At 43.4% G+C, this 225,764-nt stretch overlaps 3 protein-coding genes across 6 annotated transcripts; 1 reads left to right on the top strand and 2 right to left on the bottom strand.

The window, feature by feature from the left end:
• Window positions 1-269: 269 nt before the first annotated feature.
• Window positions 270-6,929, bottom strand: PPIL1 (peptidylprolyl isomerase like 1). Its single transcript, XM_060231585.1, has 4 exons — window positions 6,764-6,929; window positions 5,484-5,638; window positions 3,708-3,776; window positions 270-665 (listed from the first exon to the last, which is right to left on the bottom strand). Exons 1-4 carry the CDS (start codon window positions 6,817-6,819, stop codon window positions 445-447), a joined length of 501 nt encoding a protein of 166 aa, XP_060087568.1. The 5' UTR covers window positions 6,820-6,929; the 3' UTR covers window positions 270-444.
• Window positions 6,930-7,769: 840 nt separating this feature from the next.
• On the top strand, window positions 7,770-38,545 carry PSRC1 (proline and serine rich coiled-coil 1). The gene is made up of 8 exons (XM_060231584.1): window positions 7,770-7,835; window positions 9,054-9,111; window positions 9,711-10,284; window positions 17,042-17,215; window positions 17,580-17,730; window positions 19,312-19,584; window positions 36,821-36,908; window positions 37,500-38,545. The coding sequence occupies exons 1-8, from the start codon at window positions 7,817-7,819 to the stop codon at window positions 37,501-37,503; spliced, it is 1,341 nt and encodes a 446-aa protein (XP_060087567.1). The 5' UTR covers window positions 7,770-7,816; the 3' UTR covers window positions 37,504-38,545.
• Window positions 38,546-42,865: 4,320 nt separating this feature from the next.
• CELSR2 (cadherin EGF LAG seven-pass G-type receptor 2) lies at window positions 42,866-177,858 on the bottom strand. Of its 4 annotated transcripts, none has more exons than XM_060231581.1 (35): window positions 174,279-177,858; window positions 129,573-130,217; window positions 101,437-101,659; window positions 85,568-85,683; window positions 85,199-85,287; window positions 76,139-76,296; window positions 74,984-75,147; window positions 74,715-74,840; window positions 73,318-73,484; window positions 72,856-73,041; window positions 71,699-71,812; window positions 70,280-70,454; window positions 69,195-69,336; window positions 68,267-68,387; window positions 67,545-67,728; window positions 66,827-66,928; window positions 65,722-65,816; window positions 64,470-64,679; window positions 63,339-63,522; window positions 62,596-62,739; window positions 61,391-61,574; window positions 60,778-60,945; window positions 60,530-60,656; window positions 59,846-60,046; window positions 58,965-59,139; window positions 57,551-57,663; window positions 53,944-54,023; window positions 52,714-52,840; window positions 51,570-51,692; window positions 50,661-50,791; window positions 49,098-49,186; window positions 47,885-48,058; window positions 46,187-46,408; window positions 44,973-45,216; window positions 42,866-44,035 (listed from the first exon to the last, which is right to left on the bottom strand). In XM_060231581.1, the coding sequence occupies exons 1-35, from the start codon at window positions 177,754-177,756 to the stop codon at window positions 44,008-44,010; spliced, it is 9,009 nt and encodes a 3,002-aa protein (XP_060087564.1). In that variant the 5' UTR covers window positions 177,757-177,858; the 3' UTR covers window positions 42,866-44,007. The 4 variants fall into 4 exon arrangements, with proteins under 4 accessions (XP_060087564.1, XP_060087563.1, XP_060087565.1 ...); XM_060231580.1 differs by having other exon boundaries at window positions 46,187-46,411; window positions 174,279-177,857; XM_060231582.1 differs by having other exon boundaries at window positions 42,866-43,901; window positions 46,187-46,411; window positions 174,279-177,857.
• Window positions 177,859-225,764: the final 47,906 nt, after the last annotated feature.

The following is a 225,764-nucleotide window of genomic DNA, read 5'->3' as shown; positions in this document are numbered from 1 at the left end:
GTTCTCCTTTGGAACTGCAGGACAGCATTTTAGTCTTGAGATCCATGCTGGCACAATATTGAGTTAATGTACAGTTCTAATGACTAGTCTACTTTCTTCAGGTGCATTGAGGGCTCTTTATCTGTATTCAGTATAGACCTCATATTGTACTTCAATTAGAACAAAGGTGATAGATTTAATTAAGTTTACAAAAACAATCCAATCACTGTTTAGTGGTACTTCCCTCTTCAAGTAAAATTTGTAATTTTCCTAAGAAATTCAGCTGCAGATTTTTTAAAAAAAAAAACATTTAATGATAAATTTTGAACAAGCATTTTAAAGTAGGATTATTTTCCATTTGAGTGTCTCTTTTGCCCAATGTCTCCTGGAACAACATGACAATCTTCTAAGAAACCAAACACAATTGAATGCAATTAAATTCAATTAGATTATCTTAATACTGGTCTAACCTGATGGATACATCTTCAGGATCTTTATGTCATCTACTGGTCGATCTTGTGCATTGGTTTCTACCATGCCCATTCTGTTAACTACCCCAATTCCTTGGCTAACACGACCAAAGATAGTGTGTTTCCCATCAAGCCACTGAGTCGGTGCTAATGTGATAAAGAACTGGCTGCCATTTGTATCTGGGCCTGCATTAGCCATAGCAAGGATTCCTGCACCTAAAGAAGAAAAAAAGTGTGTTACCAACTTCAACTCCCAAATTAATTATGACTAGAATACAAACAAACCAAATGGTCAGATCTTTCTGAATTTTTTTAATGCTCTACCAGCCCTTAAAAATGATCAGGACTCTTAGTGAGATCAATGGAACCCCACATAAGGACTGATCATAAATCCTAGTTAGCTTTCAAATTTATTATTTCCCTTCTCATAAAGAATTCAGAGAAGCATAAATGGATCTTCCCTCTACCGTTTTATCCTCACAATCCTGTGAGGGAAGGAGGATCGTGCAAACTTCATACTGGGAATTATTAGGAAAGGGACTGAGAATAATGTGGACAATGCTGTAATGTCCTGTAGAGCTCTGAAATACCTTCTTTTAGAATTATTTATTTATTTATTTATTTTATTCGATTTATATCCCGCCCTACCCCACCGAGGTGGGCTCAGGGCGGCTTACAACAGTAAAAGCTAACAGAGATCGGTTTAAATATGATTAAAATTATACAATAAAATACATAAAAACCTAAAAGTACATAAAACTCACATCGGTATACACTATGCTACATTTTCCTTAAATCAGTCCTTCAATTTCCAATATTCAGTAATCTGATGTTTGAGATTTAATATTCGGCATTCTGATCACAATTAATTATATGCCAACCGGAAGAGGGTTGTTTTACAGGCCCTGCGGAACTGTTCCAGGTTCCGCAGGGCCCTCACCTCCTCCGGGAGCTGATTCCACCAACAGGGAGCTGCAATCGAGAAGGCCCTGTCCCTGGTTGCTTTCAGACGGGCCTCCTTTGGCCCAGGGATTACAAGGAGGTTCTGAGACCCCGACCTCAGCACTCTCTGGGGAACATGTGGGGAGAGACGGTCCCTAAGGTAGGCAGGTCCCAGACCATAAAGGGCTTTAAAGGTCATAACCAGCACCTTGTACCGAACTCGGTATGTTATCGGCAGCCAGTGCAGTTCCCGAAGCCCCGGCTGAATGTGCTCCCATCTAGGGAGCCCTAACAGCAGCCGGGCAGCGGCATTCTGCACTAGCTGCAACTTCCGGGTTCGGCACAGGGGCAGCCCCATGTAGAGGGCATTGCAGTAGTCCAGCCTCGAGGTGACCGTTGCATGGATCACTGTTGCCAGGTCGCCGTCCTCCAGGAAAGGGGCCAGCTGCCTTGCCCGCCTAAGATGAAAGAATGCGGACTTGGCAGTGGCTGCTATCTGGGCCTCCATAGTTAGGGTAGGCTCCAGTAGCACCCCCAGGCTCCTAACCCTGTGCGCCGCTGACAGAGGCACACCGTCGAGGGCCGGTAAGGGAATCTCCCTCCCCGGACCACGGCGACCCAGGCAAAGGACCTCTGTCTTCGTCGGATTTAGCTTCAGCCCACTCAGCCTGAGCCATCTAGACACGGCCTGCAATGCCAGGTCCAGGTTTTCTGGGACACAGGCAGGCCGGCCGTCCATAAGTAGATAGAGCTGGGTGTCATCAGCGTACTGGTGGCAGCCCAGCCCATATCTCCGGACAATCTGGGTAAGAGGGCGCATATAGATGTTAAACAACATCGGGGATAGAACTGCTCCCTGAGGAACACCGCAATCCAACGGGTACCTCTGGGACAATTCACCCCCAATCGCCACTCTTTGTCCCCGACCTTTGAGGAAAGAGGTAAGCCATTGTAAAGCCAACCCCTGAATCCCCACGTCGGCGAGACGGCAAGTCAGCAACCGATGGTCGACCGTATCAAACGCTGCCGACAGGTCTAACAACATCAGTACTGCGGAGCCGCCTCGATCCAGAATAATGTGTACAATTTTTCTTAAAAAGCTAATTGCAGAGCTGGAAAAAACACAGAAGAAGGTAACCAAAATTATTAAAGGATTGGAGCCCTTTCCTACCTTTCTTACGTGGAAAGGCAGAAGAGTATGGGACTTTTCAGTTTAGAAAAAAAGATGGCTTATGGGGAGTGGACTAGATAGAACATAACAAAGTTATACACAGGGTGGAAAAAGTGGATAGAGGAAGCTTTTTCTCCCTCTCCTTTAATACTAGAATGTAGGTGAACACAATGAAGTTGATGGGCAATGGGTTCAGAACAGGCAAAAGGAAATACTTCTTTACACAATGAGTAATTATATTGCAGAATTAAATTTTCAGTGAATGTAGAGATAGCTATGAGCATTGATAGCTTTAGGAGAGGGTTACACAGATTCATGGAGGATAGATCCATCAATCGTTACTAACCATGATGACTAAAGGGAAACAGCATATACAGAAGCAGCAGACCTCAATACCACTGCTAGAAGGCAGCATCAAGGATAGACCTTGGACTCTGTACCTGTTTGTTACTTATTCAGGGCAACTGGTTGGCTGCTATGGGAAACAGAATGGCAGACAAGATATGTCACTGGTCTGATTCAGCACAGCTCTTCTTATACTTGATTTGGTTAAGCTGAGAATGACTGACCAAAGGACATCCAGTGAGCTTCATGAAAGAATGGGTCTCTTTAGTCCAATAGTATTACCACTGTGCCACACTGTCACTCACGTTATTTGGATACAATCCTCAATACACACATTCTTGAATGCCTAACTATTTATGCTTCTTGGAAAACCCATTTGGACAAAATCATGAAGTCTTGATTTTGGAGCTGCTATGAACGGAGTATTGTACAGGGACTGGGTTTATAGGAATTGAGCATACAAATTCAATTCTTGCTGGAGTGTTATGGAAACAGAACACAGTGATAACAGCAACTTAACTCACTTTTGCCTTTATATGAAAAAAACAAGCAGTAACTATATAGAAAAAATGTAAGGACTGATTTGATGTATTCAAAAAGAAAATCCAATTATACATGACTGCTTTGTGACAAAGCATATGCAAAGCAGCAAATTTATAAGCCAGGTTTAATTGACTTTTAATGATTCAGGTTATTTTCATAGCTTTCACATTAAACCTATTTTGCATCTATAAATCTGGAAACTCCTATCTTCAGTCAGTGATGCACTGGGTTTGGGAATGTACTAAAATATTACCAACCTGTAAATTTCAGTTCAGGATGGAGTTCATCTTCGAACTGCTTGCCAAAGATTGATGCTCCTCCTCTTCCTGCCATATTACAAGACCAGGAAACTAATTAACAAAGCCATAGCCAAGAGGCATATTCACTGTTCCTTATGATAATGCATTCCTAAAGCATTTAGGTTTATCACTTCCTTTTATTCTCATAAGAGAGAAAATGCTGATCATAAATAAATGCTTGCAGGAAAAGCGGGGATAGCCAGCAATCACTAGTTTTTGTTATTTTGCAGCAGACAGTAATTGGCTTCAACAGGAGTAATAAATATGCTACTCCTGCAACAGTGAGCACAACAGTTTCTTTCTGGATCTAATCCAAGTGCTAACTTTGATCTTTAAAGCCACCAGGGTCTACTGTCGGTTCCCTCTAGGGTGAACTGAACACAGCCTAACCCCAGGCCAGAATGTTTTCTGTGGCAGCTCCATCATTTTGTAATGTGCTGCTAAATGATATGAAAGCTGTTCCTTCTTTTCAGTGATTCAGGAAAAAGTGACAGGTGAACTTTTTAAAGGGTATTTGATTGAGTGTTGGTTTTATATTTGGTCATATTAGTAACAGATGATGTTTAGAATTATTTATTTTTTATTTCACGTATACTTCAGCTTTCTGCCAACATCAACCCAAAGTAGCTTACTTCCTTCTCCTCTCCTTTATTTTATCCTCACAACAACCCTAGAGGGTAAGTTAGGCTTAGAAAATGTGACTGGCCCAGGGTCATTCAGCAAGCTTCCATGGCAGAGTAGGGATTTAAACAGGAGTCACCCAGATCCTGCTCCAACACTCTAAACCAGGGCTTGAATTCAGCAGGAGCTCATAGGAGCGCAGCTCCTGAACCTCCAGCCAGGGTCTGCATTCAATGGAGAGTTCTCTCCCTGCTGCACACAGATCCCGAGGCATATGCAAATGAGATATGCTACTGAGCTCCTGCACTTTTTTTCCTACAAAATGATCCCTGCTCTAAACATGACACCATGGCCCCTTTCATACAGTCTTTGTAATCTGTTTTGGTAGCCGGTTGCTAATAGATTTTTTGTGTGATTTCAGACAATCATTTTAGCAACTGGCTGCTAACTGATGTTATCTATTGTTTCATACAAAGCCACCTCCCTCCATCTGGTTAGCAAAGCATGGCTGAGCAGTTTTTGAGGTAAACTACTTTTTTCCATTTTCACCTCTTCTTTGTGTTTCCGAACTGCTGTAGCATGCTTTTTAAAATGTCTGCAGCACTTCCACTAGTGCTGTACCACACTTTTTTCTCCATCTCTTTTCTCACACAACCTTCCTCAGATTTTTTTTAAAAAGTTGAGTGCTATAGTGCTAGACTGGAGGTGTTAGTGGCAGAAAAGGGCAAGGAAAAAAGCATGCTGCTGTTTGAAATGGCCAGATTGCTTCAGAGATGGCTCATTAACTAAATAATAAGCGCTGTATGAAACCTCTGTCCCTGTATTACTTTTCTCAGAACTGGGCCAACAACAGATAACATCCAGTTTAGAATGGTAATATGAAAGGGGCCCACACTAATTGCCACTATATATGGAATTTTGTTATTGGAAATGGTTTCCAGTTTTTAAGGAAAATTATATAAAATATATTGAATAAATGCATAACTGAAAACTGTCATGCAGGATTTTTTTTGTGCATGACCTTTTTGCTTCTTTACAACACCTTTGCCATCCATGGTAGTTTTCATCAACACTCAACTCATCCCAAAGCACCTGTCTAAAATGCATTCTTACCAGTTCCTGTTGGATCACCACCTTGAATCATGAAGTCTTTGATTATTCTATGAAATTTTGTGCCATTATAATAACCACGTCGGGACAATTCTGCAAAATTCTTACAAGTCTTGGGTGCATGCTTCCAGTACAGCTCCATAACAATGATGCCCATACTGCAAAACACACAGAGAAGGAGTCCAAGAATATTTGTAGCATCACATTGATTCTACAAGTCATATTATGATGGCTTCTGCATCAATTATTTGTCCCAAGGTCAATGCTTTTCGGAATCAATCCCCCCTCCTCCTCACAACATTGTGGTGCATTCACTTACATCTGGAAGTTTCTGTACCTTCCCTTGCAGAGGTATATGGAAAACAGCATATCTTTGCAACTGAAGGAACTTGAGCTTTTTTCTTTTTTAATGAAAGCTGGGAATTTAGAGAACCTACAGTTATAATGGTATACTAGTATAATATAGCCTATTGCCATTTTAAAAAAATACAGCAAAAACCAAGGTGGCCCAGGGGAGAGTGACTGGGGCAAGGAAACTGCAAAGAAACCTGCAACCCCTGCATAATGGCTGCTTGTATTAGTGATAAACCTTTCCAGAAAAGAATTCAGAATTATTCCTTGACCACAAGTCTACTAGCTATGTGGTAGCCCAGATCACAGACCAAATAACATACTTCAGGGTTTTTTTGCAGAAAAAGCCCAGCATTAACTCATTTGCATATTAGGCCACACCCCCTGATGCCACCATTGCTTTTTTGGCAGAAAAAGCCCAGCAGGAACTCAATTGCATGTTAGGCCACACCCTCTGACACCAAGCCAGCCGGAACTGCGTTCCTGTTCAAAAATAGCCCTGACATACTTACATCCAGGCAATAATTTATATGTTAATGAGTAGAAACTAAGTTAATGGATGAGATTTCTTACTTAAAGCAACCAGCTTTAACACATATTATAAACAAGTCATAACACAAATTATTCATGGCAAAACAGGCTAGGCTTAGCCATTTTTTACCCAGTAGGACCCTTGCTTCTTTCTTAATGTAGTTTTATAATGGTAAGCCTACACCTGTTGAATACTTGCTGTATATCAAGTACAAGCAGATGACAATCCTAATCTCCGTAGTCTTTGCGACGAAGCCATAGCATCCGTGAATGGAGTGATCGGTCCCAGTCAGAAAGGGAAAACCAATGTTCACGAGAACCTCCTGGCGAGAAAGTTTAACCCAATCCAGGAAAAGAATGAGAACTTTCTGAGAAAAGTTAAAGTCACTTCCCCCACTTACGTGGTCTCCATAGAGACAGTGGGCGGCTGCCAAGTATCAGGAGGTACCGCAGCCATTCTTCACGCTACCGGAAATACCTTCCCGCAGGGGGACCCAATCACATGAAGCACATTTCCGGAACAACTGCCGATTACCGTTGCTGACTGAGAAAAACAGGGAAGGGGGCGTAGTCTAACGGCATTTCGGCGGGCTTCGGGCCAATCAAACATAACAATGCTGTAATAGTATTGTGACGTAGGCAGGGGGGAAATTCAAATGTACTCGGGTCTTTGCTTGGCTCTTGCAAAAACTTCGTGGTGAGAGCAAGTGGGAGAATGTATTCCGACGGGAAACGGTGGCATGTTGCATGTGGATTACATGAAAGCATGAACTGGGATGTGGTGCTGGGTTGGTGGGCTGGTAAGCGGAGCTGCCGCTTAAAGGATCTGTGGGGACTGAATCGTTTTTCACGCACGTACAGGATCTCGCATGTCTGGATTCCCATCCAGTTACCCCCTCAGCAGCTGGGTCTTTATAAGATCTAAGCAGTCACCTTTTTCTTTTTTGGTCATTTTCCATAAAATATGGATTGTATTTCTCACTCATGAACCTATTGCCAAATAATTTCATATGAATATATGAATCTTTCTTCAGCAGAATCATTAAAAAACATCTACTGAAATCTCAGACTGCTCAGACTGGCATTGGCTCTCCAATGGGTGATAGTTGTCCTCTCTTCCCCTTTCAGTGGATAGTATGTTGAGAAAATTCTCTCACAAGAAGTCATTTTATAATCCCTCTAATGTGCCACATCTAGTCATCTCTTTAAGATTAAGTGCAGCCTCCAGATGAGAAAAAATGCTCAGATCCATAGATTGTCTTACTTAAATGTTTTTCTGAATATTTTAGCTCTCTGATGTCTCCATTGCAATACAGTAACCTGATGCACACATTACTCTGAATGTTGGTGTGCTCTAAATTTTATACAGTGGTTTTATAGTGCCTCCTGTTTTAATTTACAGTCCCTTGTTTTCACATTCATTTACTGGTTTGCTTAGATAGTTCCTGGAAAACATGGAGTTGCTAACTGAAGGTGAGCTCTGATATTCCCATTTTGTTTTGTTTGTTTTTGTGTGTGTGTGTACATGTTGCTTTGGATAGAACAAATATGCTTGGTCTGGCAAAACTGTTAACACACTTTCATCTTGAAACCTCTGCCCTTCATAGCTGGGTTCATTGATTTTGTTTTCCAGGTCCAGAGTAAGAAATCTCTTTTATTCTGTGAACTTAGACAGATAATGAGAGGGAGGGTAGGAAAGGTTGCAGTCAGTGCTTAATTCTCATCATTATTTATTTGATTAGATTTATCCCGCATCCCGGCCAGGCTGGGCTCTGGGCAATGTACATCAGATAAAAATACATAAAATAAAACAATACATAGTTTAGTACAATAAAACAATAGCAATAAGAATTCTGACCTCTGATGGTGGTTGGCTAATTATACTCATACTTATCAGAATGTCAGTGTGTGTGTGGGGAGGGGCACTGGCGCTTTCTAACACACCCAGGGAAATGCTGGTCACCACTTTGCGGTCAGGAAGCAATTTTCTCCAGGCCAGTTTAGCCAGGGATCCTGGTGGGTATTAGTGTTTTTTTGTTTTATTGCTGTTTTGCCATCTTCTGGGCACGGAGTAGGAGTCGCTGGGTGTGCTAGGGGAGGTAGTTGTGAATTTCCTTCCTGTATTGTGGAGGGGTTGGACTAGATGACCCTGGTACCTTCTGACTCTGATTCTAAGAGGGTTTTTTTTTTAATGTATGGAGATGCTGGATGCAACTGTTAAGATTTTTCAAGACTCAGATACAATTTTGATGATACGCACTAACTATGCAGCCATTAGTTAGGCCTGACAGAGTACACAAATTTTACTAACCTTGCAGGCTCAGGCTTTTAATTATACAAAGGTGGATCCATTAGTGTCTATCAACTATTCACAAAATGCATTAACATTAATGGCAACTGAATCAGGGTGATACCTGACTTTAATACTTTGCTTCAGTGTGATTTTTGTGCATGTGAGCTGGTGTCTTTAACTTTCATGAATTTTAATAAGCGTTATGAGACCTAAGTTCTATTGCAAGCCAGGAACTGACTTTTACTGGTAGAATACCCACCAGTATGATGGGGACAGATGTTGTGCCCTTCCTTGTATGACCAATTAGTGTTTGTGACACTCATCATTGAACTGATGGAACAGTTATATAGCAATAGTCAATGAACTCTTGTAATGGTTATGCTTATTTATTCCTCCAGATATAAAATTTATTACTGACGAGACATTAGATTTTGGATTGTCTTCTCCTTCAGACGGGTAAGGATGATGGGTCTGTAGCACTGCAGCCAATGAATGTGTCAGCTCGCAATGATCACTTGATCTGTAAATAGCCAAAATGTAGATAGACAAGATTTTCCAAAACCACAGCTCCATAATGAAGTTTCTCAAATTGGAATTCAATATAAAATCTTTTAGAGTAGGGAGCTGATGCTTTAAGAAAGATCAATGGGTCCATCTGCCTCTTACAAAAGCAAAGACCTCTGTACCTTCAGAGCATTGAGCCAGCAACACTCCCCTTTGCAGAGTGCTACAGGAAAAATATTAAGTCATCATCACGGCACAAGTGCTTTGTGAATGGGGACTGGTTCTCAAATTCTCTGTCAGTTTTGTAAGTTGTGTTGTTGTATACAGTGTCCTTCATATATGTTTAAGAAAGTTTTAAAACCACAAACTATTAGTTTGAATTTCTAGCATTTGGAAAGTTAGAAACCTTATTCAATTTATATTTGAAAACATTGGTTCTATTGCATGACAGAAATCCTGATATCTTGCTTTACAGCCAGTGCACACTCCATTACATGATGTTGCTATACTTTGCTGAACCTATTTTTTATTTATTCTATATGCTGCTATAGACTAGAAGAGGGGGACTTTGTCATTTGCCCCAGTGAGCCCAGTGAAAGGAACTTGGCACAAACCATTGACATGGACGCCTTGTTGGGAGAGAGTGGAAGCAAGGCCAGAGAGTGGTGGAGCCCCCTGAGTCCTGAGAAGCTGGAGGAGGTCAGGAAGGAAGCCAATATGCTGGCTGCACAGATGGAGAAATGTAGACTTCTGCAGAAGAACACCAGCTCTGACATGAGGCCTGAGAAGGTTCCAGGATTTGAACCTTTTTCTCCAATCAGATTTTTATATGCAGAGAATGAGGGGAACAAGGACTCCAGACGGAAGACTTTCAATGTGAATAACAGTCCTCTGATGGCACTGCTGCCAACAGTGGGACCTGAAACTCACTTGACTCGAGATTCTCCCAGAGTTCGGTTTCCAAAGGGGCAAAGTCCTACATCTCTTATTGCAAACACCCCTGTTTCCAAGAAACTTCAAAATAAAACTAACATCTGTAGTGCTGACAGTCAGCTCTTTAAAAAATCCAGGCCCATCAAGTCTCCCAGTGTCTCATCAGCCATGATGCCTCACAGTGATAAGAAGGTATGGTGGCAGGACTGGTATCTGCATAGCTTGCAGTCTGAACACAAAGTCTGGGCTAAGGAAATCTTGGGCTTTGATCCTGGTTTCCTCCTGACCTTGCTTGTGTCAGTTACTTTAGCTGTAATTCTTTTTCTCTAACTGCATGTGCCTAGGGTGTTCATTTAGCTCATGATGCTGCCTTCTGAATCTGATGGTAATATAGGAAGCCATAGATTGTATCTTCAGCTGTTCTCCTGCTCTAACTTTTTGTATCTGAGGCCAAGTGAATCAAAATTCTTTCTTTAGAGGGGTCCCTGCTCTAGAAAGAGCTACCACCATCTTTGCTAAAGTTGTGGTTAAAACAATTTTATTGGTAACATATGGTAATAAATCTATTTCTTACATCTTTAAAAACTTCTTTTATCTACCCCGTATATTACTTTCTACCCACCCCTCCCCTCGTTACTTGACCCCCGCCGGTGTTATTTACTTAAAATGCAAATATTTAAAGGTACCCTTAACTATTAAAACAAAAAATTATATTTTTATTCTTTTTTTAAAAAAACTTAATCATTATCAAAAATTGTCCAATGTCCTTTTATTTTCCACTTTTTTTCTACATATCTTCTAAACTTTTTCCACTCCGTCTTAAAAACTTCTAAATTATAGTCTCTTAATATTCTTGTTAATTTGTCCATTTCACTCCATGTCATAACTTTTATAATCCAATCCCATTTCTCTGGTATTTTTTCTTGCTTCCACAACTGCGCATATAATGTCCTAGCAGCTGAAAGCAAGTACCAAATTACAGCTCTATCTTCTTTTGGAAATTTTTCCATTTGTAATCCCAACAGAAAAGTCTCTGCAACTTTCTTGAATTCATATCCCAAGATCTTAGAAATTTTTTGCTGAATCATCTGCCAATACTTTTTTGCTCTTTCACAAGCCCACCACATATGGTAGAAAGAACCTTCATGTTTTTTATATTTCCAACATCTGTCTGGCATCTTATTGTTCATCTTTGCCAATTTTTTAGGAGTCATATACCATCTATACATCATTTTAAAACAGTTCTCTTTAATACTATGACACGTCGAAAGCTTCATAGAATTCTTCCACAAGTATTCCCAAGTTTCCATCTGTATTTCTTTATTTACATTAATTGCCCATTTAATCATTTGAGATTTCACTACTTCATCCTCCGTAGACCATTTTAAAAGTAATTTATATATTTTTCAAATTAATTTTTCATTATCTCCAGGCAGAACTTTTTCCATTTCTGTTTTTTCTTTTCTTATTCCTTCAGTTTTGATATCATTATCCACCAAGCTCTTTATTTGTTGCATTTGGAACCAATCATATTTATTATTCAACTCTTCAGCAGTTTTCAATTCTATTTTGCCACTTTGTATTTTTAATAATTGATTATATGACAACCACTTTTCTTCACCTATCTCAGCCGTTATTTTTATTACTTCAGCTGGCACTATCCATAACGGTCTTCTCTCATCTCCATATTTCCTATATTTCATCCATGTATTTAGCAAATTATTTCTTATGTAATGGTGAGAGAAAAAATCGTCCATCTTCTTTTTCCATAATACAAATACGCGTTCCAACCAAATTTATTTCCGTGACCTTCCAGCACTAAGAGTTTTTTGTTTAACAGTGTTATCCATTCTGCTTCCTGATATAATTTCCTGATTCCTGATATAATTTTATAATGCTTCCTGATATAATTTTAAATTTTAAATTCGGTAGTTGAAATCCACCTCTCTCTTTTGCATCTGTCAAAATTTTCATTTTGATCCTTGGTTTCTTCCCAGCCCACACAAATACTGAAATTTTCCTTCGCCTTTTATCAAATTGTTTACTATCTTTCACAATGGGAATAGTTTGAAACAAATACATTATTCTTGGTAGAATATTCATTGTAATTGCAGCTATTCTGCCCAGCAGTGACAAATTAAGTTTATTCCATTTTAACATATTTTCATCCATTTTACGCCATAGCTTCTCATAATTATTTTTAAAAAGATCAATATTCTTTATTGTTATCTCCAAACCTAAATATTTTACCTTGGAGGTGACTTCACAGCCTGTTAGTCTCTGCAATTCTTGTTGCTTATTTATTTGCATATTTTTGCATAGAAGTTTTGATTTTTCTTTATTAATACAAAGTCCTGCCAACTCCCCATATTCTTGTATTTTGGCTAACAACAAAGGTGTGACTTGTATGGGGGTTTTCATTTATAAACATTATATCATCTGCAAATGCTCTATATTTGTAAGTAAATCCTTTTTATTTTTATTCTTTTTCTTCTTGGATCTGCATCAGTAATATTTCAAGAGTCATTATAAACAACAATGGGGAAAGCAGACAACCTTGTCTTGTAACTTTGCTGATTATCATATCTTCTGTAAGATATACATTTATACATAGCCTTGCACGTTGTTCGGTATATATTGCTTTTATCATTCTTATAAAGCTTTCTCCCAGCTCCATTTTCTCCATTACTGCAAACATAAAGTCCCAGTTTAAATTGTCAAATGCTTTCTCTGCATCCGCAAAGAATAATGCTACTTCCTTTTCTGGATGTCTTTCATAATATTCTACAATATTTACAACAGTTCTGATATTGTCTCTTATTTGCCTTTTGGGAAGAAACCCCGCTTGATCTTCCTTTATAAAATTTATCAAATGTTGTTTAAACCGTTCTGCCAAGATTCTTGTATATATTTTATAGTCATTATTTAATAGCAAAATTGGTCTGTAATTTTTTACATTTGTGACATCTCTATCTTCCTTAGGTATCAACAAAATAACAGCTTCCTTCCATGTGTTTGGTATTTTCCCTTTTGTTCTTATCATGTTCATCAACTTCTGTAATTTCGGTGTTAACTCATCTTTAAAGGTTTTAAAATATATAGCTGTATATCCATCTGGCCCAGGTTCTTTTCCATTTTTCATTGCATTAATTGCTGCTTCAACTTCTATTTTTTCAATTGGATCATTCAAAACTTTTTGCATATTTTCAGTTAAGGGTTCTATTTTCATCTTTTGTAAATACTCATCCATCTTTCTTTATTTTAACACCTTTAAGCAACTTGGCATAGTACTTAAAAATTTCTCTTTTTATTCCCTCTCGGGTAACCACCTCTCTTCCATCTACCACAATTTTATTAATAATTTTATTTTCTCTCTTTTTCTTCAGTTGCCAAGCCAAATACTTTCCAGGTTTATTTGCTCCCTCAAAAGATTTCTGCTGCAGTCTTCAAGTTCCATTCCAATTCTTTATTTAACAAATGTCTCATTTGCGTTTGTAATAATTTCCCTTATAAGTTTCTTTTCCCCTGGCCTTTTTCTCAACTCCCCTTCTTTTTTCTTTATTTCATTTTGAATGTCCAACAACTGTTTTTCTTTTGCTCTCTTATCTTTATTATTCAAAGTAATCAATATTTCTCTCATTACTGCTTTATAGGCATCCCAGACCGTCTGAAATTCTATATCCTCTTTGTCATTAATTTGAAAGAAAGCTTTAGTTTCATTTTCTAAATATGTCACTATTTCTTTATTCTGTAGCAAATCTTCATTCAATCTCCATCTTTTCAACTTCTTAGATAATTTTGTAATCCACATTATTGGGTTATGATCAGCCCCAATTTTGGGTAAAATCTCTATTTTCCTTGTTATAAGACTTAAACCTTTAGTGCCCCACAACATGTCAATTCTGCAAAAAAGTTTTGTGTCTTGCTGAAAAAAAAGTATAGTCCCGAACTTCAGGGTTAAATTTTCTCCATATATCTTCCAAATTTTCTTGTTTGACCAATTCAAAAGAAGACTTTGGCAATTTTCCTTTTTTGCTGTTATTTTTTTCCCTCCAGACCTGTCCAATGAGTTCTTAACTGTCCCATTAAAATCTCCCATTAACAAAACTCAATTGCACTGCTGTTAGCCGCCCTGAGCCTGCCTAGGCGGGGAGGGCGGGATATAAATAAAATTTATTATTATTATAAAACTTGGTCATAAGTCAGTTCATCAAGCTATTGTATAATGTCTTTAAAAAAGCATCCTTTGCGCCATTAGGTGCATACAATCCCAATAACAATGTTTTTTTTCCATTTAATATTGTCTCTACTGCTACAAATCTTCCATCTTTATCTTTAAACACTAATTTTGGCTCCAATTCTTGTTTAATATAAAAAAACCACTCCCCTTTTCTTCTGTTCAGCCAATGAAAAAAATTCCACTCCCAATTGTTTGTTCCATAAAAATTTATAATCCTTTTGTTTAATATGCACTTCTTGCAAACAAATTATATTACAATTTTGTTTCTTAATCAAATGAAATGTTGCCCTTTTTTGTGGTGAATTTAGTCCATTAACATTCCAAGACAGTAATTTGTAATCCATCATGGTACAAATTCTTTATTTTCTTGAAAAAATCTACACATATCCTGTGCATTTGTAATTGTGATTCTTTCCCCCTGGAGTTCAAAACTCAAATCTTCAGGTATTATCCATCTAAACCTCATTCCATTGTCTCTCAATTTTTCTGTCAACTTTTTATATGTTCTTCTATCATTTATCACTTGCTTTGGCAGCTCCTTCATGATTCTCACTCTACTGCCTCCCACTATCAATGTCTTTTCAAAATTTTTATTCATGATTCTTCCCACCATTTCCTTTGTCATAAATCTTATGACAACATCTCTTGGTAAGTTATTTTTCTTGGCATAAAGTGAGTTCACTCTGTACATATAATCATACATGTTTTTAGTCTCTTCAGGGTTTCCTCTAAAAATTCTGCAATTATTTTTATTATAGATTCTTTTAAATCACCATCCTCCTTTTCAGGTACTCCTCTCAGACATATCTGAGTCTCCATCAATTTACAGTCATGGATTGTCACTTTTTCTTGCGTTTTCAACAAGGTGGAATCATATACATTCATTCTGCCTTCTACCTCCTGCACTTTCTTAGATGTTTCCTTTCTGAGATCTTCCATGTCTTTTTTAATCTCTGCAATAATTTCTTTTTTTGATTCATTTATCATGTCTCTCACCCCTTTCATCATTCTGGCCTCCATTGCCTCCGGTTGGTCCTGCATTTTTTCTAATGAAGTAGCCCTTGTACGGGGCTGCTTGTGTTCAGACATTTAAAAAACAGTGAAAATTTGGACCTCTCCAATTTCCAATTCAACTATCAGGCTCAAAAGAGTAGGATTTGCCCCTCACAACAAGCCCAATTTCACCATCCTCGGAGCTCCCAAAGTCAAGCTATTTATTTTTAAAGTTTTTAAATCTTTCAAAATGGCAGCCGCAACTTTTTACTGCTCCCTACAATTTTTTTCCCCTTTTAAAAACGTCCAAGGCCCACACAAATAATATGACCAATAGTATTTATCTTCTTACCCTCTTCTCAGTTAACTCCAACAATTTTTAATGTCCTGAATTCTTTAAAAACATTGTTTTTATTTTGACCTCCCAGCAATGGCCGCCGATGTTTCTCAATGGTCATAAATTCCTAGAGTAGGTTTTCCTTCCACTACTTCCTGCTTTTGTTGCCGTGAAGTCTCATTCACACTGGTAAGGGGATCTCACGGTACTTCCTGTCTTGCTTGAATGTGCTGCAGATCTGTGACGATGTGATGATGGTGCTCTTTTTTCAAAACCACAAGTAGACTAAACAATAAATTCCTTTCCACTTTTTAGCTCTTTTTAACACTGTCCTTTATATTTATAAAGCTTTAGATGTTTAGCAAAGTCCAAGAAGGTTAGGATCCTGTCGAGCTTATGTCAAATAAATGACTCTGAAAGCTTCTGCAGATGATGAAAATGCAACTCTTTCCGGAGACCCCTCAAAGCCTCAAAGAAGCCCCCCCCCCCCGGGACTCCCTTTTAGCCAAGGTAAATCTCCTCAAAGTTTCCTGTGCATATCTTGGACTAATCTCTAACTGAGAAAAGTAAGCAGTAGGCATTAAATTGCCTTCCACTACCCCGAACAGAAGCTCCAGCCTGCTCCCGTTATGAGAAGCAGCTCAGTTCAACATTTTCCTCCCCCAGAAGTCCATCTTTGCTAAAGTTGTCCTTGAGGCGTGCCAGTACTGTGAACGCCCCCCCCCCCCCAAGTGTTTGTCATACTCCTGCCACTGAAATGTTTAGGAGAAGGGTGGCCAAACTGTGGCTCAGGAGCCACATGCAGCTCTTTCATACGTATTGTGTGTGGCTCTCAAAGCCCCCACCACCCCATTGGTTGGCTTGGAGAATGCATTTAAAGTTAAAATTGCTTTCTTTCCTCCCCTCTCCATCTGTTTGACTTCCTTCCTTCCATCCTTGTGGCTCAAACATCTGATGTTAAAGTCGTGCAACTCTCAAATATCTGATTTTTATTCTATGTGGCTCTTACGTTAAGGAAGTTTGGCCATCCTTGGTTTAGGCAATTGGCAAAATCTTTTGGCCTGTCAGACTTCGAGGGTTTTTTTCAATTGGATCAACCAACCTGCTATTGTTAATTTTCACTCTTGTATTGGTTTGGCTGAATAATATGGATGAATATGATGTGTTCGTGTAATCCTTTCTGAAGACCTTATAATGGGAAAAAATTCTGTAAATTGAGCAGGACTTTGTTTTCTCACTTCTAGGATGCTTCTGAGTATTATTTCTTCTCTTAAAATGTGCTGCTTTTAGATTTATATGACTTTCTCTGAACTTGAACTTTTCACTTACTTTCAAAATTCCAGCTCTGTTTTGATGTTTTCTTCTGTCTTTATTCTCAGGCATCTAATAGAAGCAGTAGGAAGGGTAGACCGTCTCCACTTGCCCTCCCTGGAACCACCAAAAAACAAAACCTACCATTGGATTTCAGGCCTGCCCTTCAAACTACAAAAAGAGGACTTTTGGGGAAGATGGAGGAAGTTTCTGGTCCAGCCAGTTCTTCTCAAAACCCAAAGGTATTTCCAGTCAAAATAGCAAGCAATGTATAATGAGTACATGAATCGTGCAGACAAGAGTTTTGACAAGAGTCCCTAGCCATCTTGACTTTTGTTCATATTAAAGTAACCTAAGTGTGTGAGCAATACACAGATCAATAAGTATTCAAAACTAAGAGTCATAATCAGGAATTACTCATGCAATTGCAAGTTTATGCCATTCACCTTCATTCATATACGTGCAATATATGAGTGATGCATGGGGCAGTATCTTCCCATGCAGCAGCTGTCTCTTTGCATGACTGGGGAAGGTTCTGAGGCAATATTTCTTTGCTTTGCAGCACACAGCTGTACAGTTTGCTTTACTTTTATCTTGTTGCATTAGTTGAAACTTCAGGATTCACCCTGTACAGATACAGTTCCAGCAGCGCATGGAAAAGGAAAGGTGAAACCCAGGGTGTATCCATCACAAACAAGCTCTGAAAAGAAGTCCTGTTCTGTTCAAGAAATGGTTCCTCTTCAGAAGACTCATGCAAGTAAGTTAATCTAGACAACTGGGGTCAGAATAAATTCTTCTCCACAGATGATCAGTATTTAGCAAAATGCTGTCATGGCACAAAACTGAAGAAAAGAGCTGCTGGGTCAGACTAAATGTACATCTCATCCATACATCCCCTCTTATTTATCACTATCAAGCATTTGGTAACTAGAGATCTGAACCCAGATGCTTCATTTCTTTCTTTCCTGGAGAATTACTATTAGGGGTGGTAAGCTACTAGCCATCAACATTTAAAAGAGCTACTTAAGCAAATGGCTGTTGCTACATCCCATACTAGTGAATTTCATAACCATGTTGCATGAAGAAATAAATATGCTAGTAATTTTAGTATTTTGATAGAGAATGATGTTGGCTTCCTCACACTGAGAATGCAGTCAGTTTTATAAAATTTATTATTTCTTCCCTATCCCACCACATCTCCTATGCAAATCCCAGCTGTTGTATGCCAGCATTTGTAGGGAATGTACTCCAGTGTCTTCATCTTTTTCCTTTCTGAACCTTCTCAATTGCTATATCCATTCAGTAATGGGTGACCAAAAATGCACACAATAAGAAAAAATGTGGCTACACCATCTATTATATAGCGTCATTACTATTGCCATTCTTTTATTTTCAATACTATACCTAATAAAATGTACTGCTAATTCTGATACTTTCACTGTTGCAGAAAACTCTGCTGGTATTTTCAGTGGGCTTTCTGTTCATACTCCAAAGGTCTCTTTCTTTGGTGGTTGTGGCTAATTTGGATCATATCCATTTATATTTGAAGTCAATAATGTTTTGGTGTAATATGCATCACTCTGCACTTTTTTGCTCTGCACATCATCAGCCATTCCATTGGCTAGCCCAGTCTGGTGATCCTTATAGTCAGATTGCCACTAGCCTGAATAAACTGGTGTCATCTATAAACTTGGCTACCTCACCATCCATTCAGATGCCTGTGTAAGTGAGTTAAATAGTTCCAGTCCCAATGCAGATTTCTTGAGCGTCTACTACTGCTTGCTTACACCACAAAACCTGTTGATTCTTGTCCACTTTTCTTGCTTTCTAAAATGGCTGCACCTAATCGGAATATTCAGCCTCCAGTCCAACAACTGCTGAGTTTTCTTAGGAGACTTTGGTGAGGGGCTTTATCAAAAATGTTCTTAAAATTCTTCTATATAACCATCGACTTAGCCCTCTCTATGTATTCTGTTTAGCCCTTCAAAGAAATCTCAAAGGCCAAAGAAGAACACAGAAAACTTCTCTCTTCAGGTTCTTCTGCTTGATGACTTTTTGTGTTTTGGGTATTTTTATGTGCATGTGTGTGTGCATGCACATGTGAGTGTGTATGTGAACCTGGAAGTCATGGAAACCTACTGGGAACATGGATATTCAGAGAGGTAGCTGAATAAAGCTTGCCCCTGATCTCCTGAGTGCTGATATTTCAAAGAGGTCTGCCAGAGATGACCCTGTTTAGCTTTCAGATGCTGATGAAATTGGGCTTGCCAGGTCAGGGCTTCTGCTTGATAACATTTTAATGATCTGCTATCAAGCTGCTTTTCCTCTTTCTCTGCAGGTCACACTAAAACTTTGAGGGGCAATGTCTCACAACTACGAGCCAACTCCAAGCCTCCCCACAATAGCTGTTCCCAGACTCGAACCATGAGTATTCCCACATCTGCACCTGCAACCAAACTCCCTGTGCTAAAATCCATTCCAAAAACAACCAGTCCTATCACTGTTTCAGGAAGGCATGCAGTCCCAGGGAAGCCAAGCCAGCTCAAGCCACTGAGTTCAGGGTTATCTGGTGGGAAGGGATCCACTGTGTTAATCCTGGCTGGGAAGAAAGGTAAGACATGAGAATTGCTATAGGAATTATTGTGATTGGTAGATGGATTGAACCCCAAGTATCACAGGGTGGGGGTGACAGAGTCCAATAGTGCCTATGAGACTGCATAGTTTACACAACACCAATTGTTTACACTAACTGTTAACTCTACCATGTATAAATTACAAACAGTGGCTGGGAACTTCTCTTGGGATTAGTAATGATTACAGCTAGCTCAGAGGAGAATGGGTTAGATTAGACTCTAAAGTAGCACAAGTGGAAAGCACTTCTGCTCGGCAAAGGACAGATCTTTTTCACTGCATTCCGATACCACTGACTGAATCTGCAGAGTTCCTTTCTGCACATCACTGAGATATTGGTGAAGACAGGAGTTTTAAAAATGTTCTCTAAATTGAACATATGAAGTTACGTTATACCATCAGACCATGACCTGTTAAGCCGAGGAAGATAGAGGTCTTTCCTAGTATCTGCTACCTAATATCTTCTTCGTGGTCTCTGTGCTTCACACTCATGGGGATAGTGCGCCTGCGCCGATCCCCGAATCGGTACCTGAAAAAGCCCGGGATTTTTTCGCGCTCGGCGCCAATGGGCATGCGCAGGCGTCCCAATGCGCATGCCCACCAGCGCCAGCGCGGGGATCCCGCCAGTTCCTTTCTGACCGCTGCGCTGAGAGGTTTTCCTTTCCGTTTCCCCGGTCGGTGAGAATCCTTGGCTTTGCCTTTTTTTCTCGTCTTAGCCTGTTTATCGTTGTTAGTTAGTTAGTTAAATTTATAGTTTAGTATAGTTAGTGTTAGTGTAAAAAAAAAAAAAGCGTTCTTTGTTTGTTTGGCGAACTACCCCTCGAGGTGCTTCGCTCCCGCTTTCCCCCGTTTTCTCTCAGATCATTCTGAGTAGTTTTTTCTGCGGCTTCTTTCTATGGAAAGTCGCTGGGGGTTTTTCAAGCGCTGCCGTGCTTGTGGAAAGAAGATCGCCCCTCCGGACGGCCATTCCCTGTGCCTGTTGTGCCTGGGAGAAGCGCACCGAGTTGAATCCTGTCCGCACTGTCTCCGCTTCTCGAAGCAGACCAGAAAAAATTGGGCGGCTCGTTTATCGGCGGCACTCATCGAATCGGCGCTTCGGCCTCATAGACCGATGGAGTCGTCGGTACCGAAATCGACCGACGCCCCGGCACAGGAGCTTGCATCGGCCGATGCTGCTCCAATACTGACTCCGACCGATCCGCCGGAAGAGCGTGGCTCCACAAAACGTTCCCGCGAGAGCTCGGTGGATACGCCCGCTAAGAAGCGCCGAGAGGACTCGGGGACCCGAGCTCCTAAGAAGGCAAAATCAAAGGAGAAGCGGAAGCAACCCCGCACTCCTTCCCCATCGGCCAGTACATCGGCGTCGGCGATCTCTAAGCCGCCGAAAAAGATCTTGGCCTCTCCACGCCGAAGCCCTGTGAGTCAGCAACGTCTGTCAGCATCGGAGCAGGAGCAGGAGATCGACCTGACCCAACGCTCGTCATCTTCTGGGTCCCGTCGGCGGTCGGCTAGCGAATCGGCCTCGGAGGTGGAACAGTCGGCACCGATAGTCCCATTGGTTCCGTTCAGACCTCGGGACAGACGTGCACCGGAGCCGTTTCATGCGCCTCAACGCTTCCCGATACCACCATGGGAGCAACGCAGGTGGCAACCACCCTACTCCCGGTACGACTCCTGTCATTGGTACCCGGAGGACTACCAGGACTGGGAGCGAGCGTCAGAATATTCTTCCGTGTCGAGGGTCTCACACCGATCCAGGAAGGCGTCGGCTTCGGTGTCGGTCCCCCCGGATCGACAGTTGGTTCCGGTTGAAACTCCGCGTAGACCACTGCCGGTCCAGCTGCCGCCGCGAGAGTCGACCCCGATCCTGTCAGAGCATTCCACCCATCAAGACTCTTCATCGGAGTCGGACGGTGAAGTCCAGGACTTAGACCCTTCACCGGTCTCCCAGACGGCTGAGGATCTTCCGATTTCGCCATTGGAGGATCTAAAGTCTTATGGGGACCTTGTGAAACGCATCGCTGCCACCCTTCGATTACCCGTGACCCAGCCAGAACCCGTAGTGGACGACAACGTGTTCGACATAATGCAGAAGAACACGTCCACTGCGGTCGCTCTACCGGTTACCAAGGTGATCCTTCAAGTGGTCAAGGAACCTTGGAACAAACCATCTTCGACGCCGGTGTCATCCAAACGGCTGGACCACATGTACAGGGTCCAGGAGACGGGGGCTGAATTCTTATTCACCCATCCACGCCCTAACTCGGTGGTAGTCTCCTCCTCCTCGAAGGCCAGGAAGGTTCACTCCGCTCCACCAGACAAAGAAGGGAGGAAGATCGACGGAATGGGCCGCAAGGTCTACTCAGCTGGGGCACTCGGCATAAAAATATCTAACTATGCAGCCTGCATGGCTAGGTATCAGTATGCCGTGCTAGAACAACTTGCCCCGTTCCTCTCTTCTCTAAGTGAGGACAAAAAGGCCGCTGCAACCAAGCTGCAGAAAGAAGGTCTCGCTGTGGCCAGACAACAACTGGCTGCAGCGAAACACATGGTGGAAGCCTCAGCCAAACAGATCACCTCTGCAGTCTGCATTAGGCGTCACTCCTGGCTTCGGTCTACGGCACTCCACCAAGATACAAAAACCTTTATCAAGGACCTGCCTTTTGAGGGTGACGGGCTCTTCAGCACCACAACTGACACGGCGCTGCAAGAGTTCGATAAGAGCGTCAAGACCTCCAAGAACTTGGGCGTCCAATCCACCCCCAAAACTTCTAAGTCCAAGCAGTGGCCTAAGCCCTGGACCAAGAAGCCCTATCAAAGGTTCTCCCCTGATCAATGGCGTCCCCGGCCTGCACAGCCTGAACGACGCTCCTTCTCTGGTAACGGCAGGAACCGTTACGGGGCCCAGCCCTCCAACAAGTCTAAGGGGGCTCGTCCTCAGAAGCAGGGGGTTTGACTTCCTGCAAGCACGCGTCATCGTTCCCACTGTTGGCTCTTCCATCCGCCTACGCCCTTTCCTGCCTGCCTGGGAGTTGATCTCCACAGACAGGTGGGCACTGTCCATCGTAAAAGAGGGCTACAAAATAGAGTTTGTTCAGACCCCAAACCAGTCCGTGGTAGTTACCACTCCCCCTTCCCCACCTCTGCTGGCGGAGGTGAACAACCTCCTACAGAAACAAGCCATAGAGGTGGTTCCGCCGGAGGCCAGGACAGGAGGCTTCTACTCCTGTTACTTCCTGGTCCCCAAACGGGACGGGGGTTTGAGGCCTATTATGGACCTTCGGAGTCTGAACAAATTCATTCTGTACCAGAAGTTCAGAATGGCTACCCTGCAAACTATCCTGCCCCTCATCAATCAGGGAGACTGGATGGCGACCCTGGACCTCAAGGATGCCTACTTTCATGTCAGCATCCACCCTGCGTTCAGGCGTTTCCTAAGGTTTGCAGTGGGTGCTCGGCACTTCCAGTTCAGGGCCCTGCCGTTTGGACTGTCTACCGCTCCTCGGGTGTTCACGAAGCTGATGAGTGTGGTGGCTGCCCGCCTTCGTCTTCAGGGAGTTGTTGTCTTCCCATACATCGACGACTGGCTTCTTGTGGCGAAGTCGAAGGAGAGTTTGACAACGCACATTGCCATCACTCTGCGTCTTCTCGGCACCCTGGGATTGCAGGTCAACCTGGAGAAGTCCCATCTGACTCCATCAAGGACAGTTCAATTCATAGGGGCTCTGCTGGACACAGATCAACACCGAACATTCCTTCCTTCGCAGAGAGCAAAGGACATCATCAATCTGGTACAGCTTCTCCAAAGGCGGCAGTGGGCCACGGCTCAGCAGCTCCAGCGGATGCTGGGGCTGATGGCTGCGACGACAAGCGTGCTACGTTTCGCAAGACTGCGAATGAGGGGACTGCAACTGTGGTTCTTACGCCATTTTCGTCCGCTCAGAGATTCGCCCCGAAAGAGGTTTTCCATCCACCCGGGACTATCCAATCTCTGCAATGGTGGGGATTGGAGAGCAACATCTGTCAAGGGGCTCCCTTTCATCTACCAACCCCCACTGTGACTATTGCCACCGACGCTTCCATGTGGGGGTGGGGAGCTCACCTGGAAGACCTATGTGTGGGGGGCCAGTGGCCCCCGAAACTGAGTCGGTGCCATATAAATTACTTGGAACTGCTGGCGGTTCACTTCGCCCTTCGCTCCTTTCGCCCTCTGTTAGCGGGGAAGACTGTGGCACTGCTTACGGACAACACCACTGCCCTGTGTTATATAAACAGACAGGGGGGGACAGTGTCCCGCAGACTGTGCTCGCTGGCGATGGACCTCTGGACGGAGTGCCTCCAGTGGGACATTTTTCTGAAGGCAACACACCTGCCGGGGGTCCTCAACATTCAGGCGGACTCTCTCAGCAGGGGTGGAGCTCTCCCACACGAATGGGAGCTGCAATGGCGGTTCCTGGAGCCGGTGTTCCAGCGTTGGGGGTACCCGCAGCTAGATGTCTTCGCCACAGCGGAGAACAAAAAGTGCCCCTTGTTCTGTGCCAGGGGAGGTGCGGATCCAGCCTCGCTGGGAGACGGACTTCTTCTTCAGTGGGGGGGCTGGTTCCTTTACATGTTCCCACCCTTGCCTCTACTGACAAGGGTAGTCCACAAGTTAGTTCAGGAGAAGCCACGTTGCATCCTGGTGACTCCTTGGTGGCCCCGTCAGAGTTGGTTCTCGATCCTGCTCCAGCAGTCGAGGGGGGTATTTTATCAGTTCCCGACAGATCCGGACCTGTTGTCGGCCCAGGGCGGGCACGTACTCCACCACAACGTGCCTCACCTGAAGCTGACGGCGTGGTTCATCGATCAGTAGGGTTTTCCACCAGGGTCCAGCAAGTCCTCCAAAGCAGCAGGAAGCCTTCCACTCATGCCTCTTACGAGAGGAAGTGGAAGAACTTCAGTAACTTTGTGGCTGACTCCCCTACGTCGCCTGACTCCGTTGGGCTTTTGGCAATTGTTGAGTTTCTTTTAGCCTTGGTGGATGAGGGGCTGGTATTCTCCTCCATCAAGGTTTATTTGGCGGCTATCTCTGCTTTCCATGTTTCAGTAGAGGGCTACTCTGTTTTCGCTCACCCTCAATCCAAGAGGTTCATGAAGGGACTGTTCCGCCTTCATCCCCCTTCTAGATCCCCTCCACAGTTGTGGGATTTGACTCTGGTTCTGGACAGGTTGACTCGTCGTCCTTTTGAGCCCATGGCAACATGTTCCTTACAACTTTTGTCCTGGAAGACTGCATTTTTGGTTGCCATCACCTCAGCACGTCGTGCGGGGGAGCTCACGGCGATGCGCTGTGATTACCCCTACCTTGCCTTCAGGGAAGCGGGGGTCTCCCTAGCTCCAGACATTACTTTTCTTCCCAAGGTGGTTTCCCAATTTCATCTTAACTTAGAAGTTTAGTTACCCACGTTTTACCCTAGCCCTTCCTCGGATGAGGAGCGCAGGCTGCATGCCTTAGACGTTAAACGTGCCCTCTTGTTTTATTTGAATCGTTCACGGGGCTTTCGTAAGGACAACCAACTTTTTGTCTCCTACTCTGCCCCCAAGTTAGGGTCCAAGATTTCGTCTCAAAGGCTTTCCAAGTGGCTCACTGAGACGATTAAACTTTGTTATTTGTTGGCGAAGAAGCCTTTACCTGGACCTGTTCGTGGACACTCCACAAGGGCGATGGCCACGTCGGTGGCATTCCTGAAAGGTGTGTCCCTTTCCGACGTCTGCAAGGCGGCTACCTGGTCTTCTCCGCATGCCTTCATGAAGCACTACGCGCTGGACGTGCATGCTCAGCAGAGGACTCGGTTGGGAGCTGCGGTGCTGCAAGCTGTTTCTTCGGGTTGACCGTCTTCCCACCTCCAGGTATGCTTTGCTTGCTAGTCTCCCATGAGTGTGAAGCACAGAGACCACGAAGAAGATAGACAGGTTGCTTACCTGTAACTGTAGATCTTCGAGTGGTCATCTGTGCATTCACACTACCCGCCCTCCTTCCCCACTGCTGACAGTCTCCCTCCAGTAAGAGGCTTTCAGCGGTCAGGAAGGAACTGGCGGGATCCCCGCGCTGGCGCTGGTGGGCATGCGCATTGGGACGCCTGCGCATGCCCATTGGCGCTGAGCGCGAAAAAATCCCGGGCTTTTTCAGGTACCGATTCGGGGATCGGCGCAGGCGCACTATCCCCATGAGTGTGAATGCACAGATGACCACTCGAAGATCTACAGTTACAGGTAAGCAACTTGTCTTTACGTTATACCATCAGACCATGACCTGTCAAGCCGAGGAAGATAGAGGTCTTTCCTAGTATCTGCTACCTAATATCCTTTAGCTGGCGGTGCTAGAGACAGCATGCTAGAGACACACACAGAATTAGGTTAATGGCTTGTCTTTGGATTAAAATTCCCACATTCATGGCTATTAATTTCTGCGAAACTGGACCTTGCATTATTAACTGGGGTTAGTCCAAGAGATACTGGATATGTTTGAGGTCATTGTGTTTTTAAATATGCTTTCAGAAGCTTTTACCAGGGAGAAATCCCACTGAATTCACAAGAACTTAGTACAATGCTAAATGTTTCCTTGAAATTTTAAGAGTATCCTGCCCCAAACAAACCCTCTCTACCAGTTTTAGAGGATTCCATATCAGTAATCTTGATGCCTATTCCATTTCTGGCATTCTTGATGATTTGAGAATGCTAGGAATTATGCTAAAATGTTATACAAGCCAAAAAAACCCCGACATGAGCACAGTATGACTCCAAATCCCAATGTACAAAGTAATAGTGTATTAATGAATAGGGATACAAAATATATTCTTAAAATGTCACAGATTTTCAACAAATAAATAATAGTTGCAACTAATCTCGGTAAGTTTTTCTTAGTCTATAATGATACAAAAAGTTCCATGTAGCACTTTTGTCTGATGGTGGGCTAGTTCTCCAAACTGTTTCCAAATGTCTTTTTCAAGAACTGTATGTTATTACTGTAGCACTATCTAAAATAGATTAAGGATTGCTAGGTCCTGTTTGTTAATTTAGTTTATCTGTGTGCCGATGCAGGGAGAGGTTCCAGAATTGCATTTAGCTACTGTAACTGATTATCCCATTGGTTGATATCAGCATTAATGCCAACTGTATTATGACAGAATATATCAATGGCCCCAGAGAAGATTAAAACAGAAGCAACATACAGTTCTTGAAAAAGACATTTAGAAACGGCTTGGAGAATTAGCCTGACATTGGGCCAAAGTGCAACACTGAACTTTTAGTATCATTATAGACTAACAGAAATTTACAGAGGGTTACAGATAGTTGTTGTAACTTATTTGTTGAAAATCTGACATTTTGGGAATACATGTTGTATCACCATTAATACACTCTTATTTTGTATATTTGAGAGTTATGTTGTTGTTGGGGGCTGTTTTGTAAGTTTAGCAAAGTATCCCTTTAATTGTATTCTCACAGTTCAAATGTTATACAGCATAGTGGTTAAGAAATAAAGCATCTAGATGACCTGCTATTTTCTGTTGAAGATTTCCAGGTTAACTGTTTTCAGAAACACTTTATGTAGGTCATGGACTGTAATAATTCAGGCCTGGGGAAAAAAGTATTTTGTAATTTTTAATGAAGTTTTCTAACACTGGGCTTTTTGTTCTACAGAAGTGTCTAACAAGGTCGAAATAATGCAGTAGAAAGCAAGATATAAGTCAGGGCGAGAGAACTGGGTAGGGGTGTACACAAAACCACAACCCTGTTTTTTTCAGGTTTGGGTATATTGAACCCCACCCCCCTCCCAAATTGGTATTTTCCAGTATTCCTGAATCCCAATACTGGTATGGTATTCAGATTTGGGAAATATTTGGGAAACCTGAATTTTTTTCAGCTCCATTAAACCCTAATAGCATGAAACCCATGCTTTGCTATGGTATTTAACTACCTTTAATCCAGTTACAATTTTTGTTGTTCAGTCGCACAGTCAAGTCCGACTCTTTGCGACCCCATGGACAAAGTCACGCCAGGCCCTCCTGTCTTCCACCATCCTCCGAAATCTGCTCAAATTCGTGTTTGTTACATCAGTAACGCTGTCCAGCCATCTCATCTTTTGCCATCCCCTTCTTCTTTTGCCTTCTGTCTTTCCCAGCATCAGGATCTTCTCCAGTGCATGCTCCCTTCTCATTTGGTGGCCAAAGTATTTGAGCTTCCGCATCTGACCTTCCAGGGAACAGTCTGGGTTGATTTCCCTTAGGACTGACTGATTGGATCTTCTTGCAGTCCAAGGGACTCTTAAGGTTCTTCTCCAGCACTACAGCTCAAAAGCATCTATTCTTCTGCGCTCGGCCTTCCTTATGGTCCAGCTCTCACAGCCATACATGACTACTGGGAATACCATCACTTTGACTATACTGACTTTTGTTGGCAGGGTGATGTCTCTGCTTTTTATTATACTGCCCAGGTTCGCCATACCTGTCCTCCTAAGGAGCAAACGTCTTTTAATTTTATGGCTACAGTCACCCTCTGCAGTGATCTTGGATCCCAGAAATGAGAAGTCTGTCACTACATCCATGTCTTCCCCTTCTATTTGATGGGGCCGGATGAGGCAGCAGTAAGCTGAACGTAGCTCTCCAGATATCGCAAGTTCTAATTGGTTTACATACTTTTTCCTTCTGATAACAGGCTCTTAGTTCTGGAGTTGGCTGTCCTTTATCTAGCCTTGGACTCAAAGTGATTAATTAAATGGTTTTTTTATGGCTCGGGAGTTTGAAGACTTAAATTTATGACTCCTCCAGAAGCAAAAGAGATAAGATTGTTTTACTGCTTTGCTGCTGATGTGGAGAATTGTTTTAAAACTCGTCTTGACTGCCGGATAAAGAATAGAAAAGGTGAAAGAATTACCTCATTTGGAGAAAGGAGTTGTGCTCCCAAGAAGAAAAGACAGATTAATAAAGAGCAAAAAGGGACTGTTAATTTTAACTCACCTTGGTTTCCTTTGGGTTTTTGCTGTCTGAACTTTGAAATCTGGAACAGGAATTGCCAGTGTGTCCAGCTATATATGACTATTTATAAGCTACATTTTACAATCTGCCACACCCATCTGATTTTCTTCCAGCCAAGGAGCTGTGGTAAAGAACACTGTGTTAACGGTGTCACAGGTGATTTTGCTGCCATCTGCTGGGTGAACTGTTATACTGCGCACCAGGGATGTATGGAAGAACATCTAAGAACACTGAAGATTATCAAGAACTCTAGCATAAAACATCGGAGGTCGCTCTCTATGAAGTACCATGGGTGCAAATAAACACCAGAGAGAACGGTCAGAGTCTGGGTACACCAGGAATTCCAAGCAGAGCAGAACTGATGACTTTTTAACAGTGCCTGATGTGTCTACATTTACCATCCCTACCACTAACAGGTTTTCAGTCCTTGATGAATCACCTGATTTGCAAACCCCTTATATTGATACCTCTCCTGACATACCTGTAAAGGAATCGTTAAGTAGCCCTGCTTCAACTGGTGTTTCTGTTGATCTACAGGGGAGGGTGTGTGGGGATGTTGAAATGGCTGATATGCTTACTGATCTTTCTTGCTTGACTGCAAGGACTGTGTCCACTATTTTTGGACACCTACAAACTATTCTCACCGAACTGGACCAACTCATTGATGAACATGAAATTGGTACAACGGGCCCTCTTCCTATTGGGCCTGTAGAATCCTCTAAATTAGTAATAGCCCACATGCATCAAAATGGATAAATCCAAATGAATTTTAATGATAAAATAGAGATGGTAAATTGACAACTAGAGGCCCAGAGCAAACATTATTTAAAGTGGATCTCATGGAATGTGTCAGGTTGGGCTAATAACATTCAAGATCCTTCCTTTCTCCAATTTATGAGAGGTTATGATATAATCTTTGTTCAAGAGTCCTGTTTAACATCGACTTCCGGAGTTGGAAGAGGGCGAATTGACCCGCTTCTTTTAGGAGGAGCGGACCGGAGCCTTTGTTTTGGGCATAAAAGGCGATCCTAATGCCTGCTGCCTACATTTTCCAGAAAGGGAACTGTCTAAGACGTGCTTGAAGAATTTTGAGGGGATATACTTTGGCTGGCGAGGAATCCCAGCGGGGTTCCTTTCCGGCTTTGAAGAGTCCCCAATGAAGAATTACATTCCATTGTCTACAAAGGGTCTCCATGGTCATTAAATTGGCTTAAATTCATCAAGACTCCAACTTTCTATGGATTACAATAACATCTGAATGTGAACGGAACGGTGTACAGAAGAATAGACTTTCGTTAAGGTAAAAGATCTTTATCTATCACTCCGGGACTAAAATAAGACTTTTAAAATAAAAAGATTAAGATCTGGAGCTAACTATAAGAGCATAAAGTTAAGAAGAAGAAGGAGGTAAATTTGGAATTTTTGAAAATTAAGCTAAGCAGGAAAGTGCAGAAAAATAACTGATGTTTGAAATACCTGTGTCTTTGAAACCCCTCCCCCCAACATAACAGAGTTGCTGATCTTCAAGACGACACAGGAAGTGACGCTTTACAACTATCGTGGGATTACCAACCATTGAGAACGAAACTTCACGGCCAGAAAGTCAGGAGGTGAATATTGAAAGAAGGGAAGTCTTTAAGCCTCCTGGCCATCTCTACAACCAAAACCATAGAGAAACAGCAGCGGCCATTAAAGAAGGGTCAAAGGTTTTTTAAACTTTTTAAAATAGTACGGGACTTAAAAAATTTATGAAACCGGCAGGAATCATCCCAAAAAGGTGAAATATTGTGGACTATATGTTTGAAATTAAAATTTAAGGGCTATGGGAAAAAGGAAAACTTTTTTTAAAAGAGGCTTGGAAAAGTCGCGGCTGCCATTTTGGAAATAATAAGAACTTTAAAAATTAATATCTCGAGCTAGGAAGCTCGGAGGATGGCGATTTTGGGCTTGTTGAAAAGGGCATGCTCTGATCTATAGAATTCTGTTATTGGTTTGCTGATTGGTGAAGTCAACCTCAGAGCCCATTTTGTGCAATGGGAGGACAGTGATGTTTGACCAAAAGTTGGGACCAAGGCTTACACGTTTGAGAGCAAGTTCTTTGGGAGAAGGAAAAATGGCCAAACAAGTTCAAGAACAACTGGATGCTATGGAGGCAAGATTGGTGAAGGTGATGAAAGAATTAATAACTGATACCCAGAAACAATTAACTAAGAAATAAATTCTAGTGCTGAAGAAGTCAAGAAAGAGATTAAAAAAGAGATTGAGGATCTCAGGAAAGAGTCACAAGCAACAGCACAGAAGACACAGGAGCTAGAAGTTAGAGTTAAAGATCAAGATGCCACTATAAAGAAGATGCAGGAGAAAGCAATATTACAAGATTGCAAATTAATGGAAAACATGATTTGTTTTAAGAGGTGTGCCTGAAAAAGAACAAGATGACTTAAAGAAGTACATTTCAACAATCATTGCTGAGTTTTTGGGAGATGACCCTGAGGAGATGAGACACTTGTATGACTATGTTTACGGGGTCAACTCAGAATTTGCTAGAAAGCGTAAGCTACCAAGGGATGTGGTAGTGGATGAAAGCAGAGTAAGAATAATGAAGGAGCTGCCAAGGAAGGTTATAAGTGACAGAAGGCAGTTCAAGAAATTGACTGACAAGCTAAGAGAGAAGGGAATAAGATATAGATGGATTTTACCTGAAGGTTTTTAAGAATTGAGAATTACTCAAGACTGAGAATTACAATAATAGATACTCAAGGCATGGAAAGGTTTTTTGCGGACAATGAAGAATTTGTAGACACAGAATAATTGAAGAATCACTATGGATTACAAATTAATTTCTTGGAATGTAAATGGACTAAATTCACCACAAAAAAGAAAACGTTTCATTGGATTAAAAAACAAAAATGTAATATAGTTTGTTTAGAAGAAGTACATAGCAAACAAATGGATTATAAATTTTTATGGAATAAATCTTTGGGTGAAGAATCTTTTTCTTTGGCTAAAGAAAAGAAAGGGAGTTATTTTTTTATATTAAAAAAGAATTGGAGCCAAAGTTGATTTTTAAAGATAGTGAAGGTAGATATGTTGCAGTGGAGGTGTTGATGAATGAGAAAAAAACATTGTTACTGGGACTCTATGACCCAAATGGGGCAAAGGATGCTTTTTAAAAAGATGTTAAGCAACAACTAGTAAGTAAGAATCTGTCATTGAGCAAGCAGAAAGAATTACAAAGCTTAACTGGATGTGAAGTTACCTCAAAAGTAAAATATTTAGGTGTAGAGGTTACAATGAGAAATATTGATTTGTATAAAAATAACTACGAAAAGCTTTGGCGTAAAATTGAAGAAGATATGTTAAAATGGAACAAACTGAATATGTCTATGCTGGGTAGGATCTTCTGCAATCAAAATGAATGTTCTACCAAGAATGATGTTTCTTTTCCAAACAATTCCAATAGTGAAAGACAATGAACAATTTAATTTTTGACAAAAAAAAGATCTCAGAATTTGTATGGGTGGGTAAAAAACCAAGAATCAAAACGAAAATTCTGACAGATGCGAAAGAAAGGGGTGGTTTCCAATTGCCTGACTTTAAGTTATATCATGATGAAGTTTGTTTGGTTTGGATTAAGGACTGGATAACTTTGCTTAATAGAAAATTACTGGCATTAGAGGGCCATGGAAATATTTTTGGTTGGCATGCCTATATATATTATGGAGAGGAGAAGATGGATGGATTTTTCTCACATCATTATATAAGAAGAAACTTGTTGAATACTTGGAAAAAATATAACAAATATGGTGACGAGAGAAAACCACTATGGATTGTGCCAACAGAAGTTATAAAGTTGTCTTCAGATCCACAGGAAGATAAATGGCTATCATATAAACAACTGCTAAAAATACAGGGAGGCAAGGTGGAACTAAAACCGGTAGAAGAATTGCAGGATAAATGTAATTGGTATCAATTGTGACAAATTAAAAGCTTGGTGGAGCATGATATTAGAAATACAGGGATAAGGCAAGATAAAACAGAACTGAAAAAAATGCTGTTGGGCGAGGATGAAAAATTGATTTTGAGGATGTATAAGTTACTATTGAAATGGTGTATAGAAGATGTACTGAAACCTCAAATGATAAAATGGGCAATAAATATGAATAAAGAAATACAAATGGAGACATGGGAACACCTATGGAAGAACTCTATGAAAATATTGACGTGTTACAATATAAAAGAGAATTGTTTGAAAATGCTGTATAGGTGGTACATGACACCTAAGAAATTAGCAAAAATGAATAACCAAGTATCAGACAGGCGTTGGAAGTGCAAAAAACATGAAAGTTCTTTCTACCATATGTGGTGAACTTGTGAAAAAGCGAAGCAATTTTGGCAAATGATTCAACAAGAAATTTCGAAAATCTTGAGTTATAACATCAAGAGATCTTTTTGGTGGGATTACAAATGGAAAGTTTTCCAAAGCGAGATAGAACATTGGTGTGGCAGTTGCTTTCAGCTGCGGGGACATTATATGCGCAAATGTGGAAGCAAAATAAAATACCAGAGAAATGGGACTGAATCTTAAAAGTACTACACTGGAGTGAAATGGATAAGCTTACTAGAATCTTGAAAGACTGTAATTCAGAAAAATTTAAAGATGACTGGGAGAAATTTCAAAAATATATTGAAAAACAGTGGAAAGTGAAGAGACACTTAGTGATTTTTGATAACATTGACTGAATTTTTTACTGAGAAGATAAAGCTGCAAATATAGACTTTTGTTTTAATATGTAATTTAACAGAAGGTTAGATTATGAGATAAATAGAGGGTTAATTATAATAATTATTATTACATAGTCTTGGTTCATCTTGTGTTAAGGTAATTGTAATTTTTAGTGAAGATTCTATAATTGTGAATTTTACCTTTATTTTCTTTTTTAATTGTTTTGAACACTGGCGGAGGTCATGAAAAAGAGGAGGTGGGGGGAGGAGGGAATTTTGTAGTGTATTGGTTAATGCCTTTAAGTATATGTTTGATGAATACTTTTCAATATATTGCAAAACAATAAAAATGGTTTTTACAAAAGTCCTGGTTAACATCAAAATTAATGTTAAATGGATTTCTTACCCACTCACTTAATGCCACTTCCTCTGTTGCTAAAGGACGTCCTAGTGGTGGGTTGGCATGTTTAATTTCTACCTCATTAAAGTGTGATGTTACACCTCTTCCTTCTCTAACATTTAGCAATGGCATATCTTTTGATATTTAAGGAGCAAGTTATTTTGATAGTGAATGTATACATTCCCCCTTACTCTTCATCTTTTGCCTATGAGAACTGTTGGTTAGATTTGGATGATTATATTTGTGAATTTGAAGATAAATATCCTAAGCCACAATTAATTCTACTAGGTCATTTTAATGCCAGTACTGGCAATAGTTCTGATGGTGGTTCTTTTAATGGTGAAAGGAATATGAAAGATCATATACTAAATAAACATGGAACAAATTTTAACCGATTGATAAGCTAGGCGTCATGATACTGAATGGGAACTTTGATGGTGATAAATATGATGAATTTAATTATTTTAGCTGTAAGGGCACTAGTGTAATTGATTACTTAATAATTTCTCCATCTTTCCGTAGTAAAATATTACATTTTGAAGTAGGGTCGCTCCCTGAGAGCAATGCCCTTTTAGGTTAGTTAGGCTGAAAGTCTGCGGATAGACTGAAATCACAGCGTAGACCAAAGCAGGAGGGAATAATGACAGTCCTCTCTGCAAAGCAGCCATTTTCTCTAGGGGAACTGATTTCTGCCATCTGGAGAGCAGTTGTAATTCTGAATGATCTCCAGCCTTCTCCTGGAGAGTGGCAACAATAGTTCCCCAGGAGGAAGTGGATGAACTGGAGGGTGGAGTCTATGGCATTGTACCTGTCTGAAGTCCCACCCCTCCTCTCCAGGCTCCACCCCTCAAATCTCCAGGAATCTCCCAACTTGGAGTTGGCAACCCTATCTCTTTCCCAGCCAACCATCAACTATGGAAGGAATGCACTCCCTGAATTTTGGGTTTCTAGATCCAGGGGTGTGGGCTGGGCATTGATGAGTCTGTCAAGACACATGTTCAACTGTCTGCAGTCTCTGTTAACTGATTTTCACCTCAGAACAGAGCTCCACGGAGGACCAATCAGAGAGTGCAGTGTGCAAGCAGGCAGCAGCCTGTCAGGCACATGGCAAAGCTTTTCTCTTTTGCAAAAACATATTTTACTCCTTTTTTACCCCCTTAGGGTAAATCCCTTAAGTGGGTGCTTATGTCATGGAAGGAATGCACTCCCTGAATTTTGGGTTTCTAGATCCAGGGATTTGGGCTGGGCATTGATGAATTCAATTCCAGCGGAAGCTGGGTTCAGGTAGCCGGCTCAAGGTTGACTCAGCCTTCCATCCTTCCAAGGTCGATAAAATGAGTACCCAGCTTGCTGGGGGAAAGCTTGCTGGGGGAAAGTACCCAGCTTGCTGGGGGAAGGCAATGGCAAACCACCCCGTAAAAAAGTCTGTTGTGAAAACGTCATGATGTGATGTCACTCTAGAGTCGGAAATGACTGGTGCTTGCACAGGAAACTACCTTTACATTTATACATACACACACACACGGACCATTATAGTTAATGGTCCCCATAGATATAATAATCAATTCAGGGGTATCTGGGGTTCTGGGGGAGTTGTTTTTTGAGGTAGAGGCACCAAATATGCAGCATAGCTGTTGGTGCCTCTCCTACCCACTCCCCTCCAAAATCTTTAAAAGTCTGGATCAGAGGGTCCAGTTCTATGGACCTTCAAAGAAGATGCCCCCATCCTCCATTGCTTTAAGTGGAGGGGAAAAAGCATTTAAAGGGATTACTGTACCTTTCAATGCCTTCTCCAAGCCATGTGACTCTGCAGTGACTGAACTCCGAAGATGCTTAAAGGACTCGCAATCCCTTTAAACACCAAGCAGTAAGTTCACCCAGAAGGTGTTTAAAGGCCCTTTGTTTTTGGGGTCCACTCACAGTGGAGTCGTATGACTTGGAGAAAGCATTTAAAGGGACCATGATCCTTTTAAATGCGCTTTAGGTTTGATTATCTGGCAGCCCTCAAAATCCCAAATATTTTGGGGACATGGTCCTTTTGGATAGCCTAACACCACCCCAAATCTGTATCCAGCTGAAACAGTATCCCAAAAATACTGAATATCCAAAAATTTCTCCCCTCAGCAGAATTAGTGTTTCTTGCAGATAAGGTATTTTCTGGAATTTTTTTCAGCTCAGATTTAGCCAAATGCATCCTCCTAGAGCTGGGACATATTCAATAAGTGCAAATAGACGAAGGAAGGAAATTATTTTTCCAAGCTCTGGTTTTCAAAGTTCTAGAAAGTTTGCTCAAAAGAACAATAAATATATTCTTTGAGGTCACTGAGGACAAGCCAACCAGGGAATGGATCTAAATTCTACAAGGAAGCATTTGTATTAAATATCTGCAGCACATTTCCCCTCACTTTTAACAAGGAATCAAACAAATGTAACCCAAATCATAGCAGAGTCTTGAATACTGATTTTTATGTAGTTTTGATGAAGATCTTCAGGAATGGTTTACTGTTAAATTTTGTTTGCTACTTTTTGACTGACAGGTGAACACTGAGTTTCTCTCAGCAACTGGGATGATCTTTGTTATGGTCCAAGAGGCAACAAGCATGATTGGCATGAGAACTCATTCTGCTCCAGGAATTCACATCATAATGCATGACCTTTCCCCCTAAATAACAGTGAACATTTTTTTAAAAGCTGATCTTCACAGAAGAGTCAAGCAGTGTGCTAGCTAGGCTGTATACACAATATAGAGTTAGCTTTTTAAAAAATGCGTAACTGTCTTGCAGATTTTTTGGAGACAAATTATATATCGCCTGAACTTGAATCCTGCCAGCAAACATACAAGAGGCTATCTTGAAAAGAAGCATGTTGATTTCTTCTAGGTGGTGCTATGGATCCTTGCTTTCATTTAGCAACATGCTGGTCTTTACTGGATTCATTTGCTAACTTCCCCTTGGTCCTAGAGCAGACATTACAGGCAGGTCACAGTGAAAGACACTGGAATGCTTCTTAGTGTCAGCTAAGTGAAATATATCATGATTTCAAGTTTTACTTTTCTCCCTTATCTTTCCTTTCTAAAGCTTCTACATGTCAGCAGACACTCCCTTCTGATACCTTTCAGAGCAGCAGGTCACAGCTGCCCAAGAAGGCAGTCTCCAGCTCTTCACGGTGAGGTTTTGTCTTTTCTTCTGCTTTCAAGCTGGGGGGTGGGGATAAGAGTCCCAACAGCACTGATTTTATGGATGCAGGTTCAGTGCTCATTTGGTATGCTGGAGGTGAAAACTGAAGCCAGTAGGAACACAGTAGGAAGCCAGTGTGCATCCTCTCCTGTTCAGCCAGCCTGGCAAAGATGCTGCCTCCAAAGACTGGCTGTAGGGATTACCTGGCTGTGAACTTCATATGTGCAATTCACTCAATTGAAAGGCAGTGCCATTTTACATATCTGCCATTCTTTTTATTTTTAAAAAATAAAACCTTGTTATCAGCCCTAGCGTGTCTAATGGGATTAGTGGGCTCACTTGGCATTAAAGGGGCTTGGAGTATAAATGTTACAGATTGCACAGTGCTTACATAATACGGAAGAAAGGAACAAGTCAAGGCGACAACGTAAACCAGTAGACTCCCTAAATAGCTTGGTACTATGAACTACATAGATGTCTAAAATTTATTTAAATTGGTTCCTGATATAAGTAAAATGCCGCAAATACATTGAATTAAGCATTTGTGAGGCTATCCTAAAGGTCCTCTCTTTCCTAGAAGGTAACTATGTTGGACATCACTAAAATCCTTGGAGACAGGAATGTCTGATGGTCCCAAACTTCTTCATGAAGATGGAATCAAGCCACATGTCTAGCCTCAGCTGGAGGCTTCATAAGAAGCTCTCATTACTACTTCAGCGAGGCCACTCATCTGTGGAGCTTCCACTGTGGCTCTCCTCTACCCTGATCACACCTGTTGCTGTTATGCAAAACCAAAAAGTTAGCCTTGTGACAAACAGATGTGGACCAGGAGGCATTAAGCAGTGCTGACTGTTGCTCTACCACAGCTTCCCTGAACTAATTATTCTTTTGTCTTTATATTTTATTATGTCTTTTCAAAGGATGTTCAGATTACAGTGCACATTATCTAAGATGTAGAGATTTCACTTGATTATTAATAAAACGTTGTGCTAGCTTGTGGGAAAGGGTTGTTGAATATAGGAGACTAAAGCCCTCCTATATCCCAGATCTGATCCTAAGTTGGGTGGCAGGAAATGACATAGGTACTAAAAGCTCACAGCTGAATATGTTCCTCTTCTTTAACTCATTCTTTTACAAAGGAACTGGGGCTAGATATAAAACTCTTTCGTAGAGGGCTCTGCAGTTCATTCATTTCTCAATGGACATGGTTGTTTCCCTTGGCAATGTTTATGTGACAATCATTTTCCGAATCAAGGACATTGCAGTTTGTTCTGCAGTCTGTAAACAGGAATAGACATTTGTTTTGAATGGTCTGTGATACTATCTGCCTTCCAAACGTAGAAATCAGCAGTATTTGATCCTCAGTGTCTCTACTGAAGCATTTAAGCTAGTGTTTGTAAAAGAATGTGCAAGTGGTTCTTGGAATGTATTAAAACTCAAAGGAATCCGAAGAAGCAAGCAGGAATAGAGATACTGGCTGAAGCTATATTCAGTGTCATTTGCCTTTCTGTATACCTTGCCTGAGTTGAAGGGAACGATCTTTATGCTACTGCTGATTCAATGTTGTGTGCTGTACCTTTTAAAAAATATGCCTTTTTTCTAATAAAACAAATATTGTTATAATAAGGCCTGTAATAATCTACTGAAAGTCTGTTTAGATAGTGGTGCAAGTTGAAAAGTTATCTCCTCTGTCAAACAGCACTTAGTGAGAGAACATATACCTTATTCCATCCTAAGCAGCAGCTGAACCTACTCCTGCCCATTAGCTTTACTGGTGGAAGAGGTTTCTGCAACATCAGAACACCAAAGAAAGGTGCCAACAGGGTGGACTTCTGGAACACAAACCCAAAATCTACAAGACTGTAAATCAGTGGAAGCCCTCAGCAGAATTAGTGTTTCTAGCAGATCTCCTATGGCATACTGAACTAATCCTATCTGCAGTGGACTCCTCCATTTCAGAGTGCTTAGGAATTTCTTGTAACTAAGCGCTGTTTGTGCTGGGCTATGGACTCTGTTAGTTAATCCCTCTTGCAGTAGTTTACACTTGCCACACTTTACTCTTGCAAGACATGTCCAGGGAATCAGCTTTCTTTTTAGCAACTCTCTCCTTCCCCATACCCAGCCATCTCTCAAAACTGCTACATGAATGTGGGGGTTTCAATTTTTTTGCTAGCTTTACTGTAATCTGGTTACTTAGTTCAGTATGCCTTCCCTCAGGCAATTGTGTTTAGCACAAGATATGGACACAGTACTGAAATGGAGCCACCTGAACAGAACTATGGTTTTTATTATTTAGTGTCGCCAGGAGGGGGGTGGGGTAAACCCTACAGTTATTTACGTTAATAATTCTATCTGTACACTTCAACTATTAGTACCAAGGAGAGAGCCAGCATTATATCAATATCTTCTATCAAAACATAAGCCTGTACAGGAATAGTTGCCAGCTCTCTTTCCTCATACTGTGCCCCTTCCCTCTCCTGGGTAGCTGATGTAGGACAGCTGGTATTCTCAGAAATGGTAAGAGTGCTCTCTTTTCTGGCAGGGCTCCTGTACTTCTCACAGCTGCTTGCCAGGTAGACATTAAACAGGTTTGGCTTTCCCTAGCCTGCTGAAATTCTTTGTCGTGTAGCAACTCCAGGCATTGGAGTGCTGTTGTGGAAAAGGAGGTCATTCCATGTGGCTGTGGCTTAGTTTCTACTGTAAATAACCTTGTTAGTTATTGCAGAAGATGTTGATGGAAGAACCACCGGCTTTGAAGCTGCAGTTAGCAGACTGTGGCCCTGGGACTACAATGAGAGAAGCACAGATTTAGACACTGACTCATCCTTCCATCCTTCCGAGGTTGGTAAAATAAGTACCCAGCTTGCTGGGGGAAAGTGTAGATGACTGGGGAAGGCAATGGCAAACCACCCTGTAAAAAGTCTGCCGTGAAAGCAACGTCACCGCAGAGTTGAAAACGACTGGTGCTTGCACAGGGGACTACCTTTATCTTTAGTTATTCATTACCTTTGCAGTAAGAGCATAAACAAAGTTTGCTGCTGCATTCCACAGCAGCTGCTAATGAACACACTCTAAACCCAATATACTGTTTTGTGCATCAGTTGTTGTCTCATCCTCTTCTAGATGTTGCATGGTATCTTCGCGTACCCCACACACTTGTCAGACAGTTGTCAGGTTTTGATGATAGACAAGGTGTAGGCATGCTTCAGGTGCTACTGAAGTGTGTATCTCCCCCCCCCCCCAAAAAAAACCCCTCTTCTTATATATTCCAGTCCCTCCTTTGGATGGCACAATTTTGGATAGACACTCTCCAGTTAATATATATATATATATATATTTAAAAAATTACAAATAAATTAAAACGCAGACATGCCTATCACATCTTCTCCAAGGTGAGATAGCCAGCAGGTGAATTGTGTCTTCTCTCCATGGTAGCACATGGGTTCAAAAAGGCTAAGTGATAACAGTGACACGATGAAGCAGAAGCGAAGTTATTTCATGAAGCCAGTCTCCTCCCAACCAGTGACATGTTTTTTAGGTTTAATACTATCCTGACAATTTATCCTTGGTCACTAATTGAGGGCAATTCCCACCCGCTCCAGTTCTGTCCTATTTTGGGCAAAGTCAAAGATCCCCCCCGCCGCCAAAGTCATGACAGAAGAGCTCAGTGACTCAGAATCCTTTGGGCTACTACTGCAGTCTCCCAATGAGAAAACATCTTGCATAGGACATTGGTATCACAGGCTAGTTTGTACACTTGGCTTAGGACCTATATGATAGAAAGTGGCAAGTCAGGTTTTGAGGTATTGTTAGGGATTGGAGATAGAGCAATTGGCCAAGGTCTTTTTCTGGCACAGCTCCTATACTTTTAACAGTTTTGTGACAGACAAGTACCACAAGTGAAACTTTTCTCAGCATGTACCTGAAATGATCAGAAAGGCTTCAGCTGCTGGCTGTTTGCCTATTGTGCTGCCCCAACAGGGGAAAACATTGGCAAATGCTGGCCAGAGAATGACAGCCTAGGGGAAGGGGTCCTTTATGGAAGACATTTGTACAGTAGCCATTAATTCTGTCTGCCATCTTTCAGAGCAGATTCTTGGGTTTCCACTGATAGCATATTTCACAACAGGGAGATTTGATATGTTACTTACTCCCACTCAGCGAGCTGGCAATGGGAAGTTTGAGGGAGGGAAGCTTCCCTGCCTGCTTTCATCCAAGACAATTTCTCTGCTGCATCTCTTTATATCATGTGAGTAGACCTAATCAAAATATGTAGTGTTTCTTTTCCCCTAGAAGTTTTGATGAACTCAATAGGGCCAATAGTCTCTACAGGCTGAGACATAAATATTTTCACACATGCCCTGACTGGGATAGCCCAGGCAAGCCAATCTCATCAGATCTCAGATGAATATATATATTCATTCTCACCTATGAGGCTTCTTAGGGAGGACATGGCTTACTTGTGTGAGGACCCAAAGCATGGGCTTGTCTTTTAATGCTGCAGTATTATGGTAAGCAGCCTGCCAGGAGAGCAGAGGAAGTGCAAATATAATTGCTTAGCAGGACTTTTGATTTCCGGATACTTCTCCATTCTCCTTGGGTTTACAGAACAACTTCCATGGAACATGGTCAAGGCAACAACCCCTAGCTAGAATTCAATTGCTGCTCCTGCTGCACTAGGAAAAACATCTCCTTCATTCTTTGATATAGGCTTGAGCTAAACTGCTCATTCAGTACAGTTTGATGGAAACAAAAATGCATCAGATCAATTAATCTACATAAGAAGCTGTGTTGGATCTGTCTGCTTAACCTTATGGTTCACACATACAGTGGCTGCTACAAAAGTGCCAGGCTGACATGACACATTTAAAAGCATCACATCCTATTACATTAAAAGACTCCAAGAAAGGACTAGGAATTGGCAAGGAGGCTCCAAAAGGCTGGACGGCAATGGCCAAGATTTCTGAAGGTGATGAGAGGAGATGCCTTGTTTTGAGACCCCCCCATCCTTGGCTAAGTCAGGCCATGAAGATAGTCAAAGTCCTGATTAGCCCCTCCTTGTGCAAACCCTGGCTAAGTCGGTAAAGCATGACAGAGTCTAGCAAGGCTTGATACAGCTACAAAGCTAAAAGTTATAACCTGGACGGCTTTTCATCCCTTTAAATTAGAATATCCTTCAGCAGTGGTCAAATAAAAAATTACATCAAAATAAACAGCACCTTTACCCCTCCCCAAGCTTCCCCCCTCTTTCCCCACGCCCTTATCAGAAAAATCTCTTTCCCAGGAACATTATAAAAAACTTTCCAAAAGGACCCAGCATGAAAATCCCCCTGATGAACAGGCATCTGGCTTGGCTGAGTGTAGAAAAAAATGAAGGCTTCTGAGGCAGAAAGGCAGCGCCCCACTGGCATGCGAGCCGGGCGCTATCAGGAGACATGAAGGCAGCATCTGTGCTCCAGCCCAGCAGCACAGGGAGCAGGTGCCAACTGGTCAAGAGGACTTTTTTTCTTTTTGTCATTTTCTATTAAAATAATTGCAGCATGGAGAGAGGACTCAACAGGCCACTCCCACAATGCTCAGAACACTGTGAGATGCCTCTCAAGAGCAGTCCCAATGGGCGGTGTCACTGAATTGGCAGGCTGAACTTGGAGAGGTGGATGCCACAACCACATGGTTAAAAAAAACTTAAGTTTTTGTGATGCAGGGAGCACTTCCACTGATGCCAGTATCCTATATCAGGCTCTAACCTTGCTCAAGAGTTGTCCCACAGAGTTTTGTGGCATCACTGTTCCATCTTGAGTACCAAGTCTGAGGTGAGCAACTTGCCAGAGAAGGGATGAGATTCTCAGCTAATGCAGACTGGTGGAGTTGATGGGTGCATGCAGCATTCTGGGGGACTGGCTCTGGTTTTTGTTATAAACCTCACCGCTTCTTTAAGCAACATAATAAAAAAACACTTTTATTTTCCTTGGGCCAGAACAAAACAGATGGCATTGAGTGCTGTCCTGTGGGGAGAACGCAAGTACTTACATGGAAAGTTATTTGGATGAGAAAGTTTCTTTCCCTGATAGTCAACCTTTCTCAGTTCTGCAGATCCTTGGCATAGCAAAGCCAGATTTCAGGGGGTACCCTTCTCTCCTATGTGCCAAGCAGATGGATACTGATTTGCCCACTGTGTTAACATCCATCAATCACTCCTAGAGGCATGTTAAACTCCCATGCAACAGGATGGTAGAAAACCACACATGATAGTCCAACACATACTGCAGAGAAAGCCAAGGGCTATCTTCTGGGATTGTGCAGGTGAGGCCTTCAGAGAGCTTGGCTTTAATGCAGAGTCTGCCTGTAGTGCCTACACAGTGCTGCTGTGTTCTCAGGCCTTAATCCAAAGTTCCCAAGTCCTTGGAGAAAGTCAGAGCTGTGTCCTGTCCCTCCAGAAATTGTGCCCCATTTTTTATTTGCCACATCAGGCTAAAAGCTACAATGTTCTATGCCCCCTCGTGGCATCTGTCTTCAAGCACCCTGACCCCTACTCAGCCCTATTGTCAGATATGCAAACATCTGCGCAGTAAAGCATTTCCAGGGGCCTGGGCATGTGGTTGCTGCTGAGGCTCCCCTGCCCAACTGGATAGATAAGAAAAATATTCCAGACTTGCAACAGTTTCAGACTGGGGAACAAAGCGTGAAAATCCCTGAAGACTTGGAGGTGGTCAAGTTTGTGTTTCGGTCCATTTTACAATGATTCAAAGTGCATCTGTTCAAGTAGGTCTGTCTCCTGGGACCTGCCATTGCCCTGGTGCCAGGGTGGCAAGTCAGTTTCATTTGGCACTACATACAGTGGGTCCGGCTGCCCAGACCATGCAGGGCTGGGCTGAAGGAGACAACATTCCTCGCTGCGGTTTGAGAGCAATCCTGGCTCTCGGACTGGCCAATGCACGAGAGAGTTTGGTGCTTGTGGCGTCAGATTGAGGTTTCATCACTCCTGCTCAGTGATCAAACATAAAGCGAGACGGGAAGGGGGGAAACACAAACACATGAGCATGTTCATGAGCAGGTTTGGGCAAAGCACCCCCCTTGGGGCTTGTGTGTTAATGGAGAAAATTAAAAAACAGAAATCTAGGTGAATGAAGAGAGAGGTGAGAGAACGAGAGACAGAGAAGGGAGGAGAGGAGAGGAGGAGGAGAGGGTGTGTTAGTGCCAGAAAGCTGAGGAAGAAGTTAGAATAGGACAGTGTTACCTCATTCCCACTCCATCCCAGATAGTACATGATACTAGTACATTATCCTACCCTATTCTATAAATGCTGTAGCATTTATCAGTAATTCATGAAAAGTCTTAGCCTCTGGGTAACAGAGAGCAATCCTAAGCAGGTCTACTCAGGATCTTATTCAGGTCTACTTAACAAGACTTATTCCCAGGAAAGGTTCTTAGGATGCTACTGACAGCCTCTGTCCAGATGAAATGAAATTTTAGATATTTAAAGAAATGCTGCTCTAGCATTTGAATGCAACCCTGAGACGCATTCTCACACTATCCCTCTAGCAGTAGAGGGAGAACTGGTAACCACCTACAGGCCTCACTCGGCCCCACAGAGACAAGAAAGGGGGAGCCAGGCACAGCCTGATTTTGATGGTGGCTATCAAGCTCTCCAAGTTCTACACCAAATCAGTCTGTGGGGATACTGAAATAGCCATTTATCTTCCTGGCCACAAGACTGTTAAGAGTCTAATCCAAATATGCAAGAACTGATGATGAAGAAGGCAGTCTAGCAAGCACTAGTGAAAATACCGCCCCTCCAGCCCATGATCAGAAGAAATGCAAGGATTTAGTACAACCTAGGTAGGCTCTAAGGACCTGTAAACAGTGAAAGAGAGAAAAAGAGAAGCATTTGTTTTCAAGAGGCAGAGCTGGGGGAGGGAAGTCAAGTTCTAGAACAGAAAGATTTGAGATCCTGGGCCTATTGTGTGAACAAGAGAACTCCCTTGAGGCAGGTGGCTCACACTTCTGGGCTGTTGAATACAGTCCATCAGACTGAAGACTCGATCATACTCACTCGGAGCCTGAGGAGTCCTCGTCCACTGTGCCAGTCTTTATGCTCATGGCAATGGGTGTAAGGCCATTGAGCTGCTCTTGGAGTGTCTGGCGAGGTCGTGGTGCCCCTCCCCCACGACTGCCATCACTGCCCGAAGAGCCATGTGAAGAAACCATCCCTGAGTGGCAGCTGGACAGCTTGTTGTGGATACGCTGAATGCTGTTCTTCTCACTGATGGGTGGCAGGCACTTCTTCTTCAAGATGCCTGAGGAAGAATAGTCAGAGTTAGGGAGAACATTTCCAGGAGGTACTAAAGCAAGCTTGCCTCTTCATCTCCCCAATGAACCACTACTTTCTCCTCAGAAGGTACACAGCCCATCGCTAATATCAATGGAATCACTGAGATGGGGGACTGATAATTTTGCTTGGTAACACTGAAAACGGAGGCCTTGTCCCTGCGTTTTTCTCAGACAGAATGTGTGTGAAACAAGGATTGTTTATCACAGTTTGAGGTATTTCAGTCAGTGGGTGAGTAACTCGCCATTCTTGCTGGGCCCAGTATGCTTTACATCAGAAGAAAATCAAGATTCTGACTCAAGAAAAGCTAAGAGGATATAAGTTAAGGAAACTTAGTAAGTATTATGCAAGCAGTAAGGAGCTATGTAGTGCACTGAAGCCCTACCTCATAATAACTCCTTAAGATTTTACTTTGCAGTAGTGACATGCTTTGGTCTTATGTTCATGGGAATAATAGCTAGAAACATGCTCAACTGACAGTATTATCCTTGGAGACCTTAAGTGGGATAGGAAGGCAGCACAGAAATGTTTAAAATAAAATACTAAATATGTAGAATTACTTCTATCTAAGCCTGCCGATTTTAACAGGCTTGGACTGGTAGCAGTTCATGGGATGAGACACAGAGAAGCTTCCACCACTGTGCATTGCTGAACAGAAGGGGAAAGTGATGCCTCCACCAGCAGGCAACAGGAGGCAGCAACAGAGCTGACAGTTTCTGAGAGCCTAGAAAAACCCAGGGCAGCAAGTGACACCATAGGGCTATTCCTGATCCCCACCCCCAGGCTGGCTTAGACTGGAGTAACTCTGCATAAGGTTGTAGTGAGAGTCAGGATGCTGAATTCTGCATCCATTACTAACCACTTGTGCAGGATACCAAATAGAATAGCTTCTTTTCCTTTCTAAGACTGCACAGTGTTCCACAGTCGAATCTCTTTACCTTTCTGGGGCTGAGCAGTAGAGTGAGGCAGTGAGCTCAAGATGCTCTCCCTGGTCTGTGTCTCCCCATTCTCTCTGGGTGCTTCCTCTGCCTGCCCCAGCCAGTTATTCTTGCCAATTGGCTCCACGCGCAGCTTCTCTGACCCAGCATGCCCATCACTCTCACTAGCAGTGGTCACAAAGTCTCCTGGCCAGTAAGGGTTGCCAGGACCAGAAAGGTTGTCTGCTGGGAAGAAAGGAGAGAAGAGCACAGGCATGAACCCTTGGCCAGGCTCCATTCTCCCTGCCATCTATGATATGTGAAGATTATGCTCAGTCATGCTCAGCCAAGTCGCACTAAAACAGGGAACCTAGTCAAGGGAAAGAAATGTATGCCAAAATGCATGAGATGCAGGCCCAGAGAAAGTTACACGACTGAGGAAAAGTTGGAAAGGGTCTTTTCTCAGCTCCCTGATTCTGAAATCCCTACAGGACACATGAGTAAGGTCAAATCCAGTATCTTGCTGAAATATTATGGCTGCTTTAGAATTGAACAAAATTCTTTTGTCAATCAGCTGTACAGTGGGCAGGGTTTTAATGGTTCAAGACATAGGACATTTAGGCAGTGGGGCCAGGGAGGATGCAGTAGTCCTGGCCCCCTGGTCCTGTCCCTGGCCACACACTGGGCAGCAGTTAGGTTCTGAAAGGGCCACATAGCCCCACCTGATCCCAGTCAGGGTTGTAAGGCTGACCCCATCCCAAATCAACTGCCAGTTGTGGGAGTTCTTGCTGGCACTCTGAAACTGTTCTCAGGGGTCGTTTTGTAGAAAAATAGGTGGTGGAGCTCATCCAGGGATTGTTATGCAGCTGTACATAGTATTCAATGGACAAGGAGGTGGAACTCTCAGAAGGAGGAGGTGGAATTCTCAGAAAGGTTCAGGAGAAGAAGAAGAATTGCAGATTTATATCCCGCCCTTCTCCCTGAATCAGAGACTCAGAGCGGCTTACAATCTCCTATATCTTCTCCCCTCACAACAAACACCCTGTGAGGTGGGTGGGGCTGAGAGGGCTCTCACAGCAGCTGCCCTTTCAAGGACAACCTCTGCCAGAGCTATGGCTGACCCAAGACCATTCCAGCAGGTGCAAGTGGAGGAGTGGGGAATCAAACCCGGCTCTCCCAGATAAGAGTCCGCACACTTAACCACTACACCAAACTGGCTCTCCTGTGAACTGTGCTCCTGTGAACTCCTACTGAATCTGAAGCCTGGTTGTTATTATGAATCACACCTTTACCTTTTGTACCCCCATCTCCCCACGAGTGGCACTTATTCAGGGTCCAAAGCCCAACTGTGGAGAAAGACTGATATCTAATGTCAGCACTGCAATAAAGGATAAACTAACAGACCAAACCAAGAATAATAACTTCAAAATCTGACTATTCTAAGAAGGAGCTCAGTAAGCTGAAGGTGGGAATTTGGAGCTAGCATGAGCCATCCCACCTTTCCACAATCAGAAGAACTCCATTTTTTTTAGAACTTCATAGAACCATAGAGTTGGAAGGGATCTCCAGGGTCATCTAGTCTAACCCCTGCACAATGCAGGAAATTTAGAAATACCTCCCCCCACACACACCCAGTGACACCTGACCCACACTCAGAAGATAGTTTAAAAACCCTTCCAGGATCCCTGGAAACTTTGCCAAGTCCATTCCAAGAAGTACCTTTTGGAGTGCTGTGTGTTGGCATTTTTTCATTGTTAGGGCATAGCAAGTTCTCCCAGCAGGGCTCTCTGGCAAATTCTTCATCCTCTTCACTGTCTGAGGAGTGAGTAGAAGCGTAGGAGCCACTCTGGTCATCCTCCAAGGAGAGGTCACTGTCTGAGTCCGTGTCATGCTCTGTGGCCAGAAGGAAGAGAAAGGGACTTACTGCTTGTTACAGCACCAGTGCTAATGGAACTGTCAGTGTAGGAACCGTCCTACACTCTTCCTATACACGCACTCATTTGCCAACCCCATCTAAGGGTTTATATCAGACCTCAGCAATTTAAGGTGGATGCCTTGATTCTGGAATATGCATATGGTACCACAGGCCTTTTTTGGTAGAAAAAGCCCAGCAGGAGCTCATTTGCATATTAGGCCACCCCCCTGACACCACCATTGTTATACATAGGGCTTTTGCAGAAAAAGCCCAGCAAGAACTCATTTGCATATTAAGGCACACTCCCTGACACCAATCCAGCTGGAACTGTGTTCCTATGTGTTCCTGCTCAAAAAAAGCCCTGCAGTACCAACCAATTCCTCTTGTTTTTCAAGCATCACAGATCAATGACTAGTTATAGGAAGGAAGGAATTATGTCCTTGCCCCCACTGCTCCCAAGCAAGAGGACTAGAGATATAAGTACAATGCCATCAATCTACTGATAATGCACAACTCTGATCTTTCCTTCCCAGGTGAACCTAGGGAGGCAATGGAGACCCTGAACCAGTTTCTGGGAGAAGGCCTGGGTCATGGGGATGATATCACCTCTCTTCACAGCTACCCTGGCTTTCATTTTGCTCCTTGTGCCAAATACAAAGTGCTGCTGTTGGCTTTTAAAGGCCTAAATGGGCTTGGACCTGTGTACCTGTAGAGCTGCCTCAATCCATACTTCTCTGCCTCTGCCTGGTCTTTGAGGATTAGTATGCCAACTTTGTATGAAGTGAGATTGGTGGGCACACAAGCAAGGGCCTCCTTTGTTGTAGCTCCCAGGCTTTGCACTTTCTTTCCTGGAGACCCAATTGGCTCACTCACTGAAGGTCTTCCAGACATCTATCAAAACTGCTTTTTTCTCAGACAGACTAGGGGGCAGGTCTAAATCTACCCTCCCCTAGTGTGAGTTATTTTATGCAGGGTCTTAATTTGTGGTTTATTTTTATTAGGCTGACTCTCCCTCACCATTGTTTTGATCCTTGGCTTCCAGGAAGAGAGAGTTGGGATCCACAGGCCCAATGTGTAACTGGCTGTTGTTCAAGCCAGACTCCTCTCTGTAAGGCAAAAGGAGAAGAGCTCAATGGAATCCACATCTCAGAACCACCAGGGCACACAGGGATAGGATAGGCCAGGCAGGAAAACTGATATAAATGCTCTGTTTTTCTCAGTAGTGTCCATGGTCAACTCAGAAGCAAGAAAATGTCTTTTCCTGTGTTACATTTGTCAGGATTTCTTTTAAAATTTAAAAAGCAGGCATTGCAGAAACAGAAATATAAGAACCAGAAAGACACACCCTTCTCCATGTTATTGACAAGATTTCTACCAGGCCTAAGTCCTAACCAAGGTTCTCAATGAGACCATCTCTCAGAATGCCTTCAGATGACGATGATTAACCATAGTTAAACTGCAATTTATTGAAGTAATAACAGTTAGTTCAGCAGACAACCAAAAACTAACCAGAGACTACTTCCAAATTTGCCAGGCTGCTGCCAGTGAGAGCCAACTGCAGCAGGAGCAACAACAGAGTAGTGACTCTGTGTCCAGGGTAGAAAGCAGAGCTACAGGGGAGGGACGGTGGCTCAGTGGTAGAGCATCTGCTTGGGAAGCAGAAGGTCCCAGGTTCAATCCCTGGCATCTCCAAAAAAGGGTCCAGGCAAATAGGTGTGAAAAACCTCAGCTTGAGACCCTGGAGAGCCGCTGCCAGTCTGAGAAGACAATACTGACTTTGATGGACCAAGGGTCTGATTCAGTATAAGGCAGCTTCATATGTTCATATGTACAGAATGAACCAGGATTCCTCCAACTGGAAGGGAATCCCAACCAGAGTTACTACAAACCAGAATTTGAAGGCTGGGATATACCTCTGATTAAGACACACAGTTTGTGCCTTTTCTACTAACCCGAGTTAATGGGGTGCCAGCATTCAAAAGTCATATTAAAATGGAGCATGGTGTGATGTCTGAATGCATCCTTATTCTGAATTCTTAATCCAGAATGACCATCATTTGTTCTGTTCTCATGAATGATCAACATTAAGACAATTCCTCAGAGTAACATATTTTGTACATCTGAAATGCTAGTGACTGTATCACCTACTAAAATGCAGCCCCTTTCTCGCATTGCCATTGTGCAATGGCGACAATGACACAGGAACAAGACAGTAGCCAAAAAGAGAGACAACGTAAGACTTCTGCCTATGAGAACACCTGTATCTATTTAATGAGAAGTAAACTCCCCCCCCCCCACACACACACACAAACAACTGAAGACTAAACACTATGTGAGAACAACAGATGACCTCTTCTTTCTGGGCCTTGTGCAGCTATCAGTCACTGATTACATGGAACTTACTTTAGAAGGACACAAACAAAACATCAGGCCCTAGCAGGAGAGGTAGAAGGAGCTGAGTCTTCTTTCTGAGACAGGCCGGCAGGTGGATGTGTCTTAAAGTATGTAGTTTATTGCTGGCTTATTTGATATGTAGAACAAGAGCCTGTACATGCATTGCTTTGCCCTGACTAGCCTTACCTGAGTACAAATGGAATGTAGCTATGCTGACTCTTGCCTGAGCGGACAGTGCTGTGCAAAGATCCTGTGGAGTCTCCAAAGGGTGTGTGGTACAACTGACCATCCACATACGTGTTGTTGCAGTTATAAGCCTGTTAAGGGAGAGCCAATGCACAAAGAGATGAGCACCATTTCCCCTGATACATCTCCTTTCTTCTTAGAAACTGAATTCCAGAATTGGGACATCTTTCTCCACATAATTTTGCAAGGGCCCCTTTCTAAGTCCTGTCAGATTCTCCGCTATTCATCTCGGCTTAACCAGTGTCAGTGGACCCTCTGAGCACTGTTATTTCAGCTCTTCATTATCAAGAGACCAATCCAATATCTGCCATCTTCTCTGGGCTGAAAAAATGCTCTATCCCATGATAGCTGGGAGGCAAAACACAGGTGTGGTACTTTGTACCATGAAAACTTTTGTTACCCCCAGTCCCTACAAAATATGTGAGTAATGCTTGAGCTCATGCCTGAATAGGATTTCCAACAATTTTGGAAGTAGGCTTCTTTGCTCCTTCCTAACAGAAGGAAAACAGATCACACAAAGCATACAAATGTTATAATTTATACAAGTTGCAACACTGTGCTTTTCTCCGCCAATAACTGGGTTGCATTTGTGGGGGTTGCATTTTTGTTGTTTGATTTTTTCAAGAAAAAAGTATGCAACACCTGCACCAACCCTGGCCAAATAAGACCAGGAGAAAAGCCCAAAGGTCCATTTAGACCAGTATTCTCCTTCAGTCGCCAGCCAGATGTCTGTGGGAAGCCTACGAACGGAGTATGGAGGAAACAAATTTCCCTTGCATTCCCCAACAAAAAAACCATTTGCTTCAATTGCCCCTTCCCATTAAGACTGCTGCTTCCTCAAGCACTCACCGCTGTCAAAGTAGATTTGGTGGTGAGTGTAGGGTCAGTGCTGTGCTTCTTGCCACAACTGGACTTGAGGGCTTTCCGCACTTCTTTGCATAAGATAACACAGAGGAGGAAGATTAAGGGTCCCTGTGGAAGAACCAAGGAGGTCATAAGCCTTGAGTTGTGACCTGTTACCAGATTGCATCCAGGAAGCCACAAGGATCTCTTTAAGAGTACCATAATCTCATCTGTACCCCTTGCTTTTTATCTCCCTGCCCGGCTCTGGGGTTGCTGTTTTTTTTCTTCTCACCTTCCTCCCACCCATGACCATATATAATAACACATTCCTTTAAAGACATCCAAAACATATTATCAAAGACTGATCCAGATTGTTTTATCAGGCAGCTGTATGCAAATTCAAACCAATGCAGTCAATTTCTACAGCAAGAGGTTTTGCTATTTTTTTAAAAAAGATGTAACAAACCTTTTTCTACTAGGCAGCATCTTATGGGGAAGGACTACAGAAGTAAAAAAGATGGAACTTGCCACATTGTCACTGGATTCATTAACTCACAGTACCATGAAAAAGAGCCATGTGACACTTAAAATAATAGATTCATTGTATCATAGAATGATAGAGATAGAACTCATTTTATCAGATGCATGAACTGAACCTCACACAGCAGGATATATTCAGAGGAGAAGACAAAAACAGCAACTGTGGGGTTAAAATGCAATCAAGTGGAAATGGTATAGTATATGGGATGTTTTATGACATGCAGCTGAAATTTCTAACTCAATGTGAAATCTAACAGCTTCAAAAATCTCTAAAATTAGTATTGTAGTATAGTATAGGCTAATGAATCCTATAATGGCAGAAGTTTCTCAGATTCACCATCTAGCTGCTGCATTGATCCAATGAGTTCAAACCTCATGATGCTGTTATGACAGCCACAATTTTGAATCAATTTATGCTGACTTCCAGCATGTTGATGTGCAGAACTCAGCCCTGATCAACAATGCTCAAAATCTTTCACATTTGACCTGAAATCTCAGTCTATGAGTCCAACTGAGATTGGGGTAAACTATAAAGAAGGGAAATAATAATCATCTAATGTTTACTAGAGTATTTAGCAATAGATTTTGATGATGGGAATGTCCACCTTACCTGGAGGCAGTTGAAGCCAGCAAAGAGGTAGTGGAAGAGGATGGCATCACTGTTGACGGACAGCAGGGCCAGAAACCAGGTGGCACTGATCAGCAGCAGAGAGATAAAGCCTGAGCGCAGACCAGAGCTACAAAGAAGAAGGAGCACAGTCAGCTAGACTTATAAACAGCACCCCAAATAGTCCATGATAAAAACAGCCATGGACATTGGAGAAAGTCCAGAAAAGGGCAACTAGAATGATTAAAAAGCTGGAGCACTTTCCCTATGAAGAAAGGTTGAAATGCTTGGGGCTCTTTAGCGTGGAGAAACGTCAACTGCGGGGTGACATGATAGAGGTTTACAAGATAATGCATGGGATGGAGAAGGTAGAGAAAGAAGTACTTTTCTCCCCTTCTCACAATACAAGAACTCGTGGGCATTCGATGAAATTGCTGAGCAGACAGGTTAAAACAGATAAAAGGAAGTACTTCTTCACCCAAAGGGTGATTAACATGTGGAATTCACTGCCACAGGAGGTGGTGGAGGCCACAAGCATAGCCACCTTCAAGAGGGGTTTAGATAAAAATATGGAGCACAGGTCCATCAGTGGCTATCAGCCACAGTGTGTGTGTATATATAAAATTTTTTGCCACTGTGTGACACAGAGTGTTGGACTGGATGGGCCGTTGGCCTGATCCAACATGGCTTCTCTTATGTTCTTATGACAAGACCAGGAGAGTAGCACTGCATCCTGAGCACTACAAAGCCTGATCCAATACTGTCAAATGATTTCTCACACTTGCCTATTACTTAACAGTTTTGACTAACTGGTCACTTGACCCTGGAAAAATGTATATTTCCATCCCTGTAGAAAATGCCCCTCCACTTTGATCCCAGGCTCCAAAGATCTGAGGGCAGTCATGGTATTGCCACATTATCTGACTTCTGTTATCTTGTTGGGGATCCTGCAGTGCCCAGGAAAATGCAGGAAGCATCAAGGGATGTAGCACTGGCAATAGAGGTACCAGTTAGGAGATAGCAATGGAAAAGTGGCCATGCAGGACACCAGTGATCAGGATGGAAAAGCCACAGAAAGTAGGAGCAGGAATAGTAGAAGTGGCCAGGTTGTGGAAACTAGTGGTAGAACAGCACAGGGGACACAGCTAAGTGTTACTAAGACATGCTTCAGTGCACTGAGGGCAACAGCTGCCCTGAGTCTGCTATGGGGAGGGCGGGATATAGAAGACTCACACTGTCCCCTTCTTCTCAAAACCCTGTTGCTGAGCAGCACAAGTAGCCTTCGTGGCCAGGACGTAGAGGAAGACACTCATCTGCGAGAAAAGAGAGAGGAAGGTTATCAAAATCCCCCCCACCTCTTCCAGCCAGTCCTTCCAAACCTGGAATACTTCCATACCACAACAGTAAGGGCAAGCTCTACTCTTTTGGGATGCTGTCTCCTTCCTGGCTTTGCGAAGATCAGCTCTAGCTAGGTACGCGTACTTGAAAAAAAAATCAATATTTTTTGTACTTGGATTTCAGGAAGGGCATATATACGATTATTGAGGTCCCCCAAGACTGTTTCAGGATTTGGTTTGGATTTTTAAAAAAGAATTTCCATTTTTTTCTCCATTATTCCCCATGGGTTACTCTTTCCAGCAGGGGCAGAATGGCTGTTCTTCAACCCAATGACACCAAAATTGCAGGCAACCTAGTCTTGCCTGTCTGCCTCCAAGTTTCAAGCAAATTTAATCAAGGGGTCCAATTCTATGGGGCCCTGAACAATGTGTCCCCAACCATCCTATTTGCCTTCATTGTTTCCTATGGGGGAAAACATTCCATGCTTTCTCTAGGGTAAAGAAGCCAAACACAGAAGGACAACTACTGGCCAAAAGCCTCCAAATCCAAACAGAACCAACAAGGCCAAAAGAACCAGGATCACGCCAAAGAATCCCAGCAGACCCATGGGACTACGGCAAGCCCAACAGAACCAGAACAGAACCAATGTCAAACCAAAGAATCCAAAGTTGAAAAACTTCCCCCTCTCCAGCACAAACCCTTTAAAACAGGGGTGTCAAACTCATTTGTTATGAGGGCCGGATTTAACATAAATGAGACCTTATTGGGCCGGGCCATGTGTGTCATAAAATATGCCAGATAGCAGACATATAAACTTCATAAAGGGCACAGACAAACAATTACAGATTTTTTTGTTTAAAATAAAACATGTTTCAAACATTGGCACGCTTACAATATTTTGTTTTACAGTCTCTGATAAATGTTACCTCTTCCTATGAATTATTGCATCAAAAATTGCAGACAATGTCTGTGCTGTACCAATCTTGAAAATACTGTTCAGGTATTGTTCAGGTGTGCACATCTGTAAATTGCAGACCTACTTTTGATTTATTGACATTCATTACAGAGATGTCATGGTCAATGCTTTGAGCCTAAGACTCGGAGGAAAACATGAAGCAGCTGGGCACTGAGCTTTTATACATAAGTTACTTCATGTGCTGGTCAAGAACATGTGAAGGCACCATGGCACAGACTGAGGGCTAAGTACTTGTCTACAAAACTATAATCTTCCCCAGAAAAATAACTACAACTCCTATGTGGCAATGCAAGAACAGAGAGGCAGCCATGTACAGTATCAGTATCAGCCTACTATCTGGGAAGTCTAAGTTCAAGATCACCAATCAAAGGAAAATGCAAAAGAAAACTCAAGGGAAATTTGTTAAGTAAACCTGGGCTGGACACTCAGCCATATGCTTGTTGTTATTGCTCTTTCCTAACATTTTCCTATTGAGAAAGACTGGAGGGCATGAATATAGGAAAAAGAGGAGGGGAAACCAGTTGCACTCATAACTAGCCCAACCAAACTCTCTCTCTCTCCCTGTAGCAAGGCAAAAAGCTCTTACCTTCAATTAAATGTCACTAGACTTAAAAGCTTTCTTTGTATTAGACTTGTATTCACTAGACTTTCTTTGTATTTCTCCCGATGGTGGGGACTGGGCAAAGGAAGCTCTGGCTCTTTCCTTCTTTCCCCAGGGGATGAAAAGAAGGAGGAGCCTCAGCAACTAAGGAAGAGAGGCTCGGCTCAGTAGCTCTGGAGTGTGATTGACTGAGCCTGGCATACTTAATCAAACTCAGCAGAGCTACAGAGCCAAGTTCCTGCATTGTCTGATGCTCCTCCTCCCTCCTCCTCCCTTTGGGAAAAGGGAGAGGAAAGAGAGGAGAGGCTGCTTTGCTGGCTGCTTAGTGCAGGGGAGAAATACAAAATGGTGACTGGGAAGCAAGTGAGGAAGAAGGAAGCAGACAAGGGCAGGTTGCTGGAGGGCCTGATTTTTGGGGTGGGGGGTGGGGATCCAGCCCATGGGCCATATGTTTGACACCCCTGCTTTAAAAATTAAAAAGCTTCTATAAACAGAGAAAATGTAAAGCAGTTAAAAATTCTTAAACAACCCAAGAAAAGAGAACCCAACAAAACAGCACAAGCCTTTTACACCACAAGCCTTTTTACATCCTTTAAAAAAAATCAGCACAAAACACCACCAAGAAAAACTTTTAGAATCAGAAAGAAAACAATAGCTTCCTCTCACCTCCAACTACCACCCCCCCCCAGACAAAAATAAATGAACACAGAAAAACTTGAAATGATATTTTAAAACAAAGTCCACTGAGGAGAAACCAGTCCTAAAGATGTCCAGGCACAGAACAAAAAAAAGGTCTTTCCAGGCAGGCAGCAAAAATCCAAAGCACAGACCAAATCAGAGCAGCAGAAGCAAGCACCACCAGAACTCCAAAACACCTAGCCCTGAAATGGAGTCAAACTGCTTTGCCCTGGAGGACTGTGAGATGTTTTCATGAATGATTGGGCAGACTCTTCTAGGGTTTACTGTAACATCTGATCCCATTGCCTGAGAGCTACCTCCCTCCCCTTTCCTTCCATTGCTGGAGAAACCTGTTAAATGAAAGAAAAACAGGTATCCGAGGATTAAAATGTCAGCTGCAGATATTCCTAGATATTTCAGGAAATATATGGGACCAATTACCAGTATTGCAAAAATCCCAAATATCACTCCAGATACTCAGATAGATCCAAAAAATACCAAGAAACATCTGAAGGCATATCCCTAGCCAATTCTCTCCCTGTGCGATGATGCTGGAAAAACTCTAGAGGGGGGGAGGATTTTCAGAAGGTGAATAAGTTCACATGAATCTTTTCTTCTCCAAGGGTTTCCAAGAGAAGTCTGATGGGGAGAATGAATAACAGAACTGGCCAGTCCTTGCATCCACAGGAAGTCATTGGTAAGAGAGAAAAGGAAGCATGAGATTAAAGAGATTAAGTTACCATGCCCACCTACTCTAGTGACTGTCAGGGAGTCTTCCTTTTCTATGCTTCATTTACAGATTTTACCAAATGAAAGCTAAAGAGTCAATGGAAGAAGAAGAAGAAGAAGAATATGATGATGATGATGATGATGATGATGATGATGATACTGGGTTTACGTCTTGCCCTCCACTCTGAATCTCAGAGTCTCAGAGCAGCTTACAATCTCCTTTACCTTCCCTCCTCCACAACAAACACCCTGTGAGGTAGGTGGGGCTAAGAGAGCTCTCCCAGAAGCTTCCCTTTCAAAGACAACTTGGTGAAAGCTATGGCTGACCCAAGGCCATTCCAGCAGCCACAAGTGAAGGAGTGGGGAATCAAACCCAATAAGAGCATGCACACTTAACCACTATACCAGACTGGCACCCATAACATCATGGCCCCCAAGGTCAGTCCTTTTGTTTCTTGGTGCTGTCATCTCTCCCTCCCACAGGTCAGCCCAGCTCTCCTGGCAATTTTTCTACCCACCGCAACAGCAAAAACGATGGGTCCAGCGAAGCTCCAGATCAGAGTATCATAGATGGAGAGCCAACAGAAGTCTGGGTTCCCATAACCTTCAGGGTCCAGGCCCACAGCAAGTCCTACAGAAAGTTCCATACAGAGGTGTCAGCAGAGAGAAGAGGAAGCATGGGTCCCTAGTCATTCAGAATCCCCAAGGCTACAGAATGCATGAGGAGCACAAACATACTGAGCATTTAGGGCCTGAATCATACCAGAACAATGTGTGAGGCATGGGGGGTTTTAAGTCTTCTCTTCACATCATTTGCACAATCAGAAATGATCCCAGAGGACTGCTATTTTCCCCTCTGTGGAAGTGCATTCACACCTAACACCAAAACACATGCAGTTTCAATGTGTGGCAAATAGCCCTCCCTGGCAGCTGTTCATAATTTCGAAAACAGATTAGAGGGAGGCTTAAAAGCCCCCTCTCCTTGCACCAGAGCCCCATTCTGAAAGGGGTCCTGGCATACTGTAGTGGGTTTATAAAATTCTGTGTGTTCCATACAAAAAACTCCCAGGCCATGTTCACACAGCGTGTTGAGTCTGTGTTAAACTGACCTGGTTCTGTTCCGAATATCTTTGTTCCAGATATTATCATTCAGACTGCCATACCACAATTCGAATCACTCAACAGTGAAACCGTTGTCTGCCGTCCACACGACGGTTCTTTTTTTGTTGTTTCCCACTATTATGCGCATAATGCACACAAACACATTATGTGCACATGCGCAAATGCGTATGCGCATAGGAAAACATTATGTGGTGATGCGGTTATGCGCATATCGCTAAGTAGTAAAAAAAATGGCGGCCATAAATCAGATGTCTGAGGCTCCTTTTGCTCTGGGACAGCCTTCAGGCATCCGGAAGTTGGTTAATCTCCCAGCAGAACTATTCAGATGGAGAAAACTATGAGGTGAAACTGGACAACTCAAAAAATACCACAAAGGAGCAGGTAACTAAATAAACCAGTTCCAAGGAGGGGGCGACAACGATTGGCTATCAGGAGGCAGATATTGCTGTTTCTGGTAGGAAACAGCAGCGAAAACTGATTAAACTGTGCATCTGAACAAGCCCCCAGTGTATCATGGTCTAACAGCCTCAGAAAACAGCTCACAGCTGGAACGACAGGAGCCAAGACTGACGGGCACAAATTTAATTGGTCTTGGAGTGGAAGCCCACTTCCCTCCCAGTTCTCTTTTCAGTCTAGGGTTGTCTAGTTATGCCTGCCTTGAGTTAACTTTCAGATGACAGCTATACAGCAGGTCAGGACAAAGTGTTCTCTTGCTGCCATCTTCTAGTTGCTAAACTAAAGCTTCACAAAGGAGAACCATGGCAGAGTTGTCCTTGTGGACCTGTGCCACACTATATAGCCAGGGCTTACCTGTTATGAATGCTGGAACGCCCCAACCAACCATGTAATAGAAGCGCATGGGACCATAGTTGATATCGCGCACCTCACTCAGCATACGGTAGATGTGCAGAGCTTCCAATAGTGCCCAGGCAAAGGTGCACATGTACAGAAAATGCAACAAGATAGCAATAACAGTGCAGGCAAACTGGCACAGATAGAAAGAGAAGAAGGGGATTAGGACCATGCTTCCAAAGGAAGCTCCTCTCCATGCACAAATACATTAGTGAAAAAGAGCAATCTTGCATTTGATCAGAGACCCACCCTTGTCCCCCATCTCTGACAGCAATGCTGATCCTGTGAACTTAGGCAGATGATGAGAGGGAGGGAGGCAAGGGCAGCATCGGTGCTTAATTTTCTTGGCCCTTTCTTCCACGCCCAGGGAAATGCTGATCTCCACTTTGGGGTCAGGAAGCAATTTTCTCCAGGCCAGTTTGGCCAGGGATCCTGGAGGGTTTGGGGTTTTTTGCCATCTTCTGGGCATGGAGCAGGGGTCACTAGTGGTGAGAGGGGAGGTAGTTGTGTGTTTCCTGCATTGTGCAGGGGGTTGGACTAGATGACCCTGAAGGTCCCCTTCCAACTCTATGATTCTATGATTTTTGTTCCACAGCTCCAGACTCTGTGAAGCTGGGTGCTCCATGTAGTTCAGCTGATCCATCTGGGCAGTCTTAGAGAGACTCAACCAGGGAGTGATAATACAGGCATGCCTAAAGTCATTCTTTTAGCTCTTGATCATCCCCAGCCATGGGCTCCAAACTCAGACCATGTTCAGTTATGTGGCCTGGTGCATTTAACTGAATAGCTTATCCCTCCCAGTTACCCCCATAGCACCCCTCCCCCTTCCAGCTGCTCACTGGTAGGTCAGCTTGGTTGATGCCCAGCAGGAAGATAAGCTCAGAGAGAAACAGCGCCACCACTAGATTCTTGCGAATGCTGTGCTGATTGGATCTTAAGGCCCGCAGGCCAGCCAGGAAGAAGAAAGTGAGTAAGAGACTGCCCAGTGTCACAGCAATAGAGGCATAGGTAATGGTCTTCAGGGGCAGGATCTCACCATTCTGGGAAGAAAAGAGTTATGGATACATTAGAAAAATGCAAGAAAGAAGAAGAAGAAGAAGAAGAAGAAGAAGAAGAAGAAGAAGAAGAAGAAGAAGAAGAAGAAGAAGAAGATGATATTGGATTTATATCCCGCCCTCCACTCCGAAGAGTCTCAGAGCGGCTCACAATCTCCTTTACCTTCCTCCCCCACAACAGACACCCTGTGAGGTGGGTGGGGCTGGAGAGGGCTCTCACAGCAGCTGCCCTTTCAAGGACAACCTCTGCCAGAGCTATGGCTGACCCAAGGCCATGCTAGCAGGTGCAAGTGGAGGAGTGGGGAATCAAACCCGGTTCTCCCAGATAAGAGTCCGCACACTTAACCACTACACCAAACTGGCTCTCCAAACACATGATCTTACTAGGCCCAGGGAGGAGTCTAATCCTTACCACAGATCACCACACTCTTAAGCACTTGCTCTGTGCCCTTGCCCTGATTTCCTCACCTCTCTACGAGAAATGTCCATCAGCACAGCAAAACTGGTCATGTGGTTACACTGGCAGCTGACGTGAGTCTCATTCCTGAAGACAACATCACACCCTTTGGCTGACCAGCCACCAACCCCACTGACCCTGGGGAAACAGCAAAGTGAGAATAAGGTTGGCACTGCATGCCTCTACATCACTCCCCACTTTCCCACCAAGAAAGAAATGTGTCTGCCCTTGACATTTTTGAGTGAGAAGTGGAACGTACAGGATGGAATGGTTCCAGAAGACACAGATGGGCTTGGTCCGCTCCTCAGTTTCTAGAAGACGGAACTGCACAGTGATAGGCTTCTCCAAAGCCCGCTGCATCAGTGCATCATTGTCATGGATGTTGATGCTCACCACTGGGGTGTTGATGATGGGACGCTTGGGGACCCTGTGGGGGACACACAGTGCAGATGGAAACATAGCCAGGGAGATGTTGGTGGTTTCCTACAACTGTAAATTCCAGACCTGATTAGTAGCGCACCCATTTGTTCTTGTGGAAATGCACACATCCACGAGCACAATGCACCAAAACAAATATTAAGACGTTAGATAAGTCCTGTCTTTGACAGTAGATATCATTTGCTTGGTTTCCAGGAAGCTACAAAGCAGCAGAAAAGTTGATAGGGCTTTGGTGAAAGGGAATAGGACTCAAGCCATTCAGGGAATAGAGGGAAGAATCTTACATGAATCCTTTTGCGGGGAGGGGGAATTTAATTTTTGAACTAGCCTTTTTTTGGAGACCAACAACGAGCATTCAGTATCTGTTCTTCAGGTATCTGTGGAGTCCCTACAACCTCTGCTGGTGTCTATATATTGAGGAAGAAGGGTGTTACCTCAAGCTCCTCTTGTCTGTGTCATACTGCTCTGGAAGCAACCCTGCAAGGGTGCGGTAGATGATTACACTGGCAATGGCCTGGCCCTCACTCAGATCTGGGTGCCTCTTCTGTCTTGTCATCAGTGTGGTTTCTTCTTCCTCATCACCACCAGGGAGATGCTTGGCATTGGACATAGTAGGTTCTGAAAATTGAGTATGAGACTATAGCTGGATTCCACCTTATCTTTAGAACAGTTTGTAACAAGAATGAGCACACATAGCTATATTGTAACTCTTGGGGTCAGCCTAGTGCACTCGCTTTCTCTCTGCTATCTGTGTACATTAAAGCAAGACTTTCTGGGCTCTGATGTTATCCAGCATAAAAGTGACAGATCTCTACTTTGATACTGCTCCCAGTGAAATTTCTCCTTTGGCCCTGACATGATCTGTTCACCTCCAAGCCCCTTGGCAGCCCTCCCTACCTCAGTTGACACTCAGTTGTGTGGCTGGGTGAATATGGATGTGCATACTCAACACTTTCTCTCAAAACCCAGGTCCGACTGCAAACATTTCTCCTCTGCTCTAATCAAACTGATTACAGTTGTGCATGGTACCTCTGCATCCGAGGTTCCTTCTTTGCAGCACCCCTCCCACTTTCTGACTGGAATAGAAGGACTCAGAGATTTTCATTCCAACTCATATCTGACAAAGGGAATTTTGACCCTCAAAATCTCATACCCTGAAAATCTTTATCTCAAAGGTGCTACTGGATTTGAATCTAGCTGTTCTCAAAATCCAGTTCTGCATTTGCTCCTGGGCTTTGACATCTGCTCCAACATCTCTGCCAACACCTCTCAAGTCCATCAGATAACCCACAACTCTGCACCCCCACAACAGCTTGGCTTCTTCCCCAGCACAGAAGGCGCTGAACACATAAAAAAGGGTGTGGGAGATCAAGATGCATGAAGGCATGGCAGCAAACAGCAAAGTTGTCAGAATAATTATCAAGACACCTGATTAGTTCCAGCACTTTGAGTTTTGAACAGCAGCCAGGGAATTATTTTAACTGTTTGGCAATAGCTACCTGAGGCCCATATTGGGGGTCAAAGAGCTGGGCCAGCTGAACAGAAATGGCCTTAGTGAAGGTCCGTACCAATGGTTCACTGTTTCCAATCATGGTCTCCTAGAATTCCACTAAATTTTCATTCAGAAATCCAAACTCACGCTTGTTTTCAGGAGCCTTGAATACACTCTCAGGGAGGATGACGGTTGTCTCCAGGTCTGCAGGTTTCTCACCACGGAGGGCCTCATAGTGAGGCAACTTTGCACCAGCAAAGTTCATCTTCTCCAGCCTCACTACAGAGATAACTGCCAGAGAAACATCACCCTCAGTAAGGGCATTTAATCAGCTGAATACTAGCTTGCAGCTGTGCAGTCTCACATTTTACCTTTGCAAGCAACATGGTTGTATGGGCATCCCATATTTCCCCATTTCAATTTTTTATTTATTAACTTCATGTGCACTTTCCCTTTTCCCCTGAGACTCCAGACAAATATATAACTAATCCATTTTCAGCCTATGAGAATTCCCACCCTATTAATTATACATTTCAGATCATACAGACAAAAGTCTAACTAAATTGTGTGAATAAAGGATGCATGCTGTATGCTTATTTTTCACAGAATTGGTATAGCACAGTGTTTAAGAACATAAGTTTAGAAATCCCAAATTCATAGCTCAGTCTCAGATAATCTGGTTTACCTCAGGAAAGCTTCTATTCCTCAGCTTCAGCAGCCCCCAAGCAATATGGTGATAAAAGTGGCCTAACCTAGAGTGTATGAAGGGCTGCTGAGACAATGCACATGAGGGCTTTGGATCACTTTGGAAAAGATGCCCTAAGTGAGTCCTATTATTAAGTGTTAAGCATTATTACTGCTAGTAGTATCAATCATTCTCATGCTCTCACCAATGTTGGGTGTGATTATGGTGAAGGGGTTCAAGTATGTCTTGCGCATGTTCTGGGCCAGAGTGCTGGCGTAATCCTCAAAGTGTCTGAGCAGCTGTGCTGTGCCCCCCTCGGTCTGCTGGATCAACTCCCAGTGCCGCTTGTTGCTGGTATCCAGTAGGGTGCTGCCCACTTTGAGCAGGTTCTGTAGAACAAGAAGGGGAAACAAGGAGAGGTAGCTGTGAGTGCCTCTGCTGGCAGGTCTGTCTCATGCTTCCTTCAGGGGGCAGGACTGGGGATTCTCTCATGGACTTATAACAAATCTAAGCAGCTCCAGCATTCCATGGAGATGACAATCAGCAGCACTGAAAGCTCCAAAAATCTAGCTCTCAAATGGAACCAAGTTGTAGGCAGGCCTGCTTTTCAGCCTCCTTTGCCCATGCTCAGAAACATGGAGAGATGTGAGAATCATCATGACTGGGCCATTCAAGTATGCCCTCTATTGTCTGATTCTATTGCCTGGGACAGTTGCCTCCCAGACCCCTCCCTCCTGTTGCCAGGGTACATTGAGTAACTGAAGAAAAACAAGCCTATGAGTCTTAAAATGGAGGCCCTGCATATCCCTGAATATTTTCAGGATTTTTTGGCAATTGACACTGATAAATTATTTTCAGGGATGATTATTATTTTTAGAAATAGAATTATTAGAAACAGCACATTCCTAAATGGAAAGCCCAATGGCACTTAGGCAGAACTCTTCACCTGGGATTCTCGCCCTGGATCTGTCAGGCAAGAGGGTCATGGCCAAAGTGGAGAAAACATGACTAAATCCAAATGATGCAGGAGTAACTTTCCTTCAGGAATGCTCCTACCCTTGCCCCAAACTGAGCTAACTGATGTCCTCCAGTGGCAGGACCAAACAAGCTGGTCCCCCCAGAGTCAACAGGCTGTTCACCCTTTCTCTCTTGCTGTGCCATCTGGTTTGGCTGCCTCATGATGCACAGGAGCAAACTACCCAGACATCCTTGAAATACTGCAACAAAAACATTCTCTGCCCCTCAAGCTGCCTGCCTGCCCCCTACAGTGACTTGTGCTCCTTTGCCATGACTTTCTTAGTAACTGCTTCATATAAACTTAAGCCCAGGGGTTTACCTCAGTGAAGTGCACATCCTGTGTAGCAGCCAAGCCAAAACCTTCTTGGATGCTTTCATGTTTCAGGAGCTGGGATGAGAGGTGATAAGCCACCTTGATGTCACTGCCAAAGAAGTTGACTGTGTGCTGCGTAGCATTGCGAAGTTGCAGGGCTATCTGCTGGGACTGCTCTGTGTCCAACAGTGACTCATTCTGCAACAGCCGTTCTGCCTACTCCACAAGGAAGACAAAGACTGTCATGCACCAGGCATTTCAAACAGAACAGATTTACTGAGCCAACATAGTTCTCAGAATTGTTCAGTCTCAATTCTGCTTTGTAAAACAGATCAAATGCATTATAGCTGTGTTCTCACCAGGACCACGCAGATCCCATTCTACATCATTATAATACACAAGTGCAGAATTGAGTGTTTGTCAGATAATTCTGCATCCTGCATGCTCAGGGGCAGAGAACTTCCCCACCCCTGACTGGCAGGGACTCTGGGAAGCAGAAGAGATCTCTGCCCTCTTGGATAGCCACCACAGCGGTATGGACTTTTAAAAAGACCCAGAAGTGAGTAACTTGCTAGCTGAGTTGCTGCTCAAGCCATCTCATGACAGCCCAAGATCTGAAAAAGAACATGAGAGATATTCTGCACTCTCTTTAAATGGCCAACCATTTTTGTTATGCAAACATATGCATATTAATTGTATTGCTTTGATAGTTTATTTGGATTACAGAATTGGATTACCCTGGTACATAATTTGGATCTTTCACCTCGTGCTGAGTATATACAGCCTTCCTTACTGTAAGAGACATTCCATGCTGTAAGAGCAAGGAACAGGCAGTCTGGACAGCAGTCCTATAAAATGGTAGTTAAGTTCATAACTCTTTGTTACTAACACAAGGGACAATTCCTGTCTCCAGCCAGAGAAATGGATGACACCAGTGTGAAAGCTGCTGGTCATCTTAGAAGTACAGAAACAGGATCAGAATTCAGATTCATTATAAGCAATCTCAAGGTTTTCAATGCCCTTCTGGCAGTCATGGGAACACAGCAAAGATCACCAACTGGGGTAGAAGGTTGTGTAAATGCATCTTCAGTTCTAAAGAGGATGAAACACTGTATTTTGGCTGCCGCTGTGTAGCTTCTGCAAGGTAAAAATGACAGATACCCTCTGTTCCTCCATCCCAAAGCACACAAAAAAGGAAGCAAGTCTATAGACTCTTTCCTTAATTCTGGGGATAGAAGAAAACTGGAATATCACTCACAAAACCCTTGAGAGCAGCAAAAGTCAATGAGGTGCAGTTGAAGAGGTTGGGAGCCAGCCAGCCCTTGTGTTCATCACAGTGCCGTACAGCAGTCCCTGTAAGAAAGGAGAAGAGAAGGGTCACTTGTGGGAAAGCATCTCCATCCAATGGAGCCTCCGGCTCATGAAAGCATATGTCACAACACATTTGTTGCTTAAAGACTGTTGTTTTTGCTGCTTAACACAGCTTTTCCTTTGGAAATTTCCAGAAACCTCCTCAGTGGCAAAACAAATCAAGAAGAGTGCTTGATTCATTAACAATCTGTATGACAATCCCTCCAGTTTCCCACCATCACAAATGTGAAGTACAGACTAGGTTCAGCCTCTCCCTAAGAGCAACCAACAAGAGCTGACAGAATGTTGAGAGCAGGAGACTTGAAAGAAGCAGCTGAAAAACAACCATTAGAAGGAGTTAGCAGCAGAGAGAGAAGATGACAGCTTAAGGGAAGACGTGAAAAGGGTTTTTCTGACTAAGGGGAACTGTATAGAAGAGCTGCTTGGAATAGGCTGAAAATAATATATTTGTAACTAAAGGATCTCAGTTGTAGGCCTAGGACCTCAGTTCAAAAGTTCAATGGAAGTGAAATGTTGTTTCTTAGACTTTACTTTCCTTAGTGTTTTGTTCTTATAAATAAAAGTTCCTTGTTTTGATTAACGCCATGGGCTACATGTCTAAGGGGAATGAACACACATGCAGACACACACACACACGTTAATATCTCAGTCTACATACATATACTCTAGGAGATGAATAAATGGTGGCAGTGAGTGATTGGAACAGTGTTTGAGCTTCAACCCAAATAGTTCTGTGTGAGTGAAGGCTGATTACAAAAGAGGCTGGGATACCCTGTCTGTGAATGTCTCTGGGAGTGGGAGAGGGAGAGGGGACCTGAGGTGTGAGATGGGCATGACTCTCTTTAGATTTTAAAAGAGACAGGTGTTGAGTATGCTGTCCTGACTTACATATAACGCATAACCCAAAGAAGAAAGGTTGTAGAGGGTGCTGTGTGAGTGGACAAGGGGTGTCACAACATGCATGCACAACAGACTGAAATGTGTTTCCTTACCAACAGATCCTTTGGGGCATGGCGCAGCTGCAGGCAGGCCAAAGCGGGTACGGGGCCACCAAATATTAGCTTCAATAGCACGGGGACAACTGTCATAATTCACTGCAAAGCAAAAGTGAGAATTGTGAATAGTTTGCTACGCAAACTCAGTGTGCCCCTTCAATAGTAGTAGTAGATAGGAAGGCCACCAGGACATCAAACTCCCACAAATGTGTGGACCTAGTCTAGCATATGTAGAAAAATATGGATAACAAGGAGCTCTGATTAAATAGCAGAATAATCTAGAAAAGAAATTCTCAGTGCTGCAATTGAAGACATCAGAACAGAGTATGTCCCAACAGATCTTTCCTTCCCTTTGTCCTGTGACAGCACTTGTTAAGCTAAAATACTAGCATGGAAATGAATGGCCTTCTAACAAAGCTGATGCTCTTGGCATCTAACTAGGTGCTGGCCAGATGAAAGGAGAAGAACTCTAGTTCCTCAAAGGAAAGGACATTCATGGAGGACAGCCTCATCATTAACATCATCTGTTCAGTCCCAAGACAACAGCCAATGATTTCACTCAACAAGTTCTTCCCTGCTATAACAAACCTTTTCTCTGCCATCTTCCCTGAGTTACTATAATTGCTTCCTATTGTGCCTAACCTCACTTCAGCCTGGTAATGAAATCTCAACTCTGCTCTGAGCCTGATGAGCCACAGCTAATAACAGCACTGACCTTCACAGCCATTGATGGTGACTTCTGCAAAAGGATTGTCACAGTGGTCACAGCGGCGCCCAATCACACCAGGTTTGCAGGAACACTGCCCAGTCTCAGAGTCACAAGTGCGAGACAGCGAGCCTGTGGGGTAGCAGTCACAAAGCAAACACATGGCACTGTCTGCCGGTCGGTAGTGGTTCTCCTGGAGAAGAGTAGGAGGCACATTAGTCAAATTCTTTCCAAGAAGAGTGACACCTAAAGCCAAATAGGCCTCACCAGTGTCCCATGTAATGTGCATTCATGCCCCTGAACATTCTCCAATAATCCTCTGCAAAGCACTGGGACTACTTCTTCAGGGTCACTGTGCATCACCCATGAAGGTAGCATCAAAGTAGATTAAAAAGAATTTAGAAACTTGCATCTACAGCTGAATCCATAGGCCTTACCACCAAAGGACATAGAGACAAAGGCCATGGTTTTGAGACAGGAAGTCATTGTCCTACCATACCTCTACAGAATGCTCATCTACATGCTGTTCTTCTCTCTCCTTGAGGGAACTGTAGAGGGATGCTCTAAGACATCTTTCACCTCTAAACATACTCTCATCATGGGGGAGAGACATACACCAGCTCCATTGGTGACTTATTCTGCCAACAGTTCTGTACCCTCTTTAGTGATCTTCAGATTCCAACCTCAAGCTCTATTCCCCACCCACCACTATCAAACAAATCACAGCCTACCTTGCAGCGACACTCTCCAGTGGTTTTGTTGCAGTCAGGGTCAAAGCCTTTGCCAACATCACAGTTGCAGGGTCCACATATAGGGTGCCCCCACCACCCCCGAGGGCAAGGTTGAGCAAGCCTGCCAGAAGGAGAGCACACAGACTGTAATGATCACACTGCAGATACACCAACAGGTCAAAAGAGTAGCACAGCAAATGTTCAGGGAGGGGGGGAGACTGCCAATAAGAAAGCAGCAGATCTAATATGACAGTATGCTTAAAATCTCTGTGGCCTGAGGCAGAGATATTAGTCACTGCTGATGTCAGGCATAGATAAAGTGTGATGTCACCTCTCTACTCATCATTCCACTCAGTCTTCCACTCCCACAACAGGAAAATGATGATTATGAGGACAGAAGATTTCAACATGCTAAACGTTGTTACAGGGCTGTTTTTCTACACTCATGGTATGCAAAGCAGCTTACCCTCCTAGCATGCACACATCAACTGTATTATGTCTGCTATGTGTACATCCTATACTCACAGCCTATGTATATACACAATGCAAAAATATACCACAAACCTATAACGAATTTACTGTTCCCTCTCATACTTGAGGGAACTGATATATTTCCTTGCACAAACATATACCTTTGCATTCCCCTGCCTTGATTTCTTGCTCTCACTTGCAAATGGACAAATATTTATTTTGAAACATGAGCCCTTTTCATCCCTGCCCCTGCCATGTCCCCTATAACCGCTAGCTACCAGGCCCTCAGGCACAGACAGACTTACCAATAATTCCTTCACTTTCTCCCTCTGCAATAAGCACACAACTCTCAAGAAGCCATTTTGACATACACTGACAGGCAGAAACGCCCCTATTGGCACAGTTGCACATATACACAGGCACCCTTTCTACAGAGCAGCTGTACTGGGCAACTCACTTGTTCTCGCAGTAGGGCCCAAAGTAGTTGTCAGGACACTCACAAGTGTAGCCATGGGATGAGCTGGGCTTGCGGGCACACATGGCTTGATTTTCACAAGGATTGAGAGAGCAGACATTGGCACAACTGTCTCCATAGTAACCTGAAGCAGCATAGGAAAAACCCCAAGAAGCATGTCATCCCCACTATGTAGTTCTGGTGGAAAACCTAAAGCCTAAAAATGAATGATGCCCCTGTAATCAAAATTCTCCAGATGGGCACAGAAGCTTGTGAGAGCCATCCTTCAAACTGCAGCAAAGAGCAACAACTGCAAATGGGAGGACTGGCTGCACACAGAGAAAGCAGAATGGAATTCCAGTCCTACATCTGGGTTGCACAGACCCATCAAAAGACCTGTTCACATGGTCAAGGATCAACTTCTAACTTTATTTTAATTCAAGGGCCAAATGAAAAGCTGAAATGAACTGAAAGAACTCCCAGCAAAATCAGGGGATTTCCCTTTCATCACATAAATGATAACTAATCGTAAATAATAGCAGGGTAGTTATCTCTGGTGAATTTGGACTTGTAAATGACCCAAGCTTACCACCAAGGGGGTAAGCCTGAAACACTCAACAATTGTTTTTAATTGTTCATTGTTGTTTCATGAGGACAATGCAGAGATAACAGCACCGGGGGTGTATTTGAATCCGGATTTCTTTTTCATTTAGATTTCTCATTATTTAGTCATTATTTAAGCCATACCAGCATTTTTCAGATCAGGTAACGTACAGAAGAAAAAACGCTAATGACAGAAATGGCTATAATAGAAATGCAGGGCAATAAAAGGAGTAAATCAACATGGTATCATTCTCATAACAGACCAGCCAAAACACTGCACCATCATATGAAACAAACAAACATCACAGTATCAGATCTGGAACCTCTGTCTTGATCATTTCAGCTACCCATGATTGCAGGTTATCACATCTGCACAGAGGAGTCCAAAGGTGGCACATCACTTAACCCCCAAAAACAATTCAGTTTGTACACCATAAAGCATGGCTAGGGAGGATATCATATGGAATTTGTCCAACCCCACTAACCTGGGTCACAGCTGCAGGAGTAACTGTCCCAGTCGTCATTGCAGTAGCTATTTACAGGGCATGGATTAGAGTCACAGGGGTCAGGGATGCTGCAGCCATGCTCCACATTCACCTTTTCTGCCTGGTTCACATTCAGGGACACAGCACTGGTTGATGTCTCGCCCATTCGTACACCCTAGGAATAAAGAAGACCAAGAGAAGTCAGGCTGTAGCTCTGACTTTTAGAAGAGCAGACACTTGTGAATTTCCTAGCTATGGTCCCTGCACCAAATTTGCCAACTGTTCAGGATCTAAAGTTACCCCCTGACTAAAGATAGTCCCTTTCCCGTTAGACAAAGCCACTTGAGAGCCGCATTCACTAGATGGGGCTATGTTGCCTACAATAAATAAATTTGACTGAGGAAGGTGAGACTTTGTACTTATATAGGGACATTACAAAACCAATTTGCTCCAATGTGTATTTGGTTCACCAAACCACACGCCCAAACCACATCCTTCTGCTGGAAAGGTGGAAACCAAAATGGTGTCAAGCAACTTGGAAGCATTCAAACATGGTGCTGTTGCGGGATCATGTAGCACCCCTGCTGCCCCAAATTAGACAGGAACCATCTATAACACATTCTTTCCTCCTGAATGGGACAGTGAAAAATGTCCAGTACAAACACAGTCAGATGATGGTTGGGTGGGCTGCCCAATTCACTGCCCAGAACTGTTCCATTGTGAGGGGCAAAGGATAGTCAGGTGGTGGGGGTAGGAGTCCAGCCCCCAGGTAGAAGAGATTGGAATGGGGGTCAATCTGCTGAAGTGTGTGTGTGTTGGGGTAAAGTAGTCGAGCCCCATCATCTCCTGGTGGAGTCCACAGTGATGGAGAGGGGAGGAGTATATAGCATCCTCCTCCTACCCCAGCCTTGCATAGCCTGTTCCTTGCACTAGGGAAAGAGTCTCCGCACTTCCTCCTCAGCCAGGCCTCCCCTAGCCCCTTATACAACCCACACAAGCCCTGTGATCGCCCTTCCTGTCTCACAAGGGCTGCCACCTCCACTGCCAGCAGACGTATAAAGCCAACAGCTCTCCTACTGGAGCCAGTCCCTGCCAAGACTTCCTGCCCTGTCAGATGCAGGCCATGCCACTAAGCCAAGAACAATTCTCACCCTGCCCCTTTCTTGCTGCACCAGCCAGAAGTGTTGCCACTGTGGCTCCCCTGCTGCACCCCATGATGCTGAGCTGCCAAGGGTCATATCTGGCACAAACTTCATGGCTGTTCTGACTGGGGGTGAATCACCACTCCCTGACAGTCACTACTAGATAGAAGGCTTTGAAGACAAACTCGATGATGGAAAAGGAGCATCTGCACCTCACCAATCATGATCTAGCACACCCTCAGCCCAGAAGGGGGTCTGCTCTTTGTCCACACTTTACCTGCATGCAACCACGGAAGCCTTGCTGCACCTTCTTCTCATCCCCCAGAATGCCGCCAATACTCAGGGTCCGCACTTTCAGTCCATGCAACTCACTGCTGATGTTGGTCACCACCTGGAGGGCAAGCAAAACACTTGGCAGCACCTTCCCTAACTCCCCTGATGAACCCACAACATTTCTGTTCTCCAGCCTTTTTTAAGCTTGGAGACATCTTTGGAATTCTGACACAGTGTGGGGAGTGCTGCCACAAAATGGCTGCTGCAGGAGGCAGAGCCAGCCACAATGGCTTCTGCAGTTTACCTTCAGCCATTTTGTGGCGGCACTCCCCACACTGTGTCAGAATTCCAAAGATGTCCCCAAGCTTAAAAAAGGCTTCAGTCACACAGTGAAGATCCTTGTGCTGTGCTGACAGCTGCTGCTGCAAAAGTAACATGTTAAAAAAACCTGCACAGCCAATCAGATCTCCAAAAGCCAGTCAGAAACCCTGATGGGCAAAAGCCCCATCTGGCCCTACCCACCTTCTAAAAACACTTGGTGGGCACCAGGAGAGGTGTCAATGGGCACCATGGCACTATGGGCATCATGCTGGGAACCCTTGTTTGTACAAGAACAGAGGTCAAGGCTGTGGGTCATCAGAAGAACTGTGGAGAAAGGGAAGGTGAGCGGAACTGGAACAAAGCAGCAGATGAGGGTTAACAGAGGGCAGCAGTGAAGACTGCAGGAAAGCGGCCCCTGTGTCAACCTCACCCAGAAAAGATATGACAAAGTAGACTAGAATGCAGCAGAGCTTGAATTCAGCAGGAGCTCACAAGAGTGCAGTTCCTGAACCTGCAGCCAAGGTCTGCATGCAGTGGGGAGTTCTCTTCCCATTGCACACAGATCCCGGGGCATATGCAAATTATATGCTCCTGCACCTTTTTTCCTACAAAACAACCCCTGGAATGTAGGGAAACATGTTAATGTTCTCATTATTTTAATTGGAATGATTTTTATATATATTTGTTAACAAATTAAATAAGCTTTAAATAACTTATATTTTAATCACATTTTTATTCCCCAGACTTTCCTCTCTTTCCTTCTGCATATAGGTACCAGAAGACTTCTAGGCTAAGAATCACAGAATGTTATTGTTGGCAGAGTCCTGGGGCCAGCCATACCTGATGCATGCCGTAGTCAAATGCCATGATGGCTACGCATTGTGCCTCTGGGCTGTCCCTGCTGTTGTGCAGCTCCAACTGCAGGTGGTGCCAGTCACCGTCATTCACTTTCACTTGGTGCAGCCGCAGTGCTGAGACCTGGCTGCTGGCACGGTACACAGTCATCAGCACATTCCCCTCACTTAACTGTGAAAGAGAGGCAGGCAAGAACAGCATAAGTCCAGCCCTGTGTGAAGTCTCTCCCTTTCCCCCAAAAGAACATGGGCTTGAGAATATAATGCCACCTGAATAGCCCCTAAGTCTGCCACAAGGTTTCTGATACCTGCTGGGATGAAGCAGAGCATCTGTGACCCAGATCCCCGCCCAACAACTGCACCTTTTTGCTTATAGCTCAACAATGTCTTCTCCAGTCCATTAATCTAAGGAGTGACAATGGAATTCTGTCCCAGCCTTGGCACTTACCAGCAGGGTGATGGTAGAATGCTGCCCAGCTGTAGCATGTAGGAGGACACCATTGCCCTGCCTTGTACGGAACATGAGTCCAATATGCCATGGGAGCGTAATGACTAATGCCAAGTTACTCCATATCACCATGCTGTTGCCGAAGAAGCGCTGGGGACTAGCCATTTCTTCACAGAAATGAAAAAAAAAAAACATGGATCAGCAGACACACTGCACAGAAATGCTGTCATATGTTCTATTGGAATATGGATCCTGCAAGAGTACAGCCCAGGAGTTCTCAGTCACACCCTAAGAATGAGTCACAGCACAATGATCACAGATTGCAGTGCTTCCCAAGGTATTTTTTTGTAGGGTACAATTCACAGAAAATGCATGTATGGTGAGGTCTAGGGCAAACTAAGCATCAGTATCTTATAGCAGCAGGCATTTTCTCATTTGCTTGCTATGCAAATGGGCCCAGGATTGGTATCCACATTGGTTAAGAGACATATTTGGATTGTATGGGCTGGAGATACCAAACAAGCACATCCAAACCAACACTGCGACAGAACTAATGGCTACAGCACAACAGCTTCAAAGGAATGCTTTTACTAGCAATCCTCTGTGAATAAAGAACTGGTGATCTGTTCAACCTTCATTTTAGGGCATGGCCAGCATCTAATGAGAAGGCTCTTAGGCTATCAGGATACACTTGCTAGCTACCTTTTGACCCTTCCAGCAGTGGGTGTTTAGAAAACCAGGAAACAAAATGGCTAGGAAGGGAAGGGGAAGTTCCAGGCTAAGAGAAGTTCTGAACCACCATCTCTTATGCTTCTTTAGACCCAGCCTGGAAGCCATTCCCCTAAAGAAGGACATAGCAGCTGGTTCTTTCAAAATTCTTTAGTCTTTGCCTGCTTGTACTGGGTGACTGAACACTACCTTACATGACATTACATAATGGCACTGGAGAGTACTGTACTCCTTGCAGCTGGGTAAACAGCTCCTGTTTACTTGCATTCCCATGCCTTCACAGGAGGATGTGAGCTACCTTGCATTCTCACACATTGTTTAAACTACAACCCTTTGCCCAGATTGTGTGGAGGCTTTGTCCTCCTTTCTATCTCACTCTATGTTTCTAGCAGTGGGGCTTCATTTTCTATTCTCAAAGCATGACAGAAATCCCTCCTACCTGACATACAGTATTGGGCACCTAACACTTCCCAAAGGCATGGGCACATTTCAGTTAGGGATTGGAACCAGACAGAGACTTTCTGTTGTCATTCTACACCTTGATCTACTTAGGAGAAAGAATCAGCAATAACTCTCCCCCATACCTTCTCCCAGGGTGATTACTGTTCAAACAGCCCAAATACCATGACCAACCACCACCCCTGTCTCTTACAGCCTCCATTTTTTACCCTGCTTGCAGTTCTTGCCTCCAAAACCCAGAGGGCACTCGCAACTGAAGGTGTTCCACTGGTTGACACATGTACCACCATTATGGCAGGTGTTGCTGTCACAAACATTCTTCTTTGCTGAACAGCCTAGAAGGAGAATGCAAGATGGTACATGAATGGATAACAGCAGAGGTGGCTTCCCACTGAAGAGTGTGTGTGTGTGCATTAATCTGGGCAGGATTCCAACTTCTGTGCCCAGCCTTCTTCCCTGAGTCTTAAAAATTCCATACCAGGCACAGTCCCATTGTTGGCAATGAAGTCAGCCATGTCCACCTCTCGATTATCAATCAGGAAGTTCCGCATACAGCCTACAAAGTGCTGGTTCCGTACAGGGAAACTCTCGGGCAGGTCAGGAACACCACCTAATAACAGTGGACCTGTCAGATCCAGGGACCTGGGAAGAAAAAATGGGAATTGCTCAGAAGACAATGAGCAGGGGAAGGTTAACCAAGGGCCACTGTTTGATGGGATTGAAACAGCAGATTATATAACAATGCTCTGATAGACATCAGCAGAGCTATGAACGCTAGCAGGTGTCTATCATTGGAAGTACATTCGAAACCATGCCCTTCTAAACCTACTGGCTTCAATGAACCCAAAGGTGTGTGGCTCTGCTTAGGATTGCATTATGAAAAGCCAAATGGGGAGTAGAGGACTGAGATTTATAGAGCCGAAACATGGAAGGGAGGAAGTAGAGACATTTTACTGTGGCTCAGGCTGCAAGCCTACTTCAATTACATAATCTATTAATATAATTTCTGAAATAAAATAACAATATCTCCTTCATGGATCATGATATTATACACACAGGATGGAATTATATGTGCAGTGGCCCATGTTACTAGTTTGTATTAGTCCCAATGAAATTATGCTTGGCCCTGAAGATTTAGCAGGCTATTTGTGTGAGTCTAAAACTGCTGTAGCAGAAGGTACAGGGTATTGAAGGGTAATTTTGGGGAAGATTGAAGGGTATAGTAGCTCAGCAGTAAAAATCTGTGATATGCAGAATGTGAACTGACCCAAAGATCAGAGTTCAAATGCCACCTCAGCCATGGACTTTTTGGGGCAATCTTGAGCAAGTAAGCAACTACCTTCACATCTGCATAAATGGGAACACACAGAGACCCACTCCCTGCCTCCCTGCCCACCTTGCAGGGTCTCTCACAAGTGTGATAGGGTAAAGGGATAACTACACTTCCAATTACTGGCCCCTGTAAGGTGAAGATGACCTGGAAAACCAACACAGACAGGCACTATTTCAGTCTGTCCTCCTGAAAGGCATTTTACAGACAAACAGTAATCACTGTGAAGACAGTCTGCCTTTAGCTAGGCCTATTAATTGCTCATTTTATAGCAGTATCTTATCATGTACATAAACTTCTTACTTCTTAGTGCCTGATTGGGTCCCTTGGGCTGAGCAGGAATAGTTTCCCAGAATGGACCCAAACTTCAAGGCCACTGAAGTGTCGCAGTCATCCACTGTCACCACAGCCACTTTCTGGTCAGAGGGCCCCTGAGGAACTCCAGATTTGCCCATGATAGGCTGTGGAGGAAAACAAACAGATTCCTTTTGCAGAAGGTCCAAGGCAGACAATTATATAGTCCTTTCTACGGTCTCACATTATTATACCCGCCTGAACAGAGAAGCTATTGAGATTTACAAACACCAGCACAATTTTAACAGAAAGGACGAAGGCATTTTCATCCACCAATCTTGGTACCCAGCTCTGTAGCCACTGAGGATGTTCTCCGCAGCTGAGAACGAAACGTCTGGTAGGAAAACTTTCTCCAGTAGAACACGGCACTTGATCCCGAAAGATTCTACAAACCCTAATGGTTAATTGTTTTGTTTTAAAAGATCGTATTTTATGAGGCTAACAAAAAAACAGGCATTAATATAACAAAGAGGACAGCCTCTTTGGCATCAGATAATAAGCCACTGCTGAGTAAACTGAGTCAATAAATCTTGCTCTTGAAGCCTTTCTCATCATCACACACAATTCAGAAAGGGAGGGAGGGGACTACACCCAATGTAGTCAGAGAAATAAGAGATTCTGAAGCCACTTTGGCAAGGGGAATCCCATTGAAAACTTGCACTGTGTCACCGTACCATGTCACTCTGGACTGTAAACGACACGACCTGAGCTTTTGTTCAGGGCTGTCTCTCTCTGTATTGTATTTGCCCACTGGGCTAGTGTTCAGCTTCAGGCCCCCACGCCTGGCAGGAGAAGAACACAGGTCATCGGTGACCGCTTTTGTGTGCAAGACTGGACTATAGAATTTGAAGAGAAATTCAAAGGCCATGGCTAGGAAACAGCGCAGTTCCAGACAAAAGGAGAGAAATGCAGCTGGGGGGAAAGAAGGGGAGGGCGTGGTCATGGCAACAGGTCACAGCACAGCACCCAGGAGGACTGGCAGGAAGCCCAAATCTTCCCTCAGCCTTTGAGCCACTCCTTCCCCCAGAATACTGAAAACAAAATGGGGGGGGGGGGCGCAAAGAGATACTGAGCACAATGCTCAGTACATAGCCCTCCCACACCCCTCTAGCACTGGGATCATCTCAGGAAACTCCCCAGAGCTGGAATGTTTTTCATGATATATTCTGTACTTGGAAACTTATTCCTGAGTACAAATATACAAAATTGTTTATGCATAGTGTAATGTATATATAAATTGCAGTTTTGCCTGAAAAATACTTTTTGCTGAGGAAAGGAATAGGGTTGCTAACTGCCATGAGAAAAAAAGTCCTGTCCCTATAGAGGGCTGCTATTTACTAAGTGATGTTATTATTGTTATTATTGTTAATTTGATGACAAGTTTCAGCTGCTCATTTCCACACATTGAGCTAATAGAGGTCTTTTAATAAAGGGACAGGACATTTTTCTACAGACCTGCTGGCAACTCTAGAAAGCACTGAAGCTCCACTTTTTAATAAAACCTGAAATTCATGCAGTTCCACATTAATAAAATAAAAAGCTGCTGACGAAAAATGTATAAAAGCACTTCTAAGGGTCAAGCAATGAGTGACTTTGGGGATTCCTGACAGTGTAATACAGCTGCAAAAAGCTGGCATATTGCGGCTCTCGGGACAGAGGGCTTTTAATTTTTCTCCCCCTTTCCATTCTGTTTCCCCAACCAAAGCAAGCTCCTGACTCCCCTTACTTATTGCTTTTAACCTAGGTATTTTGGGTGGGGGGAGAGACAGGCACAATACAGGCACCTGTCTTTTTCCATGAGAGTTGTTATAGCAATCAAAGTGGTTGGGGGAGGGTTGATCAGGGAACTGGTGAGCTGGAGAAAGGAAGAGCTTATAAAAACCCTTCCCCAGTGCTGCGACCCTGGGGGAGGCTGCACCCAATAAATTAAACATTAGGAGACCTGTTCATGGCTCCTCCAACATCATGCATAGTTTACCTCTCTGTATGTCTGGCTGATACCAGCCCTGACTTGGATGGCCCAGGGTAGTCCAATCTCATCAGATCTTGGATACAAAGCAGGATCAGCCCTTGTTAGAAATTGGATGGGGAGACTACCAGGGAAATCTAGGGTAGCTATGCAGAGGCAATCACCTCTGAATATCTCTTGGCTTGAATTCCTACAAGAAGAAGGGTGGCCATTATCATAAATTCACCCTGAGTCTATGGGTTCTTACCTGTGTATTGCATACTTGTGGGCATGTAAAGTGGTTCCTCTTTGTTGTGCCAGAACCCCAAGTTATAATCCAGCAGTGTCTTGGGGACCCCTGGCAAAGGCTGCCTCTGGGCAAGCAAAAAGGGAAGTTTCCCAACTACTCCAGCCCTTCTCCCATACATGTGTGTTTAACATGTCTAGGCATGAGCAAGTGATCTAAGGCATCCTGCTTTCCAAAACAGTCAAAGACCTTACTGTTATAGATTAGGCTAGAATGCAGACAAGAGAAAACAGCTATGAATGACTACTGGTTACAGATGTAATGACAATAATAAAGAAGATTAGTCCAAACTAATTTAGCAATGAAGAACAGTTACCTCTGACAACCCCGCCTGGCTGTCTGTGAAACAAATGCACCCCCTCCTGCCTCTTGCAAAGGAATCCAGCTCCCAGCATTTGGACAAAGCATTTGAACAAAGCCTAACAGATGTTAACAATCTTTTAAAATCCTTCCTGCCCTGTGCTGGCAGGAAGCCTTTCCCAATCCATATTTCACGCAACTCCATACCCGGATCACATTTTACAATGATCTATCCTGGTTATCAAATGGTTATCTCTCTGTAGGAACAAGTCTCCTGGTCTCTAAACCCCTTGTGCATTTTATGGCTCTCTTCCCTGGGAAAATAAACAGCTGTCAGAATCTCATGAACTCCCAGATGCACCTTACATCTCTGAATCACAAAAGGCAAAAGGCATAAGCTACAACTTTATGGTACTTTCTACTAGCACAGTGTCTGAGAAAGAAGGACAGAAACTTATAGAAACAAGTGGGCAACCTGCAAGGATCTGAGGGGGCATCTCATTTCATCCTCCCCATCATATCCTGTTCCTTTCCCTGAAAGCCCCCATAGCTTCTCCACTTTTCTTGCTTTCTATTTTTCCAGTGGCCATATGAGCATGTGAACCTGTCTTGTACCAAATCAGGCTAAGACCACTTGGACCATTATTGTCTTCTATGGCTGGGAGGGGAAATTCAGAGTTTCAGGTGAAGAAAATTCTTTATAGTCTATTTTTATCTAACCCTTTCCCTAAGAAGCTCAGGGCAGCATATCCGGTTCTCTTTGCCTTCATTTAATTCTCATAATAACCCTGTAAGATAAGTTAGGCAAGAGAGCTTGAATGGCCCAGACTGGATATTTGAAGTCAGGTCTCTTGGGTCATACTCCATCACTCTAACCACTGCACCACCCTGGGTTTTTTTTTCCAAACACCTCTACCAGAGATAAAGGCCACACCTTTATTGTGGAACATCATGCCCTGAGAAGCATGCTAAGACTCTTTCTTCTAATGGAAATTAGAAGACAATCTTATGTTTTTAATGGTTAATGATAATTTTACAATGTTATGAGTGTTCTGAGCTGTGCCTTTGTGGATTCTTGCTTTTGGAAAGCAGAATATCAATTAAATACAATAAACATTTATTTATTGAGCCTTGCTGCATGGGGAAAGGTGGTTTAGAAACTGAATGAATGAATAAATAAATGTCAACAAGCCCTAGATCTATGGTGTTCCTCCTCAAGGAAGAGTGTGATGGTGATCTGGCTTTATATAATTACATAACATGGATTCCTTAATTACACTCTTGCTTCTCCATGATAGGGCTAAGTGCCTATCATAATTAATGTACTGTACTCTTGCCAGTATTTATACAGCTGTTTTGTGGTCCTTGGGCACCTCCCAGGGATGGGGTGCTGAAAAAGGTTTCTATTCAGCATTAGTACAGCAGTACTAGTGGGACCACCTCTTACATCATGGGGTTCTGTGCTCAAAATGTGGTAACTGTGACAGCATTCTGCAGTCATACAAGCAGAGATGCTAAAGAAATGCCTGTTGACCAGAGATGATTGCAAAGTCTGATCAAATTTCACAGTCAAATCAGGATCCCTTACTGCCTTGGACTGCTTAATAAATTAAACCTTGATCCATGGTACTTCCAATGAGCTGCCCAACTAAGTTTGGTTGGGGAGGGCCTTGTTGTTTTTCTTCCAGTGCCTACAGAAACCATGGATGTTGAAGGACAATTTTTTTCCAGAGTGCCATGGTCACACACATCAATGATCTTGCAGTTTAGGAATTATAGCAAATACATGTCCATGGTTTCCCAAAATGTCCCTTATTTCTGGGAAGCTCAGGGAAATCATGAGAAAGCACTTGCCATAATGTCTAAGTTGCAAGGTCACATAAGGGTGCTCTTATGATAGAATTATCTTTTCCAGTATGTGCATTGTCTGAAGACACTTTGGGTTAAAAAAAAAAAGTGGAAGCACAGGAGGGAAGATGAGGATCATTCCCTTTCTACTCCTATCAATGCTCATGAATATCAGCAGAAGCTCTTCAGATCCAACCCCAGGAACAGAGAAGGACAAAATCTTAAATGAGATGAAGCTACATGAATCCATTCATCATATCGTTGTTAATAACCATCTCTTCATATTCATGCTACCTAGATTACATATATGTAGCAGTAAGACCAGCACCCAGACCAGCCACAACAGCCCTGGCAGGGGTGGGAACTTCCCTAGAGCTACAGGAGCCAGTGGGACACACCACCCACCACTCTCTTACTTCAATTGGTCCCTGTAGGCACAGCCAGAACCCCCATGAAGGGGACCTGGGTGGCAACAGCAGCAGCAAAGTATAGGCCTCACCCCAGAGTAGTTGGCACTAGCTGATGACATTATTGCCCAGTGTTGATGTCAAAATGAAAATGCCAGGGAAGGACAAGCTTCCAGGGAGGAAGCCAAACCAACCAGCAATTGTGGTCATGGCAAGGTCAGGGAGAGGCCAGGCTAGACAGGAGTATAGGCCATGGGGAGAGATGGGAGGTTTGCCAGACAATATCTATTGAAGAGCAAGGGGGAGGCAGACAGGGGTGGGACACAAGACTGGAGGAAATAATGCTCCCACTCATGTCATAGTGGCAGCCCTGGGAAGTGGGGCTGGGATTCAATGGCAGGGGCAGGGATGAGGGATAACTGGAGGCTGCACAACCAGGCCATGAAGGAGAGGAATGGAACATTGTTCTGAGCTCAGATGTGAACTGTGTTCTGGGAAAGAGTGGGAGGACTTGGGGTGATGCAGCTCCCTCCCTTTCCTGTTCTGAGGCTTGGGCAAACCCTTGGGTGACAGCAACATGTGACAGTGGAAGGCGAGGGGGTGCTGCTGACAACAGAGGAGCCTCATGCAGAGAGAAAAGTGGGTGCACAAAATTTCATGAAAAAATAAAGCTACTGAATAATACAGCACAAACATTATTAGCACAACACATTTTACCTCTGTTCATGCGAATCAGTTAAGTCATTTGTGGTACATAAACACCCAGAGGCACAAAACTGCTTGCCTTGAGGAAATTCTGTCTTAACATAAATGATTTTTTACATGTTTGGGACAATATTGTGTAAGAATTAACCTGAAATCTAAGGATTGAATGAGCCTTAGAGACTAACTACCTTCCCTTTTTGCTATATAGAGATGTGTCCTCAGATAACCCCCAGTCAAAGAAAGCAAAAGAGACACACCCTCTTTTCTTCTACACCAAAGCAACACTGAGAAATATATGATAGGGGAATCTTGCTTTTCCTTTCCATCAGTACTACCAACAGGAATTCAGGTGAGTTCGCAGAATAGTCAGCACCTGAAGGATTATAGCCAAGCCAAGGATTCTGAATTGTAATGCAAAGCCTACTGGTGTAAACCAGGGCTTCAGACAAATCTCTGTGGCATACAGCCAGCATTCTGGAAGAATCAGTATGGGGGGGGGGGGGGGGCGGAAACCCACATGAGAAAAAAACAGGGTTTAAATTTCATCATCCTTGATCTTGCAGGATAGCAAGGTGATCGTAACAGCAGTGGCTGTTCTGGAACAAAAGAAATTAGCTCCACTTTTAGGTCTGCCTGCCAGTCCCACTAATTACTGTAACTCCCTGCAATGCACACAGAGACCCCACAGTACACAGAAAGATGCACACAATGGCCAATTGCCTCCCACCAACATACTCTGCAGCATACTCTGGTGGCAGGCTTGGAAGAGAGTTGTGGAAGTCCCAAAGCACACATTCACTGAGAGCAAAGGACAGGTCTGGCTTGGGCAATAGTGCTTCCCCTCCCTTTTTCTTTTCGGTCACAGAAGCAACATACTTGTTGAGGAACAGCCCAGTGACAGGGGAGAACAGCCCACTTCATATGTAGCCGAGCTTCTACAGCAAGATAAGGACTACCTTGGTAGTCTTTTATATGCTCAGGCAGGGATTTATACTGGTTTTAAATCACTGTACCAATTTCCTTGAAACAAAGAGCAATACTGTTTTACTCTATTTGACAAATAGGGAACTGAGACCCAGAGTTTGTTTATCATAACTCAAATGTCATGCATGTGACACTGCCAACCCTCCTAGATACCTGAAAGATGCTTTGGCCAACTATTTTAACTCTGACATGAGTCAATCAATTTTTATGAAAGTCAACATTTATTGACTTTTAGTCAACAAGCCCCAGAGACCTTCTGGTTGCAGTGGAAGGTCAGGTATACACCCTACCTGTTTTCTCATATGAGAAGCTGGTCGTTAATTGACTCAGTACCCCCAATATTCCAGGTTTTAATAACCAGGGCAGTTCCTATTCTAAGCATGTTACACAGGGAAAAGAAAGAGCCATGCCCATTTTTTCCACAGTGAACCTGATTTATGGTTAATGTGGGTGTTGTGGAGCAACATCAGATTGCTATGGAACAACAATACCACACCCTTCCTCTACCCCCGTGTTTCAGCATGCTCCTGGCCTCCAGGTCATGAGGCAATAACACTCAACTCAGCTAACTTTCCTTTGACAAACTATCACTGATAAGCTAATACCACTGGTAAGCAATGTTGGTAGTCTGGATCCCCATTTCACCTCTTTGTTGAATGGCATGGGGTTGTGGAACACTTACCCCCTTAAAATAGGATAAGCGCTCTAGAGAAGAAACTGCTAGTATAGTATTGGCTGCTAGTGTTGTGAAGCTGGCACCCTCTCATGTGCTACTGCAGGAGGTAACTGTCTGCTGGCACAGAGGCTGTGTGCTTGGATGAAGCAGCCGCAGGCAATCCAGCTCACTGGTGCTGACGCCTGTGCTCAGAAACATTCCCAGGAGTGGGAAGGCCAACACCCTAACCCAGCCAAAGAGTCGCCAAGTGGGAACAGGCAACTGGACTTCAACTGTACTCCAGTAAGAGGCTTCAAGCTTGGAGGGAGGATACATCAAGGTCACTTCTGGTTCTATTCACCACAATCACATTGTTCTGTCTCACTACCACTCCTTAACCCAGTTACACTGACAGGAAAAAGAAAGGCACTGACAAAGGGAAATTTTTGAAAAACTCAAAAGAAATGGATGGTGAATTAGATAGTATAATACATTATCAACTAACACATTGTTGGAAGACATCAGATTGTCTTCGGTATACCCTGAGTTCCTGCCTAGCTTCAGGTGGTTATTAGTTCATTCTTCAAAGCAAGATACTGAAGTAATACACAGATTACTAAACATGTGACAAGAACCCCTGGTGTCCAGCTAGAGTTCTGATTGGCCCCTGTCATTCTCAGGGGTGTGATGAAAGGTTAGGAACTGCTTGAGCTCATCAGGAAGATATGTACAAAGTTACTAGTTACTTTGTCTGAGACGACCATTCATGAGTCTATATGGCTATGATATAATCTCTCTGGTGCACTTCCTTCTTACATGCATGGGACTCCCTATGCTCAACACTAATTATTCAGAGAACTGTTTCTGGATCTAGAGCATCACATTTAGGCAAGAGATCCCTGTGCAAAACCCCTTCTGCCTCGCTGTTGTTCTGATTCAGCATGATGCCTTTCTGAAAAACAGAATCAGAAACCTACTGAGCCTACAAAATAAACCACAGTTCCCCAGGAGAATGGGGGTTATGGAAGCACAAAAGGACAGAGCAAGCAAGGAATGCAAGGAAGGGATCCTCTGAGCTTCCTTGCTGTGGAGCCTTAGATCCTTGAAATCCAGGGCCGGATCTAGGGGTGGGTGCAGAGGGGGGTGGGTGCAGAGGGGGGTGGGTGCAGAGGGGGGTGCTTGCCCCGGGCACCACCAGAGGAGGGGCACTAAATTGGGTATGGAGTCCATTCTATTCTATGGGCCCATAAGGTAGAATGAGCCGATAAGGGGGTGCCATTTTTTAATTTTGCCCCCCCTCAAAAAACATGTAGATCCAGTCCTGTTGAAATCTGCCTTCCTAGTCTTTGGCCACTGCCTTCTTCCCAACCTCCGGCCACTGAAAGCCCTGCTCCCCCCACCCCCCTGCATCCACTCCCATCCTCCTGTGCCATTCCATTTCCCTAAACAGCCCCTTTCAGTCCCAAGCTTATTAACTGAAGCAGGCAGCTGCCTGTGACAATTGCACCAGCTGCTCACCCCCTGTCAGCAGCCTCCTCATTAGAGAATGACTTCTTGAGACTCCATCAAATGGGAACCACCATCCTTTGAATCTCTGTGTTTAGGGCACTATGACTGATAACAGCTGGGGCCTTTAGGAGTCTAGAGAAGCCAGATGATGAGACTGTGGTTAGTGACACTAGTCTCTGAATATCCCATACCCCAGCACAGTCAGCACTGCCAACTACACATATCCCATCATCACCCAGAGCACAGCAAAAGGGAAAAGCTGGCATAAAATTTGACATAGAGCCTATGCAGGCTGCTGTGGTTTGATGGGCTGTGCATTCCATCAGACCACAGGAGAGAGTCTTACCTTGTTGAAGTAATGCAGGTGGACGGTGTGCCACTGCCCATCACTCACACCCCCCGGAATGAACGGGGAAACTGTGCTTGTTGACTCCCCTGTGGAACAGATAAGACACAACTCAGAGAAAGGATCTGGGAGGGAGTGCGTCATCATCATCACTATCATTTCTCACTGCAGCCAAGGAGAGATGGCATCTAAGCTAAACATGGTGGTTCCAGGATAATGACAGCATAAGGCAATGGTGTAGAAGAATTAAGGTCGAGGAAATAAGAAGTAGGACTCCCAGGAAAGGGGAAAGAGGTTTGGCGAAAGTGAATAGGAGTGGGGGAAGCTAAGGCAATGCCTTGGGGCTCATGGGCTGGAGTTTAACCTTACCTGCTGAGAAGGTAAGCTGCACTTGTTCATGCACTATCTCCAGTGCAACAAAGTCATGGCGTTCATTGAAACGGCCATTGTACAGGAGTAGCCCATCTCGTTCCTTAGTGGCAAACCTGCCCAACAGAAAAGAGAGGTGAGTCAAACATTCACAGCAGACCTGGTAGATGGAACACAGCTAAGATGACTGAGGAAATCTCCTGCTCAGACAGAAATTCTGCAACTAACACCCCCATGAAAAGGTTCTAGAAAGACAAAACCATTTTTTCCCTTCAGATCTATACAATCCTATATGATTCGTAAATCCTCCGGGCTACAGTGCTCCACTGACAATGGTGGAATTGGTTTAGTGCACTTAGCCTCTGAGCACAGTGCTACATTATAGGACATGCTGGACTCATTCATTGTTTGTCCTCTAGAATCATGCACACACAGAGGCATGCCATTGGTAGGTATGGCCTCCTTTCATATGTTCAGGCATTGCAACAAATAGCCATATGTATTCAGAAGTTCTTAAGAGCCCCGTGGTGCACAGTGGTAACCTGCAGTACTGCAGTCCAAACTCTGCTCATGACCTGAATTCGATCCCAGTGGAAGCTGGGTTCAGGTAGCCGACTCAAGGTTGATTCAGCCTCCATCCTTCCAAGGTCGGTAAAATGAGTACCCAGCTTGCTGGGGGGAAGTGCAGATGACTGGGGAAGGCAATGGCAAACCACCCTGTAAAAAGCCTGCCATGAAAAAAGTTCGAAACGACTGGTGCTTGCACAGGGGGCTACTTTTACCTTTATTCAGAAGTTGTGGCATGTGGGATTCACACAATTTCCTGCATGGAATGTACATGTAGGAAACTCATGTGTGAAGTGGCTCTGGCTCTGAGCTGTTTGTTGCTAGGTTCCTCAGATTTTTCCAAACAAGTAAGCCTAGCCTAACAAAGGCATTCCTATGTGATTAGGTGTGCTGCTTCTTTAACACAAAGGAGCGCCTAAGTAGGCTGGCTCAGCTGTGACTCATCCTGGCACCCTTCCCCCACCTCAACACTCCATTCATTAATTTTGGCAGTGAATGGCTGTGTGTGTAAACACAGCTCAGGAATAAGAGCAAAGGGAAATACAGAGGCTGAGTGCACAAAACCAATTCCACCATTGTCAGCAGAGTACTGTAGCCAGCAGGCTTCACAAACTAATGAGCAAGATGCCTCTGCATGCTTTACAAATGGCTGGTGTGGTGGAAGTAGGATCCAACCACTTCCCCTCAAATATAAACCCCAAACTAGAGACTTGCATGTTGTCACTGAATTATACTCTGAAGTGCCAGGTCAAGGTCTCAAGCTGAAAAGCAAGTGTCTGAGCAGACCCAAGAAATATACAGAGGAAAGGCAGAATCAAATCAGGATCAAGAATTAGGAAGCCAAGAATAACATTTTTAATTCAGAGCAGATAAATACATGAAGATTCAGAAAAAGATCTAAGTAAGATGCAACCAGCGGATACTCTTTGTTATTAATTTGCCAGGCATGAAAAATGGAATTTGGGGCTAACAGAAGACCCTATCCAAGAACACTGTGGATGTGGCTTCTGTTTTATAATCTGCCACAGGACCAGGCCACTCATTCTCTCTCCCCATCTCACTAGGTGGATTGGGCAGGGAATATACTAGCAGGCTAAATATGAGTAAGACTAACAATCCACTCAGAGTGGGTGTGGACTTCCCGAACTGTTAATGCTGCTAGAATGATAGCTGACCATCAGTGCAATCCAAAGCAGAGTAAACTAATTTATGCAGTAGCTCACAACTTTAGTAACTGTGGTCCATTTGCAACACCAGGATTCCCTTCACAGATGGGAATCTCAGCTCAAGAAGTAGAATTTTTTCTCACAAGTCTCCACAGCTTAGAGAGAGTATTGCCTGTGATCCCATTCTTTCTCTACCGGCAAATTCCTCAGAGGGGCTACCCTTGCATCTTGGGAAAACAGCATCTTAACCCTGCAATAAACGAAAACTGAAGGAAATTAATAGAACTGACTGCCAGTTGTTGGGGGGAAATGGCAAGAGATAGCTAATTTGTAAACTATTTCCTGTCAAAGCAGGATGGGCCATTTTCATACACACGAGAGCCAGTTTTAACATCAGAAAGTATGTTTGATATAGTCCTTCCTAAAGTGTACCACTTCAGAATGCAAATGGGAAAATCCTATATTTGAAAGCAACCTACTCAAAATAAAACCTTCCTGTCTGATGGGATGCAGATGCATGCTAGGATGCATGAGATAATATGTTTCAGTCTAGTCTTCCATCTGAAACACAGGAAAATCTTTACACAGGGCACTAACCTGCCCTACAGGGTGAGAAAACAAAGGCTAGATCACAGATTTCACATACATAACACAATTTCATTATCCCAATTCAGTTCCACTGCCACAAGTCTACCACAGTAGCATTCATAATACACCCATCCACAGCCAAATATAGCCTTTTGAGCCAGCTCTAAAACTAGGGTTGCTTCTCTCCAGGAGGTAGCTGGAGATCTCCTGGGATTCAACAGATATACAGGCAACCGAGAAAATAGAGAAAATAGCCTAGAGAAAATAGCCACTTTGGAAGGTAGTCTCTATAGCATTACACCCAATTAAAGTCCCTCCCCTCTCCAAATCCCACCTTCTTCAGGCTCCACTCCCAAGATTTTCAGGTGTTTCCCAACCTGGAGCTGATGACCCTATCTAAAACAGCATTCATAGGAGAGGGTCAGTTCAGACACAATGTTAGAACCATAGTAACTGTGGTTCATTTGCAACACCAGGATTCCCTTCACAGATGATACGTAATTCAAATCCTAGGCTGCCTATATTAGTTTCCTTGCCTTTACTCTTGCTCTCACTCTCCTGCAAGGGCCTATATAGTATCTCAACTGCCACTGTGGTAAGGAAGGAACAAAATTGGGATTAAACCAGGATGTCTGTGTTTGTACATCATACCAAACCATGGTTAACATTAATTGTGGTTAATAAACAAGCTTCAAGATATGGTTCAGATTAAGTAAGTAGTGGAGTGCTGCATGGGGATATTCACAGTAACCACAGTTAGATTAATTCAACCATGGTTCCCCTTGATTCTGGAACCAAGCCTTAGACTGCTTTTTATGCTTCTGCCTGCATGATGTCACACAGTGTCATTATGTTTATTCAATAAATACACTTCCACACTCTCAAGGCCTAACTATCTGATACATTGTCCTGTGTGCCCCCCTCCAATGTCTGCCCCTGTCAACCAGACACGTATTGGAGTTGCATGCTTAAAACAACTCCCAGATACACAGAGGCCCAATTTGGATAGGTACTGCAGCATGTAAGAGGAGGAGCTTAAGCCTTCTCCCCTGCACTATTTTTCCAACATATAACTTTCCCCAGCAGGACTAATAATGACTCCCTCAGGTCATTTCAGGTTAGAAAAATAGTGCAGCAGGGAAGCCTCCCCCCTCTGCACTCTGGTACTAATCCAAATTCACTTCCCCACCCCAATCACAGTATAATGCTGGTAGACAGGAGCAGGGTAAACACAGGGTGGGGCAGGAGGAACAATGACAATGTAATGAACTAGGCCTTCATATATACTATTTTTAGTGCAAGGCATCCTGAATAGTATATTCACAGTCAGTGACCAAAGACATGCATTGTTAAGGGAAACATCACTTCACAGGAACCTGACAGTGTCAGATTATTCAAATTAAGTAGCCCTATTTCTAGGGTATTTAAATTAAATACGACTGTCCTTTACATTCCACATTCAATTTGCCATATTCACATGTTCAAAAAGCACTGTAATTGCAACTGGGTGTGTGCCATATCTCACTCACGTTTTCTTTTCTCATTCAGAATATTCCATCAACCATGCACAAATCAATTTTCTAATTCCCATCTATTCCTGAGCAGAAATGTCCCACCAGGAAAAAGTCAACTGTTCCTGCCTATCACTCAAAGAGCCAGCACAGTGTAATGGTTAAAGTGGCAGGTCTGGAAGACCCAGGTTTGAAGAATTCCCACTCTGTCATGGAAGTGTGGGTTAGGATTACTAGACTGTCCACCACAGAAGGCAACTTCCCACCCCCATGCTCTGGCACCTGCCCTCACTCAATGGAATGGCAGGAGCAAAAATGATGCTGTACAATTCTGTGAAGCTGCTTTCAGGTACTCACCTGCAAGTGACATCATGGCATTGTGTACTGTTGTTTTCCCCAGTCTCCACCCCCCACCCCCCATTTTCCCAGCTGGAAACCCTACCTTGGACCCGTCACATACTCTGAGCTAATTTACCTCTCAGGACTGTTGTGGGAATTAAAGGGGGGGGGACTTCTCAGAGCTGTTATGAGAATAAAAAGGAGCAGGAAATAATGTTAAAAGCCACTTTGGATCCCCACTGGGGATAAAAGTGGGGTTATAAAAGAAGTAAATAAATAAACTTAGTAAATAAATAAGAAGTAAATAAACTTAGGATATTTCCAATGCTTTAATTTTTGCAACTTTGTTCTAAACTAGTTATAAGCCACATGGAAAAACTTCAGAGCCAAACTGAACTTCCAAACTGTTGTTTTGCAGGATTATTGGAGCAGACAAATCTGCAGCTGGTGGAGAATGCTAGGCTTATCACCCACTGCTGCTTATCAGGGCTGCCAAACATGGTTCCCATCTGACCAACACAGGCATTACACTCCCTGGTGACCCTACTGTGTATTGCTCCCCTGAGCCAATTCATTACAGGCTGTCAGCACCTGCCATAATACACACACATACACACAGAGTAACAAATGTGACAAGTGCAGAGCAGATTGGGAGCTCCAATGACCCTTGGCTAGAGACAAAGAGGCCTTGGCTGGCTGAGTCCTTTGTATTGGGCTAACAATAAGAATGGAACTAGGGAGGAATAAAGTATAGGCAAGACCAGGAAAGGGGGGAGGGCTATGTGATATACAAGTAGCTCAAGTGACTTATATTGGGATGATGCTCTTTGCCAGCAAATATGCTTTCCATGGGAAAAGGGCAAATTTGAAACAAGGTACCCTAATTCCAAAAACTGTAAGGACTGCTTTCCCCTGGGGGAAGTTCCACGCTGTATGCTGATAACTTAATGCTGCTCCTATAACACAGGAGAGAGGAAAATTCTGGGAAAGGATGAAAGAGGCTAGACCCAAAAAAGTAAATGGCAATTATGGCCCATCCATATGGCAGCTTCCCATAGACAGTCTGGTGTTTTATTCCCAAAATGGAAGAAACATCCCTGGGAGAAAAAACACAGTGTGTGTATGGCAGGCACAATGGGAGACCTAGGAAAAACATGGAGGTTTCTCCCATATGTATGTTCCATTGATGCAAAGGCAGCTATATTTGCAGAATCAGTGAGTGCATCATTGAGAAACATCTCCATGTGAACAGCCACAAATATCTCTGCTGCTATCCATGCATGGATAGCATGCCAGAAGTCCACAGCACAGTTTGTAGCTCAGACAAATACTGTGCTGGTATGCTCCTTAAGCATGTGTAATTACAAAGGCAGCAGCCCAGTTAAAACAAGATGCTGCTAGGAACAAAGTCACACAAGTTGTTTTGCCTCATGTTTAATGGGCATATTTCTTTTACACACATTTTTTCCACTATCCATCATCAAGTTCATACAAGCACATCAGGAAATACTCCTCCCATACTATCCAGTTCACCTGTTAAGATCTGCATCTCAAAGCCCCTGCACCTCTGTGACCCTACCTTCAGAGGTGAGGCAGGTGGTGACTGGAGACAGGGCATTTTCTGTTGTGGCACCTTGCCTCTGGAATGCCCTCCTGCTTGGGGCTCACCTCATCGCTACTTTACTTTATTTTAAATACCAAGCAATTTTTTTTTTTACTCAGGATTATAACTAGGCATTTTATCTTACTAGCTTTTAATAGTCTGCGTCTCTTTTTTTGGATAGTTTTTTGTTGTTTATGTCCAATATCTACATACATACATAAATCATTTTATTTGTATCCCGCCCTCCCCGCCGAAGCAGGCTCAGGGCGGCTATCTTGGTTTTAATTGCATATTTCAATTTTAAATTACCTCAAGAAGGACTCTAAAGAGGTGGCATAGAAATAATCTAACTAAATAAACACCCAAATACAGTTCTACACTTCCCTTTCCTCTGACATATTAACTTCTTACAGAATGGGAGTTATTTTTTTACATAGTAGACACACTGCAATTTGCCTTTGAATGGTCTAGGAAGGATTCTACCATAAACATCTCTTAAAACTGTAGCTTGACTCTATATTCCAGAGTACCTGGAATGCTGATGGAATAAAATGCATATTAAGCAATACCATAGAAGAACTTGACTGTAAGAGCTCACTTTCCAACTTTATAATAACGCAAAAGTTCAATTTCTTTGTAAACTACGTCCATTTCCTTCATTTTAGGACCTTCTGTTGCCAATGTGTTATAATTTCAATTTGAAAAACAAAACAATTTTTTTAAAAAAATAGTTAAAGAATATTTGTTTTTGCCTCCAGATCCTGAGTCCGACTGATCTGAAGCTTCAGTGTTGTAAAATGACAGGTCATGTGCTGGTTATTAGGCTATATGACTGGTCAACTGTTTTAATTATAGTTTGTATTTGACAGACTAGGCATATTAGTTAGTTAATTAAAAATCCTGACTGAATAGTTCAGAAAAGATTTGTTCAGTATAAATGTATGATTGTTTTATAATTAATTGTTTGGATTATTTTGCTTTAGAGTGTTAATTAACAACACATTAGGATGGGAAACAAAAATTGTAAAATAATCTTATAGGATCTTGAATAATCTGGTTGCACAAAATATTTATACCGAAAGTGAGGAGGCAATTCCATCTTTGTTTCTTAAAAGATACTTTTCTTTCTGAAGTTAAATATCTGAAGCAGAGTAATGGAAAAGAATTTTCTGATAAAGAATGAGAAAGGGCAAACAAAATCAAACCTAAAATAGAGGCACTAAAGACAGGATCACCCAATACAGAAATAATAAGATGACAGAAAAGCCAGGATGTAAATAGTTTAATAAGCAAGGGAACAAATAAGAATGATTTAGTAGAAAACAGAGCATCTTCAGATCAAAAATCCTAAATCCAGCAGGGGGCTACTATTAAAATTTCTGAGCAAGTTAAATAGGCAGTAAATACTGACAAAAGAATCTTTATGCAACATATAAAGTAGCTGAATGAAACAACCACTAAATTATAGGGAGGGAGGCTAGTAAATAATAAACAAACCCTAGTCCAGGGGTGTCAAACATGTGGCCCAGGGGCCAAATCAGCTCCCTGGGGGGCTTCTATGTGGCCCCTGAGCAACTGGCTGTCATCTGCTTCCTTCTCCCTCTCTTTTGCTTCCTTCTGCATAACAGCTTGCTTTGCAAGGCTTGCTCAATTGCACAGGAACTACAGAGCAAAATCTATTTTATCCATTGGCTGAGGCTCCTCCCTTGGGGAGAAAGGAGAGGAGGGATAGCTTGCTTTGCCAGGCTCTCTCAATTGTGCAGCAGAGCTACTGAGCCAAGCCTCACCTCCTTCTATTGGCTGAGGCTCCTCCTCCTCCTTATCCCCTGGGGAAGAAAGGAAAGACCCAGAGCTTCCTTTGCCCAGTTCCCTGGATCCCATGGGAGAAATACAAAGAGAGCACCTTAATGACCAATGAGTGCAAATGTTTTAAGCATGTTCTAAGCTTTTTTTCTAAACAAAAAATATGCTTGTCTGTGCCCTTTATAAAGTTTATATCTCTGCTACCTAATCTTAAATAGGTACACACATGGCCCAGCCCAACATGGCCCGGCCCAACACAGCCTGGCCCAACAAGGTCTCATTTATGTCAGATTCGGCCCTCATAACCAATGGATTTGACACCCCTGCCCTAGTCCATCTAGTCCAGCATCCTGTTTCCAACTAGTTGTCCTGGAGAGTAAAGAAGCTAAGGTCTTTCTGCGGTGTTACATCCAAGCACTGGTATTCAGGGGTGTGCTGCCTCAGGGATGAGGTAGTTCCCTTTAGTCAGCAGGACTAGTAGCCACTGATGGCTATTCTCTATCAATCTATCTAATCCCCTTTTAAATCCCTCTGTGCTCGTGGCTATCTCAACATCCTCTGGCATACACTGACTTTCTGGGATTTGGAGAATGCTGAGCTGACCTGCCTCTCTAAGGGGGGCAGACTGCAGCTTCTGTTCAGGGTAGTAAAGGGCAAATTTTTGCCTTCTGCCTACTTTTCTCAATGAGAGATTAGTCCAAGATATGCACAGGAAACTTTGAGGTGATTTACCTTGGCTAAAAGGGGTCCCGGGGGGGGGGGGCTCCTTTGAGGGATCCCCGGAGAAGAGTTGCATATTCATCATCTGCAGAAGCTTACAGAGTCATTTATTTGACATAAGCTTGACAAGATCCTAAACTTTATTTATTTTATTTATTTATTTATTTGGTGACTTCTATCCCGCCCTTCCCACAAGTGGCTCAGGGCGGCTGAGACTGCTAAACATCTGATGCTGTACAAGACCAGTGTTGATCTGGTTAACCTTAGAAAAAGGTACTGATTGCTATCTACCATTCTGGGATTATTTTAAAGCAAATAAAATAATATTAGAAGGTGGGAAAGAGAAAGTTTGAAAGCTTGGAAGAAGAAGAGGAGAAGGGGTGAATTTTGGACTTTCTTAAATTAAGGACAATGTTAAAAATTGGAAAGACATTTATCGTTTTGTCTACCTGCGGTCGTGAAGTGAAAGCACCATCGTCAGAGATCTGCAGATTCTACAGTCGACACAGGAAATACGTCAAGTATCGTGAGACTTTGTTACCAGTGAGAACGTGACTTGGGGCAAGCAAAGCAGGAAGTAACTATTGAAGAAGTGGACCTACTCTAGGATTGTATTACCATAGAAAAACATTGGCGGCCATTACTGGGAGGCTAAATTTTTAAAAAATTAATATCTGAGCCGAGGACGGCGAAATTAGGCTCATTTGAAAGGGCAAGTTCTAATCTATCAAACCTGATAGTTGAAATTTAATTTGGTGATATCAAATTTTTCACTGTTTTTTTAATGTCAGAGTCAAAGGTAACCCATGCAAAGGCTGCCTCATTGGAGAAGATGCAAGATCAGTTGGAAGCAATGGAAGCTAGGATGATGAAAGGAGAGGAAAAGATGATAAATGCTTGCAAAAAAGAACTTTAAAAAGATATTGAGGACTTTAAAAAAGAAACGGAAGAGCTTAGAAATGAAACAGTGGTGGTGTCAAAAAAAAGTGCAGGAGGTAGAAAGGAAAGTTAAACACCACGATTCCACCTTATTAAAAATGCAAGAAAAAATAACAATCCATGACTGTAAATTGATGGAGACACAAATACGTCTGAGAAGAGTACCTGAAAAAGAAGGGACAGACTTAAAAAAAAGTAATAAAAATAATTGCTGATTTCTTGGAGGAAGATCCTGAAGGGACTAGAAATATGTATGATTATATGTATAGAGTGAATTCATCATATGCCAAGAAAAATAACTTACCAAGAGATATGGTTATAAGATATATGACAAAAGAAATGGTGGGGAAAATCTTGAATAAAATTTTTGAAAAGACATTGATAGTGGGAGGAAGCAGAGTAAGAATAATGAAAGAATTGCCAAGACAAGTGATAAATGACAGGAGAACATATAAGAAATTTACAGAAAAACTACGTGACAATGGAATGAGGTATAGATGGATAATACCTGAAGGTTTGAGCTTTGAGCTACAAGGAAGAAGGATTACAATTACAAATACACAGGAGCTGCGTAAATTTTATGAATTTGCACCATGATGGATTATAAATTATTATCTTGGAATGTAAATGGACTAAATTCACCACAAAAAAGAAAGGCAATATTTCATTGGATTAAAAACAAAATGGTAATATAATTTGCTTACAAAAAGTTCATATTAAACAAAAGGATTATAAATTTTTATGGAATAAACAATTGGAACTGGAATTTTTTTCATTGGCTGAACAGAAGAAAAGGGGTGTGATTTTTTATATTAAACAAGAATTGGACCCAAAAATAATATTTAAAGATGGAAGATTTGTGGCAGTAGAAGTAATAACAAATGCGAAAAAAACCTTATTATTGAGACTGTATGCGCCAAATGGTGCAAAAGATGTTTTTTTAAAAAAACATTATAAAACAAGTTGATGAAGTGACATATGTCCAGGTCATGATTATGTGAGACTTTAACGGAACAATTCAGAATACATTGGACAGATCGGGGGGGGGGGGGGAATAACAATAAAGAAGGAAAATTGCCAAAATCCTTCTTTTAACTAGTTAAACAAGAAAACCTGGAAGATATATGGAGAAAATTTAATCCTGAAGTACGAGGTTATACGTTTTTTTCAGCAAGGCATAATACTTTTTCCATAATTGACATGTTATGGGGTACAAAGGACTTAGGCCTTATAACTAAGAAAATAGAAATCTTACCAAAGATAGGTGCAGATCATAACCCAATATTATGGATTACAAAATTGTCTTAAAAAGTGAGAAAATGGAGATTAAATGAAGATTTACTACAAAATAAAGAATTAGTGACATCTCTAGAAAATGAAACTAAAGCTTTCTTCCAAATAAATGATAAAGATGATGTGGAGTTTCGGATGGTGTGGGATGCTTGTGGAGCCGTAGTGAGAGGAATATTGATTACATTAAACAATAAGGACAAAAGGGCAGGGGAGGAGCGGATGTTGGACATTCAAAATGAAATGGGGAAAGGAGGGGTGGGGCTGAGGAAAAGGCCAGGGAGGGGGAAGGTCATAAGGGAGATTACAGTACTACAGGCACAAATGAGACATTTGTTGAATGGGGAATTGGAATGGAATTTGAAAAAATTACAACAGAGGTCCTTTGGGGGAGCGAATAGACCAGGAGGGTATTTGGCCTGGCGGCTGAAGAAAAAGAGAGGAAGTTAAATTATTGATAGAGTTGTGGTTGGTGGGGGAGAGATGGTGGATCAGGGGAGAATAGAGAGAGAATTTTTCGGGTACTGTGCTAGGTTATTTGAAGGTGTTGAAGTAAATAAGGAGAGGATGGAGGTGTATTTGCAGAGGATTAGAATAGCACCCTTAACTGAATATATGAAAAAAAAATTGGGTGATCCGGTTGGAAGGATAGAAATTGAAGCGGCGATTAATACAATGAAGATTGGATGGGCGCCTGGGCCAGGTGGATATACGGCAAAAAAAAATAAAATTTTTAAAGAAGACTTAGTACTAGGACTTCAGAAGTTGATGAATATGATGGGAATAGGGGGGGAAATGCCGGATACATGGAAGGAAGCTGTAATTTCTTTGATTCCTAAGGAAAATAGAGATGTCACGAATGTAAAAAACTATAGACCAATTTCATTACTAAATAATGACTAAAAGATATATACAAGAATTTTGGCAGAATGACTTAAACAATATTTGATAAATTTCACAAAGGAAGACCAAGCGGGATTTCTCCCTAAGAGGCAAATAAGAGACAATATTAGAACTGTTGTAAATATTGTAGAATATTATGAAAGACATCCAGAGAAGGAAGTTGCATTATTCTTTGCGGATGCAGAGAAAGCGTTTGATAATTTGAACTGGGACTTTATGTTTGCAGTAATGTAGAAAACAGAGTTGGGGGAAAACTTTATAAGAATGATAAAGGCAATATATACTGAACAACATGCAAGGTTATGTATAAATGCAGATCTTACAGTTGAAATGATAATCAGCAAAGGTACAAGACAAGGTTGTCTGCTTTCACCTTTGTTGTTTATAATGACTCTTGAAATTTTATTGATGCAAATACAAGATTTTAAAGAAATAGAAGGGTTGAGAGTTAAAGGATTTATTTACAAATATAGAGCATTTGCAGATGATGTAATGTTTATAAAGGAAAATCCTACACAAGTCACACCTTTGTTGTTAGCTAAAATACAAGAATATGGAGAACTGGCGGGATTTTATGTTAATAAAGAAAAATCAAAAATTTTATGTAAAAACATGCAAATAAATAAACAAAAGGAGTTGCAGAGATTAACAGGATGTGAAATTACCTCTAAAGTAAAATATTTGGGTGTGGAAATAACAATGAAGAATATTGACCTGTTCAAAAATAACTATGAAAAGTTATGGCGTAAAATGGATGAAGATAGGATAAAATGGAATAAACTTAACTTGTCATTGCTTGGAAGAATAGCTGCAATTAAGATGAATATTTTGCCGAGAATAATCTATTTGTTTCAAACTATTTTGATTGTGAAAGACAGTAAACAATTTAACAAATGGCAAAGGAAGATTTCGGAATTTGTATGGGCTGGGAAGAAACCAAGGATTAAAATGAAAGTTTTAATAGATGCTAAAGAAAGAGAAGGATTCCAATTACCAGATTTAAGATTATATCATGAAGCAGTTTGTTTAGTATGGATAAAAGATTGGGTGACGCTGTTGAATAAAAAACTTTTAGCGTTGGAAGGTCATGGAAATAAATTTGGCTGGCACACTTATATGTATTATGGGAAGAAAAAGATGGATAGTTTTTTCTCTCACCGTTATATAAGAAATAATTTGTTGAATACATGGATGAAGTATAAGAAATATGGTGATGAAAGAAAACCATTATGGATAGTGCCAGCAGAAGTGATAAAAATAACAGCTGAGACAGGTGAGGAAAAATGGCTGTCAACTATTAAAACTACAAAGTGGCAAAATAGAATTGAAAACTGCTGTGGAGTTGAATAACAAATACAATTGGTTTCAAATGCAACAAATAAAGAGTTTGGTGGAAAACGATATTAAAACTGAAGGAATAAGAAGAGAGCAAACAGAAATGGAAAAAGTTCTGCTTGGAGATAATGAAAAATTAATTTCAAAAACTTACAAGTTACTTTTAAAATGGTCTACAGAAGATGAAGTAGTGAAATCTCAAATGATTAAATGGGCAATAAATGTAAATAAAGAAATACAGATGGATACATGGGAATATTTATGGAAGAACTCTATGAAACTTTCAACATGTCAGAATATTAAAGAGAACTGTTTTAAAATGATGTATAGATGGTATATGACTCCTAAAATTTGGCAAAGATGAATAACAAGATGCCAGACAGATGCTGGAAATGTAAAAAACATGAAGGTTCTTTCTACCGTATGTGGTGGACTTGTGAAAGAGCGAAAAAGTATTGGCAAATGATCCAACAAGAAATTTCTAGGATCTTGGGATATGAATTCAAGAAAGCTGCAGAGACTCTTCTGTTGGGATTACAAACGGAAAAATTTCCAAAAGAAGATAGAACTACTATTTGGTACTTGCTTTCAGCTGCTAGGATACTATATGCGCAGTTATGGAAGCAAGAAAAAATACCAGAAAAATGGGATTGGATTGTAAAAGTTATGACATGGAGTGAGATGGACAAATTAACAAGAACTTTAAGAGATTATGATTTAGAAGATTTTAAAAGGGAATGGGGAAAATTTAGAAGTTATGTAGAAGACAAGTGGAAAATAAAAGGACATTGGACAATGTTTGATAATGATTAAACTTTAAAAGAAAGAAGAATATTAATTTTAGTTCTTAGGAATTAAAGGTACCTTTTAATGTTAGTATTTTGAGTAAATAACACTGGAGGGGTCAAATAATGGGGGGAGGGGTGATTAGAAAGAAGCATATGGGATAGATGAAAAGAAGTTATTAATGGCAATTGTTACCATATGTTATCAATACAATTGTTTAAAACGAACATCTTCTGGCATACACTGGAAACTGAACTGTCCATCTCTCAATCCCGCACAGTGAAACAGAAGATACAGGAGAAGTTATATTTTTTAACATATCAATATTAGGGAGTTCCGCTGAGAGTTCTTGGGATATGTCAGTTAAACATTATGACCAAAGTCTGAGCAGATGAAGAACTGTTTGCCAGAAATGACAAATGGTTCTGCTAATCAGATTTTGTTGATGCTGGTACAAAAGCCAAGTCAGCACTGCCTTTGGTGATCCCACCTGCAGAGGAATATGCCCTCTATTTTAGCAGAAAATGGACATTGTCACAGCCATAGGCGGGACAGTGGACACTGTCACAGCCACAAGACAGAATATTTCTGCTTTAGAACATTCAGGGCAGGGCAGCTAGAGTTCTACTAGATGCTCTGAAGTGGAAACCTCGGGAAGGACTCTCACCAGCAGTCTACACCTCAGTGTATCTCAGGCTGTGTCTTGTCCATGGTAGGGTCACTAACCTCAAGGAGCCTGGTATTCTTCTGGAATTACAAATGCTTCCAGACTACAGAGATCACTTCCTCAAGAGGAAACATCAGCTTCAGAGGGCAGACTCCATGGTATCACAAACCCGGTTGAGAGCCCACCTCTCCCCAAACTCCACCTTTCTCAGGTACTGCCCCAAACCTCCAGGAGTTGGCTCTAGTCATTGGAAGCAATAAACAGAGACTCTTCAGATCTTTCACTGTTCAGCTGCATTAAATAAACACTTATTATAACTCTGGGTTCACTTTAAAATGGTTATTATTTACAAAGACAGAACTGGATTTATACAGACTCTAGAGGAAAGTTATTTATTTTGACAATGATTATAGCCTCCAAAGACACCAGGTAAGTCTTTTTAATCAGGATTTTCCTGGATCTTTCAATGTTATTGTGCGCTACTAGAATAGTTCAAATTCAAACAGAATTATATTGACTATTTAAATTGTTTTCTCGCAGTCTGGATTCTAATCTAGCAATCTTTTTGACCCACTGTTTGTTTTATTATGCCTTAGCTATGTGTCTGTATTTTTAAAATTACTTTAAAATAAATATAGATACTAGAAAAAGCAGCAATAGTGGTAGCAGAACTATCCTGAGTCTCTAGAGTCCAGAGTTCTGGGAAGATTTCTTAGAAATGACAACATAATATTTCTGGAGGGAAAAAAATCTAGAAAACCTAACCAAGTAATAGTTTGGTTTATATACCGACTCTTAGGATTGCCAGTCCCCAAGTCCCTGCAGGGGTTCCCCTGGTTTTGAGGCTTTGAAACCCCATGCCCAAACAGGGACATGGCAATGCTCTGGTTTTTAGGCAAACTCTATGGTTTTGAAGGCAAAAGAACCATAGAGTTTTGCCACAAAACCAGAGCATCACACATGTTGCTAATAATGTGATGGTGTCACTTTTGGGTGATCACTGTGTCCCAGAATGCCTCCCAAATCCCCCAAATGTGATGGCGAGGGGACCTGGCAACTCTATTGATGCATCAACAAAATGAATATTTGCTATTGCTACTATAAGGACTATTCCCTTTTTTCTTTTGCTCTCAGCCTTTTAACTGACGTGTACATTCTGTCTGGCATCAGGGAGATATTTGGTCAACTATTGGTTATTATATTTTAAACTGGAAGACTTTTTTAAATTCTTGTCTCCAGTATGCCAGTATGCCACCTGATACCAGCCCGTCATACGCAATGTTCCCTCTAAGCTGTGGAGTCTTGTGATCAAAAATTCTGCTTCGTGAGCTACTGGCATTAAAGGTGTGAGCTACTGCATAAATTGCTCACAATAACTCAGCTTACAGGGAACACTGGCAACACCCTGTGCCCAGTGAAGCCAACAAAGCATCCTGCTACTAACAAGGAGTTCTGAAAATCATCGCCTGAAAGGCTTTTCCCCCTCCTACCCCTTTGATTTATTTTGTTAACATCTAGCCTGCTGAAGAGTTTTGGAGAAATCAAAAGCTTGCACACTTATGTTGTGTTATTTTGGTTGCTCTTAATAAAAGATGGCTTTTGTTTTTGGCTCTTTGCCCAGAACTCCCTTGTTCCCCAAGCTAAGTACTTACGTAAGAGTAATGGTAAAATGAAAGCGCTGGCGTAGGCCCTTGAAGGTGATGAAGGAGTGGCCAGGGAAGCTGCGGGTGCTCATCTGGCAGTAGGGCTTTTCATAGTGTCCAGATAGGCAATCACACTTGAACCCACCCACCAGAAGATTGACACAGGTGCCACCATTCTTGCAGACTCCTGGGGTGCAGCGACCCAAGCGTGAGTTCACCTCACAATTCTGCCCTGCAGGGGAAGCAGAGAGGTACCATCAGTACTATCAGTACTAGTCAGGTGACAGATAAACAGCACAGAAATAATAGAATCATAGAGCAGGAAGGGACATCCAGGGTCATCCATGTACAAGGCTTCAGGACCACAATTCCCCAAATTATCACACTTTGTCCTATTGAACCTCCCTAGGTTTAAAAAAAAATCAGTTTTCTGCAAGCAAAATGAAACTGAGTCAATTCATGCAACCAGACTAGAAGGCTAAAAATGTGGGCTTAGTGGCACAATGCCTCCAGTATGAACCAAATCACCTTTATCATCATTGTGTCATCACTAGGAAGGCTGAGAAATATGGCGCTAAATAGAAAACTCAAACTTTGCACATACTCAGTCTTTTAAAATGGTAGCGTGAATTGATCCTAGGAGCTTAAAAAGTGACACAGGCAGCTGTGTTAGGTCATTCCAGACTAGATGGCATGTGAATTAAGAGGAAGAAGAGGAGGAGGAGGAGTTGGTTTTATACTCCACTCTTCACTACCCAAAGGCGTCTCAGAGTGGCTTACAAGCACCTTCCCTTCCTCTCCCCACAACAGACACCCTGAGAGGTAGGTGGGGCTGAAAGAGCTCTGAGAGACTTATGACTGACTCAAGGTCATCCAACTGGTTTTATGTGGGGGAGTGGGGAATCAAACCTGGTTCTCCCAGATTAGAATCCACTGCTCTTAACCATTACATCACATCTAGCTCTCAGCAGCAGTCCCATGAAATACAAGGTAAAGTAAAGCCTATTCAAAGTAAGGGTTATTCTTCTAGGGTTCAATGCCATATATCAATACAGTAAGAGACAGAGCATAAAAGTTCAGACTGCAAAGATTTTTTTGCAGAAAAAGCTCAGCAAAACTCATTTGCATGTTAGGCCACACCCTCTGACACCAAGCCAGCCAGAACGTCATTCCTGTGCGTTCCTGCTTTTTAAAAAGCCCTGTCGGACTGTATTCATCTGGGATGGAGTGAGAGGGCTATAAAACACTGTGCTTGCTAACACATTGACTTTTTCCAGATTACAGCCTATGGGACCAGACTTTGGCTTGAATCCACAAAGTCCCTTGTGTGGGCAGAAGTTACTTCTGGTCACACAAGGGGACGGGTCTCTGTATTTCTGCCAGTATTGCACCCCTAGCTCCACACTACCATGGTACATCACACACTGTCCCAAAGGGAGCCTTAAGAGTAGTTTCTTGGATGACAATGAAGGTAGGAAAGGCCTCTGTATTTAGGTCTTTGAATACAAACATCATTGATAAAGCAGGAAACTGTGCCACCACTGTCCCTCCTAGTGGTACTTTCACAGTCTTTCTGCCCACCCTTCTCCCCTTTGGTTTAAGAAGCATGACTTTAACACAGACCTTCAGAAAGCTAGAGAAGATTACAAAAGACACAAGACTGGGACCAGAAAAAGGAAGCAGGTGTCCACAAACTCTTGATGGAACACTAACGTTAAGTTCTTAATGCTATACATTCAGTGCTAAAAGAGAAAAGGGTTCCAATAAATTTGTATCTGTCAGTGTTTTCCAGTGTTCCATGATGTGAATGTCAGTACAAATGGAATATTGGAATAACTTTTGTTTGGGGAGGGGGGAGCTCTGTGTACAACAGAATTTTTAAAAAATGCTGTTACAAAAACCTTTGGTGTAGAGGTTAAGAGTGGCAGACTCTAATCTAAAGAACAGGGTTTGATTCCTCACTCCTCCATATGCAGCTGCTGAGTGACTTTGGGTCAGTAACAGTTCTCTCACAGTTGTTCTCTCAAGCACAAGTCCTTGAAAGAGCTCTCTCAGCCCCACCTACCTCACAGGGTGCCTGTTGTAGGGAGAGGAAGGGAAGGAGACTGTAAGCCACTCTGAGACTCTGAGTGAAGGGTGGAGTATAAATCCAATCTCTTCTCTTTTTCTTCATAGATAGTATTGATAATTACTGTGCTTCTGATAATTGACTAATATAGAGAAATTCATTCCTCTCCCAACAATTGCCAGTGCCTTCTTATGGAGAACTTTTGCAAATATGGAATCTCAGAGGAAATAGCCTCTATTTATATTTGAACAGGCCTACTTTCTCCCACTATTTTTTTTTTACTATTTTTGTATCTTTATGTGCATGTGTGGGTGTATGTGGTATGTGTGGGTGTGTGCATGTGTGCACCTGAAAGTCATGACAACATCTGGTGACTGACCCCTACTGGGGGCCTGGAGGACATTCAGAGAGGTGGCTAAATAAAGCCTGCTGCTGTCCTCCCAACTACTGGTATTTCAAGGAGGTATCCTATCCAAGTACTTGCCAGAGTTGACTCTGCTTAGCTTCCAAGATCTGACAAGACTGAGCTTGGGATATCCAGGTCAGGGCACCTCCCATCAATTCTGTATTTTAATCCTTTCCAATATCAACATATTGGGTCATCAGAAGGCTGAGCTATCAATGGAACCATCTCCATTTGTGGGGCTTCAAATCCACACTGCATTGGCAGTGAATGACAAAGATATAGTATGACGCATTAAAATCCCTGGTATATTGAAACCAACAGGGCCTTTTTTTCCTGGAAAAAGATGTGTTGGAACTCTCAAGAAGGAAATGAAGGAGAAACATCTGGGTGCCCCTCATTAGCTTTTAAACAATTTTTTGAGAATTTTGTTTCTATAGAGTTCTGGAACTCTGTTCCACCATGTTCCTGCAGGAAAAAAAGCCCTTGAAACCAAGGCCTCTTCTCTCAAGGAAGCCAGAAAACCCATGAAAGGCAGTGCTCAGCCTCACTGCACTAGCAGCCCTGCTTTTATGCCTTTTGATACTGAGTGATGCTCAGGTACTTGAGAGTGCTGAATTTTGCAAAACCAAGAAGGCTGTTACATCTGAAGCTGTTATGGTGAATAAATAATATTTGCATGTATAAAGGTCAAACAGTAGACTGTACTTACTTTATAAGTACTTTACTTTCTAAGTAGCAAATATCTGTCCAGGGCCAGCCCTAGACTGTCTAGCACCCTAGGCAAGGCTAACTTCTGCCCCCCCCCCCCCCACTGATAACATCACCGTCACATGGGGGGCGCCCAATTCAGCGCCCCCAGAAGGCCGGCGCCTTGGCAATCACCTTGTTTGCCTTGTGGCAGGGCCAGCCCTGTATCTGGTCTTTTCAGGTAAATTATTTAAGATTAGCCAATCCACGCCCACAAGTCAGCTTGTGGCATATTGTAGTAGATGGCTCGGGTGGGAGGGGGGCCAAGAGAAGAAGAGGCTTTGTTTCATGACAGACCACATGTATGGTATGCAGATGGCTCAGTCAGTGGCAATCGAGGGATCAGAGACTTTAGCAGAGTATTAGACTTTATTTATCAACCAATGGCTTGACATAGAATAAGATAATTTCATATATTCAGTTTTACATTCCAAAGTCTCCTAGACCAGCCAGATTCCCTGTGACATCATAACAGTTAACCTAACAGCAGATAAAAGAGCCATGTCTCTCATGCCAACACAGGCCTATTGTAACATTACAGCACTAAGAGCACTAAGAGCCAAAGTAATTGCAGCATACATGGGTCTGACCCATGGATGCCAACACCATTTTAGAGACCTTGCTGCAAGGTCCACAGAGGGTCAAGAGGAGGTGATCTTGTCTTCCTGTCCCCTGTGTGCTTTTTCAAGGGCCAAAACAGCTGTTTCAGAATTGAAAATGCATGTGTGCAGGGGAATTAGGGTGGCCAGACCGTCCCGGTCTCCCGGAACTTTCCCGGTTCTGGCCCCCAATTCCCGGCTCCCGGGCTGGCTATACCGGGACCATTAGAAAGTCCCGGTATAGCCAGCGGGGAGCCGGCGGGCCGCGCGCAGCGGGGAAGGCGGCGAGTGAGGGAGCCAGCGTCCCTGCGCGCACAACCGCCGTGCGCTACGCGCAGGGACGCTGGCTCCCTCACTCGCCGCCTTCCCCGCCCGTGCGCGGGGCCCGGCGGCGGTGGCGGAGGCCGGGAAGGCCGCGGAGAGGCCCCCGCGGGTCCCTGGAGGGCCTCCAGAGGCCCGCGGAGGCAGCGGAGAGGCCCCCACGGGTCCCTGGAAGCCCTCCAGAGGCCCGCGGAGGCAGCGGAGAGGCCCCCGCGGGTTCCTGGAGGGCCCCCAGAGGCCCGTGGAGGCAGCGGAGAGGCCCCCGCGGGTCCCTGGAGGCCCTCCAGCGGCCTGCGGAGGCAGCGGAGAGGCCGCCGCTGGTCCCTGGAGGCCCTCCAGAGGCCAGCGGAGGCCGCGGAGAGGCCGGCGCTGGTCCCTGGAGGCCCTCCAGAGACCAGCGCCGGCCTCTCCGCCGCCTCCCCGGCCTCCGCAGCCGCCGCCAGCCCCGCCAGCAGCACCAGCCGCCCGGAGGAGAGGCCGCCACCCGCCCTGGAACAAGGTAAGCGGGGGGGCCGAAAGCGGAGGGGCGGCTGGCGGGAGGGGGCGGCCGGTCTTCCTTCCTTCCCTCCCTCCCCTCCCTCCCCCCTCCTTCCCTCCTTCCTTCCTTCCCTCCCTCCCTCCCCTCCCTCCCCCCTCCTTCCTTCCTTCCTTCCCTCCCTCCCTTCCCTCCCTTCCCTCCCTCCCTCCTCCCTTCCTTCCTTGCCTCCTTCCTTCCCTCCCTCCCTCCTTCCTTCCTTCCTTCCCTCCCTCCTTCCTTCCCTCCCTCCCTCCTTCCTTCCCTCCCTCCTTCCTTTCTTCCTTCCTTCCCTCCTCCCTCCCTCCTTCCTTCCTTTCTTCCTTCCTTCCCTCCCTCCCTCCTCCCTTCCTTCCCTCCCTCCCTTCCTTTCTTCCTTCCCTCCCTCCTCCCTTCCTTCCTTTCTTCCTTGCCTCCTTCCCTCCCTCCCTTCCTCCTTTCCCTCCTTCCCTCTCTCCCTCCCTCCTCCCTTCCTTCCTTCCCTTCCTCCCTCCTCCCTTCCTTCCCTCCCTCCCTCCCTTCCTCCCTCCCTTCCTTCCTTCCCTCCCTCCCTTTCTTCCTTCCCTCCTTCCTTCCCTCCCTCCCTTCCTTCCTTCCCTCCCTCCCTCCTCCCTTCCTTCCTTCCCTCCCTCCTTCCTTCCTTCCTTCCTTCCTTCCTTCCTTCCTTCCTTCCTTCCTTTCCTTCCTTCCTTCCTTCCTTCCTTCCTTCCTTCCCTCCTTCCCTCCCTCCCTCCTCCCTTCCTTCCCTCCCTCCCTCCCTCCCTCCTCCCTCCCTCCTTCCTTCCTTCCTTCCCTCCCTCCCTCTGGCCACCCCTGGAGTAGACAATACTGACTTTGGTGGACCCAAGCACTGATTCAGTGTAAGGGAGCTTTGTGTTTATGACTGGAGTAGACAATACTGACTTTGGTGGACCCAAGCACTGATTCAGTGTAAGGGAGCTTTGTGTTTGTGACTGGACTAGACAATACTGACTTTGGTGGACCCAAGCACTGATTCAGTGTAAGGGAGCTTTGTGTTTGTGACTGGACTAGACAATGCTGACTTTGGTGGACCCAAGCACTGATTCAGTGTAAGGGAGCTTTGTGTTTGTGACTGGACTAGACAATACTGACTTTGGTGGACCCAAGCACTGATTCAGTGTAAGGGAGCTTTGTGTTTGTGTCTTCTGGTGCAATTTTGTTCTCAGATCCTGTATTTACTTCATCAGTATATGGGATAAGGCACTTTCTCAACTGTGCTGCATAATGCAGCCTATTTATTTTGTCCTGTTTGCTCTGTTGGCTCTATCTGCGCCACCTTCATCACTTTCGGGGTGTGGATCCCCCAGTGGAGTGGTCTCCCGACTCCCTCTGCCGGCTGTTTCTGATAGCCCTGCGCCCCCTCTTTCATTTGATATGTGTCCCGTGCGGGTGCCACCCTCCCGCCGGGAGATGCCGCAAAATGAGCCCCCTTGAGGCTTATGGCGGCAGGGCTTGGGGGAAGCGAGCTAGACTACTGTTCTTTTGAGGGGTTATAGAGTGTTTCGAGCCCGTCCCTGTGGCATCGGTCCCATCGTTGTGGGGCCCAGGGGGCCGGCGCAGCGGCACGCTGAAGCAGCCTGTCGGTCACTTCCTGGTTCCTGTCCTGCATCTCGACCTGTGTTATTAGTGACAGGCTGCTTCGGCATGCCGCTGCACCGGCCCCCTGGGTCCCACAACGATGGGACCGATGCCACAGGGACGGGCTCGAAACACTCTATAACCCCTCAAAAGAACAGCAGTCTAGCTCGCTTCCCCCGAGCCCTGTCACCATAAGCCTCAAGGGGGCTCATTTTGCGGCATCTCCCGGCGGGAGGGTGGCACCCGCACGGGACACATATCAAATGAAAGAGGGGGCGCAGGGCTATCAGAAACAGCCGGCGGAGGGAGTCGGGAGACCACCCCACTGGGGGATCCACACCCCGAAAGTGATGAAGGTGGCGCAGATAGAGCCAACAGAGCAAACAGGACAAAATAAATAGGCTGCATTATGCAGCACAGTTGAGAAAGTGCCTTATCCCATATACTGATGAAGTATATACAGGATTTGAGAACAAAATTGTTTCCAGCGGTGATATTTGGGGGATTTTTGGGGACGTCACAGGAAGTGCTGTGAAGTCACTTCCTGTTTCCGGCAGTGGCATTTGGGGGAAATGATGTCATTTGGGGGAAATGATGTCACAGGAAGTGATGCCACTTCCTGCTTCCGGCAGGTGGCGCGGGGGGGATGATGTCACAGGAAGTGATGTCACTTCCTGTTTCCGGCAGGTGGCACGGGGAAATGATGTCACGGGAAGTGATGTCACTTCCTGTTTCCGGCGGTCGCATGACATCACCGGAAGTGACGTCACTTCCTGCTTCCTGCTTCGCGCGCACACCCCTACCTTCCCCCCCCCCAAGGTGTCCCTGGCTGGCCTTCAGACATTATGGCCACCCTAAGGGGAATAAGGTTGCCTGGCCCTGCTATGCTGCAACCTTGTGACATTTTAAAATGGCCAAGTTCAGCTCTGATGTGTTTGGCCTTGAGAGAGGAAAGACAAATGAACAGAGGCAGAGAAGGAAAATGCAGAAGTGGGAGGGAAGTGCAGGAGGGAGGCTTGGTGACATTCATGACCTTCGGACTCTTCCCCACCCCATGTCAATTTCAATGCTGGAACCGGCTCTAGCGCTGCGTTCCAGCTATCTAAAGCACTCCCCCTCCCCGGCCGATCACTCAATCACAGGTAAAACTGTGCGGCAGTGCTGGGAGGTGCTTACAGTCTGTCAGGTTCAGCATCCTGAAAGGTCGATCCTGCTGCTGCTGACTCCTCCCCTCCCCTCTTCCTGGATGGGAGAGGAGTCAGCAGCAGCAGGGTTGGCCTTTCAGGATGCTGATCCTGACTGATTGTAAGCGCCTCCCGGCCCCGCCGTGCAGTTTTACCCGTGTTTGAGTGATCAGCCGGGGAGGGGGGGGCTTTAGATAGCTGGAACATGGCACTAGAGTTGGTTCCGGCATTGAAATTGACATGGGGTGAGGAAGGATCCGAAAGGAGGGAGGAGGGGGTGTGGCGGGGAGGAGGGGAGGCGCAGGGGGTGCGGGGGTGGCACAGGGGTGCTTGGGGGGGGTGCCAGGCAGTGAGTCTGCCTAGGGCGCCATGGGATGTCGGGCTGCCCCTGCATGGGATGCTCTCAAACAGCAACCCTTTTTCTGCTAACACAGTTTAAAGTGGGATGGGGAGTAGGGTTGCCAGCCTGCCCAGGCTCCCTTCCAATGTGGGAGTCTAACTAGAGACATTTCCATGGCTTTCCAACACCTAGAAGCAGGAGGGTGGGTTTTTTGTTGTTGTTGCTATATCAGAGCATTTATGATTCTGAAGCTTCCAGTATTAGTCACTTCTGCTAATATAAGTGACTGAGTGTTGAACTGTGCCTTCAGAGACTGAAAGGGAAAGAAGAAGGCAGGGTAAAATGTGCCAAGAAACAGATCAAACCTTTCAACTGCTGGCAATAATAATTAACTGCTTTGGTGTTGCAATAAAGATGTCTGTGGGATGAAAAGAGATGACAGGCAGGCTTCCCGACAGAGTGTTTTTCTTTTAAAAAATTATTTTGTCTGTCAAAGACTTTTACAAAGCAATTATAAAGGCTCGAAAAAACAATTACAATGGCTTGAAAAAGGCTCAGGGCCATGGTCCTGCCCTCAAACCTACACATGTGGTTCAGATCAACAAATGAAAAGGAGTTAAGCCCTTCTTGGAAAACTGGTGGGTATACAGTCTGCAGTATTTAACCAAAATACTTCAGGCATTGCTGTCTGTTCAAAGAAGCTTGGACCAGAGCATAAGATTGCCAACTGCAGGTTGGGAAATTGCTGGAGATTTGTGGGTAGAGCCTGGAGAGGGCAGGGATCTCATTGCCATATAATACCATAGAGTAGGGGTCCCAAATCCCCCGGTAGGCCTGGAGACTCCCGATTTGGAGCCTCCTCCCCCCGCTGGCCATAAAAGGGAAAGCGGGGGGGGAGGGGAGGAGGAGAACGGCAGCCCTTCGCACCCAGCCCCGATCGCAGCAGCCAGAGCTCTTCCGTTTTCTCAGGCTGCTTCCCGCCCCCAGTCAGCTGGCCGGTGAAGGGAGGGGAGCCCAGCCACGCCCCCAAAGGACCATGTGCCTTTGCACCTCTGGAGGTGAGTGAGTTCTGTCTCCTGCATCAGATTTCCCAGAAAGGGGGGGGCGGGGGGGAGGGGGGTGGAGAGGGAAACGTCTTCTCATAGGGTATAATGGGGAATTGATCTGGAGGTTTCGGGGGCTCTGGGGGAGCTGTTTTTTGAGGTAGAGGCACCAAATTTTCAATATAGTATCTAGTGCCTCTCCCCAAAGTATCCCCCAAATTTCAAAACGATTGGACCAGGGGGTCCAATTCTATGAGCCCCAAAAGAAGGTGCCCTTATCCTTCATTATTTCCTATGGAAGGAAGACATTTAAAAAGGTGTGCTGTCCCTTTAAATGTGATGGCCAGAACTCTCTTGGAGTTCAATTATGCTTGTCACACTCTTGTTCCTGGCTCCGCCCCAAAGTCTCCTGGCTCCACCCCCAAAGTCTCCTGGCTCCACCCCCAAAGTCCCCAGATATTTCTTGAATTGGACTTGGCAACCCTACCATAGAGTCCACCTACAAAGCAGTCATTTTCTCCAAGGCAAGTGATCTGTAGTCTGGAGATAAACTGTAACTGTGGGAAATGTTCAGGCTCCACCTGGAGGTTGACAACCCTATCTCAAGACACCTGTACTTATGCTACAAATATTTCAACTCCCATCAAATGATGTATTTGTGTTATCAAAAGCAAAGGAATAGCCCAATCATGGCTGCTGCCACACAGGGATTTTTACCATATGGAAAGCAGGAAATCTGCATGTTAAAGGGAAACATTTACATAACATTATACTTCATTCCAAGTGCAACTCATGGCACTCCCAGGGCTTTCACCTTTAAACTGGGTTAAAAGTAAAATCTCTTTTAATTTAACTCAAAAGTAAATCTGTGTAATGGCTAAGTAGGAAGTGTCCCTGCAGACACTCCCTCCACCTTCATTATGGGAAGATAGTATAGCTAGGTTCCCCTTTCAAATGCAGCAGATCAGTTTGCTGCTGCATGCCAGTTCACTCACCTTCCTTTTTCAGCCTTCTAAAGGGCTTTCCCTCTGCTTTCCTTCCAAATAGGGTTGCCAGGTCTGGGTTGGAAAATACCTGAAGACTTTGGGGGTAGATCCAGGAGACAGTGGGGCTTGGGCAGGGGAGGAGCTTCAGCATGGTACAATGCCATAAAGTCCACCCTTCAAAGCAGCCATTTTCTCCAAGGGAGCTGATTTCTGCAAGCTGGAGATCAGTTGTAAAAGTGGGAAATCTCCTACAAGTTCCAAAGGTGTATTGTAGTGCTACAGTGGGGCTTGGTAGGAAAAAGGAAACTGAGTGGAAGGGGAGTTCAAGGTAGGGTTGCCAAGTCCAATTCAAGAAATATCTGGGGACTTTGGGGGTGGAGCCAGGAGACTTTGGGGGTGGAGCCAGGAGACATTAGGGGTGGAGCCAAGATCAAGGCTGTGACAAGCATAATTGAACTCCAAAGGGAGTTCTGGCCATCCCATTTAAAGGGACGGCACACCTTTTCAATGTCTTCTTTCCATAGGAAATAATGAAGGATAGGGGCACCTTCTTTTGAGGTTCATAGAACTGGACCCCCTGGTCCAATCTTTATGAAACTTGGGGTGTATTTTGGGGAGAGGCACTAGATGCTATACTGAAAATTTGGTGCCTCTACCTCAAAAAACAGCCTCCCCCCCCCACATCTCCAGTCGGGCAAAGAGCGATTCAGTTACTGGCTGCACTTGGGAAATGGAGGAAAAGCTGGCCCGGGGCCCTTAAAGGCACAGAATCCCATAAACCGGTGCCTACTTGGCCTAATTGATAATCCAGCCCTGGTCTGGCCGGACTCACCTCGTCCATGGGCTCGGATGAACTCAACAGTGTCCTGGGGCGATCATGCACTCCTCCGCTGATGAAGAAGTTGGGGGCACCCAGCCACCGCCCTTGAATGCGCAACAGGGCGTGATAGCGGTGGAAATGCAGGGCCTCGCCGCTGGAGGCCAAGGTGGCGCAGGCAGCCCAGTTGAAGCGGCGGTGCAGGAGGGTCAGGAAGACGTTGAGCTCCCGCCCCGACGGCCCGGCGTACACAAGGGTCTTGAACCCAGGCTCCTGGTAGTAGTCGCCTGTGTTTAGAAGCGGCAGGCACCACTGCGAGGCCTTGTGCCCGGCGACGAAGGTGGGGGAGTTGCAGCCAAGGCCCAGCAGCGCGTCGGGATCGCGGGAGGCCCGCAGCTTCAGGGCCTTCTGCTCGGCTTCTTTGTAGGAGCAGTCCCCGTGGTGGTCGGCAGAGGCGAAGACAATGCGGAGGGCGAGGCCTTTGCGGAGCAGCTAGGGCTTCAGCGCCCCAGGGCCAAGCGCAGAAGCGCAGGGCAGGTTTTACACACGGCCAGGCCCACACGCAGCGCACGTTGCGCTCGGGCAGCACCGCAGCCAAGGTCACCACCACCGTCGGGGCGGAGCTGATGTTGGAGGCTGGGGGGCTGCTGGGCCCAGCGGTGGAAGGCAGCAGGCTCAAGGCCCCGAAAAGGAGCAGCGGGGAAGGGGAGCGCTCGGCTCTTCTTTGGCTGCAGCTGCCAGAGCTCTTCTGTGGGGCGTGCGCTCTGCGCGCTCTCGGAAAAAAGGCGCCCCTTCCGTGGCCTTTTCCGGGCCTCCCTCCAGAGGCCTGGCTAAGGGGGTGGTGTGAAGGTGGGGGGGGTGCGGCCCCCCCCTCAGCGGCTTCCTTCTCTGCTCTCCTGGGCACAGGAGCTGCCAAACCGATCAGGGACTAGGGAAGACGCTGATCGGCGCTCAGCTCCTTGAGGCCACCTTCTCCCCAGTGTAGATGTAGAACTGACCACCGCGCCTTCCCTCTGCGGCGCCATAAGAGCCTTCCGACCAGCCCAGCTGAGCGCCGCCTTCCCAGCTGGACTCTGCTCCACTCCCGGGGCCTTGGATCTCTCCGGTCCCTGCCCCCCGGCCTGCCTGAGCGGCGAAGGCTGCAGGGAGGCCGCCGCTTGGTCCCCGCGTGCCTTCCCCAACAGCACCTGCAACGCCTTCCCCCGCGCGCCTTCCCCAACAGCGCCTGCAACGCCTTCCCCCGCGCGCCTTCCCTTCCCCGACAGCGCCTGCAACGCCTCACAGATGCTCCTTCAGCCACCAAAGGCAAGGGCAAGGCAGGAGGCAGGGCCCCAGGGAAGTGCTGCAGCTCGCCTCTAACTCCGGCCACGCTTTTGGAAGCAGCTGCAGCGGGCAGCCAGCCAGAAGTGAGGCGTGCCCGGCGGCGCCACCACCTCTGGAGCTGCTGGCCGGGCTGCCCTCAAAGGTGGGGAGAAGCTGCTGGGATCGCGGCTGGGTGGGAAGGGCCGCCTTTCCTCCCGCTTTCTGGGTTTTTGGCGAGCGGGGGGAGAAGGCCCCAAATCGGGGGACCCCCGCCCAGGCGGGGGATTTGGGACCCCTAGTTCAAGGCCATGGGGGAAGGGGGTATCACAATGCAATGTAGGGAGGAGCAGGCGAGTAGCGGCAGTGAGTAACATGAGAATGTTGTTGTTGTTTTGGGGGGGGGAGGGGGGTGGATGCCCATGTTATAAGCAAACAAATTCCTGTTTGCTTACTAATCAGAGAGTGAGAGAGAGAGACTGATTTTAGGCAGACCTATCAGTTTATTTCTACATTTATACTTATTTTAATTTGGTTTACAATTTCATGTCTGTGTTCCCAGGTTATTAGGGTTGTTTGGAAGTATTACAAGACAGAACAAGATCTGGCAATAAAAAAAATGTTGAAAATGATAAAGCAAAACTTGATAGCTAAACAAGTTAAAAATTTCAACCAGCTATGGATTTGAAGTCCCCACCCCCATAGACTGTGAAGTTTTTGTGCTGAAAAACAGAAGAACAATTCTGAAACAAACAAAAATTAACACTTTCCAAAATTACACAAAATTAATACTCTGATCGTTGTCATAACCTTCAAAGCATAACAAGCACCCCAGTTCTGTGACATGAAAGGTCACTTTGCAGTCCATAGGAAGTCCTTTAAGTTTGTCCACTTCACAGACCTTTGTTTGATTTATTATGCTTCTGGCAGGCATGAGGTCTCTAAAACCTGAAATCCTGTAACAGAAAGCCCTACTCTGTTCCACTCCTAATTAGGGTTACCACTCCAGGAGTGGCACCTGGAGATCTCCCACTATTACAATTGATCTTTAGGCAATCAAGATCAGCTCCCCTGGGGAAAATGGCTGGTTTGAAGGGGTGACTCTATGGTATTATACCTTGCTGAGGTTCCTCCACTCCCCAAACTCCACCTTCCCTAGGCTCCACCTCCCAAAATCTCCAGGTATTTCCCAACCCAGAGCTGGCAACACTAGTCCTAAGCAGACCTACCTGCTCCACCATCCTAGGCCCCATTTGAAAGACCAACAGACTTTGCCTATACTTTTATTTTAAGTCAATTTGAACAGCTATAAGTATGAGAAATTTAAAAAAAAAGAACTAAGGCCAGTGTTCTCAGAATGCTGAATTGTACAGCTCTTATGTGGAATCACAGAATAGATTCAGACCTACTTTAAAAAAAACCCTCAAATCTTATTTCCCTCTAATTTCAACCCACAATTTCTTATCATATTCACAGCAAATTCACAGAACAATTGTTCTCCCTCTTCTTTCTTACAGTCTGATAAATATTTGAAAACACTTGACGTGTTTGTCTCCTCCATTAATCATTTTTCTTATATTTTTACACCCTTCCTTCAGCTTTTTTTAAAAAAACCAACTTATCTGTTAGACTTTCTATTTTTTAATTTTCTTTTAGACTTTCTATTATTTATTTGTTATTTTTTATTATTTACTTTCTATTATTTTTTTCTATTTTTTCTATTATTTTTACAGAGAGGAGGCTTTCCAATTTTTTTACAACTGTGATACTCAGAGCAGTAAGCAAAGGAGGGATGACGTGAGACTGGGTTGTTATAAACTGAGGAATCAACTGACTCCCAAACAAGAGTATGTTTGTACAAATTCTTGCAGATATATCCTTTAAAGCAGGGATGTCAAACTCATTTGTTATGAGGGCCGGATCTGACATAAATGAGACCACGTCAGGCCAAGTCATGTGTGTACTTATTTAAGATTAGGTAGCAGAGATATAAACTTTTTAAAGGACACAGACAAACACAACTAAAGGGTTTTTTTAACTTAAAAGAAAACATGCTTAAAACATTAGCACTTTTTGGTCTTAAAGGTGCTTTCTTTGTATTTCTTCCATGGGATCCAGGCGACTGGGCAAAGGAAGCTCTGGCTCTTTCCCTCCCTCCCCAGGAGACCAGGAGGGGGAAGAGCCGCAACCAATGGAGAAAATCAAGGTTTTGCTCTTTAGCTCCTGTGCAATTGAGCAAGCCTTGCAAAGCAAGCTGAGATGCAGAAGGAAGCAAGAGAGAGGGAGAAGGAAGTAGATAACAGCCAGTTGCTGGGGGGGGGGGGGGGGGGCTGATAGGAACCCTCTGATTCGGCCCCTGGGCCGCATGTTTGACACCCCTGCCAGATCCAAAATTTAGTGGAGGTCTCTAGACTAGAGCAGTCACTGCAATGCTTTGGAGAAGAATCCCCATGTTGACACTGCCCCTTTGGTCAATAGACCTGAAAAGATCGTATACATTGGTGGAGCGTATCCAACTGCCTTTCACCCCACCCCCCAAGCCTTAATCAGATATACCCTAGCAGAAACTGCAATGTACTTTGAAAAAAACCTTTTGTTTTTTTAAAGAGGGTAGCTGCACTACAAACAAACACATTAGAGATGAGGGAAGGCTTAGGAAGTGTCCAAGGAGCCTAGCTTCACATGATTTATAGCAGCATCTGAAAACCAGTTGTGCTGTATTGTTTACATATGCAGTATTCTGACTGATAAATGTTATTACTGAAATGGTTTAAATACACTGTCATGACTGATACCTTCTACTCTTTTGTTAAAAGATGTTTAAGCTGGAGTTTGAAGTGCCATTCAAAAGTATTTTCTATACCACCAATTGGCCCGCACAGCAAGTCAGGAGCCTGGTGCCGGGCTTCAGCATGTTCAGAGATATGAAAATTTGCATAACTTTAGCTGTGATCTTGAAGAGGCTAATAACTCTGTTAAAATTAGTACTGATAGGGTATACCTAGGTTTTCCCAGTGAGGCAAACAGCATATCCCTCGGGGCCATTTCACGTAGGATAAACAGCACTGAGGAATAGCATACACCCTCTCTCTGGTGAGCCACTTTCCCAATCCATACCAGGGTCACAAATGCATGGAATTTCCCAACACAAAATTCACAACACGTGTCTGGTTGTAAGATTTTGATTGGGAGGACATGAGATAAAGTATACCTGCAGGACCACCACTCCTGCTATTTTCAGAGGTCCATTCATCTGAGCAAAACCTTCTGAAAGTACAATCAGCAGCTACTTGTTCATGTGCATTCTCTGTGTGGTAGCTCCTACACTATGCAACATTCTGTTTGAAACTATTAGGAAGGCCCTCCATGCTTCTATCATTTCACAAAAAATAATTGTTCACGAGGGCTCCCAAAGAGTGCAGTAACTCCATACTACTTTTCTTCTCCCTAACATAAAACGCACAAATCTCACATCAATTAACACTGAACAAGTGTATATTTTATTTTTCATGTTTAGTATTTACAAACATATAGCCTTGCTGATTGTATTTCATGGCCATTCTAGTGGCACTTTAGTGTTGTTATACCCTCCCAAAGCTTCCACTCCCAGCTCATCCTGGTCTTCCTTCTGTTTCCTGACTTGCAAGAGAGACACTTTTCAGTCCCAAACTATAGTCTAAAAAACACTGGCTTCCACACAGCTGTGAAACAAAAACAATAGAGGGGAAACAATGACATAAGCTCCTGATCAGTAAAGACCTTCACTCTGTTTCATTGGATTTTTCTTTCCGTTATCTAATCATGACTGAAAACTGCATCCTATAAACTACCACATTCAAGGGAGTTCAAAGCTCTATTGATTATGGTAAATACTGGTCTTTTCCCATCCACTAATTTCTTAGTATGTGCGTTATTTGTTCACACATTTAATCATTTTAGGGATACTTAAAACTTTCTGGTAAGATGATATGCAAGCAAGTTATTTCATTGCTTGGGCCACTAGCCATAGCAAGATAGCAACATTTTGACAGTGGTATATTGTATTCCAGAAGCTCTCTGAACAATGTGGTGATGATTGCCATAGGTGACTGGACTCTCCAAAGTACAGTCGGCACAAAGCATTTTAATGTCATTATGTCCCCAAAACTAAAGGCCTCCTGGTTAAAGGCATGACTACACTTCCTTCCCTTTCCCTCAGTTCATTCTCTTGTTGCATCCCATTCTCTAATCAAAGCTTTCTCCTTCTCCATTCTGCCCCTCCCCCTCACTTCAGCCCCTTCCTCACACCCCTACACACATCCCCCTCCCCATCTTCAACCTTGTGAGGATTTTCTGAATAGAAGATTTATTCCCAGCCTTTTTCTGGTTCCCTCACCCTAGTGACCAGCTTCAGTTGCCAAGGAAACCAATGTTCTCTCACAGTGCCCCTCCCCAATCCTGAGCCAGACAAAGCCCCTATTCCCCCTCCCCCCCATGCTGTCTGCCTCCCCTTCCCCCTCCACCTGCACAGGGAGAGCCAGCATTACAACAGCAGAAATGAAGAGCTGCATAAAGGAATTGAGGGGGGCGGGTCAGGCCAGGCCATATGAGGATCATTCTCCCCCTACCCACCCACCAGAGCCTAACCAATATATCCAGAGTCTCTCTTTCTCATTGGACACACATCTTTTCTTCCAAGCATTCTCACAGACACAGAGATGTCCCTTTCCCACAGCCCATGCAATACCCAGGGTTTCTTTTCCCCAGGGAACCTGTCATTCTCTCCATGGAAACCCTATCATATCATCCTTGATGGAAGATCCCTGACTGACTAAAGCTACAGAGCCACACCTAGTGAATCGGGGAGGACTGAGACTGAGAATCCTCAGAGGCAGAGGGCATTTCACGGAACAGAGATGGACTGTAATAGGTTTTGCCCAGGAACATGCTTCAAATCCTATTGCTGATAATCACCCTTGATCATCATGAACAGTAATGCTGTATTCTATCAAATACTGCTGAACTCTATCTGCATTTATAAAAATAACTAATATTACAAATATTCTTGTTTTGTTGTTATTACAGGGTGCTACTGGGACACTTGGAGATTAACAGTAGTTCCAGCTACCATTAGGCATGGTGATATTTAGTTAACTGGAACTCACTATAAATTTCCAGTGTCCCAATAATGTCCAACTGCTATTATTTTAGTGCTAATAATAATTAAGCGTTATCAGCAGATCAGAGATTGAAGAAACTAAACATCACATGCTGTGTTTTTTTTAACCAAAAGTATCCTTAGGAGGCCTATTTTTAATTAGAAAAACTGATAAGGGAGGAGCTGCTTAACCCCTTCACTTCTGGTCATTTTCCCATTTAAAATTTCTCACATGACAGCATAAAATATTAAGTTTCTTTCAAAGCTGCTCTCTGGCTTTCAGAGTTGCTCTCAGACAGCAAGAGACAAAGAAGTGATCCAAAAGAAAAGCAAACAGTTGACCCGCACATGCATTTTTCACAAGGTTTAGTTGATCAGAGCAAAACCGTACAAAAAAGTCTGAACTGTGTACCGTGACTGGCAGCATGTAAACCAGGCTTTGAAACAAGAATTTAAGGTTCTCATTCTTATTCCTGCTGGAAAAACATGTGCACGTTAAATAAGTACTGGAGAAATAAAAATATACCATCTGTGCCTATTCTATTTCTGTATTGTTGCATATTTATGGAATATTATATTGTGTATCCATTCTATTAATGCATCTAAGGCTTGTTTTCATACAGATTATCTCAGGATTGCTATGCCAAATTAGGCCTGTTTATCCTCACAAACAAGGATTCCAGGATGTTTCCACCATTCATACCTTACTTAGTACCTAAAATAATTTACAGATCAGTGTGCTCCACTGCAGAGTCAGAAATGACATGCCCTAGAGCAGATTTCAAACTGTCCCCCCCCTCAAAAAAAATTTTCTTGAATGTATAACGTTCAAAAGGTGGTATGATGGAGATCAAAATCATACTGTTGTCAGGTGAGCTTGACCACACCTGGGATTCCCTTTCAATTTACTTTAGCTTTTAGATTAATGGTTTATCCATGGATCATTATCCCAGGATAACTGATTATGACCACAGCTCAAACCCAATGTTTGCTGCACATCAACTGGTCACTGAAGAGAAAGCTAAGCCTAATTATTATTTCTAATATCGTTCAGTTGGTAACTTTTGTGATTCTTTAATACACTGCTTGTTGCTGCAGGGCACTAAAAATAAGGAATGAACCAAGTGAGACAGGTGAGCTGCAGGGGCACTTCTTGCAAAAATAGCCATCTGTGAGAAGCTAAGAACCCTGTATTGCTCTTGCTGCAAACTGGCTTTGTTACATCATCAAATAGCCACATCTGATGGCCATGTGTGCTATGCGATCCATGAATGGCCATGTGTGTTATGTGATCCTTGAGTGGCTAACATCACATTCCCAGCAAGAAGGGGAAAATGACACTGAAACAACAGCCAGTGAGGACAACAAGCAGTATAATGTGGCAGCAAGTGTCAATTTTGCTGCCACATACACCCAGAGAACACAATCACTGGACCTAACAACATTAACTACACCATCTCAGGCTCATTCACTTGTTCATCTTCCAACATTATATATGCCATTAAATGCCAACAATTCCCTTCGGTTCTCTACATAGGGCAAACAGGACAAACCCAATGCCAAAGGATAAATGGACACAAATCTGACATCAGGAATTACAAAACTGAGAAAACTGTGGGGGAACACTTCAACCTTCCTGAGCATTCAATGGGTGACCTCAAAGTAGCTGTTTTACTGCAGAGGAACTTCAAGAACAGAATGGAGAAGGAAACTGCTGAAATACAAATTATTATGAAACTTGGAACAAACACCTCCCCAGGACTGAACAGGGATATTACATATGCTAAATCTATTCTCACCTAGTATAGCTGTATAACCACAATATTCCAATGTACTTCTCTTTTAGAATAGTATATCAGAATAATGTTTTTTGTATTGACATACTCAAATAAGTGATATTGGCTGTTTATCTCGTTACATATACTAAACCCATTTTCACTATATTTTAATGTATTCTTTTTTTTCTGATGATAAACTAGAATGATGTTTATAATGCATGTTACATTTTAAAAAATAAATTAGGTGGACAAGAACATCTTTAAGAAAAAATGTATCCTTCATTTAATCCTACTTGCTAGCAATAGGGCAATTAACAGACAGCTTTTATTACCTTTTATTGGTTTCCCAAACAAATGTTATCCAGACCAAATGTTCTTTCAGTTTGTTAATTTCACTATTCTAACTTTGCACCACTTTGCATTCATAACCACTGCCCACCAGCTATATGTAGCTTTGCTCACTGTACCTCATTCCTTGTCTGAAGAAGTGCGCATGCATATGAAAGCTTACATCCTGGATAAAACTTTGTTGGTCTTAAAGGTGCTACTGGACTTCTACTCTGTTCTGTGGCAGCAGATAGGCAGAGAACAAGATGATAGGGGGAATATTTCAGGATCCCACTAAAGCTTACCTTTCACTTCAGAAAGTGAAACAGGTGAGTATTCATTACAGTCCTAGTAAGAAAATTATTGTTCTCAAAGTATTCCCTGTCCCTGGGAAAGTGAAACTACTCTCATGCCAGTTCTGTCTTATCTTGTAAAGAGCAGTTACATTTCCTGAGTGCAAGCCCTGGTTTGACTGACCCTGTGATTGTCTCAGCCCCACTGGTGCTGAGGGCACCAAAGCAGATCCTTCAACTCAAATCCACTTCAGTTTTGCTGCAATTTCAGAATCTTATAAAAGTTTGAAAGCTGTGGTATTTAGGATCCGATAATCCCAGAGTAATAGTGGTAGGTCTAAAACAACTAGATGAAGAATCTCATGAGAACGTATACAGAGAAGGCCCAATGACTGGGAGAATGGGCCAGATGATGTGGGGGAGTGGGTGTGGGGGATGGCGATTTCAGTCAAAATGATTAAAGCTGAGAAGTAGGAGATGGTATTTCTAAACATACATGGAGGTGGAGATTATTGTCAGAGCTTGATTTACCACTTATGCTGGGGAAGGGACCTAATCTATAGACAAGCAGAAGTTCCATTCACCTTTCTGCAACATTTGTATATATGGAAAGGCCAAGGAAGTCCTTCACTCTAGATCTACAAAAGAAACAAGCATCCACTTGGACAGCACCTAACATTTATACTTTGGAATCTATCCATAAAATATATTTTAACCCAATAGCTTGCTTTGCTAGCAGGAGAGGGAAAAAGTCCCACACAAATCCTCTTCCTGGGTGGCTAGAGGGCTGCTTTGTTGTAGACCAATCCTTGCTCTAGATCTACAGTTGCCAATTGCAGGCCAAGAAATCCTTGAAGATCTGGGGGTGGAGCATGGGGGAAAAAATCTCAGTGAGGTATAATGCCATATAGTCTCAAAGCAGCCATTTTCTCTGGAGGAACTGGTCTTTGTTTCTAGAAATCAGTTGTAGTTCTGGCAGATCTCCAGGCCTCATCTGGAGTCTGGCAACTCTATCTAGATCAGAGTTTGGAAATTGGCCCTGCCCCAAATTCCACCTCAGGGTCCCCAACCCTCACTCTCTGCCTCCTGCCACTGTGTGAGAGGGAGAGGTGGCCCCCACCCTCTTTCACCCTCGTGACCCCTCAGGAGGTGGCAGTGGGCTGCTAAATGCCCCCCAACTAGTATTTATACCCCCTAACCTCTGACATCCTGGTTACGGTCCTCGTTTGGAGTGAGAGTCTCATGACACAGGAAGCCATAGAGAGAAATTACCAGGGCTTTTTTTGAGCAGGAACACACAGGAATGCAGTTCTGGCTGGCTTGGCATCAGAGAGTGTGGCCTAATATGCAAATGAGTTTCTGCTGGTTTTTTCCTTATAAGCCCTATGCTAAACAATGGTGATGTCAGGGGGTGTGGCCTAATATGAAAATGAGTTCTTGCTAGGCTTTTGCTACAAAAAAGGCCCTGGAGATCACCATTTACAGCTTTAGGGCATGGAAGTAGGGGAGATCACTTCCATTGCAGCACAGCTGAATGAAGGCAGGGTATTGGAAATGCAGCCACAGTAACTGCACACAGAAACCAAAGAATTAGAATCATAGAATCACAGAGTTGGAAGAGACATCTAGGGTCATCTAGTCCAGCCCCCTGCACAATGAAGGAAACTCACAAACACCTTCCTCTAAATTCACAGGATCTTCATTACTGTCAGATGGCCATCTAGCCTGTTTAAAAACCTCCAAGGAAAGAGAGCCCACCACCTCCCAAAGAAGCCTGTTCCACTGAGGAATCGCTTTAACGGTCAGGAAGTTCTTCCTAATGTTGAGCCAGAAACTCTTTTGATTTAATTTCAACCCATTGGTTCTGGTCCTACCTTCCTAGGTCACAGAAAACAATTCCACACCATTCTCTATATAACAGCCCTTCAAGTACTTGAAGATGGTGATCATATCACTTCTCAGCTGCCTCCTCCTCTCCAGGCTAAACATCCCCAGCTCCTTCAACCTTTCCTCATAGGACTTGGTCTCCAGACCCCTCACCATCTTCATCGCCCTCCTCTGGACCCATTCCAGCTAGTCTATATATCCTTCTTAAAATGTGGTGCCCAAAACTGAACACAATACTCCAGGTGAGGTCTTACCAGAGCAGAGTAAAGCGATACCATCACATCACGTGATCTGGACACTATACTTCTGTTGATACAGCCCAAAATTGCCTTTGCCTTTTTAGCCACCACATCACACTGTTGACTCATGTTCACCGTATGATCCACTAAAACCCCTAAATCCTTTTTGCATATACTACTACTAAGACAAGTCTCCCCCATCCTATAGCTATGCACTGGATTTTTCCTACCTAAATGCAGAACTTTACATTTATCCCTGTTAAAATTCATTTTATTGGTTTTAGCCCAGTTTTCCAGCCTGTCAAGGTCATCTGTATCTTGATTCTGTCTTCTTCTGCGTTTGCAACCCCTCCCAATTTAGTATCATCTGCAAATTTAATAAGCATTCCCTCTGTTCCTTCATCCAAATAACTTATCAGTTTGCTGAACAAAACAGGTCCCAGGACAGATCCTTGAGGCATTCCACTTGTCACTCCTCTCCAAGAGGATGAGGAACCATTTACAAGCACTCTTTGGGTGTGATCTGACAGCCAGTTACAGATCCACCTAATGGTAACAGGATCCAAACCACATTTTACCAACTTGTCAACAAGGATAGTATGTGGAACCTTATCAAAAGCCTTACTGAAATAAAGATTAACGACGTCTACAGCATTCCCCTGATCCAGCAAGGTAGTCACTTTCTCAAAAAAGGAGATCAGGTTTGTTAGTTATGATGTGGCACTAGATGTGCCACTGGTTTCTAAACATTACTCCTGTGGTCGCCATACATGTTATTTGCCTGCAACAGAAGACTGTTTGAGAACCACTAGTTGGAGGCCAAGTTCAGTGAATCTACCCAGTGGCACAGAATCCCTTCCAACATACTTTCTAGAATGTTGATGACACATCAGTAGGTGTGTGTCTTCAAATGTTTTAGTGCTGATACATAATATGGCAGAAGTTCCCCAGTTTTCTGGCATTTTTTTTTCTGACACTAATTCACCCCATTGAAAGTTATACTGATGCCTATCTACCACTAATAAAGTTAAGACACATGCCAGTAGAAGCCCTCAGACTCCATGCTGGCCAATACTATGTTTGAGTAGGACAGCAGGATCCAGTCAAGATACTCCCTTGGCTCTAAAACAAGCAGGCCCATTGTTAAATAGGCTGCTTAGCAGGAGATGCTGCTCTCCTGAACCGGGCATAATGTTCCTAGGGATGCCAAGCAGGCAGTCCTAATGAAAGAGAGGTACAGGCAGACGGGCAGATATACAAACTAGGCACACATACAAGACTAGCTTCCTATTGCCTTTTATCTCCTAGTAATATGTGAGAGTTCATGAGAGAACAACTCATTGTCCTGACTGGGAAAGCTACCAGTGAATCCGTAGCCAGCCTGCCATTGTCCAGCCCTGCATGGAAAAGAAATCTGGCTGAACTAGGACACAAACAAGGGGCCATTCATATCCTGGCCACTACATCTGTTATATCACAAATGAGACCAAGCCGCAGGAATGCAAATAGTGGTACCACTGCAGGTCTAAATTAGGCTTTACTCCATTACATATGCTGGCCACAAAGAGGGAAGAGCATTAGATCACTCAGGAAAGTCCAGAGCCATCCCAGGAAACTTGCTGAAAATGTCTCCCTATAAGCTAGCTCCATACAGCTCTGACTGGGACTCACTTTCCACATCCTTATGCAAAGCAGAGATTAACTACTCCCTAGAGAAGCACGTCAGCTCAGGAGTGAACCACAGCAGGATAAGTGACTCTAGCAGGATGATAGATATGGAAACAGAAGTCACACAGATAGAGAGACAAAGACAGAGCAGTGTGTATTATTCAATAATGCTACCTAAGTGCATTCGGCACTAAGTACAAAATCCTGCATACCAAGAAACTTATCTTTGGCATTGCAATTGCAAAGACAGGCTTCAAAGAGTATGGCTAATACCAAGTGAAATCTCAGAAGAAGGGGTGAGGCTACATAGTAATTCCAGGAATGAGGAAGGAAGATCTTGGTTTCCTGCATAACATTTTGCTCCTCCCCATAATTAGAAGAAGTAGAATTAATAAGTAAAGAGATTACTCTCTGCCTAATTCCCTCGATTTGATCGATTTGCAGAAATCAGTTTTTCCAGGAGCAAAATTTTATTTCCATTGGTGTAGTTTTTAAGTACATAATATAATCTGCTCCAGGCCAAGAGGATAAAGTATAAAATTACAGTGGTAGAGAATAGAAGAAAGGAAAAGTAGAAGTTATATGTACAGGTGGGGAATGGGAGTTGAGTACAGTGGTGCAGGGGATAAAGTGGTGGTACCACTTTTTGAGCAGGAACATACAGGAATGCAGTTCCTGCACGCTTGGTGGCAGGGGTGTGTGGCCTAATATGCAAATGAATTCCTGCTGGGCTTTTTCTACAAAAGAAGCCCTAGCATAAGAACATAAGAACATAAGAGAAGCCATGTTGGATCAGGCCAACGGCCCATCAAGTCCAACACTCTGTGTCACACAGTGGCAAAAAAATTTATATACACACATACACTGTGGCTAATAGCCACTGATGGACCTGTGCTCCATATTTTTATCTAAACCCCTCTTGAAGGTGGCTATACTTGTGGCCGCCACCACCTCCTGTGGCAGTTAATTCCACATGTTAATCACCCTTTGGGTGAAGAAGTACTTCCTTTTATCCGTTTTAACCTGTCTGCTCAGCAATTTCATCGAATGCCCACGAGTTCTTGTATTGTGAGAAAGGGAGAAAAGTACTTCTTTCTCTACTTTCTCCATCCCATGCATTATCTTGTAAACCTCTATCATGTCACCCCGCAGTCAACGTTTCTCCAAGCTAAAGAGTCCCAAGCGTTTCAACCTTTCTTCATAGGGAAAGTGCTCCAGCCCTTTAATCATTCTAGTTGCCCTTCTCTGGACTTTCTCCAATGCTATAATATCCTTTTTGAGGTGCGGCGACCAGAACTGCACACAGTACTCCAAATGAGACCGCACCATCGATTTATACAGGGGCATTATGATACTGGCTGATTTGTTTTCAATTCCCTTCCTAATAATTCCCAGCATGGCGTTGGCCTTTTTTATTGCAAACGCACACTATCTTGACATTTTCAGTGAGTTATCTACCACGACCCCAAGATCTCTCTCTTGGTCAGTCTCTGCCAGTTCACACCCCATCAACTTGTATTTGTAGCTGGGATTCTTGGCCCCAATGTGCATTACTTTGCACTTGGCCACATTGAACCGCATCTGCCACGTTGACGCCCACTCACCCAGCCTCAACAGATCCCTTTGGAGTTCCTCACAATCCTCTCTGGTTCTCACCACCCTGAACAATTTAGTGTCATCCGCAAACTTGGCCACTTCACTGCTCACTCCCAACTCTAAATCATTTATGAACAAATTAAAGAGCATGGGACCCAGTACCGAGCCCTGCGGCACTCCACTATTTACCGTCCTCCACTGCGAAGACTGCCCATTTATACTCACTCTCTGCTTCCTATTACTCAGCCAGTTTTTGATCCACAAGAGGACCTGTCCTTTTACTCCATGACTCTCAAGCTTTCTAAGGAGCCTTTGATGAGGAACTTTATCAAAAGCTTTCTGGAAGTCAAGGTAAACAATATCTATCGGGTCTCCTTTGTCCACATGTTTGTTTACCCCCTCAAAGAAATGTAACAGGTTAGTGAGGCAGGATCTTCCCTTGCAGAACCCATGCTGAGTCTTCCTCAATAACCCGTGTTCATCAATGTGCCTACTCATTCTGTCCTTGATAATGGTTTCTACCAACTTTCCCAGTATTGAAGTCAGACTGACTGGCCTGTAATTTCCCGGATCTCCTCTGGAACCTTTTTTAAAGATGGGGGTGACATTTGCTACCTTCCAGTCCTCAGGAACGGAGGCAGATTTCAATGAAAGATTACAGATTTTTGTTAGAAGATCCACAAGTTCAATTTTGAGTTCTTTCAGAACTCTCGGATGTATGCCATCCTGACCCGGTGACTTATTAGTTTTTAATTTGTCTATCAGTTGTAGGACCTCCTCTTTTGTCACCTCAATCTGACTCAGGTCTTTCAACACCCCTTCCAAAATTAGTGGTTCTGGGGCGGGCAAAAAGTTCTCGTCTTCCACAGTGAAGACGGAGGCAAAAAATTCATTTAGCTTCTCGGCCATTTCCCTATCCTCCTTCAGTAATCCTTTTACCCCATGGTCGTCCAAGGGCCCCACTGCCTCCCTGGCTGGTTTCCTACTTCTAATATATTTGAAGAAAGTTTTATTGTTGGTCTTTATGTTTTTTGCAATATGCTCCTCATAGTCCCTTTTTGCCTGCCTGATCACAGTCTTGCATTTGATTTGCCGCAGCCTGTGTTCCCTTTTACTAATCTCACTTGGACTGGTTTTCCACCGCTTGAAGGAGTCCTTCTTACCTTTTACAGCTTCCATTACTTTGTTTGTTAACCATGCAGGCCTTTTCTTATGCCTGTTTGTGCCTTTCCTAACTTGTGGTATGTATTTTATCTGAGCTTCTAGGATTATAGTTTTAAATAGCATCCAAGCTTCCCCAAGGGTTTTGACCTTATGTACCTTTCCTTTCAGTTTCCTCCTCACATGCCTCCTCATCTCAGTGTATTTACCCCTTTTAAAGTTAAACGTGGTTGTGGCGGTCTTTTTGGGCAACTCCCTATTTATACAAACGGTGAAATCAATAACATTATGGTCACTGCTCCCAAGTGGCGCAATCACTTTTACATCTCTCACCAAGTCTTGGGCATTACTTAGGACCAAATCCAGGATCGCCCCACCCCTGGTAGGTTCTGAGACCATCTGCTCCATAGCACAGTCATTGAGAGCATCAAGAAACTCAATCTCTTTCTCTCGACCAGAACACATATTGACCCAATCAATCTGCGGGTAGTTAAAATCACCTATTACGACACAGTTTTTATGTTTAGCCGTTATCTTTAAGCCTTCCATCATGTTATAATCGTCCTCTCTCTTTTGATTTGGTGGGCGATAACAAACTCCCATAGTTAAATTTCCTTTTGGGCCCTCTATTTCAACCCAAAGCATTTCTAAAAGTGAATCTAATTCTCTGACCTCAGTCTTACTGGACCGAATATCCTCTCTGACATACAGAGCCACCCTACCTCCAACCCTTCCCTCCCTATCCTTCCGATATAGCTTATATCCAGGAATCACCGTGTCCCACTGATTCTCCTCATTCCACCAAGTTTCTGAAATTCCCACAATGTCTATGTTTTCTCCCAACACTAAACATTCCAATTCACCAATTTTACTTCGAACACTTCTAGCATTTGCATACAAACATCTATAATTTCCCAGGCGAGCTAGGCCCGCCACCTTCTTCCTGCCACCTCGAGACTCTGGCAGACAGTCCATATTGTTTGTCACCTTCACAGTGGACAACTCTGGTCCGTTACCCGGAAGAAAAATAGCAGCTAACCCTTCATCTCTTTGAGACGAGTCCTCCCGAACCAGAGACATTTCATCTCCTGTCGGCTTTCCCCCAAGATTTAGTTTAAAAACTGCTCTGCCACCTTTTTGATTTTTAGCAGGTACCATATGTGGGAGATCTAGATTAAAATCCCCATTAACTGATGAAGCTCACTGGACAACTTCAGCGAATGCTGCATCCTTCAGCCTAATTAACATTACCAACTGATTTTGGCACAAATGAGATGAGCTGAGATTTGGAAAGCATCTTGGAGCCAAAATATAGCCTCGGGAAGGGAAGAGGTTGTGAGGGCAAGGACCCTTTCTCAGGGATATTCCAGGCCCTTTCTGTGAATTTCCAATTTCAATCTCTCACTTTTTTGAAGTAAGTTTCTAACCCTTTTATTTGTGAATATATAAGGACAAATGTGCAATCAGTAGCTTAAGGCAATAGCTCAGCAAATGTTTCAAATTGAGTAAAAGCTGTGGCATAACTGACAAACCTTTATTCAAAAATGTTCATAACATTCACTTTTTGTACTAATATTAACTAAATAAATTTAAACATATCAGGCAATAAGTCTTTTGTTCTGTAGTGAATCAAATGGTTCACATTCATGTCCCTCCAATGTACCCTAAAACACCACAAAACCTCTGGCTACAGGCCTGTCTGCACTAAACAATCACTATAGAAATGATAAATGATGACAATGGTTGGGATTCAACAGTATTCTTCACCAGCAGAAGGAGGAAATGAACAACTGAAGGGGGGAATAAACAAGAGGGAAACTGAAACACCTAAGAGCATTTCACACTGAGTGAAACACATTCACCCTTCATGCTGTTCCTGAAAGTGCCCTGTCTCCCAGGATCAACATTTTGGGGATCTCAGTGAACTGTATCAAAAGGAGGAAGACAAGAAAATTGGTGGAAGTGCCTTCTCTAAGCATAAAATTACAGATGGATCCAACCCTATAATGCCATGCAGAACATCCACAGTGGTGCAAACCAGACCAGAGAGCTAAATAAAGCACTAATGGATGAAGAAGTGGAGTCCACTTTATGGTTCCTTCCTCTGATGACCCCACTCCCCTGACCAACACTTACCAGTGTAGCCCTCTTGACACTCGCACGTATAACCTCCTTCACAGCTTTGGCAGCGTCCACTGTTTCCACAGGGATTAGAATAGCAGAGGTCAATCTCAGTCTCACAGTAGTCACCAGTAAAGCCAAGTGGGCAGCGGCAGCGTAGACCATTGACAGGGTGGATGGGTCGGAAAAGGATGGTATCAGAGGCAATGAAGGGTGCTGAGCTGTCAAACTTCAGCACTGAGACACAACGCATGTAATTCTCACAGGGCTCCCGCAGACAAATGTTATCATCAAAAGGCAAGACTCGCTGCTCTGAGATGGCTGCCAAGAGTGTGCGGTTCAGGTAAAGGCGTTCTTGCAGGTCCTCTGAAGGAATATAGCGCTCCCCATGAACTCCATCTGGCAATGACACGGAGAGACTGACATTAAGGATCTGTGTAGCTTGCACATCTGTGTCATTCTGGATGTTGAAAAGGACAACATGGTCCCGAGGGGCGGACAGCACAGTTGCCACCCCTTCAAGAAAAAGGGCCAAGAGAGGGGAAAGGAAACGTTCCTGTGACATGTTCTCTAGCCGCAAGGTAATACTGTTGGTTAGCATCTCATCTGTGATGATGGTCACCTGAAGTGTGCACTGGGCAGTAACACTGTGGATTCCATCTGTTGAAAAGCAGGAGAAAGAGAGTTAATGCAGTTTATACAACACAGAGTAGAAAGTACAGACCAACCTCCAGAGAGAAATTCAAGCACTGTTACTCCTTCTCTATGGATTATAGCAGTACCATTGACTCAACCTTACTAGTCTTGGTCTATGAACTTTTCACTCTGCCCTCAGAAACATGGAAGAGGAGGATATTAAAAACTGCTTCACCACTGGAAACACAATATGATGGTCACAATCCCAGAATACTTCTCTCCATCACAGATAGTGAACCCTAGTTATCACACCCCCAAATATACAGCTAGGACTATAATGCCTTCCTCACCCTAAGTACAGCCCCATTATTAGTGTTTATTTATCTAAAATATTTGAGTTCCACTTTTCACTTCATGGATCTACAAAGCAGTTTACTGCAAAACAAAAGTGTAAAAAAATGTCGAAACTACTACATAACACAATAGCTGCCACTAGGGCCATGAAAGAAGATGTTCACAGCATGCTATCAGATTTTCTGCCATACTCATTATTGAAGAGTTTAAAAAATTCTCTCCTGTGTGGATGAATGTTTTCTATCACACAGGAGTAGGAGATCATGCTTAGTTGTTTCCTTAAGCATCTTCTCAACCAAGGACACCACAACTCAACAGCTTCAAAAGAGCAAACCACTTGGGTGGATGTCTCCCCCAATCATGCTGACTACAAGGCTACCCAAGGATGTTTAGCAGTGTGTGTGAACAAGATTTTGGGGTAAGGATAGACCATAAATCAAATATAATCAGCCAGTGTGATGCAGCGACAAAAAAGCCTGACATGATCTTGGGGTGTATCCAGGGGTCGTTTTGTAGAAAAATAGGTGGTGGAGCTCATCCAGGAATCGTTATGCAGCTGCACCTAGTATTCAATGGACAAGGTGGGAAGGAAGAGGTGGAACTCTCAGCAAGATGTCATAGTCCTGCTGTACACTGCATTGGTCAAACTGTACCTGGAGTATTGTGCGCAGTTCTGGAGGCCTCACTTCAAAAAGGATGTGGACAGAATGGAGCGGGTACAGAGGAGAGCAATGAAGATGATCAGGGGCCTGGAGATCAAGCCGTTTGAAGAAAGGCTGAGGGACTTGGGAATATTCAGTCTGGAGAAGAGAAGGCTGAAGTGGGACATGATTGCTCTCTTTAAGTGTCTGAAGGGCTGTCACTTAGAGGAGGGCAGGGAACTGTTCCTGTTGGTAGCAGAGGAGAGGACTCACAATAATGGGTTTAAATCAAGGATGAGAAGGTACCAGCTGGATATTAGGAAAAACTTTTTTACAGTAAGAGTTGTTTAACAATGGAATCAGCTGCCAAGGGAGGTTGTGAGCTTCCCCCTCACTGGCAGTCTTTAAGCAGCAGCTGGATGAACACTTGTCAGGGATACTCTAGGCTGATCCTGCATTGAGCAGGGTGTTGGACTAGATGGCTTGTATGGCCCTTCCAACTCTATGATTCTATGAACATGTGCTCATGCAGTTCACATAATGGTGAGTTGCATTCATGGGAGCCGAATTTCAATGGGCTATTTGGTCTGCATATGAATAGCTCAACCATGCCTGATATCTAAAAAGTGCTGCTTCTGGGCATGCACAGAAAGGCATTGTGGAGTTTTGTGGTGTATGGGTGCTAGGGTTGCCAATCCCCAATTGGGGGCAGGGGATCCCTGGTTTGGAGGCCCTCCCCCAACTTCAGGGTAATCAGAAAGTGGGGGGGGGGGAATGTTTGCTGGGCACTCCATTATACTCTATGGAGACTGATTCCCATAGGATATAATGGAGAACTGATCTGTTGGTATCTGGGGCTCTGGGGGGGGCTGTTTTTTGAGGCAGATGCACCAAATTTTCAGCATAGCATCCAGTGCCTCTCCTCAAAACACTCCCCAAGTTTCAAAAAGATTGGACCGGAGGGGCAATTATATGAGCCCCAAAAGAAGGTGCCCCCATCCTCCATATTTTCTAATGTAGGGAAGGCATTTAAAAAGTGCACAGTTCCTTTAAATGTGATGGCCAGAACTCCCTTTGGAGGTCAATTGTGCTTATCACACCCTTGCTCCTGGCTCCACTCCCAAAGTCTCCTGACTCCACCCCCAAACTCCCCAGATATTTCTTGAGTCAGACCTGGCAACCCTAATGTGTGCACACAAGCACATCAGCCTAATAACCATGCCATTGAAAGAATCACAGTGTTTCTTTTTTAAAAATCACATTTCACACTTAGTTGTCTGGTGTGGCTATCTCTGTCCTCCTAAGTAATGACAGTTTGTACATCAATAGGTGACAAACAAGGATATATAAACTAAACTTTAAACTAAAAATAATAACCATGAGGTATTTCTCCTACTGTGCAGGTACAAAAGTGGCTGCAAGAGATAAAGAAACTACACTATCTACCAAGGTTACTGTGGAGATGCAATGCTTCCCAAAGGCTGGACTTATGTGTAGGACATAGCAGTCATATAAAGTATGTTCTCACCATGCCTCGTTTTATCAGCAGTAACATCAATGATCTTGGAACAATAAGTAAAATGGAGGGGAGAAGAGTATGTAAAATGCTTTGGATCTTCACTAGAGAGAAAGCAGGGTATAGATGAAGTAAATAATAAGTTCATCATGCAATTCTGCTATTACTGATTCACATAAACATGCTTGAAGCTGCCATATATTGAGTTGCTGAGTATTGTGATCTCTGGACAGCAATGGATTGCCAGTGCCTCAGGCAGAGAAAGGTCTTTTACCTAGAGATGCTAGAAATTGATGAAACTGTCTGAAGCCATGTAATAAGTATGTATCAGAAAGCCCCAGACAATCAAACACTTCAGGAACATGTTACCAGTACCACATTTTCTGACATGTGCATATCCTTCAGACATTGCAGAAATGATGTGTGTGGCCCATGGGCAGAAATTTGACAACCTATCTTGAGCTTTAATGTGTGATGCAGTTCTCAGAAAACTGCCATGCAAAAAAATAAATAAAATCAAAATTCAAATTCTACAATGAGTGTTTTCAGACTTAATGTTTAGTGTTATCATCCTTGACAGGCTAAATGTGGCCTAGACAGCTTTGCCACTGTTTAACTGCGAGTTTACTGTGGGGAATGGTTGCTTACATATAGCCATTGCCTCACTCTCCTCTACTTCTCCTTCTGTGTTCCATCCTTTTAAGGACTCTCCTTCCTGTGTAACTCCTACTATTGTAGTTACCCAACTGCCATTTCATTAATGAGGCTTCAGGAACTGCAAGAGGTCAGAATAATTAACAGCACTAGGGGGAGGGGGATGAATCTGTTTCCATGGACTGACTGAGCAAGAAACAGAATCCAGAGTGAGCACTTTCTTGGGGGGGGAGATGGGGGGGGGGAAGAGACTTGAATTCAGTCCTGTTTCAAATCTGCCTGTAGCACAAAAACTGCCCTTGCTGTACTGCTGCCTCAACTGAGTAGATGAACTTGATTCTGTTAGCTCTCCTGAACTTCTTGGTGGTATTTTACACCACTTAATCACAGTATCCTTTTGCACTACCCATTGACTAGATACCAACCAGTGGAGCTGCTCAGCTGTGGTTTAACCCTATGTTATAGGAAGGCATCAAAAGCTGATGATGGGAGCTCACTGCCCTACCCCATCATGGGAACTGGCCAATGGAGCACAACATGCTTCCATCCCATCCCTTATGTTTTTCAACATCAACATGAAAATGCTGGAAAAGTTCACTTGAAGGACTGGAAATCAGTAAAGTAAGTATGCCAATGACATCCAACTCTACCTCTCCTTCTTGGATCCCAGTGAGGTAGTGGGATCTTTGAACAGTTGTCTGTAGCAGTGATGTGGACTAATAAATAGAAATTCAATCCAGGTAAGGCAGATATGTTGACAGCGGGTCATCTGATAGACCTAGGAATAAGTGTTTTAGCTTTTTCTATGTAGTCACTCTCCCACCAGAAGGATCAGGTATGTAGGTCAGGGATATTCCTTGATCCACAGCTGCTGCCTGATTCTCAGGTTGCAGCAGTGGCCAGAGTGTTTTTTTCCTGACAGCTACAGTTGGTGTGCCAGTTGTGCCCCTCCTTGGAAAACAAAGAACTCACCACTCTTGATACATGCCACAGTAACCTCCTGTTTACTGTAATACACTCTGCACAGTGCTGCAACAGCCATATTTTCTTCGAGGGCTAGCCTGATGGATCATAGCAGTAGTCCTGAAGAAGCTGGAATGATTATCACTTTGGTTCCAGCCCCAGCTCAAAGTGCTGGCATTGGCCTCTAAAGAACTAAGCAATCTGCCAAATTCTACAATGTCTAAAAGAGCACCCACTCTCATATAGTCCTCTTGCGACATTCAGATCAGTTGGGGAAACCTGGTTTTGTGTTCCCTTGTCTTGTAATTTCTGGACAGTGGAGGCAGAGTGAGGCTTTCTTGGCTATGACAGTTAAGGTTGCCAAGTCCAATCCAAGAAATATCTGGGGACTTTGGGGGTAGAGCCAGGAGAAATGTTGTGACAAGCATAACTGAACTCCAAAGGGAGTTCTAGCCAGCACAATTGAAGGGACCACACACCTTTTAAATGCTTTCCCTCCATTGGAAATAATGAATGACAGGGGCACCTTCTTTGGGAGCTCATAGAATCGGACCTCTTGGTCCAATCTTTTTGAAATTTGGAGGGGTCTTTTGAGGAGAGGTATTGGATGCTATGCTGCAAATCTGGTGCCTCTACCTCAAAAAATAGGCCCCCCAGGGCCCCAGATACCTGCAGATTAATTCCTCATTATTCCCTATGGGAATCGGTTTCCATAGGGCAGGGGTGGCCAACGGTAGCTTTCCAGAAGTTTTTTGCCTACAACTCCCATCAGCCCCAGCCAACATAGCCAATGGCTGGGGTTGATGGGAGTTGTAGGCAAAAAAACATCTGGAGAGCTACCATTGGCCACCCCTGCTATAGGGAATAATGAGTGCCCAGCAGACATTTCCCTCTCCCCTTTCCCCACTTTCTGATGACCCTGAAGCGGGGGGTGGGCCTCCAAACTGGGGGATCCCCTGCCCCCACCTGGAGATTGGCAACCCTAATGACAGTCAACCTTTGCCTCTCCCTTTCTAGTAGAGTTCATCTGGCTGATTCTCTTCTGGTTTTCAGAAAAGTTGTATAAACTTTACTTCAGGAGAGCTTTTGGTGCACTATCATAACTAACAGAAGATTTCACAGCTTGTTCAGTTGCTATTAACTATTTTGCTGTATATACGTTTAAGGTTTTAATATGCTTATTATGGCTTGCTTGTATTTAATTGTTTGTTATATTCTGAAACTTACTTTGAAAGTCTAGTACTAGACTAATCAAATGGGATACATACACAAGACTTCATAAGAATCTAAAGAGAGATTAGTCCACCACAGCAAGTTCTGCCTACACCTGAATATAGTGGGGAAAATGTGACAACAAAATGCAGTAAACTCTTTCTTATCCTTCCCTATTATGGACATGATTTTATCATTTCCCAGTAATGTTTTCCCCCCCTCTGTTTCAGATACGTCTCTGTTGTGGATAAAATTCATATTTATCCAAAGTGTCTATACGGAGGGAAGTCTACCATACTACAATGAGAGGAAGGGATCCATCCAGAGACTCCCATTTCAGGGCTGAGGCTGATTTTCAAAAACTCTGAACAAATTCACCTATGAAGAAACAAGATGCAGGAAACAAGAGAGGAGGAACTGGAAGCCTGAAGCAGAGGAAAGCAGGAAGGATGACCTTTGTTTCTGCCTTGTGTCTTCTTGGCTAAACAAGGGAAGAGCAGGGAAGGAGATCAACAGAGCAGCCTGGTCAGGAAGCAGAAGAGGAAACTTGGGTCATCCTGTTATTAGCCATAGGGTTAAGGCCAGCTAGCAAATGCTGCCAGGAACTACAGGTGTTTTGTGACACGGTACTAAAAAGGCATGGTGTTAGACAACAACATTCCACATACATAAGAATAATACCATCATACTCATGCATCCTTCAATCAGACATGCAATATACTTTCCAGAGATGTTAGTGGGAGGGGGAGAGTTCAATATTTTGAATTATTTGGGGGGGGAAATAGGATTGAAGTTATTTTTATGATCTCACCCCACATAATGCAAACATATACCGGTATTATTTTAACATTAGCAATGGGAAATGCAGATAGCAGGATCACACTATGCTGCTTCCTGGAATACTTTATTGGTTAAAACAGTAATACAACTACTCGTTCCTTTTTTCAGCAGGTAAGTTCCTTGGTTTTGTTATTTTTTGATAATTCCGTAGAGCATTCCATTGATGACACTGTATAAAATAACAATCAAATCAGAAGTTGGAGAATGCAAAGCAAAGGTGAACTTCAGACATAATGCCTTGGGCTCATACTCTTCTCCTTCCCTTCTTGCGTTCTAATGCTTCAATTCCCTCACTCACTTTCTGGTTCAGGCAAACAAGCGTTTGCCATGATGTTCAACTGGATTTCCACAAAACACTTCCAAACCAGAACTGGAAACTACAATTTGGCTTGGAGTTAATTTATGATTTGCAGAAACTTTACTTTGCCAGATTGAGCTGTCATGATAAGCTATGATTTGCATGAAATACAGAAGGAATCCAAATGTGTGAGGGCTGGAGAGAGGGAATGTGTAAGCCTCAGGCACAGGCTTGACAGTCAAACCAGGCTAGGACACCCTCACTACTACACTGGTCTGTGAACTGGCTGGAGGGCTTCTTTCCCACCCACCCCGCCCCCACTTTTCTTTTTCAGAATAGCCTACAGTTTTGTCAAATGCTGTCAATAATTAACAGACTTAATCTAAGTAATGGCAGGAATTCAATGGTTGAGTGGCTGCTAGGGGCTATGATTGGTAAATATCTCCAGCATTCCCCAAAGTGGGGAATTTCCTTGGGAAAGTGGCTCAGCACTCATCTAGCTTTGAATAGGGTCACTTTAGTTGTATTTCAGAATCAAGCTGCACATGCTGAGAAAGCAAAATAGGAAAAGCTCTCTGAACTGCCCTGGTTAAGAATTGCTAACCTGCAAGAGATGCACCAACTTGGTTCCTATTAACTAGCAACCATATGGGCACAGTTGCATTCTTAGTTTGGGAGAAAGATTATGGCCTAAGTTTCTAACAGCAGAATCTGAACCACAGTGAAGATAAGACTATATAGGTTCTGAACTACAATAATTATTTGAAGCCAAAACGTCTAGAAAATAGGTAATACTTCAAACCAAAAAACTCTGACAAGGGAAGAAAGGAAGAAGAAAGAGTTTATCAGGTTCACAAACCTGTAGGCTGGCAGCTCCCATCTGGCACCTGCTTAATGTTACCCTTGAAATTAATTCTGAGGGTCCTAATCAAGGCTGTCAATGTACATTCTACTGTCACAGAAAAAGCCTCAAGGACTGGACATGGATAGAACTCTGTAACAATTCAGCTAAATGTAGCAAAAAGAAATGCCAAGGGGCAATGAGGCTGAGTGCCAGATGAGACAACAGTGGCAGATCTGTGGGTTTAAAGTTGGATCTGCCACAGACACATAGAAAAACAGAGCTAAGGGATCTGATTTTAACAGCAAAAAGTGCACATGAGTAAGAGCTACTCAATGGTCTCTTGGTCTGCAGCCTACATCCCCACAACCTCTCTCTCCAGTACTTTTATTTTAGCTGGGATCAGATATCAGAAGTAGGGATGCCAGTCTCCAAGTGTGACCTGGGAATCCCTGGGAATTACAACTCATCTCCAGACTACAGAGACAAGTTCACCTGAAGAAAATGGATGCTTTTTTTGTGGGGGGGAGGAATGTATGTCACTGTACCCTAATGAAGTCCAGGCTCTATCCTCAAATCTCCAGGGGTTTCCCAATCTGGATTTGGTAACCCTACCCCACATCCTCCACGGGTGCCCAAGGGAGACCTGACAACCCTAATCAGAAGTGCGCAACAAAAGCACTTGGGATGCCAAGCTCGGGGGGGGGGGGCATCTTTCCATTTACACACTCACATGCTATGAAAAGTTAAATAAAACTGTGCTGATTATGGCCAGATTGAAATTAGAACACACCAACCCCAACTCCATCATGATTAATTTGACCCTGGACCTGCAGAATTTGGAACTTTCCACTTACAGCAAGAAATAAACCCATTTTCCCTCAAGTAAAACACATAAGCTATGACAGGGGTGGCCAAACTTGTTTAATATAAGAACCATATAAGATAAACATTAGATATCTGAGAGCTGCAAGACATGAGTGTCAGATGTTTGAGAGCTGCAAGGCAGGCAGGTGGGGGGGTGGAAGGAGAGGTGAAAAGAAAGAAACTTTACCTTTAAATGCATTCTCCAAGTCTCTGGCTAGCTTGGCTTGGAGAAGTGATTTAAAGAGATAAATGGGGTAGGGGCTTCAAAAGCCACACAATATGTGTGAAAGAGCCACAGTTTGTCAACCCCTGAGCTGTGGTGATGTGCCTACTGAAATAGGCTATCCTCCTTCACAATTTAGTGCATGTTGAAAGTGGTATCACCCATTGTTTGCTTCAGTGTTCCCATCTGTTTCAAAATGTATTCAATTCCCTCTATGAAAATGGGTCTGCAGGTGGTTTCTACTTCTAATGTAATGGTGGAAGGGAGTGGGAAAAACTGCACTGGAAAAATTTCAGTATATAGAAGATAATGAGGAATATTACATGGGGCTTCTGAAATCATAAAAGGCATATTCTATAGCTTGAAGTTTATAGCATTGCCATGTGACACCACAAAGCCACTTACTACAGCTATAAGCTAGGAAGAAGCTCAACAGAAAGACCTGTAGACTGTCAGAGACTCAGAAATGATTCTGTTTTCTCTGCAACAGACATTGCTTCATTATACCTTCCTCAAAAAACCTCCAGCAAATTTAACAAAGTAGATTTGCTGAATGACTTAGTGCTTCTGCAGTTATATTTCTTTATTTCATTTATCCCCCACCTTTCTGCTCAATGGGGATCCAAAGTGGCTTATTTATTTATTCTTGTTAATTTGTATTCCACCCTTTCTCAAAAGCAGGCTCAGGGCAGATCAGAACAAGAGTTAAAATAATTAAAAACTACAAGCTAAAACCATAAAATACAATAAAACAAATAACACATATATCAAAGGTATATGTGGTTCCCATTGGGCACATTCTTTATATCAGTACAGCAGTAGGCCCCGAGACAAAATAATAAATTAAGTTAAATTTTATAGCATCATGGCAAGCAAGGGAGGCCAAGCAGATGGAAATAAGGATGTCCGCTGCCTCAACCAAAGGCCTGGTGGAAAAGCTCCGTCTTGCAGGCCCTATGACATTGCATCAAATCAGATAGGGCCCGGATCTCCACAGGGAGCTGATTCCACCAGGCTGGGGCCAAGGCTGAAAAGGCCCTGGCCCTGGTCGAGGCAAGCCGAACATCCTTTAGGCCAGGGACGGTCAAAAGATGCTGCAAAGCTTCTTACACTAGGCTTCCCAACCCTCCCGCTCTGCCGGGGGACCCCAGATTTTTCAGCCTCTTCCCCCGCTCCCCAAGAAAATGGAAGCGGGGGGGGGAGGGGGGAAGGGCGCCAAGGAGCGGGGCGAGCCGCCCCATCTCACCGTAGCTGCTCCTCCAGGCTGTTGGGCATGACGATATTTGGGGGGGGGAGGCTACGACCTCCTCTCCTCTAAAAAAAGAGGGCTTTGGGGGGGGGCGCAAGTTCCTCTGAAAAGCGGGGGGGAAGCTGGGTCCTGCCTCTTCCGTGAGTGGGTCCCAGGGCAAGACCACTGCAGCCTTCCTTGCCGGGGGTGGGCGGTTAGGAGCCACTGTCCTCCTCCGAAGAGAGGAGGGGAGGCGCGGCTGCCAGCTTAGCGCCCAGTCCCGCCCCGTCTAGGAAGGGAGGCCTTTCCCGAAACCTGTTCCCGCTTCTGACGGGTGCGGGAGGAGCAAGGAAGGAAGGGGCGGCTGCCCACCCACCCCCTCCCCCGGGCCGCCTCCCTGCTTGCCTCCTGGCCGGCCTGGGCCAGAGGAGAGCCAAGCCGACGGGACTTGCTGGCCTTTCTGTCGCCCGGGGAGAGCCCCCCGCCCAGCGCAGCGCAGATGGCTGGTGGCCTCGATCCCCTCGCCGGCCCTTGGGTGGGACTCGTCGGACCCCCTCCCCGCCGCCGGCTCTGCTCCCGGGTTCATTGGACGGCGCGGCTGCCATGCCCTTCCAGGCCACACAGGACAACGAGCTGCCGGCCCTGGGCCGCCCGCTGCACCTGGGGATGCTCTACGACTGACGCTGCAACACCTTTGTGCCAGGCAGGTACCTCGCCCTTCGGAAAGCGCCGCTGCACTTGCAGACCCCAGAGATTCGCCTCCTGCATTTAGGCGTCTTCAGCCCTAGTCATGTAAAGTGTCACAAACTTCCCTAGGTCTTAGTTACCCTTGGGATATCCAATCAATATATTATTTTAGGGGCACACACGTCAGACCACCTTAGAAATAATTTCCCTAAAACTAGACACACTCTGCCTCATACAGGTGTGTGTTCTCTCGGCATTAAACGCTGCACCCCCATGGTCTGTGGGCTTCCTTCGCTCTGGGAAATGCTGGCCATTTCTCTTGCTGCCTTCCGCAGACTTCACTTCTCCAAGACTTGGTAAATATTGCCTTCCTCAAATCAGTTTCCCTGCTGTGTCATTTTATTTTCCTCTTAGGTGTGTGTTCCCCATGTGCTCTGCATGTATGTTTTTTGCTGTTTTCTTTTTTGTAATAAAATACCTTTCCTGTTGTACTTCAGTCTGGTTCATTTTCAGAGTTACCCCTTCTTGTTTGCCTCCAATTATACTAATTCCCCCATTTAATTTGGAGATCTCTAATTTGGGTAACAATGTATGTAGGACTTTCTTGACCTTAGAGCTTGGGGATGGAAAAAAAACCCAGCAACACCATTTCCTGTGCCAGGTGAAACTTAGAGATCACCTTTGGAGGAAAGTCCAGGCTGGGATGAAGCAGAACATTCTCATTAAAGACACAGCTAACTCCTTATGTATCAGGGAGAGTAGGTACTCTAAGACCTGAACTAAAGGGCAGGTAAAAGGAGATAGCCATTTGCACGAGGCTGTGGACTTAAACTGGACTCTCTTCCTGGAATATGAGCACCTGGTAGAAAACTTTCTAGCTTGAACTAGGATATTGTGCATGTCAGAGGAGAAATGCAACCAAAGGGGCATATCCTCCACACTGTAAGGTGTAAGCGGGTCACATTGTGGTGCAGAACAGGCCCCTTCACAATTAAATCCACTTCAATTTGCATTTGATTATCCCAGATGGTGTGGCCTAAAATTAGGGTTGCCAATCCCCAGGTGGGGGCAGGGGATCCCCCAGTTTGGAGACCCTCCCCCTGCTTCAGGGTCGTCAGAAAGAGGGGGGGGGGATGGAAATGTCTGCTGAGAACTCTATTATTCCCTATGGTATTCCCATAGAAAATCATGGATAATTGATCCGTGGGTATCTGGGGAGGCTGTTTTTTGAGGTAGAGGCACCACATTTTCAGTATAGCATCTAGTGCCTCTCCCCAAAATACCTCCCAAGTTTCAAAAAGATTGGACCAGGGGATCCAATTCTATGAGCCCCAAAAGAAGGTGCCCCTATTCTTCATTATTTCCTATGGAAGGAAGGCATTGAAAAGGTGTGCCGTCCCTTTAAATGTGATTGCCAGAACTCCCTTGGAGTTCAATTATGCTTGTCACACCCTTGATCTTGGCTCCACCCCTAATGTCTCCTGGCTCCACCCCAAAGTCTCCTGGCTCCACCCCCAAAGTCCCCAGATATTTCTTGAATTGGACTTGGCAACCCTATCTTACACTGTTCTCCTCTTCAACATTTTATCCTCACAACAACTCTGTGAAGTAGGTAAGAGAGATTCTGGCCCAAGGTCACCCAACAAGATTTCACAGCAGAATGGGGATTTGAACCTGGATCTCCCAGATCCGAATCCAGTGCCCTAACCACAGCACCCCAACTGGCTGCATGGGATCTAGCTATACTGGAAGCTTTTATTTCACCAAATCAACACTTTTTATTAATGTCCTGTAGTTACTGAACTGTCTTGGTCCAGGACACACAGTGCCAGTGGTGGATTAGCCTTTTAATGTATAGGGAAAGTTCTCCAGTGAGCTACTGCCCTGGTAGTACACTGCAGGCCAACAAGCAGAGCTCTGGCAGAAGTGTAAGGACCACCTGGCTTAGACCGGGGCAGCAGTGGAGACATGAGTATAAGCAGAGCTTTTTGTCTGGAAAAAGAGGTGCTGGAACTCTCAAGAAGGAAATGAAAGAGAAATGCATGGGAGCCCCTCATTAATATTTAAACATTCGTTTGAGAATTTTGTTTCCTGTTCCCCAGGAAAAAAAGCCCTGAGAATAAGTATGCCAGGTGCCACTTTCCATGTTTCTGCTGGCAGGTCCAACACGGCTCGAATGCAGCTGCTAGCAATATGGCAAACATGGCTCTACTCATCACTTCTGGCAGGGGTCTGGCTAAGCCTTGATACTCCAGGGAACTTCCCATTTCCAGTTTGTTCCTGAAACAATGCACTCTCAGGTTGATGTAGGAAACAGAAATAATGATAGTGGAAGTCCAGGAGAACACCAGGTAAGCACAGATGTGGTTGGTTTGTAACATTTTAGGGCAGGGGTCCTCAACCCTCTGGCTGCGGACCAGTACTGGTCCGTGGCCTGTTTCCAAGTGGGCCATGCAGCCACCCAGCCCCCCCCCCCACAGCACAGCCTCGCTGTCCCCCATTTATTCCACTTTAAGGCCAGGGAAGGTGCCATGAAGCGCCTTCAGGCCGACCTCCCCCGACCCCTTCCAATCAGCTGATCCAATCAGCAGGGAAAACCATAGCAGCAGTGGCGTGCAATCACTGAAACAGCCGCACTGCCGTAGTTTTTCCGCCCGATTGGATCAGCTGATTGGCGAGGGGAGGAGGTCGGTCTGGAAGGCGCTTCACCTTCCCTGGCCTTAAAGTGGTAAAAACGGGGAGCAGTGAGGCTGCGCAGGGGTGGGTGGCAAGGCTGCAGGGGGGCAGGACAGAGGAGGGAGGAGAAATGGGGGGGAGGCGCCGTGGGGTGGGCCGACCAGCCCCGGGGCCAGTGCCTGGGACAAAATGATTGGGGGCCACTGTTTTAGGGAACCGAGAGGCTGCTACGGAACCTGGATGCTGAGGGCTATTTCCCATTCCCCCAAAATGTTGAATGATTTGTTTCCTCAATAAAAATTTTTGTTTTCCATCACTTAAATATATTTTAATTCAGGATTGCTATGAACTCAAAATCTCAGCAAATCCTTGGGAGATAAAGACCAAGAAGGTATATATGCTCTTTTTATACCAGTATTACTTTAAAATTACCTGCAGGATTCCAGCACTTTTCTGTCTTCTAAATAACTATTTTACCACTTGTTTCCACAAAACAAGCCTGACTTCAGTACTGGCATTTCTTACTGTTTGCCATAACCTGAAATCCTGAAATGTTGACTCCTGATCTTAGATTTGTGAAGCAGTGGATCTTAGGGGCTGGGCTTGGTTTAAAAGAATATTTCTAATCTACATGACAGCTGAGAGCACTTGAAAATGTCACTCCCAACAGGCCTCAATTCCAGAAGGCAAATCAACAGAAACTAACAGTGACAGGCTTTCAAGCGTGCATGACAACAAAGGAAAGTCTTTTGAGGATATGAGTTAAAATGTAGGAAAGGTGAGAGTTTGGATCACTGTAGGATTGTCAACAAGCCTGGAGAAAACATTCTGTGACTTTAATGGAGGCCTAACGTGTGCATTAATGGGCTTTTGGGAAATGTGTGGAAATGAAGCTGGCAAATAATATTCCATTTACCTTCTAGTTAATTGACTAGTATTTTTTTCTCCAAGCCTGTTGGCAGCCCTTAACCACTGTGACAAACTTTCCAAAGATGAGGTAGTCATGGGATGTATGAGTCCAGTACACACTCTAAATTCACTTAATCTAGGACAGGGGCGTCAAACATGTGGCCAGGGGCCGAATCAGGCCCCCGGAGGGCTCCTATCAGGCCCCCAAGCAACTGGCTGTCATTTGCTTCCTTCTCCCTCTCTCTTACTTCCTTCTGTATCACAGCTTGTTTTGCAAGGCTTTCTCTATCGCATAGGAGCTACAGAGCAAAATAGAGGCTCCATTGGCTGAGGCTCCTCCCTTGGGGAGGAAGAGTAGTAGGCAAAGCCTGCTTTGCCAGGGTCTCTCAATCGTACACAGAGCTACTGAGCCAAGCCTCTCTTCCTTCTATTGGCTGAGGCTCCTTTGCCCAGTTCCCTGGATCCCATGGAAGAAATACAAAGAAAGCACATTTAAGACCAACATGTGCTAATGTTTTAAGGGTGTTTTTTTTTTAAATCTTTAATTGTGTTTGTCTATGTCCTTTATAAAGTTTAAATCTCTGCTACCTAATCTTAAATAGGTACACACATGGCCCAGCCCAACAAGGTCTCATTTATGTCAGATCTGGCCCTCTTAACAAATGAGTTCAACACCCCTGATCTAGGAGTTCCAAGTTCTGGACAATCCATTGAGGTGTAGTAGTTAGGGTGTTGGACTAGGACCTGCCCTGACCTGGATAGCCCAAGTTAGTCTGATCTCATCATATCCTGAAAGCTAAGCAGGGTCAGCCCTGGATAGTACTTAGAAGGGTGACCAAGGAATACCGGGAGCGTGACCCAGAGGCAGGCAATGGCAAACCACCTCTGAAACATCTCTTGCCTTAAAAGCAAATCTAGCTCTCCACCTAGTAATGCATAGCACTAAAATAGCTAGAACTTCTGGCTGCCAGACAGTCTTAGGATCTCATGGCTATACTATACATAATGTCATGTGATAATTAATTACTAGGACCTGGGACACCTATATTCAAGTCCCTGTTCTGCCATGAAGCTTACTGGGTGATCTTAGCCCAGTCTCTCTTTCCAGCCTAAGGGAGTTCTTGTAACAAAAACCCAGAGAGTTTTTGTAAGAATAAAGTGGAGGAGAGGAGAACAAGGTAGACTGCTCTGAGCTCCTGGCCTGTCCCTTTAATTCAGGCTTAACGTGTACAAATGGGCAGCTGAATCTTCTCATGGTATGGCGGTAACACCAGCCAGTAAGTAACATCCCATTAAGCCTTTATTAAGCGGAAAGGGCTTCTTTTTTTCCTCTAAGCAGTTGGCAGTCCTAGAGGATGAGTGAGAACTGCCCAAAATGGTACTTTCACACAGTCTGGAGTTCACTGTAACTTTGAGTAGAGGAGGTACAGACTATCTTACAGAAAGGTATGAGCAGGCAGCTGATGAAATGATCAGTGAAGAAAGCCCAACTACAGCCCCAACATACAGCCATGCCAAGAGGCTACTATGTCAAGCAATCAGCAGGTCCTAGCACACTGGGGAAGGAGGGAATTAATACTTTCCTACAGCACCACATTGCCAAGACAAGTCTTGGTCTAGTCACAAAAGGGGACACACACCCAGGATAGGTACTGAAGTACACTTGCAAATATCTCTTTATCTAATTTCAGGAAGATGTCTTGGAACATATGAAGAAGCATCAAGTCTGCTTTAGGCAAATCTTCTGAACCAGTGCTTTTTTTATTCTTGTACAAATTATTGCAAGGCAGCCTCCCCCAATAACCAAGTTTCTCATTTCTCATTCTAGGGCATGGCTGCTTGATACCTTGGGTTCCATTTGCACTGTACATTCTGCCTCAGATCTTCCACTATGGAAGCAACCTTTTCAACAGGCAAAAATACTGAATCTCTCACTTTGCAATTGAACATACATAACCGACACCCTGATGATAAGTGAACGCTATTGGTGAGTTTTGGCTGGTGTGTAAACACTTTAATAATAAAAATAAGTTAATATTTTAATGTTTTATTGCTCTATATTGTAATTTTAAGGTTTTACTTGTTATTGTATGATTGTAGAATGTTGTTAGCCGCCCTGAGCCTGCCGTGGTGGGGGAGGGCGGGATATAAATGAAATAAATAATGCAATGATTATGCTGAGCCAGCAGGAGTTAATTATAACACAAATGGTAATTAAGTCCTGTTACAGGACAATCCTAATCACAGTTCCACCCTTTTAAACCCACTGATGCCAGTGGGTTTAGAAAGGCATAACTCTACTTTGGACTCCACTTAGCCGCTAAAACCTGCCTCTTGTTAGTGCTCATTCCTGAGATGTCCAGAATAGAACATATACCAGCTCAAGCAGGGAAATGCCAGTCTCTTTGAAAACTATCTACAGCACAATCTGCACTAAAAAGTTACAACACCAATATTTCTACTCAACAGGTAAATTTCTAGGCCTCCTAGAACTCCTAAGAGGGAGTACTCAATGGTAGCAAAACAAAGCAAGAATTTCCCTCCCCACACACACACCACAAATGCCGTTAGTAGCCTGGGAATGGGGCAAGCAGGCCCATAGCTACAGTGGGGCCTGAGAGGGGCCAGGCCTATACTTTCAACCCCCCTTCCAACTATATGGCCCCTCCATTGGAGGGCCCCCAATCTGTCCCCTTTGCTCACTGCCATTCTGAACAAGTAGTAGCTTGCTGCAGGTATTTTCACTCTTTTCTCTCCCCTTCCCTAACACACCTTGCAGAGCAAGGGGGGGTGGGGGGAAGAGTCAAGAGCTCTCTGCCTCTCTGAGAGATGGGCACATAAGAAAAGGGTGGGGAAACCAGAGCTACTGTGACTGCCCTGGTGAAGGGGGGTTAGCTTGTGGAACTCAAGGCAGCGTACAGTTCCGACAGCCCTGGGCTGCCAAACTGGGTGGCCCCTTAGCCCCCCAAACAACAAAACCTGCTGTAGGCCCCGCCAAACATGAAATCCTGGCTATTGCCCTGGGGGCAAGAGCCTTTTCCTATCCACTAGAAAGCCTAATAAACCAGCATTGATTAGCAGTAGTTGTTAGGCCAGTCCACAGTCTGTCATTTTTGCTTGATGGTTAAGAAATTCAACAGATGTTTTAGCTTAGAACAAGTATCACACTGCCTATGTTCTATTTCTTTAGTGGCAGGCAAGTCATCCAGAGAGATGAGTCCATTCTGAACTTTAAGAACTTCATCACAGGAAACACCCACTCTCACCATTAGGGTTGTCAACAATCTGGAGAACTGTTGTCCCCTTTAACAGAGGCTTCGTGGGATACAATTTACCCAGTGATAATGACCTACGCAATTTGAAAAGTTTCAACTGCCCATTTCCATACCACCTCTATTAAAGAAGGTATGTTTTTTTTCTCTATCTTGTTGGTAATCTTATCATGTGAACCTGAAAATATCAAGACTAGTTCTAACTGGAAGTCAAAAGGAGCTTTTCTCTTTAGCCACATTTGAGTTGGTCTGAAATCAATCATCCTAGGACAAAATTAAAAAACCCTCACTATGTGACACCTTTTATTAGGACCAACCAAAAGGACACAAAGCAGAAACTTTTGAGTTCTCCCAAACTCTCAATTGCGCTGGAATTTAAAAAAATAAAAACAAGGGAGGGGAGAAGTCTCATGCATGTTTGTGTTTTTAATTGGATGTTTCTGGTTTTTGCTTCTTCCCAAAAACCAATGATGCAACCTGATACAGCACCATTTTAAATCTGCCTTTCTGCTCAGTATTTTACACAGGATGCTGAGAAGACAAGGTCATGGATTGAGACATGTCCCTTCCACCTTTTCTCCTTTAAAAAATGGTAATTCACCACATTGAAGAGTTCTGTCATAGTAAAAGGTAATAAGGAACTTTCACACATGCAAAATAATGCAGTTTCAATCCACTTCAGTGATTTGCAAGTGGATTTTGCCATTTCACATGATATCCAGTTGCAAAGTGTATTGAAAGTGGACCGAAAGTGTGTTACTGTGTGTGTGTGAAAACTCCCATTAAGTGGCTTTTGATTCTGGATTCTGCTTTGGAAAAATGCAGCTACCCCTTTCCACCCTATGGCAAATTACACTGACCCACCACCCTGTCCTATCATCATTGTCTGTCCACTGGGCTACTGTTCCACTTACAGCTTGTAAGACTGACCTCTGCCAACCTGTTTTGTAAATAGAGATCCTAATAACAGAGTACAAAACTGAACTTGAATTCTCTTCTCCCTTCTTTCAGGAAAAGATGGCTGCTTCACCATAACCTCAGTATCACCATGGAAGCAGCTACTAAACAAAGCATCTAGCAGGACTGCACTTTTTCCTTGAGATGCAGAAGGCAAAAAGAAGTTCAGTAGTAATACTTCATTCCGTACATCTAATACCATTGACAAAGAGAAAAGTACCAAGCAAGGGCAGGTTAACTACAGTTTATCTATCTAAAAGGCTACATTTAGGCATTCCCATTTGCAAAGATCCCCACCTCCAATCCACTCTTGGCTGGAGTGTGGTTGCACTTTCCTTCAATGTAAACATGGAGAAACTGGGCAGGTCACAGCAACCCTGCCTTACTGAGTGAAGAAAGCTGCCTGTGGACCTGAAAGGCTCAAGGACTAGGGCACACCTGTATAATACTTCCTGAGGGAATGAGCTGGCTCAGGAAAAGGAGCACCTAGAAATTGGAAATAGCTCAAGTGACCACAGACTGCTCTTGGTAGGAATCACTGCAGAGCTGGCTCAGTTACCACAGACTGCCCCCTCCAAGGCTGTAGCAGTTTCTCTTCAGTCTCAAATGCCAGATCAGGCCTGTTTTGTAAACACAACCCAGCCTATGAACATGAGGAAAGAAGATGATGATACTTTTGGTGAGCTCCAATATTGACAATATGACCAAAAGGCAGAGCAAGGTCCTTACTACTCATTTTTATACACACACACATATCATGTGACAGACAGCAATGTCATTCTGAAGACAAATAAGGAACGTTTGAATTTCCATTTGTGGTGTGAAGGTCTGAATACCCATGGAAGCTTCCTGGGTTTCCTTGTGCCGGTCATGCTTAGCCTAGCCTACCCTCCTCCCTCAAGGATGGTGGTGGTTGTGAGGATAAAATGGAGAAGAGGATGATGTCATAAGCCAGGGGGAGAAAAGCAAGGGATAAATATCAAAATAAACAAACATAATCTTTAGAGCAAGTTGTTTTAGCCTGTCTGTGATTATGGAGGCAACTCTTGATAGTGAGGGCTCAAGCTTTCATTTATAAAATTTCTCTGTGTACAGAAGCACTTCAGTTTTTAAAACTCAAAGGCATTTGATTAAAACACTTCCAAGAGACATGTGGGAAACTGACCCAAGCAAAGAACTCAAAACAAAAGGTAACTTGCCCCTCCAAAGTTTGATGCACAAAACAGAGGGTGCTGATCTGCACAGACAGCATGGGACTGGGGTGCCTGAGAGCATCTGGGCCTATCAAGGGGCTCAGTTTACATGATTCAACATCAGTTTAATGTGTAAGATATTATCAAGCTATGTTATTTAGCTTCATGCCATGAAAAGCTTCACCTGCTCATTTCCACAAATAAAGGAATAGGATTTTTTCCCCCTTGTCCAGTTAGCAACCTTATCCCTGGACATGACAACAGTAGATACAACAACAATCCCAAAGATAAGAGCCTTTGGAATGAAAATTGGAGGCTGCAGTATCTTACATTAGGATGTATATCACTTCTTGGACTCTTTATATATAGGTGTAAAAACCAGTTACATTTTTTTTACATCATTTGAAACACAACAGACCCATAAGAGAACCTACTCAAAAATCAAAACACTTTAATCTAGTCATGACAGCTTGAAAAAACCCTCCACATCCAGAGGCAGTAGAACTCTGTATGTAGGGAGTAGGAGGCAACATTGGGGAAGGCCCTCTTGGGCTACTATGTGAAACATGATGCTGATCATAACTAGGCAGACCTTTGGTGTGACCAAGCAGGACCCTTCTGTTCTTATGCCCATGCTTATCCCCAGCATAATATAAGCAATATCAGACAGCAAAGGATCATTATTTTTCACTAATAGAGACGAAGGGGATCAAAAGGTCATATATTCTGAAGCGGAGAAATAACGAGGTCCGCACAGACTTACTGGTATGAAGCGAGGTTTACTTTTTGGTACCAAAAGGCAGATCCCAGTTCGGGCAGAACAGCCCCACAGAACTGAGATGCATTTCCCTAAGCGCATACAGTTTTTCTAGCAAGCAAGTAAGCGAGTAGGCTGGCGCAAGTTTTATCAGATTTCAAAAAGCCCACCTCACGGACCTCTCCTCAGTAAATTTCCATGACATAATTCCTCTACACTATCTATTTACAGCAAGTTTTCTGTAGAAGACTGCTCTCTTATCTAATCTTTCAGCTGCAGCTCCCAGCCGCTGGGCAGTAGTCAGTTTCTAAGGGCAGTATTGCAACAGACACTTTAGTTTGGGGCAAAGCATGCTCTTACTCAATATAGCAATTATTACTATTATTGGGGGTATTAATTAATTATTCAGGGGCTTTCCTTCAATTCCAGCAGGGCTAGTGCAAGCAAGTCAGCAGAGTACGCCAATGCCTAAAATGGCATCTGGCCACAGGGCTGCCCCGCAGGGTGGGAGAGCACTGGTCAGTTTCACGCCTGCTACCTCCACTGCACTGCAATGGGGCACACTGCTTCTGCTGGCTGCTGCCACACTCCTCTCTGCCACCTCCCCACCCACCTGTCTGCCTGGCTGCAGGAGCAGAGAAAGTGGCAGTGATGCCTGGCACAGGAGTTGGGACAGGAGCAGCAGCAATCAGGCACACAAAGAGAGTGAGGAGCTATATGGCTGCCAGGCTGGCTAGGCCCCCTCTAACTCTGGTTGCATGGAAAGGGTGAGATCATGGGGAGAGAGCACCCACCCAGAGGCCTGCAGCTGCCAATCCCTCCCTGGCTCCCAGCCGGTTGACCGGGGCTGCTTGGGAGCCAAGATGGGGGCAGCGGAGCCATGGTAAATCATTGGGCTCCCTCTTGCAGCCTGTGATCCCAAGTGCATGACAAAGAAATAAGCTGCGCTTTCTCCAGAGCCAGGCTAGAAATCCCTCGGGTTGCAGTGGGCTTTGGGGCTTGCTGGTCAGCAGTCAGTCAGCCAGGACTGAGGCAGGTAGGGGCAGGGGAGAAGGACTTAGAAAGCCCTTCCTCGCAGCTCACTGTTGGCCCCGGTGCTTCATCAGCTCCAGAAAGGAGAAGCAGAAGTGGCGGCAGCGGCAACAGCAGTGCCAGCACCCAGGTGGCTGTTATAAGGAGAGACCCCTGGCTTCATGCTGGTGAGCTGCACCTCCGAGCTGAAGGGAAGGGGGTCTGGCCTGCATGGAGGAGCTGACTTCTTCTGGCCCCCAGCTATCTGCACCAGCAAAGCTACTGGGCTGGGGGTGCTGCTGCCAGCCAGATCCAAAGACCTGGGGAGGGGGGGGGGGGTGGATGGTGCCACCGCCACCAACCATGCAATCAGGGTCCAGATGCCCCTCTACCCATTCTGTAGACCTCCTCAGACACTCCCTCCCCCTGGGGGGGCAACACAACAGAGGATGCACTTGTCTTGGCAGTGGGTGGGCTTGCCCATTGGCAAGGGGGCACCTTCAGAGGAGCCTCACCTAGGGCACAAAAAAGCCTGGCACCTGCCCTGTATTCCAGCATCATGCCTAAAAGATGAGGCCATTTACCCCCTTACCATACAATCCAGAATATAGTCCACCATAAGCAAAGGACAGGTGCAATGCAGAAAAGGTGCCCTCAGAGAAAACACCTCTTTTGTAAGATGCTGATTTGTAATTCATGACTTCACAGTGCCAAGAACCTGAGGACATTAGAGACAGCATGGAAGTTAAAGGGAGTTGTATATTATAAATTTAAATGCTGCCGATTAATTGCATATTAACAAATGAACGCATTATATGGATTCTTTAATTATTAACTGAGAATTATTCAAGTCACAAGAATTATTCACAGACAGGCTATTTATTCAAAAGAATTTTTTTAAAAAAATACTCTCACAGCTAAATATTTTCATTTTAAAAAAACTGGGGAAAGTCCTACTCTGCTTCAAACTCTTTTCCTGCCACAGTAGAATCTCAAAAAGTTACTGATGTTGCCACCAGAACCCATTACTTTTTATTTTTTTTTAAGAAGACAGAAGTAGGCTTACGACAGGGCTGGATCTGGGGGGGGGGGGCAGAGGGGGAGGTGCTTGCCCCAGGCGCCAACATGGGGGGGGGGGGTGCCAAATTGGGTATGGAGTCCATTCTATTTTATGGGCCCATAAGATAGAATGGGTCCATAAGGGGGTGTCACTTTTTAATTCCCCCCCCTCAAAAAACTTGTAGATTCGGTCCTGGCTTACGACGATGACTACAGATTTATACCCCGCCCTTCTCTCTGAATCAGAGATTCAGAGCAGCTTACAATCTCCTATATCTTCTCTCCCCACAACAGACACCCTGAGAGGGCTCTCACAGCAGCTGCCCTTTCAAGGACAACTCCTGCAATAGCTATGGCTAACCCAAGGCCATTCCAGTAGGTGCAAGTGGAGGAGTGGGGAATCAAACCCAGTTCTCCCAGATAAGAGTCAGCACACTTAACCACTACACCAAACTCGCTCTTACCCCAAAAGACACACCTATATCAACACTACCCCACATCTTTCTACTGTATATGATAGCATATAAATGGCATCAGTGTTGGACTGATCTGGGAAACACAAACACCTTCGTTTCCAACAGACAAGATAAGTGCAACCACAGCATGTGGAGGCAAAGCCCATGCTATCCTCCCCATCATGATATGTCTCTACAAGTAGTGCTACCCAACCTCAAGTCGGGACCTGGAGTTTTTCCAGAATCCTCACACTTCAGAGATCAATTCCCCTGAAGGAAATTACGGTGTCAATGGGCAACTCTATTGGTATCACATTCCCTTAGAGCTCCCTCCCTGCTCCAAAGTCTATCTTCCCCAGGTACTGCCCCCCAAATCTTCAGGAATTTCCCAAACTAGATTTATCAACCTTATTTCAAAGACCACTCTCTTCATTATGTATGGTGCCAATCAGTCCAAAAGTGGAATCCCTCTGACCATCAAATTTGGTTCTAAACTGGATACCATTGGAGGCTCCATCACCACTGGAGAATACAAGTCAGAAATTTTCTATATGCTCTTGAGATCATGCTATATAAATTCTCTCACTTAATATAGATCTGCTTCTGCCTCCTGAAAATCACTTGCACTGCCTTTTTTGCACAACTGCCACCTTTGATCACACGTGAGGAGGCTTCCTCCTTGATCCTGATACTCTTGATGCAACAACGGGCCATTACAACCAGCAAACATTAGGTCTGGAAGTGCCACTCTTGTCATACCTAAAGGGCCCTCAAGATGGAGAATGCATGCTTCACATACTCCAAGCAGGAGTGGTTGATAATCTCTGCTCTTTTGATGGGCACTTTCCTGCACCTTATACTCTGCAATATTTAACTTTCAAGTTGGTGGGATAGAGAACTGAAAAAAATTAGGCTTAGAGTAGCAGGAGATGTGATGGACAAGAATTCAGGAGTACTTGGAGTAGTGGAAACCAATGGGAAGCCTGAGGTAGAGGTAGTCCCCTGTGCAAGCACCAGTCGTTTCTGACTCTGGGGTGACGTTGCTTTCGCGTTTTCATGGCAGACCTTTTCTTATGGGGTGGTTTGCTTTCAAGTTGGTGGGATAAAGAACTGAAAAAAAATTAGGCTTAGAGTGGCAGGAGATGTGATGGACAAGACTTCAGGAGTACTTGGAGTAGTGGAAACCAGTGGGAAGCCTGAGGTAGAAGAGTCAAATGGCAGCAGTTTAGGTTTGGGCGGCATTAGCCCAGGCCAGAAATATAAAGGGGCACAGCCATCTGCCTGCCCAGAACTCTAACTGTAAATCTACATGTGGTTTTCCAACTGTTATTCATTGTTTGGTGAAGGGCAAAAGCTACCATGGCAACCGTCAGACCAGTTTGCCTGTCAGGCAGCAAAGAAAAGAACATGCTCTTTGGCAGAAGTCCAGACCAAAGCTTTCCCTTGGAAGTGTGTGTGTCCCACACACAAATACAACACTTGCAAAGTACTCCAAGTCACAAGAAGGGCTCTTCATTCCTCAGTGGTGTGCTTGGCTTCCAGTACCTGTTTTATCTTTCCAGTTCAATTCAATTTAATGTTTCTCATAACTGAGCAATGATCAGAGAAATCTTACGCGTAGACAGAAAGAATTAATACAAGTTATCAGGACAACGCAGAAGGATGATTCCAGAAAGCTGTCCTAAGTGTCCTGAGACTAGTGGTCCTCAATGAAGAAGAAGAAGAAGAAGACCGTAGATTTATACTCTGTAAGCCAAAATGCCCTCAAAACTGAGGTTGGGGAATTGTCAGGTGGGTACCTGGCTTAATCAGGATCTTTTTACCTATGTATACAGGATCCACATCCAGAAATTAATGCTTAAATTTATCAAGGACTCTAATTAAGTAAAAACAATTAAAATTTATTCCAGAAAAATATAGGCTATCATACAAGACAAGTAATTTACAAAACACACATACAGTCCTAAGAAAAATAGAGAGAGATATAGAGACAACACATGGGTAGACAAACAGGGTGATAATTACCGATCATAGTCTTCAAGGAAGGCTCCAATGGCAACGAAAGAGGACGGGGGAAATGGGACCCTCAACTGTGGCCAGAATCAGGGATGGATCTAGACGGCGGAACTGGGGTCCTGCTAGATGCACATACGAGTGGAGTTGGGTCAGAGGTTAAATAGACTACCTTGAACCCTTAGGGGATGGGAGGTACAGGGGTGGATGACAGGTGGTCAGCTGGTACATGACCTCAGAAAAGGGGAGGCTCTGCAGTGACCATAAGGGCTGGACTAGTGCAGTAGCCAATAGCCAGTTAGTTGGCAACCCCTGATTGGACGCTCATAACTAGCCAATGAGCGGACTTGGCCTTAGTTACCTGATTGGATGTCCAGGTAACCATGGGCCAAGGGGGAGGCTCCAGGATGACTGTTGGGGAAAAGAATGGGGGAAATTACTGGGTGGAGGTGTGCTTAAGACTAACTTATCTAAAAAGGTGACAATAGATGGCCAAATTGCTACCTAAGGTAACACCCAGTTTACACAAAGGAACTTGGCTCTGGCTGAAGATGATCTTCCTCTTCTTCAGTCTTCTTCTTGGGACCAGTCTTTGTCTTGAGTTCCGTTAGACAAAAGCTTAGGCGGTCCGGCAGGGTCCACGCCTAGATAAGCTTGATGGCCTCATGGATGGGTGACATCTGTTGGATACATGAGTCTCTTGCTTTGCTGTAATGGAGTCAGGAAAACAAGATGGATTCTGGTGGTGTTAGCCTTTGGATCATGGAAACAGGCTGGAAACTGTTTGCCTGTACAGCTCATGGTGGCGTAGCTTCTTCCACTGCAACGGCCAAGACTGGGCATGCAAGGAGCAGCTGGAAGCTCATCTGTAGTTCTGGCTAACACCCATCCAGAGATGTAGAGTGCTGCTGCAAAGCTGAGGCTTATAGTATCCACATAAGCCTTAGAAAATGTGGGCAAAGTCCGCTTCTTAGAGCAGATGTGTGCGAGTCAAAACTCCAGGCACCCTGGCAACCATACTGGTGAACACGATGTCCATGTGTATGAAAAGTAGGGGGCTTTTTTCACAACTCCGCCCTTCTTTCTGAATCAGAGTCTCAGAGCGGCTCACAATCTTTCCCTACAACATACACCCTGTGAGGTGGGTGGGGTTGAGACAGCTCTCACAGAAGCTACCCTTTCAAGGACAGCTCTGCGATAGCTATGGCTGACCCAAGGCTATTCCAGTAGCTGCAAGTGGAGGAGTGGGGAATCAAACCCGGTTCTCCCAGATAAGAGTCCATGCACTTAACCACTACACCAAATTGGCACCTCTGGGCACCATGATGGCCATCAATGTGTTTCCTATAGGGCTGCCAGCTTCATGTTGGGGTGAAGACTAAGGAGGCTAGAATGAGGGGAGGGATTTCAGGGGTGAATAATGTCATGGAGTCCACCTTCCAAAGTAGACATTTTCTCCTGGTGAACTGATCTCCGTTACCTGGAAGTCAGCTGCAATCCCAGGAGATCTCCAGCCACAACTTAGAGATACCCTTTTGAATATATTAATAAGAATATTTACAGATCTTTTACATTTATTTCGTAAACCATTTAATAATATATTACCTTAAACAATACAACGTACAAACACTGATACATATTGCTTCAAGTTCAAATGCTAAATCCATTACAAAATTATCTTCCACAGTACTATGATGGTTCTCCTTTTTAAGGCACTGATAGGTAGCATTAGAAATCAAATTCCTGAAATCCCTCTCAATTCTTAGTGAGATCATACAGCAGAAAATTTGAGGTATTTCATGTTTTACAAAAATGAGAGTGATATACTGAAAATAAAAATATACATGTGTTGTTGAAAGAAGAGATCTTTTGGATTTTTAGATTAAATACAGTCACACCTTTTGGTCTGAATCAAAGTACAGATTACACCAGTTATTTATAGGTTGTTTTTAGTTGGATTTGTTTGTTGATTTCATTGCACTGTGTTTGTTAATTTCACTTATATTGCTTTAAAAGAGCCCTTTCAGAAACTTGTCAGCTATTAGCAATTTATAATATTAATAAGGTGTTCATTTTAATGAGTTGGTAAAGTAATTTCAGCTTTGTTGGATGGTTCTTCCCTTTGAAGATTTGTGACGAGATATTTGTTTAAGAAGAAAGATGATTTTTGCTGTGATTAATTTTTATTAATGGGTTATTGTTTTATAGGGTGGTCCAACCATGAGGAAATATTGCAGTGAAACAGAATTTCCAGCTAGCGGTCTGCCAGACAGAACTACAAATTGGTGTCCTTGTTCTGACCAGGTTTACAAGAATTTCTATTTTCTGCAGATATTATGTGTAGTCATGTCTTAATTTAGTCTACCAGATTTTGTTTGAATGGAGATCTAATTTTGTCAACATAACTAGAACATCACTGGAATAATATACTAATCATCATCCAGGTTGCAACTTTTCATCAATTGGATTGCAAGAACTTTCCAAGTTGTAACTTTGAATCTATTCATTTCCAAAAAAGGAGAACTGTTGTGGTACTGTGAAAGAAAATTTTGTAATGGACTTACGCATTCGAACTTGAAGCAATATATATTAGGGTTTGTAGGCTGTATTGTTTAATGTAATAGATTATTAAATAAATTATGAGTTAGATTTTAAGTCTGTAAATATCCTTATTCAGATGATCATGGGGGTATCTCTGATATTTATTGGTCTCTCTCTTTTTCTGTGATTATCTCATTTTGTACCTGGAGGTATCACATTTATTCCTTTATGGAATAAGCAGCCATTGGAAAATAGCTATCTTCATCATAGGATGACACTTGGTTTAGAACCTCCTAATATTTTATCATTCACCCCAGTTTGCATGGCAGACATTTTGTACTTTGTTACATTCCCTCCCCCAGCAGCATTTTTGAAGTGGTTCTCACTAAATGTTCTCAACATTTCAAAAATGCTTGTGAGTTCAACAAGGTTGTGAATCCCTGCTTAGACATCTCCATCTTGCTTGTGGATCACATCTGCATAAAGAAGCTCAGAGGCCTAATCCTCACTTCACAGGTGGCCAAAAAAGAGTTGAATGCCATGACACTCATGGGCACCACATTGTTAGACTCCTCTGACATACTCAAACAAAAATTAATTACACTACAAACAACACATGAGCAAACTAGTTGTAAAGATGCCTCACTCCTTCCTAGTCAACCACTCCAGTGCCTCTGAAAACGTCACAATATTAACCTCAAGGGATCCCCAACAGCTTTACTTAATAATTGTGTTAGCTCCAATGCTGGATAAGCTCTACACCCCGTACAATAACTGCATTTTGGGGTGGGCTTGACAGCCTTCTGTATTCATGGTCAACTTCTTTGGTGTATAGGGCTTCATTAGTGTCATGATACTGAGAAAGCTGTATACAACTAATGTATTGCTGATAAGCCAGCTTCCCCAGATGCTGCCCTGTAATTGTCTGGAGAATCTGTGGGAAAATCAAGGGGATTTGCTAGGGGAAAATCTCATTAGAAAAGTAAAGCATGAAATCCAGAGAGAGAGGGGTTACAGAGCTTGAAAGATGTGTCCCTGCCCAGACATGGGCTAATTAGGAATCTAGGTTCAGGGGGAGCCAACAAACACAATTAAGGTTATTCTGTGAATCCTGGGTTTGAGTTCCACACAAGCAAGAATGGTAGCACCACATACACACATACACAAATCCATCTGACGAGTTCTTCAGGCAGCAAAAATATGTGATTCAGAGCAAGAATGACAATGTTCACTAGTCAGTAAGACCAGCAGACTCAGAACAGAGATTCTGTGCCTTTGATAGCCGCACAGAAAGCAGAACTTTGGCAGCTGCAGTTTTTCCTCAAAGTCCAGCATCATGGCAGGAGAAATGGCACCCTGCCAAAATTTTCCATTCTAAATAATTAATAATGTTGCTAAATAATTACTAATAGTGTTTGGGCAGCTGTCTGGTCACATCCTCTATTCAATCAGCACAGAAGGAAGGAGAAAGGAATATCTAAAATTGGTGTCAGTCTTTGGTGCTTTTCCAGTTATTGATCTCTTGGTAACACTGACTCCCAGTCTTTCAAGGTGTGGAAAGTTGATCTATTGGCATTTGCTTGGTACACACAGGAAGTCAGTAGCAGAAGTTCTAAGAATTCAGGAGTCCTGGCATCCAATGGCCTTATTCTCCTGTAGCCATTACCCTTGAACTGCTAGGATTCCTGGAAAGATGGGGAAATGAAGGCTCTTACTCCTGCAGCAAACATAGCACTGGAGAAGAAGAAAGTTGCTTCTGGGACCCATCTGTTTGCTCAAACCATTGGCCTATCAGAATCTTGCTACTGAGCAGCTCTCTAGACAGGTAGCACAATCCCTCCTCAAACAAACAAACAAATCAGAGGAATGTTCACTCTGAAACAAGCCATTTCCATGCAACAAAGCTGCCAAGCAGAGGGAGGATGCCTTGGAGATATATCCTAGGCTGCTAGCAGTGGGGCAGCCCCAATAGATTGTTACTGTCGGAGCAGCTTTGTTCCACTTTTTATGGATGAAGTGCTGAACCAGTCCCACAGCAATAAGTAGACATGACCATATGGCAGAAACAACATACGTGCAAATCTCACATCATTGAGTTGTCCTGCAGCAAAACAGACAAGAGATCAGACAGCTTTCAGCACTGGACTGAATTAGAATTGAAGGGGCGGGGGGGACAGAGAGCTCAGACTTAACCCTAGGTCAACTGTCACAGAAAAATTGCTAAGAGAAACAACTGCATGACAAGCTACTGTGAAGGCATGTCTACGCATATATCATGTCACAGATGGCTCCAACTCTTTCCAATCGTCTGACTTCATCTCAGATGTCAACATAAATGGCAGGGAATGGCGGAAGACAGAGGAAGAGGAGGGGTTCACCTCTTACCAGGGAAGTAGGTACCCTATGGATCTTTGGCATTAACATTGACTACTATTTGTGAACCATTCTCAAATCTAACAAGGGGTAGGAAATGTCTCATTCTCCTCTCAGGCCACTTAAGCTATTGCTCCTTTTTATTTATTTCAAACTTTAGCTCCAAAGTTTTACTCCCCCATCCAGTTGAATATTTTTTTAATTGCTTCCACATGGCAACAATCCCCTGTTGCGCAGACTGCCCACACGTGAGCATTCTCCATATTTTCTTCACCCTCATGTCTGCCACACACACACTTGCTGTCAATGGGCATTCTGCCAACTTAAAAAAAAGTTTTAAAAAGCTATAGCAATATAACATCATTTTATAACACTATAGCAATATAATATCATTAGGCAGGCTTAATGATATGCCAGTAGATCTTGACCTGGCACTGCAAGCAGTGGCTGAATGGATCAGACAGAGCTGGTTGAAATTGAATCCAATGAAGATGGAGGTCTTGTATCTGGCAAGCAGAGGTCCGAGAATGGAACTCCCTTTTCTGGCCTTTGACGGAGCTTTGGTCCCAGTTGGGAGGTTAGGAGTTTCTGAGTGCTTCTGGATCCTTCCTTATCTATGGAGATCCAGGTGGCAACCACTGCCAGATCAGCCTTTTATCATCTATCTTGACCGTAATGACCTGGCTACAGTAATCCATGCTTTGATCACTTCTAGGTTGGATTACTGTAATTCTCTCTACATGGGGCTACCCTTGATCCAAATCCAGAAGCTACAGCTAGTGCAAAATCCAGCTACAAGGATTCTCCTTGAGCTCCCTAGGAGAGAGCACATACGACCAGTGTTGCAACAACTGCACTGGCTCCCTATAGCATACCACAGGGGTGGCCAATGGTAGCTCTCCAGATTTTTTTTGCCTACAACTCCCATCAGCCCCAGCCAGCATGGCCAATGGCTGGGGCTGATGGGAGTTGTAGGCAAAAAACATCTGGAGAGCTACCATTGGCCACCCCTGGCATACCAGATTCACTTCAAGGTTCTCACTATTAAAGCCCTATATGACCAGGGGCCAGCATACCTGTGGGATTGCCTTTTCCCATATGTTCCCCAGAGAGCACTACGGTCAAGTTCACAACACCATCCCCAGCCTGCAAGATGTCAGGTTGGCATCGACTAGAGCCAGGGCTTTTTCAGCTCTGGCTCCTACACTGTGGAATGAACTGTTGGAAGAGAGTAGCGCCCTGCAGGACTTGCTCCAGTTCCACAGGGCCTGTAAAACTGAGCTCTTCTGGATGGCTTTTAGTTGACATCTCAAGGCCTCTGACAAGAATGATCAGGCTCCCTGTGGGTATTCTGTTAATAAGAACCTATTGATGCCGATATGCTACATGGCCACTATTATTAACTGTAATCTGTTGGATGCAATGCCTGTTTTATGGAATATCATTATTTTAATGATGTGTTTTACTGTATTTATTGTCTTTGATTTAATATTGTTGAAAACTATTCCGAACTGATTTCAGGAGGAGTGGGGTATAAATTAACAGAAATGAATGAATGAATGAATGAATGAATGAATGAATGAATGAATGAATGAATGAAAGAAATTACAACTTCTTTTTAAAAAAATATTAAAAGCTGGCAAACCTACCAAAGGGAGGTGAGTACAATGGTATACAGCTGCCCTAAGTCTGCCTTGGCAGGGAGGGCAGGATATAAATCTGATAAATATAAATAAATACAGAAGGAAAACCACTTTGAGTATGATCTTTCCAGAAAGATTGCAGCAAAGCAGGTTGGGGAAACACTGTAGCAGATGAGGGGAAAGGAGATAGAAGGAAAACATAGGATATAATTGCTTGGACATTCTGGAAAAACCTATGCTTGAGATCCAGAATACAGCAAAGCAACCATGTAGAAGCAGCCAGCAACAAGTAGAGTTTCATGTATTTTCCCTCTCAAGTTGCTCCAGTCCCAGAAACAGCATTAACCTCTCTCAATTACCTCCTCAATGAACCCAAGAGAAGTATGGTTGTCATTAGAGAGCACATATAAGCATATAACATAACATGGCAGGGATGTGCCCATTTCTCTGCATCCCTTCATTCTCCTCCAAAAACAAACTTCTGTCATAAATATGGCAGAAAGAAAACAAACACAGAGTCCTCCCATCTCATCTACATGTACATACTTAGATCTGTGTCCCACAACAGCACATAATTTTCATACAACAAGGAATGTGGTAATTAATTAATTATAATATGGCATTGTGTGTAGCATAGCCAGGAGATCTGAAGATTTTTCTTGCAACCACAAGTCTGAGCTAGGCTAAGAGAGCTCTGAGAGATCTAAGACTGGACCAAAGTCACCCAGTTAGCTTCACATGGAGGAGTGGGGAATTGAACCAGGTTTTCTAGATTAGAGTGTGCCTCTCTTAACCAGTACACCAAACTGGCTGTCTAAGGAATGTAGTATTATGAGCTAAAAGAGTTTTCACCTCTGCACTTTTAAGGTTTATAAATGTGGGCAAGTGACTATGGTTCTATTCCCCACCCAGAAGATTGACTACTTCTGATAAAAAAAAACAAAGTGCAGAATGGTAGCTTGCAGCATTGTTTGAGAAGAAGTGCAATCCTATACAGTCTTAGCACATTGATTCCATAGGACTGCACTGTGAGAAACCTGTTTGACAGACCCAAATGAATGTGACCATGGGCCACACCATCTTCGGAAGGCCTGGACCGGAGAAAGCTGGTGCAGTCAATCAGATGGCAAACAAGGTTGGATACTGCATACCACATCATCTCCTCTCTACATGATGAAGAGCACCACAGAAAAACACTTTTGAGAACATCCCAACAGGTACCATGAGCGAGAGAAGCTTTGCAAAGAAACACAGCAAGTTATTATGGATGGAAAAGGATTTTTAAAAAACAGATCTAACTGTTCAGCCCATTTGTCATGAGTTGCCAACACAGTTGTGCTATAGAGGAAAGCACCTACATGCACAAGCAGACAATCAACCTGCTTTGTTGAGTGTGACTACATTAGTCCATGCCAGACCCTGTGTATCCAGAATCCGGCATGGACTAATGTTGTCCCCACAGTGCATGGCTCACAACTGCCCTATGTGTGTCATGCCACATGCAGAGCTGGCAAAAGTGGGATGAGAATGGCAAAGGAAGCATGGATGAAACTACAGAGTAGAGTGCATTATGAAGCCAACACAGGATTCTCTCCCCAAACAAGGAACTCAGGATAGAGGCAACCAGGTCACGTTCAATGTGCCAATTTGCTCACATAAATTCACCAAAAGTAAAATATATAAATTCCTGGGATAAAAGGAACTGAACAGTGCTCTTTGGTAGGCTGCCCTTCCACAGGCAGAAATATAAATCCATACAAAACAATAATTCCTGAGCATTTATATAGCAGTTTCACTGTTTAAAGAATTTAATATGTATTATTTTGTTGAAATCCTTATTACAGTCCTCTGAGGCAGGCCAGAATCATTACCCCCATATTGTGGGTAGAGGAGGGGGGGCTGAGGAATGTAGCTTGCTTAAGGCTACCTTTTCTTGCAAAACACATGATTTGAATCAGAGACCGCTCGACTAGATCTCCTGATTTTAGGTACTATGGTAGAGCTGTAGAGGCTGGTAGACAATAGACAGCAGATTAAATGCTCTGTGCATGTGTCAGGCTTGGATCAGATAAAATAAAGCAGGCTATCTATAAGATATAGAATCATAGAGTTGGAAGGGACCTCCAGGGTCATCTAGTCCAACCCCCTGCACAATAGAAGACAGAAGACATTGGATTTATATTCCGCCCTCCACTCAAGAGTCTCAGAGCGGCTCACAATCTCCTTTACCTTCCTCCCCCACAACAGACACCCTGTGAGGTGGGTGGGGCTGAGAGGACTCTCACAGCAGCTGCCCTTTCAAGGACAACCTCTGCCAGAGCTATGGCTGACCCAAGGCCATTCCAGCAGGTGCAAGTGGAGGAGTGGGGAATCAAACCTGGTTCTTCCAGAGAAGAGTCCGCACGCTTAACCACTACACCAAACTAGCTCTCAATACAGGAAACTCACAAATACCTCCCCCTAAATGTTGGTAAGAACTGTACAAAATGCCATGATGCATGTCCCTCAACAAGATCTTACAGTACAGATGTGTGTGAAAAGATTCCAAGTAGTAGAGTGCGTCCAAGAGTGCATCTCCACAGGCACAAGGACTTTCCCTCAAGAAATGCAACTTTCTCTCTCCATGGAATAGAATTTCAGGAAGCATTTGGGACTTACCGTGGAAGAGAAGAACAATGAAAATCATGCTATGTGGGTGAAAGTCCCTGTACCAGCAAAAATGCACCACTGGATCCACCCCAGTGTGAGACAGTGGCCCTTCTCAGACATTATGATTGTTTGCATGTTGTATGTATGTGAGTATACCTTTCAGTGAGCCCTTCAGAGCTAGTTTTTCCCCTCAGGAATCTTAGGTCTTTTTGTTCTGTGTATGTTTTGCTTGCAGTCTTCTAGTAGATACTTTAGTATGCTCCTTCTCCATAAGTTGGAACGGAAGTTATAAAAAGAACTGTTACTGAAGCTATAAGAGTCTCCTGTGTGCTAGCTACTGAGCAGGACTGAAGGGCAATCTGATAGGTAAGTTTACTGTGATCAACCATGCCCAAAGCCAGCCCTAGACTGCCTGACACCCTAGGCAAGGCCAGGGCTTTTTTGTAGCAGGAACTCCTTTGCATATTAGGCCACACACCCCTGATGTAGCCAATCCTCCTGGAGCTTACAGGGCTCTCAGTACAGGGCCTACTGTAAGCTCCAGGAGGATTGCTACATCAGGGGTGTGTGGCCTAATATGCAAAGGAATTCCTGCTACAAAAAAAGCCCTGGGCAAGGCTAACTTCTGGTGCCCCTCTCCTGCATTGATAACATCACAGAGTCATATGGGGGTGTCCAATTTGGCGCACCCAGAAGGCTGGCACCCTAGGCAATCACCTAGTTTGCCTAATGGCAGGGCTGGCCCTGACCATGCCTCATAGGAAAGTGCAGTGTGCCTAGGGTTGCCAAGTCCCCAGTATCCCGCAGCAGAAGTGACGTCATTGCAATGGCAATGCGTGTGGGGCCGCTCTAGGCGTTTCCAGGAAAAAACTATGGTTTTCCCAGATGCTCTAGCCATTTCGGAGGTAACAGTTCTATGGTACCTGTTGTACCATAGAGTTTTCCCTCCCAAATGGGTAGAGTGTCTGAGAAAACCATAGAGTTTTCCCATAGAGCCACCACAAAATGTCGCCAGCGCAACGATGTCGCTTCCGGGTGACGTCATCACGTCAGCGACGTAGGGGGAGGTTCCTCCCGCTGGTCCAATGTGGGCCGGCAGGTTGGGAACCTCCCAGGCGGGGGAATCCCCACCTGGACCGGGGGCTTGGCAGCCCTAAGTATGTCCCAGGAGACTACCATCCATGTGCATAAAAAGCATGCACTACTAGCAATCCTCCCAATATGCACAATTCGCATGTTGTCTCAAACAGGCAGGACATGGATTTTGCACACTTGAACAGCCTTTGTACATGCTACATGAAACCCTGATACACCCTGAAATTTTAGGTCAAAGCTTTCTGACCCATGGTTCAGAGACTACTAAGGGTAATATCTTGCAATACTTTTAAGAAACAGGTACACATAAAAATACAGGCTTTTTGCAACAAAGTACATGGAAGTGGAAGTTAGTAAAGGCATCAGGACTTCACTTTTGGGCACGCTGACAAAGCTGATCCATTTTCAACAATATATATGGAAGCAACTGCAGAAACAAATTATTATGAGAGTGCTTCCACATACTCTAATTAAGATGGATCAAATATGCCAGTATTTTCCTAGAGAACCAGGCAAGTACCAGAGGACCTGCCAGCTTCTCATCTCCAGCCTTCGACCTAGTTAATGTCTCAGACTCCCCAAGAGCTTACTGCCAGCAATCTGCTCCTCATTTTCTGTCTCATCTGTCTCTCCCATCCCATTATGCTAACTCACTGATAAGAAAATCTCTCTGCTTCTAACTCTCCAGTATTTCATATCACTGCACCTTTTAGGCCGGCATTCTCCCTGATGCAAAAAACATCACAAGCATTGTCAAGAGAGCTGGCTGGACATCTCTCCCTCCATCACCCATCAATGGGAGTGCAATCCTCTAGGTCTAAATACAAAACAGATGGTTTATTATCTTCAGTCAGCCTCAGCCCCACCTCCACACTATCCCAGTTTGCCCTGGACAGGAGGTTTTAGCACCTGCCTGGCCTGCTCTGGGATTTTCATTCCTGCCAATACAGCATACTCCTGACACTGTTTAACCTCAGCAAATTCAGCTCTGTGGCTCAAAACAACACAGTCTACACAGCGTGAGCTAAGAAAGCAGAAGCTGTGGGGGCAGGATTGTGGGGGCAGCACAACAAGAAGAAATCCTCTGGGGACTGAGGAGGAAACTGAAAGGAAGAGATGAAAATGGGATGGCAGGGCAGAGAGAGAAAGCAGAAAACCAGGAGCTGGCACTGTGCCAGACTGGAAATATAATGGCTGGAAATGTCCACAGCTGATATTTCTGCATGTTAATTTGTAGAAGAAGCTGAACGTGCATACATGTATAGTTACCCCTCCCTCCACAAAGTTTTCAACCTGATGTTAAGGCTGGAAGTACCTCGAGCACCCTGGAAATTGAAATAGTTGCCTACCAATGCTCCTAACAACCAGGTCAATGAAATTACCTTGTCTAGGTACTCTTTGGGTTTGGTTAGGGACTGAACAGTAGAACATTAACATCTCTTGATGGTTGAAAATCTTTCTTCCTACCCCATCCGAGTTTTGGGGGTGGAAAACATAACACAGTTGCGTTTTAAACTGGAAACCGTCAGAGGCTGAAAACTGTGAATTATTTACTTAGATTTGGCTGAAAATGGACTCTTGATACAGAATCAGCTCCTAGCTTTATATGAATCTACTATGCTTTGTTTAAGCAAATTGGATATTACAAATATTGTACATCTCCAGATTTCTTTCATTCAAAGGAAACAAAGCCCTTTAGAACCTCCTCTAGTCTTCTCACCGCTCAGGAAAGGGGTGGTGGTGGTTCCATATCATTCCTTCTTCCCTTGTTCTTGCTCCCTTGTTATGACACAAAGAAGCTAGATCCTTTCAGGATTTATGCTTACGTCTTTTACATTCATGCAGGAATCAATTCCTATGGAAGCAGTTCCAGCTTAAATTTGACATTTCCTATAACATAGCCTTAAACTTTTCTAACACAAGTATGGTTTAATTAAGGATTAATGGATGTCAATATTTACAAAGCACCAGAAATCAGGGAGACCATTTGGTGACCACCAATGCAAAAGTGGGAGGTAGAATTCCGGGGTCTTCACAGCACATCCTGTACATCTGCACTATCCAATGGACACAGTTAAACTGGAGAAAAAGGAACTAACAAGGAGAAACCTCCCATATTCTAATTGTTCAGCTAGAATTCTTCAGCTCAGAAGAATGGCACTACTGGAATCAAGACAAAAATTATGCATAGTGGAAGATAAAGGAAGTTTTTCATCTTTACACAATGCAAGAGGTAGCATAACTCTGTCTCTGACAACCAAGTTCCAAAGGAACTATAACCACCTCATCAGACTCTGCACCCTTAGGGACATTTCACACATGCTTCAGTGGCAAAACTTATTTTGCAACTGATTGAAGGCTCCTTAAGCAATGCAACCCAGCTTTCTCAACAACTGCGCCTGTACGATACATCTATAGCTATGTAAACTATTGAGTGGGCACATATTAGGGTTCCCAACCCTTCGCCAAAATGGAGGGGGCATCAGCAGCATCTCAACATGATGACATCACTTCCAGTGCACACAGGATATGACATCAGTACACTGCTTGCAAGGACCTGCAACCATCTGGTAAATTTGCCCCAATCCCTGCCAACTGCCAGGTGGGACCTGGCAACTCTAGTACATCTTTAAAATTATGATATATGAAATGGCTAGTGGCATGGCTTCAAACATACTCCCAACATAATGGCCATTTTCATAGTTATCTCAGTTTAATGCTGTTGGGAAGCAGGGCTTTTTTTTCCCTGCTTCCAACAGTATTGTGGTACATTCATACATCTCCTCAGGTTTCCCTGGCTTTTCTCCATTTTCTCTCAAACCTGCTTTGCTTTGAAGTTTTGAGAAAGACTGTAGTAAAGCCTAGATTGGCTGCAGTGTGGTCAGGATTACCAATTTCCTGATAGGGCTAGGGATCCCTCAGCTCTTGTTTCCCACTCCTGTAGTCAGTTGGGGGGGGGGATAATGAGGGGAATCTGCATTTATTATAGTGTGCCATCGTTTATGAGAAAAACTGGGAAGTGAAACCAGTCCTCTCTAGGAATCACTGGAACCTATGGTTTACCATAGAAGTCTTAGTGATTCCTACAGAGCTGTGATGTCCCTTCCTGGTCTGCCCAAGAAGTTAGGTCATGCCATCGCTGATAGCTAGAGTTGCCAGGTCCTACCTTCTCATTGGTGGGGAGTGGGAGGGAGCTGTCCAGGAGGCGGGTGGGGCAATGTTGCCAAGCACGACATCCCCAGCATGATGACATCATGCAGAAATGACTCAATCTTGCCAGGGACATCGCACAGCAACACTCTGGTATTTTGGACAAATACTACGGTTATCATGAAGTTTTGTCCAAAATACCAGAGTGTTGCCATGTGATATCCCAGCATGATAACATCACTTTCATGTGATGACATTACACTGAGGATGTCACACTGGCTGCTGGCTGTTGGGGGTGGGACTTCCCCCCACCAGTCAGCTGGCTGGCGGTAGGTAGAAGTCAGTGAAATTGGGGGATCCCCCACTCCCATCTGGGAGCTGGCAACCCTGCAACAACATACCCCATTTCTGGACCCCTAATGTGTGGGTGGGAAATAGGGTTGTGGGTCCCCAGCTGAGGACAGGGGATCCCCTGGTTTGGAGACCCTCCCCCTCTTCAAGGTTATCAGAAAGTGGACGGGGGGCTGAATGTCTGATGGGCACTTCATTATACCCTATGGAGACCAGTTCCCATAGGATATCATGGAGACTCAATCCATGGGCATCTGCCCCCATCCTCCATTATTCCCAATGGAGGGAAGGCATTTAAAAGGAATGCATTCTCCTTAAATGTGATGGCCAGCTCACCTGGAATTGCACTTCTTTGCTCCCCTGTCCGAGAGCCTCCTGGTAAGTCCCCCACTAGCTTGTCGGCCTCACCCAGCAACTCTAGGGGAGGAAAGTTAGGATTTTCCTGCTCACTTGGCAGTCATTTTGGCTCACTTGACTGCCAAGTTCAGAAAGGCCAGAGGCAAGGCTTTTTTTATATAGCAGGAATGCACAGGAACACAATTCTGGCTGGCTTGGTGTCAGGAGGTGTGGCTTAATATGCAAATGAGTTCCTGCTGGGCTTTTTTGACAAAAACAGCCCTGGCCAGATGACAGAGGTAAGTCCAGTCTTTCAAGAAAAGGACTAATGCACTGGTAACCCTAGTGGGAAAGTTTGGATTTTCCTGCTTACTTGGCAGCCAAGTTCAGAAGGGCCAGATGACAGAGGTCAGTATTTCAGGGAAAGGACTAATTCAAACAGTCTTCATCCACTTTTGCATTACCATGTTCTTGGGAATTTACTGACCTGACAATTCCGGAAAAGAGCTGTGGAAGCCGTATCTGAGCAGTGAATGGTCACTGGCATTATCCCTTCTGATATTATGCTGCTCTTCATGAGAATGACTTGCACAAGCAAAGTGACTTATATGAAGTGTATTTTTAGCCAAATTATAAAATATATAGAAATGCATATAAGGGTACAAGAAAAGATGCTTCCAGTGGGGAAATCCAGGATCAGTGACGCTCTTTCCCTTTTCAGTTTCCCCAATTCCAACAAATGGCTTTGTTTCATATGCATGGAGAGAAAGCCATTCTATTTATTTCCAGAACAACCATGGGAGAGAAACTGGAGTGCAAGAAGTTTTGGAATACCTTCCCGTCCAGGAGAGACTGAAAAGTTTTGAGTCTTTTCCCCAGTTCAGAAAAAGACAATTAAGGGGGACATAATAGAGGCTTATAATATTAAGCATAGAGAAAGCTGACAGAGGGAACTTTTTCCTCCTATCCCATAATACTAGAAACTAAACTCCAAAGTATCCAACTGGAAATGGTTTTCCTTTTCAGAAATAACTGTTAGGCTACCGCTATGTGTATTTGAGCATAATGTGCCTCCTAATATGGCCTCTATCACACAGGCCACAGCAGATCATGCTACTTGTTACTTACTGCATAGTTTACTGGAGATTTACTCCAGAGGAACATTGTTGTTTCTCCCCCCTCCACACATACACACCCCATATATTTATACACAGTTTTTCTCCCTGATGGGGACCTAAATCAGCTGATGATATCATTCTTCCCTCCTCCATTTTATCCTCACAGCAAAAAACCTGTGCAGCAGATTAGACTGAGAGAGAGTGACAGACCCATGGTCACCCAGCAAGCTTCCCAAGCAGAGTGGAAATTCCAGCCCAGAATCAAGTGCCACATTCCAGCCCCTACACCACACTACCTAACATAAAACTTTCTTGAGCCAGGAATACGACTAGGTATTACTTTTCCTTGGTTTTACTGGCCACACTACAGAAGTGACACCAGGGACAAGGACAACCTGCCTTGCAGGTCTCAGCACCAGCTGCAGCAATTTCCAGTAACACCAGGGGCTTGGGTTCCCCAGGCATCAGAGCCAAGAATATCATTCAGTGCAGCTCTGATGACAGCCAGGGGCTGTGGATATTATCAACACTCCATCTATCTACCCAGCATGTAGTATTCCCCAGCCTCCCCCCACCTCCGGTATTCCTGTCCCCACAGAGCAGGTGCAATCTCCAGGCACCATGCTGAGAGTTTAATTGCCAGAGACGCATGGACAGCTGCTCTTAAGGATCTCCAAAATTGGTCTCCGACAGCCAGGCCATGCTATGGGAGGGCTGCATTAATAAGGGGCAATATGCAGTAGCGCTCCTGGGAGAAGGAGCTCCTCTCCCCTCTGCCCACATTCCCAATCTCTCCTTCCTTAGCTCCTCCGCAGAGTCTGTGATCATCTGGAATGCCTAATTGCTTCACTTGTGAGGAGGGGGGGGGGGGAGCCTGCCCAGTTGGGAAGGGAGAGACAGAAAACATTAACTGTGTTCTGCAACTACCAGCTCTGCAAGTTCCAACTTGATGTAAAAGCTCCCACAAGAGCCAGCACAGAAAGAACACATTTCACGAGGATTGCAGCCTCAACAATTTCACCATAATCACAGCTCTGTATGGGGAAGCACATGATGCACATTTGACAATGTTTGGGTTTTTTTTAATTCCACAGCCAGTTGAAACTGGCTTTAACAGAAAGTCTCCCACTCAATTCTGGACACCTCATACAAAGAAGGATACACATCAGTCAAATGATATCCAGAGAAGAAAAAGATGAGAAAAGAAATTGTAAGGATTAAAATGCAAAATTATGACATGGAGAAAGACTGACAGTGTTGGGATTATTCAACCTACAAAAAAGATGCTAAATAACCATATATCTGACAGATTACCATGAACTCAGGGGAAAGGATCACTTTTTGCTGCCAAGAGCAAAACAAGACTCAGAAGACTGAGACTGTAGGAAAACAGATTCACTCTGTATAACAGGAAGAATTCCTCTGCCATGAGAAACTGTACAGCCTAATTATTGGATCGTCTTCCCTTGAAGTTAAAATCAACAACAGATGAATTAACATAGAATGGCCAGGAAAAGCAACTACTATCCATGGCAGGGATTTGGGACAGTCTGGCCCTCAGTGTACCTGACAACTTAATGTACAGCTCTCAAGACGCATCTGCCATCTACTCCCACCACAAATACTTCTAGTCCCACAGCCCTGTTAAACCAGAAAAATCAAGATTGCTACAGGCAGCTGCCAGGTTTCACTTCACATTGCACACAATACTGTCATTAGCTCTCCCTTACAGCAGATGCCAACTGCATCACAAGCAAAATTTGGACCATAAACTCCACTCCTTAATGCCTAGCCAAAACCTTGTCAAACAGGTGCTGCTACACAAGGACCCAAGAGACAAGTAACAACTAGTCACTCTTTTGAAGGAGAAGGAAATTACAGATGCTGGTCAGGCTAGGCTAGGAGAGGTTCCACCAAGGAACAACAAGAGAAGACAATGTATTTCCCATCCCAATTTCTGCTTGCCATTATTGACAGGAATGGCTTTTCAGTCAGTGAAAGCTGCCAGAATCATGGTTTTGTTGACAAAATCTTCAGTTTGGTCATGGACACTGGAGGTTTGGAGGCCACAAAAACCTCCACTACCCAGAGGAATATACCACATAAAGAGATGAAGAAGCAGGAAGTAAAAGGGTTTTGTAGCCACAGCTCATACTCTCCAAAAGCCTCCAATTCCCTCTGAAGACCCAGACTCTGGGCCTCTGCCTTTGGGGAAAAAAAATAGGCAGACAGATTATCAAGCCCCAGGTCTCCTGCAGGTAAAGGAATATGCAGTAGACTGAATTTGGTCCAGCACAGAGAGGGAGGCTTTGCATGAGCAAGTTGATATCAGCCTGATTCACAATGAGATTAACTACACACAGTGATGGTGAGCTATGCAAGGCCTGTAGGGTTTATCTTGCCTGCCAAAGTTGCTTCTCCCAACCTTCAGCCCACACCAACGTGACATGTTTTTACCCATGGCTCAGTCGTTTGGGGCGGGATTCTTCAAGAAAAAGCATTAGCAAGTTAGAATACAGCCTAAAGATACTTAGGTTGACTTTGGCTATGTCTTTAATGTATCAGAGTCTACAGTATTTTACATGCATGATGCTCGTCATGCACACAAGCACTTCTTCCCAGTCATTTCCAGTAACATACTTACAAATGAACTGAATGCTACTAAAATGATGGCACATGATCTTTAAGTGAGTCACCACAAATGACAGAAACATGTGAAACATTGAACACCTCATACACACACAAGTCTCTCTGAAGCTGCAATTACATTTACAGTTACTTGGTTTGATTAACAGTATTTCAATAACTGCCTTATGAATGAACCAAATATTGTCATTCTGAATGGCTGAACTGACTCTGATCAGAATCTCTCCCTTCTTGGGATCAAAATTCTAGCGGGGGGGGGGAGTGCATTAAAATTAATCAATTGCATTCTCAGACTGGTTCTTCGTGTTCATGCTGTAAGTGAAATGTCACTCTTCCTCTGCATAGAAGCGTTTCAAATGCCTACAGTCCTGAGATTTTGCCACTGGCCCTTCTGGGTGAGCACGGCTTTTCCTTAGCATCATCTATAGACAGATGTGCCTGCTTACACTGTCTGCCGGATACCATGCAAAGCTCTGCATTGAAACTGTGGCATTTAATTTAATTTAATTGCCGTGCACACAGCTGTGGCATCATAATAAAGAGGAAAAGAGGACTGTTTGAGCTAATTAAAGAGGGGTAGTCTCTTCTCTAAAAAAACAGGCAGTAAACTCCGCTGACAGGTTTGTCCAACCTACTTGGGGCACATACTCCACTTACACATGGTGGAAAAGTCAGCCATGAGCCCACTGCAGTCCTGAGGCACCTTCAAGTGTAAGAAACTTATTTTGGCACAAGCATTTGTGAACCGCAGCTCACTTTGCCAGACTGCTCATTGTAGGAGTATATCTTGGGGCACTGACGTAAGTACCAAGTGTTGCTTCACAGAACTGGCAAGGATCTTGCCCCTGCTCCCAAATGACCCCCCTGAGCCCTGTTCTTCATCAGCTTCCACTCAGAATCCAGGAGGTCAGCCCTAGTCAATAAATGAATCACCAGAGAACCTCCCTCTTGAGCATTTCTCCCTCCTCTTCTGCACTGCCTTGGACACCAAAGACTGCTCTGATGCCATCAAACCAGCAGATGTTCAACATAGATGCAAAGTAAGTAAATTTTATGGAGAATTATCTTCAAGTGGTTGATTTTATTCAAATGGAAAAATAATAAAGAGGGAGAAGTTTCCTTGGCCACCCCCCCCCCCCCCCAATCTGGAAGCCTGTGGAAAAGGTGCAAAAACGAAAAGACTGAAGCTTCAGCTACTGTATTAAAGCAAAGACAGGGGCAGCCAACTGGATCTGCCTGCACAAAAGAGGTCTGCCATTTGGCTAGGAAGCCTCAACCAATTCTAAAGTGATCAATGCAGCTATTACTGAACCTAAAACATGAGAATATCAGCTTTAAAAGGCTGTTAATACCAAACTGTCAGTCTACTGTTTTAAAAGATTGGTTACTAAGGAGTTGGTTATCCATGACAAAGAATTTTGCATGAGGAAGAACCATGGCTCCTGCAAAAGGGTGAATGAGATCTCCCTCCTGTGAGAGACAGGAAACTGAACTAAACAGTCTTTCTAAACAGTGTGATTTAGACTCAAATTCACAGCAACACTCACACTATCTTACCTGAAACAGAAACTCTCATGATTGCTTCCAAAGGCCTGTTGTTATCCAGGGCCCTGCTTAGACGCAGCTCTCCTGTGCTGTGGTTCAGAAGCACCAGCTTCAGTTCATTGCCTTGTTCAAAACTATAGGTAAGATTATCAGAGACATCAGGGTCATAGGCTGGAATCATACCTATTACCCCAGTAGGGAAACTGCTGGACTTGTTTGTGATGTAATTGTTGAAGATGATCTGAAAGTTCTTCAAGACAGGTACATTGTCATTCTTATCCAGTAAACGGACATGCACAGTAGCTCGACTCACCAGGGGAGCTGAAGTGGCCTGTACCACAATGACATATTCAGACTTGGCTTCATAATCTAAATCCATCAATGCTGTCAGTTCTCCTGAGAAGATGTCAAGCTGGAAGACCTCAGGAATGTTACCCTCCACTATCTGATACATAATCTGGGCATTGGTGCCCTCATCTGGATCACTGGCTGTGATCCGGGCAACCACTAAACCAATGGGGCTGTTTTCCTCAATGAAGATGTCAAACTCATCCCGTTCAAAGACTGGAGGGTTGTCATTGACATCAAGCACAGTGATATGGACATCAACAGGAGTTCTCATGGCTGGTACACCTTTATCAACTGCATATGCCCTAAGCTCATATAGTGGGACATTCTCCCTGTCTAACCTTCGCAAAGTTCTAACAATGCCTGAGGTTGATTCAATTATGAAATCTCCATCCCCATCATCTCCACCCTGAAAGGTATAGAACACCCTACCATTCATGGCAGAGTCTCGGTCAGTGGCAGAAACCTGCAAGACACTAGTGAAGGCTGGGACATCCTCATATACAGAACCTTGGTAGCCATCTCTTAAGAACTGGGGTGCATTGTCATTTACATCAGTGACTAGTATTTCCAGGTAAGTGGTGTCTGATTTCTGCGGGATACCATTGTCCCTGGCTGTAATTGCTAGTGTATATGACACCTGATCCTCATAATCCAGTTCCATTTGGGTGGTGACAGCACCAGTGTCCATGTCAATCTTGAACTGAGGGATGCTGTCTTCCATGAAGTAAGTGATGCGAGCATTCTCCCCTGTATCCTCATCTGTAGCACTAATGATCACTACAGTTGTGCCTACTGGCCGGTCCTCATTGACGTTAACAGTGTAATGGGAGCTCTGGAACACTGGCCGATGGGTGTTGGCATCAGTCACGTTGACAAAGACTTGTGCTGTGTCCAGCCGAGTGCCATCAGAAGCTGTGATAGTAAGCAGATATTGGCGCTCTAATTTGTAATCCAAGGGTAGAGCCAAAGTGATAAGACCACCACCACTCTGACTGGTGATGGAGAAGCGATTACGGGTGTTCCCATTGGTGATCTGGTAGGTGATGACACTGTTGACATCCCGATCAATAGCAGAGACTGTAAGGACACTGGTACCCACTGCAGCATCTTCATTAAGACGCACAGCATATTCCTTTTGGGTGAATTCAGGGTTATTGTCATTAACATCCAAGACGGTAATGCTGACACTGGCTGAAGAAGTCATTGGTGGGATACCATGGTCTCGGGCCTCAACACCAAAGTTGTAAAAGTCCATTGCCTCCCGATCCAATTCAGAGGCCACCACAATCCATCCTGTATTGTTGTTTATAGTAAACGGGAAATCAGGGCTAGTGTCAACCAGAGCATACTCTAGTCGAGCATTCTCCCCAGAATCAGCATCAATGGCTTGGATGTGGATGACAGAATAGCCCACAGGCACATTCTCTAGGACTGTGGACTGGAAAGGTGTGCTAACAAAAATAGGGGCATTATCATTTACATCCAGCACCTGGATAGTCACCAGTCCACTGATGTTGGAGAGGGGAGGCCTTCCTCCATCCTGGGCCCTAATGCGAAGTGTGTATTCTTTATTCATCTCATAATCAAGTTGGCTGACCACATCAATGTTACCTGTCTGGGCATCGATGTAGAACTGCCCCCGGGTGTTACCGCTCATGATGCTATAATGCACCAGCGCATTGCTACCTTTGTCACGGTCTGTTGCATTCACCCGTAGGATGTGTGTGTTTGAAACCACATTCTCAGGTATCTGCACCACATAACGTTTCTCACTGAACTGAGGTGAATTGTCATTGTCATCCTCCACTGTGATGTGGATTGTGGCTGTGGTACTGCGTGGCCCAGGGTCTTTGCCTTGGTCATTGGCTTCCACTATTAGCTGGTAAGACTCCACAGCCTCTCGGTCAACCAGACCATTGGTGCGGATGACACCAGACTTTGGATCGATCTCAAATATCCTGTTAGACCCGTTGCCATTCAAAATGCGGTACAAGATGTTGGCATTGGGGCTGGCATCACCATCTGTGGCTCTCACTGTCAGCACCTCATAGCCAACTTCCAGGTTCTCTCGCATGTTCTCTTTGTATTCTTGTTGCTCAAAGATGGGATCGTGGTCATTAGTATCACTGACTGTGATTGTGAGGGTGGCCAGGGCTGTGCGGCGTGGTAAGCCATGGTCTGCGGCCATTACCCGGAAGACGTGGGTGCTTTTGGTTTCTCTGTCCAGTTCCTCTGCTGTGGTCACTGCTCCTGTCTGGGGGTCAATGGAAAAGTAGCTGTTGGAACGGCTATCGAAAAGGGCATCCATGGAGTAGTCCAAGCGGCCCCACTCCCCCTCGTCCGAGTCTACAGCCCCCAACAAGATCACGGGGGTGCCGGCGGGCCTGTTCTCGGGCACCGACACCTGGTAGGTGGGCTTCTGGAACTGCGGGCTGGCGTTGACGTTGCGCTTCCTCCGGCTGCTCCCCAGGTCCGGGTGGTCCCCCTCCTCCAGCCACTGCTTCTCCACCTGGCGCGGCGAGGAGCCCAGGCCGAGGCTCCAGCGCACCAAGGTCTGCCCTTTCTGCCCGCAGCGGTCGCACAGCAGCCCCAGGCGCAGTGGGTGTCCGGAGCGGAGGCACATGGCCCGCGGGGGCAGAATCACTTCCCCGCGGGGGTGGGGCGAGAGGTTCCCGCCGCCGCCGCGGCCTCGCACCCAGCACCGCAGGTGGCAGCCTCCCCACGCGTGGGCCGGCGGCAGAGGAACGCGAGAGCCCGGCTCCAAACACAGCGCCCGGCTGCGTCCCCGGCGAAAGCGGCCGCCCAGATCTTGGGCCACGAGAAGGCGGCTGAGCAGCAGCACTTGCCCGTCCTCGGCCGCCGCCGCCGTTGTGGTGCCGCCGCCGGAGCACAGCGGCCCAAGCAGGTGCGCCCAGAGGCCGCGGGCGGGACGCGGTGCCGGACAGAGCCACAAGACGGGCGGCGGGGCACAGGCGGGCTGCTTGTCCGGCGGCCGCAGCTGTCCCCCAGAGGCACGCGGGGCGCAGAGCGCGGGCGGCACAGGATCCAGGGGGCTCTGGGCTCGGGACCACCGGGGGATCCCCAGCGCCAGCAGCAGGAGCAGAGCCCGGCCCGGGGCGCAGCAGCAGCCGCCGCCCATCTCCCGCCGCCGCCGCCTGCAATCCGGCCTCTTTTCCGTGGGTCCGTCGGCCGGTCAGCAACGAGGTCTCATGCCAAGAGGGAGAGCCGGGCAGAGGCGCCCGCCGGCGGCTCCCCCGATCAGCCCAAACAGGCTCGTCGCCGCGTGTGCTCTCCCCGCGCCAGTCTCGCCGCCTGCCAAGCAAGCCCGGCTCGGCTCCGCTGCGGCAGCAGCTCGGCTCGGCTCATTTCCATAGACCTGCGGCTCTTAAAGGAGCCGCGTCACATTTGCTGCAAGAGAAGCAGCCGCGCGGTGGGGCCGTCCCTTCAACACCGCCACTTCCTCCCCCAGTGACGGCAGCAGGGCAGGCAGCCGCGCTTCTGTGTCCACTGGCTCTGGTCAAGCAGCGGGTCTTTGAACACGCACAGAGCGCAGCAAGGCCTCGCTCTTGCGAATGACCCTAGTAGCCACCCGGCGTTATTACAGGGCAGGCCCACCTCCCAGATAGGCATCACCAGCCCTGCCGCCCTCAGTGGCGACGCTCCACCAGCCTCTTCTTTTGTGCCAAGTGTCTGATGCCCTTTCTCCCTGTAGAAGGGTAATCAGTTGCTTGCCCTCCTCTTCATGTTGACAGGTGCTAGGGTGCTTGCTACCTCATTCCCCCAAAAGGAGCAAAATAATGACTTGCATTTACCAGGAGACCTTGTTTGCAAAGAGAATCTGTGAGCTCTGACCAGGGATCACCAAGAGGTACCTGGTTTGGGTGCCAAAGGATACACAAACCAATACTTTAAAAATGCATTTGAGCATGTGCAGAGTGCCATTCCATAACAACCAGCTCCTGTAATCTGGGATTAGTGATTTGTCTGGCATCTCACATTTTAAAACAAAGCAACTTGTATCTCAATGTAACCAAAATCCAGCTCTGGAGAAGCAAAGTTGGGGTGCCAGGTGCCACATTCTCATTCCACCTGTTGCTTTGCAGAGTGCCTCTTTGAACAATGCCACTCAGGACTCTCAGTCAATCATTAACTGTCACCCCAGTGCTTTCTAGCAAATCCAGAGAGCCTCACCCCGACTGACAAAGCCAGAGTTGCTGTGTGCTTATTCCCTTCTATAGTGCCCCATCCAGTGGGGACAGGAAGTAGACCTCAGCAGCTTCTGAACTCCCTCTCTGTTCTATGCAGACTTGAACTGCAGCTCAATGGCTACCACCGCTGGTATACAATCTCCAAGCAAATGACCAAACTTCCATGGTTACTGGGGCTTTCCATAGCAGACAAAAAATGGGCCATTGACAGAAGGAGAGAGAGAGACAACTTATTGTACTTGAAAGACACAGCAATGATTTCCAGTTAACTTGCTTCTGGTTGGGCCACTTCCGGGGGTTGGAGAATGGCGAGCTGAACTGCTTCTCTGAAGGGGAGCAGACTGGAACTTCTGTTCGGGGTAGAAAAAGGCAATCCAATGCCTACTGCCTACTTTTCTCAGTCAGAGATTAGTCCAAGACATGCTCGGAAAATTCTGAGGAGATTTACTTTGGTTTAAAAGGAGTCCCCGGGGGGGGGGGGGGGCTCCGTTGAGGCTTTGAAGGGTCTCCGGAGATGAGTTGCATTCCAGCATCTACAGAGGTTTCCAGAGTCATTCAATTGACTTAAGCTCATCAAGATCCAAACCTTTGATTCTACTGAACATCTAAATTCATGCAAGACTGGAGCCATTTTGGATAACCACAGAAAAGGTACAGATTGTTATCTATCATTCCGGGACTAATAAGAACTGTAAAAATTAAAATTCAAAAGGTGGAAGATTGAATATAGAAGCTATTGATAAAGAAGGGGAGAAGGGGCGAAATTGGGACTGTAAAATACTAAAAGACAGTGCTAAAAAGAGAAAAGAAAATTATTGTTTGGAATACCTGCAGTTTTGGTTGAAAAGCCCCATTGACACAGAGCTGCAGATCTAACAGACGACACAGGAAATATGTCACAAACATTGCGAGATCTCTCTACCAGCGAGAACGGGATTTGGTGGCAGGTAAAGCAGGAAGTAATCAGTGAAGAAGAGAAAATTGTGAGTCAGCAAGCCTACTCTAGGACTGAGAAATCATAGAAAAACTTCGGCGGCCATTATGAAAAGGTCAAAATTTAAAAGTTATTTTAAAGGATTTGAGACATTGAAAATTAGTGGAGCCGGAGAATTTGAATATTGTAAGGTAAATACTACTGGTGGTTAAAAACTGTTTTGGAAGCCTCCAGAAAAAAGTGGGAAAAAGTTTTAAAAGGGGACTTAAAAGTTGTGACCACCATTTTGGAAAAATTATAAACTTTAAAAATTTATATCTGAGCTTGGGAGGCTCCAGGGACGGCGATTTTGGGCTTATTGAAAAAAGCTATATTCTTTAAAACCTGATAGTTGGATTTTAATTTGGTGAAGTCAACTTTTTCAGCATTTTTACATGTCAGACCATAAGCCAATACGCACAAGGACTGCTTCACTGGAGAAGATGCAGGATCAATTGGATGCAATGGAAGCAAGGATGATGAAAGGGATGAAAGAGCTAATAACTGCCTCCAAAAAGAAAATTAGAAAATACATTGAAGATTTGAAAAAAGATATAGAGGATCTCAGAAATGAAACCGTGGTAACATCTAAAAAGTGCAAGGAGGGGAGAGTGAAACACATGATTCCACCTTGAAAAAAATACAAGAAAAAGTGGTACTACATGACTGAAAACTGATGGAAACTCAGATATGTCTGAGAGGAGTACCTGAAGACAAACAAACTGACTTGAAGGAACATATGATAAAAATTATTGCAGAATTCCTGGAGGAAGATCTAGAGGGTACTAGGAACATGTATGACTATGTGTACAGAGTTAACTCATTCTATGCCAAAAAGAATAATTTACCAAGAGATGTGGTTATAAAGTTTATGACAAAAGAAATGGTGGGAAAGATCATAAATAAAAACTTTGGGAAAACATTGACAGTTGAAGGCAGCAAAGTAAGAATCATGAAGGAGTTGCCAAGACAAGTGTTAACTGATAGAAGGACATACAAGAAATTGACAGAAAAATTACGGGACAATGAAATAAGGTATAGGTGGATACTACCAGAAGGTATGAGTTTTGAACTTCAAGGGAAAAGGATCACAATTACAAATACACAAGAACTGCTTAGGTTTTATGAAGAACATAAAGAATTTGAACCATGATGGATTGCAAATTTTTATCTTGGAATGTGAATGGACTAAATTCACCATAACAAAGAAAGGCAGCGTTTCATTGGATTAAAAAGCAAAATTATAATATAATTTGTTTGCAAGAAGTACACATTAAACAAAAGGATTATACATTTTTATGGAACAGGCGACTTCCGGGGTTGGAAAATGCCGAGCTGAACTGCTTCTCAGAAGGGGAGCAGGCTGGAACTTCTGTTCGGGGTAGTGGAAGGCAATCTAATGCCTACTGCCTACTTTTCTTAGTCAGAGATCAGTCCAAGATATGCACAGGAACTTTGAGGAGATTTACCTTGGCTAAAAGGGAGTCCGGGAGGGGGGCTCCTTTGAGGCTTTGAGGGGTCTCTGGAGACGAGTTGCATTTTCATCATCTGCAGAAGTTTCCAGAGTCATTTATTTGACATAAGCTCGACAGGATCCTAATCTTCTTTGATACTGCTAAACATCTAAAGCTATTCAAGACCAGTGTTGATCTGGATAACTACAGAAAGGGTACAGATTGCTATCTTTCATTCCGGGACTAATTAAAGTTAAACAAAATAAAATCAGAAGGTGGGAAATTGAAATCTAGAAAGCTTGGAAGAAGAAGGGGAGAAGGGGTGAAATTTGGACTTTGTAAATTTAAAGGACAGTGCTAAAAAGTGGAAAGGAATTTATTGTTTGGTCTACTTGCGGTTTTGGAGAAAAAGCCCCATTGTCATAGAATTGCAGCTCCCACAGCCAACACAGAAAATATGTCAAGTATCGTGAGATCTCTCTACCAGCGAAAACGGGATTTGGTGGCAAGCAAAGCAGGAAGTATCGGATGGAAAAGGGAAATCATTGAAACAGCCAGCCTACTCTAGGACTATAATATCATAGAAAAACATCAGTAGCCATTGCTAGGAGGCTAAAATTTAAATTTTATTAAATTTTATTAAATTTTATTTATTAAATATTAAATTTAAATAAAACTTTTAAAGTGTTTGGGACATTAAAAATTGGTGGAGCCGACAGAGGTGACGATTATAAGGTAAATACTATTGGACATTACTGTTAATAACCATTTTAGAAGCCTCTAGAGGAAAAAGGAAAACAATTTTTAAGTGAGGTAGAAAGTCACGACCACCATTTTGAAGAAAATAAAAAAATTAAAAATTAATATCTGAGCCCAGGAGGCTCTGAGGACAGTAAAATTAGGCTTATTTTAAAAAGCAAGCCTCATTCTTTTAAATCTGATAGTTGAAATTTAATTTGGTGAGGTCAAAATTTTCGGTGTTTTTACATGTCCAACCACAAGCAAACCCGTGCAAGGACTGCTACACTGGAGAAAATGCAGGACCAATTAGCTGCAATAGAAGCCAGGATAATGAAAGGGATGAAGGAGATGATAACTGCCTCCAAAAAAGAAATTAGAAAAGATATTGAAGAGCTAAAAAAAGATACAGAGGATCTCAGAAATGAGACTGTGGTGACATCAAAAAAAGTGCAAGAGGTGGAAGGGAGAGTGAAAGTACATGATTCCACGTTAAAAATACAAGAAAAAGTGGCAATTCATGACTACAAATTGATGGAGACCCAGATACGTCTGAGAGGAGTACCTGAGGATGAATAAGCTAATTTGAAAGAATATATAATAAAAATAATTGCAGAATTTTTGGAGGAAGATCCTGAAGGGACTAGAAACATGTATGACTATATGTATAGAGTGAACTCACTATATGCCAAAAAAAAATAATCTACCAAGAGACGTGGTTATAAGATATATGACAAAAGAAATGGTGGGAAAGATCATGAATAAAATCTTTGAAAAGACATTGATAGCGGGAGGCAGCAGAGTAAGAATTATGAAGAAGTTGCCAAGACAAGTGATAAATGACAGAAGAGCATATAAGAAATTGACAGAAAAATTACGGGACAATGAAATGAGGTATAGATAGGAATACCTGAAGGTTTGAGCTTTGAGCTACAGGGGAAAAGGATTACAATTACAAGCACACAGGAACTGCGTGGATTTTATGAAGAACATAAAAAATTTGCACCATGATGGATTACAAATTATCTCGGAATGTAAATGGACTAAATTCACCACACAAAAAAGGCAACATTTCATTGGATTAAAAAGCAAAAATGTAATATATTTTGTTTACAAGAAGTACATATCAAACAAAAGGATTACAAATTTTTATGGAATAAGCAATTGGGACTAGAATTTCATTCATTGGCTGAACAGAAGAAAAGGGGAGTGATTTTTTATATTAAACAAGAATTGGACCCAAAATTAGTGTTTAAAGATAAAGATGGGAGATTTGTAGCGATAGAAATAATATTAAATGCAAAGAAAACGTTGTTACTGGGACTGTATGCACCAAATGGAGCAAAGGATGCTTTTTAAAAAGACATTATGCAACAATTTGATGAAGTGATATATGATCAAGTTTTGATAATGGGGGACTTTAATGGAACAATTAAGAACACACTGGATAGGTCTGGGGGGGGGAGTAATAAGGAAGGCAAATTGCCAAAGTCTTTTTTTTAATTGGTCAAACAAGAAAACTTGGAGGATATATGGAGAAAATTTAATCCTGAAGTGCGGGACTATACCTTTTTTTCAGCAAGACATAAAACTTTTTACAGAATTGACATGTTGTGGGGCACTAAAGAGTTAGGCCTTATAACAAAGAAAATAGAGATTTTACCTAAAATAGGGGCTGATCATAACCCAATAATGTGGATTACAAAATTGTCTAAAAAGTCGAGGAAATGGATATTGAATGAAGATTTACTACAGAATAAAGAAATAGTGACATCTCTAGAAAATGAAACTAAAGCTTTCTTCCAAATAAATGATAAAGAAGATATAGAATTTCAGACGGTGTGGGATGCTTATAAAGCAGTAATGAGAGGAATATTGATTACATTGAATAATAAAGACAAGCGAACAAAAGAAAAACAGATGCTGGACATTCAAAATGAAATAAACAAAAAAGGAGAACTGAGAAAAAGGCCAGGGAAAAAGAAAATTATGAGGGAGATTACAATATTACAAACACAAATGAGACATTTGTTAAATAAAGAACTGGAATGGAATCTGAAAAGATTGCAGCAGAAATCTTTCGAGGGAGCAAATAAACCTGGAAAATATTTGGCCTGGCAACTGAAGAAAAAGAGAGAAAGTAAAATTATTAATAAAATTGTGGTGGATGGAAGAGAGGTGGTAGATCAAGAAGGAATAAGAAGAGAATTCTTTAAGTATTATGCCCAATTATTTAAGGGTGTTAAAATAAAGAAAGAAAAGATGGAAGAGTATTTACAAAAGATTAAAATAGCACCCTTAACAGAAAATATGGGAAAAGTTTTGAATGATCCAATTGAAAAAATAGAAATTGAAGCAGCAATTAATGCAATGAAAAATGGAAAAGCACCTGGGCCAGATGGCTATACAGCTAAATTTTTTAAAACCTTCAAAGAGGAGTTAATATCGAAACTTCAGAAATTGATGAACATGATAATAAAAGGAAAAATACCAAATACATGGAAGGAAGCTGTTATTTCGTTGATTCCAAGGGAAGATAGAGATGTCACGAATGTAAAAAATTATAGACCAATCTCACTATTAAATAATGACTATAAAATATATACAAGAATCTTGGCAGAACGGCTTAAACAACATTTGACAAATTTTATAAAGGAAGATCAAGTGGGGTTTCCCCTCAAAAGGCAAATAAGAGACAATATTAGAACTGTTGTAAATATTGTAGAATATTATGAAAGACATCCAGAAAAGGAAGTAGCATTAGTCTTTGTGGATGCAGAGAAAGCATTTGATAATTTAAATTGGGACTTTATGTTTGCAGTAATGGAGAAAATGGAGTTGGGGGGAAACTTTATAAGGATGATAAAAGCAATATATACTGAACAACGTGCAAGGCTATGTATAAATGCAGATCTTACAGAAGACATGATAATTAGCAAAGGTACAAGACAAGGCTGTCCGCTTTCCCCACTGTTGTTTATAATGACTCTTGAAATCTTACTGATGCAAATCCAAGAAGATAAAGAAATAGAAGGATTAAAAGTAAAAGGATTTACTTACAAATATAGAGCATTTGCAGATGATATAATGTTTATAAATGAAAATCCCATACACCTTTGTTGTTAGCTAAAATACAAGAATATGGGGAATTGGTGGGACTTTGTATTGATAAAGAAAAATCAAAATGTCTATGTAAAAATATGCAAGTATATAAACAAAAGGAATTGCAGAGGCTAACGGGTTGTGAAGTTACTTCTAAGGTAAAATATTTGGGTGTGGAGATAACAGTGAAGAATCTTGATTTGTTCAAAACTAATTATGAGAAGCTATGGCGTAAAATGGATGAAGATATGTTAAAATTGAATAAACTTAGTTTGTCATTGCTCGGCAGAATAGCTGCAATTAAAATGAATATTCTACCAAGAATAATGTATTTGTTTCAAACTATCCCGATTGTGAAAGACAGTAAACAATTTAATAGATGGCAAAGAAAAATTTCAGAGTTCGTGTGGGCTGGGAAGAAACCAAGGATTAAAATGAAAATTTTAACAGATGCAAAAGAGAGAGGCGGATTCCAATTACCAGTTTTAAAATTATATCACGAAGCAGTTTGTTTAGTGTGGATGAAAGAATGGATGATGCTGTTAAACAAAAAAATCTTAGCGTAGGAAGGTCATGGAAATAAATTTGGCTGGCACGCTTATATGTATTATGGGGGGAAAAAGATGGATGGTTTTTCTCTCACCATTATATAAGAAATAATTTGCTAAATACATGGATGAAATATAAGAAATATGGAGATGAGAGAAAACCGTTATGGATAGTGCCAGCAGAAGTAATAAAAATAACAGCTGAGAAGGGTGAAGAAAAGTGGTTGTCATATAATCAACTATTAAAAATACAAAGTGGCAAAATAGAATTGAAAACTGCTGAAGAGCTGAATAATAAATATGATTGGTTCCAAATGCAACAAATGCTTGGTGGATAATGATATTAAAACTGAAGGAATATGAAAAGAGCAAACAGAAATGGAAAAAGTTCTGCTTGGAGACAACGAAAAGTTCATTTCAAAACTATATAAATTACTTTTAAAATGGTCTATGGAAGATGAAGTAGTGAAATCTCAAATGAATAAGTGGGCAGTTAATGTAAATAAAGAAATACAGATGGAAACTTGGGAATATTTGAGGAAGAACTCTATGAAGCTTTCGACGTGTCATAGTATTAACGAGAACTGTTTTAAAATGATGTATAGATGGTATATGACTCCTAAAAAGTTGGCAAAGATGAACAATAAGATGCCAGACAGATGTTGGAAATGTAAAAAAATGAAGGTTCTTTCTACCATATGTGGTGGACTTGTGAAAGAGCAAAAAAGTATTGGCAGATGATTCAACAAGAAATTTCTAGGATCTTGGGATATGAATTTAAGAAAATTGCAGAGACTTTTAGGTTGCGATTACAAATGGAAAAATTTCCAAAAGAAGATAGAACTATAATTTGGTACTTGTTTTTGCTGCTAGGATATTATATGCGCAATTGTGGATGCAAGAAAAAATGCCAGAGAAATGGGATTGGATTGTAAAATTATGACATGGAGTGAAATGGACAAATTAATAAGAATTTTAAGAGACTATGATTAAGAAGTTTTTAAGATGGAGTGGAAAAAGTTCAGAAGATATGTAGAAAAAGAGTGGAAAATAAAAGGACATTGGACAATTTATGATAATGATTAAGTTTTAGAAGGAAGAAGAATGTAAATTTTTGTTTTTATTAGTTAAGGGTACCTTTTAACATTAGTATTATAAGTAAATAACACCGGCGGGGGTCAAGTAACGGGGGGAGGGGTGGTTAGAAAGTAATACATGGGATAGATAAAAAGAAGTTATAATGATGTAGGAATAAGATATTGTTACCATATGTTACTAAATAAAAATTGTTTTAACCCAATAAATTTTTATGGAACAAACAGTTGGGACTAGAATTTTTTTCACTGGCTGAGCAGAAGAAAAGAGGAGTGATTTTTTATATTAAACAAGAATTGGACCCAAAATTGATTTTTAAGGATAATGATGGAAGATATATAGCAGTGAAAATAATAATAAATGATAAATAATAAATGAAAAAAAAACATTACTATTGGGACTGCATGTACCAAATGGAGCAAAAGATACTTTTTAAAAAGACGTTATGCAACAATTGGATAATGTGACATATGAACAAATTATGATAATGGGGACTTTAATGGAACATTTAAGAATGCATTGGATAGATCTGAGAAAAAAATAATAAGGAAGGGAAATTGCCAAAGTCCTTTTTTGAATTAGTTAAACAAGAAAATTTGGAAGATATATGGAGGAATTTCAATCCTGAAGTGCGGGACTATACCTTTTTTTCAGCAAGACATAATACCTTTTTAAGAATTGACATTTTGTGGGGTACAAAAGACTTAGGTCTTATTACAAAGAAAATAGAGATCTTACCTAAAGTAGGAGCAGATCATAATCCATTATTGTGGTCAACTAAGCCGGTCAAAAAGGTGAGAAGATGGAGGTTAAATGAAGACTTACTACAAAATAAAGAAATAGTGGCATCTCTAAAGCTTTTTTCCAAATAAATGATAAGGAGGATATCTAATTCCAAACGGTTTGGGATACGTATAAAGCAGTAACGAGAGTGATATTGATCACACTGAATAATAAAGATAAAAGAGCAAAGGAAAAACAATTGCTGGACATTCAAAATGAAATAAAGAAAAAAGAGGGAGAGCTGAGGAAGAGACCTGGGAAAAAGAAAATTATGAGGGAAATTACAATATTACAAACGCAAATGAGACATTTGTTAAATAAAGAACTGGAATGGAATCTGAAAAGATTGCAGCAGAAATCTTTTGAAGGAGCAAATAAACCTGGAAAATATTTGGCTTGGCAAATGAAAAAAAGAGAGAAAATAAAATAATTAACAAAATAATAGTTGGTGGTAAAGAGATTGTGGATCAAGAAGGAATCTAAAGAGAATTTTTTAAATACTATGCCAAATTGTTTAAAAGCTTTAAGATAAACAAAGAAAAGATGGAAATATATTTGCAAATAATTAAAATAGCTCCCTTAACAGAAGATATGGGAAAAGTTTTGAATGAACCAATTGGGAAAATAGAAATTGAAGCGGCAATTAATTCAATGAAAATGGGAAAAGCACCTGGTCCAGATGGATATAGAGCAAAAAAATTTTAAACCCTTAAAGAGGAGTTAACACCAAACCTTCAAAAACTGCAGGGGAAAATACCAAATACATGGAAGGAAGCAGTAATTTCACTGATTCCAAAAGAGGACGAGATGTCACGAATGTAAAGAACTATAGACCAATCTCATTGTTAAATAATGACCATAAAATATATACAAGAATTTTAGCAGAACGACTTAAACAATACTTGATGAACTTTATTAAGGAGGAACAAGTAGGATTTATTCCCAAAAGACAACTTAGGGACAATTTAAGGACTATTGTAAATACTGTAGAATATTATGAAAGACATCCAGAAAAAGAAGTTGCTTTATTTTTTGTGGACGCAGAGAAAGCTTTTGATAATTTAAACTGGGACTTTGTTTGCAGTGATGGAAAAAATGGAATTGGGGGAAAGCTTTATAAGATGGTGAAAGCGATATATACTGAACAGTATGCAAAACTTTGCATAAATACGGATCTTACAGAGAATATGATATTTAGTAAGGGAACAAGACAAGGTTGCCCTCTTTCTCCACTGTTGTTTATAATGACTCTTGAAGTTTTGTTGATGCAAATTCAAGAAGATAAAGAAATAGAAGGTTTGAAACTAAAAGGCTTTACTTATAAATACAGAGCATTTGCAGATGATGTAATGTTTATAAATGAAAATCCTATACAAGTAATGCCATTATTACTAGGTAAGATACAAGAATATGGAGAAATGGCAGGATTTTACATCAGTAAAGAGAAGTCAAAATTTTTATGCAAAAACATGCAAATGAGTAAACAAAAAGAATTGCAGAAGCTAAGAGGATGTGACGTTACCTCTTAAGTAAAATATCTGGGTGTGGAGATCACAATGAAAAATGTCGACATATAAAAACAATTATGAAAAGCTATGGCATAAAATGAATGAAGATATGGTAAAATGGAATAAACTTAATTTGTCATTGCTTGGAAGAATATCTGCAATAAAAATGAATATTCTACCAAGAATTATGTATTTGTTTCAAACAATTCTGATAGTGAAAGACAGTAAACAATTTAATAAATGGCAAAGAAAAATTTCAGAGTTTGTATGGGCGGGGAATAAACCAAGAATTAAAATGAAAATTTTGACAGACACAAAAGAAAGAGGAGGATTTCAATTACCAGACTTAAAGTTATATCAAGAAGCAGTATGTCTAGTATGGATAAAAGAGTGGGTGACATTGTTGAATGGAAAAAATTAGCATTGGAAGGCCATGGAAATATATTTGGTTGGCATGCTTATATGTACTATGGGAAGAAAAAGATGAATGGATTTTTCTCTCATCACTATATAAGAAGTAATCTGTTAAATACGTGGATGAAATATAGAAAATATGGAGATGAAAGGAAGCCGTTGTGGATAGTGCCAGCAGAAGTAATTAAAATATCAGCTGAGATGGGTGAAGCAAGATGGTTGTCATATAATCAATTATTAAAAATACAAGGTGGCAAGATAGAGTAGAAAACAGCTGAAGAATTTAATAATAAGTATGACTGGTTCCAGATGCAGCAAAGAGCTTGGCGAAAAATGATATTAAAAATGAAGAAATAAGGAAGCAGCAAACTGAATTAGAAAATGTTCTGCTTGGAGATAATGATAAGTTGATTTCAAAACTATATAAACTATTACTGAAATGGTCTACTGAAGACGCAGTAGTAAAATCTCAAATGATAAAATGGGCAATTAATGTAAATAAAGAAATACAGATGGAAACATGGGAATACTTGTGGAAGAACTCTATGAAAATTTCGACATGTTATAGTATTAAATAAAACTGTTACAAAATGAAGTATAGATGGTATATGATTCCTAAAAAGTTGGCAAAAATGAATAACAAGATGCCAGATAGATGTTGGAAATGTAAAAAACATGAAAGTTCTTTCTACCATATGTGGTGGACTTTTGAAAGAGCGAAACAGTTTTGGCAAATGATTCAACAAGAAGTTTGTAGAATTTAGAGATATGAATCTAAGAGAACTCCAGAGACTTTCTTATTGGGATTACAAATGGAGAAATTTCCGAAAGACGATAGAACTGTAATCTGGTACTTGCTTTCAGCTGCTAGGACATTATATGCGCAGTTATGGAAGCAAGGTAAAATACCAGAAAAATGGGACTGGATTGTAAAAGTCATGTCATGGAGTGAAATGGATAGACTTACATGAATCTTTAAAGACTATGATTTAGAGGGATTTAAAATGGACTGGGATAAATTCAGAAGATATATAGAGAAAGAATGGAAAGTGAAAGGATATTGGGTGATTTTTGAGAATACCAATTAGGTTTTTAGAAGAAGAAAGAAGATGAACTATAATAACTGAGTGGGATTTTATAAAACATAAGAAATGTGGGTTTTTTCTTTACAGAATTATATATATATATTTCTTTTTATTATTAAGATTCTTTTAGTGTTAAAGATACTTTTTGATATTAGAATTTTAAGTAATTGGCACCGGCGGAAGTCAAGATTTGGGGGGAGGGAGGAGGGAAAAGAGTAATGTATGGGGAAGGTATTAAGTGTTTATTAATATTTTATTAGTATTGTATATAATTACCATATTTTACCAAATAAAATTGTTTTAATATAAAAACTTGCATCTGGTTGGTACCTGGGAGAGTGATTTCACACAAGGATGAAAATAGTTGCTCCAGCCCCAGTAGCCTTCTCTAGAATGAATAGTGAGGAGTTAAGACACAGGGAGCATATTTCTGACAACCAATGAGCACAGATTCAAACCCAATGGAGGTACTAATCATATATATCTATTTATTTATTTAGATTTATATCCCACCCTCCCTGCAAGAGGGCAGATCCCAGAAACAAAAAAACCTTTTGTTGTTCAGTTGCACAGTCTGACTCTTTGCAACCCCATGGACAAAGTTATGCCAGGCCCTCCTGTCTTCCACCATTCTCCGAAGTCTGCTCAAATTTGTGTTTGTTACATCAGTAATGCTGTCCAGCCATCTCAACTTCTGCCATCCCCTTTTTTCTTCTGTCTTTCCCAGAATCAGGGTCTTCTCCAGTGAGTGCTCCCTTCTCATTTGGTGGCCACAGTATTTGAGCTTCAGCTTCAGCATCTGACCTTCCAAAGATCAGGGTTGATTTCCCTTAGGACTGACTGATTTGATCTTGCAGTCCAAGATTTTTCTCCAGCACCACAGCTCTAAAGCATCTATTCTTCTGCATTCAGCCTTCCTTATGGTCCAACTCTCACAGCCATACATTGCTACTAGAAATACTATTGCTTTGACTATACAGACTTTTGTTGGCAGGGTTATGTCTCTACTTTTTATTATACTGCCTAGGTTTGCCATAGCTGTCCTCCCAAGGAGCAAACGTCTTTTAATTTCATGGCTACAGTCACCATCTGCAGTGAACTTGGATCCCAGAAATGTTAAGTCTGTCACTACTTTCATGTGGGGAGAGCCTAATCTGGCACATACGTGCGCACACACACCCGGCCCACCGCCCTAGGCAAATGCATAGATCCAGGGCTTTTTTGTAGAAAAAGCCCAGTAGAACTCAGTAGCATATTAGACCACATCCCCTAATATTAGCATATTAGGTCACTCACTCATTTGCATATTAGGCCACACCATCTGGAATAATCACATGCAAACTGAACTGTGACAGTAACTTTTCCAGGCCCTGCAGCAATTCTGGCCAGCCAGCCAGGCCCCAGGGAGGCTGCCGCACAGTACATCTGGGCCCTGTGATCCCTGCCTGGCCCTAGGGAGGCTGCTGCACAGTGCGGCTGAGCCCCATGATCCTCGCAGGCCAGCCAGGTCCCAGAGAGGCTGCCACATGGCTCGGTTCGGCCCAACAATCCCTGAGGGCCACACCAAGTGACCTCGAGGGCCATATATGGCCCTCAGGATGGAGGTTCCCCACCCCTGAAATACATCCTTGTTGAACTCCTTTTCCTATTCTAAACCAATCAGTTGCTCCATATCCCGTTCTGTTGTGTCCTAGGTTCAAATGGAGAACTGTTACTTTTGGAGGGAAACTGAACAAGCCAAGCTTGTACTCCACACCAGGGTTCCAGAGAAGGCCTAAGCGTGCCCAATCAGGGGAAGGATTGAAACATAAGTAGCCAATCAACATTTAGGCTCATACTGTACCCTGATAGGCCCTTAGGCCTCTGTAAATAGCCAATCCATGTACATAGTTAAGGTCCAATCAGAAGGGGGCAAGAATTGTATAAAAGGAGCAGGAGGTTTGAATAGAGCTCAGTTTGTGTTGGTGTTCCTGAAGTAAAGCTTGCTGAAATCACTCTCCGACTCTGGTCTCTTACTGCGCCGACCCCAGTACTTTACACTGGCGACGAGGATGGGATGCCAGTAAGAACCAGCAACAGAACCAGGAACACGGAAAGGTGGCTAAATCCAAGCCATCTGGGTCCGCACCTCCGCTCTGCGCACACCCCATCTCTCAAGCCGCCCAGACACGCTGCCAAGAATGGAGGCTTCAGCTAACCTCCTGCAGCCCTTTAGCATTGATCGCCCTGAGCTGTGGGACTCATGGGTCGAAGGCTTCCAGTCATACCTGACCTTCCGGAAGATTACAGAGACTACCATGCAGAGAGCTCTGCTTATCAGTACGTGTGGCACGGAGACCGTGGACTTAGCCAGGGCTCTTCTCCAACCCAGGAAGCTCTCAGAGACGCCAATGGACGACATCATCAGCGCTCTGGAGAAGTATTTCCAGCCCCAGCCAACCAAGCTCACCCGGCACTGGGACTTCCGACAAAGGACACAGAAGGCAGGTGAAACCACGATGGCGTTCTTGACAAGCCTGCGCCGGGTGGCAAGCCGATGCAGTTTCGCAGACCTCAATGAAGCCCTTCTTGACCAGTTTGTATGGGGCTTGAGGGACGAAAAACTAGTACAGAAACTCCTGTCCCTCTCCGAGTGCGACCTAACAAAGGCAATCGATGTGGCCACCAGCTGGGAGAAGGGCAGATCAGCAGAGCCACGGCTGACAAGACAGGCTGCGGCACACCAGATCAACCCTGAACCATCTACAGAGGACTCAGACGAGGACAAAGCTCTACAAACCGGCTATCGTTCAGCAGGAAGGAAGACCACCCATGCCCCACAGGGCATGAGACACAAGACACCACCTGCATGTGCAAGCTGCGGGGGCCAGCACGAGCGAAAGACCTGCCGATTCCGGAATGCCACCTGTCGACTCTGCAACAAGGAAGGCCACATCGCCTGTGCCTGCAGATCCACATCCCAAGCACGCGTCCCGCAAAGATCTGCGCACTCCGAGGGCCAGCCAGACTTCGAGACCGACGCTCTCCACGCCCACCCATACCCGGTACAGTACCTACCCTCGCCAGTCAGGCCCTCCAAAATCCGGGTCAATGTAGGGATCAGGGGGGTGCCCTGCCAAATGGAGGTGGACTCTGGGTCAGCATCATCTATTATAGCGGCAGAGACATTTTTTAAAATCCCCACCAGGCTGAGGCCTCGTCTCAGGGACCCGGGGTTTACCTTAGTGGACTTCCAGAAGAATAAGGTGCCTATCTTGGGAGTGGGCCCGGTCCCAGTCCAATACAAGGGCTTCAAGGGCCAGCTACAAGTGCTAGTGGTCAAGAACCACCTTACAAACCTTTTGGGTCTCGACTGGTTCAAGCCCCTGGGAATAGAGATCAGGGGGGTCAATAAGACTGTCGGAGTGGACTTTAACAAGGTTTGTGAAGAGTTCCCGGCCGTTTTCGATGGCACCTTGGGCTGCTACACGGGTCCCCCGGTTACACTACACCTCGACCCCACAGTGCGGCCTATTAGGCTTAAAGCGCGGCGAGTTCCATTTGCGCTCAAGCCTAAAATTGAGGAGGAACTGGATAAACTGATTGCACAGGGAATACTAGAGCCTGTCACCCACGCAACCTGGGAAACTCCCATCGTGACTCCAGTCAAGCCCAGTGGGGAAGTGCGGATTTGTGCAGACTATAAGTGCACCCTCAACAAGGCTCTTCAGGCCCACGCATACCCTGTGCCCATCGTCAGCCACGTTCTAGCCACCCTAGCCGGCGCAAAATTTTTTGGCAAGTTGGACTTGGCCCAAGCTTACCAACAACTGCCGGTGGATGAGGCCACGGCCAACGCCCAAACAATTGTGACCCACCGGGGGGCCTTTAGAGTAAAGCGGTTGCAATTTGGCGTGAGTGTGGCTCCGGGGTTGTTCCAAGAACTCATGGACTCTCTTTTAAAAGGACTTCCCGGAGTCACTCCATTCTTCGATGATGTGCTGATCGCGGCAGCCTCGCCTGAAGAATTCGCCGCCCGCCTTAGAGGAGTCCTACAACGTTTTGAAACAGCCGGCCTCAAGGTCAAACGGGAGAAGTGCCTCCTGGGCGTGGATCGGGTGGAATTCCTGGGGTTCTCCATCGATGCCCAGGGGGTCCATCCCTCCGACGCCAAGCTGCGTGCCATCAGAGATGCTCCAGCGCCCACCAACAAGCAAGAACTCCAGGCCTTCCTCGGCCTCCTAAACTTTTATCATGCTTTTCTCCCCCACAAGGCAGCGGTGGCCGAACCCCTGCACTGGCTTCTAGACAAGAACCGACCCTGGGCGTGGGGCCGCCAGCACGCTAAAGCCTTCCAAGATATCAAGGGCCTCCTGATGTCCAACTCCGTCCTTGCCCATTTCGACGAGACCCTGCCCTTGGTCCTGGCATGCGACGCATCCCCTTATGGCGTGGGGGCAGTTCTGGGCCACCGACTCCCTGATGGGACCGAAGTCCCTATCGCGTACTACTCGCGGACCCTCTCGTCGGCGGAGCGGAACTATGCCCAAATCGACAAAGAAGGGTTGTCAGTTGTGGCCGGTGTCAAAAAATTTCATGATTACATCTACGGCCGGCCCTTTACCCTCTATACGGACCACAAACCCCTCTTGGGCCTCTTTGCATCAGACCGGCAGACCCCTCAGGTGTTGTCCCCACGGGTCCTCCGTTGGTCCATTTTTCTAGCCGGCTACAGTTACACCCTAGTGCATCGCCCGGGCAAGGCAATGGGCCATGCTGACGCCCTGAGCCGCTTGCCCTTGCCTGACGTGGATCCCGATCCAGCCCCGGCTCATCAGATCCTACTGATGGACATGCTTCCGGACAGGCCATTGCTCGCCCGCGACGTTGCTGCCCGCTCCGCTCGTGATCCAGTCCTCTCCCGTGTCTTGGACTGGGTGGGGAGGGGGTGGCCCAAGGGCTCGACTGGGCCGGAATTTACTCCGTTTGCAGCCCGGAAAGACGAACTATCCACCCACAAAGGCTGCCTACTATGGGGCAACAGAGTCGTCATCCCCAAACCCTTGCAAGACCAAGTGCTTAGAGCCCTGCACGAGGCACACCCGGGCATAGTCCGCATGAAGGCTCTCGCACGGAGCTATGTCTGGTGGCCCGGCCTCGATGCAGAAATTGAGGCTTGGGTTAAAAGGTGCCCGACATGCCAGGTGTCAAGGCCTGACCCCCCACGTGGCCCAGTGCAACCATGGGAATCCACCAAAACCCCCTGGTCAAGACTGCATATGGACTTTGCTGGCCCCTTCCATGGGCGGACTCTACTCATACTAGTGGATTCATACTCCAAGTGGTTGGAGGTGGTCCAGGTGCCCTCGCCATCATCGCAGGCGACCATCACGGCTCTGAGGGCCATCTTTGCAACCCACGGGTTGCCGGAGACCATCGTCACCGACAACGGCACAGCATTCACGTCCGCAGTGTTCCAGGACTTCTTAGCCAGGAACCTCATCAGGCACATTCGCTCTGCCCCGTTTCATCCAGCCACCAATGGCCAGGCAGAGCGGATGGTGCGCACGGCAAAGGAGGCCTTGAACCGTCTGGGCCCCTCAGACTGGCCAAAAGACTTGGCGTGTTTCCTAATGGCCTACCGGACCACACCCACCGCCTCCACAGGTCGCAGTCCAGCCGAACTCCTCATGGGCCGCCGCATCACCACCCTGCTGGACAAGCTGCACCCTGACCGAGCCCCAGACAGGCGACCGGCGCCGGAACACCTTAAAGCCCCCAGAGGGTTCTACCCAGGTGAGACAGTGTGGGCACGGAACTATGCCACCACTGGCCCCGCCTGGCTCCCTGGAAAGGTGGACCACGTCACCGGACCGGTCTCCTATGCAGTGACTTTGGAGGGTGGACATCTCCTGAGGCGACACATCGACCAACTCCGTGGTCGCCTGCCTGCCGGGGAGCCAAGGTCAGAGGCTCCAGATCCGGACAACGTAAGTCCCCGTGAGCCTGACACAGAACAGGGTTCCGTGGAGCCCGCTTCGGCCCAGCAGGAGGAGACCCCCGACCGCGCAGCTGAACCCAGGTCTCCTGGGGCCGCCGTCCCAGATGTCTCCAGCTCTGCAGCCGCGGAACCACCAACCGAGTCGGAACGCCCAGTCCCCTCGGAGCTCCGACGCTCGACACGAGACCGCCGCCCTCCGGCATATCTCCAGGACTATGTCACCTGATAGCTGGAACTATGGGGGGAGGGGTGTTGTGTCCTAGGTTCAAATGGAGAACTGTTACTTTTGGAGGGAAACTGAACAAGCCAAGCTTGTACTCCACACCAGGGTTCCAGAGAAGGCCTAAGCGTGCCCAATCAGGGGAAGGATTGAAACATAAGTAGCCAATCAACATTTAGGCTCATACTGTACCCTGATAGGCCCTTAGGCCTCTGTAAATAGCCAATCCATGTACATAGTTAAGGTCCAATCAGAAGGGGGCAAGAATTGTATAAAAGGAGCAGGAGGTTTGAATAGAGCTCAGTTTGTGTTGGTGTTCCTGAAGTAAAGCTTGCTGAAATCACTCTCCGACTCTGGTCTCTTACTGCGCCGACCCCAGTACTTTACACGTTCTGACAAAAACAAAAACTAAAATATATTTTTAAAAGTCTAAATATTTTGAAAATTAAAAAACATCATTAAAAACACACCATTTATCCATGTGCAGGAATTTCCAGCTGGCTCCATTATGCCTCTAAGATCTTCTTAGTCTGGACCACATAGAGATGGTGAGCTTTTAAAATTGGATTTTATTGGATGCCCGCCACCTCAGCCAAAGGCCTGGTGGAACAGCTACATTTTGCAGGCCTTGCAGAAAGGTAATAAGTCTCGCAGGGGCTGATGGGAGCATGTTCCACTAGCCCAGGGTCAGGGCAGAGAAAACCCTGGGCCAAGGACAAGCAATAGGTCTCCCCTTAGGCCGAGGACAGTGGATTTTGATCTACAGTGGGTCTTGATCCACAGAATGCAAAGCTCTCTGGGGCATATATGGGGAGAGGCAGTCCCTCAGGTATGTGGGTCCCAGGCTGTGCAAGGCTTTAAAGGTAAAGACCATGAAGGATGTCAAGCACAGAAAATGCTATTCCTTGGTGAAATTATGAACATAAAGCTTTTGATTATTGCTAAAATCAAATCAGTCAAAAACACCAGCTGCCGTAAGATACAAACAGGTCTATTGGCTGGCCTTTACTACATAGAGAATCTCAGAAGAATCCACCTCAAATCTAAATATGTTCAAGGGGCATGAGAAGCATTCTGGCCATGTGTCACCCATTAGCTTACAGCAAGGTATTGTTAAGAATTACTAGAATCTATTGAAGAGGTCCCCAACTTTTTCAAGCTTGTGGGCACCTTTGGACTTTTGAGATGGGGAGGTAAGCACCATCCCAAAAATGGCTGTAAAAGGAGGTGTAGCCTTCTACCTTCCTCCTCACTTTGCAAAGGAATTGCAGGAGGGGAATTAAAAGAGAAGGAAAACCCTAGGGGAAGGAAGGGAGAAAGACATGAAAACCACTTTCATTTAAATAAGGGCAGCCAATAAAAAGCCCTGCCTTAAAAAGACCTCACCCACCTTTTGAAAAGCTTGAGGGGTACAAGGGGAAGTACTGGAGGGCACCATGTTGAGGAACCCGGGTCTACTGAGATTATGGTAGGTGGGGGTAAGAGAACATTGAACCAAACACTATCAAAGAAGTACAGATGTGACTAGGCTGTTCAAGAACTACCAAGTAATTTCCTGACATATTAACCCAGAAGATACTAGCAATTTAGACGACCATCTATACTGGATCAGACCAATTGTCAATACTGTGGTCCACAACAGCCCCTAAAGGCCTTCAAGCAGGGACAGAGAGGCCAAAGTGTCCCCTGTTGTTACCACACAATTACATTTACCAAACCATATGCGACCACACAGATGTTCCAGCATGATACAGCCACTTTGCTGAAGCTAAGTGGAGCAGACTCTGATGCCTGCACAGAAAATCTCCAGAAGATTCTGTTGAAAGCAGTAGACTCTGTGTGCAGCGTCACAATATATGTCATGAGTGAATCACATGAATGGGTTTAACAGTAATTGTGGAGTGGGCAATCACTTTGCCATAGGAGCCATGAACCACGTGCATGCAGCTGTTTGTCATCTGCCCTCTCCATATAAGTTGGTAACACATGTATTAAGCCAATATAATTGAACCAACTGGTTTGAGTAGGCATGCAGTTGGCATTTGCCCCATCACCTCTGAGTCCTGGTATGTTAGGGTGGGGCAAGGCATGCATGCAGCTGCTTATAATCAGCAGGAGGCATACTGGCCATGGGGCCACAGGAGCCAACTCATAAGTGGCAAGCAGCTCCTCTCAGCAGGATGAAGAATCTGTGACAGGCCTCTGTATGGCAAGACCAAGGAAGCATGCACAGGAGGATCCAGAACACATGAAGCAGAAGGTCTTGGCTTCAATCCCCAGCGTTGCCAGTTACAAGGATCTCAAATACCAGGGATGGAAAAATTTCTTTCTGAGGTGTCACACATTGGGGAGACAACACTGTGCAAGTTAACCCAAAGGCCAAACAGCATAAAGCAGTTTCATGTGGGTAGACCTTTCTTCTGTGGCTCAGTGGCAAAGCCACATGCTTTGCATGCAGAAGTGCTTTGATTCAGGCTCCCATGTCCTCAGTTAAAATTGAGAAAGACCTTTCCCCTCCTGAAGCTCTGCTGCCAGTCAGAATATATGCACAAATGATATTCTGATTAAGGGAGGCAGCTAGATGTGAGCAGAACTCTGAAAAGTCATTAATCTGATTGGAATTCAGCCCCTTCTGAGAGCCATAAGGGGTTTTGTTGTATAAGCATGTGCCAAATAATATGCTTAAGCAGAACTGCTACGCTGGACAGCAGCCTTAGCCAGTCTGCGTTGTTCTCTGGCTAAAACTTCCCTTTTCCCCAGTGGACTTCTCCAGTGTCATGAGTGGTCTGAGACAGAGCCTGGATTCTTTCTTTCCCTTCTCTCTCAAGCTCCCTCCTTTCTTTACACCAACTTTTACAGAACATTTTGCTTGTGTACGTTTTTGCAGCCACATTCAGTCTACTCGCACAAGGTCTACCCCTGGAATGAAGCTACTTAAAAGGGCAATGGCTCCCACATTCCAAGAGTCCCACTCACTGCAGGTGCATATAAAAGAGAGCACATCCCTTTATTTGGACTGATTAAAATAGAAAAGTTGCTAATCTTTCTCTATTTAATGTGCTGCCAACAAGAAGCAATTGTTCCCTGATTGAGAACTCAGTGACTAACTATCATGTACACTAGTTAAAATCCCTGCTGTACTTACAAGCTATACATACAAGCAAAAAGAAAAAGATCCCACTCCTAAGTCAAAAGTGAGAATGACAGCAAAAATAATAATAGCACTGAGGGTACAAAAAAGGATGCTGGCCTCATTTTCTTAATATAATTTTATATATGACAGTTGTTGGAATTTAACTTGTTTACAAACCGTTTTTGTTTTTAAACAAATGTATATGTTGAAACCCTTATAAAATATGTATATTGGGAAAGGGATCATAGTAATCTTAACATTTATATAGCAAAATAAAGCTCTGAAAGTACTTAAAATACAATTTAGCAGTACTTACAGCAATCCAGTTTTGAGCAGTCTTCAGAGGAGGATGGAAGACAGGAGGGCCCGGCGGACTTTGTCCATGGGGTTGCAAAGAGTCAGACTCGACTGTGCAACTGAACAACAACAACCGAAGAAGACAAGTCCATGTTCTTGGTGGGAGGGTTTTGAAAGAGATTGTCTGAGGCTACCTGGGGAATTCCTACCTGGGGCAAGCTTTGAAATAAGCATGTTCCAGCTCACAAGATTAGGAATAGGGCTGGCTAAGGCCATACTAGCTCTCACTGGTTAGAAAAGAAAGGAAGCCATTTATCAGATTCTGCTACTTGTGTGTCATTCCTTTTCATGGAACTTGAGTGGGAATCTCAAGCAGAGCCCACTGAAAGAAGTAGAAGGTGCAGCAGCTGTGCCTAGTTGGCCATAATAACTGAGATCGTTATTACATAGAGAGCTACATAATTGATATGACTGAAGTCAGTTGTTCAATGGGTGTATGGACACCCCTACTGTTCAGGAACTTAGCAGCTGTGCAAGCAACTATCCTCTGCATGTACGGTACTTCTCACACAAAAATCCCACCCCTTGAAACTGGTTACTTCTGTGGCTGGGATCTACCAGATCCACCACAGCATTTCCATTGACAGAAGGATATCTGCACAGAGTATGGCCTTTTCATCTCCTCTCTCACACTACAGTTGAAAATCTCCCCCAAATATTCTTTCTGACCCCCAGGAGCAGCATTTCTGGGGTCATTTGGGACTGCAGCAAGTGGGGGGGGCAAGAAAATCAGGTTCTGTGGGCAGAAATCTATCAGTGGAAACACTCTGGTGGTTCTAAACCAAACTAAAAGTTGTCTCCAAACTAAAGGTTAACTGCCTGGACATTTTATCCTAACAAAAGAGACAGAAAACATTTTCTCTCTGTTTCCTTGTCCCCAAAATAGCATACCCTGGCACAGGGCTTTTTTTGTAGAAAAAGCCCAGCATGGACTCATTTGCATATTAGGCCACACCCCCTGATGCCAAGCCAGCCGGAACTGCATTCCTATGCATTCCTGCTTTTAAAAAGCCCTGCCCTGGCACCCTCAAAAGGCATCATATGACTAAAAAGTTGTTGTAAGTCATATAAGTCCAAAAGTAAAATGCTAAAATAAAATAAAAACAGTACACAATCCACATAATACCTTTTATTAGGACCAACCGACCGACACATAACAGTGTTAACATCATATGACTACACCTATTTTAATATTTTGCTGTGTGAACCTTTGGAGTTTGCAGACTTGCAGAATGTCAACAAGTGGTTAGACGAATAAAATATAATTTCATTTTCCCCCATTTCTGTTGTTTAGTGTATTCTCTGTCACTTTGTGGGACCTGTGCAACTAACAACATCTTGACTAGCAACAAGAAAATGAAAGATCCCTTATTTCTTTGCAGGAAATAGACATTCCCTCAGCACAGGACAAAGCAGATTCAGGAAACTCAGCATCAAGGATCCCTCTGAACAAACAGCTCCTTGTACGTTCACATGGCAGCATGGGAGGCAGCATGGCAGGTTTCCGTGAAACTCTTTTAAACTCCCGTCTCCACGGCCAAGAAGCTTTCTAGCTGAGAGCCAACCAAGCAGGCAGGCTGGACCCCTCAATGACTCCTAGGGATACATGAAGGAATGTTGCCTCTCCTCCTAGCCTAGTGAGTGAAAACAAACAAGTTGGACAGTGCCATTCAGAAGGAGAATGGCCGTCAATTAATTACACCCTGGATTTAGAAGCCATCCTGTAAGGGATGTGAGGGTACCCAGCACCCTGAAGGATAAGAGTCAGATGAGGATGAGATCACACAGACACCCTTTGTTAGGCCTGGAAAATGAGGCACTGCTGATGCACGCACTCAGATGCTGCTGGAGATTGGAGAAGGACCAAAGAGAAATGGGACAGCCTGGAGGATGCAGTGCCAGCTCATCTCCTAATGTGCCACTGAGCAATGGCATTGTCACAGGTTACAAATTCCTATCCATCAATTGCATTTTTATTCCACCCTTTTTAGGGCAGCATGCAAAGAGCGCTTCTCTCCTCCAGTTCCATTTCAGCCTCACAACAACCCAGTGAGGTAAATTAGGCTGAAGGACAACAACTGGTCAAAGCCTCTCCCTAGTGAGTTTCACAGCTTAATGTATATTTGAACACAAGTCACTCTGGTCAAATTCAGCACCCTAGCCCCATTACCACACTGGCCCACAGCGTAGTCTCTTCCATATAGGAATTAATGTGAATCAGCCTGTTGATTACAATAGGTAAAAACAGAGAGAGTGTGTGTGTACATACACACATACAGGTGTCATATTTTGTTTTTTTGTTTGTTTTTTTTGCTGTACATATGTGTTGGGTTTTGTTTTTTTGTTTTTTGCTGTACATACATGTGTTGATCTTTAGCCAGATTGCACAGACTCATGAAGCCCAGAAGACAGCAGGTTCCACTGGGGACCATGGCAGGACAGAAGAGTCTTGAGAAGCAACTGGTTGCAGTGTTCCCTCTACACTGTGCAGGAGTGGCCCCTCATTAACACCGGAAGCCCTGCCCAGAAGCCATCTGGAGCTGTGCAGGGTCTTGCACTGCCCCTTGCCCATTTTAAGTTTGCAGCAATTATATTCTCTCCAGGGTGTGAACTACTTTTCTCAATAGAGAGAAAATTGGCCAGTGTTCCTTCTCAACCAAAGCCCAAAGTGAATGTGTAGGCCTGTGCTATTTTTTAATTGTTCAGTCATCTTTTCATTAGTATTGGATAGCACTTGGTCTCTGGCCTGTTTCACTGCTTCTCCAAAATTCTCAAATAGACTTTGATCCTGCAGTGAGCTGGAGGACAGAGCTCTTCCTTCCAATATGATTACAAAAGAGCTAGAGAATGAAAGCACTCTTGCCTGTTGGTTTTAATCCCAACAAAGAAAACTCTTGCACATTACCGCAGCATCCACATCCACAGTGGTAAATTCTCACTACATAGTTTAGATAATGTTTGAGACTTTTTGTCGGGGGTGGGATGGGAGTAGAATATTTTGAAAAGGCAGAAAACGGAACACTGGGGCAAACATGAGTAATCAAGGGCTTTCGTTCTACCTTGTAATCTATACATGGGCCAATGGGGGGGGTGTTAATGGCATAAATTGGGGAAATGTAATATCCAGAAATGGAGTTATTCCATATTGCTGCAGTTGAGCATCTGCAATTTATAAGCATAGGTACCTTCTCTCATACATACAGGTACTTTCCACACAGCAGTTTACAGGAAAAGGTTGAAATCAGAAACCAATTTTCTTTTCTTGGAACAAAAGATCCAAGCTGGAGGAGCCTTGCAGAATCTTGTGAGGCCTGTGGCTTCATTACACCAACTCAGTGAATCACTTAAGAAGGTACATATATCAGGGTTTATTGTCTTATAGAGAGATCCGTTATTCGGCATCCTCACATATATGAGCAGGGGTTTAAGAAGCAGCACAAGTGGCTCTGGAAGTTAAAAAAAATGATGCAAACTGTTCTACCTGTCCTATCCACCTGGGCTCATGCCATGCTGTTGTGGTAAGACTACAAATAAAACTGGAGGAAAATTGGGACTCTATGGGTGTTTTCGCACTCACGTTTTACTGGCGCCACGACCCTCCTGACGCCGGCGAATCTGCATGGATTTCGCACCAGAAGCGCCGGCGCACCCAGAAGCGCCGGCTACTTCCGTCGCTAAGCCAGCGCAAACGTTTTCCTGCATCTTTGCGATTTCCGTTTGCGCTGGCTTAGCGACGGAAGTAGCCGGCGCTTCTGGGTGCGCCGGCGCTTCTGGTGCGAAATCCATGCAGATTCGCCGGCGTCAGGGGGGTCGTGGCGCCAGTAAAACGTGAGTGCGAAAACGGCCTATACATTCTGGTCCTGGAACAAATAAGAAACTGTGCCTGTTCAGCCTCACAGTGTCAATTGATCAAGGTGTGTGTGGGGTGGTGGTGATAATACTAGAGATGGGTGTGTGTTGAGAAACAGAGGCATCAGAGCAAGGGCAGACCCAGAGGCTGCTTCACACCTAAGGGGAACCTGTGCTGGACACTGGCCAGGCATGAATCTCTGCTTCCAGATTTTAACTGAATCTCAGCAACAGCCCCCACCCTGAGAATGGGCCTGAGTGGCTTTGTGCAAAGAACAAAGTGTAGCCTTAAGGCAGCGTTTGGAATGACTGGGGCAAACCGAAACAAGTCAGACAAGTATCAGAAAAGAGGCAATTGGAAGAGGACTGGGTGTGGCCTGGGGGAAACTGCTAAATCATCAAATCGACAAGAAAAGGACTCAAGTCTCCCTATTATTTTGCTGACTCTGAAACTGCCATGAAGATTCAGGAGGGGTGGCCCCCTAGTGAGAGGAAGAGGTATGAGTCTGGTTGGAATGAAGATGGGTAATCTGTCAGTAGCAGCAGCAAAAAGCAAGAGTCCAGTAGTACCTCAAAGACTCACACAATTTGTGGAAGGGTAGGAGCTTTCATGAGTCACTGCTTAGTTCTTCAGAATCATGGCATTTTGGTCCCTGGAGGACCACTTTGAGAAGGGAGTATGAGGTACAGAGCCAAAGCTGTAACCCTCACTGTAGAGATGGATTTACAGCTGATCTCCAGACTATGGAGATCACTTCCCCTGGACAAAATGGATGCTTTGGAGGATGGACATTATGGAATCACTGCATGGGCTGAAGAAGTATTTGTGAGTCAGGCCTTAACTTGGTGGATTCAAGTGGCTGCTGCCCCAGACAGGTCAACAGCTGCACTCTAAATTTAATAGCAGCTTTATTTTGCAGGTGACTCTAAAAGAGCCCCATGGCACAGAGTGTTAAAGCTGCAGTACTGCAGTCCTAAGCTCTGCTCACAACCTGAGTTCAATCCCCAGCAGAAGCTGGGTTTTCAGGTAGCTGGCTTGAGGTTGACTCAGCCTTCCATCCTTCTGAGGTTGGTAAAATGAGTACCCAGCTTGCTGTGGGCAAAGTGTAGATGACTGGGGAAGGCAATCGCAAACCACCCCGTAAAAAGTTTGCCGTGAAAACATTGCAAAAGCAACATCACCCCAGAGTCGGAAACGACTGGTGCTTGCACAGGGGACCTTTCCTTTCCTAAAAGAGAAGCCATACTAACACAAGAGATTTGGGAAGGAATTGTGCTTTTAAAAGGCATCTGAACTGCCAATAAGAAAGACAGGGTATAAATGAAGTTAAGAAGTATTACATTTAGAGAAGAGTTGGAGGCAGAAGGATTGATTGCTATTGTACTGCAATTCATACAATCCCACAAGTTACAGCCTCATTACAGAGTTACCCCACTAAATGGCAAAAAAACCCCAAACAGTCCCCTCCCAACACTGACCAAATACTGTGGCTAGATGGAAGCAAAGTCACCTTGAGGGTAGACATGGCCACCACCAAAAGTGGTCCCACACTTAATTATGTCCAAAGTCCACTCTTGTTCATGCCATCCCTTGAACATGACGACTGTGCTGCCATGAATGAGTCATGCCACTGAATCTGTCAAGTGACAAAATGTAAGCCAAGATATGACATGTCACATGAACTGGATGTATGTGAACTTTAAACAAAGTTTACAGTTTCCCCCTTCCCAGGCCCCAGTTTAGGCTTCTTCTTTATGTGCATCTTCGTGCCCTGGGGACAAGAACTAACAAAGTGCCTGCAGGGTTGGCGTTTGAATTGGGGAGAGGAGGGCTTGTGTGGGTTTGGGGGAAAGGGGCAGAGGCTGCCTACCTACTGTGCCCTGTAACTCACCCAGCACCAAACAAACTCAGCCCACAAAATGCATCCTTGCTGCTTTAACTCTGCAGTCTCTTGCTCATTCTGGCATCTTTTGCTAGTTACTGCTAACACTGATATTTACCAAACTTGGATTAACTGAGACCCACAGTGCAGGCCAGATTAAGCTGCTGTACCCTACAGATTTCCATTCTTAACATTACTCAGTTATCCTGTTTAAAAAATGCCTCACACCTTCCAAAACAAAGGAGAAAGAGTCTGTTTCCCACATCTTTTGCTGCTGGATTGAGTGTGTTCTCTCCCTCTCACTATGTTTGTGGGAGGAAAATGTAGGCAACCACTGGAGATGGTTAATCATGTCCCCCCTGCCCTTCTACACCTCCCCTCCCCCCCTCAAGCCTGCCACAAGTAGGAATGTGAATTCCAGCCCGTTTTGGAATTACAAATTGGAGCCTCTCCAAGCTACTCCTTTTGTTCCTCTTTCTACTTGGTATTATTCTTCAGTGTGGCTGATCAGAGGAAGCCAGTGAGCAAGGGCCCTTCACATTCAGATGGATGGACACTTATTGGCCAATGAAAGACTGTCCTAGCTTCTGAGCCCCAGCTGCTCTTTCATGTGCCAAAAAATTTGGTCAAACTTTTTGGGTGGAAAACCCCCTCTAACTACAGATTTAACAAGATCAACCTCTTAAAGTGCATAAGCATTTAACAAGCTTTGCAAGAAACCCTCAAAGGACTTCCCTTCTGCTGGCTAGACTGCCTGTCTCTTTTAATAAAATGCAAGAGTGCAATTTGGTCAGGACAGGAAGTTTTCTTGGCTTTGTACTGACCAGGACAAGACAAATATTTGCATCACAAACAAATAATACACCATCATGAGCCATAATCCCTATGAGCTCCATCTTTTGGAATGGATAAAGCAATGAACACAGAATGATGATAATCCATAGCAGGGGAGCTGTGGCAAAACCTAGCCTTGGAGGAAATCCAGGTTCCAATTAATGGATTGGCCCTGCACTAAATAACAGGCATGGTCTTTGCAGCACTAGATGAAGCACACTAGGCAAGTTGCCTAGGAATACTTGCCCACACACAGCACAGCAAAGCAAAGGATTCTAATGAACAACATGCACAGGGGAGCCTCCACATGGTCCACTGCTGTTCATGTAAGAAAATTAGAATATTCCACACCACACTGAGGAAGCAGCAGCATTACTTCTGACTGTGGACTGCCCAGTTAACTTGGACTTGGATCCATTTTGCATTTGGATTTCTTGCCTCCACTCTCCCACTGAGACCCAATGCTAGAGAGCAGTATTTCAGGGGAACATCTGGGGCTGCAGCAGGAGGGGAAGCAAAGAGGAACTTGTTCTCTGGGGACAGAAATCCTTCCATTATGGTGGATCTAACCCCTGGCTTTGAGGAACAGCATATAAAACAGTGACATTCAATGCTAAACACTCAAAGCAGGACAAAAACAGTAAAAGCCACTGCTGGATTATATTGTGCAATAAGCCTTAGCGAACAGGACTCTATACATTCTAGTGGCTTAAAGACAGTCACTGTTATGAGGCAGTAGTAATCATGTGTGCTACCAGACCTTTGTCTGCAGAAGAAGCCCAGCAGCAGTCCTCTGAGCTCCCCAGTTTTTGTTTGGTAGGAGAGCATCTCCAGGAAGGAAGCCTTAATTGGGCAGGAGCTAAATTATTTGACAAAGCCTCTGGAATTGCTTATTCCTTGAAAAATGCATCTCAGCAACTGGCTTTAGAGTCAGTTTGATGTAGTGGTTAGGAGTGCATACTCTAATCTGGGAGAACAGAGTTTGATTTCCCCAGTCCTCCACATGCGCCTGCTGGTGTGACCTTGAGTCACTCACAAGTTGTCTCAGAGAGCAGTTCTCTGACAGCGCTCTCAGCTCCACCTACCTCACAGGGTGTCTGTTGTGGAGAGGGGAAGGGGAAAGAGATTGTGAGCCACTCTGAGACTCCAAGTGAAGGGCAGGGTATAAAACCAATCTCTTCTTTTAAAAAGATGACAGATTTAATTAAAAAACACCATGGATGCCTGTCAAGCTGAAAAACAGGTGCTGGACATGTTTTGGTGACAATTGCAAGTTCTGTAGATCTGGCAAGATGGCTGGCTCTCAAAGAGCTGCTCATCTTCAATCTTGGGTTTCCAGTAGCTCATAAATTTTGGAGAGTCTGTTATGAGCTACTGAAAACCTAAGACTGAAGAGGAGCAACTCTTTGGGAGCCAGCCATCTTGCCAGATCTACAGACCATCAATATTACAGATGAAAACCCCTTGACAAAGGACTCAAAATTGACTTTATAGTAAAGAAAAATCCATTGAGGTAATATATCATATTGGCATTTGATTATTGGTGGCATTATATGTTTTGGTCATTTTCTTCAAGTGACAGTAGTTCTTAAAGTAATGACAGTTTTGTATATCAGATTTCAATGTAACTGTGAAAACTGGTGCTTGTGACCTTAACTGGATTGACTGTGATTATATGCTATGATGGAATAGAGTTTCTAATAAAACAAGACATAGACACAGTTGCGAATTTATAATGATGATTTATATTGATACATTGTTTAGCACGGTGAAGTGCATTCTGTTCCTTCTAGATTTTTTTCCCCTATGGTCCCATTTGCATTATGGAAAACAATTTTTTTTGTAGCATCAACTAGAAAGTTCTTTACAAGGCTGTATTTTTGCTGCATTATGGAACATGGTTGCAAAACAGGTTGTGCTAAATTAAGTGCTGGAAAGCAACAAACATTTGTTGCTGCTTGCACATGCCTATTAGACATGAACAAAACAGGTTAATAAAGAAGTGATGCAATGAGAATTGACACAGTTTTGCAAGTTGGAATTTTACAATTGCTGAAGTAAGTCAAACTCCCACGTCTCTTCCTTTTTTAATTAATCCCTTTTTAGTTTTCTCCTGAATGAAAATCTACCCCAAATCAATTTGCACATGAGATGAGCACAAGGCACTTACACTTAGGACTAGAAAAAGATATTTCATAGTAAGAGGAAAAGAATAACTGTCCAAACAGTTCCTTGGTGTTCAGCAGCAGCACGTATGTTTAAAAAAAAAGTGTTAAAAAATATGTGCTTGTCTCTACTGCCACCAACTGACGATCCAAGATAACAAAGTTTGAGTCCACAGGCACCTTTAGGACCAACAAAGTTTTATTCTGGGTTTAAGCTTTCCTTTGCACTCACACTTCTTCAGATACACTGAAACAGAAGTCACCAAATGTTAAATATAAATAGAGGGTGAGAAGCTGTTGCAAGGAAGCGCTAATTAGATTCAAGGTGCATAAGTAACTGAACGAGAAATATAGCCAAAACTGCTGCTTTGGACAAACCTGGCTCCCCACCAGAATCTGACAATCCAAGAGCAAGTCTATTCAAGCTCTATTCAAGCACAGCGAAAACATTCTGGCCATTCAGTCACCTCTTATGGAGGAAGACCAGATGCAAACTTGAACAACACTCCTATACAATGAATAGCTGCATAGAAAGGGAAACTTCCTCAGACACAAAGAGGAGGAGAATGGTTGGGATTGCAGAAATTTCTTCTAGGCAGTCTGAAGATACAGGAGTTCTCCTACTTTTGCTTTAGGTTATAGAGACCCCTGCAGCCCCCATTGCCAGAGTACCAATACAGATAAACTTTTTGTCCCTTAACACGCTGGTGAGATGGGGTAATTTGCTGAGCGACAACCCATGGGATCCCCAGCATCCTTACCAGTAGACACTAAGGCAGGCTTAGCACTATGCAGGCACATGGCTGAGTGTCCAGCAGCATCTTACACAGACACTGGACATCAGGATCTATAGAAAGAGCAGGGTGCTTCTGGTTGGTCTGGAGCCATTCTGTTGATCCATCCTTCTCTCACCTTTATTACTCCCTCTCTACATCAAAAGGGTAAGGCGGCTAAGTCCCCTCCCACTTAGTTGTTACAGAGATTTGCTCCAGAGTACAACCTTACTGGCTGAACTGGATGATTTAAACATAAAACCATTCTTCGGGTTGCCAAATGGGGAAAGCTATGCATCCTTTAACAAGAGATTTTCAAAAAGGACTTTGCATCAGTAGGGATATTTTGTTGGCTACAGGTGATGCAGCAGTCTGTGATACTTGTATAACCACAGTTCTCCAACATTGCTTGGAAGTTCTTGTACTGGGAAGTCTTGGTTGAGGGAGTTATGGACCTTTGTCTTCATACACTCCTTAAGTGAATTGCTTGGCTTTCAGTAGCAGCTTGAATTCTTTTTATAAAAGTACTTGTGGACTAGTCTGGCGGGATCTTTTAAAATTTGCTACTGGTCTTTTTAAAGAAAAACAAGACCAGAATTATTTTTATTACATGTTTTTAATGGAATGTTGTACATTGCTTTGAATGCCCCAATTATGCACGGTGAAATTCCAAATTTAACACACCACAGTCCCTGGGAAGGACTGAGAGCCAGTGTTTCCCAGCCATCCATAACATTACCATCTAGAAACACATTGGCCAGCAACCTCTTACTCCATGTGGCTCAAATGCAAATTGTCCTGTACATCTCATACTGCAATTCTTCTGCCAAGCCAGTAGCAATGCTTCCACCTTCCAGAGGATAGTAGTATTAAAAGGTAAAGGTAGTCCCCTGTGCAAGCACCAGTTGTTTTCGACTCTGGGGTGATGTTGCTTTCACAACGTTTTCACAGCAGACTTTTTACAGGGTGGTTTGCCATTGCCTTTCCCAGTCATCTACACTTTCCCCCCAGCAAGCTGGGTCCTCATTTACCGGCCTCGGAAGGATGGAAGGCTGAGTTAACCTGGAGCCGGCTACCTGAACCAGCTTTTGCTGGGATTGAACTCAGGTCGTGGGCAGAGGGCTCCAACTGCAGTACTGCAGCTTTACCACTCTGCGCCACGGGGCTCTTTGTAGTATTATTATCTGCTATATAAACCAGAGGTGTTAACCACTGTCCCTAAATGAAGCCAGTCAGTCAGCAGGCAGGGCCTCTCAGGTCCTGTTTTCTAGACATGACATCTGCAGCAAGAATCTCACGTTAGAATTCTAAAAACACCTCAAGAATTCCAAAGTGTCGAGGTTTCCAGAATTGGTGCCTCACTGCAGGACACGTTCATGGAGAGCTCTCCAGCGAACGGTCCTGAATCAGGTGATTGGATGGCCCCCCACCTGGAGGACTGAAGGGGAAACCTTGGTAAAGCACCCCCCCCCCAGCAGATGGCTTCACAGGAGACAGTGGTCTGAGTGGCGGTTTGGTCCACAGGTCTCCAGTCGCCACGAAGCTCCTTCACCGAGATTGCCTTGATCACCAACTTGGACAAGAGGTGGCTTTTGGACTCTTTTCAAACATACTTTTCTAATGATCTGCATCTTTGCAGTCTAATTTCTTGCTTTTACAACAACTGAACTTTCTAACTTCTGTTTTGCTTTGCTTATGGACAAGCTTCAAGGGGGAGAAACTGAGATGGTTGCAGAAAAGGGGGAAGAGGGAGGGGCTACCCCCCCTTACCCCATTCCTCTCGGCTTTTAAACGTCTCCGGTGATATTTCATGTCCCCGTGTTGGCTGTGTGTGCTTTTGTTAAGAAGTTATTGATTTATTAGAGAAGAGGTGAGAGAAGAGTTTTTAGGGCATGCCCGGCTCTTCTCTTGCCGAAGATTGGTATTTCTGCATTTTTTGTCTGGTGGTGTCAATTTTCAACAGCTGTACTGTTACAATCTGAGAAGAGCTGCCTTCCTTGCTGTGGATTACAGTTTTATTCAGTTCTCTTTCCAATTTGGATATAAGACAAAAGTTACAGGGTTTCTGGGTTCCAGCAGTAGCTTCTACAAACATGGATATCTTTTGGTTAATGCAATTTGGATTTTTTGCAGTTTGACATTTTGATACAAATACTATTGCCCTTTCGATTCTTGTAAACACTCTTTACAATTGGAGCTGAACCTGTTGGGAAGGCGGACCCTGTGGTGATTTCAAAACATTCCAGAAGATAAATCAGAAGATATTGTCAAAACAATGTCAGAGGGCTGAACTGAAATGTTGCAAGATGAACACTTGGCTATAAGATATGAAATAGATTATGCTTCTCGAGTTTCCTCTGCATTTGTTCGGAAAAGGGCACTTCCTAGGGAGGTGCATGTCAGGTTTTCTAGGCGAAAAGTTAGGGACCTGGTTCTTAAGCAGAGCAAAGAAATTCCAATATTGATAAAAGATGTGGATATAAGAGTGCTGAAAGAAGTTCCCTGGCCAATGAGGCAAAAGAGAAGAGAATATCAAGAACTAAGTTCCTTCCTAAGAGAAAATGAAATACCATATACCTGGCTCACCCCAGAAGGCCTGATCTTTACATATGAAAGAAAAAGACACAGAATCACTTCAATTCATAAAGTAGAATTTTTTTTAGGGAAATATGCTGGCAAAGAGAAGACAAATAAAGGGAAAGGAGAAGATCATGATGATGAGGAAGTCAACAGTCAATCAGAACCAGAGGAAGAGAAGGAGCTGGATCAGGAGCGAACTGGCTGTAAAACAAGAGCCCAAAGGCTTAGGGAAATCAAAGGTAGTAATAAGAAGTCATTATAAGGGCCAAACAACAAATCAAGATACTTTCTCTCAATGTAAATGGTCTCAACTCCCTGACCAAAAGAAGGAAAATCTTCACGTATCTATCTAAATTCAAAACAGATGTAATTTGTCTACAAGAGACACACATAATCCAGAAAGATCAAAATTATTGCAAAATAAAAAACTGGGAATGGCCTTTTTTGCCTCAGATCCTAAACAGAAAAAAGAGGTGTGGCCTGTTATATCATAGACAAGTTTAACCTGCAAGTTTTATTTGCTTCAGAGGATGGCCGAATGTTATTTTTGGAGTTAAATTTAGAAGGGAAAAAGGTCTTATTGGCCAATATATATACCCCTAATGATAATCAAGAAAATTTCTATCAGAATCTCTATCAGAAGATATTGGATTTGGACTATGATGAATATCATGTAGTAGGTGACTTTAATGCTATTTTGAATAAAGATCTTGACAGGAAGACCACTCCCCAAACAAAATCCAAAGGAATGACGCTACCTACCCACTTCCTGAAATTAGCAAATAAGTTAAATCTTGCAGATGCTTGGAGAACAAGATTTCCTTCACCCAGAAATTATACTTATTTTCCCCACATACATCAGTCCTGTTCTAGAACTGATATGTGCTGGCTGTCAACAGGTTTGATGAAAGACTTTGACCAGGTGGATATTCACCCACGAGTAATATCAGATCATAGTGCCTTAACTATCAACTTAAATGATGTAAGGAGAGGAAGATGGAATTTAAATACAAAGCTGTTGAAGGACAAAGACTTTGTACAGGAAACAAAAAAAGAATTCATCTTCTTCTTTAAACAAAATATAAATCATGAAGTAGCCATACAAACAGTCTGGGATACAAGTAAAGCTTTTTTTTTAGAGGACTAGCTATTAGGTTTGCAGCTAAATGTAAGAAAGAGAGAGTAAATCAAATTCAAGATTTAAATCTGAAATTGAGCAATGCAGAAAAAGAACTTAAACAAGAATAGTTTAGAACAGAACTGCAAACTAATATTAAATTCCTGCAACATCAACTTAATCTCTTATTGATGGATGAAGTAGAAAAGAAATTGAAATTTGCTAAATAGAGTCTCTTTTTTTGATGTTTAAAACTTAATTTTTTATTATTTTCAAAATTTCATCATATTCAATATACAAATAATATAAAATAGCAAAATGAGCTGATATTAAATAATAATTTAGTAATACAGAAAGCATATAAAAAACTAAATAAAATAAACATCTGAACCAAGATACAGTCTAGCATAAGCCAAAAAGAGTAAGACTATTGTTATACAATTCTGTTAATATAAGATAAAGTCTAAATATTTTCTTGGCATTTTATTTTGTTTTGAGAATTTTTCATTTACATGTTCAAAAAAAGTGAACCATCTTTCCAAAAATTTATCCCCTGCCTTTGGGTTATCACTTAATAGAATTTGTGAAGCGATTTTATCTTGAATCACAATGTCCCATATTTTTTGGAACCACAAAGTTAGGGAAGGAATTTTTACTGTTTTCCATTGCTTAGCTAGTAACATTTTTCCTGCTAATATTAGAAGTGAGATTAGTTCTGATTTGAGAGAAGTTATTGTGTGGCCAAAAATGTAAGAGAATAGATTCTGGGGAGCGAGGGATAGAGTAATTTATTATAACATCGATCTTGTCTATTATTTTTTTCCAAAAGGTTTGGATCTTTGGACAAGACCACCAACAATGTAAAAACGTTCCTGCTTCCCCACAACCCTTCCAACAAAGAGAATTTGGACTTAACTTCACCCTGTAGAGAGAGAATGGAGTTAAATACCAACGGGAAACAATTTTGTATTGTTGTAATTTGAAAATACTGGATTTGGATTTAAACAGTGATGAGACCCAAATCTTTGACCACTGTTCTTCTGTAAGCTGTAAAGCGCAATCATTTTGCCATAAGTTTTGCTGAGAAGTATCATGTGACCATTCTTTCAGATTTAATAAACAATATATTATAGAAATTACCCCTCTCAAGTTTGCATTTTCATTTTTAATGAGTTTTTCAAACTTGTTTAGTTGATTTGAAACTGATATCACCGGTATAGTTTTATTTAGAGCATCATGAACTTGATGAAATTCGTACCATGGTACTTAATTTTGAACTTGGAAACGGCCTAGTGTACTGATGTCTATGAGCCTGAGAATTTTTTGTTGTCTTCATATTTTGAAATTAGAAGATGAATGCCCAGGGGGAAACCATGGTTGACCTAAAAAGGCCATTGTTGGTGTTGAAGGTTGCACTAGGTGGGCACGGTATTTGTCCCATAATTCTAGTGTAAACTGTAGGAAAGGGTTATGTATAGGAACTTTTTTCTATCAGATTTAATGTTCCATAGGAATTCATTTAGACGAGTTGGAAGGATGCTAGCTGCTTCTATTTGAACCCACGCTTTATGATTTTCTTTCCTGGCATAAAGAAGGATATTACGAAGCTGGGCTGCTATATAGTATTTTACTAAAATTGGAACCCCCAGTCAGCCCTGTGAAGTTGGTCTGGAAAGCATTTGAAAGGAAATCCTAGGTTTTTTATTTTGCCACAGGAAAGATATCAAATTGCATTTGTAATATTGCAATTTCCCTTATAAGTTTCTTTTCCCCTGCCCTTTTTCTCAACTCCCCTTCTTTTTTATTTATTTCATTTTGAATGTCCAACAACCGTTTTTCTTTTGCTCTCTTATCTTTATTATTCAAAGTAATCAATATTCCTCTCATTACTGCTTTATAGGCATCCCAGACCGTCTGAAATTCTATATCCTCTGTCATTCATTTGAAAGAAAGCTTTAGTTTCATTTTCTAGATATGTCACTATTTCTTTATTCTGTAGCAAATCTTCATTCAATCTCCATCTTCTCAACTTCTTAGACAATTTTGTAATCCACATTATTGGGTTATGATCAGCCCCAATTTTGGGTAAAATCTCCATTTTCCTTGTTATAAGACCTAAATCTTTAGTGCCCCACAACATGTCAATTCTGGAAAAAGTTGTGTGTCTTGCTGAATAAAAAGTATAGTCCCGAACTTCAGGGTTAAATTTTCTCCATATATCTTCCAAATTTTCTTGTTTGACCAAGTCAAAAAAAGACTTTGGCAATTTTCCTTCTTTGCTGTTATTTTTTTTCCCTCCAGACCTGTCCAATGAGTTCTTAACTGTTCCATTAAAATCTTCCATTAACAAAACTTGGTCATAAGTCAGTTCATCAAGCTGTTGTATAATGTCTTAAAAAAAACATCCTTTGCACTATTAGGTGCATACAATCCCAATAACAACGTTTTTTTCCATTTAATATTATCTCTACTGCCACAAATCTTCCATCTTTATCTTTAAACACTAATTTTGGCTCCAATTCTTGTTTAATATAAAAAAACATTCCCTTTTCTTCTGTTCAGCCAATGAAAAAAATTCCACTCTCAATTGTTTGTTCCATAAAAATTTATAATCCTTTTGTTTAATATGCACTTCTTGCAAACAAATTATATTACAATTTTGTTTCTTAAGCCAATGAAATGTTGCCCTTCTTTTTTGTGGTGAATTTAGTCCATTAACGTTCCAAGACAGTAATTTGTAATCCATCATGGTGCAAATTCTTTATTTTCTTTAAAAAATCTACACATATCCTGTGCATTTGTAATTGTGATTCTTTTTCCCTGGAGTTCAAAACTCAAACTTTCAGGTATAATTCATCTAAACCTCATTCCATTGTCTCTCAATTTTTTCTGTCAACTTTTTATATGTTCTTCTATCATTTATCACTTGCCTTGGCAACTCCTTCATGATTCTCACTCTACTGCCTCCCACTATCAGTGTCTTTTCAAAATTTTTATTCATGATTCTTCCCACCATTTCCTTTGTCAAATCTTATGACAACATCTCTTGGTAAGTTATTTTTCTTGGCATAAAGTGAGTTCACTCTATACATATAGTCATACATGTTTTTAGTCTTTTCAGGGTTTTCCTCTAAAAATTCTGCAATTATTTTTATTATAAATTCTTTTAAATCACCATCCTCCTTTTCAGGTACTCCTCTCAGATGTATCTGAGTCTCCATCAATTTGCAGTCATGGATTGTCACTTTTTCTTGCATTTTCAACAAGGTGGAATCATATACATTCATTCTGCCTTCTATCTCCTGCACTTTCTTAGATGTTTCCTCAGTTTCCTTTCTGAGATCTTCCATGTCTTTTCTAATCTCTGCAATAATTTCTTTTTTCGATTCATCTATCATCTCTCTCACCCCTTTCATCATTCTGGCCTCCATTGCTTCTAGTTGGTCCTGCATTTTTTCCAATGAAGTAGCCCTTGTACAGGGCTGCTTGTGTTCAGACATTTAAAAACAGCGAAAATTTGGACCTCACCAATTTCAAATTCAACTATCAGATTCAAAAGAGTAGGACTTGCCCTTTACAACAAGCCCAATTTCACCGTCCTCAGAGCTCCCAAAGTCAAAATATTTATTTTTAAAGTTTTTAAATCTTTCAAAATGGCGGCCACAACTTTTTACTGCTCCCTACAATTTTTTCCCCCATTTAAAAATGTCAAAAGTCCACACAAATAATATGGCCAATAATATGTATCTCCTTACCCTCTTCTCAGTTAACTCCAACAATTTTTAATGTCCCGAATTCTTTAAAAACATTGTTTTTATTTTGACCTCCCAGCAATGGCTGCCGATGTTTCTCAATGGTATATATTCCTAGAGTAGGTTTTCCTTCTGCTACTTCCTGCTTTTGTTGCTACAAAGTCTCATTCACACTGGTAAGGAGATCTCACGATACTTGACGTACTTCCTGTCTTGCTTGAATGTGCTGCAGGTCTGTGACGATTGTTGCTCTTTTTTCAAAACCATAAGTAGACTAAACAGTAAATTCCTTTCCACTTTTTAGCTCTTTTTAACACTGTCCTTTATATTTATAAAGTCCAAATTTCATCTCTTCTTCCCCTCTTCTTCCAGACTTTCTAGATTTTCCTTTCCCACCTTTTAAATTTACTCCATTAAGCTGTAAAAAGTTCCAGAATGAAGATAGTAATCTGTACCTTCTCTTCCAATTATCCAAGTTCTCACCAGTCTTTCAAAGCTTTAGATGTTTAGCAAAGTCCAAGACGGTTAGGATCCTGTTGAGTTTATGTCAAATAAATGACTCTGAAAGCTTCTGCAGATGATGAAAATGCAACTCTTTCCGGAGACCCCACAAAGCCTCAAAGAAGCCCCCCCCGGGACTCCCTTTCAGCCAAGGTAAATCTCCTTAAAGTTTCCTGTGCATATCTTGGACTAATCTCTAACTGAGAAAAGTAGGCAGTAGGCATTGACTTGCCTTCCACTACCCCGAACAGAAGCTTCAGCCTGCTCCCGTTATGAGAAGCAGCTGAGCTTGACATTTTCCTCCCCCTCAAACGCAAATGAGACATTTTTTAAATAAAGAATTGGAATGGAATTTGAAAAGACTGCAGCAGAAATCTTTTGAGGGAGCAAATAAATCTGGGAAGTATTTGGCTTGGCAACTGAAGAAAAAGAGAGAAAATAAAATTATTAATAAAATTGTGGTAGATGGAAGAGAGGTGGTTACCCAAGAGGGAATAAAAATAGAATTTTTTAAGTACTATGCCAAGTTGTTTAAAGGTGTTAAAATAAAGAAAAGATGGATGAGTATTTACAAAAGATAAAAATAGAACCCTTAACTGAAAATATGCGAAAAGTTTTGAATGATCCAATTGAAAAAATAGAAGTTGAAGTAGCAATTAATGCAATGAAAAATGGAAAAGCACCTGGGCCAGATGGATATACAGTTAAATATTTTAAAATCTTTAAAGATGAGTTAACACCGAAATTGCAGAAGTTGATGAATATAGGAAAAGGGAAAATACCAAACACATGGAAGAAAGCTGTTATTTTGTTGATACCTAAGGAAGGTAGAGATGTCACGAATGTAAAAAATTATAGACCAATTTCGCTATTAAATAATGACTATAAAATATATACAAGAATCTTGGTAGAATGGCTTAAAATTTTTTGATAAATTTTATAAAGGAAGATCAAGCGGGGTTTCTTCCCAAAAGGCAAATAAGAGACCATATCAAAACTGTTGTAAATATTGTAAAATATTATGAAAGACATCCAGAAAAGGAAGTAGCATTATTCTTTGCGGATGCAGAGAAAGCATTTTAGAATTTAAATTGAGACTTTATGTTTGCAGTAATGGAGAAAATGGAGCTGGGAGAAAGCTTTATAAGAATGATAAAAGCAATATACACAGAACAACGTGCAAGGCTATGTATAAATGCAGATCTTACAGAAGATATGATTATCAGCAAAGGTACAAGACAAGATTGTCCACTTTCCCCATTGTTGTTTATAATGACTCTTGAAATATTACTGATGCAGATTCAAGAAGAAAAAGAAATAGAAGGATTAAAAATAAAAGGATTTACTTACAAATACAGAGCATTTGCAGATGATATAATGTTTATAAATGAAACCCCATCCAAGTCACACCTTTGTTGTTAGACAAAATACATGAATATGGGAAGTTGGCGGGACTTTGTATTAATAAAGAAAAATCAAAACTTCTATTCAAAAATATGCAAATAAATAAGCAACAAGAATTGCAGAGACTAACGGGTTGTGAAGTCACCTCCAAGGTAAAATATTTAGGTGTGGAGATAACAATGAAGAATATTGATTTGTTTAAAAATAATTATGAGAAGCTATGGCGTAAAATGGATGAAGATATGTTAAAATGGAATAAACTTAATTTGTCACTGCTGGGTAGAATAGCTGCAATTAAATTGAATATTCTACCAATAATGTATTTGTTTCAAACTATTCCCATTGTGAAAGATAGTAAACAATTTGATAAATGGCAAAGGAAAATTTCAGAATTTTTGTGGGCTGGGAAGAAACAAGGATTAAAATAAAAATATTGACAGATGCAAAAGAGAGAGGTGGATTTCAACTATCGAATTTAAAATTATATCAGGAAGCAGTTTGTTTGGTGTGGATAAAAGAATGGATAACGCTGTTAAACAAAAAATTCTTAGTGCTGGAAGGTTACGGAAATAAATTTGGCTGGCATGCGTATTTGTATTATGGAAAAAAGAAGATGGACGGTTTTTTCTCTCACCATTAAATAAGAAATAATTTGCTAAATACATGGATGAAATATAAGAAATATGGAGATGAGAGAAGATCGTTATGGATAGTGCCAGCTGAAGTAATAAAAATAACGGCTGAGATAGGTGAAGAAAAGTGGTTGTCATATAATCAATTATTAAAAATACAAAGTGGCAAAATAGAATTGAAAACTGCTGAAGAGTTGAATAATAAATATGATTGGTTCCAAATGCAACAAATAAAGAGCTTGGTGGATAACGATATCAAAACTGAAGGAATAAGAAAAGAAAAAACAGAAATGGAAAAAGTTCTGCTAGGAGATAATGAAAAATTAATTTCAAAAATATATAAATTACTTTTGAAATGGTCTACGGAGGATGAAGTAGTGAAATCTCAAATGATTAAATGGGCAATTAATGTAAATAAAGAAATACAGATGGAAACTTGGGAATAGTTGTGGAAGAATTCTATGAAGCTCTCGACGGGTCATAGTATTAAAGAGAACTGTTTTAAAATGATGTATAGATGGTATATGACTCCTAAAAAATTGGCAAAGATGAACAATAAGATGCCAGACAGATGTTGGAAATGTAAAAAACGTGAAGGTTCTTTCTACCATATGTGGTGGACTTGTGAAAGAGCAAAAAAAGTATTGGCAGATGATTCAGCAAGAAATTACTAAGATCTTCGGATATGAATTTAAGAAGGTTGCAGAGACTTTTTTTATTGGGATTACAAAATGAAAAATTTCCAAAAGAAGATAGAACTGTAATTTCGTACTTGCTTTCAGCTGCTAGGACATTATATGTGCAGTTGTGGAAGCAAGAAAAAGTACCAGAGAAATGGGATTGGATTATAAAAGTTATGACATGGAGTGAAATGGACAAATTAACAAGAATATTAAGAGACTATGATTTAGAAGTTTTTAAGACGGAGTGGGAAAAGTTTAGAAGATATGTAGAAAAAGAGTGGAAATGGGATTGGATTATAAAAGTTATGACATGGAGTGAATTAGGGTGGCCAGACCGTCCCGGTCTCCCGGGACTTTCCCGGTTCTGGCCCCCAATTCCCGGCTCCCGGGCTGGCTATACCGGGACCATTAGAAAGTCCCGGTATAGCCAGCGGGGAGCCGGCGGGCCGTGCGCGCGGGCGGGGAAGGCGGCGAGTGAGGGAGCCTAAGGAAATTCAAGTCTTTGCGAGTAATTGGGCCATCCTCTGCTTGCAGAGGGGAAGGAGATGCATCAGGTTGGGAATTGGAAGGGCTCGCCACCATTTTAGGAGAAGTTGACGGTGGGGATCACGCAGTTAGGCCACCAACCTTTGGGAGACCATCCTGAGTAAAAAAAGACGAAACTGAAACTTTTCTTCTCGAATTTTGTTTCTGCTTTTGACGAGCAGTCTTTCCTTTTGTTCTCGATGACATTGGAGTCCACGAACTCAGAAACAGAGATTAAAGGGGAAGGAGGCTATCGGAGCTCTTTCAATGTGCATCCGCCATCTGCACGCGACGCTCTGCCCTTCCAAACAGAATTATTTTGAAAATGCTTAGAAACCAGGTTGGCATACAGATTAAAAAAGAACAGGTGAAAAGAACTATCATATCTCTCAGAGGAAGCGATAACATAGAAAAATTCACAAACAAGGAAATGGCAAAGATAATAGAGAACTATTACACACATCTCTATAAAGGCGTAAAAGTAGACAAGGAAGCTGTGAAAGAATACCTGGTCCAACACTGTCCTCAATCCTTCTCTAAAGAACAAAAAAAAATTGAATGACCCTATAACAATGAACGAATTGGTGGAGGCTATGGAGATGGAAAAAGATGGAAAAGCACCAGGTCCTGATGGTCTACCAGCAGAATATTACAAAACTTTTGAAGATTGTTTAACTCTCCCCTACAAGCTGCTGTTAGATAAAATAGGAGATGAAGGTAAGAAGCCACCTTCTTGGCAAGAAGCCTGCATTTCGCTGATTCCTAAAGAGGCAAAAGACCTAAAAGATTAAAAATTACAGACCAATTTCTTTGTTAAACATGGACTACAAGATTTTCGCATTTATAGTAGCTCAACGCCTTGCGGAACTTATCCATCCAGACCAAGCAGGTTTCCTTCCCAAAAGACATGTGAGCGATAACGTGAGAATTATATGCAACATTTTGTAGTACTATGAAGCCCACCCTGATAAACAAATGGCATTAATTTTCTTAGATGCAGAGAAGACCTTTGATAAACGTAATTGGCAGTCTATGGTGAAACAATTAGAGTTTATGAACTGTGGAACTGATTTCCTCAAGAATATTCGCGCTATCTATTCCCAGCAAACAGCAAAAGTTGTAATAAACGGAGATTTAACAGATTCTATTGAGATTCAGAAAGGTACAAGACAAGGCTGTCCTTTGTCCCCCTTACTATTTATTCTCATGCTGGAAACACTGAACAATCATATCAGAAAAGACTCTAATATTAAGGGACTTTCGTTTAGAGGCAAACATTTCAAATTGAGAGCATTTGCTGATGATATAGTCTTTGTCTTAGAACAACCGGAGGACTCCATTAAAAATCTAGTGTTGAATCTTAAGCAATTTGGAAAGTGGCAGGTATGAAGATTAATTAATTAATTACCAGAAAACAAACTTTCTATCAAAAAATATGACTATTGATTGAATTAAAAGCTTTCAACAAGAATCAGGATTTGCACATGAGAAGAAAGTCAAATATTTGGCTATTCAACTTACTAATAAAGTAAGTACTTTATATTAAGAGAATTATGAAAAACTAATTAAGGAAATAATAAAGATTTGGAAACATGGAAAGACTTGAGTTTTTCGTTGACAGGAAAAATAGCAACAATTAAAATGAACATACTGCCAAGGGTACTTTTTCTTTTCCAAACTATTCCTATAGTATTACTGAAGGTGTTCTTTCAAGAGCTAAATAAACTAACTACTAGTTTTATTTGGCAAAACAAAAAAACAAGAATCAAGTTGAAAACGCTTCAAGACTCCAAAGAAAGGGCAGGATTTGCCCTTCCTGACTGGCAACTATACTATAAAGCTTGTGCTCTAACATGGGTAAGAGACTGGATACTATTAAAAAATAGGAGATTGTTAATATTACAGGGACATGATCTTGTCAAAGGATGGCATTTGTATCTGTGGTACCAGAAAACAGATACTCAAAAACGCTTCAACACTCATTTAATTAGGTCTCTTAGCCAGGTGTGGTCCTGGTTAAAACCAAAAATTTACAAGGTTCCTAAGTGGGTTTCATCAACTGAAGCTTTTATTCAACCAATACTACTGTCATCAAATATGATACTTACATATGAAGAACTGTTAAAGACTAATGACACACTGAAAACACAAGAAGAGTTACTGACCTACAATGTTACTTTCGACTGGTGGACCAGGCTTCAGCTAGAGTCAAGATATGCTAGAGACAAAGTAACAGCACTTATTACTGATCAACAGGGTTTTGATAAAATTATTTTGGGTCCACATCAACATCTAATAAAGAGAATTTATTCAATGCTTCTCCAAATGAAGTTATAAGATGAAGTGAAAGATACCATCATAAAGTGGGCACAACATTTGGCCATAATATTGAAATAGGGGTGTGGGAAACATTGTGGAAATCACATATAAAACTTACCAGAGCCATTACTTTTAAAGAAACTATTTATAAAATGTTTTATAGATGGTATATAACACCTGATAAACTGTCTAAAATGTACTCTACTGTCTCTAACAAGTGTTGGAAATGTATTTCTCACTTAGGCATGTGTTATCATGTGTGGTGGACATGTGGGGTGATGAAAAAGTACTGGATTATGGTACATGATATGTTACAAAAGATATTGAAAACTCATATATCTTTTAAATCAGAACTTTTCTTATTGAGTATTCTACGGATGGACCTTTTGAGACAGGACAGACACCTGATGATACATATTATTACTGCAGCAAGACTTTTGATAGCACAAAACTGGAAACATCATAAAACTCTGAAGAAAGAATAAAATAAATATTAGAGACAGTTGAAACAGATGCCCTTGCACTTCGTCATAAGGGTAGACTAATACAAGATGAAGAGAACCTTTGGAAACCCTTTTATGAATGATTGAAGACACAAATTTGACTCTTATATGATACATACTTGTAATTCCTCAATTTGGACATTTTAGTGTTGATATTAGTAAACTATTAGATATAATATAAAGATTGTAAACTTTTATAGACTATGAGAAACATTTGTAAATGAATGATGCAGAGTTAATATCGAAACGTTACTTCACTTTCCCTTTTTTCCTTCCCCATTCTGTATTTCCTTGTCCTATTTCTTAAAATTCTAATAAAATATATATATAAAAATATATATATATATATATATATATATAATATATATATATATATAAGAATTCCAATATATATATAAGAATTCCAAAGTGTCTTTTCTCTCAAAGAATTCAGGTTTTCACGGCTGGTAACATCATTAGGGTTTGTAGAATCTTTCGGGATCAAGTGCCGTGTTCTACTGGAGAAAGTTTTCCTTCCAGACGTTTCCTTCCAGCTACGGAGAACATCCTCAGTGGCGTTGCAGCCGGAGCAGGCGCTCAGACCTTCTTGGCTGCTGTGCATTGAGTGGGGCCAGGGCTGCTGGAGAGCCAATAAACCATCTCTGTGGGCGCCAGCAGTTTGAAAAGACAACTACTTTAGATTTGGTGTAATTGATAGTAAGTGAATTACAATTACAGTAGTCATAAAAGGCATTCAAATACCTTTGCAGGCCCACTCTTGTACAAGAGAGGATGGTAGTGTCATCGGCATAAAGTAATAAGGGGACCGCTCGGCCTGCAAGTTTAGGCGGATGACCGTTGACAGGGTTCAAAAATTGTGCCAGGTCAGTTAAAAATAGATTAAAAAGATGCGGGGCCAGCACGCAACCTTGTTTAACCCCCTTTAACACTGGGATTTTACTAGTCAAGTCACCGCTAGAAGAAAATTTCACTTGGCAAAAGGTATTAGAATGAAGTTTCCTCAAGAGAAACAGCAGACGAGGGTCCATTCCCAGGTGACCTAGCTTGATCCATAGTTGGGCTCTATCTATTGAATCAAAAGCACCCTTCAAATCGATGAAGGCAGCGTATAATTTTTTTGACCCGGTATGCATATATTTTTCAGCAAGGAAGGCCAGAGTGCAGCAATGGTCCATAGCAGATTTGCCTTTGGAGAAACCAATCTGTTCAGGACCTATGATGTTGCCTAGGCGCATCTTAGAAACCTTATTCTATGTAACCATCTGCTGCACTTGGAGAGCATGCAATAGCGGGTGTAAGTTCCTAGGGAAGAAAGCAGTCCTGGATGCACTCTGACCATTTATTACTTTTAAAAGTTAAAATTGGCACTTGTAATTGAGCCAAGAAACCATCTGTAAGCCAGAGCTGTCATTTCAGAACTGATAACACAATCACAGCAGACTACCTTTGCCAATTTTCTGGCAGTTACATTCTATAGTTTGAACCATTTTCAAAGGCAGCCCTATACAGACTATCAGAGCAATGTAATCAGGACACTGGGACATATATATTTAGATCCTTTCATGCCAGGAAAGGGCTCATTTCATATATCAACCTTATCAGGAACTCCTACCTTAAGGGTAACACCCAACCATCCTAGAGGAAGGGGAATGAAAGTGAAGGCTGCCTCAGCGGAGGTACCAAACCAATAACCCACTCTTTTTTAAAAGGTCCTCTCACCCAAACTCCTAGCTTCCAGGCAGTTAGTCAAAACAATATTCAGAAGTTCATGTTTTAAAGCAAAGTGTTACAAAGTTTGGATGATTAAAAAATCTGTGGGCTCACATGGAAGTGACGCTCTATTCTCTATAGCAGGAGCGACCCAGGTGTATAATCCTAAATTTGGGGGCACATAGGCCATATACCTTTCGCACTAGAGAATCAGGCTTGTATCTAAAAGCGCCTGTTTTCAGCCCCAAGGCATTCAACTGGCAGGCATGTCCCCATTTACTCCAATGGGTCTATTTTCCCCCTCCTACTGCCCTTAGTC

Source organism: Heteronotia binoei, chromosome 2 (genome assembly GCF_032191835.1).
Source record: "Heteronotia binoei isolate CCM8104 ecotype False Entrance Well chromosome 2, APGP_CSIRO_Hbin_v1, whole genome shotgun sequence".
In the NCBI taxonomy this organism is placed as follows: Eukaryota; Metazoa; Chordata; class Lepidosauria; order Squamata; family Gekkonidae; genus Heteronotia; species Heteronotia binoei.
Note: the sequence above shows the minus strand (reverse complement) of the source record. Positions and strands in the feature narration are given on the sequence as shown.

Coding starts and splice junctions, on each gene's coding strand:
- PPIL1 (XM_060231585.1), bottom strand. CDS start 6,819: ATGGCTGCGGTACCTCCTGATACTTGGCAGCCGCCCACTGTCTCTATG. Junction 5,639..6,763: donor ACTGTCTCTATGGAGACCAC/GTAAGTGGGGGA, acceptor TGTGTTTTGCAG/TATGGGCATCATTGTTATGG. Junction 666..3,707: donor TCCTGAACTGAAATTTACAG/GTTGGTAATATT, acceptor TTTCTTCTTTAG/GTGCAGGAATCCTTGCTATG.
- PSRC1 (XM_060231584.1), top strand. Junction 10,285..17,041: donor TGCCTCACAGTGATAAGAAG/GTATGGTGGCAG, acceptor CTTTATTCTCAG/GCATCTAATAGAAGCAGTAG. Junction 17,216..17,579: donor GTTCTTCTCAAAACCCAAAG/GTATTTCCAGTC, acceptor TTGTTGCATTAG/TTGAAACTTCAGGATTCACC.
- CELSR2 (XM_060231580.1), bottom strand. CDS start 177,756: ATGGGCGGCGGCTGCTGCTGCGCCCCGGGCCGGGCTCTGCTCCTGCTG. Junction 70,455..71,698: donor GCTTCCGTGGTTGCATGCAG/GTAAAGTGTGGA, acceptor CTTTATTCCTAG/GGTGTACGAATGGGCGAGAC. Junction 50,792..51,569: donor CCAAATCTACTTTGACAGCG/GTGAGTGCTTGA, acceptor CTCCCTTAACAG/GCTTATAACTGCAACAACAC.